This window comes from Mauremys mutica, chromosome 2 (assembly GCF_020497125.1).
Source record: "Mauremys mutica isolate MM-2020 ecotype Southern chromosome 2, ASM2049712v1, whole genome shotgun sequence".
Classification (NCBI taxonomy): Eukaryota; Metazoa; Chordata; order Testudines; family Geoemydidae; genus Mauremys; species Mauremys mutica.
This window is the reverse complement of record NC_059073.1, coordinates 217,155,311-217,403,163: the sequence shown is the minus strand read 5'-3', so window position 1 is coordinate 217,403,163 and position 247,853 is coordinate 217,155,311. Positions and strand designations below refer to the sequence as shown.

Genomic DNA, 247,853 nt, shown 5'->3' with positions numbered 1-247,853 from the left:
TCCCAAGTATTAGGTAGGAGCTGAGGTGCTGCCAACAGCAGGGCCCCACCTGCACATCTGGGAACCTCCTCTAGCTTCAGAAAGGTTGCTGGCTGCTGCCCTTGGAGCCCAGGTCTGAAGGCAGCACACAAGTGAGGGTGACAATGCTGTGACCGCCCACAACAACCTCTGAACTCCCCCATTCTCCCAGCTTGGTCGGTACCCCCATGGTTACAATACCAGGAAATGTCAGGTGGAAACATCTGAAATGGTGACGTTGGTCAATTTCAAGGTGAGAGGGTTTGTAAATTAGTCAAAGTGAGCCCTGAATTTGGTAGGGACGTGGCTATTATGGAGGCCCGAGCAGGTTTGCACTCCCAGTTCTCCTGAAAGGCCATGGAGAATTCCTGCTGCCTTGAAACTTCCCAGAACAAGCTACCAGGACTGGGTGGAAACTAAGGAAACCAACCAAAGCCTGAGCTAGGACGGAGAGCATTGATCCAAGCCGTGTTTGAACCCCTCCACCCACACCTGCCTGCCTGCGGTGAAACGGACAGAGGGGCACTGATTTCTAGTTGTGAACTGTTGACTGAACTGGGTTTCTGCTTTTCAGGCCCTACCTCCAGGCCTGACCATGCCTTGAAGATGTGGCGGGCCAGGGCTTCGTGAGCTCATAACAATTCCGTAACCTTCACCTGGCCGTTGTAGGATGTGTACACCCTGTCACATGACTAGATAGGGTAATACCAATTTCTGATTTTCTCACTGATTGGGAGGGGGAGGGAAAATGACAGAGGGAAGGTCATTTGGATGCCTTGTTTGCAAAAGTCCAGCCTTACCTCTGCTTTTCTCACATTTCTAATATTTGTTTATTATTATGAACTCTAACATTCTGGAAGGCAATAGAACTTTCAAACCTGGATGTAGGACTTTAAACTTGATTCATGTTTAATGATTTTCACCCAGCATGCCCCATGGAACTATGTATAACTAAATAATAAGTGTACATTACATTTCACTTATTTTATTTTTAATTAGTGGAAATTGTGAAATCTGACAATTTTTTCAACGGTTAGAACATTTCTTTAACCTTGCTGACGTCGACTGAATGGCTTAGATCCCCAAAGGTACTTATTTAGCTGCACTGATTTCAATGGGAACTAGCACCTAAATGCCTTTGAGGATCTGGGCCAATGTCTTTTGTGATGATAAACAGTGAAACTAATAGCTGAAGCACATAGTAATAAAATGCTGTGACTTCTGTTGACTCAAGTTAACAAACCAAATCATCTTCTGATTCTGTCTAATTAGATCAGCCAGATAATCTGGGTGACAACAATTCAAAGAACATGGATAGGAGGGGGAAGAAAACCTTTTCCAACTGATTTGCAGTTAGACAAGAAGCTAATGCAAAGACTTTAAAAAGAGAAGGAACATGCTCAGACAGAAAAATACCTGTAAGGATCCTAATTGTTGCATTCTGAACTAGTATGGTATAAGTAAGTGGTCCTGAAAACAAAGAATTTTCAGTAATTTAATAATGAAAAAACAGGCGTATTTCTCAAGTCTGTTAAGCCAAGCACTGGTCTCAACAAAGTAAGGTTATGGCTACACTGCACTTTCGCTGGTAAAACTTTTGTCTGTCGGGCGTGACAAAAAACACACCCCTGACCGACAAAAGTTTTGCTGATGAAAAGTGGCGGTGTGGACAGCGCTTTATCCATGGGAGACACTCTCCCACCGACACAGCTACTGCCTCTCATGGCGGCAGGGGGTGGGGGGTTACTTTGTTGCAGGAGAGCTCTCTCCTGCTGACAAAGAGCGGCCACACTGAGTACCTTACAGCGGCACGGCTGTAGCAGCACAACTGTGCCGCTATAAGGTGTGCAGTGCAGACGTATCCTAATGCTCCAGAGGTGGTAGAAAGGAGCTTCGGTAAAGGACCCAAGATATCTGTCCATTGGAAGCAGTTGAGTATTATAATGAAGTGCTAACAAAATGACCAATCCTGGGAAGTGCTTAGCACCTACAACTCACATTGCCTTCACTGGAAGCTGTGGTTCAAGCCCAGAGTGTGTGGGAAACAACTTGGGCTTTGTCTATATGCACTTTTGTCGGCAAAACTTTTATGGATCAGGGGTGTGAAAAGAACACATCCCACACGGACATAAATTTCACTGACAAAAGTACCGACGTGGACAGTGCTGTGTCGACGGGAGAGCGGCTCCTGCCAACATAGTACTGCTGCTCCTTGGGGGTGGTTTAATTATGCCTCTCCCACCAGCATAGAGCAGCTCCACAAGAGACCTTCAGCAGCGCAGCTGCAGGGTCTGAAGTGCCACCTGAAAGGTCTGTAGTGTACACATAGCCATAGAAATAGTGATGATTATAGGATTCAGAATGCTACCAGTCAAACCACCACTGTAGGACACAGGCCAGGCCAGATTTAAGACTACAGTGATAATGCAGGACTGGAGAACATAGACCATCTATAACTAACCTTATCTGATAATTTTTCTGTAATGAAAGATGACAGAGGGAAGAGAAGAGCATAGCAACTGACCTCACACTGACCTACAGTTGCTAAGAGGATGACGAGCAGACAAACATATACTAAACAGAAATGGCAGAACTGCTTGGAGATGGTAGGATACAGTAGTTTAATCTGTCCCCACGGACTCATTAGTAATTGTATTTACTCAGAAATGCTAAAGTGTATTACAATACTAAAAGACAAACTGCTTGATCTACCATGACACAGCGGAAATGTCAAACCCAGAGAACAGGCAATGGTGGTGTAGCCATGTTGGTCCCAGGATATTAGAGAGACAAAGTAGGAGAGGTCATATATTTTATTGGATCAACTTCATAGGTAAGCCAGAGAGGAAAGACAACCAAAACTGATAATCTGAAAAGGAATAAATGCGTTCTGTGGCAGGATATGCTAATGAGGAGACAACTCATGCTAAATATTGTTCTAATAAAATAATCTTGATGCACAGCAAACTAAAGTATCTCAGTAAATGGGGAAACTAACTTTACAAAATCTTCAGGAACCATTTGCTTCTCACCATTAAGGAAATATTATCATTCAAAGAGCTAAAAAAAGAGAGAGGACAAAATACTGAGTTGCTCCCAATGTAAAATGAAAAGGAGACGGATTCTGTACTTATTTACTCTGCAGTTCAATATAATTACTCCTTGTAGGGGTAAGGTTGCAGAAGACTGGCGAGGAGCTAAATGGCGGACCGAGTATGTGACTGAATGTGAGCAGAAGATGCAGGCTGTGCAGTTGAAGGCCGTGCAATGAACCTTGTCTGGCAGATCCTGCCAAAATGTAGTTTAGTATAGTTCAGCATGTTTTTGCCTGTAAATGAGGCCTTGTCTACACTACAAGACTATTTCGAATCAACTTAGTTCGAATTTGTGGATTCGACCTTATGAAGTCGAATTTGTGTATCCATACTAAATACACTAATTCGAATTTCTGAGTCCACATTCACGGGGCCAGCGTCGACTTTGGAAGCGGTGCACTGTGGGAAGCTATCCCACAGTTCCCGCAGTCCCCGCTGCCCATTGGAATGCTGGGTAGAGCCCCCAATGCCTGCTGGGGGGAGAAATGTGTCGAGGGTGGTTTTGGGTAAGTGTCGTCATTGAACCGTCAATCACAACCTCCCTCCCTCCCTCCCTGAAAGCGCCTGCGGGCAATCTGTTCGTGCACTTTTCTGGTCAGTGACAGCGCGGACGCCACAGCACTGCAAGCACGGAGCCCGCTGCGATCATCGCCGTTTTCTCCTCCTCGCACTTTATCGTCCACCTCTTCCACAGTCAGCTGATGAGAAATTGGGCTACTTTTCAATGGTGCTGCAAGCACTGGGGGACCATAGGGGACGTTTTACAAACATCAACGTCGGGTGGCCGGGCAAGGTTCATGATGCGTGTGTTTTCAGGAACTGTGGGCTGCTCAGACGCCTGCAGGAAGGTAGTTTCTTCCCGGACCACGAAATAACTGTTGTGGATGTGCAGATGCCTATAGTCATCCTCGGGGACCCAGCCTGCCCGCTAATGCACTTGCTCATGAAGCCCTATACAGGTGCCTGGGACAGCGACAAGGAACTCTTCAAATACCAGCGAGCAGCGAGCAGCGTGACCTGTGACTGTTCAGTTTCTTTACAGAGAAGCTGAACCTGCCCCTGTTTCTTTACCCACTGACTGTTGACTCTCCTCTTCGGTTACATACCCCGTTCACCCGTTACCCCACTTCCAGCACACGTGTAAAAATAAAATACATGTCCCATTATTACTTAACAAAGGTTTCTTTATTCATGACTTTTCGTGAAAGGGTTGAAACTGGGACGCAGGCTGTGCTGGGTAGGGTGTGCGGTGATGTAAAGACCGCCTCTAAACTCAAGGAATGACAGGCTCCTGCTCCTAGAGCGGTCCGCAGTGCCGGAAGGCTTCTTTCAACGGAGCCTGCCATCCCTCTTTATGGAATTCTGTGTGCGGGCGGATATGTGACCTTGTGGTGGAGGAGGACGGATACAGATTCCTCAGCTGCGTGACTCAGCGGTCCAGGACAAGGACCGCTGTATAAGATCTGTAACCGCCCTCCCCGCTGCAAAGTCACATCTCCCCCGCCCACACAGATCCTGGAAACCACCTCCAAAAACCGACCAGGGTGCCTACTGACTGCACCGTGTGTGTGACCCGCTGCTGATCCTGCCCCCGTGTCTGTACCCTGGGAAAGGTGACTGTCCTATGCAATTAACCACCCCCTTCCCCACGCCCCCCATTCAAACACAGTCTTCTTTGAAAAAACATAACGGAAACAGTAATTAACAGCAAAGCATGTTTATTAATTAAGTAGACAGTTAGGGGATGGGACTGGGATTGGGACTACTGTGAGTCTGGAAGTGAAGGACTTCGGCAAATGTAGGTTATGAGAGCTTTTGGGTACTTGAGCACTGTGCTGTGGTGCAGTGACAGTATTCACGTCCCCGGCCGCCCCTCCTCCTGATTATTTTCGGTGAGGGGGGTATGGGACTTTGTGGCGGGGGAGTGCGGTTGCAGATACACTGCAGGGTGTCTCTGTCCTCCTGCGGTCCTGCAGAACATCCACAAGGCGCCTGAGCGTGTCCGTTTGCTCCCTCACTAGTCCAAGCATTGTTTCAGTCGCCTGCTTGTCTTCCTCACGCCACCTCTCCTCCCGTTCGCTGTGTGAGCGCTGGCACAGAGAGACGGTCTCCCTCCACTGGCTCTGTTGGTCCGCCTCTGCTAGGTAGCAGCCCATACGTTCCTCGAACATCTTGTCCCTTGTCTTTTTCTTTCGCCACCTAATCTTTGCCAGCCTCTGCGAGGGGGATGCTGTGTCAGGTCTGGAGACAGTGGAAGCTGTGAGATGGGAAACAGGGAGTGAATTCCTTGCAAAGATACATTGCGAACAATTAACTGAGTCTAGGCTGTCTCTGTGAAATCTGGGTTGAGACCCCTGTGCCTGCTGGGGCAGAAATCATTTTCGCGGTGGATTCTGGGTAAATGTCGCCAGTCATTCCTTCCTCCAGGAAAGCAACGGCAGACAATCATTTCAAGCCCGTTTTCCCAGAATTGCCCTGGCTTACGCCATAGCGTGGCAACCATGGACACTGTTTTGCCTTTTGTGTATGTCACCGTATGTGTACTAGATGCCGCTGACAGAGGCGGGCCAGCAGCGCTACACAGCAGCATGCTTTTGCTTTTGCATGACAGCAGAGATGGTTACCAGCCATATTGTACCATCTACCATACCATAAATTGGTAATAAGATGGTAATAAGATGGGCATGGTTACCTGTCCTTTTGCACTGCCCCATTTGGGGCTGTCATAAGTGCCCCTGGCCGAGCAGCCAGGGGCGCAAAAGCCAAAATTGGGAATGACTCCCTGAGTCAATCCCTCCTTTTTGGTATCTAAAAATAGAATCAGTCCTGCCTAGATTATGGGCAAGTGTACTAGAGAACCACTGTATCATAGAACCAGAGAGCACAGCTGCTCTGTGTCTGATCCTGCATAAATTATGAGCTGTATGCTATTCACAGGGGGGGCTCCTGCAACAACACCACCTGTTCATTCCGTTCTTACCCCAGCCTTCCTGGGCTACCATACCATTGTCCCCCCACTTGTGTGATGAAGTAATAAAGAATGCAGGAATAAGACACAGTGACTTGTTTGTGAGAAATGAGTGGAAGGAAGCCTCCAGCTGCAATGATAGTCCAGGCAGGACATTAAGGAGTGTGGATGAAGGAGCCCATCATCCCTCTGCTAGTCCAGGGGCAATTGAATCTTTTATTTACAATGAAGGGTGGGGGCTGATGGAGCTCAGCCCCCTGTTGCAATGATGAGGACGGTTACCAGCCATATTGTACCATCAGCCATCAAAAATTAGGGACAGGCGCCCTTGATTGACCTTACTGATATTAGTCGGCATGGTTACCAGCCCTTTTGCACTGCCCCATGTGCCAATAGGCTGATGATGAGGATGGATTTCCATCTTATTGTACCATCAGCCATCCATAGCGAGGGGGGAGCAAGGATGTTGGTGTTGAGTGCTGCACCATCGCATCTATCTGCAGCATTCAGTAAAGATAGGGTGACATGTAAAAGAGTCAACAGAGGATTGTTTTCACTTCTGGTGGTGGGTGGGGTGTGTGCGCAAGTTGCCGAACTATGCCCTGACCCACCGCAGATACTGTGTTTGGCCCTAGAAGCATTTGGAGCTCATCCAAGAATGCAAATACTTTTCGGAGACAGCAGGAACTGTGGGATACCTTGCGTCTTCATTCCCCCCTCCCTCCATGAGCGTCCATTATATTCTTTGGCTTTCCGTTACGCTCGTCACGCAGCTGCGTGCTGAGTCTGTGCTATGCCGTCTGTCCGTAGATTTCTTAAAAATACTTTGGACCAGGCGTAAAATTACAGTAATTAACCTAATTAGATGCAGGATTCTCCGAGCGAAATCACCCTGAGGAGGGTCACTGAAGGAGATAGAGAGCGCATGCTGCATGAAAGCTAGCACGAACCAGGGCCCGATGGAGCCGTGCTCGGGGAGGCAGTGCTCCCTGAGTACCTCATAAAAGCCTCGCGCGGAAAACTGTGCTACCACGGAGCACCCAATAAGGCAGCTCTCCCCAGGAACCTCCTGCTGATGCTTTTCGATTAACGCAAGGAGAGCTTCGTGGAGATCTCCAAGGATGATTTCTGTTCTATCCCCATATACAGAGAGTCCTCCTTTTCACACAGTTAAGATTCCTGTTATATTAAGAATAAAAGTTAACATGGTTAAAGCACTTACCGACTGCTCCTTCCCCTGATTCAGGGTCCGGGTTAATGGCCGGGGAGGGTTGTTGGGGGATCTCTGTGACGGTGATGAATAGATCCTGGCTGTCGGGGAAACCAGCGTTGTAAGCGCTCTCGCCTGCCTCGTCCTCCACAAACCCTTCCTCATCTTCCCCGTCCGCGAACATCACCGAGGAACTGGCCGTCGACATTGTCCCATCGTCAGAGTCCACGGTCACTGGTGGGGCAGTGGTGGCAGGCTCCGTAGCGTCCGTTTGCCGCTTTGATTTTTTGGTAGCCTTGTCTGGGGTCCTTGGTTTTCAGGCGGCGATGCGTTGCATGACGGCTGTATCCTCTGTCTGGATCATGGCTTTGGAGACCTTCTCGTAGGTCTTTGCATTCCGTTTGTTGGAGCGCAGCTCCGAAAGCACAGACTCCTCGCCCAACACACCGATCAGATCCAAGAGTTCCCGGTCAGTCTATGCCGGGTCCCTCTTTCTATTCAGAGATTACATGAACTCCTCTGCTGGAGAGCTCTGCATTGCTGCCGGTGCTGCTGAGCTCGCCCCGATGTCCAACCACGAAATGAGATTCTAACTGTCCAGACAGGAAAAGGAATTCAAATTTTCCCGGGTCGTTTCCTGTGTGGCTGCTCAGAGCATCGAAGCTCGGACTGCTGTCCAGAGCGTCAACAGAGTGGTGCAGTGTGGGATAGCTCCCGGAGCTACTAAGTTCGATTTGCATCCACACCTAGCCTAATTCAAGCTAGCCCTGTCGAATTTAGCGTTACTCCACCTGTCGGGGTGGAGTACCACATTCGAACTAAAGAGCCCTCTAGTTCGAATTAAATGGCTTCCTAGTGTAGACGGTTGAGCGGTTAGTTCGAATTAACGCTGCTAAATTCGAATTAAAGTCCTAGTGTAGACCAGGCCTGAGTTAGTTTAGATAATATGTACAATTTATGAATGTAATGAATGCAGCCAGCTGTTGACCCCATATAACCCTGAGATAAGCACAGGGGATATAATATCGCAAAGCACTCCCCTTGATGGAGTCCTGCCTGGCCAGCTGTCCTGGACGGCCAGAGTCCCCTGCAGCCCCTCCACGCACCTCAGGGACTCCCCGCGCAGCTTGGAGTGTAAGTCCTTCTCTCAGTAAAGCCTTGCTTATTATTTTCGGGCTGAGTGTCATTCTTTCGCCGGTATCTCAGCCCCTCCTTGCGGGCACAATTGGTGTCACGAACAGGATACCGGCGGGAGGATGCCTCTTTGGGGAAGGAAGGATAAGGGGGAGGGAGAGAGCTGCATTCCCGGGTGGCCTGCCACGGGATGGTGGGCACCAGTGGCTTGCAAGCTGGTGGGGTTGGTTGCCCCCCTTGCATGGCCGTAGCTTAAGAAGGAGCTGGGGGTCACCCCAGTTAGGCTGGAGGAACTGATATCCAAGCTCTGGCTGGATAAAGCAGGACCCACGGAGCGTAAAGCAGCGGGAGACCTGGAATGGGTTTTCCTGACCGTGCTCTGCGTGGTGGATGAGGCACTGCTGGTTCAGCGCCAGAGGATAGGACGGTTAGAGGCTGATCTGCAGCAAGCAAATGAGGCCTATTCACTGACCCAGGAAGTCATTTCTGGCACAGCCAAACGGGCCGAGCGCTTAGGGCACTGATGTGCGGTCATGGTGACCTGCATTGCGAACCGCCGGAGGTGGAATGGAGGGCGGGGGGATGTGCGCCCCCTCACCGTACATGCACTGGTGCGCAAAACTGATTGGGACCCAGAGACTTGGAATGGGGACATTTGGGAGACAAGCAAGTGATTTAAGGAAAGAGTGAGAAGATAACTCTGTAGTTGCTGGAGGGAACAGCAGTTGAACTTTGTAAAAATGCTAAAGAGAAAAGTTCTTGCTGTCTTTGAAATGTTTGTAAATAAATCCAGGCAAAGAAATCATTTGATTGCAATCATTTGGCTATGAACAATTTAGTCAAATTAGCTAAAGAGATGTATACAGTGCTATGTAATTAAAACCCTGTTAGGCTCTAAGGGGCTACAATAAGTAGTGTTTTCTTTCAGATCACTGTGTGTTTGAAAGCAGAAGTTAGAAGTAAAAGGCCATCAAAAATTCTGGTAAAGTTAATTGTGTCCCTTTTTAAGTAAGAATCTTTAAGTTGTGGACAGCTTTGGATCCAGAAGCAAGCTAGAAAACATTCGTATTAATGCAAATTATCTAACTGATAAGGTAGGAGCCACTGAAACCTGGGCTGCCTATGAAACAAATACAAGAAATATGGGGAAATTCCTCTGTTTTGCCTGAAATCAACAAGGGTATTTGTATATTTTAAGCAATGATTGACTGCCCAGAAAGGGTAGACCTCTGTTTTTTTGTTTTTCAGTATAATCAGAGAAAACTGATGCCAGCTGAACAGCATTCAATGTACCATGCATTTACTGCCACAATAGGAATTATGTTTTGTGTTCTATGTTCTGTCTTGTGGTGTTTGTCTTATGGCCAGAATTGTTGTGTTTAATATTTTCATAAGACAGTCTAGTTCAAAATTAAATAGAAGGGTCAAATCAAAATGCAGATACTTGTTTTATTCAACTACAAAATGGTTGGATAAATCAGGAAAATGTAATATACTAAAGTCTAATACATTTGCTTAAGTAAGGAAAAAGAAATTTCATTGGCCAGATATTTTAATTGAAAAATTGTTGTTAAATTTGCATACCAACAGTCTTTGAAAGCAAGAACATGAAAGGTTAACCCACTACCCATATTGCACATGGGATCCTTCTGGCTACCTCAGATTTCTAGCCAAAGGACTGGGGAGGTGTAGCAGGTGGACTACATCGGCCCGTTGCCTGAAAGTCAGAGGCATAAGTACGAGCTGACTGCGGTAGACACGTACTCTGATCTGCTCTTTGTACACCCTTGTGCAAGTGCTACACAGGAGCAAACCATAAAGGAGTTAGAAGAACTTATCCGCTAGTACGGATCCCCCCTCGAGGTGCAGAGTGATCAGGGAACTCACTTCACAGGAATGGAAGTGAGAGAATGGGCTAAGGGGCGGGCAAGGGATTGTGTAGGTGTTCCACATCACATACCACCCGCAGGGCGCCGGGCTCCTTGAGCGCATGAATGACTTGCTGAAAGAGCAGCTACGTAAGCTGTCTCCCACTGAATCCTTGGCTGGCTGGAGCCGTAACCTGCGCCAGCCCGCAGCTGTGCTCAATGACCTCCCTCTGTATGGCTCCCCCCCATATGTCCAATTTAAAGGGGAGATCATCGAGCGACCCCGGGTGCTGCGAGTGCAGTGGCTGCACCCGCAAGCTCACCTTCCAATTTGGGCCACCCCGGGGAGTGCTGGCCTCGATCTGAGGGTCCCTCAAGAGAGCCTCACTCTACAGGCTAATAGCCGAAACCTCATCAGTATTGGCTTAGCCATTGGGCTTCCACAGGGCTACTATGAGCGCATTGCCCCACGCAGCAGTCTAGCTCTCAAGGCATAGATGTAGCAGCGGGAGTAATCGACGTCGACTACACTGGGGAAGTTAAGGTGCTTCTGATGCACAACGGCCCGCAGACAATAACTCTCTCCCGAGGCGAGTAGGTTGCACAGCTGATCTGTGAGCGCATTGGGTTGCCTGACGTGCAGGAAGTGGATGCATTTGCACCCACTGCTCGAGTCGGGGGGTTTGGCTCAACTGGGCATGCCGTTTTGGTCCAGGACCCCACCAAGCATAACCCACTTGAGAGGAAATCCTAGCTGATGGCCCCGGGGATACTCACTTCGTATTGCTGAAAAGGGAAGATGCCCCAATTTATGTGCCCTCTAAGCGTCTTTCTTCCAGGCGACCATAACCGCTGCATTCCAGCTTGGATAACCCCATGAAGCATCCCGAGTGCGCCACCCGAGGGCCGTGACCTGCGTGATGTCCCTGCGACATGCCCTCTATTGCCTAGTCCTTGAACTAGGCTTATCTGCAATCGGCACCCGAGCAATGTGGCACCACAACTCCACCGTCCAATGGATGCAGTCGGTGGCGCTGGCAGGTAACAAGTCAGATTGTTGGTATTGCGCGCACGCCCCCCAACTGGCGAGCACCGGCATTCCATGGGCTGCAGTGCCATGGAATGAATCCTGGCTCCTTAATGATACTACCTTTCTCACCAAGTATAATGAAACGCCCCCCTACTGGCGCCAGGGGACACCGGTGGTGGTACTGGGGGATGCGCAGTGGTGTGTGCAGCGACCTCCGGTGACAGACGCTGCTCGCCCCGTCGGAGATCTTCCCCCGTCCTCGTATGCAGTGCTAGCAGAATACCTGCCAGGCACCAAGCAATTTAATGTTATGGCCGGCCCACTGGGATTGCACAGTGAGTGGATGGCTGGGGAGACATGGGCCCCAAGTGATAATTGCTCCGGCTACTCCGGAACTAATTTGACTTATGCCAATGGCACCACCTTTTGCCATCGGTGGTGGCGTTGGGGTGAGTGGGGACTGCACACCCATGGGTTTTTGTATTATTTCAATGCCAATGCCTCCGTATGGAGGACGCATCTCAGCACAATTAGACGCGGGAAAATTCCACGCATGCATTATTGGCCTCAGTGTAACCAGAGCTCTGACAGTTGGTGTCGCAACACCTCACGCAGTGTATGGCTCCCCACGGCAGGGCTTCCAAGGCTGTATTGGCTATGTGGCCGTTGGGCATACAAAACTGTACCCAACCACTGGTCTGGACCGTGCACGCTGGGGTGGCTCCTCCCCTATTTGTATGGAATGCACACTATGCATGCTCGTGCAGTACACAATTATATATTGGTGGCACGCTCACGACGGAGCTCAAACCCCATTGTGCAGAGATACACAGGCTTTCACCAATTTGTTCGTGCCTTTCTCCCCTGGCTAGGGATGGCCGAACTGGAGCGCGCCATTGTAAATATTTCAGCCACGTTAGAGATAATAGAAAATAATACTATAGATACAATTCAAGCTTTGCGATTAGAGATAGCCTCCTTATCCCGAGTTGTATTACAAAATCGCCTGGCATTGGATTACTTGTTAGCTGCTCAAGGCGCCATTTGTGCCTTGATTAATGAAAGTTGTTGTTTTTACTCAAATCAGGACAAACATGTTGAAACTGATGTTCACAATATGATGGATCACTTGAAAGTGCTGCATGACGTGGGCTCTGAAATTTCAGCATGGGATGACTCGTGGTGATGGCTGACCTCCTGGCTTCCAGATCTCGGCGCCTGGGGGAGACGCATCGGGCTCCTGTTATTAATGGCACTAGTGGGATTTGTATGTGTGTTTGTCCTTCTGAAATGTTGCATAAACTGCTTCTCCACCCTCCTGGCCCGACTGGCAAACCCCAAATCGGTGGGCACACTCACCGTGCGTTGGTGGCAGTAAACACACCTCAGTCCGCCAAGGGGTGGAGTGTAGGGGCAAGGTTGCGGAAGATTGGCGAGGAGCTAAGTGGCGGACCAAGTATGTGACTGAATGTGAGCGGAAGATGCAGGCTGTGCAGTTGAAGGCCGTGCAATGAACCTTGTCCGGCAGATCCTGCCAAAATGTAGTTTAGTATAGTTCAGCATGGTTTTGCCTGTAAATAAGTTAGTTTAGATAATATGTACAATTTATGAATGTAATGAATGCAGCCAGCTGTTGACCCCATATAACCCTGAGATAAGCGCAGGGGATATAACATCGCAAAGCACTCCCCTTGATGGAGTCCTGCCTGGCCAGCTGTCCTGGACGGCCAGAGTCCCCCGCAGCCCCTCTGCGCGCCTCAGGGACTCCCCGCGCAGCTTGGAGTGTAAGTCCTTCTCTCAGTAAAGCCTTGCTTATTATTTTCAGGCTGAGTGTCATTCTTTTGCCAGTATCTCGGCCCCCCTTGCGGGCACACTCCTGTTGATTTACACTGGTATAAATGAGATGAGAATCTGGCATTGGGTAGGAGCAGCTGGCATTCTTTGCAAACTAAGGTTATATAGGAAAAACAATGAGGAGTCCTTGTGGCACCTTAGAGACTAACAAATTTATTTGGGCATAAACTTTCGTGGGCTAGAACCCACATTGTCAGATGCATGAAGTGAAAAATACAGGTGCAGGTATAAATACATGAAAAGATGGGGGTTGCTTTACCAAGTGTGAGGTCAGTCTAATGAGATAAATCACTTGGTAAAGCAAACCCCATCCTTTCATGTATTTATACTTGCGCCTGTATTTTTCACTTCATGCATCTGATGAAGTGGGTTCTAGCCCACAAAAGCTTATGCCCAAATCAATGTGTTAGTCTATAAGGTGCCACAAGGACTCCTTGTTGTTTTTGCTGATACAGACTAACATGGCTAACACTCTGAAACCTGTAAGGTGATATAGGGCAACACTTTCAAAACTAGCCTCCAAAGCCATGCTTGCAAGGTACAAATGGCCCTGTTCAAATGAGTATTTGTGAGTGTAAAATATGCACTTATGTACCAAAGTTAACTACTGCGTGGAGAAACAGATAGTTGTGTGTGTTAGGATCTATTTGCATGAGCAGTCACCCATTTTACACACATGCAATTATCTGTTTGCATCTGCACTCACATATTTTGGCAGATGCAATTTGAGCACTTATTGTTTAAAATTTGGCCCATAATGTCCTGCACCTGTAAGAGTTAGAGGAACTATGCAAAGTTAGCAGGCAGGGATCTAGTTGTTGTCTCTGAATCTCTGTTCTGAACAATAAAGGGCAGAATCAAAATTTGGCAATGCAGCCCCCTATTGTCAATACATTGTCCAGAGAGCAACTGGTATTCTAGTCCTGCATATAAAGGGGATACTCCTTCCCTTTCCGCTCCTTCTTCCCCCTTGCATGGATCTTCCATCAAAGGCCAGATGGTGCAAATAAGGCACAGGACTGTACTGGGTGTGGTGTAGAACCTGGGAAAGTCTGGGAGGCCCATCCTGTAGGAGGATGCACCATGTGCTACTCCACACAGGGCTCAAGTAAGGGGAAGCACAGGAGAGCACAGTTGCTCCTCTGCTGAAATCAGGGTGAGAGCTCCCCCTCGTCTTCCTTTCCCTGCCTTGGAGGAGCCCTGTTCCCTCCCATCTCTGGCTTTCAGCGAGAGCTGGTGAATCTGCAGTTGGGAAAAGTAGGAGTATAGATAGTTGGCTGAGGAGTTTCTAGAACGTCCAGCCTTCCCACCAGTAGGCGAAGTAGCATCAGTAACTGACAAGGGAAGAGGAGGTGACCCAGCCAGATGTCCCTAAATAGATAGATTTTGCAATAAATCTCTGTTCTCAAACGTCTGCAAGTCCAGATATGAAGGAAATTGCGGCAGGCTTTTCAAAATTTTTCAGAGAAGAACCATTCCAATTTTTATTTGTTTTTACAATAATATTGATTATCCATCCTGGCAGAGGGTGTTCCAAGGATGTGGCTGGTTGGCTGTGGTTTAAAAGCACAGTATATAAAGCCATGGAAGCTCAGAATAAGTGAGTACACAATTTGTTTACTTTTTTTCAGACTTGATCTACTATATTCTAAATACCTGCACACTTTATTTGTGGAAAATTTTAAAATTAGAATACCTAAGCTAGAGGTGTTTCAGTGGAGTCACTGAATTAGTCCAATGAGCCACTGAATATTTCCACTCAAAATGGATAAAGGGATTTAGTTTGCTCAGGACTTTGAGTTCTCGTGTACGCTTTGTGCTGGTCCTCTGCAGAGGGGTGAACTTCACCCAATGAGGCACAGCAACGTAAAGACTCACTGTAAAATAAGTTATGTTCATTTACAAATAAGCATTAATTTTCTATAGATCCCAAGACCTAACATTGTATTAATAAACCGTCGCTGTAACCATCTTATGTTGTGGGAAATTATGGAGGGGTCGGACACAGGAGGCTCAGACAATAATTATTTAATGACAGGAGATGCTGAGATTCAAAGAGTTAAAGCTTTGTAACCATTAAAACACAAATCACATGACAAAATATACAAAGTAAGAATCGTTAAATCAGACTCTAAGTTCTCACACAAGGTTTTGCCTACTTGCCTATCTGTACATTTCTATTATTGTTGATGGAAATATTTTTTGTGGGTTTGTGAGTGTCTGGCTAAATCAATGTTCCAAGCCTACAAATAAGTGTAATTGTAATTAAATAATAATGGCAAAGCACATCCTGACAGGAATCCCTAGAGAGGAGGTATATATGGACATACTTACTTTAATTTGTTGCCCCTGTTCACCAGAGATGATATTTTTTTAAAGGTAAGGCTCCCCTTTATAGCAGTCCTGGACTGGGAATTTTCCACCACTTGATGGCAGCCTTTCGCTGATCGAGCTGATCCCACTGCTTTGGATTTTTTGGACTAACACAAAGCAGAAGAGAGCGCACGGGCATATAATGTGTGGTGCATCTAGATTCAGAATTATACTACTGATTGAGATTAATTTCTATAAAAACACTATTTATTTCCTCCATTAATTAGCCATTATTAATTGTGCATATCACAGCTCTTTTTGGTATGTATCGTCAGCCAATAAGATCTCAGCTGAGACAATAAGTACAACGGATAAATTCTTTCTGTGTTACTGGAATGTTTTGTGCTTACAGAGAGGATAAAAATGATTACTAACTGTTTTAGGCGTCAAACAAGTTGACCACAGCACTGTGTCAGCTGGTCTGGAGATATTTTGAAACATCCAGAATTGATTTGCTTCTAAAAGCAGGTTTCATTTAACAGTCTAACCTCTAGGGGAAGTTAGTGATCACTGAATAAACTAAAAATATAAAATCCAATAACATCAACAAAACAGTGGTTACTTAAGCTCAAATAATTATAGGAAAGATTACTTTTATCATTCAGAAACTCTAGTTCAAAGCAGGCTGAATGCTCATAGTCATCTTTTGCACTCTCAGATAATGCTTGGCAATTATATCTAGTTTGGACTTACTGAATCTAACTCTAGTTCTTGCATTTGTTACTTAAAGAATGGTTTCGCCAGATAAAATATTCACTGTCAATGTGACATCAGCTACACAGAAATGAATCTTTCTGTAACCTGGATACCAGCATGTCTCAGGGTATATGATAAATAGGATTAGATACTTAACCATGTTGATTTATTGCTCAATGCATGGGGTTAAATGGATGGCCAGATTTGAGGATACTATTATTTATTTGTATTACAGTAGTACCTAGAGACCCCAGAAAAGACTTTGTCCCAGGTTTTGTACATACACCTGATAAGAGATCTGAACAGGTTACAATCTAAATAGACAAAACAGACATAAGGAGGTTGGGACCAAATTGTTTTCTACTTCACATTGGCAAAGGATCTTAGAAGTTTTCACCTTCCTATGGAAGGGCATCTGTCAGCACAGGACTGAATAGTGGCTTGGACATGGTTCCTTCTTTTAAATCTAGGCCAAAGATATTTTTTGTTCAATTCAGGTCAGACGGTTCAAGAAACAAATAGTGCTCTGCTCCCTGAATTCATCCACGATCCAAGCTGCATCCCCTAATGATACTACTCATAGTACCTTCTCACAGTAGATTGTCAAGCCCTTCATACTATGAGCATCACTCTTCTTTTATGTGTTTTGGTCAGTAATGAAACAGTTTAAAAAGTTGACATGTAAATTACTATCACAAGGCTGCAGAGCTACTATGTCACTGAAATGACAGAGGTACGTTACAGGCTCTCTGCAGACTCAGATCCCACGTTTCCATTAACCTTTTCTGTGAGCTGCTGAGCATCCCTTGTGAGGTGCTATGACCCTCACCTCCTACTGGCTTAGAGTATCTACCACACATTTGAATGATGTATAAAGAATATCTATAATAAACATGATTATTGCATTGCTTCACATTTTAAGGGTTTCTTTGCACCTGTAGGGACTAGATATTTTTTTTAAAACGAAAGCTTAGATTTTGGGACGTAAGATGGCAGCCACCAGCACACTGCAAGCCAGTCCAATTCTGCCCCTGCCGCTATCACACTCATAAATATTTGACATGCTAAATCACTATTTGTAAATTGCCAGAGGCCATGCATGGAATGAAATGGACTTCGGAAGTGCAGTTTGATCAACTCATTTAAACTAAAAATTAATATGAATACTGTAAATCAAGCTATGATTTATGTAGCATTTAAATTAGTATTATGCTAAATCCAGAATAGGTAATGCCAGCAAATATCACATATTACTGTGCAATACAAAAATGCTTTGGGGACTATTGAATATTGTTCCTTGGCTTTAAAACAGATGAATTAATCAGTTCATTGAGAACTGATAACCCCATGTATAGATAATACCAGACAAAAGGGAGACCATCATAGAAATAGAGTTGTAAACCCCTCAATTGATTAAATAATTACAGTTTGAGGGGGAAGCAGTGTTTTAAATATATTCTCTTTCCGCTTTTACAAAGTTGGCCCAATCCTACCAGTTACTGCATACAGGCAAAGGGGATTGCCTGCAAAAATCCAGCTGTAGGATCAGGGACTTGTTTTCCAAATCTCTCATTCATTTCACACTGCCCTTAACATTTGGTAACATCAAATTCCGACTCCCTGGGCTTAAATCTTGACTTCAGAACTCTTCATTTAGTTAACTAATGCATATATCTAAAATGATACAAATATACTTTTTGACATTTACCATTTATTTATTGCTTTTTCTTTCTTCTATACACCAAGGTATAAGGGTTTCTGGGGAAAATCTCTTATTTTATATTGGTCCTAAATAAAGTACACAAGAGAGACCTCTTAATATACGTGATTAATGTGAAAACAAACCATTCCTCAAGTCATTTTTGATCAAAGGGACACCCTCTGAATTTATTTGTCCCAAAATTCTGAGGGTGAAATCTTGGCTCCAATGAAGGCAATGGCCAAATTCCTATTGACTCAAATGGGGCCAGGGTTCCATCCAATGATCATAATAACAAAACTTCAATGAAAACTAGTTATTGTTAAACAAATAAATATTCCCCTATAAAGCAATAAGCCAAAATACTGTATCAAAGGAACCTAAAAGTGAAATTGTGATTATAAACAAAATACTGATACTGATTTCATTGATTTTCATCATCTAAGCTGAGAGAAATGCAAAAAGTAAACAAAGAGCATAAAAAGGATGAATATATTGGATCAGGATTCTGCACCACTGAAGACTCAATGCAAGGGTGGCACTTGGAGGTATAAAATGCTGGGTTTATCTCAATGTGCTTTTAACTTTGAAACAGGGCTTTGGAGCCAAGCCTGTAGCTGGAGCGCGGCACAGCGGAGCTGCAGGTTTTTGCCTAGAGCTGGAACGGAGCCGGAGCACGGCTCCAAAGTCCTGCTTTGAAACCTAGGTATTACAGTTAAATATCAATATAGTTGAATAGTTAACTACGGATAGTTTTAGTAAAAACATGCAGCATGTGTGCTTATCCCACAATCCCAAACGTATACCATATCTTCCTAGGTACTAGTAACCCAGCTACTCAACTGTTAGACAACTTCTACAATGCACTGACAGTACCATCATCTGTGAAATGTTGAAAAGTGAAACTGTGAGGATAGCATAAAATACACTGAAATTAATATACAAATAAATAATATAGAGGCTCCTGTACTGCATGCATTTTTCATTTTCATATCTCATTCATTAAATTAAAATACAGGTTTTAGTGAAACCGTCAAAGAATTTCCTATCTTCTGCACCACAGTGCTGCAGAATCCAGGAATTTTGCTGCAGATTTTGATTCCAGCTTGCCACATTGTACGCTGATTGCTATTTTGCATGAAGCCACTTGTGGAAAGAGGTAGTCATAGGAAATGGAACTCTATTAGTTAATATTTTTTGTTAATATCTCTTGTGAATGTATTTTATATGCTTTTCAATAATCTCTATTATAGTCCTCAGTGGTACTTGGCAGATGTATCCTTCTGACAAAATCTATTAATGTGTTATCTTATGAAAAATGTATTCTGTTGAATGAATAAAAAGCTTTGCTTAGTAATTGAATATTGACAAACAATGAACTAGGTTATGATGTGCCATTAATATGCTCCTTAAGTCAGCTTTCTGCTTACACTGAAGAAGAGTATTAATAACCTAAATAAAACATGCCCTAGAGTGCCTTTATACAAAAGTGAAACCTTTCTTTAATGGATCACCTGGGGGACCATCAAAAAATTGATTGCCTAATTGTGCTTAACAAAAGGCTGATCCAAAGTTTACTGCAAGTTGAAAACCTTGGAAATGCTCTAAAGCAGTGTCATCAAAAGCAGAGCTGCCCACTGGACATCTCATTCCTCCAAGCAGGTTTCATTTCAATTACTCTCTCCCATTTAAGACACTACCAAATAACTTTTTGCCACTGAAACCCAGATTGGGCCCCTAAGATTCAGCTGTGAATCATTTGTCCACACTTAATGGGCAAAAGTGATTCACTTAGAGAGAGCAGTGGGTACAATATGGTCTCTTGGGGTTTTTTTGTAAACTGCTTATACTTCTCAAAAAATGGTCTGAAAATTGCATGCAGAAATGCTGTCTGCCAGGTTCCCACACAAGCAGGGCCGGCTCCAGGGGTTTTGCCATCCCAAGCAGTAAAAAAAAAAAAAAAAAAAAAGCCACGATCGCAATCTGCAGCAATTCAGCAGGAGATGCTTCGCTCCAAGCAGGAGCGAGGGACTCTCCGCCAAATTGCCGCTGAATACATGGACGTGCCGCCCCTCTCCGGAGTGGCTGCCCCAAGCACCTGCTTGCTAAGCTGGTGCCTGGAGCCGGCCCTGCATGCAAGAGCTGTGTCAGTGCCCCCATGACTCTCTGCCCTTTACAATAAGAACATAATGGCCATATTGGATCAGACCAATAATACATCTAGCCATGTACCCTGTCTCTGACTGTGACTAGTAGTACCAGAGCTTCAGGGGGTGTGTACAGAACAGGGCAATTTTGGAGAGCTCCACCCATCCTCCCCACCTGGCTTTGGCAGTCAGCGCTTTAGAGTTGCCCTAGGCATAGGGTTACATCCAGTGGTGAGCTGGAGCCGGTTCCCACCAGTTTGCGGGAACCGGTTGTTAAATTTAGAAGCCCTTTTCGAATTTAACAAAAGCCCCAGCACCTCCCTGCCCTTCCCCTGGCTCCAGCTCACCTCACTCCACCTCTGCCTTCTCCCCTGAACGCTCCCGAGGCTTCCCCTCCCCCTCCCTGGCTTCCCACGAATCAGCTGTTTGTGCGGGAAGCCTGGGAGAGCTGAGAAGGAAACAGCGGCTTCCCACAGGTTTGCTGGCGCAGGGGGACGGGAGTGCGAGGACTCCAGGCACCGCACGGCTCCGGCCTGGCCCCCAACCCCATCCCCGGGTGGTGTTGCTCCGGCCCGGTCCCGACCGCGGCCAGCTGGGCGGCACAGCTCTGGCCTGGTCCCGACCTCGGCTGGCCGGGTGACGTGGCTCCGGCCCGGCCCCTGGGCCCGGCCGGCCGGGCGGCGTGGCTCCGGCCCGGCACCGGACCGCTGGGTGCCCTGACTCCGGCCCCGGATGAGCGTCCCGGCTCCGGTCCCAACCCTGGCCGAGCGGCCCAGCCTGGCCCTCATCTCCAGGCAGCGCGGTAAGGGGGCAGGGAGCATGGAGGGGGTGTTGGATAGAGGGCATGGGAGTTGGGGGAGGTGGATTAGTGTCAGGGTGGTACGAGGGCAGGGAACGGGGGGACTGAATGGGGGCAAGGGTACCGGGGGGGCAGTCAGGAAGGAGCAGGGGTTGGATGGGGCGGCAGGGGGCAGTCAGGGGACAGGGAAGGGGGGTGGATGGGGCAGGGGTCCGGGGGGGGGCTGTCAAGGAATGTGGGGGGTTGGATGGGGCAGGAGTCCCGGGGGGGCATGACCTCCTCATGGGGTGAGGAGGAGGGAACCAGTTGTTAATATTTTGTCAGCTCATCACTGGTTACATCCCTGATCATCTTGGCTAATAGCTGTTGATTGACCTATTCTCAGTAACCTTAGCTAGTTCTTTTCTCAACCCAGTTATTATTTTGGCCATCAAACCTCCCTGGCAATGAGTTCCACAGGTTAGTTTGGTGTTTGTGAAAAAGTAGTTCTTCTTGTTTGTATTCAATCAGCTTCCTGTTAATTTCAGCAGGTGATCCCTGAGTTCTGTATTATGGAAAAGCGTAAACATTTAGCTAGTCGCCTTTTCCACACCACTCATAATTTTATAGACCTCTATCCTATCCCATTTCCCCCAGTCATTTCTTTTCTAAACTGAACAGCCCTAATCTTTTTAGTCTCTCCTTGTACGGAAACCATTCCATGCCCCTGATCACCTGTGTTTCCCTTCTCTGTTCCTTGCCCAGTTATCGTTTTTGAGCTGAGGTGACCAGAACAGGTCAGAGTATTGAAAGAGTGGGCACGCCATGGATTTATACAGTAGCTTTATGTTATTTTCTGCCTTATTTTTCATCCCTTTCCTAACACTGCCTAAGAATGTTCACCTTTTTGACCACTGCAGCGCGTTGAGCTGAAATGTTTGGAGACCTTTCCATGGTGATGCCAAGATCTCTCTGGAGCAGTGATGGTGAATTTACATGCCACAGTTCCACGTGCCCCTCTGGCTTTGTTTTTCCAGCTGTGCATCACCTGGCAAGGCTCACTGCCCGATTTCAATGGGTCCAGGGCCTGCCCTTAGCAGTGCGGTAACAGTACCCCCACCCCTCCCCAGCCTTGCACCAGGCCCCGCTTCCACCAGCGCCTCCCCTCCTCCTGGCACCGCCCCCTTCACAGCCCTGGGACTAGGCCAGCAGCCCACAGGGCACAGGTCGGCAGGGGGCGGAGCGTCCTCTCGACGTCACTCCAGCCAGCCACTGGGTGTCCCCGCTCCGAGACGGGAGTCACTCTGGGGACGTCCTCGGGGCGGCGGCCAATCAGGAGCGGCTGCCTGCCGGCAGGGCACTGGACCAATGGGGAGCGCTGTTATGTCGCAGAGCGAAGGCTACTGCTTCGCGTAGGAATGTGCTCGTAGAGCACTTAGCGCTACACGTACTGAGCATGCGCAGTACGCCGTAAGTAAAGCCGTTCTAGGGGTGCAGTAGCCGTCACTCTGCTGCGGGATCAGCTGTTTCTGCTCCAGCGGCAGCCGCGCGGCGCCCTCCTGGCCGGGAGGTGAGGTTGGTCCCCGCCGCCCGGGCTGCTCATCGCGGGGCCGCCCCAGCGCCGGGCAGGCAGCTGTGCGGCGCCCTGGGGTGTCCCCCGGCAGTGCCCGGCCTCGCCTCCTCCCTACCCGCCCTGGGGCTGCAGCGCCCGGGGGAGCCGCGGGCCTAGCGCCGCTCACCGTGGCTGCTGGGCGCGGGTCGCCTGCCTGAGCTGTGAAAGCGGCCGGGAAGGGAAGCGCCCTGCACCGCGCTGGAGCCGGATGCCGGCTGTGCGGCCGCTGGAGCTCCCCTCTAGCCCTGGGGCGGCGATCAGAGACCCCGGTAGCCGGAGCAGGCATGTGGGCCCTCTCGCAGTGGCACTGATCCCTGACTGTTCTCCGCGGCTCTGTCCCCAGCAGTGGGATGGGCGCCACCACCGCCCTTAGAGGCAGCGGAGTTAAGACTTTTCCAGCCTAAATATGCTTTTACTCCTCCATCCGCACCAGAGCGGATGTTTATAAGTCAGGGGAGCAGCTACCAAGAAAGAGAACAAGAGCAAAGGGGAAGGGCAAATGCGGGTGTAGCTGGTGCAAGAAAGAAGGTGAAGGAGCCACGGAAGCCACAAGACCAGGGGAAGTGAGGAGGGGTATAAGTGGAGTTCATCAACAAACACTGTTGAGATTTCCTTTAACACTTGCTTTCTTATTCTCTGTATGGTAGATGGAGACTCCCAGGTTGGGTGGTGGTTTGGGAGTTAGTACCTGTGGGGAGGACAGTTTCCTGCATTTTGCTTATGCCAGTAACCTGCTTCGGGAGAGGATCCTGATAAAAAACATATCTGCCACATTCTATGCTGTAGCCAACTTGCAGGTCTGTATCTATGGGAGAGATGGAACCCTGTATTCTCCATTCTTTGCTCTTTCCTTTATATGTACCAAAGAAATTTATTCACCCACGAAAGCTCATGCTGCAAAACGTCTGTTAGTCTATAAGGTGCCACAGGATTCTTTGCTGCTTCTACAGAACCAGACTAACACAGCTACCCCTCTGATACTTAGCCTTAATCTGTGTATTAATTATAGTTTCAGGAATTTGGAGAGGAGGCATAGCTGCTACGTTAGGGAAAATGTTTGTTACATTTCACTAACACTTAATTTTATTTTTAAGCCCGTAGAATATTGAAGTACACTTTGTGAAGCTCTAAGATCATGTCTGAACATTACCTGAGTAGTGCTGCTGCTGCCTTCATCCCACTGCTTCATAGGCTACCTGAATTGAAAATACTGTTTTCAGGGACACTCCAGGCACCAAGCAGCATGTAACTGGAAAAGTTCTGAGTAGGGTGACTAGATGTCCCGATTTTATAGGGACAGTCCTGATTTTTGGGTCTTTTTCTTATATAGGTTCCTATTACCACCACCACCACCTCTTGTCCTGATTTTTCACATTTGCTGTCTGGTCACCCTAGTTCTGAGTGCTTACAGTATCTAGGAGGGGCTTAACACTTATATAATACTGGCACTGGAGGCTCTCAAAGCACTTGGCAAACATTTACTGAATTGAGTCTTACATGTATGAATGAGAGAAACATTATTATGCCCATGGTTAGAGATGAAGAAACGGAGGCATAAAGCCTTAAAGTGACTTACCCAAGGTCACCCAGGAGATCCTCATAAAACCCGGATCTCCTGACTTTATGTCCAGTGTTCTAACAAGATCATCCCTTACCCTTCATAATTCTGCTTTTTATTTATAAATTCTAACCTGTTTAACGTTTTGAATGTAACCACGTTGCCCCCAAAGTCAAGTTTTCCAGTCATCTTGGCTACTGTTGTGAACGTCTCATTTCTTAAGTGCATCTAAAACTGGGTATCTAGTCAATATTGGACCCAGAGTCAGTGTTGTGTAGCTTATCCTCCAGGGGGCAGACTGGAATCAGTTTTGGTGAAGATCTTTGCATTAACCCTTTGACTGAATCTCAGAAATAATAATGGAAGGTCTAAAAGTCTACAAATTCTGATTGGCTAGGAGTTGCATTTTTTTTTTAAACAACCAGTGTTAGCAGATCAAACATTGTTAAAACAATGAGGAAAATTGTTTCTGAAGTTGTACTTTAAGCAGGATCTAAATGATCAAGCAGCATAAAGTGTAATGCAATGAAGACTTCCACGAACTCCTTGGAAAAATATTTTGCTACATAAGGGCACTTCTTCCTGAGAGAGAACTCTCACTGAAACCAATAAGAGTTTGGCTGAATTGAGAGTGCTGGTTAGGACTTCATATGCTAGAATAAAGAGTGCCAAAAGATGCAAATGAGAGATCTGAAAGAGAGAGATTATTAGACAAAAATTTTTATTAGGAGCTAGGTAAACTCTCAGAATCAAGAAATTTTTACTGTAGTCCAACGTTACTAACTTCTCATTTTTCTTATGCCTCAGTATTGTAATATGTGTGGTATTCTTTGAAGGTTCTGCTACTCAAAGTGGTGCTGCACACAAATTTCACTGAGGCTGGAATGACTTACTCTGCAGTTTCGTCCTGGACAAACTGGTGGCTGAAAGGAAACTGGGACAGCTCGGTTCCCTGGCAGATAAATAGATGGGAGCAAGCCTCTCCTTCCCCAGGAAGAGGGTGGTTTTTAGTATCTCTTTCAGAGCCAGGCCTAGCACAGTTCAAGACTTTTTATGCTGTCTTGTCTGAGTATAAAGGGAGTCTTTCATCAGTGAATTGCAACTTCACATTTCTTGCAAAAACATTATTATTTTGCTGGTTTCACTAGAAGTGTGAATGGATTATTTGTGCATATTTAAGTTAGGATTGAAATGCACTGACAAAGCCTTGTTAGGAAAGCCTATTAACCTCAGCTGAAGCCAATACTACTATCACTATCTGACATCTGCAGGCAATACAATCACTCATAAATGTGTCATAAAATAACAATTACAATTTGTTGTGATTTTTTTTTAATGTTTCCATAGTTTTTAAAAATACATTCCCATGCAAATAGTTGCTTTAACAACAAATATACCTTCCCTTGCGTGTCTGAAACCCAGGTGTTTGTAGCGCTAGGGATATGAAAGTGACTGCTCTCCAAACAGAGAGGCAAAAAGTAAATGGATGATAGTGACGCAAGGTTTGTTTTCTTTTTATAATTTTTACTTTGACCTCAGATTTTACTACTAATCTAGATAATGAAATTGACTTGTTTACAATGTCTGACTTAAGCTGAAAGTATCCCTTTTAATGTTAATCACCAAAACTAAGGCCAAGTCTACACTAAGGGTATGGCTACACTTGAGATTTGCAGCGCTGGCGGAGGCTTTCCAGCGCGGCAATTAGTAAGTATCCACACCTGCAGGGCACATCCAGCGCTGCAACTCCCTGGCTGCAGCGCTGGCAGTACACCTGGGTCTGCATGGGGAATAAGCATTGCAGCGCTGGTGATCCAGCGCTGCTCATCAAGTGTGGACACACACCAGCGCTGTTATTGGCCTCCAGGGTATTAGCAGATATCCCAGAATGCTTTTAACTAAATTACTCTTTGTTTTGTTATGCAGCCTCTCTTTGTTTTGTTGTGAACTCGGAGCTCCGCTCGTTGCTACCAGAGCTGCTTATCTAAAAAACCAACACAGCTCCTGTTTGCTGTGATCAATCAAATGAGATAACCCCTGTGAATGAGGCAGGCAGGGACTGAGTGTTTGCTTGACAGAGAAGATGCAGCTGTTTGCAATTAAGAGTTAAGACTAAGGGGTCGGAAACATTTTCTGATTTTTTTCAAGGCAGGAAGCTAACACACAGTGTTGGCTCCAAAAATCCACTCTCTCTCTCTCTCTCTCCCCATGCTCCCTGTCACACTACGCCCCACCCCACCCCCCTCTTTTGAAAAGCATGTTGCTGCCACTTGAATGCTGGGATAGCTGCCCATAATGCATCACTCCCAACAGCGCTGCAAATGCTGCAAATGTGGCCACACACCAGCGCTGGTAGCTGTGAGTGTGGCCACACACCAGCGCTGTTCCTACACAGCTGGATGACCAGCGCTGCAAACTACCAGCGCTGCAACTCGCAAGTGTAGCCATACCCCCAGCCTAATCAGCCTGGGGACAGGGAGGGTCTGTCTTTAGTTCCAGATAAGATAAAATACGGATTTTTGTGTTTTAATGCTCACAAAACAATGTAAACCCAGGGGAGGATTTTAGACAAAAAGGCAAATAAACTTTGGGCTTGGCTACACTTGAGAGTTGCAGCGCTGGGAGTTACAGCGCTGGTCGTACAGCTGTGTAGGAACAGCACTGGTGTGTGGCCACATTCACAGCTACCAGCGCTGGTGTGTGGCCACATTTGCAGCGCTGTTGGGAGTGATGCATTATGGGCAGCTATCCCAGCGTTCAAGTGGCAGCAACGTGCTTTTCAAAAGAGGGGGGTGGGGTGGGGCGTAGTGTGACAGGGAGCGGGCGAGAGAGAGAGTGGATTTTTGGAGCCAACACTGTGTGTTACCTTCCTGCCTTGAAAAATCAGAACATGTTCCGGATCCCTTACCCTTAACTCTTAACTGCAAACAGCCTGCAGCCAACGGACTCCCTCTCTCCCCCATTTCTGTCAAGCAAACACTCACTTCCTGCCTTCCTCATTATCTCATTTGATTGTTCACAGATTGATCACAGCAAACAGGAGCTGTGTTTGTAGATAAGCAGCTCCGGGATCAACGGAGCTACGGAGCTCCGAGTTCACAACAAAACAAAGAGAGGCTGCATAACAAAACAAAGAGAGTAATTTATAAAAGCATTCTGGGATATCTGCTAATACCCTGGAGGCCAATAACAGCACTGGTGTGTGTCCACACTTGACGAGCAGCGCTGGATCACCAGCGCTGCAATCGCTACACCCCAACCAGACCAGGTGTTCAGCCAGCGCTGCAGCCAGGGAGTTGCAGCGCTGGATGTGCCTTGCAGATGTGGACGGTTACTAATTGCAGCGCTGGAAAGCCTCCACCAGCGCTGCAACTTTCAAGTGTAGCCAAGCCCTGAGAAACCTGTAGGGTGGTGGAGACTGGATAACACTGAGCTCTTCCAAATGTTTCCTGACACTTTTATGTCAGCAAAACTTTTTTTGTCAGTCCGGAGTGTGAAAAAAACACCTCCATGAGCGCTTATGTCACTCAGGTGCACAACACTATGTCAGCCAGAGATGCTCTTCTGTGGACATAGCTACCACCGCTCATTGAGCTTGTTTTATTATGTCGACAGGAGAGCTCTCTCCCATCGGCATAACACAGCCACACAAGCACTCTTACAGTGGCACAGCTGCATCGGTACAGCTGTGCCACTGTAAGCTTGTAAGTGTAAACATGGTTTTAGTGAACGTACCTTCCATAATTTTGGGATACAGTAATCTTAATGGTCTAGCAGCTGGGATATGTTGCTAAATTTTCATTGAATTTGTTAAACAGCTATCAAATGTTAGTGTGTAAAGTTTTCTTACACAGTATTTATTGTTTAAAGCACCTTTGTGTAAGAAGTTAATGTAATCTCCATGACAGTTAAATAAACTACCTTGCTCATTCAGTTTTAAGCCACTGATCCAGACTTAGAGTATAAAAGATCTTAACAGTTGCATTCTTTGTTTATATCAACATATCTATTTGAATGACTTGTGTATGGTGGTCTAGTGCCAACTGGAGGGAAAGACAAACTTTATCAGAGGGTGTCTGAAAGTTCCAAAGATTACTGTGATCAATATCTAGCATATGGCCATAAGTGTACTCATTCAACCACCAGTTTTTTGGCAATTAGAGCCTGTTCAGCTGAAATGCTGAGCACTTTCAAATATCACTGACAAGTCAAAAATGCTCAGCACATCAGAGGCTTCTCAGCAGGATCAGGCCCTGAAGGAGGAGTTGAAAGTAGCGAAGTGCAGTATCTCTAGCAAAAGAATGTTGTGTGAAGACTTCTTGCCCAATTGCAGCCTTCAGTTTGTTTACTTTCAGGTTATGCAGTAAGTATATTATGTAGCAAAGCATGTTAACTGTTCTGATCTGGCTCTCAATATCTGGTGGTTTAGAACAGACCTATGTCATAGCTGTACAGTGTGCTAACACAGGCTCCCTTTTATCCACTGCTCCATACTGATTCAGTTATACTGTGATCCAAAAAGAATGGAGATCTCAGAATGAAAAGGCACTACCCAGATTAACAATTGACTTCTGGTAATTTCTGTACAGTGAAACCAAGTAAGGCTAGCAAGACAAAACCAGCCTTGGAATAAAAGGTTAGGGATGCTGAACAAGAGTATTAGCTTTCACAGAGAGAAGCAAGACAGCAGTGTGTAAAAATGAAGCATCTGAACTTTGGGGGTGGGGCTGAGGGAGTGGACATGAGTGGTTATGGTAAATGGACAAGAGAAAACAAGGAACACAAGCAACAGACAACTAAAATTGGATCAGCATTTAGGAGAGAGGCAAAAAAATGAAGGGTATGAGCCCAAGTAGTGCCCAGAGCTTTCATTGCTGTTAACTCCCATTGGCACTGGAGGGGCAGAGCATCTTGCAGAATCAAGTCCAAAGTGGTCTTAAAACAGGAAAAGCTTAAGAAACTATTGAAAAATAATTTTTATTAGAGTATCATCAATGTGCTCAGTTCTGTAAAGACCAGAAAGACCACCTCTTTAAGGGAAGGAGGTCTCAGTCCTGCAAACATTTGCCCATGTCTGTAACTTTATGCCCATGACTTCGGTGGGACTACTGTTACTTATGCTTGAGAGTTTGCAGGATCTAGCCTGGAGTCTTACACTCTGAAATCACTTTGTAGCAACTCATAGAATGGCTGACAATTAGCGTTCATGTAGGTATGTTTCTGTTTTAGAGAGCACTTGGAGAAAAGTTGTTGTTTTTTTTTTTTGGAGGGTTTAGTTGCACTCTTTCATATATGGGGCATATTTTGCAAAACCGCCTGTTCCATCCTCTTGGCTTATTGAAAATCAGACAAGAACCTCCAAAGTGTACAATTGATTTTTTTTAAGCCCTTCAAATTTCAGAAATATTTTTAAAGATTGAAAAACATATTTGAGCAGATCTGTAAGAGGTAGCTCACTTTAGAAATTAAAAAATCTTAACATAATTAAAAACACTTTAAAGGGACTTCAATTTGAAATATAGTCACTTTTAAAAAAGGAGGGGGGTCGCAGCTTAAAAGTAGTTTAACAAACTTTGCTTGTTCTTGAGTGATCCAGTCATTGGTGTTGGTACAATTACGTTTTCCTACTTTTCTTTAGAATGTATCTCTACGGTGCTGCTGGATGAAATGCCCACACAAACTGGAAACTAGCTGACAACTGATTAGTCACTCACCATTTCCACGATGTGCTGAGCGCTGTTCGAGGCACAAAGTAAAACTGAAAAAAATAGGAGGAAAAGTTTTACTGCATTTTATTTTACAGGAAACTTTATAACAGGGGTCTCAAACTCAATTTACCTTAGGGCCAGTGCCAGTCCTCAAATCCTCCCAGCGGGCCAATAATGTCACTGAAGATGGTGTTTGGAAAAGAAAACATTTCTATTGTGTTTTTTATTTCGAATTTCTTAGGGTATGTCTACACTACCAGAGTAGTTCGATTCTACTTAAATCGAATTTGTGGAACCGATATTACAAAGTCGAACATGTGTATCCACACTAAGGACAGTAATTCGACTTTGTGAGTCCACACTAACGGGGCAAGCGTCGACATTGGAAGCAGTGCACTGTGGGCAGCTATCCCACAGTTCCCGCAGTCCCCGCTGCCCATTGGAATTCTGGGTCAGGCCCCCATGCCTGCTGGGGGAAAAAATGTGTCGAGGGTGGTTTTGGGTAACTGTCATCATTCAACCCGTCACTCCCGCCCTCCCTCCCTGAAAGCGCCGGCGGGCAATCAGTTCGCGCACTTTTCTGGTGAGTGACAGCGCGGACGCCACAGCACTGCGAGCATGGAGCCCGCTGCGATCATCACTGCAGTTATGGCCATTGTCAACTCCTCACACCTTATCGTCCACCTTTTTCACAGTCAGATGCTGAGAAATCGGGCGAGGAGGCTACGGCAGCGCGGTGAGGACATGAAGTGTGAGAGTGGCACAGACCTCTCACAAAGCACGGGACCCCGCGCCGTGGACATCATGGTGGCAATGGGTCATGTTCATGCTGTGGAACGGCGATTCTGGGCCCGGGAAACAAGCACGGACTGGTGGGACCGCATAGTACTGCAGGTCTGGGATGAATCACAGTGGCTGCGAAACTTTAGGATGCGTAAGGGCACTTTCCTTGAACTGTGTGAGTTGCTGTCCCCTGCCCTGAAGCGCAAGGACACCCGGATGCAAGCAGCCCTGACTGTGCAGAAGCGAGTGGCCGTAGCCCTCTGGAAATTTGCAACGCCAGACAGCTACCGGTCAGTAGCGAACCACTTTGGCGTGGGCAAATCTACCGTGGGGGTTGCTGTGATGCAAGTAGCCAACGCAATCGTTGAGCTACTGCTCTCAAAGGTAGTGACCCTGGGAAACGTTCAGGTCATCATAGATGGCTTCGCCGCGATGGGATTCCCAAACTGCGGTGGGGCTATAGATGGAACTCACATCCCTCTCCTGGGACCGGACCACCAGGCCAGCCAGTATATTAACCGAAAGGGCTACTTTTCAGTGGTGCTGCAAGCACTGGTGGACCATAGGGGACGTTTTACCAATATCAATGTTGGATGGCCGGGCAAGGTTCATGACGCGCGTGTTTTCAGGAACTCTGGTCTGCTTAGACGCCTGCAGGAAGGTATTTTCTTCCCGGACCACAAAATAACTATTGGGGATGTGGAGATGCCTATAGTGATCCTCGGGGACCCAGCCTACTCGCTAATGCCCTGGCTCATGAAGCCCTATACAGGCGCCATGGACAGTGACAAAGAACTCTTCAACTACCGGCTGAGCAAGTGCAGAATGGTGGTGGAGTGTGCTTTTGGACATCTCAAGGGGAGACGGAGAAGCTTACTGACTCGCTCAGATGTCAGCGAAACCAATATCCCCATTGTTATTGCAGCTTGCTGTGTGCTCCACAACCTCTGTGAGGGCAAGAGGGAGACCTTTATGGCGGGATGGGAGGTTGAGGCAAATCGCCTGGCTGCTGATTACGCTCAGCCAGACAGCCGTGCGATTAGAAGAGCCCAGCGGGAAGCGCTGTGCATCTGGGAGGCTTTGAAAGCTAGGTTCCTCAGTGAGCAGGGTAACCTGTGACTATTGTTTGTTTACAGAGAAGCTGAACCTGCCCCCGTTTCTTTACCCAGTTAATGTTGACTATCCTCTGCAGTTACATACCCCGTTCCCCCCCTTCCAACGCACGTTTAAAAATCAAATACATGGAACTTTGTTAATTAACACCGTTTTCTTTATTACTGATTTCGCGGTAAAGGGTTGAAACTGGGACGCAGACTGTGGTGGGTAGGGTGTGTAGTGATGTAAAGACCGCTTCTAAACTCAAGGAATGACAGGCTCCTGCTCCTAGAGCGGTCCGCAGTGGCGGACTGGTTGTTTCAACGGAGCCTGCCACCCCTCCTTTTCGGGACTCTGTGTGTGGGGGCTATGTGACTTTGTGGCGGGGGAGGACAGTTACAGATCCCCTGCTGCGTGGCTCTGTGATCCAGGATAAGGACCACTGCATAAGATCTCTAACCGCCCTCCCCTGCCACAAAGTCACATAGCCCCCCACACACAGAACATGAAAACCACCTCCCAGACTGACCAGGGTGCCTCGTGACTGCACTGTGTGTGTGACCTGCTGCTGAACCTGCCCCCGTGTCTGTACCCTGGTAAAGGTGACTGTCCTGTCCAATTACCAACCCCCTTCCCCCCCCCCCCTCTTCAAACACAGTCTCCTCTAAAAGAACATGACGGAAACAGTAATTAACAGAAAAGTGTTTTTTATTATCAACTAGACAGTTAGCGGATGAAACTGGGACAGGGGCTTGGGTGAGGCGGGAAGGAAAGGACTTTTGGGAATGAGAGCCTTCTTGTACTTGAGCACTCTGCAGGGGTGGAGTGACAGTTTTCACGGCCCCTGCCGTCCCTCCTTCTTGGTACTTTGGGTGAGGGGGGTATGGGACTTTGTGGCGGGGGAGGGTGGTTAGAGAGAGACTGCAGTGGGGCTCTGTCCTCCTGCCTCCGGTCCTGCAGAACATCCACAAGGCGCCGGAGCGTGTCCGTTTGCTCCCTCATTAGTCCAAGCAGCGTTTGAGTCACCTGCTGGTCTTCCTGCCGCCACCTGTCCTCCCGTTCGCTGTGTGAGCGCTGGTACTGCGACATGTTCTCCCTCCACTGGGTCTGCTGGGCCGCCTCGGCTCGGGAGCAGCCCATAAGTTCTGAGAACATCTCGTCCCGTGTCCTTTTCTTTCGCCGCCTAATCTGCGCCAGCCTCTGTGACGGGGATGCCGGGGTAGGTCGGGAGACAGTCGCAGCTGTGTGATGGGAAAAAGGGAGTGAATTCCTTACAAAGATACATTTTTGCGAACAATGAACATAGTCTAGTCTGTCTCTGTGAACAAGACCATGCACAGCACCTATCTCATGTGCACTCAGGACAAGTTCGAATTTTCGGCCTTTGCATTCAGTGCCTGGGGTCTTGCAGTGGAGATCAGACAAGCGGGGCAGGACAGCAGAATTCGTGTAGCAGGCAGACATGGTAAGCCATAGACTTTTGTCTGATTAAAACTTAATTTATAGCAGTGCCCTCCTTTCACAGTCAAAGCAATGCTCCTAGCGTTGGCCAGTTCCTGCTGCTGGCAATCCAGAAAGCATGAACTCTGCCCCTGTCCCACCCTCTCGCGGCTGTCCCCGGGAAAGATCCCTGTATGCTGCCCCTGTCCCACCTCCACCGCGTGGCTGTTAGCCGCCGGTTACAGTTATGTAAAGGAACAGGCAAGCAGTCCCAGTACTAACATTCCCCTAATTCAAAGCAGGTCACCATGAGCGACATCACCCTGATGAGGATCAGTGACACAGATAAAGACCGCATGCTGCGTGAAAGCCAGCAAAAACCAGGGCCCTGTGCCGCCATGCTCTGCGAGGCTATGATCCCAGAGTACCAGAGGATAGCCTGGTGCGGAAAAGTGTGCTACCACGGAGGACGCAATAAGGCCGCTCTCCCCAGGAACCTCATGCAGAGGCTTTTCAATTACCTCCAGGAGAGCTTCGTGGAGATCTCCCCTGAGGATTTCTGTTCTATCCCCGTACATATTGACCTTCTTTTCCATTGTTAATATTCCTGTTCTGTTAAAAATAAATGTTTACATGTTTAAAGCACTTACCGACTGATCCTTCCCCTGATTCAGGGTCCGGGTTAACGGCTGGGGAGGGTTGGTAGGGGATCTCTGTGAGGGTGATGAAGAGATCCTGGCTGTCAGGGAAATCAGCGTTGTAAGCGCTGTCGACTGCCTCGTCCTCCTCATCTCCTTCCTCATCTTCCCCGTCCGCGAACATCTCCGAGGAACCGGCAGTCGACACTATCCCATCCTCAGAGTCCACGGTCAGTGGTCGGGTAGTGGTGGCGGCCGCACCTAGAATGGAATGCAGTGCCTTGTAGAAGTGGCATGTCTGGGGCTGGGATCCGGAGCGTCCGTTTGCCGCTTTGGTCTTCTGGTAGCCTTGTCTCGGGTCCTTGATTTTCACCCGGCACTGCGTTGCATCCCGGCTGTATCCTCTCTCTGTATGGCTTTGGAGATCTTCTCGTAGATCTTCGCATTCTGTTTTTTGGAGCGCAGCTCCGAAAGCACAGACTCATCGCCCCACACAGCGATCAGATCCAAGACTTCCCGATCAGTCCATGCTGGGGCCCTCTTTCTATTCTGAGATTGCATGGACACCTCTGCTGGAGAGCTCTTCATCGTTGCCAGTGCTGCTGAGCTCGCCACGATGTCCAAACAGGAAATGAGATTCAAACTGGCCAGACAGGAAAAGGAATTCAAATTTTCACGGGGCTTTTCCTGTGTGGCTGGTCAGAGATCCGAGCTCGAACTGCTGTCCAGAGCGTCAGAGTGGTGCACTGTGGGATAGCTCCTGGAGCTATTAGCGTCGAATTCCATCCACACCTACCCTAATTCGACATAGCCATGTCAAATTTAGCGCTACTCCCCTCGTCCGGGAGGAGTACAGAAATCGAACTAAAGAGACCTGTATGTCGAACTAAATAGCTTCGTTGTGTGGTCGGGTGCAGGGTTAATTCGATTTAACGCTGCTAAATTCGACAGAACCTCCTAGTGTAGACCAGGCCTAAGACCTAATAAAAGTGTCGTATAACTTTATACAATTCTTCGCCTGCCAGAGAGCTTTTAGTGTTTTCCAGACACCTGGCAACGCTTCAGTTCTGTCAGTTTGTTGATGTTTGGCCTCAGTGACTGAGCAGTTGAAACCTTCAGGATTTCAGCAAGGTGTGCATCAGATAGTTGTTGGGTATTTTGACTTGTTTATATTCATTGTGGGGAAAAAAGTGGTGATGCCTCCATGGCTGACTCTGTCTGGCAACTAATGATGGTATCTCTGTCCCTCTCCCCCAGCCAGTGGGAGCTGTGAGGGGCGGTGCCTGTAGCAGGTAGAGCCGGCAGCGTGGCTGACTGCATGCATCTCCTCTGCATGCGCAGTGGGGAGGTTCTCAGGCCACAGATGGCCTGTGGGCCGGGACTTTGAAACCCCTGCTTTATAGTAAAATTAGGTTTTACTTGTGAGAACAAGAGATGTGTGAGTCCTAAAAGAATCTCAATTTTGTACCTACAGTGGGTTTAAAAAAAAAAAAGGAAAATATCCCTTAGAAGTCTCTCACCTATTGTTCTTACAGGTAACTGAAGAATTAGAATTAGAAACTTTTTTTCAGTTTACTTTGTGCATTTGATAGCATTTTCTGCCTACTCGCTTTTGTTGGTCAATTTCAGTTCCTTTCTTTTCTCATATGCTAGCATGATGACTTCTCACATGCCCTGCTCGGGGCAGCTCAAATGCATGTTCTTCCTTACTTCCTTCAAGAGGGTGTTCCCGAGTAAAAGCAGCACCAAAAGCTGAGCAGGAATAAGCAGCTGACGGGCATGTACACGGAGAGGAAGGGGACAAAGAGGAGTACTCGGCCATAACAGGTTTGGTGCTGTGGCTCTCAGGCCCACCCAAAAAATCCTTCTAAACCTTTGAAGGGCAGCAGAAAACCACTACGGAAACAGGACTTTAACTTCAGAAAGTCACTGACATCCTTTCAATGTTACTGTATTGTATTTAATGTAGAATGTGTCTATTACCTTGCGATGAGGTTGTGGCTCTTTCTCTGCCAGTCCCATTTTCTAGCAACTCTTTAGGAGACTTGTCAGTTGTTTGGCCTAAAAAATAGAGATGGGCCCAGATCTGGGCCCAAATTTCACAATGCAGCTCCATCATCCTTTCTTCCTTCCCCAAACCCATTATTTTTCTTGGGGCCTGATGAAACTCCCATTGAAGTCTGCAGAAAGTAACCAGTTGATTGCAGTGGGAGCTGGATCACATCCTTAATGGAAGGAAAAGTAACTTCCTTCCTTGTGGCTATGCTGGCTCTTGTAGACTTTGCTTAAGCTAGTACTTTGTTAAGAAAACCCAAATCACTGAGTTTAAGTGGGAATTGATCATTTGTATTGGTTTAATTTGCAGGATTTTAAACTCGTTTTTGGCAGTCATCAAGGCAAAGCAAGTTCTGACTGGCATGGAGGTACAGCTACCATTGTTCAAAGCCCTGGAGACGAAGTATGGGGAGTAGTATGGAAAATGAATACTAGCAATTTAAATTCGCTGGATAAGTAGGTGCATTTTAATGTCTTGTCACTTTAGAAAGCAAGCCAAATGCAATGGTTATTTTTCAGTAATCAATGTGGTGGGTTTGTTTTGAATAAGGGAGAACACATTGGATTCTAAAACACAAATTTAACTCCAAAATTATCTCTAATGCTTTAGAAGCTGATAAACTTAACATTGCTTTAACTTGAGAAGCAAAACAACTTTAAAGAAAGGCTTTAATACGAGAAGGGGATTCTGAACTGTTGGACTGAACTTAAATTCATGTCAGTCACTAAAAATTGTCATCTTTCCATATTTGCTAATTATTAAAGCTCTTTGAGGCAAAGTTTTCTGCCTTTGCAGCCCATTATCTGTTTTGTCCTGCAGTGGAGAGGAGATGATACTGAGTTTGACTTTGTGACTTCTATGTCAATAGACTGATATGAGCACCATGTTGGGACTTCATCTTGGGCTCTAGCAGGAGGCAGTAGAGAACAAGCTCTCCAATGCTAGCAAAGGGAGCTCTTGGAAAAGCCACTCATACAGCAATTTCCTAAGTTTGCAATACATTTCAAAATGTTCACTTTGAAGTTAGGCCCAACTATGAATTAACTAGGGAGCAGAATAGGAATCTCTTGTGGCAGTTAAATGAGGAGCGTGGGAACTGTGATTCAGCAAAAAACAACAACAAGGAGTTCTGGTGGCACCTTAGTGACTGACTGATTTATTTATTTATTTATTTATTGCGGGGGAGGGATATCTCAGTGGTTTGAGCATTGGCCTGCTAAACCCAGGGTTGTGAGTTCAGTCCTTGAGGGGGCCATTTAGGGAACTGAGGTAAAAATCTGAGGATTGGTCCTGTTTTGAGCAGGGGGTTGAACTAGATGACCTCTTGAGGTCCCTTCCAACGCTGATATTCTATTATTTGGACATAAGCGTTCATGGGCTAGAACCCACTTCATCAGATGTCTGAAGTAAAAGATACAGGAGCAGGTATAAATACATGAAAGGATGGGGGTTGCTTTACCAAGTGTTAAGTCAGTCTAACGAGATAAATCAATTACAGCAGGATACCAAGGGAGGAGAAATAACTTTTGAAGCGGTAAGAAAATGGCCCATTACAGACAGTTGACAAGAAGGTGTGAGTAACAGTAGGGAGAAATTAGTATTGGGGAAATTTTGTTTAGGTTTTGTAATGACCCAACCACTCCCAGTCTTTATTCAGGCCTAATCTAATGGTATCTAGTTTGCAAATTCCAGTTACAGCTTCACGTTGGAGTCTGTTTTTGAAGTTTTTTGTTGAAGAATTGCCACTTTGAGGTCTGTTATTGAGTGACCTGGGAGACTGAAGTGTTCTCCTACTGGCTGTTGAATGTTATGATTCCTGATGTCAGGCTGACTTAGAACAACGCTTCCTCAGCTTTCGTCCCCTTATGCCGCTACTCTACTTGTGCTACACTGATGACATCTGGACCCAGGGGAAGGAGGCCCTTGAGGAATTCCACCAAGATTTCAACGATTTCCACCGTACCATCAACCTCCGCCTGGACCAGTCCACACAAGAGGTCCACTTCTTAGACACTACAGTGCTACTAAGCGATGGTCACATAAACACCACCCTATACCGGAAACCTACTGACCACTATACTTACCTACATATCTCCAGCTTTCATCCAGACAACATCACACGATCCGTTGTCCACAGCCAAGCTCTAAGATACAACCGCATTTCTTTGATCCCTCAGACAGAGACAAACACCTACAGAATCTCTATCAAGTGTTCTGAAAACTGCAATACCCACCTGGTGAAGTGAAGAAACAGATTGACAGAGCTAGAAGGGTACTGATAAATCACCTACTACAAGACAGGCCCAACAAAGAAAGTAACAGAACGCCTCTAGCCATCACCTACAGCCCCCAACTAAAACCTCTCCAGCGCACCATCAAGGATCTGCAACCTATCCTCCAGGACGATGCCTCACTCTCACAGACCTTGGGAGACAGGTTAGTCCTCGCTTACAGACAGCCCCCCCCAACCTGAAGCAAATACTCACCAGCAACTACACCACACAACAAAAACACCAACCCAGGAACTAAACCCTGTTACAAACCCTGGTGCCAACTCTGTGCACATATCTATTCAAGGGACATCATCATAGGACCTAGCCACACCATCTGGGGCTCATTCACCTGCACATCTACAGGGGAATATATGCCATCATGTGCCAGCAATGCCCCTCTGCCATGTACATTGGCCAGACTGGATAGTCATTATGCAAAAGAATAAATGGACAAAATCTGACATCAGGAATCATAACATTCAAAAACTAGTAGGAGAACACTTTGGTCTCCCTGGTCACTCAATAACAGACCTCAAGTGGCAATTCTTCAACAAAAAAACTTCAAAAACAGACTCCAATGTGAAGCTGCAGAACTGGAATTAATTTGCAAACTGGATACCATCAGACTAAGCCTGAATAAAGACTGGGAGTGGTTGGGTCATTACAAAACCTAAACTTAATTTCCCCAATACTAATTTCTCCCTACTGTTATTCACACCTTCTTATCAACTGTCTGTAATGGGCCATTTTCTTACCACTTCAAAAGTTATTTCTCCTCCCTTGGTATCCTGCTGTAATTGATTTATCTCGTTAGACTGACTTAACGCTTGGTAAAGCACCCCACTTCCTTTCATGTATTTATACCTGCTCCTGTATCTTACTCCATATATCTGATGAAGTGGGTTCTAGCCCACAAAAGCTTATGCCCAAATAAATTTGTTAGTCTCTAAGGTGCCACACGGGCTCCTCCATATATATTTTGCTGATACAGACTAACACGGCTACCACTGAAACCTGTGATGGGTCATCTCAATTATCACTTCAAAGTTTTTTTTTCTCCTGCTGACAATAGGTCATCTCAATTGATTAGACTCTTCCAGTTGGTATGCATACTTCCACCCTTTCATGTTCTCTGTATGTATAAATATCTCCTGTCTGTGTGTTCCATTCTGTGCATCCGAAGAAGTGAGCTGTAGCCCACGAAAGCTTATGCTGAAATAAATTTTAGTCTCTAAGGTACCACAAGTACTCCTGTTCTTTTTGTGATGATTCAGTTATCCCTCCCAATGTAAACCTGTCCTGCCCCCATTCAGTGATAACTTAAATAGCTCTGTCACCTATCAAATTGCCTGCCTGCCTGCCTGCTGGAGAGCACTGAAGCAGTACATGGCTAAGAACCTCAGAAAATCATCCCCCCCTCTTTTGCAGGTTCCTTAAGGATTTAGGAGCCCAACTTTAGACACTGTTTGGAAACTTTGGCCAGAGCTCTGTACTACTTGTTTTATTACAGCTCTTAGTGGCCTAGTCTATAAAACTGAAATTTCAACTTGCACATTAATGGTATATAATGAGTCTGAATCTGCAAGGGGCTGAGTGCTCTCAGCCACCACTGACTTCAGCACCTCACAGGATTAGGCCCATTGTGAATGTAACAATTTTATTCCTCAAATCCTGAATGCAAAGTTTAGTTTGGAGACATTGGAATTAGATTAAATCTGAGCAGTAAATTACCTTGTGTACTTCTCACTGGGGAGAAGTCCTCACTCTTCTTTCTCTGCACCGTACTGCTCTCACTAGTGATCATACTATAAGATCCTGTCTCTTTTTTGTACAACATCTTAACTTGCTATGCGTTCCTGAAACCTAAAATACTTCACAGAGCTAAAGATCCCATAACTATTTCTGTCTATGAGGGAAGATACTGCCTCTACCAGCACTGTCAGGAAAGAATAGGTTGACTGATAAATAATTGTAATTTGTATTGTGGAGTTTTAAATCACTTTTAATCACTTTTAATGTTAGTGAAAGGTTCCTGATTGGCTGCTCTGGAGACTCAACTGTTCTAACTCAACAGAAAAGTTACAGGATGGTCATTAGCATTGCTGGCTTGCTCCCCCGACAGTTCATGAATAGGGCCTAAAGGTGATCTTCAAAAGGAAAGAAACTGGATTTGTCCTCTTGCTTCTTTATGACCTATAAAGAAAACATGATTTTAAAAAAAAACAAAACCCAATGCTAGTCTTTTCACTAGATACTCAGTTTTTATCTACCCCATCTTCCTAGTGATCTGGTATAATTATGATGGAGTAAAGATGAAGTAAAAAGCGATAGGAAACTATTTTTATCAGATGTTAAAAATTCGCTTTTTGTGTGTGTTTAATATTAACTTTTTCCTTTTCTGCACTCCTTGCCCTCTAGAAATAATTTAATTACCAGGATTTCTACCTGTTAAAATACTTATGTTGGCTTTTGTTCTGATAACATGTCAGTGTCCTTTTAAGGACTATGGGCCCAATCCTGCAAAGCTTACATTATGTCTGCACTATGGACCTTACAGCTGTACCGCTACAGCTGTGCTGATGTAAGGTCTCCTGTGTAGCTGCTCTTTGCTGACAGGAGAGAGTTCTCCTGCCAGCATAATTAAACCACCCCCAACGAGAAGCGTTAATGATGTTGGCAATAGAGCCTCTCCTGCCGACATAGCACTGTGCACAACAGCACTTTCGTTGGTGAAATGTATGTTGATCAGGTGTGTGTGGGTTTTTTTGTTTTGTTTTTTTCTCACACCCCTGACCAACAAAAGTTTTTGCTGACAAATGAGCTAGTGTAGACAAAGCCTTAAATGTGTAGTTAAGCACAGACATCAAATAGTCCTGCTGAAATCAGTGGGACTGTTTGCACTTTGTAGTCGCACACATTCATAAGTGTCTGCAGGATTGGGACATAGTTATAGCTAAAAATAGATTAACTTTCCTTAACTTTTATGTTGGATTATTAAACCTGAAAAATCCAGTTTTGCTTTTTACTGGGTGTTCACTTTTTTTGCACTTTTTCTCAGCATGGACAATGAAAATAGTCTTTGTTACTTCTGTTTTTGCATAATGCATAGTCAATTTCACTTTTAGTTCCTCATTTACTAGCTAAGCAATACAATTCTTGGGGTTGCAAACAAGGAAGAGGGATCTTTGTGTCTTTGCTTTCCTTGGTGTTAGTTCCCTTGATTGTAAGTTTTTGGAGGTTTTGTCTTAGCTTAAAATTTACATTTCATAAAGTTTGTTTGACCTGACACTTTTTCTTTTAAATCCCAGCAAAAGACACTATTGGCCTCTCATCTTTTTTCCCCTTATTACCCAGAAATCTGTTTCTAAAGTTTACATTCCGTTTGTTTGTAGGCTGCAATCTTCTTGTTAGTTCCATGTGGCACATGGGTCTGCCTGCAGTGAGCCAGCTGGGGCCATACTCTGCTAGTATGTTAAATCACTTGTAAAAGTGATTAGATGGTTTTCATTTGAAAATATAATTTGTCAGATACTTGGATACCATTGTGATGAATACTTCTAAAACCTAGACAGGGTATTCTAAGTGGTCACATTTTTACCTGTCCTGTTCAGCTAAGCAGTTAACTATTGTATCTAAATTCTATCCCTGATCTCATGACATTTGAACTAAGTTCACCCATTACTGCAGCCAATTTATTTAGATTTGTATTAGAAGCTACTTTTAACTTTTTAGCACTGTGTTTTTAATCCACTGTCCTCCCCCTGCCCTTGAGCAAATCTTTCTTTTGAAAGAAACTAGTTATGGCGGTTCTCAATACAATCTTGTAGCTCATTGCTATTGTGCAAGTTCTACGTACAAGGTCTGGGCATGTCGATGGGTGTGCTCGGTTGTTCACAAGGATGTGCTTTGCCCAAGAACTGTGGGAGTTTCCTCACTTTAGAATTATCTCTATTTAAAAATAATTAAAGGGGCAAGGTAAAATTTTGCAGTTGTTTCATTATCAAAGTGGAACTTAATGATTCTGGCATTGTCTTCTAATTCTGATCGTTTTGTTGTGTGCATATTGTGGATTATCAAATTTTATTTATATACCAAACATTAACTGATTCCCAAGAGGTGCAGAAAGTAACGTTGCTGTTAACTTGCATGGTTACAGGGATAGACTTGCTGTTACGCTATTTTGTTCTGGATCTAAAAAATAAGCCAATGGCATTGTTCACTTTTTGATTTCAGTACTGCAAGATACAAGTATTGATCAAAATTATTGGAATACATTAATATTACTCAGTACTGCAGCCGAAAAGCCACCTTGCATTTAACATGCTAAAACTCACCTATTCAAAAACATGTTAGTTTTCTCCCCTGTATTGATGGTTCAGAATGAAAGGAAATGTTTTTGATTCTTTACAGGCAAGAAGGAGTTGAAGATGGTATTTACATTCCAATAGAAGTTAACATTTCAACGCAAGAGGGAAAAGTACTGACCTGTCGAAGTTATCAGATGAATGATTGTGTCTGTGATCTCCCATCACCACAGTATAAAAAAGTAGGCATCTAAAAAAAGTGTGAACTGAAGTGGATATTGTATTACTACTTGCCATTTAAAATAGTCTCTTACAACAGCATTTGCTATATAGCATTGTCCCTTAAAATAGCATTTCAATTACTTCCAAATGTATCAAACCAATACATCCCTATTGTTAGTCTGCTGACTTCAGTGAAACTAAACAAAAGGTAAATCTGGGCTATTGTACGTAAAGCATGTGCTGTCACCCATGAATTGCTTCTTCCTCGACACATTTGCAGCTACCTGTGAGCTTGCACCAGCTGCTCAAAAGCACTAAACAACTTTACAAAATAGTTTGGAATAGAAAAGATCACTGTACTAAACTGAAGCCATAAAGGGAATTTTAGTGGGCAGAACTTAATGTCCTGACCTGGAATCTGGCAAGGACATAGATATTAATATCTCCACTCTTGTAAAAAGTGCGATAGACTCTTTAATGACTAAGTATCTTGGTTTGATGTCTCCAACATCGTAGGCCCTGTAACACTGTTCTGGGGCATTGGTCTAGTACTTCTTCTTAGCCTGTGCGCAGTGTGCCTCAAGTGTCATGTGACCAGGATTCATCACTGAATTTGGACTGCTGGTTGGATCATTAGCTTCCCGGGCTTGGGCTGGGTACTGCCGGGGAGCGTGACATGTACGCTGATCCGTGTCCCTCCATTTAGTACTGATTTGGAAGAAAAAGTTCCATGTGCGAAGTCACCAGCAACACTCTGCAGCACACAGATTCTTTTTGGAGGTGTGCCTAAGCACTGAGCAATCCTGACTTGCTTAGCTAGTGAGGTCTGAGGCCCTATCCAGAGGTGGTGTGACTGCATGTCTAGAAATGTTTAGCTAATTAGAATTACAGATAAAATCAACAAGCTACCATAGTGACTTTCTACTGAAAACAACTAACTGGGCTTGATCCTATAACCCCTATGCATATGTCACGCCTTTTGACCCAGGGGTCCATCCATATGGATCAGCTTGCAGGATCAGGATCTGTTTTTTGTTAAAGAACGCTAACCCAGGCATCCCTAGTGCGCTGGCCAGCTATCACTCCCCCTTATTTTTCTCCCAGACAGATCTTTGGGGCTGTTTTTGAAGAAATACAACTATGCTAATACAAACATCAAGGTTGATAATTTATATATCGTCTGGGGCTCTCCTGGCCATACTGCATAATGGAAAAACTGATCTTTTATTTGACAAACAAAATTACCCCTTAAAGTAAAACTTTACAAGGCAGTCATCTAACTGTATACACTGTAATATAATACAGTACTACATATGTACAGTTAGTCATGTCTTTTTGTAACAAAACTGAAACTTAGGGGAATTGTAACTTCCTGGCTTGTGTATTTAAATTCTCTGCCATACACTTTTTAACCTACTAGGTAGAGTCTGTCATAGCAATAGTATCTTGCTGCCTGAGCTTTTAAAACATGCATATATATCCGTTTATATTGGTAATTTATATCAGTTCTCCTTTCTCACTGGCTCCCTTCTCTCAAAACAATTGTATTGTCAGGGGCTCAAACCAAATTTGACTCTTCGTTGTAGTCACATCAACTCTGACACTGCCTTTTGTATGGGAAGTGTTCTCTGTCTAATATCTCTTAGTTTCCCTATGGTTCTCTTCTACCTTTTTTCTTCTATATGAAAAGATTTTACTTAAGAGGACAAGCAGGGCTGTTCATACCATATGACTATGTCAGTGACTAAGTGCGCTGTGTGTACGTATGTGGTATCTTCGGTACCTGGGATAAGCTATTATTTTTGTAACCTCCACCCCAGTAATTTCCTGTATTTTTTCTTTTCACTTCCCATAAACAGTTTTGGCTTACACTACACACTTTCATTTATTTTATGTGGGGGAAGGAAAGCTTCAGTAAAATAAACAGTAGAGAAACTGTCTTCATGTATGCTACATCAAAATGGCTTCTTTGCTACTGTAGTTCTTAGTCATATTCACCACTGTCCATTCAAATTGGAAAGACCCAGCAGCTGTTGGTGTACCATCTCAGGATTTTTCTTTAATAACTCAAGCGTTATAATTACTTCTCACTTAAAAGAACTTATGCTAAGACTGGTTGAAGACTGAAATCCTATATCTTAAAAGTGGAAATTAATTTACTCCTGGGGGAATTCTGTGCTAAAAAACCTAAATTTTTTGTGCACAAAAATTTTAATTCTGCATTTTTTATTTATCAAAATAATGCACTATAATCACTCTGGTATCAATTATTTTGGTAATTTATTTAAACTACACTACAGTGGATGGAGAATGGGAGGAGGGAGCATTGGAGGAAATCCCCAAATACCTAATAGTAATGTAGATAGGTTTCACCCTTTATTTCTAGTTATTAGTCAACAAATATATGCAGCTGTGTTGCATCATAGGTAACTGAAGAGTAAGTGAGGACTGGGGAATCAAACTCTCAATTTATATTGGCTACTGACCATCTCCAGAAAGGGAAGTAGAAGACAATACATAGACCACATTTTGATAAGATCTTTTTTTCAGTCCAAAAAGATAGACCAGTTCTGATCACTAAAGGAACATAAGCATTTATAAGGCCATACTGTCCTTTATACCAATCTGGCAATGTAAAACTTTTACACCTGTTTTATATTCCTGGGGGAATTCACAAAGACAAATGAAACAAGTCACTAAGCAGACAGGCTGCTACATTCTGCCTGATTTGAGGGGACAGAGCCGGACCTACACCTGCCGCCTCAGAAACACCTCCAAGCTCTGCCCCTCCACGCTGAGCATGCTACAATAGTGAGCAAGAGGCATGTTCTCTCTCTCTCTCTCTCTCTCTCTGCCCAGCACCATCACCCGGGTGATTTACGTCTCTACTGGCTGCTCCAGACACATAAACCAACCTGCCTGTGCTGTCGGGGGAGGGGCATGTGACCGCTCTTGCAGCTTCCCTGTCAGATGTCATTTTTCTGTCAAAGAAATCTGTGGGGGACATGAATTCTGCGCATGCACAGTGATGTAGAATTCCCCCAGGAGTATTAATTGAATCGTTAAGTGCCTGGTCTCTCAGTGCCTTACACAATAGCCTCCTTGGGGGTTTGTACTGGTACCCATCCTGGCAGTATCTGAGCTGCTTCAGGTTAATTATATTAGCACTAGAAAAGCAGCAAAGAGTCTTGTGGCACCTTATAGACTAACAGACATTTTGGAGCATGAGCTTTCGTGGGTGAATACCCACTTCGTCGGATGCATGTAGTGGAAATTTCCAGGGGCAGGTATATATAAGCCAGCAAGAAGCAGGCTAGAGATAACGAGGTTAGTTCAATCAGGGAGGATGAGGCCCTCTTCTAGCAGCTGAGGTGTGAAAACCAAGAGAGGAGAAACTGGTTTTGTAGTTGACAAGCCATTCACAGTCTTTGTTTAATCCTGAGCTGATGGTGTCAAATTTGCAGATGAACTGAAGCTCAGCAGTTTCTCTCTGAAGTCTGGTCCTGAAGTTTTTTTGCTGCAGGATGGCCACCTTAAGATCTGCTATTGTGTGGCCAGGGAGGTTGAAGTGTTCTCCTACAGGTTTTTGTATATTGCCATTCCTAATGTCTGATTTATGTCCATTTATCCTTTTCCTTAGAGACTGTCCAGTTTGGCCGATGTACATAACAGAGGGGCATTGCTGGCATATGATGGCGTATATTACATTGGTGGACGTGCAGGTGAATGAGCCGGTGATGATGTGGCTGATCTGGTTAGGTCCTGTGATGGTGTTGCTAGTGTAGATATGTGGGCAGAGTTGGCATCGAGGTTTGTTGCATGGATAGCCATCACTGGTTGATCAACCTCAGCCTGGACCAATCTACACGGGAGGTCCACTTCCTAGACACCACGGTGCAAATAAGTGATGGTCACATTAACACTACCTTGTACCGAAAACCTACCGACCGCTATGCCTACCTTCATGCCTCCAGCTTCCATCCCGGGCACACCACACGATCCATTGTCTACAGCCAAGCACTGAGGTACAACCGTATCTGCTCTAACCCCTCAGACAGAGACCAACACCTACAAAATCTCCATCAAGCATTCTCAAAACTACAATACCCGCACGAGGAAATAAGGAAACAGATCAACAGAGCCAGACGTGTACCCAGAAGCCGCCTACTGCAGGACAAACCCAAGAAAGAAACCAACAGGACTCCACTGGACATCAAATACAGTCCCCAGCTAAAACCCCTCCAACGCATCATCAGGGATCTACAACCCACCCTGGACAATGATCCCACACTTTCACAGGCCTTGGGTGGCAGGCCAGTCCTCGCCCACAGACAACCTGAAGCATATTCTCACCAGTAACTGCACACTGCACCATAGTAACTCTAACTCAGGAACCTATCCATGCAACAAACCTCGATGCCAACTCTGCCCACATATCTACACCAGCAACACCATCACAGGACCTAACCAGATCAGCCACATCATCACCGGCTCATTCACCTGCACGTCCACCAATGTAATATACGCCATCATATGCCAGCAATGCCCCTCTGTTATGTACATCGGCCAAACTGGACAGTCTCTAAGGAAAAGGATAAATGGACATAAATCAGACATTAGGAATGGCAATATACAAAAACCTGTAGGAGAACACTTCAACCTCCCTGGCCACACAATAGCAGATCTTAAGGTGGCCATCCTGCAGCAAAAAAACTTCAGGACCAGACTTCAGAGAGAAACTGCTGAGCTTCAGTTCATCTGCAAATTTGACACCATCAGCTCAGGATTAAACAAAGACTGTGAATGGCTTGTCAACTACAAAACCAGTTTCTCCTCTCTTGGTTTTCACACCTCAGCTGCTAGAAGAGGGCCTCATCCTCCCTGATTGAACTAACCTCGTTATCTCTAGCCTGCTTCTTGCTGGCTTATATATACCTGCCCCTGGAAATTTCCACTACATGCATCCGACGAAGTGGGTATTCACCCACGAAAGCTCATGCTCCAAAATGTCTGTTAGTCTATAAGGTGCCACAAGACTCTTTGCTGCTTTTACAGATCCAGACTAACACGGCTACCCCTCTGATAATTTTAGGTGTCAGAGTAGCAGCCGTGTTAGTCTGTATCCGCAAAAAGAACAGGAGTACTTGTGGCACCTTAAAGACTAACAAATTTATTTTAGCATGAGCTTTCGTGAGCTACAGCATCCGAAGAAGTGAGCTGTAGCTCACGAAAGCTCATGCTAAAATAAATTTGTTAGTCTTTAAGGTGCCACAAGTACTCCTGTTCTTCCTATGATGATTGGCACTAGAGAGATCTTTAGTAGTCTTCATGGTGTCTTTGGCTGCCTTCCCTTTTCTGGTTAGGTAGGGTGTACATAGGGTTTTGTTTTAGTCCTGTCACCTTAAATGGTACTATTTTTACACAAGTAAAGGTTTGTGTGATCTCTCTTTTATTGTAAAGTGATGTTAAAAGTTTTTCTTTTAATTGTAGGTTATCTGTATGGGTGCAAAACAGAATGGCTTGCCAATTGCCTATCAGAAGAAATTAGAAGCTATAGAAACAAACAACTATGCAGGACCAGTATCAATCTTTGAAGAAATTGAAGCTACTATTAAAGAGAAGGAAACAACAACTCAGTAGAAAAGTATCCCCGAAATGTTTCCAGTTCCACTTCCTTGCCTGATTTAATTCTATGGCCTGTGTTATACTGAGGTCAAATTAGATTATCATTGTGGTCCTTTCTGGTCTTGGAATATATGAATTTTTCATTTTGATTTAGGCATCTATTGCTAATCAGTATATTGAGAAGATAATTTCCTTCTTTGATAAGGGCAAACTTGACATGTTTGTGTAGTTCAGTAAGGTATTGGATTGGATATGCAATTTAAGGTCCTAATCTTGCGAAGACCTATGTATATGCTTAACTTTAGATGTGGTACATACAGTTAAGTACGTGTAAATCTTTGCAAACTTGAGCTTAACTGAAAGTTGGAGTAAATAAAAAAGATTGCAGTTGCCAGATTACTTGTGTGTCTATACAGGGCGCAGAGAATGAAAAGTCATCTTGATTCAAGAATGCTCAGTGTAGCTTGTATAGGCTAAAGCTGTTTGTATGAATGCGTAAGTGAAAGCTGTCATGTTGGGCATTGTTTTTGAATGCATCTGTAAATTAATCTATGTGCATTGTGTATGTGTGCACAGAAAAGATCAGTTTTTTAAATATTCTTAACTGTAAGAATCATTTTTAAGATCATTTGAAACTGCCATCTTTAACATTGTTACTTTAGCACGGGGTGGGCAAACTTTTTGGCCTGAGGGCCACATCTGGGTATGGAAATTGTATGGCGGGCTATGAATGCTCATGAAATTGGGGGTTGGGTTGCAGGGGTGGGGATGAGGGCTCTGGCTGGGGGTGCAGGCCCTGTGGTGGGGCTTGGGATGAGAGGTTTGGGATGCAGCCTGGGGCAGGGTGTTGGGGCATGGGAAGATGTCAGGGGTGCAGGCTCCAGGCAGCATTAACCTCAAGCAGCTCTCGGAAGCAGTGGCATATCCCCCCTCCGGCTCCTATGCAGAGGTGTGGCACTGGCCGGCTGGCTCTGTGTGCTGCCCCATCTGCAGGTGCTGCCCCTGTAGTTCCCATTAGCTGCAGTTCCCGGCCAATGGGAGCTGCGGGGGCAGCACTTGGGGCAGAGGCAGCGTGCAGAGCCCCCTGGCTGCCCCTACATGTAGGAGCCAGAAGGGGGACATGCTGTTGCTTCTGGGAGCTGTGCAGAGAGGGCAAGCCCCTGACTGCGCTCCCGGGCGGGAGCTCGAGGGCCGGATTAAAAGGTTTATAAGCCAGACATGGTCCATGGGCTGTAGTTTCCCCACCCCTGCTTTAGCAGCTCCAATTAAATGATTTTTAAAAAATGTATAACTTAAGTTGTTTACAAACATAATGTAGCATCATATATGCTTAGCTTTATTACTAAAGAGTAAGGCCAAAATAATTGTCAAGAAAAAGGAAACTTTCAAAGGACAATATAGTTGCAAATCCATGTAGAAAAGCAGCAATACTAGGTATCCAGTACTTATGCCACTGGCAGAAGAGATCAAAGATTTCTATGGAAGCAAGGGCAAAAATGCAGTTATACCTCTACTGTATTTGATCCAAGAGACATGCTGTTCTGTGGCACCTTATAGACTAATAGAGGTCTTGGAGCATAAGCTTTCTTGGGTGAATACCCACTTTGTCAGATGCATGTAGTGGAAATTTCCAGAGGCAGGTGTCATCCCAACACCTGTGATAGCTCTTCAATGTGGCAAATGCAAACAACTGCTAGGGAAGTTATTACCTTCTGCATTGTAGATAACTGTAGGAACAACAGTATCAGTTGCCCTGCCCTAAAATAGATCCTCATTCTTCTTGCAAGTTCAAGTTTATAAGTAAATCTTTCTGAGGGCTCATTTTTCCAGATCTTAGAAACTTTGGATGCAGTACTGTATGGTGGGGTGTGCCTCCACCTCTTCCAAACAGCTGTTTCCGGTCACACCTGGTGATGCTAGACATAATGGCCTGGATACAAATACACCTCTACTCCGATATAACACGACCCAATATAAGGCGGGTTCGCATACAAGGCGGTGAAGCTCTGACACGCTGCTCTGAGCAGCATGTTAAAGGTGCTGGGCCAGGCCCGGGCTGAGGGGTTTGATAAGGGGCAGAGGGTCTCAGGGGTGGTCAGGGGCTCCCCCCCAGGGTTTGGGGGGCAGGAGTTGTGGGAGGGCAGTTTTGGGGGCTCCAAAGTCCCAGAGTGGCCTGTGGGATTAGCAGGGGACAGGAGCAGCCTGCTGTGCTTCTTTTGCCCCGGCCCCAGCAGTGTCACTTGGGGGAAGGGATCCCCCCCGCACACTCACCAGCAGCGGCCGAAGTCTCCCTGCCATCTCCCAGCTGCAGCGCTCTGCTTCCCGCCATAGGTGAGTACGGGTGTGTGTGTGGGGGGGTGTCCTTTCCCCAATCTCCCTGCACTCACCTGTGGTGGGAAGCAGAGTGACACAGCCCCAGCCCACTCCGCTTTCCTTGCCTGGGCCCCAGCCGTGTCACTGGGGGGTGGCTGGGGAAAGGTTCTGCACTCACCTGCCTAGCAGGAAGTGGAGCATCCTGGCTGGGAGCTGGCGGAGTGGAGCTGGCTGGGGCTGGGCTGGGCTGCTTCCCGCTGCCGGTGAGTGCCTGTCAGGTGGGGCTGGATAGGGGTCAGAGCAGTCAGGATACAGGGGGCATGGGTGGGGTCCTGGGGGTGATTAGGGACAGCGGTCTCTGGAGATGGGGGAAGGGGCAAAGCCCTCCGCACACACCTGTGGCGGGAAGTGGAGCGAGGCGGCCCCAGCCCGCTCCACTCTGTCACCTCCCAGCCATGGCGCTCCACTTCCCACCACAGGTGAGTGCAGGACCTTTCCTCAGAGCTGCCCTCCAGCGACACGGCTGGGGCCACGTCGCTCCGCTCTCCGCCGCAGGTGAGTGCAGGGGCATCCTTTCCCCAACCTCCCCGCACTCACCAGGAGCGGGAAGCGGAGCGATGCGGCTGGGAGCTGGCAGAGCGGAGCGGGCTGGGGCTGGGCTGTTCTGCTTCCTGCCTCTGCCAGCGAGTGCCTGTCAGGGGGCGGGGTAGGCAGGATACAGGGGGCGTGGGTGGGATCCTGGGGGTGATTGGAGACCCGTAGAGTAGAAGGAAGCAGCAGGCTCATGCCGTGTAACCCCCTGCAGGATGGGTTGTGGCTGGGAGGAGGGTGTAGCTCTTCCTTCCCTAGTTATTCCAGCGGGCTGCACGGCTAACGCCGCCTGCTGAACGTTTCCCGCCGCTGCTGGCTGCCTGCAGGGGGGAGCGCGGTCCGGGCTCCCGTTTCGGGGGCGCTGCGGAAGCGTGTCCCCGAGAAGCCGAGGTAGGCGATGTCCTGGCTCACAGCCGGGCCGGGGCCGGGGCCGGGGCGGCCAGGGCGTTAGGCACCAGCCCTAGGGCCTGATCGTCCGCGGAGCTGAGGCCCTGCAGCAGGGCAGCTCCCCCTGGCTGGAGCGCGGTGAGCCCTGGCGGGCCCGCCGGCCGCAGAGGGTGCCGCTGCCGCTGCCCTCGCGGGAGGGGGAGACGGAGACGCCTTGGGGTTGCGACATCGTCTCGCTCTCCGCGGCTGCTGGCGGGGCGGCTCGCTCAGTCAGCGTCGGGCTCCTGCGAAGGGGAAGCGCCCGGCCGAGCCGCTCTCCCAGTTCCCGGGGGCACCGCGCAGCTCGGGGCTCCGGCCCCCGTGTCCGGCCCGCTCGGGGCAGCAGCAGCGCCGGGTCCCGGCCAGGCGGCCTCGCTCCTCCCCTTCCACTCCGTGTCCCCACGCGCGGCCGCCCCGCCGCCGCGGTGAGTCCTGCGTGCGCCGCGCTCACCCTGCTGCGCCTGGGGCCGGGGGCGCTGCTGGGGCGGGGGCTCGCAGTGCTGCAGGCAGGAGAGATGGGGGAGGGGCTGCCTGGGGCAGGAGAGCGAGGGGGGCTCACAGTGCTGCAGGCAGGAGAGATGCGGGGGGTCATAGTGCTGGGGGGGACTGTCTGGGGCAGGAAAGCGGGGGGGGGATCGCAGTGCTGCCTGCAGGCAGGAGAGATGGGGTGTCGCAGTGCTGCCTGCAGGCAGGAGAGATGGGGTGTCACAGTGCTGGAGGAAGGGCTGCCTGGGGCAGGAGAGCCGGGGGGGTCTCAGTGCTGGGGGCAGGAGAGATGGGGGGGTCACAGTGTTGGGGGTAGGAGGGATGGGGGGGGTCACAGTGCTGGGGGGTGGCTGCCTGGGGAAGGAGAGCAAGGGGGATCACAGTGCTGGGGGGGCATGTCACAAGGTTGTGGGTGAGGCCTAGGTGAGGTGAATGAGGCCAATGACTGCAACACACTTCTACAGCTCAAGCTTGAGGGTAGCTGGTCGGGTTCTGTGGCTGCCCCCTGCGGTTCCTTTCCAGAGATCTCATCCCTGTAGTAGGTTTTGAGATGCTGCTGCTTTATGCAAAATAAAGAGTCAAGAATTTGAAAACAAATGCAGTTCTTCTAAAACAGTGACTGGGGCAGACTTCCGTGGCCAATGGCCATTTGCAGAGTTGTGAATGAATGGGGGGAGAGAGAGCTCAGTGGTTTGAGCATTGGCCTGCTAAACCCAGGGTTGTGAGTTCAATCCTTGAGGGGGCCACTTAGGGATCTGGGGCAATAATTGGTCCTGCTAGTGAAGGCAGGGGGCTGGACTCAATGACCTTTCAAGGTCCCTTCCAGTTCTAGGAGATTGGTATATCTCCAATTATTATTACCTAATGTCATTTGGGTTTGGCATAGGTGTCCCTCAAAGTAGGGTTGCCAAGTCTCCAGGATTTAAAAATATTTAGTTAAAGATTATGTCGTGACGAAACCTCTAGGAATACATCCAAACAAAATTGGCAACCCTACCTCAAAAATACCTATTAACTGCCAAGAGGTGGTGTGTTAAAGGAATAGTAAGGGCTTGACTTAAAACACCTGACTCCAGGATTGAAAGCCCTTGGTTTAGGTTGCCAGCTGCCTGATGACTGTGTGTGTTGTGAGTAGTGGGAGAATTTTCTTTACCCCAGTCCAGTGGCCCACAAGTCTGGCCCGGTGCTGTGTGAGAGCCGGGTTTCCCACTGATAGGTAGGTTGGTTCTGTGCCTCTTTACTGGCTCTCTTTGCATGGCTTTGCCAATGTTGAATTGTTTTATTTGGGATGGTGGTGGAAGGAAAGAGAACCACTCAGAGATCCAGAGCTGTGGGAGCAAAATATTTCGGGTAGCCCATGTCTTAGAAATAAGTGGATATAAGAGGGAAAGGAGCAGGAAACCAAGGAGGTATCAGATAATGTGGGATGAATTTGTGTGGGAGAAAGGCCAGTAAAGCAAGTATGCAAGGAGGGAATAATGGGACAAATGGGTTAGTGGAGTTGAGAGGAAAGTTAGAGAAATGTACAAGGTTAATTAATGAAGTATAGAAAAATGAACTAGATGTAACTGAATTTGCTTTGACATTTTGGGAGATGTATTTTGAAATCCTCTCATTCAGTCCAGATGTGTCCTCATCTGTAGTTTGGTCAGTGAGATACAGCCAAACTCAAATTACTAGGTGACATGGAGACAGTAATGTTTTTTATAGCTACATTGTACAGGCATTAAGTATTTATGATCCTTATTCTAGTTTAATTTTTTTTTTTTTAGTCTAGGCTTTGTTTGTTAATCTAATATTTGCACTTTCGTAAATCTGTACTCAGGCTGTTTCTCTAAATTGCAAGGTTTGAGTTTCACGTTTCTTCAGTGAGAGACACTCCCATTCCTCAGGAAATTTGGCAGAGAAACAATCACATTCGGCAGGGCTTGAAAAGTGTGTTGAGCAACTTTTAGGCAGAGAATTAAACATAACAGCTAGAGGCTAATACGGGAACCCCACTAGCAAAGGCAGGAGGAAAACCCAAACCCAGCTGCTCCTCCCCAATGCCACCCCTTGCTGCTGGCAGAGGGAAGGTTCTGCAGGAATACAGTGCATCTACATTACAAATAGCAGATCCTGGGTTAACTCTTTTTCCTGGATACCAGTAGCAAAGCCAGAATGGTCAGGCCTTACACATGATCCCTGTAAATGGAATATGACCATCAGCAGCCTGACAAAGGAAATGCAAGAGGGCCCTATTGAGCTAGTTGTTGTGTACCCACTTAACAAACAGATGGTCCCTGGCAGGAATTAGTTTTACTCCAATCCTTAAGAGACCAAGCATGGAAAATTTCTAGGGCTGTCAATTAATCGCAGTTTACTCACATGATTAATTCAAAACAAATTAACTTGATTACAAAATTAATTGCAGTTTAAATCGCACTGTCAATTACAGAATACCAATTTAAATTTATTATAAATATTTTGGATGTTTTTCTACGTTTTCAAATGTATTGATTTCAGTTACAACACAGAATACAAAGTGTACAGCGCTCATTTTATATTATTTGTTATTACAAATATTTGCACTAAAAAGACAAAAGAAATACCGCATATACTCATTCATTAACCCATTCGTTTATAAGCTGACCCCTCAAGATGGTTAGGTAAAAATAGCAAAAACTGTATGACCCTTTCATAAGCCAACCCTATATTTCAGGGGTTGGCAAACTTTGGCTCCTGGCCCATTAGGGTAAGCCACTAGCGGGCCTGAACGTTTTGTTTACCTGGAGCGTTCACAGGCTAAGAGCCCCTCAGCTCCCAGCCTCTGTGGTTTGCCGTTCCCAGCCAATGGGAGCTGTGGGAAGTGGCATGCCACAGGGAGCTGAGGGGCTCCATGCCTGCAGACGCTCCAGGTAAACAAAACAACGATGTATTATATATTCAATTCAATCATTCCATAGAGTTTAAAATCATCAATTTTTGGTGTAGACCTGTTTATAAGACGACCCCTGCTCTTTGATGTGTCACTTTTTTACCAAAAATATTCGGCTTATGAATGAGTATATACAGTAGTATTTTTCAGTTCACCTTATACAAGTACTGTAGTGCAATCTCTTTATCATGAAAGTGCAACTTACAAATGTAATTTGTATCGGGGGTAGCTGTGTTAGTCTGGACCTGTAAAAAGCGACAAAGAGTCCTTTGACACTTTATAGACTAACAGACGTCTTCAATCCTCCCTGATTGAACTAACCTTGTTATCTCTAGACTGATTCTTGCCTGCATATTTATACCTGCCTCTGGAAATGTCCACCACATGCGTCTGACGAAGTGGGTATTCACGCACGAAAGCTTATGCTCCAATACGTCTGTTAGTCTATAAAGTGCCACAGGACTCTTCGTCGCTTTTTACAAATGTAGATTTGTTTTTGTTACATAACTGCACTCAAAAACAAAACAGTGTAAAACTTTAGAGCTATAAGTCCACTCCGTCCTACTTCTTGTTCAGCCAATCACTGAGACAAACGAGTTTGTTTACATTTGCAGGAGATAATGCTGCCCGCTTCTTATTTACAATGTCACCTGAAAGTGAGAACGGGCGTTTGCATGGCACTGTTGTAGCTTGCATTGCAAGGTATTTACATGCCAGATATTAAACTGATAAGAACAGATACAACTTTAGATAATGTTTTCACCCCTCATTTGTATGCCCCTTTGTGCTTCGACCACCATTCTAGAGGTCACGGTCTATGCTAATGGCACTCATTTTAAAAAGAAAAAATGCATTAATTAAATTTGTGACTGAACTCCTTGGGGGAGAATTGTATGTCTCCTGCTCCGTGGTTTTACCCGCATTCTGTCATATATTTCGTGTTATGGCAGTCTCGGATGACGCCCCAGCATATGTTGTTCAATTTAACAACACTTTCATTGCAGATTTGACAAAACGCAAAGAAGGTACCAATATGAGATTTCTTAAGATAGCTACAGGCTAGCACTCGACTCAAGGTTTAAGAATCTGAAGTGCCTTCCAAAATCTGAGAGGGATGAGGTGTGGAACATGCTGTCAGAAATCTTAAAAGAGCAACACCCTGTGACTTTCTGTACCTCGTGGGAACACCCTACACACCCCATGTTCATCCTTATAATATGATTGTGTGGTCTCTAATGCAAAGTTTGTCATGTTGGGTGCCTTCGGAAGGCTCATGATGTACTGAGCATTGTTGCTATGGTAATGTTATAGGTTGTAATTTCATGTATATAGTTATGAGGCTGAAAATGTGTCCTCATGGCTTAAAGCAAGCCCAGGCAAAAACTCCAGAAGCAGAGGGGCAGTTCACACCTCATCAGGACATGTATGGGACAAACCCAGCCCAGCCTCACAGGAACAAAGGACACTGGCCTAGGCAACAACAAAAGATCTGTTGGACTCTCCAGTGAGTCACCCCCCCTTCCTTTGGTCAGTTTGGGACTGCGATGAGGTAATGCTCACCTGACTCTGAAGTGGGGGCAAAGCCAAGAGGGAAGAATGGACATGGTAAAAGGGAGAGATGTTTGCAATGCTCTTCCTCTCTCTTCCACCTCCATCTACAAACACCACCAGCACCAAGCGACTGAAGCGCTGATCAAAGGGGAGAGCCTGGCTGAAGGGCAACCAGCCAGTCTGTGGTGAGACGCATGTAAGTTTATAAGGGTACTGAAAGTGTTAAGATCAGCTTAGAATGCGTTTTGCTTTTATTTCATTTGACCAAATCTAACTTGTGTTTTGACTTATAATCACTTAAAATCTATCTTTGTGGTTAATAAATCTGTTTGTTTATTCTACCTGAAGCAGCGCGTTTGGTTTGAAGCGTGCCAGAGACTCCCCTTGGGATACCAAGCCTGGAACATATCAATTTCTTTGTTAAATTGACAAACTCATATAAGCATGCAGCATCCAGCGGGCATAACTGGACACTGCAAGACGGAGGTGCCTAGGGTTGTGTATGGGACCGGAGATATTGGCTAGTGTCATTCGGTTGCATAATCCAAGGAACAGCTTACATGCCAGAGGCTGTGCGTGAACAGCCCAGGAGTGGGGGGGTCCTCACAGCAGAGCAGGGTAAGGCTGGCTCCCAGAGTCAAGGATTGTAGAGGCCTAGCAGATCACTGGTCCAGATAACACCAGAGGGGAACATCACATACTCCGATTCGAAAACTACAGAAAACCATAAAAAAAGAAAATCAACCTTCTGTTGATGACGTCTGGCTCAGATGATGAAAATGAATGTGCGTCAGTCAGCACCGCTTTGGATTGTTATCGAGCAGAAACCGTCATCAGCATGCAAGCATGTCCTCTGGAATCGTGGTCGAAGCATGAAGAGGCATATAAATCCTTAGCATATGCTTAGCACATAAATACCTTGCAATGCTGGCCACAACAGTGCCATGCGAACACCTGTTCTCACTTTTAGGCGACATTGTAAATAAGAAATGGGCAACATTATCTCCCAGAAATGTGAACAAACTTGTTTGTTTTAGTGATTGACTGAACAAGAAGTAGGACAGAGGACTTGTAGGCTCTAAAGTTTTATATTGTTTTGTTTTTGAGCACATCTATGTAAAAAAAAAAATTCTACATTTGTAAGTTGCACTTTCAGAATAAAGAGATTGTACTGCAGTACTTGTATGAGGTGAATTGAAAAATACTATTTATTTTGTTTATCTTTTTTACAGTGCAAGTATTTGTAATAAAAATAATATAAAGTGAGAGCTGTCAAGAGTACAGTATGTTTAAAAACATTAGGAAAGATCATATACTATGAATTTGCCATGTGCGATTTTTAAAAATTTACACCTCATTTCTAAATTTATCTTTAAGCATGTGCTCATCCCATGACCTCAGTGGGACTTTACTTTATAAACATGTGCTTAACTTAATGTCCTAATTAGGCATGCTTTCCCGAATTGAGGCCTTAGATACTGTCATGAAGGGTGCTATGGAAAAGCCTAAGATAAATAAGTCTCTGACTCCTAGCAACTAGTTCAGCTAGTGATGTGTCATAGTTGTTGTTTTCAGAGTCAGTAGGAATGGTTTGTTTTGGACAATCAGAACAGAACTAATACGGGTTGGATTTTTCATTTGGTTTAATTCTTTAAAGAGAAACCATTAGTTTTAAATTTAGTTTTTCCTTTACTTTTAAAAACAAGTGACCAAGGGAAAACCTGCTCTTCAGACTGATTTTGCTTCCCCATCTTGTATACTCTCTGCCTGTGAATAGCCAGTTTAATCAGAAACCAAACTTAATGGATTAAATACTTTTCATGCTCTTATTGCAGGCCTTCACCCCTTTCCCTGCTGCATGTAAGTTAAGAGGCTCCAATAAGATCCTTTGGCAATAAGTATTTACAGTATCAATGAACCACAATATTCTTCACTACCAGATTAGGTGAGCTTCTTGCATCACCAGGCGAGGGAATGGCAGGCATGAGCAGCAGTTGTGATGTTTGTGATGGGATTTGAGGGAAACACTTAGAGCAAAAAGAGGATGTGAACAGTAGAAAGCAGAGCCAATTTTTTTTGGCTGCACAAAGATGACCATTTTAAAGAGCTGTTGTAATCAGCAGACTGACTACATCAAAATGGCATCATCTTACTCAGCCTTGTGTGACTCCAACTCAGTGATTGTACTGAGTATATTGTATCTACTTACTATGGCAAGTCTTCACCTATGTCCCCCTTTCACTTCTCTCCTGCCCCAGTCCCCTCCCATCTTCCATTATCCCCAGCAATTCATGCTCCTTTCCCTCTGTTTCCAGCATTGCTATTGTTTCCCCTGTCCTACAGATCCTTTCCACCTGCCTATTGCTCTAATTCCCTTCTCTCCTTTGCTTTTAAACTCCTTGGATGAGCAGTCTTCTCCGTTGATTGCTCCTCCTTCAGTTCTCTGAGCTCGTGCATTCTGGCCTTCGCCCTGTTCAATCCACCGAAACTGCTGTCCTCAAACTAACAGCCTGTGCAGTCGGTTACTCCATCTTCCCCTCCTCCACAATCCTCATAGCTGTTCCATGGTTATGAGGCTAAGCATGCTTCATGCTCCTTCAGCCTTTCTTCATAAGCTTTTCTGCTCTCATTCCCTACACTGACGGCGTCCCCCAGGGCTCAGTCTTTGGCTTTCTCACTTTGGGTGATCTTCTTTGAGACCACTTGATTCAACTCATATCTACACCCAAGGCTCTCAAATCTTTCTCTCCATCTCCATCTTTCTGGTAACCTGTGCAGTCCCACATCTCTGTCTGTCTCTGGTTATGTTCTTTCAGATGTTTCTATCCCACCTCAAGCTCTGTATGTCTGAAATCAAACATACGGTATTTTTTACCTGTACCCTTCCCCTCTGTCAGTTCGTTACCCAGGTTTGTGGCTTTGGGGTACTGGAAAGTTTACATCCAATAACAGTTTTAAAATCCACCCTTTCTTCTCCATTCTTGAAAATTCTACCTCCTTTCTGGGTGTTTAGGCCACTCAGATCTATGTATATATGTATCTCTGTTTTAGCTAGCCCATGCTGATATGTTCTGTCTACTTTTCAGAGAAACATACATTAGCTGTATTTGCAGGCTGGTGTGGTAGGGTTGCTACAGGAGGAGTTCCACTTGCATATCAACTGAGTGATGTCTTACGATGGATGGATCCTAAAATAGCCACTACTAGTCATAAAACAATCCTGAGGTTCAGAGGTCACGTGAGGATTGTTTGTATTATTTAACCCTGTCACACATGCTACATCAGTTAAATAAAACATTTTTTGACTCCAAAATTTTTCAAAAGCTGTTTAATATACTAAAATACCTGCCATTGCCTTGTACCCCCAAACTTTTCCAGCAGAAGTCTATATGCTGGATAATTGCATTGGGTCTGGAGCCAGCAACTGGAGTGGCTGAGATGGATGCACCTCTGAGCTTAGCAAGTGGATTCTTTCAGCACCTGTTTCTAATTTGTAAAAAGATTCACACATCACCTTTAAAAGTAGTGTGTGCATGTAAAATTGATTAATAATAAAACAAATATTGCAAGCTTGTAATGACAAACACACAATACTTCATAACAATACAAGACAAAGTAAGACACATCTCAGAAGACGTAATGGTAGATCAACTGTGTCAGATACTGTTCCTTCTACAGAAATGGCCCATGGACTTGCAGACAAGTGTATAGGTATGATGATGTTACCATACTAGCCCTGGGGTTTAAGCAATGAGTGAATAAAGAAGATTAGGTTAGCAAGAATTGTACTACCTAGTTTCTAGTTGCAGGCTCTTCTGAACAATGACTATATGTGTATAACAACTGCCACAATGGGTTTCCAGTCCTGATTGGGGCCTTTGGGGCATTATCACATCTTGAAGGTTCTGTTTTAGTAACATTATATGGTCTGTTTTAGTAAGATTATGTAGCTGCTTTAGTTTACGAATAGGACTGGAAGGTTCATTACACACTAATACAATGCTATGCAAGACCGAATAGCTTTTCCAAGAAGCAATCAGTTACGGTGTTTTTCTAAACCTTGTCCTGATGTGACATTTGACCAGTTTATTGTGGTAGCTGAAGACACTCGTTTTTACTGTTTAATTAGACTGATACCTGCTTTCCAGAAAACCCAGCACCTGCATTCTTTCAGGGTTAGCCTCACCACTGGACACATCAGGACTAATCAGTGTTGCCAACTCTCATAATTTTTTCATCAGTCAGGGCAACTCAGCCTCCTCCACCTCCTGTGAATAATGGGATGGCTCTCTCAGTCCCCCTCCTCCCCTCTTCCTCCTTGCAGCACCCAGCCTGGAAAAGGGGAGAAGGGGAACCGGCTGCAGGCACCCCAGGCCTGAGAGAGGGGTTGAAGAACCCCAGCAGTTGCAGGAGGAGCAGAGGTGGGGCTGGGGGGCCAGAACTGATGTAGGAGCTTGGGGCAGATGTGGGCACAGGATTAATTTGGGGATTGAGGGCAGAATTTGTTGCTGAGCAGGGGAATGAGCAGATGTGGAGGTGAGAGAGCCGCAGTGGGGCCCAAAATCACATTACTCAAATAACTTGGGAGAGTGGGCAGCACTAGTTGTAGCGCATGTGCTGGGGTGGGCAGGCAATGTTCAAAGCACCCAGCATACCCTCTTTTTAAAATGCCTCATGATTCTGAGGACAATCTCATGATGTTTTGGGGTCTGTTGTTTTTTTAACCTTTGGGGTTGTCAGTACTGCTCCTGATTCCTTCAGCAACAAGTTACATCCAATTGTCAGATTCATAGAATGTTTATATGGATAACTAGGCCTGGAAGGAATCATAATTCATATTCCATAATTAATATCAGACCCACCTAAATATTTGTGAGAAGAGTTTGCACATAATCATCCAACTAGTGAAGCTATCATTTTGAAATTTATGCAGGCACTGGCTAATCCATTGCCCCATCCATGGTTAGCTAGAGAGACAATGTGATTACTAACACAGATGAGAGAATTGTGTGCTAAGAAAAGGCCTGTTAAAGAATACAAATCTTGGTCTCATTGCTATAGCCAGTGTGGCTTCTGGGAAAGTCAGAACTGTACATCATAGCATGCATTAAATCAGCCAGCCTCCGTGCATTAATGTTATATGTCCTTGTTGTCTTACAGTGATGAGGGTCAGAAGCCCTTTTCATCTGGATAAGCTAGTGACATTTCCTCAATCAATATGTATGGCTGTGAAGCTTAAACATAGTTCTGGGGAACAGGAATGAACTGCTCTTCTTTAAACAAGGGCTGTGACTATGTAATTGCATTTTTTGGATATCAAATACCAGCTATTGTATCCGTCAGAGAACTGATAAAACTGGATTGTAATTAATTACTGTTACTTGTACTTAAATAGCAATATAATAAATTATATGTAATTACTATTTTGGTGCAAGCACTGAACCTACATTTAATTTACTAGCTGAGAAACAGACTTCTTACAAGATCACAATCAGATCCATTCTAAATACCTTTGGAGAATTTGCAAATTGAACTTGAATTGCATTCCCGAAGTATGCCCTACAATTCCAAGGTGGAAAATGTTGGGTGAAACCTTGATGCGGCACTTCCAGTGAGATTTTTATGAACACTTTTAGATTTCTAATTGTAGTAACAGTAGAAAAAAACTCCCTCGCTTCTCTGCAAGAAATCCAGTGTAGCTGCTTCAAAGTGTATACAATTCCCCAAGACAATTACAATGCAGAAAAGCTTTCCACACCTTTCTCACCTGCTTTCCCTTTCCAGATATAAAAAAGGCCTTATCCACACTGGGGATTTCATCCGGAGCGACCAGACCCCAGTGCAGACTCTCAGCCCTTTAGGTATCCACACTAGAAGCTGCAAGATGCACCAATACAGCTTACCCCTGCTTGAAACTGGGATAAGCTGTGATTCACACCAGGGCCGGCTCCAGACCCCAGCGCGCCAAGCGTGCGCTTGGGGCGGCATTTTGCCGGGAGGGCGGCAGGCGGCTCCGGCGGACCTTCTGCAGTCATGCCTGCGGGAGGTCCACTGGAGCCGCGGGACCAGCGGACCCTTCGCAGGCATGACTGCGGAGGGTCCGCTGGTCCCGCGGCTCCGGTGGACCTCCTGCAGGCATGACTGCGGAGGTCCGCTGGTCCCGCGGCTCCGGTGGACCTCCCGCAGGCACATCTGCAAGAGGTCCCCCAGAGCTGCGGGACCGGCGTGCTTGGGGCGGCCAAATTCCTAGAGCCGCCCCTGATTCACACTAGTGCAGTTTGTAGTGACTTTGCCTATCTACACTAAGAGCCAGATTCACAACTGGTGTAAATTTGCATAGGTCCACTGTCCCCCAATATGCACCTCACCAATTTACACCACCTGAGAATGGGACAGTACTGCTTTTGCACAAGTGCAGCTGCAGTAGTGATTGGTCATCAGTGGCTAAACCTGGGGCTAATCCCTAGCCTAGACAAGTTCTAAATGTTGCACATTCCTTTAACTGAATGTAATGACACCTAAACAGTCTGACTAACATTTTCTGCCACAAGTAAGTGATTTGTGTCTATTAGATAAATCCATTTTCATTACACCATTCATGTTACTCATGCAGCTGGGCTGGCTGGTTCCTGACTCACTTGGCTTCCTGGAAACCATGTTGTCATTTCTCTGCGTCAGAAGAATCTAATCGTGTAAAAATATGAACCTTGATGACTAAACCATTTTTCAAACACCACTTCATTCTAAAACTTTTGCAAGCTTTCTTTAAAGAGACACTATCATCATAAAATATGGTCAGGAAAAACATCTGTAACTCTTCTAAGGTATTATACCCATCCCTGAATCCCTAGATCATTTTTGTTGTAATATTTTATTATTATTATTATTATTATTTTATTTGTATTGCTGTAGTGCCTCAGAGCCCCAGGCATGAACTAAGGACCCCATTGTGCTAGGCTGTACAAACACAGATCAAAAAGACAATCCTTGCACTAAAGCAGGAGTCTCAAACTCAAATGACCACGAGGGCCAGATGAGGACTAGTACATTGGCCTGAAGGCCGCATTGCTGACATCTCCCCCCGCCGCCCTCGGCCCCGCCCCCACTCCACCCCTTGCCTGCCCCCATTCTAACCCCTTCCCCGAAATACAGAAAGGAGAAAAGCTGTTGTTTTGGGTTTTTTTAAAGGAAAAGGAAAGGGCTCAGGAGAGGAGAGATGCTGCATAATTTCTGCATATGCCCACTTCCATACAGAATATGGTCTATGTTAGGAGATGGACATATACATGTATGGGTTTTCTCTCTTGTTTCTCTCATCTTCCAGTTGGTGTCATGTGGAACTGGGCTGGTAGATGGGGAAGGGATAGAGAGATATGAGGAAAAGGTGGGAGGGGACGAGAATTAAAATCAGATGATCAGTCTCCTCCAGAACTGGTTTGGTTTTGGCAGCTTTCTTGGTATGGATGTATTATTAGGATGGCCGACCAATGAATTACAAAGCATGTGTACCTAGGAATGCTGCTTCACAGCCAGCGATCACGTGGTAGCCAAATGCTTCATTGAAGTGATAAGATCAGCAGTAACAGACATAAACTGGAATATGCAGCCAGACCATCTTAAAAACCTAGCTAGAGACAGTTCTGGATGGTGCTCGATCTATACAAAGAGGCTGTGTCAAGGGCGCCAGAAGAGGGGGGCTATGCCCTCCGACTTTTTACCAGCCGTAAGGGTGAACAATGGCAGGGAGGGAGCAGAGATGAGTGAGCAGGGGGTGAGGTCTTGGGGGGAAGAGGTGGCACGGGAGCAGGGCCCTGGGTTTGAGCTCTGGTGGGCCCCCTCCCTTTTAGGAAGTTTCCGCCGCTCATGGGCTATGTCCCTTTGGGATTTGCTGTGATGATGATGTACTCAATTAGAGGTCCTCAGTTTTTGTTGATCCTTATAGGTGGGATCTTGTCTGTATTCTGTGATTCCACAGCTACTTCATTCACCCCTTATCACAACATTGTAATCCAGGATCTAAGCTACTGCTTGTGGGTTTTGGGGAAAAAACAAACAAAACATGTTGTTAGCCTGTATGGTTGCAGAGGTAACTTTGAAAAGTGGACCAAGTCTAAACCAATGCAGTGACATTTCCCTGAGTCTGAGCACAGTGTGAAACAATAGTTGTAAGAGGCATGACCTGCCTCTGGCATCTCAATTGGGTGTTAATTCTGAAACCTACAGGAGATAATTTAATTGTCTACCCACTTTGTCGGATGCAATTCACCCACGGAAGCTCATGCTCCAATATGTCTGTTAGTCTATAAGGTGCCACAGGACTCTTTGCTGCTTTTAATTGTCAACATTATTATTTCACTGCTGATTGCTTTTGCAGAAACATCCAACAATGTGATCTTCCCACCCCAAGCTGCCTCCTAAATCTACCCAGATGTCAACTCCCCCCATTTTTAATGTATCTGAAGCTGTCACAGGTTCATAAGGCCTTGTCAGTAGGCAAAATTTTAAACAGATTCTTAACTTTTTGTAGTAAACGAGAACTGACCTGATTTGTAAGAATTACTACTTTATGATGCAATGTCACTTTGTTTCCTTTCTTTCCTGCCCAAAGACTTTTGGACAGATGCCCTATCTTATCCACTGAAGCATAAAAAGATATCAGATATTCTGTCATGCACCAAAGGACAGCAAATAAAGCAGACAGAAATGCAGCACAAGGCAGAATACACTACACTCTTTATTATAGAGTGCCGCGTATGCTTTTGTTAGCCATTAGGTAACCCTTTGCCAAGAGCAATGTGAGTTCAGGTGCTAGGGTAGGAAACCAGTGTTCTTGGAAGATGAGATTAGCAACTGTATTCTTGAAAGACTGGAAATGTTTTGTTTGATTGGTATTTGAGGAGTAAGTCTCTACAGTTGAATGTTCTTTTAATAGATATTCTATACTGTTATCTGCACAGGTCCAATAGTGTGAAGAACAATCTTTGTTTCACTTGAATTAAACTCCATGCCGATTCCGTGCTGCAAATCTCCAGTCGCTCAAAGATGATGTTAGAAGGAGCAGCCTCTTCCTATCTTAACAATGGAAGGTCAGTCTTGTGCTAACACAGAGATTATCCAGCAAGTAGCCTCCGGATCAAGTCCTCCACCCTTCCTTAACTTGCTGAAAATACATCGAGAACTTTTAGTCAGCAAAATCCGAAACACCCAGTGTTTGATTGACAACTTGATTAAGAATGAATACTTCTCTACTGAAGATGCAGAGATTGCTGCACAGTTTCCTACTCAAGCCGACAAGGTACAGTAACTCCTCGCTTAACGTACTTATGTTCCTGAAAAATGCGACTTTGAGCAAAACGATGTTAAGCGAATCCAATTTCCCCATAAGAATTAATGTAAATGAGGGGGTTAGGTTCCAGGGAATTTTTTTTCACCAGACAAAAGACTATATTTTTTATAGTATATATACACACACACAGTATAAGTTTTAAACAAATAATTTAATACTGGTACACAGTGATGATGATTGTGAAGCTTGGTTGAGGTGGAGGAGTCAGAGGGTGGGATATTTCCCTTACTGCTAAATGATGAACTAGCAGTTGGCTGAGCCCTCACGGGTTAACTCTCTCACTTTACAAGGCAGCAGTAATGAGGGAGGTATGTGTATTTTCCCTTTAAGTACACTGCCTTGTTAATTAGATCAGCTTGCTGAGACTGCAGATGCTGCAAGCTCCCTGTGTCCTGAGCCCTGGTGTGTGTCCCCCCTGCTCTATGGAAGATGGGGTAAGCGGGGTGCAGGAGCAGGGGGGAGGGGGACACTCTGACATTAGCCTTCCTCTTCCTTCCCTCCCCCTACAGCAAGCAGGAGTCTCGGGCAGCAGCTCCGAGGCAGAGGGCAGGAGCAGCACATGGCAGTGGGGGGAGGGACAGCTGCAATGCTAGCCTGCTGGGCAGCCGCAGCACAGGGATCTTAGGGGAGCGGGGAGCTGATGGGGGGCTGCCAGTCCACCCTGGTTCCAAGCTCCCACCAGCTAGCTGCAACGGGCTGCTCTTCCTGCAAGCAGTAGACAAAGCAGGCGGCTGCCAAGTGACATTAGAAGGGAGCATTACACAACTTTAAACGAGCATGTTCCCTAATTGATCAGCAACGTAACAATGAAACAACGTTAACTGGGATGACTAAGTGAGGAATTACTGTATATTCTTATTTCACTAGCCAGCTTTAACTTTTGATTAGCCATGTAAAACCCCACAAGTTGAAGTGTATCTGGTAACTTTAGCTCAACTATCTTTTAGGCTTCTGTTGTGTTTGATAATCTGTCCAGTTCCTGCTGGGCTGAGTTCCCATCTCAAGTATCACTGCCACTAGTTGGCACCCTAGAGGGTAGGCTCAGCACAGAGGCTATTGAATGGGTAGGGTGACTGAACAATTCTCTCACACCTAGAGGTGACCCTGCCAAGGAGGAGGGTCATTGCTGAGGCAATCTAAGGAAGTTTAGACAGTTGCTACCTTTCCTCTGTGGATAACCAGAGAACACCAGTCAGCAAGGCTGCCAGTCCAGCACCTTTGACAAGCACTGGATTGACATGGAAAATAAATGAATGTATCAAGACCATTATACAGGGTTGAAAATCATTGGTGTATTTGGGCAGTGAACAGCAGGGGTGTGGGGTTGGAGTAGACAGACTACCTGGTAACCAACAAACTGAGGATTTGATTGTCAAACTACAGAAGCAAACCCTATGGGATGGGGCTTTCAGGAGCACTCAGTGTTGGTCCAACTCTGATTTTGTTCATTTTACCATCAGGACCCAGTATTCATTTAGGGTTTGAACAAACTCCCATTGAAGTCAGTGGTAGCTTTTCTACTGATTTTAGTGGGAGGTGGATTGTGTCTCCGCTTCTGGCCACGCTGCTCTCCCCCCCCAACCTTCGAAGCAGCTGCAGCTCCGAGGCTGGCAGGCTGTAGCCGTGCCGCTCGGCTCTGCCCCGCAGAGCAGTCTGTGGCCACGCCGCCGGAGCACGCTGCAGCTCTGCCGCTCAGCCCAGCCCGCTGGAGCAAGCTGCGGCTGCGCCACCCAGTCTGGCCTACTGGAGCACGCTGCGGCCGTGCTGCCCAGCCTGCCGGAGCAGCTCCAGCCAGGCCAGAGACATCCTCCTGTGGCCCTCCCCAGATAAGGTGGGAAGGGATGGGAAGTGGAGAGTGTGGGGGTCCTGGGCTAGGGGTGGGGCCATGTGGGGGGTGGTCACAGAGGTTACCATCCCAGCTTCTCCCCCCAAAAATAATTTCCCCACCAGTTGCTGTCCCAGCCTGTCAGGGTAAGCAGCTGGCGCGCCGGGACACTTTGTTTACTTAGGTTTACCTCCGTGTCTGTGGATGCTCGAGGTAAACAAACCATCTCGGCCCACCAGCGGCTTATCCTGATGGCCCGGGAGCCAAAGTTTGCTGACCTCTGAATTATAGCGTCGGCTTATGAACGGGTTATAAATTTTTTTCCATTTTTTCTTATCCATTTTGGGGGAGTCGGTTTATAAACAAACCAGCTTATGATCGAATATATACGGTAATCTCTGTAAATCTGTTTGTTTGCAGTTACAAGAAAAGCTCTAAGAACATAAATTTACAAAAAAATCTGTGATGTGAGCACATTTTTAATTGCACACCTGTACTGTTTAGAGCATTGTTACCATGCAAAATACTTAAGAGGGAAACAGAGTTTATTTCACTGTGACATAGGAGGGATCATAAGTTGGTCCTAGTTTAAAGGGAGGAAAGTGTTCATTTTAAAATTGTAGTAACTTTTTCTACACATACTCTTCTCTTTAAAGACCTAAGCGCATTCTGTATCCTCCTTCATGAAATTGGGAAAAACCTTCATATCCTGACACATTTTGGTTTTAGATTTCTGTCTCCAGCAGCAAATATTAGCAAAATTGCTTGGGTTTCCAATTCTTCCACAAAGAAAATTTCCAGGCATTTTTTCCTGTTACAGTGATTTAATACAATACCTGATTCTGGCTTCTCTTATGAACCAGTTACAGAGCCTTAGAGGTTTCAGATTTGTGTCACAGCTAGAGGAGAGTGAATGACAAAAGAGGCAGGGTCCTGGGCTTCATCAATGTGCAGATTTCCCTAGGATAATAACTCTTGTTGGTTAATGGCATTGTACCTGTGGTGCTTACTTTGTGTAGCTAGCCAAAGCTGGGAGTTGAACGGTGGTGCATTGTATGATCATCTTGGGTTCTTTTTTTGTTCAGTAGTATAATATAGTAATAAAACAGTCAGTCATCTACAGAGGGGAGCTCTCAGCCGAGCAACGTGTACTTCACAGGACCAGTGGGAAGTTCAGTTTTTGGGCCAGATTGCCTGATCTCCCACAGAGAATCCTGCAGAAGGGGCCAGAAGTGACTGAAAACTCAGGGATGGAAAAACCCACAGGAGGCAGCTTGGAGGGAAGGATTCAGTGAGGATCCTCTCATGGAGTTCCCCCCACTCCATATTGTTTGTCAGGGGAGCAGGGTTTGACCCCAGAGAATGAGCTGCAGGACCATGCCTAGACCCTGTGGTTTTCATGGGCATCTACAAGAGGCCTGGCCTGTCTGCATGGAGGCCCCATTACCTCTCTGTGCCCCCAGCATTGGGCTGAACTATCAGGAACTCCTTCCCCCATGGCTCCCTCTTACGCCGCACCTCCCCAGGATTTCCCTTGAAGGAGAATCCCCACTATCGAGGGGTCTCTGTGGAAGAGGCTAATGCAGCCCCCGAGATTGTTTCCTGATGCGACCACCCACATTTATGTTTACCAGGGCTCCATTCTTTGTTCCTTTTCTTTTTAAATTGAAACAATTAGTAGCTATAAGCTTTGTTCACATGAAATATCTCCTATTTGTAGTTTTCTTATTGAATATCTGAGGTGGAAGGAAAAAATAGATTGTCTTAGGAATGTTTGCTGGCTACAAGTAGGTTTTATCGATGTTCTGTCATAAGAGAGTTGCCCCACTTTTGCAGATCCTGAACTAGAAAGATTTCAGACCAGAGGATTTGGGTGAAGGTTTTTAATATCTAAAAATCCTCTTTTTGCTGTGCTCTGGTGTATTCGATCCTGCATTGTGGGTTCTCTAGCTCATGAAAGGCCAGAGAAAAGCAGCAAAGAGTCCTGTGGCACCTTATAGACTAACAGACGCTTTGGAGCATGAGCTTTCGTGGGTGAATACCCACTTCGTCGGATGCATCTGACGAAGTGGGTATTCACCCACGAAAGCTCATGCTCCAAAGCGTCTGTTAGTCTATAAGGTGCCACAGGACTCTTTGCTGCTTTTACAGATCCAGACTAACACGGCTACCCCTCTGATACCAGAGAAAAGTTGCCTCAGAGATTAAGGAATTTGGAAGTCCTTTGCCTACTGAAGAAATTGAGCTTGTGACTAGCAGGAATGGAATCCAGTCCATAGAGAAGTATCCTTAGAGCAAAGGCTGTACTCTCTAGAAACACTTGCACTAAGGTTGTCACATGCTGGTTGCTCTCTAGATCCACCCACCAAACCTAATCCTTTCCATCTATTAGCCGGAGTCAAACTTTTTTGCTAGTGGGTGTGGACATTAACTTTCCTATGGCTGCTGAATGAGAGGGGCACACAGCATTGCGTGCACACGCACGCTGTCTCTCGCCCCCCACCCAATCCCCCATAGCATGGGCGGGGAGAGGTGGTCTTGCAGAGTTAAACTGCTGTGCTTAACGAAGGAAGAGCTTGTTTGGTTCTGCATTCAAGTCCAGAGAGACATTCTGCTGTCCACACTGCTATTCAGGCTAGATTCTGATATAAAATTAAATAATGCAACTTAGCCTCAGAAATCAGAGGACCAGGCCAGGAGGTCAAAAATCAGTCCTCTGGTTTCATTTAATATGGGCAAGATTTGAAATCTCCTGCATGACTGTGGTGACCACCCAGACCAGGAATTTCCTTTGCATTCTACATTATGGAGCAGCCTGTGTCCCTTATCTTTATAGCTGGTATATGTACACAGCTGTAATAATGAGCCCAAACTAAAACCTCTGATCCAAATCAGAGTTGCAGGTCCAGCCTCTTTGTAATGCCGGAATCCAAACACACTGAACTTTGGGATAATTCAGGTTCAGATCCAGATTCTGACATCCCAGTTTGGGAGTGTAGACTCTAGGCTTTGATTGGGGTCCCATTTCCAATCCTGAAGCAACTCAAAGCATTTCATAAATGTAACCGATACACAATCCTACGTATCACTAACATTCTACGTGGTATTTCTTCAGGTTCGTAAAATTCTGGATCTGGTTCGAAGCAAAGGAGAAGAAGTTTCAGAATATTTCATCTACATCCTGCAAGAGGTCTCTGATGCGTATTACGAACTACAGCCTTGGTTGGATGAAATAGAATTCCACCCTTCACAGACTATTCAAAATAAACCTGTTGTAAATACAGATCCAGGTAGGAAGAGGTGTAAGAGCCAATATGCAGGTCAATTCTCTGTAGAAAACATGTCTCCAGAGAAATGTATGTTAATATTAACTGGATTAATTTCATCTACTGATTAGCCTCACTATTAGTTCTGATTTTCCCAGCCTTGGGAATCAAGCTTTAAAAATATGTAACCAGGGATAGACCCTACATTGTGTTTCTTGTTTTCAGTCTGAGTAATATGGGGTGAGATTTTTATCCCCTCTACTACTGTCTGTGGCAACATACAGGTGTGACAGGTTGGATCACAGAAACCCCCTTGGGAACTGCCAACTGATGTGCCAAGACTACTTCTGCCCCTGCTTTCCCTGCCAGCTCGGGACTCCAGCACCCCATCCTGTTGAGCCAGACATCCCAGTCTGCTCCAACACCGACCCAGGGTCTGAACCACATGCCCCAAAACTGCAGACTTAACTGAAAGCATCTTACAGAAGTGTTCCTGTCTTTAACACTCAGATGCCCAACTCCCAATGGGGTCTAAACCCCAAATAAATCTGTTTTACCCTGTATAAAGCTTATACTGGGTAGACTCATAAATTGTTCACCCTCTATAACACTGATAGATAGAGATGCACAGCTGTTTTCCCCCCCCCCATCCACCCCGGTATTAATACATACTCTGAGTTAATTAATAAATAAAAAGTTATTAAATACAGAAAGTAGGAGTTAAGTGGTTCCAAGTAATAGCAGACAGAACAAACTGAATTACCAAGCAAAATAAAATGGAACACGCAAGTCTGTGTCTAAGAAAACTGACTACAGATAAAAACCTCACCCAGTAAGCTTCCTTTTATAGACTAGTCTCCTTCTAGTCTGGGTTCAGCAATCACTCACACCCCCTGTAGTTACTGTCCTTTGTTCCAGTTTCTTTTAGGTATCCTTGGGGGTGGAGAGGCTATCTCTTGAGCCAGCTGAAGCCAAAATGGAGGGGTCTCCCAGGGGTTTAAGTAGACTTTCTCTTGTGGGTGGAGACCCCCTCCTCTCCCCTATGGAAAGTCCAGCTCCAAGATTGAGTTTTGGAGTCACATGGGCAAGTCACGTGTCCATGCATGACTCCATTTTTACAGGCAGCAGCCATTGCTTACCTGCTACCTTGAATGTCCTTGTGTGGACTTCTTATGTGGATTGGAGCCTCCCAAGATCCATTGTCCCTTAAGTGCTTCTTGATTGGGCACTTAATTTGCACATTCCTTTCTCAAGAAGCTGACCAAATGCTTTACTAAGGCTACTTAGAAATCAAGCAAGTATACAGCCAATATTCCTAACTTCAGGTACAAAAATGATACATGCATACAAATAGGATTAATAGATTCAGTAGATCATAACCTTTACAGAGATATGTTACATGGCATGTGTAGCATAAAACATATTCTAGTTATGTCATATATACTTTCATAAGCATATTTCCATAAAGCCTTATGGGGGGCACTGTCACAACAGGGTCTGTAAAAACCAGAGCGCCATCTAGGGAAAATACCATGGTGAATGCATTGTGTAGGGCAGCTGTATGCTTCCAGGCTGCTGGAACTTAGAATAGCCCCTTCTATTACCTAAGTAAGTTATGCTGGCGGCCATTTTAGATCCCAAAGCATGGCAGATCATGAGGGCATACAGGTGGATTAAAGTCACCTTAGTCCTCCCCGCGTAGCGCTGCAAGCAGTACAGTCATGTGTATCACTCCCATTTAAATATTTGAAATTAATTCCCTCTAAAAGTATTCGGTTTTACTGATCAGCTACAGGTGACTTTAAAAAAAAATACTTAAAACAAAATAATGAAAGAGCTACCTTACTGAAGCCAGGAGGGGAAAAAGGGAAAAAATTCAAAAAGCTTACCAGAGAGTCAGATGAAACTGCTACACTGTGGTACGTCTGTGACAGGTTCCTTGCGGTGCATCCTGGAACTGGGATACCACTGAGTCCTCTGTCTCACCAACCTGATTCCCTCTCACACTGATGCTGTGACAAGCTGCAAACCTCTCCAGGTCCTACACTTATACAGCTATCCACAGGCAGGGACAACCCCAGCTGAGTTACATGAATGCTTTCGCCAGCCACCCACGAACCAACAATAGAGAGGCTCCAGCCAATTCCCCCCAGCTCCCCAGTCTAGGATCCCAGAGCTGTACTGTCTTGCCCTTGTTAGAAGCCTGGCCAGTGTGAGTTTATTATCCACTTGCCCCATCCTCAATGTCAAGAGGACATGCACCAGCTCTTGTTACTGAGCAGATTTGCCAAGCACTTCATCCAAAACGCACTGTTTTAGGTAGAACATAAAACAGATTTATTGATTACAGAAAGATAGATTTTAACTGATTATGAATAGTGAGTGTACAGATCAAAGTTAGTCACCTAAGAAATAAAAGTAGAATCACAATCTCAGTTCTATAAAATAGATAGGATTTGAATCAAGCAGTGTGTCACCCTGATGAGAGAGTTCCTTCATACACAGGCTGGGGTTCCTCTTTTCAGCCTGGGACCACCTTCCCCGTTCAAAATCTTTGTTCTCCAGACTTGTTTCCAGGTGTTGAGTTGTGGGAGGAGAGAGGCCACGTGAGGATGTCACTTCCCCCTTTTGTAGCTTCTTCCAGCTTGTTGGAAAGATCTTTTGGTATGATGTGAGTCAAGCAGTCTCCATTGTCTCCGTGCTTTCTCTGGGATGTCTCCATTGTATACAGTTCTTGGGGGAGTCCTGTTGAGTGTGGATTCCCCTTAATGGGCCATCATCAGTGTAAGGCTGCTCCATTGTTATACCTAAAAGGCTGGTTCTGGGTATTTCCAGTCTTACAACATATTTCAGTAACACACACATAGCAAAACTTCACATACAATGATAGCACATACAATCCAACATCTCACAAGACATACATTGTAGAAAACCTGTCATAATCATATCACCATGGTAAATATGGGGTGCCAGGGTGTTGCTTTGGGGTACAGAGTATCACAACATCAGATCAGCATTTTCAGGTGAACTAGAGATTTCATTTTAACCATGTAACCTAATGACAGCAGTTTAAGCATCAACATGAACTATTTCACTTCCAATTGTTTTTGCAAAAATGTCCTGGGATTGTAGGTGGAACTTGAGTAATATGCCACCAGGACTCCTGAATTACCCTTATAGATAGAAGGCTCTAACCAAGTAATAGTGTGATAAGGACACCGTTTGCTGTGTATCTAGGATCATCTCTATTATGCATTAAATAACAAGAAACATATACACGCTGTAGGATTTGTGCTATCGCAGCCAAAGAAAACTAATATGTAAACACTCAGATGCTAGCTGAAATATCTTAGCATTAAATGTAGCCTGACAGCATCCCCGCCACAGTATTGGAATACAATCATGAGGATTTAGTTGAACATTTATATTTTGCTTTGTTTATGTAGCTTTTATTTTTCTAAACCTCAAGTACTTTTTTTTGTTTGTTTTTATATATCCCATAGTGTTGCATCACAGTCTCAGATCAACCCTAGTTTTCAACTCACAGCACAAACTAACTGCTCTGTGATTATCTTTGGCAAAGTGACAGCAGATTTTTTGTTATATTATTACAATTAAAATATCACATTTTTATACAGCCCTTCATCTCAAAGGATCCCAAAGCATTTTCCAGACTGTATAAATACAAGACTCTTAACCTTAACCTCTCCCCCCCCCGCCCTTCTGAAATGTAGACTCCTTTGCAATGAAAACAAAGGAACATTGCCCAGTGGTTAGGATTTTTATTATTCTATAAATTATTTTTTAATCTGTTGAGGTGCCTAGAGCCTGGGATGATTATGATTATTAAGAAACTAACAAATAGGCAAGGAGCGAAGAATGACAAAGATGATCAAGGGGTGGAACTCAAGCCATATGAGCAAAGGCTGAAGGAACTGGGTATGTTTAGTTTGGAAAAGAGGAGACTAAAGGGGGACATGAAAACGGTCTTCAAATACTTGAAAGGCTGCCATAAAAAAGATGGAGAAAAATCGTTCTCTCTTGCCGCAGAGGGCCGGACAAGAGGCAATGGGTTCAAATTACAGCACAGCAAATTTAGATTAAATCTCAGGGAAAACTTCCTAACTGTAAGAACAGCAGAGCAATGGCACAAACTGCCTAGGGAGCTTGTGGAAGCTGCTTCACTGGAGGTTTTCAAAAGGAGGCTGGATTGCCATCTGTCTTGGATGGTTTAGACACAGCAAATCCCGCATCTCGGCAGGGGATTAGACTAGATGATACTTGCAGTCCCTTCTAACCCTGCAGCTCTAAGAACAACTCATTTAACTGAAACTGCCAGGGAAACTTAGAGGGGAGAGTGTAACCATCTAAATTGTCTCTGGCTTGGACATCCTGACCTTTGAAGAAAGGGCGGTGGGGTCTATAGGCCCCCGGTTTTATGTCTCCTCCAAAAGATGGCAGCATCAAGCAACACAGTGCCCCCTAATACAGTGCTGTGCCACTGGGTCAGTACTGACTGGAAGGGAAGAGTGTTTCCAACTGAATCACCAGCACCACTTCCTAGCAGCCTCCCATCAAAGTACTGGCAAAACAACCCCGTTGAGCCTGTAAGATGTAATTACACCAGCTCAGGACTGGGGGGAAAGTCTTTGAGCCAGGAATTCTAAAGGCCCTCAGGAACAGCTAGCAATCAGATCTTTGCAATAGTCCTAATCGTCTAACTTGGCATGTAGAAAGTACCCGATGCTGTAAAAACAACTGCTCTTCGTTTGTTCCTTTTGGACTGAGAAATCACACACAAACCTGTTATCCAATTCATGACTATCCAGAAAATAAAGCATGCAGTTGGAAAATGTTGCTAAGCAGAAATTATCTTTCTTATCCCGACAGGAGCTTTGCTAGTGCCTCTCAGATTTGTGCTGAACACATGCAAAGAAAAAAAAAAAGTTCACTATTACAAGTTGATTCCCCTCCAGAGAAACACTGCTTGTCATTGAAAAAGCCCAAAGAGCCTCTCTGAGGGTCCTGATGTTGCCTCTCTAGAAACTGTATAATATCAAAATTCTCATCATTCCCCCTGTTTCTAGAGAGGCAACTTCAAGTCAGCATGTATTTGATAAAAGATAGGAAGGAGTAAGCTGTAGCCTAAAACTCTTCTATACCTAAGAGCCGCAGGCATAAGTGCTTGTATATAGCCAGTCATTCCTCCTTCGTTCCTAAGCATGGAGGGACTTTATATATTGTAGCCCTTATGTTAGATTCAATCTCTTTTAATAATTAATTCTCTCTTTAGTCAGCAGGTACCGTCAGAAACTCAAATATGAATTGGCAAGAGACACAAAGTTTGTTATGTCGTATGCTCAGAAGGAGGAAATGCTGCTGGAGGAAACCTATGCTGCTAGTCTTATCGAGCTGGTCAGTTATACCAATGAGAGCCTAGGCAAGGTGAGCTGCCTAGAAGAGCTGTTTGATGATAGAATTGGGTTAATTAACGAAGATGGAGAGACGATCTATGTCTTTGGTGATGCAGGTATTGGAAAATCCATTTTGCTGCAAAAGATGCAAAATCTTTGGGCCAGAGGAGAATTGGATGTAGGTGCCAAATTTTTCTTCCGGTTCAGGTGCAGGATGTTTAGCTGTTTTAAAGAGAATGAAGCCATCTGTTTGAAGGATCTCCTGTTCAAATACAACTGTTACCCAGACCAGGACCCCGAGGAGGTATTCAACCACATCCTGCACTTCCCTCATACAGCCCTCTTCACGTTTGATGGTTTTGATGAGATCCATTCCGACTTTGACCTGAGCAGCATCCCCGAGATCTGCTCACCCAGTGAACCTACCCACCCTCTTGCCCTGTTGGTGAATCTTCTCAGTGGAAAGGTTCTTAAGGGATCAAGGAAAGTTCTGACAGCAAGGACAGGAACTGAGATCCATCAAAACATCATTAGGAAGAAAGTACTGCTCCGAGGGTTTTCCAGCAATAACCTGAAGGAATACACTAAGAAATTCTTCAGAGACGAGGAGTGTCGGGTATTGATGTCGAACCAGCTGGAAGCAAACCCCAGTCTCTGCAGTTTGTGTTCGGTGCCTTTGTTTTGTTGGATTATCTTTAAATGCTTTGAACTCTTCCATTCCATGTTTGACAGTCAGGAGCTTCCAAACTACTCAGTTACACTCTCCGATGTTTTTTTGCTCATGACTGAAGTTCACTTGAACCGAACTCTGAAAACAAATTTGATGAAGAAGAACACCAGGAGCCAAGTGGAGACATTCAGGTCAAAAAAGGAAACTCTGTTCTCTTTGGGTAAAATAGCACACATGGGGTTGGAGAAGTCTCTCTTTATCTTTGACCAGGAGGAAGTCACATCTTTGAACATGTCAGAGCAGGATTTGCACTTGGGATTCCTCAGGACGGTTCATGACTGCGGTGGCTTTGGAGACCAGTCCTCCTATGAGTTCTTGCACTTGACCCTGCAGTCTTTTTTCACAGCTTTGTTCCTAGTTACTGAAGAGAAATTGGGTACAAAGGAGTTACTGAAGTTTTTCGCAGAGTGCTCTTCCACTGAGACCGCCCCGTCTACTTGTCTCCCTATTTCCTGGTTGCGCAAACACTCTATAGGAGAAGATCCTTTCCGAAATAAAGAACATTTCCACTTCACCAATCTTTTCCTCTGTGGTCTGCTCTCCAAAGACAAGGAGAAGCTCATCAGACATTTAGTTTCGCCTGCAGCCATTAAGAGGAAGAGAAATGCGCTCATCACATATCTCTTAGAAAGCATGAAATTTCAATTGCAGAGCCTGATACGGGCAAGACAGAAGGGTTATAAACAGATTCAGGTCCTGCCCAATTTTGTTTGGATGCTGAGGTGCATTTATGAGACTCAGAGTGAAAAACTAGCCAAGCTGACTGTCAGGGGCATGAGGGCCAACTACATCAAACTCACCTATTGCAATGCCTATTCGTCGGACTGCAGCGCCATATCCTTTGTGATGCAGCACTTTCAGAAGCATCTGGGTCTGGATCTAGACAACAATAACATCAATGACTATGGAGTAAAACAACTTCTACCTTGTTTTAACAAGCTTGCGGTGATCAGGTAGGATGTTGTGCCAGGTGACTGTTTATCTTTGATTTATTACACAATGTAAGCATTAAACTTACAGAAACTCTTTCAAGTTTGAGAGGGTGAAAGGCACCAAGTGCTCCTGGAAATAAACTGTATTTGGCTTTTAAAGCCTTGTTTCAGAACGATCACCTCAGTATCTTAAGAGGAGGCAGCCCCCCAAGCAGCAAAATTTGGATCAGAATTTTGAACATCCCAGAGTTTGCCGATTTCAGATCTTTTTTGGGGGGGCGGGGGTGGAAGGTAGAATAGTAATAGGGACCAGCTGTGTGAATTTTGAATCCAGATTGCAAAAAATACCACCAGCAGTTTGGGGTGTTTAGGTCTGTGGTCTTGATTTGGGTCCATCTCAGATTATGTCTTGAAAGTGGTCCAGGTTCTGTGAGAAAGCACCAGGGGTGGGGTGGGGTGGCAGGGGGAGCAGGGAAGGAGAAGTACTTGCTGGTAGTACTTCCCTTACGTGAAAATTTGCTAGAGCTTGTCCTGGCTTTAAAATATGGCAGTGGGAGGAATCTGCCATTCAAAACAACTGCTGATCAGAGCAGTGTGTCTTTTGTGTTAACATGGCTCATCCTGGCATGAGGACTGTCATTTCCATTTGTTAATTCCTAGAGAACAGAAAATGACATTTGTAACAACCCAAACCTAATTTCACAGTGAGTCATTTGAAAAGAAGCAGACTCCTTTGATCTGTAGAAGTTGAGCCAGATTCCCTCTACTGATCAGTGCAGCTGAGTGAGCAAGCTACCAACCTCCTGGAATAAGCAGAAGTGGCTTGGCGGCAGGGTGTTCTCAGGGCTTGTCTGCATGGCAGCACAGTGCGGACTCTGGGGTTGTGAATTGCATAGCATGCAAACAGGTTGTGCTGTAACCGCCCTGTGCAGACCCTGCTGGTGTGAACAAAAATCTACCTGCTTCTCATTACCTTTTAATTCATGCCAAGCAGGATCTGCATGGGGATGTTACAGCACAACATGTTAGTGTGCTCTACAGTTCACACCCCTAGGGTCTGCAGTGCACAGTTGTGTAGACAAATCCTTGGCATTGGAGCTTGGTCAAAATTTTTCCACTGGATCAGTTTTATGTTGGAAAATGCTGATTTGTTGAAATTGAAATGTTTCACAGGAACATGTTGATTTTGATGACATTTAACAGAAAAATGTCTAAACTGTTCATTTTGATAAGGTCAAAACAATTACTTTTTTGTCCCTTCAACTCCTGTACTATGAATTATAATATAAAAAACAAAATAACAAAGTTTGAAATAAAATGTTCTGATTTTTCTGAAACAAAATATTTTGGAGTATTTTGTTTCATGAAAAAAATTCAGTGTTTTGACTTTTTGTCCCAATACAGGGCAAAAAAGAAATTTCAAAATTTCCTATGGGATTGAAATTCTGTGTTTTGAGCACAGTTCACTAGTGCATATATGTCCTGGCCTTCAGAACATGCTTCTATACTCGCCTGTTTTCTAGCCTTTCACTGAGTATGGGCAGGGACGATTAGATGACTGGTGGCCCATTGAGGAGCTGGGTTTTGCTGGGATAGGTATTGTTGTGGGGATGCCAAGTAGAGCATCTCCCCTAATTATAATGAACTGTGGGAAAACTGGGATCTATCTTTGGTCTGTTGATCTACTGAATTTTTTTATTTTTAATTCCAGGTACAGCATATAGAGCCTTAGCTGGGAGCTCTGTTTTTTTTAAAGTGCAAGTTTTAAAAAACTGAATTCACATTTCTGTTAATGGCTTTAATATATTAAGGTCTGATGCTCTGTTAAAATGTGAGAGGAAGATGTGTAGATCTGCAGCAATCCATGAAGAGGAGGCCACAGAATATCCTGTGGCCGGTGAACCCTTCATAATCTGACTAATCAGCCATCGATTCCCTTCTTTCTTCTTTTAGGCTGAATGTTAATCAGATCACGGATCATGGAGTAAGAGTACTATACGATGAGCTCTCCAAGTACAAAATTGTGACTTACCTGGGGTATGTATGAGTTGGGAACAGCGCAAGAGATAATGTTACATTACAGCACCTTTCATCCTGAATGATCCCTCAGCGCTAATAGTCAGCACTAGCAAGGACAGGATGGAAACTCAGGCCCCTTTAGGGTATGTCTACATTGCAGTAAAAGACCTGGGGCTGGCCTGGGACAGCAGTCTTGGGGTCACCACCTGAGCTTGAAGTTTATACTGCAATTTTATAGCCCTGCAGCCTGAGCCTCCGGAGCCGGAGTCAGCTGACCCGGGCCAGCCACGACTGTGCCCACGGGTCTTTTATCACAGTGTAGACATACCCTTAGTTTACCGAACCTGACCATGGCAGGTTTTGTAAGGCACCGTTTTATGTCATAGCGTAGTAAGTTGTGATGCAGGTGTCCGTGTGACAGCACAGCAGGAGAGGGACAGCCAATCCCCCACACAGCAGTTCTCCTGTCCTTGATCACAGGATGGATTCCTACAAAAGGCAAAGCTTGCTCATGTTGTAATGCTGATCAGGTATGTTCAGTTTTGCAGCTAGAACTTGACCTCCTTTGTCTTTCTTTATCCACCACTAGTTGAGTCATTTCTTTCTTCTATACAAAGTAAATATAGCTTACAAGAGAGAAGGGGAGTGGAAGGGTCATCTTTCAAGGGGTCATGTTTACTGGATCCTTTTGTATAACCACATTTACCCATGCAGGAAGCAGCGATTTCCTTAAAGACCTAAAAGAAAATCAGTTTTTGGTCAAGTTTGGGCTGGTGGGCTTGTTAGCCTTTACTCGCTACTTTTGGTTAAATAGTGGCATGAAAAGTGAACTTAAGTCCCAAAAATTGCTTCCTTCCACCAATGCCCTGTTCCCAGTGTACCTCCTCAATAATCTGACTTTGCAATGAAAGGAACAAGATGTATTTCAGAGAGCTTTCATGAATCTAATAAAAGAATGAGCACATATTTTGCATGCTTACTGGTTTCATAATTTTTATGTAAAAGTATTTTCATATTGGCACCAAAAAATGGGAGCTGGGTTTGCTGGAAGAGTTCATTTACATTTCTTTTTATATATAAACACCTTCCTTCAAATAAATCCCAGTCTGGTCTTAAATTTTATAGCTCTTTATTAAATTATTATCCCCATCACTAGAAAGAAATATTTAAATCTTTATACAGGACCCTCATAAAGACAGATACTCTGTGTGTATCAAAAACATCCAGGTTGTATATATTCAGGTAACAGCAGAAATAATCTGTTTTTACCAATGTGATTTTTCTTTAAGCTTGTACAACAACCAAATTACTGATGTTGGAGCCAAATACGTTGCAAGACTCATTGAAGAATGTTCAAGCCTCACATATGTTAAGTATGTCCAGGATTTTTCCTTATTATGCTCCATGGTACCATAATTAGGGTACATCAACTTTAAAGGGAGAAAGAGAAAAGTTTCTTACTTGAATAAAAGAAAACACATGCAGATTGAACAAAAGGAGGTTTGCGAAGTTATGTACTTCCTTATAATACTCTGACAATGACTGCTGTGCATGCATTCCTTTAATGCGTAATCTTTACTAAAGACTGCTTTGCACCCTGATGCAAAGGGTCAGCACAACACTCCACTTACGTCAGGCCTGCACAACATGCGGCCCGGGGCCTCACTGTGCGGCCCGTGGGGTGAGTAGGCAAGCGGTGGGTGAGGGAGGGGGACTGAAGGGGCGGGCGGGCAGTGGCAGGGGGTGAGGAGGCGAGCTGGGGAGGTGGGGGGCTGAGGATTCGAGCGGGCGGGCAGTGGCGGCAAGTGGGCAGGCAGTGGCAGGGGCTGAGTAGGCGAGCCAGGGGGGTGAGGGTGAGTAGGCGAGCTGGGGGCGGGGGAGGCTGAGGAGGCAAGTGAGGAGTCAGTGGCTGACCTGTTCTACTGATCTGGTCTGGCTCCCATCCCCTCTCCAAGGGTTGCAGCTGTCTGGAGGTGCTGCCTTCCACACCTTCCTCAGTCACACCTCATTCATTCAACAGGGCAATTGATTACAAAGCGGGGGGAAGAGCTTATTCTACTTCTAGCAAAAAGACACTTTTCTTTTACCTTAATTATACTACCTTAGGGGCCTGCTATAACATATTACCAAGGTTCAATACTGCTGTTTCGGTGGGGCAGTGCTGGGGAAGGAGGGTTTGTTTCCTCAGGGCGGGCAGTGCTGGAGGGGGGGGAGTATTTCAGAGGGGCTTGGCGGCGCTGGAGGGAGGGGGGGGTTCGGCGGGGCCGGGGGGGGGAAGGTAGGACCCTCAGCTGTTTTCTTTGGAGTAATATGGTCCTCACCGCTTTGCGAGTTGTGCAGGCCTGACTTACGTCCTATTTTGAGTACTGGAGAGGGACTTTAGTAGGTCATAAACCTTGTGCTGGGGCCTCTGCATAAGGATACATTTCCCTCATTGTAACTAATTTCAGGTTTGTATAGGCCTGACCTTTTCATAAGTAAAGGGAAGGAATGTATTCCAGTATTGCATTTCAATGAAGGAACTACCAAAAGTCCAATGGTGAACCATTATCATTGTGTACAGGGAACTTCCGCAAAGATAGAATGCCTAGCCATACACAATGCCAGTTTTCATCCTCAGGTTAAGTCACGTTAACTTGTCACGTATTTTTTTTTACCATAGAAAGTGAAAAGAAGCAACAAAAGCAATGTGAGCTAGTGGAGTGAACACAGTACTGGGAGCCAAGAACTCGTGAATTCTAGTCATGGCTCTGCTGCTAACTTGTTGTGCTTCCTCAGGCCTAAATTTTGCAGCCTAAAATGATTACTGTTGCTCTGATACCTTGTAACTGAAAGTTTAAATGTGTACAACATTTTAGTCCATGGAAATCTGCAGTAGCCGTAATTGACCTCCATCACTATCTACCATAGGAGTTGGCTGCTAGGGTCAGTGTCTAAGCTGGGGTTCAAATATAGATGTATAGATGTGTTGGGTTTTTTTAAGAGCTGCATCTTAACAGTGAATATATTTTTATGCAGAATAGGAGCAAACAAGATAACCACGGAAGGAGGGAAATGTCTTGCCCTTGCTATCCAGAAGAGCAAAACGATGTATGACATTGGGTAAGTAAAGTTAGTTACTGCCTGGCGGGAGTCTAAACATGGCGTCGGCTGGGGCTGGCAAAGGAGCTATGACAGTTTGCAGCAGCTGAAGAACTGGCCTACTGCGTGTAGGAATAGCAGCTTCCAGAGGGGCCAGGGCCCGATTAATATATAGGTAAACTAGGCATGTGCCTGTGGCCTAAATTCACATGGAGGGCCTAAAATCATAGGCCAGCGTCTTTTCCCACAGCTGCCTCCTCCTTGACCTGCCCAGGGGGCATCGACCACCTGCAGCAGCACCCCACCCCCCCCAGCCTGGTGCGGAGGGGAGGCCCCCGAGTGGAGGAGAAGATGGAGAGTGAGCCCCCTCTGCACTCACCCCACTGCAGCAGCTTCTGTCCCACGGGTCTGGCCCCGGCTCTGGGCATTGTGACTGCGGGGTTTGGCCCAGCCACGAGGAGGAGTGGTCATCTCAAGAGCAGACTGCCAGCGGAGGTTCCCTGTGATTTTAGTCGCCCTGGTGACAGTCGGCTATTGAGATGCCAACAACTCCTCTGGCCTGGTGTGGTGATAAGAGAATTATCACCATTTTATTTTCACACGTTACTGAGGACAGCGCAGGGCTGCTTTAGTATCCACCTCCTTTCGGGGCCTGGCCCTTGCACTGGCGTGGGGCTGGGGTGGGCACAAGGAGCTTCTTCCCCTACACACATCCTGCCTGGGTTGGGCAAGGGCCAGGTACAGCGGCAGTCTTTGCATGCAGGGTAACAGAGAGACTGTGCTGAGCACCCTAAAGGGGGCAGGGAAAAGACAGGACGATGGTCCCTCCACCCACACCAGCTCAGAGCAGGATCAGTGTGCATGGGAAAGTATCCCCTAAAGAGGTGTAGCTGCAGGTGGATCCCCAGCACAGTCCAAGAGACACTCCCACTGAGGCAAACTATCTCCCAGTGCTTCCTCTGGGCTGCACCTTTGCAGCAGAATTGAACCCTCAGTGCTCAGTCCTGTAAGTGGTTGGGAACGGAACCTGCGAGGATCAATGGGCGTGAAGGGGGCCGAGTCCCTCACGGGCTTGGAACCCTGGTCAGTACTATAAGGTCACTGGGGGGGTGGGAATGTGATAAGGGTGGCACTAGATCCTTGTTCCTTATTTCTTTCTGTTTTCTTTCCTTGCCAGGATGTGGGGTAACCAGGTTGGAGATGAAGGAGCGAAGGCGTTTGCAGAGGCGCTGAGGAATCACCCCTCCTTAACGAATGTGAGGTAATAAATCGGCTTTACAGAACACCTGCCTTTTTAACGGGCTTTGAAATCAGAGCTGATCTGGAGAGGCTGTGTCTGCGAAGTCCATTTGGTAATGCAGCCTTTCCTCTGTAGGCTAACAGGTCCCTGAGTCAAACAAGAGGCTAGCCTGAGGTCTGGGATCAGGTGGGATTTTCAGTCACAACACAGGTTGTCATTTGTATGTCTGTCATCTTCTCTTTTTATAATGCTCCAAGTTACAGCCTAAGGCCTACTGCTCTGCTGCCTTGCACCATGAATGGTCCCGTAAACCCATTTACCATTCTCATTTAGTAGCACTTGGCACCTACTTTGTAATGGTGCAAATGACTGCACAGGTCGCAGGGTGGTGGAGAAATAGGCCCCTGGTGCGCTGCATACTAGTCAAGCGTGCTCTCTTGAGGAGAAACAAGCAGCTTCTGTACTATTTCTTAGGCTATGTCTACACTAGAGACCTTACAGTGGCACAGCTGTACTGATACAGCTGCGCTACTGTAAGATCTCCCGTGTAGCCACTCTGTGCTGATGGGAGAGAGCTCTCCCACTGACATACTTAAACCGTCCCCAGTGAGCGGTGGGAGCTATGTCAGTGGGAGAGTGTCCACACCGGTGCTTCTGTTGGGGTCACTTATGTCCGTCAGGCGGGTGTTTTTTCACACCCCTGAGTGATGTATGTTTTACCGACAAAAGTGCTAGTGTAGACATCGCCTTAGACTGTAAACTCTACAGGGCTACCACAGTATAAATAATAGTGATCCGTGAGACAGTGTTGGTAATGAAGTTCAGTATCTAAGCTTGAAACTAGTATCTGAAAGCACTAAAATCATTGAAGTTGGCAATGTGGTATGTGGAGAAGCTAGACTTGTAAATCTTATCACTTCAACTCATACCTATTTGCTTTAATGTTTTCAATTCTTGCTGTGAATTTTAAAATAATTTTCATGGCCACTTCCACCCAGTTTCAGTGCATGCTCTTCTCCTCCCCTCCTCCCCCCCCCCGCCTTTTTTTTTTGGCTCAGTTACTTTCGTTTTGTCGCCCAGTTACACTAAACTCCATGACCCTCTCTTGAAAGAGCAAATATCCTTGCTTGCTTTCCCCACAAGATGGTGCACTTCACTAGTTTCTTCAGTAGAGAAACAAGGAGTGTGGTTAAGACATTCTGGATCTCTGGAGAGCTCACTGCTGCTGTCTCAGCCTATCAGTGATTTCATAGCTAGAGCTCTGCCCTGTTTTCTCTGGGCAGATGACTGCCTGAAACAAAACAAAATGATGAACAGATGCAGTGACCTAGATTTTTGTTCAAATATAAAAGCTACCTAAGCGAGCCACCTTCTCCTCACTGCAGAATTCCTCTAGAAGTCTTATCTCAAGTGTGATGATACACCTTGAGCCAGCATTAAGCTGGGTTATGCTTGCCTGGCACTCTTATCTGGAACAAATTTGTTCACGAAGTTAGTGCTTACAGACGCAAATATGATGATGTGCACTGACAAGCTGCAGTCATTGCGTGTGCATGTGCAGTATGAATTCTGCCTTTGCACCTGCCTCATTCTTAGAACCATAGGGTTAGAGGGGACCACAAGGCTCATTTAGTCTAACCTCCTGCCAAGATGCAGGATTTGTTGTGTCTAAACCATCCAAGACAGATGGCGATCCAGCCTCCTTTTGAAAACCTCCAGTGAAGGAGCGTCCACAACCTCCTGAGTCAGTCTGTTCCATTGCCCTGCTGTTCTTACAGTTAGGAAGTTTTTCCTGAGATTTAATCTAAATCTGCTGTGGTGTTGTTTGAACCCATTGCCTCATGTCCTGGCCTCTGTGGCAAGAGCGAACAACTTTTCTCTAACTTTCAAGTATTTGAAGGCCTCTATCTTGCCATCCTTTAATCTCCTCTTTTCCAAACTAAACATACCCAGTTCCTTCAGCCTTTGCTCATAGGGTTTGCATTCCATCTCTTTGATCATCTTTGTCACTGGCCTCTGGATCCTTTCCAGTTTCTCTACATCGGTGACCAAAATTGGACACAGTACTCCAGCTGAGGCCTACCCAGCACTGAGTAGAGTAGTACTATCACCTGCTATGACTTGTATGCTATGCCTCCGTTAACGTAGTCTAAACTTGCATTTGCTTTTTCTGTAACAGCATTGCACTGCTGACTCATGTCAAGGTTGTGATCCACCACAACTCCCAGATCCTTCTCAGCAGTGCTGCTGCCAAGCCAGTTATCCCCCATTCTGTATTTGTGCATTTGGTTTTTCTTCACCAAGTGTAGCACCTTACGTTCGTCTTTGTTGAATTTCAGCTTGTTGTCTATAGCCCAGTTCTTCAAGTTATCAAGATCCCTCTGAATTCTAGCTCTATCCTCCAGTGTTTGGCAACTCCCCCTTAGCTTTGTGTAATTTACACATTTGATGAGTATGCTCTCTGTATAATCATTGTTAATTTACAGTTCTTAAATTAAGAATTTACATTCTGAACCTAGAGTACTTTAATCTTGTTTCATCTATTGAATTCCCATTAGTGTCAATGGTGGGTTTTATGCAAAGTTTAAGGGTAGATGAAGATAGCCCTAAAATAATTTCTGTTTCAGTCTTTTAGCATGTCATCCTTTTACTTGGGTCCAGTCATCACAGGTGCTGAGTATCTGCAGTTTCCCTGTGGTCAGTTGGAATTCCAGGTGCGCGGCCCCTTCAGAATTCAGGCTCTTAACTAGACTAACCACTAATCACCATGCACTTTAATGAAGAAGTGTGCTTGCTTGCATGTCACTGGAACACAAGAATCACCTTATCAGGCCAGACCTTTAGTTTGGAATCCTGCCTCTGGCAGCAACCAATAATTGCTGCTTCAGGGTTTGTCTACACACTGAAGTTACACTGGTCTAACTTAACATTGGTTTAGTTAAACTGTTCCACTTATCTGGTTCATACCAGGGAAATTGATGATCCAACCAGTGAACCGCATTCAAGGTCCTGTGTAGGACTGAATCTCAGTCGTTTGCCAGCTGACATTCCTGATGCAATGCCTCCCCCCAGTGTTTGAGCCATCGGGCTAGCCCTGAGAGTACTGCAGAGAAGTGTTGATGGATTGTCGTCAGCCAAATGCAGCACCATCAGCGATTCTTATAACTGACCCATCCATGCACGTACCTGGCTTTGACTTGTCACACCGTTCATGGACCCTTCTGAGCCTGTTTTGAACAGTCAAGGGTCAGTTTGCGCCCAGCCCTTACACATAGGGCTAATGAGAGGATCCCACGCATGGTTGTGGCCCATGCACACAATGTCACACATCACTGACAAACTACCCTCTGACCAGATTTGACGGTGATCAGAAGCCTCTGGCGCCTGGCTGATGAGGCTTCTGCAAATAGGCTTGGCAAACTCTGCACCCAATAAGAAGAAATCAACCAGTGACACTTGTGTGTGTGGCTCCTCTTGTATAGGTCTCTCTGCTTCTGGCCACACTGCTCTCCCCCCAGCCTCCAAAGCAGCTGCAGCTCCGGGGCTGGCAGGCTGCAGAGAACCAGAGTGGACTGCGGCCGCACCACCTGGCCCGCTGGAGCACGCTGTGACTGTGTCGCCCGGCCCAGCCTGCTGGAACATGCTGCGGCTGCGCCGCCCGGTCTGGCCCACCGGAGCAGGCTGCGGCCGTGCTGCCCAGCCTGCCGGAGCAGCTCCAGCCAGGCCAGAGTCATCCTCCCCTGGCCCTCCCCAGATAAGGTGGGAAGGGATGGGATGGGGAGAGTGTGGGGGTCCCGGGCTAGGTGTGGGGCCATGTGAGGGGTGGTCACAGGGGTTACTCCCCTGACCCCCAGCTTCCCCCCAAAAAACATTTTCCCCACCAGTTGCTGTCCCAGCCCATCAGTGTAAGCAGCTGGTGCACTGGGACACTTTGATTACTTAGATTTACCTCCGTGCCTGCGGACGCTCAAGGTAAACAAACCATCTCGGCCCGGCAGCGGCTTATCCTGATGGCCCAGGAGCCAAAGTTTGCTGACCCCTGAAATATAGGGTTGGCTTATGAATCGGTCATAAAAATTTTCCATTTTTACTTATCCATCTTGGGGGGGGCGGGGGTTTGGCTTATAAACGAAGCGGCTTATGATCAAGTATATACGGTAAGTAGTTGCCCAGTCCTGGGCAGCTAGCTAGCACAAGGCTTAATCTCACTAGTCATCCCTGCAATACTGCCAGCTCACGTTTAGCTTCTAGAGGCACTTAGAAGAGCTGCTTTTTAAAGACCTGAAACTTGGAGCTTAGTATTAGGCAGATACCCTTACCAATGTGTAGCTGAAGATAGAGGGAAAGATTTAAAAACCCTATCGTCTGCACTGAAAACTGTGTGTATGTATAATTAAGGCTACGTTTTAGTCACGGGTATTTTTAGTAAAAGTCATGGACAGATCACGGGCAGTAAACAAAAATTCACAGCCCGTGACCTGTCCATGACTTGTACTATATACCCGACTAAATCTTGGGGGCTCTGGGGTAGTGGACGGCCTGGGGGCACCGCAGGTGCTCTGGGGTGAGAGGGCGGCCTGGATGCTGGGGGAGGGGAGGATGGCATGTGGCCTGGGACCCCTGCTGCAGCTGGGGGAGTGGCGGCACGTGGTCTGGGACCCTCACTGGTGCTGGGGGAGGCGGGCGGTATGGCCCAGGGCTGTCCCAGCAGTGGCCAGTGCAGCTGGCCCAGGGGCTGCCCGAGCTGCTCAGGTGGCCCCGGGCCAGATGCACCAGCTGCTGCAGAAGTCCTGGAGGTCCTGGAAAGTCATGGAATCCGTGACAGACTCGCAGCTTTATGGCTGGCTGGGTCCCTGGTGGTTTGGGGTTTTTTTGGATTAGCTACTGGTGGGGATGGCGCTGGTGCCAACAGCATTTTCCACCCTGGTACTCAAAGCCACCAGTCACAATTCTGCTGTCAGTCCTGTAAGTACAAACCTTGTGACCTGTGTAACTGAGGGCAGAGTTGGACCCAGGCTGTACGACGGTGACAGAAGCATGTAGTTAAAATGCTTCTGTTTGTAAAGTCTTAATTAGTTACAGTTTGTAGAGCCCTTTGAGCATGTAAATCACTCTCTATATGCTGTGTATTAGGATTGATTAAAAGACAATTCAGGCTTTTTGTAAAATGGAGATGCTGGCTATTTTTATATATTCCTCTCTCTTCTTTCCCAGTCTTGCATTCAATGGCATCACGCCAGAGGGAGGCAAAAGCATTGCCGAAGCTTTGAAGCACAACAACACCGTGAAAATATTTTGGTAATCAATATCCATTCATTCTATGGAAATATCTGCCCCCTTACTCATTGTTAATGAGTTGCAAAGGAAAGCTGCAACTTATGTTTACTTTCTCATTGGAAAACAATGATCATTTCACTTTAGAATGGGTGCGAAGGTAAAGGACAATTATGTGTTCTTTATGACAGGTCTTTCCCAGAGCTGCGTTGGAGTGCTAGCTCTTATCTAACCGGTGCAGGAATGTCTCCTCGAGCTGGGAATCACACCCCCAGCTTGAAGTATAGACATATCTTTAGGCTAGGTCTACACTTCACTTTCATCAGTATAACTGCGTTGCTCAGGGGTGTGAAAAATCCACACCCCAGAGCAATATAGTTATACCAACCTAACCCCAAGTGCAGGTGGCGCTGTGTTGACAGGAGGGCTTCTTGTGTTGACTTAGCTACTGTCTCTCATGGTGGTGGATTAACTGCCCTCCTGCTGGCATAATAATGTCTTCAGTGGAGTGCTACAGCAGTGCAGCTGTGCCACTGCAGCTTTTTATGTGTAGACCTGAGTCTTGTCTCCTATCACTTTTGTTACGTGAGACAAGTTTTTTGTTTGTCTGTTCCCACAGCCTTCGTGGCTTCTACAATGCCACTCCCATGTCTGGACCTGTCCATATCTTCCAGTGCATTGTATCTACCCTCTCATACACATCCCTGTCCCATTCTGCAAGGCCCACACCTGCTAACCCATGTCACCGCCCCATTGTTAATAAAAATCAAGTAGATAGTCTCTTTGCCTCTCCTACCTTCTGTCTGAGGGGTGTGTGTGTCCAGTCTTCGGAAGCTGCTCAGGACAGGAACTGTTTGTGGCTTGTCTAAAGCTGAGTGCACTGTCAGCTTTTAAATAATTGAGTAGCAAATGTTAAAATGGGAAACAGAGTTTCTGAACAAACACTCTCTCCTAATTAGGTTGACTAAAAATGCAATAGATGACGAAGCTGCAGAGAATTTTGCAGAGATGCTGAGAGTCAACAAGAAGCTAGCGCATTTATGGTGAGTTAATTACATTTAGACTAGCATGGCTCTTTGTCAGCCATCACATAAAAACTTCAACTTCCAAGTCTATGCAGGTCCCAGCGAGCCATCTCTGCAGTGCCTGGACGTGTTCGGGCACTCCTGGACTACGTGGGTGAAACTGAGCTGCTGCTTTGCTTTTTTTGTTTTAAACTTTTGAAAAAACATGCATAAAGTTGGGCACCTAAATCTGCATTTAAATGCCTCAGTAAACGTCCTGAGCACCTGCAGCTCCTATTGCAAAGAGTAGAGGCTCTGGAGAATCAGCACCTCTGAAAGCAAAAAGGGGCCCTGATTTAGGGTGCTTAGTTTTTAAGCAACTACATTTGAACATTTTGGCCATAGTTTATTATAAATCTGCCTTAAAATAGTGGAAGCCCAGCACCCTTTGGGCCAGAGCGGGCACAGTAAAGCATGGGTGCTGCTGCCAGTGGACAAGTTTATATCCAAGAAAGCCAGGATAAGCTACCTGATGCTTTGAAATGGCAAATTGACCAGGGTAGATATTTGTACTTGAGACTGAGCCAAATATTCTTCCAGTAGCTGAAAGCATTTCAATTTGTTGGCCAAGTTCAGAAAGTTCTTCAAGGCAATTCTTCCTTTTCTCCCCACTGAGAGAGATTTTTGAGAATTTGATTTTCTAGCTGAGTCCTGAATCTCTGCCAATCCCGGGAGCTTAGAGTATGTGTGGCATATCATGACAAGCTACAAGGTGGGTGGTGGTCGCCTCGGCTGAGTATTTTTACACTATTTCAGCAGGGGGTAGTTTTTGAATTTGAGACAACTGTTCTACTCTAGAGCAGTTAATGAGGATCCCATGCTGTCTCCTTTTCTATCCTTATGACTTTTGTATCTTTCAATTTCAACTCTTTATATCAAGTGTGGTTTATGTCTAGTGAGTGATCATCTTACCTATATATTACTGCAGCTACATTTCTTCCTCAAACCATAGACTAGACAGGACTCCATTTGGAATTAATACCTGTAGCTCAAAACTAATTTGCTGGAAGGGTCACCTGTGAACAATATGTGGTGCACACTTCCCCCCTGGCCCACACAAGGGGGAATATATTGACCTTATTTCATCCCTGACATAAGCAGTAGCAACTCCTGTTGACTTCACTGGGAGTTGCGTTTGCTGACACTAGGGCTGTTTGGTGCAGTGTCTCCAAAGAGATCCCAATCCTTGCTGGCCTGATACTCAAGAGACTCCCATTTGGATTGCTCACATGGCAAATAGTGACCACTAAACACCCTGCCTGCCCCAGGATTTATGCACAAAATTGGTCTGCTACTCCATGAAGAGTCTTCGTTAAGTAGAAAATATAATTATGATGGACTAAAGCAACAGAGTAAAGAACTTTTCATGTATCAATAGGTCCAGTGTTCATAAATCCACACTGATACGAATCAGCTCTCACTTACCAAACAGCAGATGCATCATCAATTGCATAATTCAGCTCACTAACCCTGAAACACACACGCAAACACTTCAAAATCAAGAGGCTCTAAGACTCTTGGTTTTGCTGGTAGGAGCACAGCTGTTGGGGAGATTGTCTGATGCTGGCATGCCATCCATGCAGATGGTAATCAGAAACTACCTCTTCTTGGCAAACAGTGAACCCTGCTCATCAGTGTCAAGCAGAGCTTACCTCCCACTGTTGATTTCTGCATCGAATACCCCCAGTGTGCAAGATAAGGGATGCTACAAGTCAGAGCTACACAGTTTGTTTGACATGGTGCTTTATTTTTAGGCTTATCCAGAATCAGATTACAGCCAAAGGGGCCAAATTCCTCAGCGAAGGTCTCCAGGAGAACACGACCATTAAAGAAATCTGGTAAGATCCCACCCGTCAGAGGGTTGCTTCGTAACACTTTCCTTTCAAATGCTTTGACCATATGACACTTGCAGTAAACCAGAATTTAGAGCAGGGGATCTTGACTTTTTTTCTTTCTGAGGCCTTCTTCTCTACCCCCCTCTCCCCAACTCCCCAACCAAATGCTGTAAAAATTCCATGGCCCACTTGTGCCACAACTGTTTTTCTGCATATCCAGTGGATTAAAAGCCAAGGCTGGCATAACGGGGTAGATAGCAGGGCAGTTGCCTGGGGTCCCGCGAAGCGAAGTTGCTTGTGCTTTCTGCCCTGAGCCCCAGTGCGCCCCGGACTCCTGGTTGAGAACTGCTGGTTTAGAGCAAATTTCTAGGTGGGGATGTTGTATCTCCAGCCTGTGGGATTCAGATTTTGAAGGACCCGCCCCTTCCAACACTTACACCTCTGCTTTGCTCATGTGAGCAGTCCCTTTGGCTCCAATCTGATCACTTTCCTGGAGAAAGCAAAGCACATGCACAGGTGTTTGACGAATCAGGGCCTAATTTTGTAGCCTGAGTTCTGTTTGATCTGAATATTATTTTCAAGCTTTCTTCTCAACATGTTTCTGCTACCAAGGAGCCAAAGCCAGACAAGCAGGTGATGGCTGCATTTAATTAACATTAATAATTTGGTTCACAGAATTTGTGCTTTGATTTTCTTTTTTCAGACAGCACTCAATGCACAGTCAAGGTGCTAAGCTACAAGGAGATTAACTTTTTGCAAGATTTGCTTGTTTTAGATTAGGCAGGCATCACAAGCCACTTGTGTTTTGAGGTAGAAAGCCAAAAACCGTTCCTTCTGCCCGCTCCTAGGAGTGGAACAGCCAGTAGAATTGGGCTATTTTTAGTGCTACTGCTTTCAGGCCGTGATTTTGTACAACGTACATTTTGTTTTTAAAAAATATTTTTTTTTTCTTAAGTGCCAGGCCACGATGTTTCTACTGTGAAAGCTTGTCAGTCACCACCTGTGTTCCACTGCAGCAGGCATGGGGGAGGGGTTGTTACAGAGCTGCACTTGAGGCGTGTGGTGTGTGGACACGTTTTCTCTCACTGTTTGTCACTCACCCAACCCCTCTAATATTTTCAAACTGAAGGAAGGTTCCCAAGTCTATATTTAGGTTTCTAAATCAAAGTGGTTTGTTTCTCAGAGGTGCTGAGCAGTGGTAGGATGTGAAAACCAGGCTATTTATGTACAGAGGCATAACTTTAGGCAGCAGCAATTGAAAATGTGGACCTAAAGCAATAGCACTATTAAAAAATATATAAATACTAACGGAAACATCTCAGCAAATTAAGTTGCCCTTAGTATATTTTGCTCTGCTCAGGAGGATAAGGAAGAATGAGGGCGAAAGCATAATCAAGTTTCTGTTCATCTGGTTACACAAGATTCCCGCACCTGGGGAACCTTAGTCAGCTGGATCCCTCTTTTCATACTGCCATAGTGTAATCAAACATACCGTTCACCTCCTGGGCAGTTCAAAGCAGTAGGGGATTGTCTTACTCCAACTGCAGAGTCACCTTGACTAGCATAAAGCTAAAACATCTGATGCTGGCTGGCTAAGTTAGCCTTCTACCTCTCTAATAAGGGGCCTGGGTTCTCAGGAGCACCGAGCACCCAACCAGCTCTGATTCACTTACATGGGAGCTGGTGGGTGCTCAGCACATTAGAGTGCCTAGAGAGAAACTAATTTTAGACAAACTTGCCCCCGTGTCCCATCAGAACTACAGTGTGACCTAGTTAGGGGGGAGCCCCAGTTGGGGTTGGTGCCCAGCTATGCACATTTTGGTGAGTGAGTAGCACACAGAGGCCTAGGAAACTTTGATTGCCACTCCAAATGCTCGAAAAAGCAGAAGACATGAAATAACCAAAAAGTGCAAAATAAGCAAAAATTCTTCATTTTTTGTTTCCTTTTTCTCTCCCCCCTCACCCCCATATTAGCTTAAATGGGAACCCGATCAACCAAGAAGAGGCCAAAGCCTTTGAAGAGCGGATTATTTGCTTTTGAGGGTGTTCTTTCCAGTTTGGTCAAGCTGAGTATTACAAGTCCTGTTCCAGCACTTGGAGACTGCAGGGTTACCAAGGCATCCAGCTGCACTGGGGACGTCACAGCATGTAAGAGAGTCTGATTAACTGGCTTTTTCAGAACACTCTGCCCTTCCCCTGCCAGTAAGGTGCCTGTGTTGTTACTCCACCCTTCTGCTGAGTGGGACGGTGCCTTAGAGAACTACAGCAAATTGTCTAAACACCCTACAAAAGTGCTATGTCCGCGTAATCAAACCAAACCCCTGGCAGCTCTATGTACTTTGATACATGGATATAGATGTATTATGTAAATAAGTCTCTTTATAGCTTATTTATATGCATAATTAAGGGTGCAAGAGCCACAAGCTCACAGCAGTATCCCCAGTGGACTGAGGAAAAGCTTGTGAGATCCTGAGTAGAACTGTAAGCCATCCATGCCAGGCATTTTCTGCTGTTGCCTTCAGCACTGATACTCGTTCCTGTCTGGTACCTGAGGTCTAATTTTCCCATCAATTGTCAATGGAGGTGTGAGTGCTCAACAGGGCCGGCTTAAAGCCGATTCGGCCGATTCCCCAGAATCGGGCCCCGCACCTTAGATGCCTTTTTAATTATTTTTTTTACTCACCCTGGCAGCGGTCCGCTCCGCCGTGGTCTTTAGCGGCCCCGCTCCCCTGGCCAGAGCGCTGGTCGGAGCACGGCAAGCCCTGTGGCCCCGCTCTCCTGGCCGGAGCTCCAGCCAGAGGGCGGTGGCCCCGCGACCCCAGCCGGAGCGTGGCAAGCCCCGCAGCCCCACTCTCCTGCCTGGAGCTCCAGCCAGAGGGCGGTGGCCCTGTGGCCCCACAACCCCAGCCAGAGCCCCCAGCCCTGTGACCCCGGCCAGAGCGCTGCAAGCCCCGCGGCCCCCCTCTCCTGGCCGGAGCCCCGTGGCCCCCCTCTCCTGGCCAGCAATCCCAAGTGCCACCAAAGACTGGGAGTGCCGCCCGGTGAGTACAAGCCCCAGGAATCGGGCCCCGCACTTGCTAAAGCCAGCCCTGGTGCTCAGCACTCCTGAGAAGCAGGATCTTGAACTTAAGGCATTGGTTATTTTTAATACTCCTTAGTGGAGCTAATTCACACAACTTCCCCCAGATACTCAGCAACACTCCTGCCATTTTGTTAGACTGTAATTATAGGGGCTGTCTCGATACAGACCACACAGTGTTCAGTTTTGGGGGATTCTGGAGATAAACCTGAAGAATTGGCCTCTAGTTTCAGCTACTAGACAAATTTACACTGGACTTACAAGGTATACATTTTTAATTAGAATAATTAGCCACTGGAGAATCCACCCCACCCCTGTGTAAATGGTTCCATCACTGATGATTTTTAAATCAAGGTTGGATAGTTTTCTGAAAGATCTGCTCTAGGAATTATGTTACGGGAAGTTTGAGGGCTTCTGTTGTACAAGAGGTCAGACTAGATCAGGGGTTCTCAAACTGGGGGTTGTGACCCAACTGTCAGCCTCAACCCCCAAACTGTGCTTCACCTCCAGCATTTAGAATAGTGTGAAATATATAAAAAAAAGTTTTTAATTTATAAGGTGTGGGGAGGGGATGTCGCACTCCGAGGCTTGCTGTGTGAAAGGGGGCACCGGTACACCAGTTTGAGAACCCCTGGACTAGGTGATCACAATGGTCCCTTCGGGCTGGACTCTGACAGGCTGCTGCTGGCAACACACCAACAGCAAAGAGCTAGCTGCAGCATGGAGAAAGTAGAACTGAAAAACTAACTGACTTGAGCAGAAATCTCTTTCCCAACAACAGGGAAGTGCTAACAACTGTTAGCGAATGTAAGACGTCCCTGCCAGTCCTACCTGAATTAATAGAAACATTGAGAGTGGTGGTAGGAGATGGAGGGAGATTGGAATGACAAGCCACAATCGTGAGCTAGACAAGTGAGAACCAAAATGATTTTCAGTAGGAACTAGTGATTTTGGGAGCCCAATGTGAGATGCCTTAAAGAAGCCTGATTCTCAGAGGGCAGGTGTGCAGTACTTTAAAAAGGACCTGATTTTCATAATGCATCTCAAGCATTGAAGCACCCAAAAGTATTTGACTAAGCTTTTGCATGGTGTCTATGTTCCTTAATTTTCCTTTAGTTAAATAAATTTTCATTCATAGATAGATTTAAAAAAAAACAACCAAAAAACTCAAAATACGTGGGGGTGTGTGCGCGCGCTTGCTGGATTCTCCATTTACTAACTTGCCCACCGAGCTGGGTGGGATGAAGGAACGAAGGAAGCTGTGGCATAGGTTCTAGTAAAAACAATCTTAAATCTCCACAAAGTAAAAATAGTTAAATGGTTTTCTTTCTATTTTAAATCCACACCCACCTCATTTTGGTAGTAGCACCCTCTTCTTTCCCACCCCCATTTATTCCCTTTCCCCCTAAAACACACTTTCAAACATTGTAAAGAAAAATATTAGTATTTGTTATTTTCAGTGGGATTTTCTCACTAGCTGTTATGTCAGTGATGTGGCTCTCCTCCCACTGAGGTGAAGTGATATTTCCATGTCTTCCTAGAGAAATCAGCTAACTGGAATGATTCATGCATCTGGGCCACTGGTTACTGAAGCAGAGAGGTGCACAGTTAGCAGTATATTTTAGCTGTAAAAACATCTGCCAACACAAAATATTTTAAAAACCCTGTTAAAGGCTATTTTTAGAAAAAAAAACACTTTTCTCTTAGGCTATGTCTACATTGGTACTTTCATTGTTAAAACTTTTGTTGCTCAGGGGTGTGAAAAAATACCCCCTTGAACGACAAAAGTTTTAACGACAAAAAGCACCCCTGTGGACACCACTTTGTTGGCAGGAGACTCTCCTGCTGACGAATCTACCACCCCTCATTGGGAGTGGTTTTAATTTTGTTGTTAGGAGAGCTCTCTCCTGGCCACAAAGAGCAGCTACAACGGCACAGCGTTAGGGACATAGTCTTACAACAGCGTAGCTATGTCTACACTGCACACCTAAGTCACACTAAGGTCTTCCCAGTCCCTCACCAGGTGGCAGATACAACCACCACCAAGAAAGGGCCTGAGCCCAGGAGGTAGCGAGTCCCCTTAGTTCCTACTGTGCTCAGCACGTCCCAGGAGGTGTTGGTAGCAGAATTAAACCCTAGAGCATCAGCGAGGGGAAAAAAATGCATTTTCATGTTCCAAGCCTTGTCCTCCTTTGCTGACCAGTTACTGATGTGAAAATACAAAATGTCCATGAATTTAATATGCTCGTTTGGGGCTTCTCCCTTCAGCTTCTTCTGCACTAGGGTTTGACAGTAGTGCTGGTGCAAACCCTGTTACATGCATACCTGTTACAAAGCGTGGCTCCGATGCTGCAAGGACTTACTGCGGGGCATAGTGTTTGCTGAACTGCGTTTGGCAGGAAATGTCTGCAGCAACAGGCCTTGCGTTAAGAAACCACGTGCTGTAGACTGTGGGCCTGTTAAACACTCCTGTCCAACTAACCATTAGCATCAAAGGAGGATCCACATACAGAGAGCTCAGAGGACTGCGCCTTGACTGGGGGCACAGGTCAGGCTGTATTGTTGTTGATTCTGAAGCCCTAGCAGATTTCTGTTCCAAGTGGAGCCGTGACAGCGATTTATTTCCCGCATTACTTCATAGCGTCAGCTTAAGGAGAACGTGGCTGCCGTGCGTGGAGAAGCTTGAATTTCCTGGCACAGAGGTTTGGGCTGCACTTTTTTCTTTATAGACTTAATGGGCTACTTGCAGTGAGCTCCCAAGCTATAACTTGGCCACCTACAAAGGGGGCCTTGTTTACCAGGTCTTTGAGAAAGACACTTAGATTGTAATTAAATACATATTTTTAAACTTGGAATGAATTTACTTAGTCATTTCTACAGAACCATGTATTTTTTCATCCCTTTGTTAATAAACAGCTTTTTAAGAGCTTCTCTAGCCTGCTCATGTGATTCATTGGGGTTTATTTCAGACCTGCCAGAGACACACTGGGTAGATTCAGCCCTGGATGAGACAGTGTAGCCCAGGCTACAGAATGCTATTAATGAAAATTCTTCACCTGGTGGGAAGAGCAGTTGCAGCTGCTCAGTGGGTGCACAATCAGGGGACCTAGAGCTGGCCAAACTGTGGGCAATACTAGCCAGGCAGAGGGCATGGGCAGAGCCGCTCAGTCTGCACTGTTACAGTGCTTCACCTGTGGAGTCCTGGTCATGAGATGACCCTAGCAATCGCTGTGTGCTCCACTTCATCCCAGGGCTGGACTCCCCACTGGCTCAGGAAAGTGTCATTTGTACTTGGCTAGCACAGGCCTAGCAGGTTTGTTAGAAACACACATCCCAGCTTTGTACAAAGACTAACACACTGGCCTTTGCAACAACCTGGTTCAACTCACTCTCACACTTCTGCACATTCAGTCCTAACCCTGTGTTCAGAGAGAATGTTTAAAAGCTGTTTTAATACCATCAACAAGCTGATGTAAGTATCACCCAGAAACTGTTTTTAAACAAGCATTTAAGAGTTGCTTCTTAATATAAGGTCAGGATGTGTGAAGTGCAGCATTGATCAGGCCTTATAGCGTCCAGTAGACGCTCTCCTTCATGTTGGTAGTTGCTACTAGAAGGATAATGCAAGGGGTTAGATGCCCCCTGGAGTTTCCTGTTGCTCTAAAAGCCAGTGTATATTATGCCCAGAGCATTTCCCCTCTGCTCCAGGACACACCACTTCTCTAGCATGAGTGAAACTGATGTGGATCTTTAACAGTTTGATTCTACTCCTAGCAATGCCCCAATAGTTATTGTGTGCAGCCTTCTGCTGTTTTAACACAGGAGCTGCACAGAATCATTGCCTCCCTTCCAGCCCGTGCCGGATCTAAACCCATGAATTTTACAGAATGCTAAAAGCAGGAGAGCCCATTTCTGCCCCACGTTCATTTCATTTTGTTTATCACCTTAGCTACCTGAGCTAGACTCTGACACTCTTAGCAGCCCCTGCCTTTCATAAAACCTTGTGCCACAGACAACAGCATTTAAGAGCCAAGGAGTTTAACTCAGAGCATACCCGGCCATAGGCACTGAGGCTGGAGAAGCCTGGAAAGGCGATAGTAACGAGAACGGGAAGTTATGACAAAACGTACGTTCCCTGAGAAGACAGGAGCAGCAGCCCAAGAGCAGGTTACCTATCACTGTAGGGGATTTAAAAAAAAAATAATTGAGCATGACAGATGAAAATGTACACGCAGGGATTGTCTCAGTTCATCTTTACACTGCTGCTGGCTGTTAGCTTCCTCAGGGCAGCATCTCAGCCTGCCACTCGAAACAGTTCAGTCTCCTAAAATGTTATTTATTTGGAGGAGATGGGGGTATATCCTATTCTTGATGCCAGATTTCTAAGCTACAAGCAGACTGAGGGATCCTGCCATAGCTACAGGTACTAGGAAATGTCCTCGGTTGAGCCTGACTTCTTGACGCTGGATCTCCCTGGCTGAGGGAAGCTTGAGCTCCCTTCCACTCTTGAAACACTGAAATGAAAAGTGGTGTCAGGTAAAGCACTGAGTCATGGAGTTTTGAAGTAACTGGCCCCAGTTCCCTATTACAATTTGAAAGGAGGCTCTATGGTACAGGGGACAATCATTTTCTATAGTTCCAAATCCACGCACCCTTCATAAGGCACACATGTAAGACAACATACATTAGGAACTGGGTGGTTTGGAGCTTCGTGAAGGGACAGCTGTAATCAAGCTGATTGGTAGAGTATGAATACACGTATTCCCTAAATGGCATTGACTGACCTAACAAACAGGGCATACAACTCAATCAAAATAATCCATCCCCAATCAATTCCTGTATGCCAAAGGGAATTAAAAATCCCTCTTCATTAGATGGGGACAGGGAGCAAGCTCCACATCTAGAGCTGCCTTCAAATCCTGTCAGGTCATTCAAAAACTACCCCCCCCCCCAACAATCATGTTATTCCTCCTGCCCCCAGCAAACCTGAGACATTAAAATCATTTTGTGCAATGATTATTTTAAAACTAAGAGCAAGCCAGCTCTACATACCTCCTCTTGTGGACGTAAGAGCAGCAACGGCACAGGGAGGGCACCAGCAAGGCTTTGACAAAGTCTGTACTATCTGCGGTCTGCTTAGGAACTCAGAATAGAGTTGGTGGTCCCAGAGATGGAACACTAGGTGGGGAGGGCTCTGAGTTACTACAGACATTTCTTTCCCAGCTGTCTGGGGGTGAGTGGGGAAGCTCACCCACATGCTCACAGTCTAACTGGTTGCAATGTTTAGGGTCAGGAAGGAATGTCTCCCCAGGTCAAATTCGCAGAGACCCTGGGGGATTTTTGCCTGGGTCACTTGCTGGTTTGAACAAGAGTAAATGTGAATTCCCTGTAACTTGAAGACTTCAGTATCTCAGGCAGAGGTTAGGGGTCTAGTACAGGAGTGGGTGGGTGGGCGGGTGAGGTTCTGGGGCCTGCACTGTGCAAGAGGTCAGACTAGATGATCATGATGGTCCTTTCTGACCTTAAAGCTGAAGAATCTCAGTCCAATGCCTAGTGGCCAAGTATTTGATCACAAAGCGACACAGTTTACAGTCTCAGCTGAGATCAAGTACTGAATGGGGCATGGCAACCAAACCACCCCCTCTGTCCTGCAGAGGGTCCCTGTAGAGCAGAGTTGTGCATATTAGCCAGGCAGTATGGGCTGCTTACCCTGCTGCCGCCTTGCTGTACCTCATTGGTGGCTAAATGGAGGAGCTCAGTCACCATGACTAGCAGCACCATCTTTCACCCACCCCAGATGTTAGTGGCCTGAGACAGGACAAGTACCCGCAAAGTTAAAGGAAGGCGGTGGAGGCTGTGGCTGCTCAGTACCTTTTGAGTATCAGGCCATAAAAGGTTTATACTGATCATAGCAAATGGGGGGTTGAGGGGAAGGCTACATTCAACCTTTTCCTCAAGAACTCAGTGGGGAGTTCTGGAAGCCCCCTTAGCACTAATGGACAGTTACACCAGCTCATCACCTGAAAAACAAAACTGGGGTATCTTTGCATGGCCAATACCAGCTCAGCAACTTCCCTTTGGGGGCATTGAAGGGAATTAATTCAAGTGTCACTAGAGAGAAGAGCCAGTAGCCACTTCTGTTATCTGCTAGCAGAGCATCCAAATGTGGTGCCCATGAAAGGGGACGGTCATCTAGCTAAGAACCTGGGCTAGTGCCAGCTGGGTCTACACAAGCTTCCCAACGTACTGCATACGGTCAACAACAATAAGCTGGGCTGGGTGTAGCTCAGGACAGTAGGGTGGGAAAGACGGGAAGAGAAGTCGACTGACTCAGAAGAGGGCACTTCAGAGTTACTCACAGGGAAGCAGCTTTATTACTCTAATTCATTAGTTCCCAGGGTCTGTTAGCTCTTCTTTTCTGACTTGTTTCTTCCACCTTGTCCACAGCCTCTCAGGGCATGCATGACCTTGCTTCTGCTCTGACTGCAGCATCACAAGCACTTCCAAAACCTGCACACTATGGGGCGCTGCTGCTTTCAGAATTATCCCTACACAGAGTTAGAGGGAGAGAGAGCGAGACAGCTACATGTAGCATGCTCTTAAAGGATCCACACACAAATAGCAAGGCACCAGCTCTCCGGGTATCTCCAATGCCTATTCAGCCTGTGACTTTTCTGCAGAGGCTACCAGTTATTCTCACTAGTGATTTGGTGATGCGGGCACAGTTATCCTAGGAATTGGGTTGGGACAACTCATTTCACAGAACTCTCAACAGCCATCAGCCAATGACCAGCCAAGGCTGGATTTGAACTAAAGCCCTGGAGGTGAAAGTCTCCAACTCCCATAACAAAGTCCCTGAGCCAGTCGGCCCACCTGCCTCACTAGACATTTCAAATGAGCTTTGTGCTCAGAACATGAAGCTTCCCAAGAAGCATGATTCAACGGGTTAAATTTTGATGATCAGGTTAGTGTGGGGTCAAAATTGAGCTTAGAGTGTTGTCACAGCTGGCTTGGGGAGCAGTCATCTTACAGGTTCCTTCAATTGCAACCCTAAACTGTGTGATTCTGCCCTCCCCTGGCTCACAGCCATGAACCGACTGGTAGGTCTATTCCCCTAACACTGAATAGCCAATGCGTCACTCAAGTCCTCAGGGAGCTGCCCAGTGTGGGTCAATGGAATCATGTCAAAGCACAGGCCATGAGCCGTTTCCATCTTAGCAGAGAACAGTTGTGTGGGCTGCAATCCAAGAGCAAATTACACTTTTGTGCTGAACTTAAATCCCCTCGCAATGAGCCCAGGAGAGAGAAATTCAATTCCTGTGACACATGGAAGAAAGACAGAAAAATGCAGTAATAGGAGACCTCTGCAAACAGTAGTGTGGCTGGGTGCCTGGCTAATCAATCCCCTCCTCACTTTCTGGGAGTTTGCTCTGCTTCTGGGGATGCTGCAAGGTCCAGTTATACAGGCCTTTTTCTGAGCAGATGGGTTTGGTTTGTTTCGTTTCTGTTGGCAATTATACTGCTGCCCATCACTGCAGTATCTGAGCACCCACATAAAATCAATTGCAATAGTGAAGTCACTAATGCTCTTCGCTGAGGCTCTAGCACTTCTCATTTCTAGAGGTCAAAACTCTTAGCGTAGGGGCTGTGGTTTTGATTATTTTTGTAATTAATCTCCTTTTTGGTAGGGTTTAGGTGTAGGGGGGGTGGCAGTGTTGTGAGTTTGCCTTTGATGAATTGAGGCAACCTAAGCTGTAATTTTCAGATGTTTCTTTCTGGTTTTGTGTGCCCATAGGCACACTAAATGTATAGGTAAGATTGCAAACAGAAGATCAAGATACAGATCGAAAAATTCTGAGGGTGGTTCCTCCTTTCCACCTCATTCAACCAGTGTTGTCACCTCCACTTGCTGTTCTTTGCCTTAACCTAGATTTTAAAGAACAAGCACTGAAGATCTTATCTTCCTATTCATTCTTTAAGACTTCTTTGTTATGTGCCCCATCGAGGGGGTTAGAGTTGCTTCCTTCCCTTATATAGTTACCCTGCTCCTTTCGCAGCTATGGTCTCTATTCCCCAGCTATGTCAGTCATCTTTCAAGTACAGAACAAAAATTCAAGTTGAGCCTGCTGACATGGGATACGGGGACACTACTAGATCACTAGAGGGCAGCAGGCGTGCGCTGCTTAGTCCATTATAGACACACTCCTAGGTATATGGCTGACACCAACTCTGCTTAAATAAAAGCCCAAGAGTGTGCCCCATCTCTCTTTGATGTTCTGTATTTTATCTCTGCCAGGGTGAGTCAGAGCCTGGCAATGTGTCCTACGGATGGGCCTACCATTCTAAGTCCTTCGTTGTCAAACGCAGGTGTGGGTTTTCTGGCCTCAGCCTAAGGCGAGAAGTCAGAAGCAGAGCGATTTAGCATAGGCGCCCGGGGGAGGGTGGTTAGGTTTCTTGTTCTTTGTGAAAATGTGAAGTCTGGACAGGAACAACATTGACAATACACAGAGAAGCAATCTGTGACTATTGGACACACTCACACAGACAGATCTGTAATGAGGGAAGGAAAGCTACGCAGAAGCCTGATACTAAACATCACTTAAATAATGGGCCAAAGCCTGAGGCACCGAGTGCCTGCCATTCCCACTGAAATCAGTGGCAGCAAGAGATAGAATCCAGTCAAATCTTGTTTATCCTGCTGCCTTTAGAGGGAGCGAGTCATCTTGCTACTGCCTATGAGTTTTATACAATTACTTATTTATGGCAAGCCCTCTCTGCTAACAGCCCCACACACACCCCGATCTCATCCCACTCCAAAAATGGAGGCTTTATTACATGACAGCTGGAGAACTCTGTTGCGAGACTGAGGGGATGGTGTTTGAGAGGCTTCTTGCTATTTCACATTTGGCTAGTAGTGAGACAATGCATGTGAACGGAACAGAAAAACCTCAGCGAGCAACATAGTGAATCATTTTGCGACAGACTCGCCCAGCTCGGAGCAAGATTAATGCCCATACCAACAGCAACGCTTTACAACATTGCATGAAGCCGGCTGCGTAGCTGCTGTAATTCTGCTTTGACAGTAAACATCAAGCATGTCCTACAGCTTTGTTGAGTTCTCCTGACTTTCCTTTGTCCCTCTTGTGAGAGCAGAGCAGGCGTCAGAGCAATAGCAGCGGGCTCAGTGTATGCCCCTTGAAACACCATCATATTAAGGAAATCCAGTAAGCACAGCCTGAAAATGAAACATTGATCCAGGGCTGTCACAAGGCTTATCTGAAGATGCAGATTTCATCTAGAACAGCCAAGAGAAGAGGCCTTCAAAAGCACTGACATCACAGCAGTGAGATACTTGGTCCATTTGACTAGAGCTTCCTAAATCCTAGAGGCAACTCTATGGGTAGCAATGATTTCTGCCATGCTTACAGTGGAATGGAGAGCAGCCACAGAGAAATTCATGCCTGTCTCTTGTTTGGTTTAATTATTTAAGGGACAAGGGGACTGTTCCAATGTCCTTCAGGAGGACATTGATTTAACCTGCATTCTTCCTTGTCCCTACAACCACCACTCTCCAACTCAGCAGTGGTTACGTTAGCAGAACTTGCCACATGTGTTACTTCCCAAAGCTGAGGGCACGTAGGACAGCCAAGCTAAAGGAAGAGGCACAGCATCGAGAACAGTATTACAGCCTGTGCTGAAGGAGCAGAAGTCATAGCTAGGGCAGGCACCAATCTTTGCCTTGTTGCTCTCTGCAATCCTAACTTTGAAAGGACAAACTTGATTTATCAGTACAGGCTGTGACACTTACAGCCTGGGCTGCTCATGCAGAGACAGCGAGCTGGGCGGGAGAGGGGCAGGAATCCTGTCCCTTTTTCTGTTTTTGTTTCCCAAACATCACAGTGATGACATGGAACAAATCATTTGTAACAGAATCCTTTATCATCGCTCCACTTCCCTAACACAAACACCCCCTCTCCTCAAGCAAGGTTCTAGCCGTACTCTGGGCTCGTGAGGACACTTTTTGGCACCAGTAGGTGCCTGTGACACATGCAGCTGAGTTCAGGTTAGTCAATGGCTGTCCCTGCCCTGGTTACTGCCTGGGATACCAATTACAGGGATTTTCATTCACACCTCTCTCCATTTCTAAGCTCCTCCTTAGACAAGTTCATTTCCAGTGAATCTGCAAGGACAGAAGGGAGAGATATGCGCCCCCACCCACATCTGCTGTTTGGGGACCAGTCCTGCTTTCTCTTCACCCCCAATAGAAATGCCTACGGTACATTTTAAGTACAAAAACTAGCTGGCATTCAGAAATCTGGATGTTTACTACAGAAAATGTCACAGGGGATAGGAGGATGTTAGCCATCTCTGAAAAATCTCACAGAGCTTTCTCTACAGATCCTTGGCCATCAGAGAGTTGGGAATTCAGCCCTTTCAACTATTTTCTCCATCTTAAACTACAGTGAAACCCCGCTATAACGTGACCTTTGAGGTCCAAAAAATTCCATTGCACTAAATGCGGGGTCGCGGTATAGTGGGGTTTCAAACCAGTCAGTTTTTCAGTGGTCCCCAAAGCGGTGCATTGAGGTGCACTGCCTAGTGCCCCTGGTGCCTAGTGCCCAGTAGGGGAGAGGAGCTGCGGCCCCCCACCTGCCGGGGACAGAGAGCACCGGCGCCAGCAGCCTCGGAATTCTGTCCCCGGCAGGTGCAGGGCTGCAGCTTCTCTCTCCTGCCATGATGTTGGGGACCACTGGTACAGTACCATACTGTATTATACCTTAAAGGGGAGCCAACTTTCGCGTTATGGCGGGGCATGTTATTGCAAGGTTTGACTTTATTTATATGGCTCCCATAACCATACTGCCTGAGCACTTCACAATCTTTGATCTATTTATTTTCACAATAACCTGGGAGCAAGGGGAGTGCTATGATCACCATTTTACAGATGGAAAACAGAGACCAGAGAGGCTCAGTGATTTGCCCAACGTCAAAGAGGAAGGGAACTGAGATACAGATACATAGAACAGGGTCTCCAGAGTTAGCGCCTTGTGTCCTAACGACTAGATTATCCTTCCTCTTCCTTCTCTGGGGCTGCCTGGTCTCCTTTAAAGAGCCTTTTCCAGCTCTCGTCTGATCTTTTAAATCTAGAAGAGGAATACAGTTGCCTCCCTAAGGTGGCCATTTGACATGGACTGCTGCAGGCTACTCCTTCCCTTCCAGCTGGTAAGTAATTTTAGCTCCTATTAGGGTCTCCCTCTCTCATCCATAACACACACGTATGGCAAACACACAGGCCAAAATGTAGCTTAATCCTCACATGCAAGGCAGACAAGTTTAACCACAACTGAACTTTGGGCCCAGCTGTAGACCGTGCAGCACTAACATTTCATGCCAATAGCCTCATAAAAAAGGTCCACCTTTGTGCACTGTAATCCCTAGAGCACCTGATTAACATTCTGGTACAGGCATCTACGGTAGATTAATTGCCAAGCCCAATGAAGCACAGCTCTACTAATTGAAGGCAGAGCTGATGTGTTCTAGTGATATGTAGTCAGGCATAGTATGAAGCCAACAGATGCCACCAATTTAAATTCAGCACATGAACTTCTGTACCTGCTGGATTGGAATAATTTCCAGCGGAATTCCTGTTGCTAAGCCAGACATGGTTATCCTGACTAATTATCAACTGCTTCCACAATAAAGCTCTCTTTTCATGTGTCCAGAATGGCAGGGGGGTGGCAGGAGAGAAGAGCACATGCATTAATGACAACGAAGGAATTAAAGGCTTAACAAAAGCCGATCAGGAAAAAAAAGAAAAAAAAATCACAGTAGCAAAAAAAGTGGGCACATTTCATCAGCATTATAGCCAACTCCCTGTTGGTGAAGACATGAGTGTGAATAATTCATGTATTAAACTCTATGGACTCCCCCAGAAAGAATCTTAGCAGTGATAAATAGTTGTATTTCCCTGACTGGCTTTGCTGCTATTGCTTTACATAGGTTGCCCCAGAAGGTCCTCAAACTAGCTATAGTTCCCCTGCGAAAGGCCCCTTTATTCTGATTTTGCACCGAGTATGAGGAGTTGGCCATAAGCCACTGTCTATGCTAGTGAAATCTGGTATGCCAATCGCTTTTTGATCTCCCTGGCTAGCTCATACCACACCACGTGACCATGCACCTAAATGTTCCCAATGGGGCACATGCAACAGCGCCACCATCTATAGCCAGCATGTGGTCGTCAGTGCAGACAGGAAGTGCTGGTGTAATAGTCCTAATGGCATTGTTAGGCCTTCCACTACTACCTCACAGTGCACAGCCCAGATAAGCTATCGGCTCTTTTATCTGCCCTCTTCTAACAAGGGATTACATTTGCAGAAGCCACTTACCTGTACAAATTGCTCTACCCTCACCAGAGAACTCATTTGTATGCTGGTTTGCCAGCACCTGCTTCTTCTGCTGCACTGTCTGGTGATCAGCTCCTTTAGCAGCGAACGTGTCTCCAGGGAAGCTTTCCCATTAGCATTCTGCCTGCTGGTAATAGGCAGATGTGGGGCACTGACGACCATCTGGGGCAATAAGGAAATCCACTCACAACTGAACTGTGGACATATCAATGAAGCATTACATTTTAAGAGAAACAGATGAGTTGTAGCACAAGAGTTTGAATTAAAATGAACAATGTACTAACATATGATGCGTCACCCTCTGGTCTAGCTGAGACAAGAGATACATAAAGGAGGCTGCCACTTTTACCACCCCTATCCTCCTCTCACCTCCATTATTCTGAGGCTGGACAGTGGGTCTCAGGGCTGCTCCAATTTGTACTGATCCCAAAAAGACAGTTATGCCATCCAGAGATTACCAGAAGGTACAACACTCCAGTCATGTCCTTTCTCCGGCTCCACACACGACACTGGAAGCAGCATAGTGTCAGCTACCTCAGCGCTAAGCTGCTAGAGGAACCTTCAGCTGGCAAGTTAAGCCGGCTTTACATCCTCTTTGTAGTGCAGGATCCAAAGGGGCCATATCGGGAGCCAGAAGCTTGCAGGATATGTCTGAATTCCTACGTCTAGGGCTACAGTCGCCTCGAGGACGACTGTTTCTCCTGTATTTGTGGGGGTTCCATAGTATGTAATAGAACATGGAGACAACAACTCTGTCCAATCTACAGCATTGTTCTTTCTATCAATACTAAAGTCACCTGGAATCGTGACAGAAACTGTGCTTCAAAAGATTTATTACATATATTTGTACATATTTTACACGAATGGAATGTTAAACATAACCTAAATCAATAAAAAAATATTTAATTCATGATTACGTACTGACAGACCATCAAAAAAATGTACCTTAACACAAGTCATCTTCCAATCATACTGCTCAATTACAAAATTTACAAACATGTTTTACATTGCAAATTATATTCTTACTTATGCTCAGGGCAATGAAGGAAGACTTCTTGTCCATTATCATTACAAATAATTGTAGCATTCATAAACTACTACAGAGTTCCATCTAGCACTGTGTGGACACTTAATTTTGTGGAAACAGGTACATGAACCAGTGGCTACACTTCACCTTCTACCATGAGATTGCTGCTTAATGGTAAGAAGAGAGTAGGTGAGTTTCTCAGGCAAGTGGAAAGGTTCCAGGCTGAATCACCACTTGTTAAAATAGGTTGAATTTTTTAAATTAAGACAGTCATTAAAACATCCCATCAATAACTGATGCACTCCTCAAGTGCAGCAGTTTGGCAAAGTCAGTCAGAAGAGTGCTATCCGCCATACAATGATCAGCTTTATTTTGACATGTATTTTAACAGAACCCCTTATACACAAGGCCATACCCGGATGTTCCCATTAATTATCATAACCCTTGGGAGCTTGTGACCACCTATATTTACCATTCAAGTACTTTCCAATATAACAAAGTAGGGGTTTAAAAAAAAGTAAAATAAAAGGAGAGCTTCTGAGGAAAACAAGAACAGGATTCAGCAACCGCCTATTTACTGGTGGGCGGGCGGATTTACTTGCATTTGAAACTCTGCCAGAGTCAACTCAATCTCATCATTGAAAACCTTTGTCAAAGCAGACCCCAGGGCAAAAGTCTCATACAAACATGTTAATTAGAAGCTGACACAAGGAGATGAGCAAGTAGCAAACGGGTAGGCAGCAGGCACACTAGCTACTGTACACTGGCAACTCGTTAAGGAAAGGATCATCGATGCCAGAGCCAGAAAAGGCATACTAGCCAATCAAGTCCAACCACCTGAAAACGCAAATATGCTATAGTTATTTATCGGAACAAATCTCATTAAGTTAGTTTACAATTTATCCAATCGGTGACTCTGACATACCCATTAGGAAAGTAAGATAGCCTGTAGTCTATAGAACACTATACAGTGGCCTGAGAAATTTCTGGAACAAGAATTTCAAAACCTCAGTTTCAATTTCAGAAGCACAACCACAAAACAGACAAATGCACAACTAAAGCACAGTCAGGGTTCTCCATTCCAACAGGGAAAAACATCTTGAATGTGTCATGACAAAGCTGATTTTAGAAGCGTGCAATGCACTTCTCTGTTCAACGTGTGCAATACAGCACAGTGCAAATTCTATATTTCATAAAGAAAACATGGCCACTGTTTTGTTCAGAATCTCCTGCTCAAAACCATTTCAGATGGTAAGAGCTTAACTGGTACAAGCTGCACCCGCTGACAAAAGCAATTGAGAAGTGGTTGACACTAGAGTTCTGACAAACGTCCCTCTTCCAATGAGATCGGGTAATGTATTTCTAATCAACATCAATGGGAGCTTTGTCCAAAGACGGAGGGTAGAATAAATTCCTAAAAATCGTATAGCATGTTAGGGTAAGAGGAGAAAGAAAAAGCTTTGAAGCTTATATATCAAGTTTGAGGGAGAGAAGCATGAACAGCAAAATTTTGCACTGGTCAAATCAGAGCTAAGATAACCCATTGGCACAGATAAATTGGGAATCTTCATGTTAGCACTTCTGTATTCTGTCAGGAAACTCCCTCTCTACCACAGAATTAGCAAATACAAACAGCTATACTGAATCTAAGTGGAATCATTCTATTCCATGTGATAAAGCAGCTCAGATTTCACAAACTTGGAAAGGAACTGAAAGCAACTGCATTTAAAAAAAATATTGTTTGTCCCTGTTTCTTTAGAGATATCAAGATTATTAAGTTTTAACTTCCTTTTTTTCCTGGAAGATTGAAGAGGGAACATCTTAAGCCCTCAAATAAAAGAACAAGAGAGTGCTCAATCTTCCAACAAGAAAGCTTTTCTCCCAAGTTTTTGTCAGGAGAAGTTGGATGATATAACCAAAACACAGTTGCAAAAGTTCTGACTCAAAATTCCTTTTCCCACAATTGCTCAGGTTTTAGTCTTTTCTGAGGTCATAATCTTACTAGCTCTCCAGTCCTTTAGCAAAAATGGAACTCAAAATGAGATACTTGTAACCTTTCAGGGGAGTTTGTTTTGGTTGTTTTTTTTTAAATCATAAAACACCCTTTACATCATAAAAAAAAGCAAAAAAAGATCACAAAGAATTCACTCCCACCATTGTGGGTTACCTTCAAATGCCCCATTTAGAAATACTGCAGTACACTTCCCCTTGCACAGTAGAATTGGGAGATGCTCTAGTTTAATCTATTTAAACTCGTTTTCCCCCAAAATAAAATAGCCTACTTCAAATTTGCAATGGGCTTCACCATCTTTCCTTTTACATTCCACTCAAATCAATGTCTAGAGTACATGCACAGGGAAAACTAGCTCATTATTTAAAACAGAAGTGATAACCGATGCATTAAAGATACAAAAGACAGGATAATCACAGCCCTATAACTATTAGCAGCATGGCTCTCTTGATACCATAAAGGATGATCATATAAAACCCAAATCATAACCACTCCCGATCACCTTTAAACAAAACTTTTACTTGAGACATTTGCTATATAATGAGGTTTTGAAAAACCTCACATAGCTTATGTCTACTCTTCTCTTTTCAGTAAGCAGCATGTATATGGCAAACCTGAGTATGGGAATTAGTTCACTCTTACGTACTTGGGCAAGATATAGGTCAGATGAAAGAAAAACTGAAACAATATAAATTGGCAATCTATATATTTACAGGCAGAAAATGTGGCACATCTAAATTTTATCATAACCCATTGGCTTCTAATGTGTGCAAGTGTGGTCTTCCTCTACTCAAGGAGGGAACACGTTTCCCCCTATTGAAGCACAGTGGTCCAAGATCTTGGTGAGGTGATATTTTTTTAAAATGAGGGTAGGCTTAATTATGTAGTTTTGTGTACACAATTTTTTTTCATAATAGTTTGAGATGAAAGCTTACATACATGAACTTCCACAAGGAATTCTGAATACAAGCTTTTGTTTAATCTTTCCATATCGTTCCAAGCTTTGTCCACATTAAGGATCTAACCCTTCTTTCTTTGGCTCAGTCAAAACTTCCATTGACCTCAGAAGGAGTTTTGGATGAACCAGGAATCTAGGATTAGGGCCCAGGACTGAAGTCATCCTAACAACCCCAAATAGTCCAAAAAAATCCACTCTCTCCAATGGCCAGGGGGGCAAACCTACAAGCAACCACCATATATAAAAGTGACAGCTGCTGGCATGTTTCAACTACAGCATGGACACTGGCCTTAAACTTCTGACAGTGATGATAAATGCTGGGGATTTTGTTCTTTCAACTATTTACTTATGCATTTAAACCTAGAAGATTCAGGTTTTGGAAAATCAGCAGATGAATTGAAAGAGTGAACTACTGAAATCATGCAAATTGTAAACAGATTCATGTTTAAATACTGATCTACTTAATCCCTAAACCAAAGACTACCTACAACCTTGAAGCACAGGACACCAAAATACCCCAAACTTTCATTGTAAATTACATAGGAATTTCTGCTCCAGCTGTTGAGCCCGAAGTTTGTTGTGGATGGAGAATGATGAGCACTAAAGTGTATTGTGCATTGATATTGTATGGCATAAATGCAAAAAAATTACTTTCAGAAGATAAGTGATTCAAAATACCAGGAAAGTAAGCTTTTAGGCAACAACATCCCTAGTAAAAATATTACAGCTGCTGCAATTTTTTCTTCTTAATACAAGGCAGCAAAACAATTCCCTGCAACAGAACCTATACTGTAAACTACTGTCAACCATTGGTCAGGAGAGCTTGTTTGATGTAACTACACAGTTTAAAACATGCCAGAGTCTGATCCTGCTCCCACTGAAATCAAAGAGTATGACTGGGACCTATAACAACAGATTCAATTGAGAGTGATTATGCAAGGAAAAAAAGCCCCATGGAAACTGTACTGTCAGTTGTCAGCATTAACCAGTTTTGATCGTGTCAGATTTGCAGCATAACAAAAGGCATTTCACAGCATAAAGTTTAAGGAAAAAGGTTCTCTAGACTAAAGTCATTTGACAAGCAAAATGGGGGATTCTTATAGCAACAGGGTTTTGGAGCGGAGCCCGGAGCTGGAGCAGCTCCGGAGCAGTGGAGCTGCAGGTTTTTGCCTGGAGCTGGAGTGGAGCCGGAGCACAGCTCCAAAGCCCTGTATAGCAATGCACTAATTCTTCTGGGTGGCAGCAGGTGCTCCTGTACTTGCCCTTTTTAATATGAAAGAGCAGCAACAGAGGAGAAAAATATAGACTTAAGAATACAATGCCAGCCAAATTAAGCACACATGACAATACTTAGACAATTAAGAAAAAGGTGTTGTGCAATTTATTTTTGCTATTGAAACTTGACTAAAAATTGCAGTCACTAATAGTCATAATCTATCCCTGTAATGTGAAAATTCAGAAGCTGCTACATATCCGTTCTTGAAATAAAATAATGTTTTCCTTCTAAGCTGTGATATCTGTTCCATTTTTTTTTTAATTGTGATGTTTTATGGGAACTAATATTTATCCACAGTTTGTTTGTTGCTTCCCCCTATGGATAAATGCAGGTGCATGTTAAAAATACTGTCAAACGCTAATGTCCACATAAACAGATAAGTGATGTTAGGTGCAAATTACTATGGCTTTGCTATCAAGAAAATTCCAATTAAAAAAATTTACGTATAAAAGTGTTTCAAAAGTTAATGTAAATCCCACCCCCGTGTAATATCATTTCTCTAATGCCTAGGAAACTTCACTGTGACCATTTTCACAGTTATTCCCCTAAACCTAAAGAGGCAGCCTGGAGATGAAAGTAGTACAATAAAATAATTACCTGAAACATTTAAAAAAAATACCCGTTAAACAAATTACCTTAACTGGCAGCACTTAAAATTGGTAAATTCTCCCATTAAAAAAAATTGCATAGCTGCAAGATTATGCTTTGCTGCATTTTTTAACGACAAGCTGTAAAACAGAAATTTTAGTACACTTAAATAGCAATACAGCATCCAGATTTCAACAATTCTATAGCTTGATCAATATAAATTAGTCAGCTGCCTTGGTTTTATTCTTTGGACAGCATTCTGACAAAGGTTTAGTTAAAAAAAACTTTGAAATACAGTTTTCCTATGCAGAAGTAGTTTTCATTTCCTGTTCTTGAAGAAGGTGAAGAATGTACTGAGGACAGGGTGTGAATTCAGTGAATAAGGTCACACGGCTAGACTGCTTGCCATTTACTCTTCTTCAGCCTAAGAGAAGATTAAAATGCTTCCACTCAAAAATATGGTGATCCTCATGAAAATGTTTCAGATAGTGTTGATTTAGAATGCATCAATTTCCATTTGGGGTAAGAAGAGAGACAACCATAACCTGTTTCTGCAGAGAACTTAAAAGTTAGACTGAAATTAGTAACTTTGGCCTTTCAAATACAAATCATCAATAACATCTGTGGCGAGAAGATTGTTACAGGATGTGCAGCATTTTCAAAATCCCTGCGTGTCCTTTATATGCATGTTTGGTATGCTGACTCTACTGGCAAGCAATTGGACTCGGCAGTTTTGTTCCACACGTTTGTCTATCTTTGCCTTTTCCAGACACACGGGAACACAAGTCTGAAGCCAAGTATGTTCTCAAATTTGTGTTCAAAGACAGAATCTCAAATCTCCTGCATTTTCTGATCCATGTAAGAAGCTGTGAGAAAACCAATAAAGATGACAAATATTACTTTCCCAGCTAGTTCAGTAAATTATACACAGTAAGGCATTACTTGCTCAAACAAAAAAATCGAAGGAAAATCTACTTTTCCCTACTTCATATTTCCTAGTGTATCACTCCTATCTTCTACAATTTAAACACATTTGATTTAGAATCCTGAGTGAAACATCCTTAAGTATTTTCAAAGATAAACCTCATCGCAAACAGCATCTTGTGCTTCTCCTGTGGGTCAATACACCAGGGATAACACGTGATGCTCTATGTACATGTCCAAGTGAAAAATTAGTCCTAGTCTTGCGCTATGGGAAAAACCGTTGTCCCTGCAGTAATGTGTTCTTTGGCAAGTGTGACAGTGCATAACCCTTGCTAATATGACTGCAGTGTGAGCTACAACACATACTTGTGAAGTAAAAAAAAAAAAAAACAGAACACTGAAACAGTGCTTCAAAAAACCACTACAGTGTTTGAGGCAAAGAGTTCATATTCCCTAATTGCCATAGTGTTTAATATAAACCCTAATGTGTTTTGTAATGGTTGGAGCTGGTAGTTTAGTGTAAGCGAGTTACCTGAAAGAATAAAAATGCCCCTTTAGTCCTTTGACTAACTGGTTTCCAATCTAAACCATTAATGCACAATACTAAAGCAGAAAAGCTTTGTATCTGTGTGAATGGGGGTGGGGTGGGCTGGGCTGTAACATTTTACATGCATGGAAGAAAAAACAATGAATGATCAAATCTGTGTAAAAAGCAGGATCTCACTGAAAACTGTGTAACATCCCAAATGAAAAAGTAGATTTCAGTCCAGAAAGAAATGGTCATTCACTTAAACTATCAAAAATTCTGGGGATTTGGTATATTAAGTAGGCTTAGGTTACACAACAAAATAATCTTAAAAGGCTAATTAAAATTTCAATGGCACTGCTGCTTGTCACTTTGCAGTAATTAAACTGCAATTTACCATTCCAGACTACCGGATGTGAGGGTGTAGAAACCATTTATGAATTCTAATAATTTAAACAGATAGTAAATATACTGGAACTACAATGAATTTATCGATTATTTTAGGTCAAATTTAGATCTGAGTGAATATTTATGTACTTATTTATATAAGTCTTATTACTGACAAGATCAATTAAATATTTAAAAAGAAGTTACCTACAAAAGAGGAATCTTGTCATCTCAATCTGAAGGGTGTTCAGGACAAGATCTATTTACTTCAAACCACTCATCTATGCAGCTGTTGGAACATAAGAGAATAAATGGAAGGTAAGTATATTGATTACAATTACCAACAATTATTGTGTGTACTAAATAATTTTATCGTAGTTAAAATAAAGTGACTAGAAACATTTGAGAGTGGGGGAGGGAGAGAGAGAGAAAATGTGTTTTAAAACCTAAGATACTTCAATTAGAATGCATGGCACAGTATTTTTCAACATTCACTAATCATTTTTAACATCCCAAAATCCCAATAAAGCATACCATGCATTAAACATTAGAGAACTCAAGGTGTACGTTGTTGTAACTGTTTATTTCAGAAGTTTTAACAAATTTACAAATTACTTTTTGTACTTTTCATTTCTTAAAATGTTAATTGTTCCTTTAAAAATCCCTTATAAAAATTACCCAACCAATGTTGGCATATGGCATTTTATCTGGGAATAATATAGCATGAAGAATACTTGCCCTTTATGATAGATGCATAGACAAGGCAGTCGTGCTATAGTATCCCCTTGCTGCAGCTCTTCCAGGCATATTGCACACTCCCCAGCATCTTTACTCAGCACATCCTCTGTAGAAACAGGGCAGTCTTAAATGGTTAAAAAACTCAACACTTACGGCAAAACTTTCATAGCATTAACACAATTATACAACAAAAAATTTTAAAGGTTCCCTTTCAGTACAAGATGTGAAATTAAGCATGTTTATAATGTCTGAGGATGTAAGAGGTCTGTTATCAGGAGTCTTAAGAGATCAAATTAAACTACGGCTGTGATCTAGTCTCTGACTAAACACAGTTGTACAACAAAGGGAAGTACTGTAGGACTAAATAACAAACACGCCACCATACTGAAGTTTGCAAATAAAATTGGTTTTATGGCAGTGCTGCTATAGTTAAGGGTCAGTTGCTCTTAAAATTGACAGAGACAAAGAACCCACCACCACCATCACCCTAGTTCTGAGTTCAGAGCATCTGCACGCTATACAGCATAGAAGCTGTAACTCAGTACCAGTAACAAACACTGAAGTTGGATTCTCAGGACCTTAATGGCTCCAGTTCATTTTATGGGGAAAGGGGTTTTTCCTCATTGCCGCCTCCTCCTCCTCCTCCTGCCCAAGTGCACATATTCTGCTTTAAATACACACTTGAGCTAGAGGCTAAGGCTGAGCCTGGACAAGTGGCTTCTCTGAAAAGAACGTTGCAGACTGACACCTTCTACATCCTCCCCCCCAGAGTAATTAACTAGATAGAGACCCCATTGGCATTCTCTCTCTAAGTATCCAGTCCCTCCTCTCACTTCCTTCCACTCATTCCTTCACTGTATGCCTGACCCCTTCCCCACCAGCTCTCCTGTGAGCACCTGGTTCTGCTGTTGCCTCTCAACTATCAGCCTGTTTCCCCTCCCCACTTGCTTCCCTCCCATTCCTATCATCCAGCCCTTCAAGAGGAACCAAAGTTCTCCATCACTGCAAACTGGTGTATGGCCTCACAGACCCTAAATTCTGCAAGGTCCCCTGATTTTCTGGAATCAATACTATGTCCTGTAGTTAATGGGAAGATTAAGCAGCTGCCAGAAATGCACAGAAGCCATTTTTAAAATGGAAGTTTTCATGAAAAATATTAGAGTGATATAGTAAAAGCTGTATTTTCTGGATACTTTTCTTAGCAGCAGTGCATGATGCAGAATTCAGCATCGGTACAACACAAATCAAGAAGCCTGACTACCCGAATTTAGGTCCATTGTACTGTAGACATAGCCTAACGTGGATTTACACAGTGCAAGGACCATAACCAAAAGGCACATTCAGGGTGCCACAGCAAAAGAGCTGCAATCCATGGCAGAGCTGAATGATGCACTCCTAAAAAGAGTAGTGTGTGTGCTGAATGCCCCTTTTGACTAACTCTTTAGGGTACTGGTTTTCAAAGTGCGAGGCACAAGGATATCACTGGGCATGCAGGACCAGGCAACAGCAGGGAGAGGGTACAGGGGGCAGCCCTTCCCCAGCAGTAGCCTGCTGCTCTCCCTACTCCGCCCCAACAGCTGGGGATTCAGACTCTGCATGCTTGCCCCAGCCCAACAATTCGTTCAGCCAGAGCAGTGTGTATTTTAAACCCTTCAGAGCCTGCAGAAACAAGATACTCTGTGCTGGGGGGAGAGGGGAAAGAGAGGGGAAGGGGAGGAGGAAGAGATGAGGAGTCGTAGTCTGCACCATTCTGCCACAAACTCCTCCAGGGATGGAGCCAGCTAGCATACCGCTAGCACCCCTGGCATAAGCCACCTGCTTCTCTTAGTAAGTCACTTTCTACCCTGGTCCCTGGATGGGTGGGGAAGGGCCTGTTATGTGACTCCCATGGAGAAGGAGGGCTTAGTAAAAATGGGAACCTCTGATTTATGGTATTCCGCACATCACTCCAAAATCAGTGGATTAAAAAAAATGTGCATGTTTCCTTTAAAATTGTGAACAAAGCTTTCAAAGTTTCTATGGCACCTGAGGGAAAGTTCTTGCACCCCCCACCCCCACCCCAGAACCAGAGGGAATCCAAGATGGCTGAGGAGCATGAGTAGACCAACTAATTCTTAAGAAACAACATACTCTAGTAATGAAGAAAAGGAAAAATGCAGCATATATTTGCACTGTTTGTAGGCAGTCTACCAAAAAAAAAGGGGGGGGGCGCATTCCCAGATGGTTTCTGTTGCTCTTTAACAGAGAAGTGGAACTTTACATGAACATTAAGGGCATTTACCATTCTCAAGTGATAAAAAGATGGAAACAGTGCCATATTATCTTGCAGAATCTCACATTTACTGCTGAAACTTCCATCAAAGACATTGAGAATTTGCCCAGAAGAGGGTGCTAGGGGTACACATTTTTCACTTGACCTCTTGAATTAACAGATGTTTCAATATCTGGAAGAAGGCAACAAAATACACACACACAAAAAAGGACAAAGACAATTACATTTGTCTGTTTCACAGCAAGATTTGAAGCTTTCTCCAAGGGTTTACTCATCTCACTGCTTCCCTCCCCCTTCAACTCCTCTCTTTACGGATACTGTCGCAACATGGTTCTCTTGGTCCTCTGAACATATCTATTTTCTACTTCCTCATTATGGCCACAAACAAATGCTGTTAAAAATAACGCACATGCATATATACCACACACACTCAATGAGAAAATTTGTCACAGAACAACTTCACTCTAATCAGAGGTTTCACTACATTCAGAGTTGAAACTGGCACACAGAACTATGCACTGGGTTCTTCTCCCCGGTACACTCAAGCATAGTGTCACTTTAGTCAGTCACAAAACTGACTACAGGAGTCCTGCAGGCTTTTGTATAAAGTACTTTAAAAACAAACATTTACATAACTGAAGACATTCTTACAAGAGACAAAGCCAAGCCCCTGCCAATTTTTAAAAAAATCATTTAATATGGTTAAAGCTCATAAGACATAAAACATTTATATGAATTGCTGTACGCACTATTCTTTACATTATACGCCAGGGTTATTGTATACTGCACAAACTTGTATTCCATAGTCCTGAGACCTGTTTTCTGTATCTTTGCAATACTCTGGGGTAATACAAAGGCAGACATCTGTTTCTACAAAATGTTCTCTCTCTACCTGGTACCAAAAGATACTATTAGACTTTGTAAGAGGTTATGAAGTTTCCAGTGTTTGTATGCTCACCCTTCCAAATATATTGTGAGCAAGTCAAACTTCTTGCATTCCCTCCCACCCACTCATGTGCACAAGGAAAACACTCACCTGCCTAAATCTTTAAGATGTCTAACTGAAAATATCCAATTATAAATGCACAACTTGGCACAACACATTAATAGATTCCAAGCCAACATAAATTGCGCTCATATCTGATAACATCTACAGAATGACGACAGTGAAACTGACTGTAGTCAGGGGACCCAAGAGACTTCATATTTAACGTATATAAAAGAGATGAAATGTAGTCAAATTAGCAGAACTGGGTAAACCATAAAGAATGGGAAAAAAACCTCATGCCTTGATCTAGTCAGAATTCCCAACCATCCCCATTATACCCAACCATCCAGGGTACCAGCCCTAGATCACTCCAGATGGAAGTCAGTTTAAGGTCCATTTAACACTGATTTTTAAATGCATTTGTCATGGAAACGTGGCTAAAGAATATTTTGCTAATCCACTGTAGTGTGCAGCAGCTAGTTACATTTCTCATGTTTCCCTGGCAGTGAAATGATCAAATGATTCCTGCTGTCCCCTCTCCCCCACAGCCTCAGCTCACTGTGCTGGCAGCGTGGCTGGCTCAGGCCGGGCAGTGTGGCTCAGGGGCAGATTTACATGTAAACACAGGGTGCTCTGGCACGGGGCCCCCAAGGCCAGGCACTCTGTCAGCTCAGCACCAGCGCACCACCCGTGGGGGGGAGGGACTGCACTGTGGGGGCAGGAGAGCAGGCAGGTGGTGTGGATGGCAGGAGCACGGCCCGAGGCGGAGCACCAGGCAGCCGCGCAGCTGGCCAGAGAGAAGCTGCGCTTTAAAGGGGAAACCGCCACTTCTCTCCGGCTACGCAGCTGCCCCTGCTCCTCCTGAGTCTTCCGCCCATGTTCGCAGGGCCACATTCCGAAAGAGGCAGGCGGGGAGGGAGTGCACGGGGGGGGGGGGCAGGAGGGTGGTTAGTGGCAGGGCATCCCAAGAGGAGTCAGTCAGGGGACAGGGGATGGTGGGGTGGATAGGGGGTGGGGTCCCGGGGGCGGTGGTCAGGGGACAAGGAGCAGGGGGGGATTGGATGGGTCGGAGGTCCTGAGGCGGGCAGTCCGGGGGCAGTGGCCAGGCAGTTTGGGGTGGCACAGCCTTCCTACCCAGCCCTTCATACTGTTTCACAACCCCAATGTGGCCCTTGGGCCAAAAAGTTTGCCCACCCCTGTGTTAGAGAGACTTCTACTAGCCAGAGAGTCTGATATAAAAGATGGAGCACTCAAGCACGGTTTGCTGTTTCTTACCATGATTTGCCCAAGTCTCCATCCTTATATTTATCTACCTCTGGCTAACAGGATTAGTAGTTCAACTAGTAGGTATATGGTAGATTTTTCTAAAATCTTATCTTGGGATTCATGGAGTACAGTTTACACACCATACCCATACTTAGACTAAAATATATAGTACTGGATGAAGGTACAACCATCTCAGCAAGTTTTCACACACTTTATCAATTTGAAAAAACAACCACAACTTTTTTGAAAAAAAGTCTTTAAAAACTCCCCAGATATAATTATATTAATTATATGTACACAATTATATATACTAAATTAAAATAGTTACAAGCAGAGATTGAAATATTTATACACCACCAACTAGCCCAAGGACTAAAGCTTACTCACAAAGGTGAAAAAATACCTGATTGCCCCTCCGAAGGCCACACCTACCCAAATTCAAACAAACAAATCAGCTGTGTATTGTGCTTTTAATTAGAACATTGACACTCAAGTTATTTAATCAAATCAAGTGTAATTTGCTACCAAGGCTGACCAAATAGTACAGAAGAACATTATTCTATTGTTCTAGAAATACAATTGAAATTTTTCAAAATAATCTATTTATTCACTGAATAGTATTTGACCAACTCTCAAATTGGTTGACCACCACAAATAAGTATTGCCAAATCAACATACTGGTGAAAATTCATTAAATTAGTATTTAATAAATATATTCATCAGTCTATGTTATTACATCTTCTGGTTTGTTATTTTCCCCCATTCCCAGCTTCACTATTTTCTCCTCTCCTTTTCCTACAGAAGATCATGATGCATCTTTACTGAACCTTGCCCACGCAGCAACAAAACAAAGATCTGATTATTTGCTGTTCATAGGATTCTCTAAGTATCAGTAGCAAAAAATGAGAAGACCAGTCAGTTGTCACTCCAACGCAGACTGCTTCTGCTGCTGCTCTTAGCTTGCCAACAATGTTGCCTGTCTCCAGTCTTAGGAAGGCAGGGCTAAAATAGTTACATTTAAGTTCACATTTGTAACGTTTTCTTCAAAACTAGGAGACTGGGAAGCATTTTTTTTTAAATGAAAACTTACATTCTGCAAAAGTTACTGGCTCTTAATCTGGACGCTGATCACAGGCAAGTGGAATTTTCAAGCCTGGATATCAATTGCTTCGGCTAAAATCCCCTATAAACTATTGCATTTATTGAAACCACAAGGAATTCTATATTAATATGCTACATTAGTAAATCTAGAAATTCAGAGTTAAGGTTGCTTGTAAAACCTTAACTTTCCCCCCTTTCTGCATCCTTTAACAGCCAACCACTGGTACCAAAACATATTCACATTGTGCCTTTTCAGACATTTCCATAATGCACCACATAATATACATCACCTGTCCTTACTATTTCAGCCCATACTCTAACAAGCTGCACTTGGAGCCACCTACCAAGATACAAAATTCATCATTCCGTAACGAACCTACTACAACAGTTTGACATTTACCAAATGCCTATCAAATACCTGTCCCTCCCTCTCCTCTATCTATTCCCATTATAGTAGAGATATTTTTATATCCCACCATCTAAGTATTGTGCCCCAAAACCATCACTAACACATCACAATTTTCTATGTGGAGTACAAACACTATACCTATTTTCCCTCTCAATGTTGTTCCAACACCAACATATAAGCAGATATCCACCGTAACTAATGTATACTACACAAACACTGGTTACCATACTCAGTTCTGCAACCTCATTCTCACAAATAAACATATAACTTTACCAATACTACATATAGAACAAAGGTGGAAAAATTTGAAAAATTATTTGAAATAGCATAGAAGCTAATCTACATGCATACTGAGAGGAAAAGGGAGAGAACGTTATTTGTGAACACTTAATTCTGCATTTGCAGACTGTCAACATTTTATTTAAAAGTTGTTTTGGAGAATACAAACTTCACACATGAAAAATGTACCCAGAAATCAATCCTGAGAAATAATTAAGTTCCTCTCTTTTGTACAACACTGACAATTTTCAGTAAAAATATCAGTATTATGAATAAAGCAAAAGCACAAATAAGTTAAATATTTTATAATTAATTATTCAGAGTGGGATCAACTAAAGGCTGATAGCTCTAGACATCTTGATCTAATTCTAAATTGGATTAGCCCTTTTAAATAATTTGAAACAGCAGAGATTTTGTATACCAATGATATTGTTCTGTGGTAATTACATACGTCACATTAGCAGAGACCAGGATTTAAAAATCTACTTATAAATTGTGCCCACTACTTTGAATAAGATTTCAACAAAAAGTGCAATTCTGCAAAGACCATTTAAGTCAAAGTCTTATACTTAACTTTCATGCAGCCAAAGATGCAAAATTAAATACGAATTACCATCTCTAAATAAATACCTCTACTCTAAATGTCAGTCAAGGCAATATGATTAAAGCAAACAGCAAAAAATAATCATCTATATTTTCAAGAGAAAATATTGTTTTTTATAAAAAGGCATCCAAGGAAATTCCATGCTTTACTTCATATGGGAACAGTCACCATTCAGACCAAGCATCCAAAACAAACTAACTATCTTTTACAGCTGTGTAGAAGACAGGCACCATAACTTGATAGAGAAATATCAAGCATTTTACCTGAAAAAAAGACGGTTACTCACCGTTGCAACTGTTGTTCTTCGAGATGTGTTGCTCATATCCATTCCAGTTAGGTGTGAGCGCGCCGCGTGCACATTCGTCGGAAGATTTTTACCCTAGCAACACTCGGTGGGTCGGCTGGGCGCCCCCTGGAGTGGCGCAGCTATAGCGCCAAATATATACCCCTGCCGACCCATCCGCTCCTCAGTTCCTTCTTGCCGGCTACTCTGACAGTGGGGAAGGAGGGCGGGTCTGGAACGGATATGAGCAACACATCTCGAAGAACAACAGTTACAACGGTGAGTAACCGTCTTTTCTTCTTTGAGTGATTGCTCATATGCATTCCAGTTAGGTGATTCCCAAGCCTTACGTAGGCAGTGGGGTCGGAGTGAGATGTTGCAGAATGCAAAACTGCTGAGCCAAAGGCTGCATCATCTCTGGACTGTTGAACCAATGAGGCAAAGGTGTCGACCGAGGACCAGGTAGTTGCACGACATATCCCCTGGAAGGGTAAGTGAGCCAGGAAGGCAGTAGAAGCAGCCTGAGCCCTGGTGGAATGTGCAGTAAGGTGGCTCGATGGAACATGGGCCAAGTCAGAGGCGGTGCGGATGCACGACGTCACCCACGATGAAATCCTCTGGGAGGAGACAGGTAGGCCCTTCGTCCGGTCTGCCAGTACGACGAAGAGCTGGGGCGTTATGAAAGGGCTTTGTCCGCTCGAGATAGAATGCGAGCGCCCTACGGACATCTAGGGAGGGCAAATGAGCTCCCCTCGCGATGAGTGTAGCTTCGGAAAGAAGACCGGAAGGAAGATATCCTGGTTGATATGAAAGGTCGACAGCACCTTGGGGAGGAAGGCCGGACGTGGTCACAACTGCACCGTGCCCTTAAGAAACACAGTATACCGTGGGTCCACCGTGAGAGCCTGAAGCTCGGAGACTCGTCTGGCCGATGCAAAGGCTACAAGGAAAAACTGTCTTTCAGGACAGGTATATCAGCGAGCATGTTGTCAGTGGCTCGAATGGGGCAGTCATAAGACTGGTTAGAACCAGGTTGAAGACCCAGGTTTTGACGGGGCGGCGAACTTGGGGGTATAAACACTCCAAGCCCTTGAGGAATCTAGAAACCACAGGGTGTGAGAATACGGTGCGGCCACTCTCCCCTGGGTGGAAGGTAGAGATGGCTGCCAAGTGTACCCTTAATGATGACTGCGCCAGGTGCTGCTGTTTGAGAGACCAGAGGTAGTCCAAGATGGAATGGATCGGAACCTCGGTGAGAGAAACATTGTGCATTTCGTATCTGCAGGAGAAACGCTTCCACTTGGCCAGATACGTTAACGGAGTGGAAGGTTTCCTACCATGCAGGAGAATCCTGTAGAACCGAGGCAGAACAACGTAACTCGGATCGGTTTAGCCACGCAGCAACCATGCTGTGAGGTGCAGGGATTGCAGGTCTGGGTGGTGAAGTCTGCTGAGATCCTGCGTTATGAGGTCTGGGCAAAGAGGCAGGGGAATCGGGTTGGCTACCGACAGGTCTAGCAACATGGTGTACCAGTGCTGCCTGGGTCACGCTGGAGCGATCATGATCAGGTGCGCTCTGTCCCTGCGGAGTTTTAGCAGGACCCTGTGAACCAGCGGGAACGGTGGAAAAGCGTACAGCAGACGGCTCGTCCATGGCATCAGAAAAGCCTCCAAGATCGAGCCCGGGGAGAGGCCTTGGAATGAGCAGAACTTCTCTCTCTCTTTCTGTTCTCGCGAGAGTGAAGAGGACTATGCGGGGAAAGCCCCACTTCCGGAAAACGGAATGGATAACGTCCGGAGGAATCGACCACTTGAGAGACAGGAGGGATCTGCTGTGGCGATCCTCCAGAGTGATCCGGACCCCTGGGAGAAAGGATGTTACCAGGTCTATCGATTGGGCTGTGCCGAAGTCCCGGAGGTGGATAGCTCCCTGCAAAGAGGGGAGGACCGTGCTCCTCCGTGCTTGTTTATGTAAAACATGGCCGTTGCGTTGTCTGTGAACACCGAGACACAACGGCCTTGCAGGAGCTGCCGAAACGCCTGGTACACAAGGCAGACTGCTCTCAGCTCCCGGACATCGATGTGCAAGGCCAGCTCTTGAGCCGACTGAAGGCCTTGAGTGCGAAACTGACCCAGGTGAGCCCCCCCAGCCGAGAGATGGGGCGTCCGTCATGAGGGACACCGAGGGGTGAGGTGGATGGAACAGCATCCCTGCACACACCAGGGAGGGCGTCGACCCCCAGTCGGGGGAGCCTAGGACGCTCGGGGGGATCGAGGCGACCATGACTATGCTGTCTCTGCCCGGGTGGCACACCGAGGTGAGCCACGATTGAAGTGGACGGAGGCGAAGCCTGGCATGATTGGTTACGAACGTGCAGGCAGCCATGTGACCCAGGAAACCCAGGCAAGTGCGAGCCAAAGTTGTCGGAAAGGTCCGTAGACCTTGTAGAATTGTTACCATTGCGTGAAACCGAGGCTGAGGTAAGCAGGCTCTGGCGAGACTGGAGTCCAGGATGGCCCCAATGAATTCTATTCCCTGTGTGGGAATCAGAGTGGATTTCTCTATATGGATCATCAGGCCTAGACGCAGGAATAGATCCTTGTCGACGCCCACATGACTGGTAACTTGGGCCCCGGTGGTCCCTCGAATGAGTTAATCGTCTAGATACGGAGAACGTGTATCCAACGGTGGCGGAGAGAGGCGGCGACTACAGCCATGCACTTTGAGTACACTTGGGGCTGTATAGAGGCCAACCGGGAGGACCATAAACTGGACATGACGGCGGTTGGCCACAAACCAGAGGTACCTTCTATGTGGAGGATGGCGACGTGAAAATACGCGCCCTTCATATCGAGGGCGGCATACCAGTCTCTGGGATCCAAGGATGGGATGACGGTCCCCATGGATACCATGCGGAACTTCAGGTGTATCATGAACTTGTTGAGTTCCTGCAGGTCTAGGATAGGTCTGAGACCTCCCTTCGCCTTGGGGATTAGGAATTAGTGGGAGTAGAACCCTTTGTCCCTTTCATCCTCTGGTACCTCCTCTATAGCGCCGATGGTGAGGAGCATCCGCCCCTCTTGCAAGAGGAATTGCTTTGGGGTCCTGACTGATGCCTACGACTGCCTCAGCGACGCCTGCTGGCAAAGTCCTGTCTTTGTCTAGGCACAGGGTAAGGGCGGTGAGGCTGGGGGCTGAAAGGTCGGCGCTGAGTCACTGGCGTGTGCATGCCGAGAGGGAGCGCACAGTGACCTTGCTGTCCTTTAGGCTTTGCAGCCTAGGGGCAGGTTTTTTTTTTTGTTTTTTTTTTTTTGGAGAACACGACTTTGCCATTGAAGGGCAAGTCCTGTATAGTGTGCAGCAGCTGTGAGGGAAGGCTCGATAACTGGAGCCATGAAATGCACCTTGTGGCAACACCCAAGGCCCGAGTCGTGGCTGCGGAGTCAGCTACATCCAGCGAGGCCTGGAGGGAAGCTCTCGCCACCTTCTTCCCTTTTTCCAGGAGGGCAGCAAATGCTTAACGGGAGTTCTGAGGAACCGACTCCGTAAATTTGCCCACCGCTGCCCATAGTAGCGGCTAAGCAGGGCTTGCTGGTTTGCTACGCGAAGTTGCAGGGCCCCTGCCGAGTACATCTTATGGCCCAGTAAGTCCATTCGCCTAGCCTCCTTGGATTTAGGGGCTGGTGCCAGCGGGCCATGGCGTTCCGTCTCATTGACGGACTGGACGACAAGGGAGCGGGGGGGGGGGCGGACATATAGGTACCCGTAGCCCCTGGAGGATACCATGTACATGCGTTCAACTCCCGTGCCCGCAGGCGGGATAGTAGCTTGAGACTGTCAGATGGTACCCGCATTGGCCTTGATCGTCGGAATGAATGGTAGGGTCACTCTAGTGGGGGCGTCAGCCGACAGAATGTCTAAGACCGGAAGTCTCAGAGACCGGAAGTCTCTGAGACTTCCTCCACTTGGGGATTCATATTGAGTGCCACCCGTCTCAGGAGGTCCTGATGGCCCCCTCAAGTCGATTAGAGGAGGGCCCGAGGAGTACGCTCCTGCCACAGCCTCATCTGGGGAGGAGGAAGAAGAAAGGCCGGGGACAAGCGGGTCCTGTGTGGGCTCACGCTCCTGGACGACCTCCTGATCCGGTGGGATGTGGGAGTCCGGTGGCTGAACCGGGGCTTCCTCCGTACCGGCCGGAGGGGGGCGGCTAACTGTCGCCTCTGGCGCCCAGTGCTCTGACGGAACAGAGCGAGATGAGATCACAGGTAGGCCTTTGGCCTGATGGCACGCCCAAGATGTACAGGGCCTGGAAGACTCTGGTGTGCACATCCGAATCACAGTCCTGCGCGAATAAACTGCCTGCGCAGGATGACAGTGACGCATGTTTGGATGGCCATGGAGGAGCTAAAAAGCCCTGGGCAGAGTCTCCCTCTCTAGCTGACGTCGCTCGACGCAGCACCGGGGATCGGTACCGGGAGGCATACCGGTACCAGGAGCGAGAACGGGACCTGCAACCGGAGCGGTGCCGGGAGGTCAACCGAGATCTCGAGGCTCGACGTCGGGAGTGGTGACGGGAGTCCGGTGCCTGGAGCAGTGCCGGGAGCTGGATCAGTGCCGAATGTACCAGGCCGGCGAACGGGACGCTGATCGGTGCCGTGAGTACGACCGGTACCGAAATGGAGAACGGTGCCGGGACTGCGAGCGGCGTCGGCACCTGGATTGGCGACGGGACCAAGAACATCTGCGGGACCACGATCGTGAACGGTGCCGCTCTGCGGTGCCGACGCAGGGTGGTCTGATCAAGGCAGGCTTGCCGATCGACTATATAACCCACACCGGCGGTGCCGGGGGTTGAGGCAGCGCAGGCGCTGTCATTGCAATCAACTTCCTCGACATGGAAATGTCTCCGGCGTGGAGGGAATAGTGAGCTCAACCACGGCTCGCACCGGGGAGCGTTCAGGTACTGGACTCGATGGCTCTTGCGTGGCCGGAGTCAACGGTGCCGATATTGTCGGTGCCACGGCAGGTATCGGTGCCGGGCGGTCCGAGTTAGTATAGCGCTCAGGCTGCGGAGCAGGCGGCTCGGACGCAGCAGGAGTCCTGTGCCTCTTCATCCTCCAGGAGAGGGATCCGTGCCAAGCGGACGTCGGTGCCGGCGACGGCCGGTGTCGAGAGGCCTTGGCGGTACCAGCAATCCAGTGCCGAGGGAGCGCTTCTTGAAGACTGACCAGCGCTCAGTGCCGAGAGCGGAGAAGTAAGAGCTGCCTCCCTCAGGAGCTGCTTGAGACGAAAGTCTCGCTCCCCTACTGTTCTCGGCTTAAAGGCCTTACAAATGCGGCTCTTATCTGTTAGGTGAGATTCCTCGAGGCACTTAGGAGAGGATCTCTTGTCGGCATCAGCTTATGGCCGGCCGAACATGGTTTGAAACCCTGTGAACCGGGCATAGTACCCGGCACCGGGTGCGGGGAAGGGGATAATCCCCAAACCCCTGTGAACTATATACACTAACTATACTACAAACGAATAAAGTTAACTACAACTATATAAATCTGAACTATATATACACAAATTAACGAGAGAAACTACGAGTAGCTAGGGAAGTGGAGGTCAGCTAAGCCGCGCTCCACTGTTCCAACGACCGACATGGGCGGTAAGAAGGAACTGAGGAGCGGATGGGTCGGCAGGGGTATATATTCGGCGCTATAGCAGCACCACTCCAGGGGGCGCCCAGCCGACCCACCGAGTGTTGCTAGGGTAAAAATCTTCCGACGAACGTGCACGCGGCACGCGCACACCTAACTGGAATGCATATGAGCAATCACTCGAAGAAAAAATATTTTTTTTGTTCTTAAACCCTCAATGATAGCAGTAGAAAACAAAAGCAGCTCAAATGTGCACTTTCCTGGAAAATCAAGAGTGACAATGTGTTTTCCTCATTAACAGTTCAGCAGCAATTATGTATGGAATACAGTTTTAGGCCAATGGTAGTTGTCTTTCAATACTTATTTAAAGAGACTGCAATTTCAATCTTTATCCGCTATCCTAATAGTTGAAATACTGACTTATTTAAACTAAACTTCATCGTCTGTGCTCTTAACAGGACAAGAGTAGGCAAAAATGGCTCATGAATCAACAGTTTAAGGAGTTTACTGTAGTAAAATATAACTAGGTATCTACCTACAAAAGACAATCCAAAAGGTTGAAGACAAAGTTTGTGTAGGAGATCCATTGTTCATTAAATGATATAGCTGCTAATTTATAGAAATGGTGTGATCCAACGGTAGTCAGCAATGAGAGTTTGCTTACCTACATATATACACAGGGTAAACTACATCCAAAAACTACAAATGAAAAATTAAAGAAAACCTGAGAACGTTTAAGTTATTGACTTTATTCTATGCAACCATCATGACTAGAAATCCACAGTGGTGGTATGAAGAAGCAGAGAAAACAGCTACCACCTCTTCGCAATTCACTTTTTACCTTGGGATGGACCTGAATTTATATTTTTAGTTTAGTTAAACCAAAATTTAAGTTTGAGCAACAACCAGAAGAACAGAGTATTGGATACAAGGGAATAAAATAGAACTCCCCCGCTAAAGAAAAACAGCAGCACAGCCCCGAAGAAAATCAGTTTGAGAGAACTGCTCTATAGGGAACACATGGCCCAAAACTCAAATTAAGCCAGGCTTCATCTCTTGTGAGGAATGATCCAGGTTGTTCTACACAGGTGGGAATTTATGAACATCTGCTCATGCTACTGTCCTGTTTCCAACTTCTGTTGAGCTGATCTGCCTGCAGGTTTAGGTACCCTGGGATGTTAAGTCCTCTCAACGTAGCCAATGGTCTTTTTTTAGGTAAGTGAAACAGAAAAAATTGTGTGTGAGAGAGACTCCTCTCAGTTCTCATACGATCACCACCACCACATTGTTGGTCCCGATGAAGACATGGTGACACAAGCTGGATTTCTTCCTGGTAGCACTATCAGTGGATGGACTTGGCCTCCAGCTTATGATTTAGAGGGTTCTGCTCCTTGCCTGCCTATAATCCCTGGTCAAGTTCTTCCACTGAACAGGCCCCATCCTAGCTGAATTGGTTCATATCTATGGTTAGGCTGATTCCAAGGGTAGCATGGTTCCTGAAGGGGTACCCCTTGGGATACTGTAACTATTCATCTATCAGACTGAGTTCTTTACTATTCCTGCGAGATGGACTTTGAAGTCTTCAGTTCTCTCCTACCAATGAGAGAATCTGGATGAGAAACCAATGCAGAGTCCTTGAGTGGGACTGGGCACATAGTACTAAGCCCTAGCATGACACTGATGTACCTATGATGGACGTGCATGTCAGGAATCAAAGTCTGTTATGGGGGAAAAAGGAGTCACGAGAGCCTTTATCCTTAGAAGCTTCTCCTGGAACCTTGAATACTTTGACAGTATGGAGGGAAGAGGGGCAAACTGTAGGGATAAAAAAAATATCTAATCTGGAGGTGTGCCTTAGTTCCATGTCTTCTCTACCAAGTCCTGTTGCTAGTCTCAGAACCAAAGCACAGCAAGCTTGCCTAGTTCTTTTCCACTTTCAGAAATTTACCAGATGACTGAGGCATCTCTGCATAAACCTGGAATGGGGTTGGATTTCATGTAGTGTCAGTACACTCACGCTACACTATATAAGGTGCAAGTGCAGGTTGCAGTCTGGGGATTACTTCAGTTTTCTAATCTAATTCATGGTTATCAACAGAAAGCTAAAATCAAAAGGCACAAAGTCTCTCCCTGAAAAACTTTTTTTCCTGGCATCAGTGATTAGACAGATAGCATAACGGAGGAACCTGAGGTGGAGATGCTTGTGCCAGAAATCTTTGTGTATGGATTCCATACCTTTTGCAAGATTGCCAGGAGACAGAAGTAGGCTGAGAATGTGCACTAGTGACAGTCATGGTGCTAGAATTATGTTTTGCATGGACAGTTTGGATTGAAGCAAGAATCAGAAAAATTAGGGCAGTGAAGCAAAGTCACTACAAAACATTTCCTCAAAATTATTTCTCCTGCTCAAGGCAAACAACTATGCAAACTACTCCCATTCCAAACACAATCACCTTGGATATATAAATTTAATTCAAAGTACACGCTTCAGATAAAGGCAAAAAACCCCTCCAACCTTAAATTATGAGCAAATGTAAAAAATGCTGATTATACTGGTCTGCTTTACATTAACTCAACCTACTGTAGTCCTCTACACTAATGGTGAATAGCTCAGGCAATTCTAGCAGTGACAGTGACCCAGTGGTTTCCCCTACACCATAAAGCCACAGAGACAAAACATATTCTAGTTCTTTGATTTCAAAAGTAATTTTCAAAGTTTCTATTACCAATCTAGGAGAAATAACAGCAATGACTACATAACCAGGGTCACTAACAAACAGATGTGAAGCAAGCGCTGTAAATTAACCCATAGACTTAAAATATGTTCAAAGTATTTGAACAATTTTGAGCAAAATTCATAATTCACATACTGTTTGCCGACAAATAGCTAAATAAATAATTTGCTATGGATAGTTCACTCAACTATTCAAAACTCAGAAGGGCTTATATGATTAAATGGGATATTTTGAAGAAAGCAATCTCCTCTAATCCAAGACTAGGATATGAAATTTCAGGCCAACTTTTATTAAGTTAATAAAGGTATCAGAGGAACGCAGGGTTAAAATAAGTCTTTGAATGGAAACTGTCCTACAGCCTTAACTATGAAGTTAATAAGTTTCCATAATGTTAATATCATTCAATTGTAACATTTCCCATTACTATGAATGTAGCAGGGCAGTATTTCGTATTTGTTTTGTACTAGTACTGTAGGTTCACTTCCTTAGCAGAAAAAAAATATAGCCAGTAAGACTGACAATTATGCAAACCTTACAAGAAGAAATAATTCCATTACTGGCAATACATTAACCTAATACTATCACCATGGCACTATATAATCACCAAGTAGACAGAGTTTTAAAACTATTGCAGGATCATTGGATCCAATTGCAAATAATACATAAAGCTGGTAAATATCTCCTATGTAAAGACTGAGGATAATCCCTGATTTATATATGAAAGGACTTCGTTCTCACTACAACATGTTCTTAATTTATTTTGGGACAGTGGTTAAAAAAATTACTATCAAAATCCCCTTAAAAAAAAAAAAGGTATGGGCTTCTGCATTGAAGATTCGGTAGTAAAAGAACAGCAAGATATTCAAATAATTGAAAGTGCAACAGATTTTGAAGTGATGCTTTCATTTGAGGAGAAAAAAAATCTAACTAGTTTAGACAAAGCCCTTAAATACTCTACACATTAAGGAAATTCTCTGACAGGAGAAAACGCTAAATATGAGCAAAAATTCTTCTAGTGAGGATACTGCAGTTCCAGTATAATGGTTTGTGGTGTTACATGAAAGGAAGACCACTAACTTAGATTTATTGTTCAATCTAAATAAAAATAAACACCTAGAATTTACTTTTTAAATCTATAGTTTTAAAATACTTCTACCTCAAAATCCAGACCCATGGACAGTGTTCCTAGAACTGAGAGACTGAGTGAAAGGAAAGATATTTTGATGGATATAGTCTCCACAGATTGACTCCACAAAATAAGTCACTTCCCTTCTGACAAAATGCTAAAATCACCAGTGTTTTAGGAATATCAAATTTAAATGCTGCAGAAATGACCTGAAAGACAAGGAACAATGTCTGCCCTGTAGCAAAAGTCCCAGCAGTCACAAGACTGCGGCAGTTGCAGACACGATTTATGACATCCTCTGAATGACCTCTCAAAGCTAAAGACTGATTAAGTGTAGGACATGGTAGGTAGTTCCTATCCAGGTGGATCACATGATGCAGTGTGTAATGAGTTTGCATTTGCTACTGGGCATGTATATAGCATTTCAGGTTTCTGCAGCTCACTCAGCACTTTCATCATATAAAAGCAGTGCAATGGATGCACACATATAAAAAGGAATGCAGCAGAATATAAATATTTTCTCTAACCTGCTTTTAATGACTTTTTCTGAAACAAAAAAATCTGGACTGCCTCACAGGTATATCCTTAGTTTTGAAGGGCATGTAGATACAACAATGATGAAAATATTTACCTTTGGTACTTCCTTTTATGGTCAGTATCAACACAAGATAAAAAGATATGATTACGTATGACGAATAGGCTTAGAAACAGTGTATGAAGGGAAGAAGGAAGAACCCATGGAATTTTAGTTACTTAATATATGGATGACTTTTCCTCTAAAACTTTCAGCAATATGTATCAGGTTTTATTGGTTCTACAAGCTCTTTCAAAAACCTTGATTGATTTGTCCCTTGCTGTATGCAAATCATTACTGTGGGATGGGTTTAAAGGGAATTACAGCTGGTTGAGAAAAAGCCAATGATCAGCCCTCAGCATTCCATGTGAATCACAAAAGACAAAAAGGGTCAAGAATAAGACATTTTTATGCAGAATTTTTTTTGGACAAGTTCTTTTGTACCTATATGGAAACTACAAGGCCTTCCTTACCATCAGGTAGACAAAATACCAATTCTAAAGACTTAGAACCTAAGAACAGCCATACTGGGTCAGCCCAATGATTCATCTAGCCCAGTATCCAGTCTTCTGACAACGGCCAGCACCAGATGCTTCAGAGGGAATGAACAGAACAGAGCAATTTTGAGTGCTCCATCCAGTCATCCAGTCCCAGTTCTGGCAGTTGGAGATTTAGGGATATCCGGAGCATGGGGTTGCGCCCCTGACCATCTTGGCTGATAGAATAAGGCTTTTGTTAACCTAACTACCATTGCTTGGGAAGGTTGAGTTCCTACCAAAACAGAAAAACCCCTTCAGTCAATGTAGTATGTGTCCACATTATGGGCTTCCTATGGCATAGTTATGCCATATGTATGCCACTATAGCACCCACAGTGCAAACATGGTCTTATGCCATCTAACACAGAGGTTCTCAAACTGTGGTCCGCGGACCACCAGTGGTCCGCAAGCTCCATTCAGGTGGTCCGTGGATAGTTCCCTCTAAGGTGTGCGCCTGGGCAACCACACATGAGACAATGAAGGGCCACCCACCTAATTAGTTGAGCTGCACAGGCGTGGCTACAGTAATTAGGTGCCTGGACCCTGGAGAAGATGCACATGTAAGATGAGGTGGTGGCCTCAGAGGGAATAAGGAGCAGAGGAGGCAGTAGGGCAGAAGAGGGGATGGGGGGGAATTTAGAACATGCAAGGCTGCTGCAGTCAGAGAAAGAGGAAATCCAGGGCTGCGGCTGCCAGGGAGAGACAGCCCTCCTTCCCAGCCTCAGCTCCTTGGCAAGGGAAAGACCCTCCTCTTTCCCAACCCCAAGGAAGAAAGGGCATATCCATTGCATTAGAAAGGAAGACTACTAATATAAAATATGAGTAGTGTGCTTTTATTTGTAGAACAAAAAAAGTTAATTTTTAAAAAAAAATATTTTAATATAGTGTTTTTATCCAAAAAGTGCTTTACAATAGTTAGCTAATGGTACAAACAATATTTGGAAAGATCATTAAGTGGTCCGCCGAGACCCTCAGCAATTTTCAAGTGGTCTGTGAAAAAAAGTTTGAGAACCACTGATCTAAGCCGTCCATCAACAGCTATTAACCAAGATGGTCAGGGAAGGCAACCCCATGCTCCGGTTGTCCCTAAAAATCCAACTACTAGAAGCTAGGACTGGATGACAAGGGATGGATCACTCAAAATTGCCCTATTCTGTTCATTCCCTCTGGCCACTGTCAAACAGGATTCTGGGCTAAAGGGAATGGCTGTTCTTATGTCTAAGTTATGGTGCAGGCCTCTCCAGCCTCCAGAACATCCCAGGATTTGGAGAGCACAAACAGGGCTTAAAGCCACCTTAGTCCCCACTTTCCCCAGTCTGAGAGTTCTGTGCTGTGCCTCTTGGGAAGACAGACCCTCACCCAAACAATTTAGGCAATATTTTTGATTGCTCGCTGAGAACAAGTCTCTTGAAGCAGCAGCTTGACAGCCAACCTGGAGACACACCAGGATCATGGCTTTCTGCATTCTGCTTCACTTCTATCCCTTCTTGAGGAACTGGTACACACGACTTGCAAGTATTATAGATTAAAATAGAAATACAGTGGAGGAGTTTCTTTAAAGGACATATTCCAATGTACTGACTGTATGTCTAGCGTCTAGTAACATTTCTTTTGAGACTGACCAAAACTGATCTCTCTTTTGCTCACTTTCAGAAATGCAGAATCAGTGGAGGGTTTTTGGGTTTGTTTGTTTTTTTATTGTTAGGGTGGTGAATTATTAAGCAATGGCAATTTTGTCCAAACAGCTGCTTAACTCAATTAAGCCTACACCTAAATGACAGTATGCATCCCATTGGCAGGTCTATCAAGAGAGCCTTAGAGGCTGGATCAACATCTCCAGCAATACATACCTTCTCAACAGCTTATTGAAACAACTTTGCAAAATCTTTCTGTCAAACAGCCATAAGGCAGTAAGCCCATCTTTTTTTGAAAAGTGATTTTTGAAAATCCCAGGCATTTGGATAAAAGAATAAAAGCAGTAGCTTATTTAGTGTTTTAATTTTGCATAGTTGTTTATACCAGCCCCAACTCCCTCGTTGCTAGTCAACACAGCATTAAGAGTGTGTATGTTAATGAAAATGAATAATTAAACTGATCAAGATGCTGATTACCTTTAATTCATACAGCAGGTTTATTACACAGTTTCAACTCAGGATTCTGACACAGTAACCCTCTTACATATAGGCCTGAACGTAATCAGAAGTCAGTTCTACTTCTCTCTCTCTCCATGGGAAGGAACTGTATCATGTGTCTGGGTCAGTACAAAATAGTAAGAAAAATGAGGATGTATAATTGTAGCATTTTCCCCCTCCACTCTGCTTTCTTCTATTGTTAATTAAGATCAGTTGCTCTCCTGTGGCTCAAGTCACTTTGAATGCTGCTGTATAATATTGGAATATTGAGCCATGTGTATGCTCTGTTTGGCTCAAACACCACCACAACTGATTGTAATAAGAGAATATTGACCTTTCTTTTCCTGGTTTTCCATCAAATATTGTTACTTTAATCTTCTACTTTAATTTTCGAGATTGTTGAATATAAAAGCAGTAGCCACATACTATCTTATGATTTAGAAAAAACCTGAATTGATTTGAAATATAAATCCAAAAGCCATGGGCAATGCTATATTGTTGACATAGTTTAACTGTCAAAATGTCTCTTTGGATGATAGGACTCAAATTTCACTTATTTTTGTAACTGAACAAATGAATATCAACAAAGTTACCTTGCGTAAGAAAATGTTCAATACTAAGGCCGGGGTGGGGAGGTGTCGATCTAAGATACGCAACTTCAGCTACGAGAACAGCATAGCTGAAGTCAACGTATCTTAGATCGAATTAAAATTACTTCACATCCTTGCAGCGCTGGATCGACGGCCGCAGCTCCCCTGTTGACTTTGCTTCTGCCTCTCACACTGCTGGAGTTCAGCAGTCGACAGGAGAGCGATCGGGAATCGATTTATCGTATCTACACTACACATGATAAATTGATCCCCAATAGATCTATCGCTACCTGCCGATCTGGCAATAGTGTAGACGTACCCTAAGTTTACACACTAAATGCCTTGATATTCTCTCTTTAAAATTACACTAACAATTAGTCAGTCTACGCAAAAACTTTACTACCTTGAAAAATTTCTCTCCGACAGTGAGAGAGGCTGACACTTTTTGGTTTCATGTAACTTAGACTGATAGGAAGGAGGAAGAGCAAGAGAAAGACTACAACTTCTGAGAGGAAAACCAGTTGTAGAAACAGAGGACTTCTTAAAATCTTTAGATACTCTAAGAAATAAAGAGGACTGAAAGATTAACATGATAGCAAGGATTATTTCAAAACAGAATAAGGTTGCAAGGTTTGTCAAAATAGGAATCAATTTCTCTGAGATGGAATCTAAAACTAGTTCAGTGCCACAGAGATGTTTCTTTTACTACTCCTTTTACTTATTTTTTTTCCTTCAACGGCTTTTGGAAAATATTCTGCATGGATTGCACACACAGTCTATACTCATTCATGTATATCACTCTGAAGCACCTATACTTTAATATTACCAGAAAGATAAGAGGCTCTGCAGAGCAGTCCTCCCTTCCACGTCCATGCTTCTGCGAGAGCACAAAGGCAACACAACAAGGTGATCCGAGTTCTAACTCACAAAACATGGACACCATTAAGACTAAGTCCTGGTATGTTTTTTCTTAAAGTAAGGCTTTTTGGAGAAATGGGGAGTGAATGTGCACTACTCTAGGAAGTAGTTGGCAACTTCATCCTCATGTGAGGAAGGAGGATATCTTGTGGACTGAAGTAGTTGGATGTTGTCTCAGCTTCATCAGAGTCAGCCGGGCAAACATGACTTGCTCTATGCCATGGCAGAGGCCAAAGGTTCTCAAAGTGTGATCCGCATATAGTTACCTCTAAGGTGCATGTCTGGGCGGCCACACATGAAAGAATGAAGGGCCACCCACCTAATTAGTGGAGCTGTGTAGGAGTGGGGTTCTCCAAAATATATTGCTCCTGCCCATCCACACTGTAAGGAGTTGTGGGCCTTTTTCTGTAAACCACATCTTTTACTAAGACTCAAAAATCACCCATTAACTTTCTACCGAGGGCATAAAGGCCCCAACCAACATTCTGAACAAGAGAGGATGATGGAAGGTACCAGTGTGGCTATGCAATGGTTCTGGAGAGGCAAAAACTTTCTGAAAACCCAGTTAATTTAGTAAGTAACTTTGCCTTCAGCTTCATTACTTTGACTCTGTAGGTCCCCATAGTATAGAGGCAAGCTACCAGAGATAACCCACAAAGAAGAGAATACTACTACTTAAGCAATCCTCACTCAAACCCAGGGGCATGCACAAGGGGGAGAGCAAGCAGGGGCACAGCCCCTTTTCCCCCCACAATAATCAGCAGGAGCTGACAGCTGCTCCAGCCCTGGGGCTATGGCGGCACAGAATGTGCCCTCCAAAAGTGGTCAAATTTAAATTCCTGCGCATGCCCCTGCTCAAACCCAACAGCTGACTGTATCTGAACCAAGAGTACTGCTTAGCAGGAGTATGGACAGAACTCCAAAGAAACAGCTCTGCAAACAATCAGATGGTTACATAACATAAGCAAATTGCAGTAAATGGCTTTGCCCACAGTGGAGTGAGTGCTTCCCTTTCCAGAACCAAGATTCCTGCTATATTGTAGCAGATTACAGTGCACATCTTGATTCAATAACCTTGATTGAAAATGGCTAGATTCTTCTAATCCTACGATTCTAGAAATCAAAGTGACCGCAAAGGTCATCTTCTAGTCTAACCCCCTCCCAAGATGCAGGATTTGTTGAGTCCAAACCATACAAAACAGACGGTGATCCAGTTCCTTTTGAAAAGCTCCAGTGAAGAAGCTTCCACAAGCTCCCTAGGCAGTCTGTTCTATTGTCCTACTGTTCTTACAGTTAGGAAGTTTTTCCTGAGATTTAATCCAAACCTGCCATGCTGTAGTTTGAACCCATTGCCTCATGTCCTGGCCTCTGTGGCAAGAGAGAACAATTTTTCTCCATCTTTTTTGTGGCATCCTTTCAAGTATCTGAAAACCGCTATCATGTCCTCCCTTACGCTCCTCTTTTCCAAACTAAACATACCCAGTTCCTTCAGGCTTTGTTCACAGGGTTTGCATTCCATCTCTTTGATCATCTTTGTCGCTGGCCTCTGGATCCTTTCCAGTTTCTCTACATCCTTTCTATACATTGGTGACCAACACTGGGCACAGTACTCCAGCTGGGGCCTAACCAGCACCATGTAGAGTGGTACTATCACTTCCAATGACTTGCATCATATGCCTCTGTTAATGCAACCTAAAACTGCATTTGCTTTTTTTGCAACAGCATTGCATTGCTGACTCATGTTGAGGCTATGATCCATCACAACTTCCAGATCCTTCTCAGCAGTATTGAACAAGTTGTTCTAATCTAGGAGATATGGAAAAGATAATTCTAGAGAAATAAAAAAGGGCTCTTCTTACATCCCAGATACAGTAAAGCAACACAATCTCCCCTAGCGGGTCATATAATCTTGGAAAGAATAAGGACAAGATGTACCAATTTATATGAAATATCAACTGTCAGCCTGAAATTAGGGCACATTTGTAAAACCATTCTCTTTTTGCAGAAGAACATGTGAAGCAATCAACTACCAGATTTTGTTGTTCATGGACCCTCTTTACTGAAGTTCTAACTGCCAAAAATGCCATAGCCAAAGAAAAGTGGTAGAGAAAGAAACTAGTTCAAAAAAGACTTATTTTTGCAAAATCCAGGTTAACAGTTCAACAGATTTATGAATTTGCCAGTGGAGGGGGGGGGGGGAAGTGGATATAAATTTACCACAGTCTTCAATAATAAAAGGACAAATAATGTTAATCTATCCCAGTAGCATAAAAATGCTGCTAGACATCCTCGAGTTGAAGTAAGCAATCTTCACTCATTTACAATATCAGAAGGAACAAGTAATGGAGAATTAAATGAACTGATCACATAAGAGAGTTCACTTCTTTAGTGGCTGTCGATTTCTTAAACTGCTTATACTTCCAGTGTAAGACTGCCTTTGTTTTCCCCAAGAGAGAGAATTCAGAGAAAGGAGAAGGAAGAATAGATGTTTTTCTTGTCATCTTTAGTAGGTTTCTAAAATAACCATTGGCTGTCATAAGGAAACATTCTGCTCCCTTTGGATGGATTTTGTCAAGGCAGCAATGGTTAAATATGGGAAGCAGAGGAAAACATACAAAAATACCTTTCCAGAAGCAATTTGATGGAGATTAAGCTGTACCCAGGAAAAAATTACAACAGCAATGTAAAGGCAGCAAAGCAAATTCCATTACTTACACTTCCTTTAAACTCATTATAAATAAATAAATAAATAAAATAAAAATCACACTTATAACCCTTCTTTATCAAGTCCAAAACGGCAGACTTCTGATGTCCATCTAATTAAGTGGAGTGCATTATTTCAGAGTGAAAAGTTCAAAAGAACAATTAAATCAAGCCAATCCAATGCTTACAATTTACAGTAAAAAGTGACAGAGAATCCTGTGGCACTTTACAGACTAACAGATGTATTGGAGCATAAGCTTTCGTGGGTGAATACCCACTTCGTCGGATGCATGCTCCAATACGTCTGTTAGTCTATAAGGTGCCACAGGACTCTGTCGCTTTTTTCAGATCCAGACTGACATGGCTACCCCTCTGATAAGTTACAGTAGAACCTCAGAGTTAAGAGCTGACCAATCAACCACGAACCTCATTTGGAACTGGGCAGCAGCAGAGACAAAAAAAGCAAATACAGTACAGTATTGGTTTAAACGTAAACTACTAAAAAATAAAGGGAAAGCAGCATTTTTTTTTTGCATAGTAAAGTTTCAAAGATGTATAAATCAATGTTCAGTTGTAAACTTTTGAAAAAAAAAACATAACATTTTGTTCAGAGTTACAAACAACCTCCTTTTCCGAGATGTACATAACTCTGAGATTCTATTGTACAGAGAAACCTGGCATATTCCTTCACCATTCCTTATAATCACAAGCAGGGCCGGCTCCAGGCACCAGATTATCAAGCAGGTGCCTGGGATGGCAACTCCGGAGGGGGCGGCATTTTCAGCTATTCGGCGGCAATTCGGCAGAGGGTCCCTCACACCCGCTCGGAGCGAAGGACCTCCCGCTCAATTGCCGCAGATCGCGATTGTGGCTTTTTTGGGGAGGGGGGGGGGGAGGCTGCTTGGGGCGGCCAAACCCCTGGAGCCGGCCCTGATCACAAGGTGGGTTACTATCATCTTTTTGGCTAGACAATCAGCTGCCAAGCATATGCATGTGCCTCTGGGCAAGGACAAGAAGCTTCAGACAGTCAGCAAGCAGTGTGTGTGTACCACTCACTCATATGGTTCAATTGCGGTCTGAATTCTCCATAGCCTGTTTCCTCCCTGCCAGCTTCCCTTCTGCTCCACTCTGATGACTGCCCAACTGCTTTACTCTCTCCTAACTGGGATAGCTAGCCCATTCTTCTCTATTGCTCAAGCAGCATCCCCCAGCACTATCCCAAGGTTTCCAAACAAACTGATTCCATCACCCACTTTCCTTTAGCCACACCCTTCAGAAAGCTTCAAAACCTTCCCTTCTTGAACAGTCTCCTTTATGCTATCAGCTGTACCACTCTGTGATGTTGTCTAATTCAAATATATACACATGTAAATCATTATTGCTACCACTGTTATATACTTGCAACGAAACTTATAAAAAGATTAACTCATGGCCAGAAAGGGTTAAACAGCTTGCAGGCTGAATGACCCAAAGCCAACCTTTAAAGTCATGTTAGAAAGGTATGTGAATGGTAATTAGGGCCATTCATGTTAGGTAGGCTAGAACTTTGAAATGCAAACCTATATTGTTAGAAGTGATACTACTTATGTGCATCTTAGAAGCAGTGTAGTTGTAGCATTCATATCTAATTAATATATATACATACACGTGAGATCAGAAGAGCTTCTCAACAGCTAAAATAAAATAATGTTTATCCCAGTTAACAGTTAAAATGAAGAATAAATATTGGGTTACTTCTTACTTACCATTGTAGGTTATCCTTGGCTTCGTTAAACACATCACAAGATGCAAATCCATTTCATCTGAAGATACAAACTTTGAACATACAGGGCACTTGAATCCTATTAAAAAAATAAATATATAAATATATAGAGCTACTATATATTTGTACTGGATCCAAAATTTTACACACAATAAAACCAAAAGTGAACCAGTAGCTTTTATGGATTCAACCGAAATAATATGTCTGACATTTTTACAGCTCCCTGGATTCTGAAAAATCTCAGAGAACATGGGTGTTCAAACAGAACACTATTTTTGGAAGGCACAGTTTTGCACTCTGTGAAACGGACACTATTAATATCAGTCTCACACTTCATGTGTGCTTTTTCATGGCAATGCTTTGCAGGTGCAAATCCTGCAAGCACAAAATTGTGTCTTCAAAGAAAGTCCTTGGGCCCTGTTTGAAAAAAATCAAGCCCCAAAGGTTTTTAATCTTTACCTATAATGTATTTGAGTCTGTTCACCTACCACAGACATACTGCTGGAATGGAACATACAGTTGTTTAATAACTCAGAGCAACTTTAAAAACAGTTTAGGACAGTAGGTGGAGAATATCTTAATCAACTGAAATGGCTATGGGAGTTAAAAAGGTAGACAGAACATAGTCACTAAAATTTGAATTTGGGCAGGAGCTCCAAGTTAACACCTTCATTCTTAACAAAGAATGCTATGAAATCTTTAGTGATCACAAGCAATTAGGAACACTAGACTGCAGCTTCAATACTGTCACATCCCCTAATACCACATACTGGGACACAGATTTAATATTAACTCAGAGGTGTCAGCTCACCTACTGAATCACTGATATTACCTTCCTGCAGCAGAGTTTTAATTTGACTTCTCTCATTGAAATACTAGCCAGGCAAGACCCTGCTTAGCTTGTGAGATCACAGCCCAAGCTGATTTGAGGTAAGGAATAATTAGATAGTCTGGACTCTGATGCAATGCCATAATGGTGTATGATACTTTGCTTAATGCTGTAATATCTGTGATTACCAATGACAGTGGCCTTCTAATTAAAGAAGAAGGTTGGCTGGTCAAGTCTTGGAACCCACATCCCAAGAAAATTTCAAGTGGCAGACTGCTTTTGATCAATGGAATTGGTTTGCTTTGCATTGGTGCCAGGGGCGGCTCTAGTAATCCGGCCGCCCAAAGCAGGGCGGCATGCCGCAGGGGGCGCGCTGCCGGGCACCGGTCCCGCGCCTCCGGGGGACGTGCCTGTGGAGGGTGCGCTGGTCCCGTGGCTCCAGTGGAGCTTCTGCAGGCATGCCTGCAGGAGGTCCACCCGAGCTGCGGGACCAGCAAACCCTCCGCAGTCATGCCTGCGGGAGGTCCGCTGGTCCGGTGGCTCCAGTGGATCTCCTGCAGGCATGACTGCGGAAGGTCCGCCGGACCCGCCGGCTGCCCTCCTGGGAAAATGCCGCCCCACGCGCGTGCTTGGCGCGCTGAGGTCTAGAGCCGGCCCTGATTGATGCATAAGCTGTCTCAAAGAAAAAATGCTCATCTTAAGGTCTAACAGCTTGTTAATGAGTATAACATACAACAAAAAATGTTAATCTAAAACATTCAAAGCTAGCCTTCAGCAATCATCCTCTGCTAATAGCGTAAGAGGAATAGGAAGATGAAGAAAAAACTACCGTGGAGAGCAATTATGGAGATGGGTACAGTTGAAACACAGAGTCTCCCATCTCCATGTCCAGCTGAACATGGGATTGCTCATCTCAGGCCTGGTCTACACTAGGATCTTAAATCGAATTTAGCAGCGTTAATTCGAACTAATCGCTCAACCGTCCACACCAGGAAGCCATTTAATTCGAACTAGGGGGCTCCTTAGTTCGAATTTGGTACTCCACCCCGACAGGTGGAGTAACGCTAAATTCGCACTTGCTAGCTCGAATTAGGCTAGGTGTGGATGCAAATCGAACTTAGTAGCTCCAGGAGCTATCCCACAGTGCACCACTCTGTTGACGCTCTGGACAGCAGTCCGAGCTTGGATGTTCTGAGCAGCCACACAGGAAATGACCCGGGAAAATTTGAAATCCTTTTCCTGTCTGGACAGTTAGAATCTCATTTCTTGCTTTGACATCGGGGCGAGCTCCGCGGCACCTGCAACGATGCAGAGCTCTCCAGCAGAGGAGTCAGCCCAATGCAAGAATAGAAAGAGATCCCCAGCATGGACAGACCGGGAAGTCCAGGATCTGATCGCTGTGTGGGGCGAGGAGTCTGTGCTGTCGGAGCTGCGCTCCAACAAGCGTAATGCAAAGACCTTCGAGAAGGTCTCCCAAGCCATGACACAGAAAGGATACAGCCGGGATGCGATGCAGTGCCGCGTGAAAGTCAAGGACCTGAGGCAAGGCTATCAAAAAGTCAGAGCGGCAAACGGACGCTCCGGAGCACAGCCCCAGACATGCCGCTTCTACGAGGCACTGCATGCCATTCTCGGTGGGTCTGCCACCACTGTCCCACCAGTGACTGTGGACTCAGTGGATGGCATAGTGAGCCAGGACAGTTCCTACTCGATGTTCGCCGATGGGCAAGACGACGAAGGGTCCGTGGAGGAAGGCGCAGGCGACAGCGAACACAATGCCCCTTTCCCTGACAGCCAGGATCTCTTCATCACCCTCACAGAGATCCCCTACCAACCCTCACCGGCCGTGAACCCGGACTCAGAGTCAGGGGAAGGATCAGGCGGTAAGTCGTATAAACAAGAAAATATTTATTTGCTCGAAAACATGTATACCAAAAATATAAATTCTATCTATAAATACTATATCTAAAAGTTTTTAAAGGGAAACTAAACGAACAGTAGGTCTACACAGATTGGGATGGAACAATAGTCCTCCATGGACAATTCCACAAATGCTTCAAACAGTTCCTCAAATACCCTCCGCAGGAGGTTTCGAGGAAGAGGTGCCTTATTTGGTCCTCCGGTGAAGCTCACTCTTCCACGCCACGACATCCTCAGATACAGGGGAACCATCGCCTCTACCAGCATGGCCGCGTAGGGTCCCGGTCGGTGAAGTGCTTCCCTTAACATCCTTTCTTTCTGCACTCGAGAGACACGCCTCAGGGTAATCTCGTTACTGAAGTGCTGCATCTAATTAGGGCAATTAGCGAATAGTTACTGTTCTTAATGGTTTACTTATACTTTGCATAACAAAGCCCCGCGCTTAGCAGCCACGTGCTGTAGGCCACACAGGAAAAGCATACATTGATCTTTCCCCTGCAGTGTCGGGAGTGGCTGCAAAAGGGTCATAGTATCTGATTTCCAGATTGCCTTTAGCACGACGGCACAGCTATCCGTTAACTGATAAGCATAATGTACTGTAAGGCTTACCAGGACTCTCTGCTAGAGGGATTCTGCTATCTCTCCCGACTTCTCCGCTCTCCTGTGCAATGGCGCAGCCAATCAGAGCGTAGGCCAAAATGTTGTGCTTCTCTGGAGACCACGTGACACTTGTTGTCCGGTACGGTCTTCTTCATAGAAATTGACTAGACGGTGTTCACTGTTCGCCAAAATGTATCTGTACAAGGAAATCACTAACTTTCCCCATCACACAGCTTCGGCTCCTTCCCGGACTGCCCCGGCATCCCCCTCGCAGAGACTGGCAATGATTAGACGGCGAAAGAAGACGACTAGGGACGACATGTTCGCTGAACTGATGGCCTGCTCCCGAGCAGAGGCTGCAGAGCAGAAACACTGGAGGGAGACCCTATGTGAGCAGCATCGCACACTCATGGAACGTGAGGATAGGTGGCGGCAGGAAGACCAGCAGACCACCCAAACGCTGCTTGGTCTCATGAAGGAACAAACGGACACGCTTCGTCGCCTTGTTGATGTCCTGCAGGACCGCAGGCTGGAGGACAGGGCCCCCCTGCAGTGTCTCTGCAATCGCCCTCCCCAGCCAAGAAGTCCTGGCCCCCCCTCACCCAAAAGTACAAGACGGAGGGGTGGTAGAGGCCGTGAGAACTGTCACTGAACCAGAGCAGAGCGGCCGTGTACCCCGCACTTCTCACGTTAGAAATTTGTAGAAGTGCTTCCCTTATAGGCTCAGCCAGTCCCAAATCCAAGGTTCATCCCCCCACTGTTTATTAGATTAATAAAAGATGTTTGCTGTTAATCACTGTTTCCGTCATGTCTTTCCTGTCAGAGGATTTTTCGGTGTATGGGGTGGACAGGGGTTTCATACTTGCACGGTATAGCCTACAGTACCAGGGTACAGACTTGGGGAAAGGATCAACTGCGGGGCACACACACACTGCAGTCAGTAGGCACCAGGGTCATTCTGTGTTGTGTATGCTGCCCCTGATCATTTCGTAATGTGTATGCTTGTCCAGGGTCCTAGCGCCTGCCACGCCATTACTGTGAAGGCAGGCTGCCCTTACGATGCACTTGCAACAGATCCACGAGCCTATCCGCTGCCCTGAGCCCCAACAAGAGCCCTCATCCACGGACAGATAGTCACCCTTCTCCCACACCCATCACCCCTTCCCACGCAGAAACCCGCAGCCCACTGCCGTCATCCAAACCCCTATGCAAAGAAGGCACCACTCGCCCCTTCCTGCAAACCCTCCCCTTCATGCAGAACCACTGTCATCCGTCCCCCACCCCAGAGACCTATGTAGGAGCAGGAGGATGTCAGTCCTCTATGGAGGAAGCGGTCTGTACGTCAGTGCACACCATGCCCAGCACAGTATGCGTCCATGTCTCAACACCAGAACAGAAATGCAAAGTAAAAGAAAGATTTATTAATAATGAGTGTAACAATTAATTTGCTTAAAAACGTGCTTTGGAAGTGGGGGAAACTTGGAGAACGCGGCATGTAGCCGCAGATCCAAATCGACACAAACTGACACAGGCCCAGGGTCAGTTTCTCTTGAAAGCAAGTGGAGAGTCATAGGTTACCCTGCTCTCCGAGGAAACTTGCTTTCAAAGCCTCCCGGATACAGAGCGCTTCCCGCTGGGATATTCTCTCGGCACGGGTGTCTGGCTGAGCGTAAACTGCAGCCAGGCGATTTGCCTCAACCTCCCATCCGGACAAAAAGGCCTCGCCCTTGCTCTCACACAGATTGTGCAGCACACAGCATGCAGCAATAACTACGGGGATATTCTTTTCGCTGATGTCCGAGCGAGTGAGTAAGCTCCGCCATCTCCCCTTGAGACGTCCGAAAGCACACTCCACCACCATTCTGCACTTGCTCAGCCGGTAGTTGAAGAGTTCCTTCTCTCTGTCCAGGGCGCCTGTATAGGGCTTCATGAGCCAGGGCATTAGCGGGTAGGCTGGGTCCCCGAGGATCACTGTAGGCATCTGCACATCCCCAACCGTTATTTTGTGGTCCGGGAAGAAAGTACCTGCCTGGAGGAGTCTAAAGAGACCAGAGCTCCTGAACACACGCGCGTCATGACCTTGCCCGCCCACCCGACGTTGATGTTGGTAAAACGTCCCCTATGGTCCACCAGTCCTTGCAGCACCATAGAAAAGTAGCCCTTTCGGTTAATGTAATCGCTGGCCTGGTGGGCCGGTGCCAGGATAGGGATGTGAGTCCCATCTATAGCCCCACCGCAGTTTGGGAATCCCATCGCGACGAAGCCATCTATGATGTCCTGGATGTTTCCCAGGGTCACCACCTTTGAGAGCAGTTGCTCAACGATTGCGTGGGCTACTTGCATCACAGCAACCCCCACGGTAGATTTGCCCACGCCAAAGTGGTTCGCTACTGACCGGTAGCTGTCTGGCGTGGCAAGTTTCCAGAGGGCTATGGCCACTCGCTTCTGCACACTCAGGGCTGCTCGCATCCGGGTGTCCTGGCGCTTCAGGGCAGGGGACAGCAAGTCACACAGTTCAAGGAAAGTGCCCTTACGCATCCTGAAGTTTCGCAGCCACTCTGTGTCATCCCAGACCTGCAGCACTATGCGGTCCCACCAGTCCGTGCTTGTTTCCCGGGCCCAGAATCTCCGTTCCACAGCATGAACTTGACCCATTGCCACCATGATCTCCACTGCCCGGCGTACCCTGCTTTCTGAGAGGTCTGCGCCACTCTCCTCACCGCGCTGCCGGAGCCTCCTCGCCCGATTTCTCAGCAGCTGACTGTTGCAGAGGTGGACGATAAGGTGCGAGGAGTTGACAACGGCCATAAGTGCAGCGATGATCGCAGCGGGCTCCATGCTCGCAGTGCTGTGGCGTCCGCGCTGTCACTGACCAGAAAAGTGCGCAAACAGATTTCCCGCCGGCGCTTTCAGGGAGGGAGGGCGTTTGTGAGTGACGGTTGAATGATGACAGTTACCCAAAACCACCCTCGACACATTTTTCCCCCAGCAGGCATTGCGAGCTCTACCCAGCATTCCAATGGGCAGCGGGGAGTGCGGGAACTGTGGGATAGCTTCCCACAGTGCACCGCTTCCAAAGTCGACGCTGGCCCCGTGAATGTGGACTCAGAAATTCGAATTAGTGTATTTAGTATGGATACACAAATTCGACTTCATAAGGTCGAATCCACAAATTCGAACTAAGTTGATTCGAAATAGTCTTGTAGTGTAGACAAGGCCTTAGAAAAAAGACAACTGAGGGGGGATAAGATAAAAGGTCTATATAATCATGAATGGTGTGGAGAAAATGAATAGGGAAGTGTGATTTACCCCTTCACATAAACAAGGAACAGGCGTCAACCAATGAAATTAATAGGCAGCAGGTTTAAAACAAACAAAAGGAAGTACTTCTTCACACAACGCACAAACTGTGGAACTCGTTGCCAGGGGATGTTGTGAAACCCAGAAGTACGAGTTAAAAACAGAATTAGATAAGTTCATGGAGGACAGGTACATTAATGGCTATTAACCAAGATGGTCAGGGATGCAACCCCATGCTCTGGGTGTCCCTAAACCTCTTATTGCCAGAAGCTGGGACTGGAGGACAGAGGATGGAAGCCTTGATAACTTGCCCTATTCTGTTCATTCCCTCTGAAGGATCTGGCATGGGCCAATGTCAGAAGACAGAATACTAGGCTAGACCAATGTGGCTGTTCTTATGAAGGGCTGCTCCCAGGCTTTTTGCAATATTATTCCTCAGTGTTACTCCTAGTTCTATCTCTAGCACTAAATCATCCATAAGGCAGAGAAGTCAGGCAAGGATATCAAATGACTTGATGCCACACTTTTAAGCAAATAACTCCTACAAGCTTTGATCGGTTAAAAATTATACAGATGTGGAGTCAACTTTTCAAACCACATTATTTACTTCCAATATTGTGCAATGGATTTCTTCCCACTGTTAATTTCCTCTTTATACAAAAGAACTATAAATTTTTGGTGCAAGATAAAAGGAGGCGCAGATTAAAACTGAAGACAAATAAGTGACTGCTGATGGGTGTGATGAGTTCAGAACACCAAAGACTGAACAGCTTTAAGAAAGTGATCGTGTGAAGTCTCTTCAGTCTTGTGATTTCACACAACAGGAAGTGTTCTCTACCAAGTGAGATTTATAAATATGTACTGAGCACCTCTCTTCAGCCACTAACCAACCTAAATGGTTGGTTTTCTACGGCAGTGGCTTTCAACTTTTCTAGACTACTGTACCCTTTTCAGAAGTCTGATTTGTCTTGCCTACCCCCAGGTTTCACCTCACTTAAAAACTTCTTGCTTACAAAATCAGACATAAGACTACAAAAGTAGTCCAGCACGCTATTACTGAAAATTGCTTACTTTCTCATTACCATATAATTATAAATCAACTGAAATAACAATATTGTACTTACATTTCAGCGTACAGTATACAGAGCCATTGTCTATAGTACAAACTAAAAAGTTTCATGACTTCGCTAGTGCTTTTTATGTAGCCTGTTATAAAACTAAGCAAATATCTAGATGAGTTGATGTACCCCGTGGAAGACCTCTGCATACCCTAAGGGGTACGTGTACCCCAATTGAGAACCACTGTTCTACAGGACAACTCAGTGTTTTTCCAGAATTTCTTTGGTTTTGCCATGACTGTCAAATTCTAATCTCAATCGATAACTTAAACACCTATTGCTATTACCTCACCAACCACTTTACCTCTAACTTTTCTCCCTCTTGATCACATTTTGCTTATAATCTTAACTCTCCAAACCATACCAGAATTCCTATCCATCCTTGCCTTCACAGCTGAAATCCGATTTCTCATTCTCTGACCCTCTTTTGCTACTAGCAATCACTTCCTCAATTAAAAAGTCATCTCCATCGAAACAATACTCCCCTCTGTCTTGGGGCATCATTCTCTAAAACAACTACTTACATTGTCAAATATTTTTATTTTCATTTTCTGAGCCCATTCCCACATCCATTAGTCAAATTCCCTTTCCACAATGATTTTTTTAACCTGCCTCATGTTAGGGTTGGCCATTTGAATAAAATGTTATCACAAATGATCAAAAATTTTAAAGCACTCATTCATTAGACCAGTAACATTGAAGATTAAGACTTAATGGTCAGGCATATCTTTTAAAGGCTAAGCTAATTACAAAAGTTACTTGACTGACTTGGAATAACTCAAAAATGTGAAATAATTAAATCAAGTTCTAAAAATGAACTTTTGACTTTTCTACCAATGTTAGAATAGCAGTTCAACGTGAACGGTATTCAAGTCTGAATAGTTAGAATAGAAAAAATAAATTAAATAGAAATAAGTCAATCACATAGCAACCATAAAAGAAAAAAAGTCATTTTACATGCACTTTTGCTAGGCAGGCAACAGGCCAACTCTTCAAGCAGCTTAACGGCTGTGCATCTTTTCTTTGTGCTGGGGGAAGATGACTGTGAACCCTTCTCTCCCTCCCCCATTCCCTTTTGAGTTAATTTATTATGCATGTTTGTGTAGTCAATTTAGATTGTAAACTCTTCAGGGCAGGGACCATATCTAAATTTGTTTGATGTGCTTTGTAAACTGCCCAAGCATCGATGGCATGGTATACAAATAAAGACATACATATGTTTGCTCTGGAAGGATTCCATTCAATCAAGATGCTCAACTTATAATTAATTTACCTTTTTCCCCAGAGGTGGCATTAGCATGTAGTAAAATGAGTGAGCAAGACACTGAATAGGCTTGCTAACAGTAGACAACAACATGATGCAATCAGGGCATTCTTGCTGAAATATTTGATAATATTTAACCAGGGACAAATAATAGGCAGTAAACTGACATTATTTGGCCAGCGTGCCAAGCCTACCTCATGTACTCCTGGGTGAATTCTGTGCCACTGCACATGTGCAGAATTCAAGTTCCCTGCAGATTTCTTTGCTTCCCCATAGAAAAATGACTGACAGGGAAGCAAAGGGAAGCTGCAAGAGTGATCACGCACTCCTCCCTAGCAGCACAAATACAGTAACTCCTCGCTTATGTTATAGTTATGTTCTTGAAAAATGCGACTTTAAGCGAAATGATGTTAAGCAAATCCAATTTCCCCATAAGAATTCATGTAAATGGGGGGGGGGGAAGCGGAGGGGTAGGTTCCAGGGAAAAAATTTTCGCCGGACAAAAGACATATACAGAATAAGCTTTAAACAAGTTCTAACCAAAGGATTGTCTGGGGACCTGCTCATGAGCTCCCTGAGCTTCTCCTAAAGCAACCGTGTTGATATCAGGAGGGATATTTCCCAGGGAATGCCTTGCTGCTAAATGATGAACTAGCACTCTGCTGAGCCCTCAAGGGTTAACACGTTGTTGTTAATGTAGCCTCACACTCCACAAGGCAGCACCAAGGGAGGAGACAATACACCGGACAGTGGCTGCAAACGCTGCCCTGGGGAAAGTGATGATGAATCCACACTATCCCTCTGGAGCACACCATGCCTTCCTCCGGGAGATGGCACATGCACGACTCCACAGGTGCAGACTTTCCAAAGTGCTGGGGGAGCTCAAACCCCAGCTCTGCCCTAGGTCTACCCCCACTCCATCCACTCCCCCGAACGCATCCTCGCTCCTTCCCCCCCAGCCTCTTAAATGCCGTGTAACAGCTGACTGCTGCAGGCAGAAAGCACAGGGAGGGAGTGGGGAGGCTTCATGCCTCCCGCCCGCAGCAGTCAGCTGTTTTGCGGAGTTCAGGAGGCTCTGGGAGGAGAGGGGAGAGGAGCAAGGATGCAGCGCGCAGCCTCCAGCTCCTTCCCCACACGTCCTGCCTGCAGCAATCAGCTGTTTCAGGGCATTCAAGAGGCCATCGCACCATGTCCTCGCTCCTCCCCCCCCCCACCCAGGGCTTCCTGAACACCCACAAAACAGCTGGTTGCTGTGGGTGGGAGGGGAGAGTTGTTGATCCGTGGGGCCACTGGGGGCAGGAGGGGGAGCTGATGGGGGGCTGCTGGCCTCCCTTGGTCCCAAGCCCACAAAGCCAAACATTATAAGCAAACATTGTACAACTTTAAATTAGTATGTTCTCTAATAGATCAGGGACATAAAACGTTAACCGGGATTACATTAAGTGAGGAGTTACTGTACATCGTTTTGGGCAGCCAGTGGAGAGGTAAATCATCATGGGGCTGGGGACACCCCAGCCAGTGGCTACTACCCTGTGCCGGGAACAGCTGCTAGTCCCAGCTGGGCTGGAGGTGGGGAAGAACAAGACTTCCTCTTCCCCTGCAAAGAGCAGACGGAGCTGGGTCAGACCTACCCCCAGAAACCTCCCCTGTCTGCAGGAAGCTCAGCATCCTCCCCTGCTTCCTGCCCCCATTGTTATACGGGAAGCTGGTTCCCCATCCACCCAACCCCTGTGCATTTGGACCACCCCACACCAAACCTCTCCCTGTACACCCAGAACCCCCCCCCTGCCAACCCATCATACCCAAACCCCACCCCACTGAACCTCAACCTCTGCATCTGAAGCTACCCTGTCTCCTGACCCCCACCATTCCCCCTGCACCTGGACCACCCCAAGGAGCCCCCACGCACCCAGACCCCCACCACACTGAGTCCCAACTAGCTGCACCCAGACCCCCACCACGCCCTACTCCCCTAGTACCCAGATTCCCTTGCTGAGCCCCCAGCCATCTTCACCAGAAACACCCTACAGAGTCCCATTGCCCCTGCACCTGGAACTCTCCCACCCCCAACGATCCCCTGTGCATCCAGATACCCCCACTGAGCTGCCCACACAGAACCCTCTCACCCCCACATTGGGATCCTTCCTGATTGAGCCTGCCTTCCGCACATTTGATGCGCCTGGCACAGAGGGGCAGGGCCCCAGGGTGTTTCTTGGGCAGGCCCAGCCCTTGCGCTGTGTCAGGGTTGGGTGCAGCTTCACTGCTAAATCCATTTCCCAGGGGGTGAAGGCTGATCACCCACCTCTGTGCAGCCAGCGGCCTGTACTCCCCACTGCCATGCTGCAGCCTCCAGATTTATTTACTGACAAATAAAACTTGCAGAATTTTAAAGTATTGGGTGCTGAATTTTTTTATTTTTTGGCGCAGAATTCCCTCAGGGGTACTCACGTTCAAAACAGTTGCCTTCAACGCCTCTTATAAAAAGTCACTTCACCCTTCTTTATACAGCAAGATTCCAAAAGAAATCCTTAATCTTCTCTCTTCTCCCTCTGGAGCCTCTCATTACTAGTGTTAACCTTTAACAACACTGTACTTGTAGATTTGGGTATTATCCACCTATATCTTCATTAGTTCAGAAAGAAAGGAAGGATCAAAATTACCACCACAAATACCCTATAAACATTATGTCAAATGTTTCTACGGCAAAGCCTTCCCAATATATGTGGTTTTAATCTGTACGACTGGAATTCATTTGACAGATCCAATAGCATGTATGAGAAACAATTTAACAAGTTTCTACTTTAAGTTGCTTTCATCCCAGTTTTAACAGATACAAATAATTAAGAATGAGACCTATAGGAGCAGACAGTCTTATTTGATCAACGGTAGTAGAGGAATTAGAAGGGAATTGCAGACTATATATGAAGGAGAGGTGGGAGTATAGAGAAGAAATAATGCCCGAGATCTAAATTTTAAAATTAAACTGTTTGAGTACCAACCCAATAATCGCTCCAAAATTGAAATAAAGCCTATGGTGCTCATCACTATCTGCTGCAGCAGAGAATGAGTAACAGGGAGGAAATGAAAAGATTTGACCCAATATCACCATCCGTCTCTTCATCATTGTCACCAGAGAGAGCTGATGAAGCAGCTGACAGAAGCTACAGCAACTGAGATTTTTAGGAGAAAGGGCTCTCTCCACTCTAGCTATTGCTTCCTGACACTGCAAAAGACTTACGTTGATCTCTAAGAAATTTAGAGCCTCATTTTGAATCAATTGGCTTTAAATAAAATGTATATAATATATATACCAGGGTTTCCCAAAACAGTGGTCGCCGCTTCTGTAGGGAAAGCCCCTGGCAGGCCGGGCCGGTGTGTTTACCTGCCCCGTCCGTAGGTCCGGCCGATTGCGGCTCCCACTGGCCGCGGATCGCTGCTCCGGGCCAATGGGAGCTGCTGGAAGTGGCGCGGGCTGAGGGACTTACTGTTTGAGAAACCCTGATACATAAACACATATATATACATATATATATATACACACATATACACATACATACACACACATACACGGGCTGTCGATTAATCGCAGCTAACTCACGTGATTAACTAAAAATTAAACACGATTCACCGCAGTTTTAATTGCACTGTTAAATTTCAATTGGTATTCTATTCTTTATTAAATATTTTTCGATGTTTTTCTACATTTTCAAGTATATTGACTTCAATTACAACACAATACCAAGTGTACAGTGCTCACTTTATATTTTTATTACAATTTGCACTGTAAAAATAACGTTTTTTTCAGTTCACCTCATACAAGTACTGTAATGCAATCTCTATCATGAAAGTGCAACTTACAAATGTAGGGGTTTTTTGTTATGTAACTGCACTCAAACAAAACAACGTAAAACTTTAGAGCCTACAAGTCCATTCAGTCCTACTTCTTGTTTAGCCAATCACTAAGACAAACAAGTTTGTTTACATTTACAGGCGATAATGCTGCTCACTTCTTATTTACAATGTCACCAGAAAGTGAGAACAGGCGTTTGCATGGGACTTTTGTAGCCAGCATTGCAAGGTATTTACATGCCAGATATGTTACATATTCATATGTTCCTTCATGCCTCAGCCACCATTCTAGAGGACATGCTTCTGTGCTGATGATGCTTGTTAAAAAATATATATATATTAAATTTGTAACTGAACTCCTTGGGGGAGAATTATATGTCTCCAGTTCTGTTTTACCTACATTCTGCCATATGTTTCATGTTATAGTAGTCTTGGATGATGACTCAGCACATGTTCCATTTAAGAACACTTTTGCTGCAGATCTGACAAACCCCAAGAAGGTACCAATGTGAGATTTCTAAAGATAGCTACAGCACTGACCCAAGGTTTAAGAAGCTGAAGTGCCTTCCAAAATCTGAGAGGGACGAGGCATGGCACATGCTTTCAGATGTCTTAGAACAACACTCAGATGCGGAAACTACAGAACCCAAACCACTAAAAAAGAAAAATGCCACCAGCAGAAGGTTGGTTAACTCTCATGACAAAAATGAACATGCATCGGTTCACACTGCTTTAGATTGTTATCGAGCAGAACTCATCATCAGCAGGGACACATGTCCTCTGGAATGGTGGTTGAAGAATGAAGGGACATATAAATCATTAGCGCATCTGACATGTAAATATCTTCCGACGCCAGCTACAGCAGTGCCATGCAATTGCCTGTTCTCACTTTCAGGTGACATTTCGAAAAAGTAGCGGGCAGCATTATCTCCTGCAAATGTAAACACACTTATTTGTCTGTGACTGGCTGAACAAGAAATAGGACTGAGTGGACTTGAAGGCTCTAAAGTTTTACATTGTTTTATTTTTGAATGCATTTTTTTGTACATAATGCTACATTTGTAAGTTCAATTTTCATGATAAAGAGATTGCACTACAGTACTTGTATTAGGTGAATTGAAAAATACTATTTCCTTTGTTTTTTACAGTGGAAATATTTATCAAAAATATAAAGTGAGCACTGTACACTTTGTATTGTGTTGTAATTGAAATATATTTGAAAATGTAGAAAACGTCAAATATTTAAATAAATGGTATTCTATGAACAGTACAAATAATCATGATTCGTCTTTTTAATCACACAATCTTTTTAATTGCTTTACAACCCTAATATATACTTAAAGGGGGAAAGGACTACAGTAGAACTTCAGAGTTATGAACATCAGAGTTATAAACCGGCCGGTCAAACACAAACCTCATTTGGAACCAGAAGTACACAATCAGGCAGCATCAGCGACAAAAACCAGTATAGTACTGTGTTAAATGTAACCTACTAAAAAAAATAAAAATAAAGGGAAAGATTTGACAAGGTAAAGAAACTGCTTCTGTGCTTGCTTCATTTAAATTAGGATGGTTAAAAGCAGCATTTTTCTTCTGCATAGTAAAGTTTCAAAGTTATATTATGTCAATGTTCAATTGTAAACTTTTGAAAGAACAACAAAATGTTATAGTTGAGTTACCAACATTTCAGAGTTATGAACAACCTCCCTTCCTGAGGTGTTCATAACTGAGGTTCTACTGTACTTGTTTTATCAACAACCACAGTTAGAATAGTACTGAATGTACTAAACAAAAAAGGCGAGTTGGGTGGGAAAGTAGAAGAACTTCTCAGAAAGCAGTCCTTCAGTGACTCATAATGTATAAATAACTCAGAGAACAAAGGAACTGCTGTGCTACTGCAAGGCAGACCCAAGAAAAGCATTTATGGCCGTTTGCTTTTATCACCAGCTCAAGGAAACATTCCAATAACCAATTCCATAAGAGACTTTCAGGTGCCTAAAGTCATTGTCAATGAAGCAATCAAAGGAAGGTTCAAATTGGCCTGCTCTCTAATATAGTAAGTCCTTTGTGTTTAGTAGATAAACTGTTGTCAATGTAAATCCAGATACATCAGGGCAACAAAGAGGCCTAAATCAGTTAATGTGGTATCAAATTCATTGAGAGTAGATACAACTGCTCTGTAGTAACCACAAAAGAATCTGTTAAAATTAAGAGAGTTACAGAAAGGCATATCATTGATTTTAAATAAAGCTTTAAAAAAAAGGTAACTAGATATCCTTAAGCAAATAAGGTAAAAAAGAGCCAGAGCCATTACACATATTTATGTAGCCACATAACCCCTCACCATACTATCTGAGTGCCTCACAAACTTTAAATGTAATTATCCTTACATGTGAGGTGGGAAAAGTATCACCTCCATGTTAGGCAACTTGTCAAGGTCACGCACAGGAACTCTGTAAGAGTCAGGTATTGAAGCCAGGCCACTGTAGTATCAGTCCAAGGATGTCCCTTCCTCCTAATACAGTGAATAGACCACTGAGAGACAAGGCAAACCTGGAGATCCTCCTTCCATTTCAAAAGTTAATCCAGCACAGCACATGTATATCTTATTCTAATTGTCTAACAGAAACAGTACATGCTATACTCCTGGGGGAATTCTGCACCACTGCACATGTGCAGAATTTATGTCCCTCACAGATTTCTTTGTTTCCCCGCAGAAAAATGATTTTCTGATGCAGGGGCTGGAAAAGAACTGGTTGGTGGCTCCTCCCCTGCGCCAGCATCAGCTGCTAGTCCCAGCGCAGCTTTCTCTTCCCCTGCACAGCATCTGGGGCCAGGACAGACCCACCCCCAGATTTCTCCCCAAGCTTCAGGAAGCTCTGCAAACTCCCCCCCCCCCCCATCCACACACACACACCCGCCACTCACTTCCTGCACCTATCATTCCTCAGCTGCAGTGGGAGGGATCCCCCATTCACCCAAGCTCCATGCATCCAGACTCCCTCATACCTCACCGAGCCTCACCACCCCCCCATACACACACACACAGAACTGGCTCAATGAGCCCCACTCCCCCTGCACCTGGACAACCCTGATGAGCCACCCACACCCAGATCCACCCCACTGAGCCCCAACCAGCTGCATCTGGTTCCCCACCCCACTGAGCCCCACACCCCTAACATCTGGAACCCCCACTGATACCCACATCCAGAGTCCTCTGCTGAGCTCTATTCCTCCCCCGCACTGAGCGCAAAGCCACCTTCAACTGGACCCCCCTGCAGAGTCCCATTACTGTTGCACCCAGGAACACCCCCCCCCCACACACACACACACGACCCTGTGCAGCCAGATCCCTCCCTGCACCCAGATTGCCCCACACAGGACCCTCTCAACCCACACTTGGATCACCCCCCCCCCACACACACACACACACAGAGCCCCTCCACACTTGAATCTTGTCTTGCTGAGTCTGCCTGCCCACACCTGGTGCACCTGGAATGCAGGGGCAGGGCCTTGGGGTTTTTCTGGGGCAGGCGTGTCTCGAGGGGGGGGGGGGGGGAAGCTGCAGTGATCTCCCACCTCTGTGCAGCCAGTGGCCGGTGCTCATCAATGCCACGCTGGAGCCTCCACATTTACTTGACAAATATAATTTGCAGAATTTTAATTTTTTTGACACTGAATTTTTGGTTTTTGGCCCAGAATGCTCTGAGGAGTAATGTTAGACTGCCACAAACACAAAACTCAAAAAGAAAAACAGCAAAGAGTCCTCTCCCAACTATTCATACCCTTATGATCTGATTTTGAAAGTTTAGCATTCTAGTGAAAGTAATTATGATGTAAAACAAAGTATGAGTTTGGAAAGCGTACTAGGGCGAAGACACAGAACAACAATGAAGATCAGTTAAAGCAGCCAAAGCAGACTAAAAACAGTACAAACTGTTTTAAAACACTAATAAATCAACACAGCTATTTATGCATAACAAACAAATAAGAACCATCTAAGAAAAGTCAATCTTTCTTTGTTTTCTTAGATACACAGCTTTTCCCCAGTGTCTGAGGACTATTCACACATTCAGGAAATGTCACCCTTGCCTAGGTCTGCAGGCAGATTTTGACAGTTGTTCAGGGCCGCCCAGAGGGGAGGGCGAGTGGGACAATTTGCCCCAGGCCCCAGGCTCTGCAGGGCCCCCCCCATGAGAATGGCTGAGGCTCCCTCCCCGGCCCCACCCTACCCCATCTCCGCCCCTCTCCTGGAGCCTCAGCGCATCCAGCAGCGTCCCTGTGTGGCTCCGGTGGGGCCCCTGAGCTCCGCCCTGCTCAGAGCCATGTGGTAAGAGGCCGGGGTTGGTGGGGGGAGGCTGTGAGCTCCAGGCTGAGCTCAGCTCCCTCCGATCAGCCTGGAGCTCGCAGCCCCGCCCCCCCACTTACCACGCAGCTCTGAGCAGGGCTGAGCTCAGGGGCCCTGCCGGAGCCATGCTGCGCCACTGTTCAGGGATGCTGCTGGATGCATTGAAAGGGAGCCGGGGGTAAGGGGCCGGGGCTGGGCAGGTTGGCTAAGGGGCAGGGAGTCCTGGGGACAGTCAGGGCACAGGGAGGGGACAGGGAATGGGGGGGTTGGATCGTGGGCGTTCCTGAGGTCTGTCAGGACTCAGCGGGGGGTCGGGGCGGTCAGGGGACAGGGAGCAGGGGTGGGGTGGTGGTGGGGAGGGGTCTCTGGGGGATGGTGAGGGGGCAAGGAGCAGGATGGGTCGGGGATTCTGAGGGGGGCAGTCGGGCAGCAGGAAGTGGGTGGGGGTCGGATAGGGGGCAGGACCAGGCTGTTTGGGAGGCACAGCCTTCCCTACCCTAAAGCTCATTCAGCAGTTTGAGGTTTGCAGAAGAGCCAAGCTGTTAGGGCTACCATCCCTTTCATTTCTCAAATGCCAAATTATAGTCTATATTTAATTTCAGTGCCATAGGGAGATTCATGTCAGGGTAGCTTCATTTAAAATTAGCCACTGAGGGGAGGGATCACATGAGAAGAGCAATATCCTTCCCAACCCTACCAAGGGGGACACCCCTCCCACACATTCCATGAGGCTCCAGAGGGTTTAATTCAGTGGTTCTCGAACTTTTATACTGGTGACCCCTTTCACATAGCAAACCTCTGAGTGCAACCCGCCCCCCCCCCAGCACAAATTAAAAACATTTTTTTATATATTTAACACTATTATAAATGCTGGAGACAAAGTGGGGTTTGAGGTGGAGGTTGACAGCTCGCGACCCCCACTAATAACCTCGTGACCTCCTGAGGGGTCCTGACCCCCAATTTGAGACCACCTGGGTTAATTTAATTTTAGCACCTTGTGTGCATTCACATGCATGTGCTATTTTGAGCATTTCAGTTTTCACAACATAGGCTCATCCCAGAATCTGGAACAAGCTCAACTGCTCAGTTCATGGAATATGTACATAGTCTATACTAAAGACAAACCCACAGTAACCGTCTCCAGTTTGTGAGGGACCCCATGGAGCCAGTCTCTAGGAAACAGATAAATGCATGGAGGTTAAGTCAATTAATGGCTATTAGCCAGGATGGGTAAGGAATGGTGTCCCTAGCCTCTGTTTGTCAGAGGGTGGAGATGGATGGCAGGAGAGAGATCACTTGATCATTACCCGTTAGGTTTAATCCCTCTGGGGCACTTGGCATTGACCATTGTTGGTAGACAGTGGGCTAGATGGACCTTTGGTTTGACCCAGTATGGCTGTTCTTATGTTCTAACCTAAATGAACCCAAAGTTATGGAGACAGATATGAGTCAAGGAAGCCAGCAGAGTATCAGAAACCTGGAAAAAACTCTGACTGGATGGGCTCAGGCGTTTGGTCACACGCTGAGGTGGTTCAAAAGTTTTGCATTTTTTTTAAGCAGAATTTTTTAATTGTTTCTTTAAACAATCAAACACAGCAAACAGCAAACAGCAAACATTTGGCCACACACTTCTGAAACTCCAAACCATATTCAGGTTTTGACAAACTAATTTCAGCTTTTCAATTAAAAAAACCACAACAAATTTTGAAGGAAAGCAGACATTGTCCATGATTTTTTTCTGCTTTTTAAAAACCCCTAGTTCTTGATCCAGAAAAAGTTGACAGAAAATATTTGTCCAACCCTTTTAATGAGCTTTAGTACCTTTCAGCACTAGCTGATGCTGAGAACCAGTGATACCTTGTAAAGAAGTTCTCTCAAAACTGGGTTTGTGCCGAGATGCAGAAGGTTTATTTTTCCCAGGGCTGGGGGAACAAGTGGGGCAATTTGCTCTGGGCCCCGCAGGGGCCCCCCATGAGAATATAGTATTGTATAGTACTGCAATTTTTTTTATGGAAGGGGCCCCCAAAATTGCTTTGCCCCAGGCCCCCTGAATCCTCTGGGCAGCCCTGCAGTTGTTGCATCTCAAACACTTCTTGAAATTTTGACCTATCATCCCTTCACTGCCGCTGAGTTGCTGTGTAGGTACTCCACAACATTCTGCCAACTTCAGCCTTCCAGCAACATCCTTCTGGGTCTGCCTTACTTCCCTGCCAATTTATACAGCTTCACTGTGCACCATTCAAATTGCTTCAGTGTAAGACGGTTTGGGTGGCTGTTTATTTTGTTGTTGTTGTTGGGAGAGGGGGGGAGAGTGGAGGGGAATAAGTGAAGATCTACCATCTGGATGCCTTTAAGTTAAAACTTTACAAAAAATCTTGGATCCTATGTATTTTCCACAAACATTTAAATTTTATCTGGAATACCTCGTGACACTACACCTCATATTCATCGTGGGGATATGATTATGACATTATGATGCCATTTGTACAAAATGAATAATGTAAGGTGTCATTCAGCAAATCAGCTTTTCCAATATGATTATCCTATTTGTATGCATGTATCATTTTTGTATCTGAAGTTAGAGACTATGGTTTATATTTCGAATGTGCTTACTCTGGAAAACTCCCACAGCTAACTTTTCAGGTACAACAGTGATGAAGCTAGACAGTGCTAATGGCTCATCACCAAAGACAATGGGCTATGAAAAGGGCTTAGCCTTCCTGTAAACATTTCAATGGACCTGTAAATAATGGCTGCTATGACTCAGCAAGGGCACATGATACAGAACTCCATTTGGGTACCTGTATTTTTCCACAAACTGGGTGGGAACTGAGCTTGGAACAAAGGGTTCCACCATATGTTAAGGCTGTATAAGGTGGGGTGTGAAATCAAGTGGCCTCACTCCCCAAGGACACTCCTGGAAACACCAGAGAAACAAAGACAACCAGCGGAAGTGCTAGTCCCAGGCTAAAAGGATTTCCAGCCTGTGTATGGAAACCTGGTGGACTGCTTGTATCATCAGCCAGGGTGAGAAATTGCTAATTCATATCCAATCTAGTATTTTAGGCTTAGTTTGCGGTTTTGTTTATTTGCTAGGTATTTGCTTTGATCTGTTTGCTATCACTTATAATCTGTCTTTTGTAGCTAATAAACTTGTTTTTTGCTTTATCTAAACCAGTGCCTTTGAATGAGGTGTCGGGGCGGGGGGGAATTCTCAGCTTGGTTAACACATATTGCATATTCCTTTCCACATTGAAGAAGGGGCGAATTGGGTAATACATTCATACTGGTCAGGGTACAGTTCTGGGGTCCTAGGCTGGGGGTATCTTGGCTGTAGCCTCTCTATTGTTGGTTCATGTAGTGGCTGATCAGCCTGCATGTAACTGAAGGCAGCTGGGTGTGTCCCTGCCTGTGTGAATGCTGGTGGAAGTGTGGGACTGGAAGCAGTCTGAGGCTTTTCATGGCAGCATAGTACAAGAGGGAGCCCCGGCAGGTGAGTCAGAGGGCTCAGTGGTACCCCAGGTCCAGGTAGCATCCTGGAGGAACCAGTCACAAACCTATTTTTTTCTGAGGGTAAACAGGGGGAGAGACATGGAACTCACACTCAGCACATTAACAGATGCCACAAATTTACATTAAATAAATATTAAGGAAATGTTACAGCTGCATAAAAATATAGTTGTAAAATGTTCGGTTAGTATTGTTAACACTGGCCAAAAAGCCATGAACAAACCCAGAAGGGCCACAGAAAGGACACTGTAGCTCAGGGGTCTCAAACTCAAATGACCCCGAGGGCCGCATGAGGACTAGTGCATTGGCCCGAGGGCCGCATCACTGACACGCCCCCTTGCTGCCCCTGGCCCCACCCCCCAACCACCCCCTCCCAGAGGCCCCGCCCCTGCCCTGTCTCTTCTCCACCTCCTCCCCTAAGCGCGCGGCTCCCCGCTCCTCCCCCCTCCCTCCTGGAAAGTGCTAAGCGCCACCAACAGCTTTTTCAATGCACTCTTCCAATCCTTGAAATATGTCACGTCCCGTTGTGATACCCTTCAGTGGCATTAAGTCTAGCAATTCTTCAGTTATATTCAAATTGCAGTCCACACCTCTAATGAACACTGCACACTGTGCGGTATCTGATACATCTGTACTCTCATCAAGAGCAATTGAAAATACTTCAAAGTCTTTTGCCATTTTGAATCAATTGTTTTTGCACATTATCAGCTAAATCCGTTATCCTGCAGGCAACTGTATTTGCAGACAAGCTTATGCCTTCAAAAACTTTCTTCCTATCAGGACATAAAATTTCACTGGCCTTCATAAGACATTCTTTTTTATGAATAAGCCTTCTATAAAAGGTCGCGATGATTTAGCTATCATTTTCGCTTATCACAAAACTTGCTCTTACTGAATCTTCGCTAGACTTGTTAATCCCTGAAAATAAATTTCTTTGCTTGGCAAATGCTGCTGCTTTAAGTTGCTGAACATTTTCCTCTCGGATTTTTCCGGTGAATGCATCATATTTTTCACGGTGCATCGTGTCATAGTGCCGACGCACGTTATACTCCTTGGGAACAGCAATCGTTTGCTGACAAATAAGGCATTGAATTTTATCTTTTACCTCTGTGAAAAAATATAAATTCTCCCATTTGTCTTGGAAAACTCTCTTTTCCTCCATGAGTGTTCTTTTTTTTGACGAAGTCATTTCCAAGCAGTTTTAATAAATATATACACTCAGTAATGCACCTCACTCAAAGGACAAAACACGCACTTAGATTTACTGCCTAAGGCTCTGGGAGGGAGTTTGGGTGGGGGAGGGGGTCTGCAGTGCAGGCTCTGTGCTCGGTGCAGGCTCCAGGCTGTGGCAGGGGGTACGGGTGCAGGCTTTGGGACGGAGTTTGGGGATAGGAGGGGGTGCAGGGGTGAGGGCTGTGGGGCTGAGGGTGAGGGGTTTGAGGTATTGGAGAGGCTCGGGGCATTGGAGAGTCTCAGGACTAGGGGAAGGGCAGCCTGCCCTGGCCCTAGTGCAGGGGGGCGCTAGGACCCTGCGGCAGCAGGTGATGCTGGAAGCCGGCATAGCGGAGGAGGAGTGGAGTCAGCGTGAGCTCCCGGGCAGGCTACCAGGCGGTGAGGGGGCAGCAAGTGGGGGCTGGTAGACACTGGGGGGGAGGCGCATGGGGGCGGCAGGTGGGGCCAGGGGAGAGACCCGGCCCCAAACATTGGGGAGCAGCGCGCGGGGAGCTTAGGCACAGAAAATAACTCGGGGAGGGGGGGCGGGGGTGAGGGGAGTTTGGCGGCGACAGGAAGTAACTGGGGGAGCTCCGCGGGCCGCAGGGAAGAGCTCCGAGGGCCGCATGCGGCCCGCGGGCCGCATGTTTGAGACCCCTGCTGTAGCTCAACCTGATCAGAATACACTTATAACAGAGCAAGTTTCTGGCAGAACACCACAGAACTCAGGCCAGTTTGAAAGTATATTAAAAAAATCCTCAATTGTTTCAAAACAAACATATTTCCTCCTATCATAAAGATTTAATATCCCTTGGATATTATTACACAGATACGTTAACTATGCTCACAACGTAAAAGGTTGTTGAAAATAAAAGCAAAGCATTATATACGTGTATAGTCTTACAATAAAATAAAAAGTTGGGGGGAGAACAGCTGTAGAAAGCCCATACTTCTGCTTGTTCTTCAGCATTTGGAGAAGAAATGGTGCATACAATCTGTATTTATTATTACCAATAAAAAAAATGACAGGTTTGCAAAAAGATCACCCACATAAGGTCTACTGTCATCATGTGCAAGCCAAATTCTTTGAGTGTACTGATTTACATTTAACTGTAGAGTGGACCAGTTGTTATTAAAAGGACAGGGAACTAGGAGGACCAAAGGAACTAATTCTAATTCTTGCTGAGCCAGACACCTTGGGCAAGTCTCTTGATTACTTTGCGCCCTAGTCAACTATTTTGTAAAATTAAACAAACTGATCTTCAGTGAAAGCTGCTGAAACAGAACTAATTGGATAAATAAAATTCCCCAAAAGAACCAAATAAAACTAAAAGGGAAGAAAAGTATAAATCCATCTCCAAACACACACTGAACTACACATCTTCAAATCTTTATTATTTGTGAAAATATATTCTTTTAGCAAGATTTCTAATTCCTCCTCCTGTAATCTTCCCTCACCTAACCTAAAAGTGGATACAAACCTGTTTAAACTGATGTCAGAACACAGAAGAAAACACAAAGTTGAGTTTGTAGTTATTCTTAAAGAAGTCATAAGGGGGTCAAAAGGACAAAGGACTATTACTATGGTCCCAACGGGCCACCTGCCACCTCAGGATTGCCAGAGTACAGCATGCTCCTGTCATGTCCCCTACACCAAAAGCTGCATGGGGTGTGGAAGAGGATAATCTAGCACTAAGCCTCCTGGGACTACCCAATTTTGGAGGAACCCCCAGCTAAAATGTTGCCAGTTCTCTGTCCCCTTGTACATCCAGCTCCCTAATCCAGCTAGAGGATATAGCATCAAGCAGAAAGATTCTTGAAGGTTAAACAGGTAGAAGTGAATCATCTCCTTAGATTTCAGAAGGGAGGGATAGGAAACCACAGCAACTATGGAAGATCATGCTATGGTTCCACAGCACAAATATTGTTATAAGTTTTCTAGGAACTGCAATATGACCAGATGATGCTAAGTCCTTCCATTAGATAGACTTTTGTGCTGATGTCCTAGTTTTCGCCTTTATTTTGTGCCTCTCAAGAAAATGAAGTAGACCATGTATTGAAGACAGATGTGGTAGGCAACAAAGTACTAATTAGTCAAAAACTTGTAGGGACAGATCCTCAGCTCAGAGCAGCAAAGAGGCCTTAAAAATGGTCTAAAAAGAGCATCTGAGGAGTCCATTTAAAAGGTACTGTAGTCAGCATTACCTTTCCCGCTTAGGGAGCAGGATGGGGGATTAGCAAGGATGTGCCCAAACCACAGTAGCTGCTAAACTTGCACAAGAGGCCAGTTTAGCACATGGATTAATGTGGCAGAAAGGTGGCTGCACTGTATCCACACGCGCATACAGCCTAGTATGAGCTCAGCTATCTAGCTGCAGCCTTCTCGCCTGCATTTCCTTACTCAAAACTTCCATAGCACTCAAGAGAAAAGACAATTGTAAAGAAGAGTCAAACACCACCCTTATTTAAAAAAAAGTTTTGAATAAAGCTAGAAAAAGCTACTGAATAAGCCAACAACTAGAAGAACTTGTTTAGAGAATACTTTATAAACTAAGTTAACATTTGTGAAAGATAAAAAAATCTTACTACATGAAATTCTTTAACTGGGGAAAGCGGAGTCATCAATACCAAACACTGAATGATAGCATTCAGAAAGGTGGCTGCACTGTATCCACACGCGCATACAGCCTAGTATGAGCTCAGCTATCTAGCTGCAGCCTTCTCGCCTGCATTTCACTGAAAACAGTGAAAGGGGAAAAAAAAATGGAGTGAAGGGAAAGAGAAAAGAAGTTGAACAAACAAGACAAGTTTTTTTTATATAGTGAAAGAATCTCATATCAGCTGTGTAAGTTTTGTCCTGATGCCATATGATCTATTGCTAAAGTAACATGCTAATGGTTTTCTTTGACAGCTTCACATTTTTGGAAACTTAGGAAAAGTAAAAACAGCTATTGTAGAACAAAAAGGGGGTGGGGGGAGAGGAAGAGGGGGAAGAACTGCCAGAGTGCAGTTTCTGGACCAATTTCAGGCACTCTTCTCTCAGGCTCCAAGCATCTGCCTGAAAAGTAACCACTAGGACCCCCAGGAGAGGGGGGTCTGAAATGGGTAGACTCCTAAAGAAATTGGAAGACAGCACATATGAGGCTGGTTTTCAAACATCTTCCAACTACAGTATTTTCAATTAAATGTACCTTTACATAGTGTTTTATCATTTATATCAGTGTTTCTCAAACTGGGGTCCACAAGGGTATTCCAGGGGTCTGCATGCCCTGCTGATCAACTCCTCCCTCTCCCTTCCAGTGCCTCCTGCACGCTGCAGAACAGCTGTTCCTTGGCGTGAAGGAGGTGCTGGGAGCAGGGACAGGAGAAGAAAGAGGCAGGGAAGAGGAGGGGCAGGGGTGGAGGAGGGATGGGGCTTTAGGTGAAGGGGTGGAGTGGGGGTAGGGCCTGGGGCTGAGCGGGAGACTTGGAGGTCCACAACAAAATTTTAAATCAAAATGGAGGTCCTCTGGTTACTAAAATTTGAGAACCGCTGATTTATATAATTCTCAATCCTCTTAGAAAGCTACATAAACATTGAGGTCCAAAAATTATTGTTCTTACCTATAAAATAATATTTTAATGAAAAGACTGTATACAAATCTAATTCCTATGAGATAAGTAACAGTAAAGAAAAATCCCAGAGAGATAAGTGGAAGATTTGAGCACTTAATTGCCATTGTTATGCTATTACAAAGCCAAACTAGACAAAAAATCTCAGCAATGCAGTGCTGCTTCATAATTGCACTGCTGAATGGCTGCATGGATGCACAGGCAGAAGAGTCAAAACACATTAAATATATTTGACATTGTGAACTGTATTTCAATAAGTACCTGCATGTGAGTTATCATTTAAGTATTATCAATGAGTACATTCTATTTAAATAGATCAACCATGTGGTGTTTTGCACATACTAGCAATATACCATCTAGCATGAAGATACAGGTGGGTTGAAATACTGTTTTGTAGCTGAAAATATTTTGTTTAATCCATTGCAGTATTTTAGGACCTTGAAAAGTTATTTAAGATTCTTTTTTTAAAAGTAAAAAAAGACAACACTCCCAGTGAAGCTAGAATTATTCCCTTATATATAAGCATACACACTGAGGTACAGAAAAGTTAAATGAATTTTACAGACAGCATGCTTAGTCCTATACAAAATAAAAACAGCATCATGCTGAGCTTACAATCTAAAAAACAATTACACAGCTCTGAGGCATCTTATGCCAAATTGTTACTTTCATTAACAAATTCTTGTAATCACTAGGTTGGACAGATTTAATGGCAGCACACCAAAAAGTGCACAGAAATGGCCATTGAGCAAAAGGATGGCCTTGTTTCACGTCAATGAAAAGTTGCATAATGAAACAAGATGGGATTTTTCAAATGATTTAACAATTATTTTTCTAGAGTAAAAGTTAATAGAGCATCAAAAATTACATGGATTTAAAAAATCAGTTGAAAGTTATTGTCATGTAGTTTAAGAGGAAGGATGGAAAGAATTGATCCAAGATACGAAGAAAGAAGAAAGTTCTGGTTAATAGAAAGTACAGACTTATATATCTTGAAAAACTTAATACTGTACAAGACAATAATGAATAGGATGAAGATTATATGAAGCATGACAACAGGGGGTAGGGTGAGAACACCATGCTGAGCAAGTCTATTTAATGGAAGAGTCAAAGGAAAGAAGACAAAACAACAAGACATGAGTGACAGTTAGCAAGAATTACATATAAAAGACTTGATTAAACAACCTCCCAAAAGCTAAGGAATCTTATAAGCAGACTGATAAAAACATGTATAAAGAACAAAAATAAACTGGGTAGAAAAAGACATCACACTTAAGAAAAACCGAGCAGACAGAAAAGAACAGGATCCAGAAGAAGGCAGCATCATAGTGGACCACAGAGAAATGGATGCCACTTGACAGCATGCAGAAGACAAAGTATCTCAGAGTTTTAATACTACTACTATCATTCTACTAAACAAGGCGATAATGGAGACCTGAGAAAGCACAGTTAACAGACTATTGTCTGTAGTCTACAAAGTTTCCACCAAAAGTAAGGAAATGTAAAAATTCCTCACTAGAGCAAAAACTTTGTAAAATCTGATTTAATTGAAATACTTACCAATAACCTATTGGTTCCTGGAGGAACAGAGGAAGCAGTGATAAAGAAAAAAGGAAAACCAATCAACAACAAAAAATAGAATGCAATATTAAGATGTACATCTGGGAGGAAAGACAAAGCAAAAGAGAGAGAGAGAAAGATCCAAGTTAAATAATTATGTGGTCTGCTCACCAGAGTTTAAATGTTGTATATAAAAAAACAAAAAAACCACCACTTACCTTAAGTATTGCAACTTTTTACTTTACTACTGAGATTTATAAATTAAGGATTGCTTTTAATATATTAATCTTAGTATTTTGGGCCTTCTCTACATTTGTCATTCTATTTAACAGATCAAACTATGCAGTATTTTGCTAATAATTGAAGTGTCACAAAACACTTCAAATATTATTTAAAACATATGTCCATTTAGAAATGGAAAAAGCTGGAAAATGGCTAAAAATAAAATTTCTTGAGAGAAAATTATGTGAACTGAGCAAGATAGCAGACCTCTATATTATTACATACTTCAATTTTCCCCTCTCTCAGTTTTCCCAATTTAGCTGTTCTTTATACATCATCTCCAGAAAATATTAATTTCTTAGATCAGCCAGGGCAGGAGGTGGGGAAGGGGATTAAGTCTACAACCTATTTCACTTAAAATCAGCTAAAGTTGGCCAGAAGAGTTGAGTGTCTTTCTCCTTCAGATAAATGATGGTATGTTGAGGTGAGCAGAAAGGTCTGGGACTGGAGAGTATCTGCATCTTCATCACTATCCTTGGCCCACAGGAATCCAGTTGCCCAAGAGATCCTTTTTAAAAAGTATGATCTCTTATATTCACTTACAATAAAGCATCTTCCTTTCAACTCACTGGGTGAAACTTTACAGGAGAATTCCAATCTAATAGAAAGACCATGCTGTGTCACTGAATTCTCCATTATCTTGACTAGGAATATAATTATCCTCATGTATGGATTATTAATTGGAGAAATATTCTTATATTTTGTAGAGTAGAGTATTGTGCTATATACTTCTTAGAAAGCCCCCTCCAATATACAATTTTTTAGGAGAGAGAGAATATGGGAAGACAAAGGGCAACAAGAGAAAGTTTCAGCACACTGTGCATTGATTTAGCCATTTGGCTCTCATGAGTATTTACAGACTTCAATGAGACTTCAATTCCAGCATAACGTGATGAGAATTATGCCTAATTTGAGACTAATTCTTCAAAGAGAGTCAGGTAATATTTCATTCAGGAGTCTCCATACATGTTATAAGTAATGAAAAACAGTTTGTGGAGGAGGAATTAGCTTTCCAAAAACTCTACATCCAAAATGAACAGCTATACAGAAAGATCCTTTTAAAGTCACTTTTCTGCTATTCTGGACAGTTGCCCACGTGCAAAAGGAATGTAAGGGCTTGTCTCCACTTACCGGGGGATGGGCACGCGGCTATCGATCCACCGGGGGTCAATTTAGCGGGAAGACCCACTAAATCAACAGCCAATCACTCTCCTGTCAACTCATGTACTCCACTGGAGTGGAGAATCATAATGAGAATCATAAGGTAAGTCGACAGGACTGTTTCTCCCATCGACCCAGCGTGGTCTAGACACTGCAAAAGTTTGACCTAAGCTACGTCGACTCCAGCTACATTATTGACGTAGCTGCAGTTGCGTAACTTAGGTTGACTGAGTCCCATAGTATAGACCTGCCCTGAGATGCAATGTGTCACAAGGAAACGTACAAAAGCTGCTGCAATGGATCCAGAATATTTACATGCTTGAACAGTGTTGCTTTCATGTTAAAAATAATGCTAAACCGTATTCAAAAGACGTTAAAAAACCAGAATTATCTGTATATTTGAAACGTAAAAAGATAGAGATTGTGTTCTTCTGAATGTGAAACATATTAAAGTACTTTTCAGTAAAATTCAGCAAAAATTCTAGGCTACAGCTTGCATTTGGGAATTTCTCTCTTTAACGAGAACCATAATGCAAAAAGCTTTCATAAGAATTTCCTCAAATAGGGGCATCACTGACATTATTACATAACCTTTAGTTCAGATTTCTATTTTTTTTCCCCAATAATGGCAGTACCTATCACCATTAAACAAACAAAACCTTCAGCTAATTGACAATCCAAGTTTTCTTTAATGTTATCAAAGGAAAAGGGGATTGGAAGTTTTTTGTAATATTAGAATGTTCTTAACTTAAAATCAGCATTTCATATACAAAAAGATGAATACACAACATAATGCATTGGTTATTACTACTGTCACAGCACACTTTTGGTGTAGGGTGTTTTAGATAGTTCCCAGCAGACTTTAAAGCCCTTTCTAAAATAAACATTACTTTCTGATCAATAAATCCAAATACTACAGCAAGTGACAAGACAGTCAGTATTAAATATATCCCTGCATTTGGTCTACCAGCTAAACTAGATTGCTGAGAAATTTGCTAGAGGTATTATGTAAGTTTCTGTTCTTAGACATTTGAATATTTTGTGGTTTGAAATTTGATGTTTATTTGCTCATTGCAACTGGATCATGATAATTACACCAGAGTTTATTTATACATGATATAGACACACTGCGTGTATATTGTTCAGGTGAACATGAACATATATTTACACTCGCATACACACTGACAGATGTATTTTGACATTTCAGCATTTCAAAAGGATAGGTGTAATAAAAACATTTCAATCTACACAATAATTAAAGCTTTGCTGAAAAGGAATAAAAAGGATGTATTTAATACCTCACCCTTTCATAATAGTTCAAGTAATAAATAAAGAGCTTTGTTTAAGAGTTATGTTCACATATCAATAGTGCTGAAACTGACAGCAAATAAAATGTTGATTTACATAGCTGTAATGTAGTGTATACATTTAAACTCAGGACAGTGTCCAGTTTTCAAGCTCACAGATATAATCAATATGAAACTAAAATATGTTAATCACCTCTGTGCCTCCTCTCCTATTAGAATCAAGAAAAGGCCCACTACACTGAATGGAGAAGCAGTATGTGTATAATTACTGTTTGTATTAGAGTAAAGCCATAACAGAGTCGGCACCCCATTGTGTGAGAAGTTGAACATGCATACAGTGTGAGTCCCTTCCCCAAAGACTTTACAATCTAAATAGACAAAGAAAGCAAAGGATGGAGGAAAAAAGTATTATCCCTATTATACAGATGGAACTGAGGCAAACTTTCAGTTTCACAGAAAATTGAGCAACTCATCCAAGGTTACGCAAGAAGTTTGTGGCAGAGCCAGGAACCAAACTCAAAACAGAGTTTTAGTCCAGTGCTTCAACTGAAAGTCCATCCCTTCCCTCATAACCCTGCATGACCCATAACCAAGAAAGATCCAAAAAGAGATTTGCAAGTAATGAGGAAGTATTCCTTTTTGTGCCTCCTCAGGAACTAAAAGGAAGTCAGGAGGTGACAAATCAGCACTGTGGGTGCTCCATTTTAGGTGTGTGTGTGCCTCTGTGCTCGTACTCTGAGACTTTTGATAGCAGTACCTGGTTGGGTCGCACATGCGTGGTCCCCGTCTCGTGCAGCTTCAGGCAGTTAACTGACGCTGTGCGACCAACCCCCACTCAGTTCCTTCTCTACTGCAGAGGCTAAGAAACTGCGAAGTAGAGGGGAGGAAGGTGGGTAGTGGAACACCCACAGGAACACACATCTCAAAGAACCTCAGTTACTGCACAAGGTGAGTACCCTTCTCTTTATTAAAGAAACTCATTCTGATTTGTCACCTCCTGACTTCCTTTTAGTTCCTGAGGAGTCACAAAAAGGAATACTTCCTCATTACTTGCACATCTCTTTTTGGATCTTTCTTGGTTATGGGTCATGCAGGGTTATGAGGGAAGGGATGGACTTTTAGTTGAAGCAGACTGTGAAAGGCTGTTATGCAGACAGGTGAACTTTTACTGAACTCATGGAGAGGCCAGACCTTTTAAGTTCCAATAGGTAATTTACCACTGAGGGTAATGAGAGTAAGATGGATACCATCTGTTTTTGACAACACCATGCTTCAAATTGCCACCACCTGAACATGTACATATGACGGGTAGTTGCTCTATGACTATTTAATATGTTTTGTTCCTCTTCTGAGCAGGTCATCTCAGATCCTGAGAGCCATGGAAGAGACATGCTCTGAGACAGAATTTTTGTGGGGCTGGATGCAGGACATGACCTGAGTCCTGGGACAGCAGATGAGGCTGAAGTGGGAGTGTGATTGATGGACACAAAGCTATCCTGAGGAGGTAAGGATACCAGGGTTGGAGAGATCACATGGGGGCTATTAGGATTACTTTGGCCCCACCTGCCTGATCTTGTGGATCACTTGGGTCAGGAGAGGAATGGGAGGGAAGGCATGTAGGATGAGAGCATTCCATTCTAGGAGGAATGCGTCGCCTAAGGACTGTATGCCGAGACCTGCCCTCAGTTTTGCTCCAGGGCATTTGGTATTTTGTGCAGTTGCAAAGAGGTCTATTGTTGGGAACCCCCACAGTTGAAATATGTGTAGAAGTACTCTGTTGTCGAGCTTCCACTCACCGTCCTGAGAAAAATGCCCGCTTAAGGCATCTGCTGTGACGTTCTGGGATCCAGGTAGGTAAGATGCGGCGATGTGGATATTGTGTCTGATGCACCATTGCCAGAGTTTTATGGTTTCCACACATAGGGACTGTGATCTTGCTCCCCCTTGTCTGTTAATATAAAACATACAGGCTATGTTGTCTGTAAGGATCTGAATGGCCTTGCCTTTGACGAGTGGTAGGAAGTGGGAGCAGGTGTTGTGGACGGCTTGTAGTTCAGACAGACAGACAGATATAGAAGGGATTCTGCAGGAGACCAGCGTCCCTGGATAGAATGTGGATGCATGTGTGCCCCTCATCCCAAGAGTGAGGCGTCTGTAGTGATGGTTAATGTCAACATCTTCTGAAGGAAGGGAACCCCTGTGCATAAATTGGCTGGTTGTGTCCATCAGAATAGGGAGTCCTTAATTTTGTCCGGCATCGTAAGACACTTGTTTATGCTGTCTCTGTGTGGAACATCATTCATATGGAGCCATCCTTGTAGGCAAGTCATGTTTAATCTGGCATGTCTGATGACAAAGGTCATGGCTGCCATGTGACCAAGACGTTATAGGCAAGTCCTGGCTGATATTTGTGGACTGTTTTGTGCCGTGGATATGAGGCTGGTGAGAGTAAGAAACCGTCACCTTGGTAGAGAGGCTATGGCCTCGGTAGAATTGAGATGGGCCCCAATGAACTCCAACTCCTGCACTGGAGTCAGGGTGGACTTTTCGGTATTTATTTGGATGCCCAATCTCGTGAAGAGGGTTACTGTCTGTTCAGTGGCTCGTATTGCTGCCTACCGTGTTGACGCTTTTAGCAAGCAGTCGCCCAAGTACGGGAATACCATAATCGCAGTTCTGCACAGCCATGCTGCAACCACAGCCAGTACCTTTGAAAACACTCAAGGGGCAGTAGAGAGGCTGAAGGGAAGGACCTTGTATTGGAAGTGGTCCTGTCCAACGGTAAAACAGAGAAATTTGCAATGAGAGGTTGAGGGCCAAGAACCAATACTCTCTTTCTAGAGCTGGGATTATGGTACCTAGCATGACCATCTTGAAGTGTTGTGTTTTGACAAACTTGTTGAGTTGTCGTAGGTAGAGTATTGGTCTCCATCCACCGGACTTTTTTTTTGTGAGAAAATAGTGGGAATAAAATCCTCTCCCCTCCGTGTTCTGTTGGAATAGGTTCTACTGCTCCTAGCTGCATGAGGTGGCTTACCTCCTGGTGCAGTAGAGGCTCATGAGAGGGATCCCTGAAGAGGGACAGGGAGGGAGGATGGGGGGTTGGAAAAAAGAAAGAGGATGGAGTAACCAGTTAGTACAATTTCTGTACTCATTTGTTGGATGTGATGGCCTTCCAGATTGGATAAAATGGAACTAGATCTCTGAATGGTTGGGAGAAAGATGGTGTCACCAGCACAATGGACCTGGAGTTCTTGTGCCTTTGACTAAGGCTTCAAATCTGTTGTCTGGAGGTTGATGGTTGGGATGCAGCTACTGAAGTAGTCGACTGGCGTCCCCTTGGGGGCCTGTGACTCAAAGCGCCGTTGTTGCGAATACATGGTCTGGTGGTAGGGTTGGGGTACATAAATTCTCTGTTTTTTCTTGGGTTTGGGTGTATAGATTCCCAAGGATCGGAGTGTCACTCGTGAATTCTTGAGCAAGTCGAGAGAGTCATCTGTCTTCAAAGAGTTTGGGACCCTCAATTGGCAAATCCCCAACTGTGGATTGCACCTCTTTAGGGAAGCCAGAGAGATGGAGCCATGAGGCCCTTCTCCTCATGACAGCCTTCGCCACTGATTTTGCAGCTGTGTCCACAAAATCAAGTGCAGCTTGCAGGGCTGTTTTGGAGAGGAGTTGTTCCTCTGATACAAGTGCTGTGAATTGTTCTCTCTTATCCTCAGAAATAAAAATCAGTCAATTCAGATATTTGTGTGTAGTTAATAGAGTCATATTTTGCTAGTAATGCCTCATAGTTGGCTATCGAGAGGTGTAGTGTAACCGAGGAATCTTGTGCTGAAAAGATCAAGTCTTTTCTACTCTTTGTTGTGAGGTGTGGTTTTGGGCTGTTGTTGCCTACCACATTCCTGGACTGCGTCCACCACTAGGGCGCTGGATGTGAAGAGGAGGAACTCTGTGCTTAGACACGTGGGTTGAGGAGGGACCCCATCAGAAGCTTTGGTCGGCAAAGTTTGACCAGGAGGGGGTCCAAGCTCTGGGCTCAGATGCAGGTCTGAGAGACTTCTCCATAAGGAGAACAGGAGTACTTGTGCATAAATTTGTTAGTCTCTAAGGTGCCACAATATTTTAAACTTCTGCAAAATTCTGCATATCTTATTCATCAAAACAACACAATATCATCATCTGGTTTCAATTATTTGGACAGGTTTCAGAGTAGCAGCCAACTCTTTCCTCATATCTATTCAAGAGACACCATCATAGGACCTAATCACATCACATCAGCCACGCCATCAGGGGCTCATTCACCTGCACAGCTACCAATGTGATATATGCCATCAGGTGCCAGCAATGCCCCTCTGCTACGTACACTGCCCAAACCGGACAGTCTCTATGCAAAAGAATAAATGGACACAAATCTGACATCAGGAATCATAACATTAAAAAACCAGTAAGAGAACACCTTAACCTCTCTGGCCACTCAGTAACAGATTTAAAGGTGGCAATTTTGCAACAGAAAAGCTTCCAAAACAAACAGACTCCAACGAGAAACTGCTGAACTTGAATTAATATGCAAACTAGATACTATCCATTTAGGCTTAAATAGAGACTGGGAATGGCTGAGCTATTACACACATTGAATCTATTTCCCCATGTTAAGTATCCTCACAACTTCTTGTCAAACAGTCTGAAATGGGCTATCTTGATTATCACTACAGAAGTTTTTTCCCCCCCTGTTGATAATTACTCATCTTAATTAGCCTCTTAGAATTGGTAGGGCAACTCCCACTTTTTCATGTTCTCTGTATGTATATATATATCTCCTCACTGTATGTTCCATTCTATGCATCCAATGAAGTGGGCTGCAGCCCACGAAAGCTTATGCTCAAATAAATGTGTTAGTCTCTAAGGTGCCACAAGTACTCCTGTTCTTTTTGGGGATACACACTAATACGGCTGCTACTCTCAAACTTATCTGTATACAGTGCATGTTAGAGCAAGGAATTCTTCCCTAAATGCAAATACTTCTGTCCAGTAACCCTTTCTTCTTGAAATCATGAATGGCTAGAAATTCCTGCATACCTCTGAACATTCAAGGTGGTCATTAACTGAGTCACCAGCAAACAGCTGTAAAAGATTTCCATCCCTCTCAAAGACCTTTCACATCCTGAGGTAAGGATACATCTAATGTTCTAATGAGGAGTCAAAAGGGGACCACTGAATACCAGCATTTTCACATTGCTGTCTCTTCCCCCTTGGGGCAAGACAAGCAAGAGTTTTACCTAAAATGTTCATGCGTCCCACCAGAGGCGTCAAACCTCTTATGAAAAATACAGACCAGTTCCCCAGAGGTTTGGGTTAAAAAAAAACAAAACACACCCAACCATTCATCATATTTTTTATATGGCTGCAAGTTGGTCATGGATTCTGTGACTTTCCATGACCTCCGTGACTTCTGCAGCAGCCAGTGCACTTGGTTCAGGGGCAGCTCAGGCAGCCCCTGCACCAGTCTCACCAGCTGCTGCTGGGGTAGACTCGGGCCACTGCACTGCCCACCACCCCACAGCAGCAGCAGAGTTTGGTTATGGGAGGGGGTAGGGGCACAGAGCAGGGTGAGGCGGGCTCTGGGCGATGCTTACCTGGGGGGATCCCCAGAAGCGGTGACTTCTCCCTCACTCAGCTCCTAGGCAGAGGAGTGGCCAGGCAGCTCTGTGCACTGCCTCCACCTACAGACACCAGCCCCGCAGATCCCATTGGCCACGGTTCCTGGCCAATGGGAGCTGCAAAGCTTTCATTCTGGGCTGAAGCAGCGCACAGAGCTACCTGGCCATGCCTCCACCTAGAAGCTGAGCAAGGGGGATGTCGCCACTCCTGGAGAGCCCCCCCAGGTAAAGCGCCGCCCAGAGCCTGCTTCACTCCATCCCATGCCCCAACCCCTGCCTCCTCCCACACCCAAACTCTGCTGCTGGGGGGGGAGGGGGGCGCGCAGAGCCAGGTAGGGAGCCTGCTGGCTCTGCCAACCCCTCCCCCCTGGCGGGGGTCCTGGGCTGCCACCTGCCCCGCCCCCAGCACCCACAGCTCCCCCGGGCAGCCCTCTACCCCACCCCAAAGTTTTAGTCAGGGTTATATAGTAAAAACCATGGACAGGTCACGGGCCGTGAATTTTGGTTTACTGCCCATGACCTGTCTGTGACTTACTAAAAATACCTGTGACTAAAACACAGCTTTAATTATATATAATCAAATGTTTCAAATATAGTTAAAAAGTTATGTAGGAAATGGTTAACTCATTGAGAAAATTTCTGCACGTACATAATTAAAAATTCAATAAAAAGTCAACAGGAAAAAAAAAGACCCACAACCAAATGCATTTCTTACTGCCATGTTTTTACCGCTGCAATATTTTTACAGTATCACCTTTCAAAAGATCAAATACCAAAAAAAGTATATGGAAAAACCTAGTTCACCGCAGGCATTTTCCTATGTTTTCCAAAGGAATTCCACCTCTCTAGTCTGGGCCATCGTCAGTCCTAAAAGATTTTATTTCTAACATATGGAGGCAGTACTTTCAATGCCTTTGGGGGGGAAGTTACAATACCGCTGAGCTCCTTGCTCCCAGCAATCACCTCTCTTGGGTGGACACTGTGTCTCTCTCCCTCCTGTCAAGGGGTTTTAAGGTTTCTCAGCTCCCTGTATTATATTGTAATATCCACGACGAGACAGTCTGCCGAAAGGTAGCATCTGCGCTTTGCTTTCTCTCCAAGCACTATGAATAGTGTATTACCAGCATTACCACACATTCACCACTTTCTAAGCAAGCAAAACATTTTTAAGGCAAACACATTAGTAGAAAACATAAAAACAATAAAAGTTCCTACACACATGCTAAAAGCTCAGCGGTCTTATGGGGCTCTGGTAGGTCAAAGTCTTTCCAAACATTCCAGAAGGGCTGGGATCCTTGGATAGAAGATCTTGTCCACTTGCTAGATCAGAAAGAAGGCCCTGAGTCAGCTTAACACAGCCTTTTGTTTTCCTAATCTCTAGAAACCCAGTTTGAACAACTGTAGGTGAACCTGTACTGGGGGTGGTACCTCTCTGGAAGCATTTACAATATGAGGAATTCATTTTATTCACCCGCCAGTTTTAGTTCCTAAACTAGCTGTGGTAAGCCATCCCCCACAGAGTAGAACATCAGCATACATACAACCCCTAGCCCAGTGCTTCTCAAGCTATCTGATGTGGGGGCTGGCAATTTTTTTTCCCCCAATGTGCCAGGGACCGGTGCCATATTATCCTATTCGACGCTCTTATGAGGAAACTCACTGCGAACCGGCAGCCGATGGCTCGCGGACTGAGAAGCACAGCCCTAGCCCACAGTGGTGCATAAGCTTAATACAATATGTTCCCCCCAAAGATCCTGCACGCAGTTGCAATATCTGTCACAATAGACCTCTACCTTAATCCACTCTTTGTCATTGAATATGTCTCCAGAACTCCAAGCATCTCACATGAGTACAGCATCAGTGTGGGTGCAACAACTTTTATAGTTTTTTCAGGTGCTCAGACCAACTATACATAACCTCAGAGACTTCCTTCAATTTTTCATGGGTCGCTTCTATTAAGGATTAAGCCACAAATAACTAAAAGATTCAATCCTCCACCTCTATAATCTTCTGCTTTCAATATTAACAAATTTTTTGGAATTTGCTTTCACCTTTGTAACACTGCACCCAATATTCTTCACAGTAATATTATATTATAACAATCAATGTATTTTATGCAAGACAGGTCATGTGAGATCATTGGAAAGGTTATGATTTACTAAATATGATTATCCTATTTGTATGCATGTATCATTTCTGTATCTGAAGTTAGGAATATTGACTATGTATCTGTACCACAAATGTGTTTACACTTGGGGAACACCCACTAGGCAGAGTGCACTCAGTCTAGATGGATGACTAGGAAGGGCCCATTCAGGTTGATGAGCCATTAGGAGAAAACAGGCCTTAGAAGAAGTTTATATCACACTAAAGAGTCTTCCTGATGATGCTACAAACGGCTTCTGAGTAATAGCTGCTGTGGCACTACAGGAACATGTAACCAGGCCACTGGTACTGGACTCCATCTTGGAATACCAGTGTTTTCCCACTGATTGGCATGGGAACCAAGCTTCGAGACAAAGGATTCCCACCATATGCAAAAGCTATTTAAGGCAGGGGAGTGACATCATCGTGGTTCTTCACTGACTCTTTGCCCAAAGAGACTCCTAGAAACAACCTAGGGAAAAAACTGAATGGGGGGGAGGAGGAAAGAGTGCTGGACCCAGACTAAAGGGATTTTTAGCCTGTGAAAGGAACACCTGGGGTTTGTAAACTGTAAGCAAGTGTAGATGACCCTTAAGAATCTCTGCAGCCTGCTTGAATCATCATTTAGGGTGAGAATTTGCTCCTCATATCAAATCGCTTTTAGTATATTAAGCTTAGTTTGCATGTTTTCTGTGTTTCCTAGGTAATCTGCTTTGATCTGTTTGCTATCCCTTATAATCACTTACAATTTATCTTTAATTGTTAATGAACTTATTTTTGCTTTGTCTAAAACCAGTGTGTGGGAATCATAACTTAGGGCAGAAAGCTGTGGCATACTCTTCTCCACATTGAGGGAAGGGGCAAATTTCATGAGCTTACGCTGTAGAGATCTTTGTGCAGTGCAAGACAGTATCATTTTGGGTTTACATGCCAGAGGGGAGTGCCCCGTGGGTAGCTAGGCAATTCCTCAGCTATAACCTCCCCATGCAGAGCTGATCACAGCTCTGTATGTACTGCAGCTGGGTGGGTCCCTACCTATGTGTGTTCTGGAGCCTGGGAGAGGGCTTGACAGGCTGGTCACAGCAGTACAGTGTAAAACAGGGGTGGGCAACTACAGCCCAGGGGCCACATCCGGCCCTTCAGACATTTTAATCCAGTCCTCAAGCTCCCGCTGGGGTCCGGGGCTTGCCCTGCTCCGCATGAGCCGTGGCTCCACACAGCTCTGAGAAGCAGCGGCATGTCCCCCCTCCGGCTCCTATGCCCAGGGGCAACCAGGGGGCTCCGCATGCTGCCCCCACCCCAAGCACCACCCCTGCAGCTCCCATTGGCTGGGAACCACAGCCAATGAGAGCTGCAGGGTCTGTGCCTGTGGATGGGGCAGCCTGGCCATGCCTCCACATAGGAACTGGAGGGGGGGGGGAACATGCCACTGCTTCTGGGAGCTGCTTGAGGTAAGCGCAGCCCAGAGCCTGCCCCAACCCCTTGCCCTAGCCCTGATCCCCCTCCTTCCCTGAGCCCCTTGGTCCCATCCCAGAGCACCCTCATCCCTAGCCCCCTCCCAGAGCCCACACCCCCAGCCACAGCCCTCACCCCACACACACCCCAACCCCCTGCCCCAGTCTGGTGCCTCTTCCCACACCCTTAACTCCTCATTTCTGGCCCCACCTCAGAGCCCTCACCCCCTCCCACACCCCAATCCCCAATTTTGTTAGCATTCATGACCCGCCATACAATTTCCATACCCAGACGTGGCCCTCGGGCCAAAAAGTTTGTCCACCCTGGTGTAAAGGGAGCCCAGGCTAGTGGGTCGGGGGGCTCAGTGGTACCCCAGTTCCAGGTGGCACCCCAGGGAGAACCCGTCGCAACCGTCACTTCACATCTCCAGTTTCTCTTGCACGAAAGCCATGAAGAGAAAAACTGCCATCGGAACGGTGGCATTTGGAAACTCTTCACAAAACCTTTAAGCCTCTAGTGGAGGCCTCACCATATTTTTCTCTCTCTTATAGCAACTGCATCAGCTAGGAAAGTAAAAGAGTTGGGAGCTCTGCCAATTTAAAAAAAAATTTTTTTCCTTAAGAGGAGAAAATACGCAGTCCAAGTCTTGAGTTTGTACAGTCAAATAAAGAACAAAATTCCAATCTATTTCTCTGCCTGAAGTATTTGCCTGTTATACCTTTCATTCTAATCTTATGATCTACAGTAATTTTATTAAATGTTTTCTACTATACATCATTTCAGTTCTCCTTAGGGGCAGCATGCAGTGCTACTGCAGACCAGGAGAGGGAATCTGAACTCACTAGAGGAAGGATGGATGCAGGGCATCCGCCTAAATTGCCTCCACTGTAGAGAAATAAGCAAATCTAACTTCCAAGTAGTCTCCAGACCAGAGGATGCCCTCTATTATGAATAAATGTTACAGGTAAGGAAACTAAACTTCTCTTTCATCTTCCCAGGTGGATCCTCGTTCGGTATTGAAGAACATCAACTGGGGCCTGGTCTACACTACAAGTTTAGGTCGAATTTAGCAGCGTTAAATCAAATTAACCCTGCACTCGTCCACACAACGAAGCCATTTTTCGACATAAAGTGGGGGGAAGGGGGAAGAGGCTCCGGGCACCCAACCACACCACCCCAGTGGACAGAAGGCTGTCATTCAACCCTGTAAGTTATCTCCCTATTTTTATAATTAATAAAGAATACATGGTTTTTAAACAATAGTGACTTTATTTCCAAGCTGTGAGCAAAGCAGGGGAGGGTGGTTAGCTTACAGGGAATTAGAGTCAACCAAGGGGGCGGGTCTTCAACAAGGAGAAACAAATAGAAGTGTCACACCGTACCCTGGCCAGTCATGAAACTGGTTTTCAAAGCTTCTCTGATGCACAGCACTTCCTTATGTGCTCTTCTAATCACCCTGGTGTCTGGCTGCACGTAATCAGCAGCCAAGCAATTTGCCTCAGCCTCCCACCCCACCATAAAGGTCTCCCCCTTACTCTCACAGAGATTGTGGAGCACACAGCAAGCAGCAACAATAGGGACATTGGTTTCCCTGAGGTCTGAGCAAGTCAGTAAACTGCACCAGCAACCCTTCAAACGTCCAAATGCACACTACCACCATTCTGCACTTGCTCAGCCTATAGTTGAACAGCTCCTGACTACTGTCCAGGCTGCCTGTGTACGGCTTCATGAACCATGGCATTAAGGGGTAGGCTGGGTCCCCAAGGATAACTATAGGCATTTCAACATCCCCAACGGTTATTTTCTGGTCTGGGAAGTAAATCCCTTGCTGCAGCCGTTTAAACAGACCAGAGTTCCTGAAGACACAAGCGTCATGAACCTTTCCCGGCCATCCCAAGTTGATGTTTGTGAAACATCCCTTGTGATCCACCAGTGCTTGCAGCACCATTGAAGAATACCCCTTGCGGTTTATGTACTTGCTGGCTTGGTGCTCCGGTGACAAGATAGGGATATGGGTTCCGTCTATCACCCCACCACAGTTCGGGAATCCCATTGCAGCAAAGCCATCCACTATGACCTGCACTTTTCCGAGCATCACTACCTTTGATAGCAGCAGCTCAGTGACTGCATTGGCTACTTGCATGACAGCAGCCCCCCACAGTAGATTTGCCCATTCCAAATTGATGCCTGACTGACCGGTAGCTGTCTGGTGTTGCAAGCTTCCAGAGGGCTATCGCCACTCGCTTGTGAACTGTGAGGGCTGCTCTCATCTTGGTATTCTTATGCTTCAGGGCAGGGGAAAGCAAGTCACAAAGTTCCATGAAAGTGCCCTTACGCATGCGAACGTTTCACAGCCACTGGGAATCATCCCAGACCTGCAACACTATGCAATCCCACCAGTCTGTGCTTGTTTCCCGGGCCCAGAATTGGCATTCCACGGCATAAACCTGACCCATTAACACCATGATGTCCACATTGCCGGTGCCCGCGCTTTGAGAGAAGTCTGTGTCCATGTCCCCATCACTCTCGTCACCGCACTGCCGTCACCTCCTCGCCTAGTTTTGCAGCTTCTGGTTCTGCATAAACTGCACGAAAATGCGCAAGGTGATAAACTGCACAATAATGCTCATAACTGCTGCAGTGAGCTGAATGGGCTCCATGCTTGCTGTGCTATGGCATCTGCTCGGACAATCCAGGGAAAAGGGCGCAAAATGATTGTCTGCCATTGCTTTCACGGAGGGAAGGTTGACGGACGACATTTACCCATAACCACCCGCGACAAAGTTTTGGCCCCATCAGGCATTGGGAGCTCAACCCAGAATTCCAATGGGCAGCGGGGCCTGCAGGAACTGTGGGATAGCTACCCACAGTGCACCACTCGGAATGTTGATGCTAGCCACGGTACTATGGACGCACACCACCAAATTAATGTGCTTAGCGTGGACGCATGCACTTGACTTTATACAATCTGTTCCCAAAAATTGACTTCTGTAAAATCAGAGTAATTTCGTAATGTAGACATATGCTAAATGCTGAACTTATTCTGTGAATAAGTGACTTCTATAATGCTGTCAATCTGACACTTTACACAAGCACAAGATTGATTGTAAACCAAGAGAACAACAATCTATCCTACTCAGCTGAAATGCATAAAAACCACCAAGAAAGCAGCAAGAATACAAATAAAAGCAAAACAGAAGCCATATGGATGTGATGCAAGCCCTCAAATAAGAACTTCTAGAAAGATTAGTTACAGTAAAAATTAAATCAACATGCAGATTTTCCTCTTTTACTAATGTATGCACAGTACAATATTGTGTCTTGGTTTCAGACATTCAGAACTACATTATAATTAAGTGTGGTTTAACAGAAAAAGTTGTCCGCGCCTACGTTTGAAGAACTATGCACATCATAATAATCTTTAGGAAAGGAAAGAAACTAACCAATGCTTCAATTCACTGGTTTACTACATTTACCAAGATTTGTTAAAAGCAGACTAAACATGTAGACAGGGAAATCTTTTCACAATGTAGGCAATAAGCTAGTTACTCCAGAAAGACAAGTGCAGAAGGCTTTTTTTGTTTTTTAAATATAACAACTAAATCACCTGAGGTCTTTGAATCAAAGGTTTCAGACTGGCCTATGTACACTGAGACTTGCTAGACTGCAATTTCTACACAACAATTTACCTCCAGTACCCAAGATACACAGGATTAAAATGCCAATGCTTAATAGCTTGCTCTACTTCTAGACTAGCTGGACATCTGACAAGCCTGATAATGGTACCATTCAGCATTCAAATGCCTAAAACATGCCAGAGAAATTGTTTGGAATTACTGGGAAAAGTTCAGTGGTTAAAAAAAAAATCCCAAGTCATTTTGAAGCAGCTAAAAGGGCAATACAACTTTCTATTCTATTGTTATTGGAAAAAAAATAGTACATATGACAAATTTGAGTATACTGTAAGTGCCAGAACTAGTGCATGCTAAAGTTCAGACTTCAGCTACAAAAACTGCTACATAGTTTTATCATCAACTAAGTTCTTGTACTCCAGCATTTTAGACAATTTTACAAAACATGCAGTGCCCTGGTATAGAAATTATTATGTCAGCATTTCTATTATTGACCCCTATTTTCAGGGGTGGACCTTCCGTCAATAATAATTTTAGGGAGGAAACTTGCTATTCATTGTCACCACTTCACCATCTCAGCAATGGCTCACCACCTTAAACACTCCCTTTCTTGCTTTGTTTAGGCTGCCAACAACAGGTTTTAAATGTAAAAAGGTGTTCCCCCTCACCCCCACAATATAAATGCCTCCTCCAAGTTACAGTCTCAGTACATTTTGTGAAGATATAAAGAATAAAAATAATGAAACTGTTTGTATACCTATTCACCACTTAATAGAGCTGAACAAAAATACTAGTAAAATAATTCTACCTACAAAACGGTAAGGCTTTTATCAATGCATTACTTTACAAATATACAGTAATACTGAACTGTATTTTAGGGTTTCAAAAATTATGTGCAATAAAGAGAAGTTTAAGGTGACAGCAGTATTTAAAAAAGAAAAAATTTTAAATGCTTCACCAGCAAATACCAAATAGTTTTGCCACAGTTCCCAAGGTTATCTGGCAGGCATCCAACCTAAACAAAGCACAGCTGGGGAGCCTTAGTTACAGTTCACCTACATAGGACACTTAATTGGAAGTGCAGCTTTTACAATGCAATGAAAAACTTTAAAACTCATTTTGTTTACTACTGATCTTTCCATTGTTGTTAGAAACAGAAATATCTATATTCTATTTTAATAGATTTTCCTGAGATGCAGGCAATATCTTCCAATAAGGAAAAAAGCTTTTAAAATAAAATAATTTTGTAAACTGACTGTAAACAGGGTAAAGCTAAATGTTCTGTCAGAAGCAAAAGCCTAACACAAGTGATGCACAAACACGGAGGAGTCTTTAATGTAGAAAGAGATAATATTTACCATAGGATTCAGCTACCCAAAGGACATAAAATATTTGTAAAAAGATAACATTAAGATAATGGAGTAGACCTTTTTCTACTTAAATAAACTTCATTTAACAATGGAAAACATTCAGGCCTCTTAGTTTTCTCAAGGCAGGGTCATCAAGAGAAAGGGGGAAAAGTCATTGGAATGTTTACAAGTCTTGTGTTCAAACATCTGAGTCAAAGTCTTACCATGTTTTCCATTTCTGCTTCAAAAGCTATTAAATGAATTAAATATTTAGTTCTGTGTTCTCTCCTTCCTCTACCTTTGTATGTTACTTTCAGCTTCACTAGATGCAAAATTGCTTTTACCTTAAGTGACTATCTTAGAGTAGATGTTTCTAGCTTACCTGGTAAAAACAAATCTTTGTTACTTAAGCAATGAGGAAGTTCTCTGAAAGTGAGATTACCCTTTAAGACTTCTCTCCCACATTAATTCAAACAGTATATCAGAATAATGTGCTCTGAAGTTCCTCCAGATTTATTTCTCTCAGGTCAAATAGTTACCATAAGTGTTTTCATTTGAAAAAAGTGTGTGAAACAGACTGTACAAAGGGAGTTGAGCAAGTTGTGTGAAGAGAACAGGCCAAGGAGGGTAGCCAAAAGATGAGAGCCATGGGAAATGACTTGCATACGGCCTTCCTCTTCCTCCATCATTTGGAAGGCAGAAACTAGCAAGGGAAATCCAGATTAAAAGGCAAGCAAGACAATACCTTAGGCAGAGAATTAGGAGCACTTTATCCAGGTGGAAAACTAAAACAGAAAAGAAACATAGGACAGGGTGGCAACAATGCCAACAAGGAAATCTACTTTCCAGAACCAAAACTGAAGAGATACTGTGGTAGCAGGTTCAAAAGAAGGCAAACCTGAACAAGCAGTTAAAGATACATGAGGAAACTAGAGCCATAAGTTATTCAAGATGGACAGCTACTTTGACTAAGGAAGATTGGAAGGTGGCCTTCCAGAGAAAGGCCATCTTCTGTGCCCTTCAGCACTGTAAAGCTACTTCCTACATCTAAAGAGAACTGGAGAATAACTTTGTCTAAGCCAACTAAAGCAACTCCAGTCTCTGAAACACAGAATTCCCTAGCCCTACTCTAAGACAAAAACAAACGCACACACCCCCAACAACCACTTACAGCACATAGCTCTTGGAGGTACCTTGCTTTCTGGCAGTTAGCAAGGAGAATCCCATCTGATAAAGCCTATGCCTGGTTCATCAGCATCTGCTCCAAATCTTATAGTTTGAGCTGTCCAGGGTCTAGGTGCTGAATAGATCTTTGGACTAGGATGTTCAAACTTTTTTCTTGTTTTTATAAAGGAGACTGTGAGAGAGAGAGAGAGAACCTGACACTATTTCTCCTATAGAAAGTAAAGGATAAAGTGATTGTTATTGCTATTTTTAAATGCTTGCAGTTATTCAGATTCTACCGTGAGGCTATAAGTAGACAGGTTAAATACATAAATTAGATCTTGTGCAGCCAGGCCATGATCAGGAATCTGTTTTTTATATTTACTCTCGGGGAAAGTAGTCAGCATATATAGCCATGAAGAATGTGGATGCCCTCTGTTAGGAGGGAGCTCTTATCTAAAGTAGTCAGATGTGGCAATTCCTGGGAGTTTCAGAATTTCTGGCATAAAATGAACCCTCACAAGAGAAGAAGCCTGAAACTTTCACACTTAAATATGCAAAAATACCTCCCCCTTCCTCCTTGGTGATTTTTCTCCCCTTTTTAAATTCACTTGAAGAACATCTCCTACTTGGTCCGAGTTTGGCCAGACAACCTTAATTATAATTTGTCTGAGCTTTGAAAAGAAATGTGTTCCAAATAGTCATGTCATGCATTTCAAGATTTAAAAAGAAGCTGCATCTGGTTTTATTACGGATACTGAAAAAAGCAGCTTCAAGTTTACCAACTAACAAAAAGAGTTGTCTGCATCTACGATATATAGCAGGGGTAGGCAACCTATGGCATGCATGCCGAAGGCGGCACATAAGCTCATTTTCAGTGGCACTCACACTGCCCCTGTCCTGGCCACTGGTCTGCATTTTTAATTTAATTTTAAGTGAAGCTTCTTAAACATTTAAAAAACCTTATTTACTTTATGTACAATAGTTTAGGTATATGTTATAGACTTATAGAAAGACCTTCTAAAAATGTTAAAATGTTACTAGCATGCGAAACCTTACATTGGAGTGAATAAATGAAGACTCGGCACAGCACTTCTGAAAGGTTGCCAACCCCTGCTTTAACCAAACTTCACATCCCTCTGCTATCAGTATCCACCTACAGTCCAGCAAGCATTTCAAGCCTTAAATTTCAAGCCTTATATTTTGCTTTCCCTCAATTCCTATTATAGGTTTAAAGGTTCACTTGGAGAATTTATTCTTCACTTCTTCTCCTGACGGTCAATGTATAGTGTTACTGGTGCAAAACAGCCATTCCTATACCAGCGGTATTCTATATAAAAGTACTTTTTACATAAGCTTTCCCCGTCAGAATGATCAAAAAATTACACCAACAGTTTAAAATTTATCTTGAAAGGACATAATCATCTTTCCCTAAAGAAAAAAAAACAGACAGAAGTGACTATTTTAAACCATTGTAGTTTCAACATCTAAGGTTCTGGAATGGAAATATCACAAAATAACTTATTCAGTAAACTTCGCGCATTTGACAGCACTGTGTGTATAGTTAGATACCTGCATCATTTGTGAAAGCTTATATAACAAGGGAGTAAAATTCAATATTAAAAAATATTTAAGTTTTTGTTTATAACTGTAAAAATGTTTTGCCCTGAAACAGTCAACCTGTCAGAAAGGATTGCCTCTCTCATTAAGAAGGCTATCAAAATTAAATGGGTGACTGTGGAACTTCACAAGACTTTATTAATTTCCCCTTCACACCCACGAAGAGGCTACATACAAAGGGGTTTATCCCATCAGTTTGAATTCTGGAAGGAGGAAACAGACAATGAACAAGAAAAACTGTCCGCTCTTTTGCTGTTTGAACTCTCACAAGGTTGGAACTACAAATCACAAGCAGACTTCCCCAGGATCAACTTGGCTTATCCCTAAAAGATATTCAGTGCTGACAGACTGCTATAATTCTATGCCCTTTTGGAACCACAGATAACTCATTTGTGTGTATATGCTTGCCTGTTTTAACTTGTAAATAGTTCTCATTTCTTTTTCCTAGTTAATTAATTCTTAGTTTACTATAGGATTGGCTACAAGCGTTGTCTTTCGCATGAGATCTGAGGTACAAATTGACCTGGGGTAAGTGACTGGTCTCTTCAGACTGGAAGCAACCTGAATCTTGTGTGATCTTTGGTGTACAGCAACCAACCATCACTAAATCCAGCTTGCCTGGATGGCAAGATAAACTGAACTGCCCAAGGAAACTGTCTGTGACTCCACAGTAAGAGTTCAGGAGTTCACATTTGTGACTGGCTGGGTGGACTCTAATTACAGAACATACAACCAGTTTGGAGTGTCTGCCCTGCTTTTTGACAGCCTGCCCTGAGGTTGGCACTCAAGGTCATGAACTCCAGATGGCATGGCATACTGCACTTCCAGTTAATGGTTCCCCTTTAAATATTTTAATAATAGTTCAAATTAAATTAGCAGAGAAATAGCTGAAATAGAAATGAAAAGATATTTAACATTTTCTATGTTATCTACAGTTGGTGTAACTCATTCTCCACAGAGTCTTTTTATGGACAAACAGGAGTTCAATTTAAAGGCCTTACCCTTCTCCCTGTCTGACCACTCTTAAGAGACTGTATGTCAAGACAAGTGGGTTATTTACATTAGACTTTTTTGCCAGAAAGTTTCTCCATTGTGCTCACTAGTTCTGCTCCAAAGGTGGGAACACTAGTGTAAACAAAATCCTAAGCAGTTGTTTTAGATGTGCACAGCACTGTTGTAGCTGTGTTGGTCCCAGTGTATGAGAGAGACAAGTTAGGTGAGCAATATGTTTTATTGGACCAACTTCTGTTGGTGGAAGGTACAAGCTTTTGAGCTACACAGAGCTCTGTGTTTTAGATGACACAGGGGTTAAACACACCAGCAGCTGCCTGGATCCAGAGGCTATGCATGAGGGGGGCACGCAGGGTCACATGCCACCTCCCCCACCCACCCCCAATTTCTGCCAGGGTGGGAGCCAGGTTGAGTGCAGCTCAGGGAGATGTGTCCATGAAAGTCACTGACACCTGGGGGAGGTGGGGGGGAGAGGAAGAGACCCATTCCTTCTTTGCCCACAACCGCAGTTACCTGCTTGACAGTAGGTGAGCAGAACCCACTCTTGCCTGCACCACGCACGCAGTGGAGAGGTAATGGGAGAAGGAAGGAGCTCTGATGGGAGAGGGGGCAAGGTGGTGCCAGCATGGAGCAGGTACGGGAGGCGCAAGGTGAGTGGGAAAGGGGCCAGAGGCAATACCTGGGGAGATCAGGTGTCCCCCCTCCCCCAAACTTTATATTGTGCCCTCTCCCCAAGGGTTACCGAGCATCTCTGCCCCTGCCTATCCTGAAGTTCCTACTGTTGGAGCTGAATTAGCTGTTCCAATAGAGGGAAATTTTTGGCAAAAAATCCTAGCATATACAAGGCCTATCATAGTAACTCTGGTACAGTAAGAGTTAAACAGGATACACCTAGACATCAGTCTTAACCAGAAATACAAAGTGTTGAAAACAAATTATTTAGTCAGACATATAAATTTATCTGTATTCACTCTTTTCAAGGCCAATTTTTTCACAGGTCGTTTTTAATAGGAAGTCTATTTTTTTTTTTTACAATAATGTTCTTTCTGTCAAGAAATCGTGAGACAGCTCTTACAGATGAGAGTAATGCCTCAATTTTATCTCCTTAGACAAAACTGGAACTTTGCCAGTGCAAAGAACTGGCTGAAGAGCATGCAAGGTTTAGGAGTCTACTCTTAACTACAGCATAAGGCCCAGATCCTGCAACATATTGACAAATAGAACTACAGGGGGTCCCTGGTATCTCTCTCCCCTTTATCTGTTTTGTCACATATCCATCGCTCATCAATAGGGGAACATGTTCTGATTCACCTCGGTCCCAATCCGCATATCCGTCGTTTGCAACTTAGTACTGTACTCGCTTCACCTTTTGCGTCACTTTTCTGTGGGTGTTTACCACCCACCAGTGCCCTCCCCACTCAGCACCACCTGTCCACCAATCACCCATTCCCCCTCCCTCCCAGTGCCTCCTGCCTGCTATGAACATCTGTTCAGCAGTGTTCAGGAGGCTGGGGGGTAGAGGGGGGGGAAGAGAGAGAAGGAGGAGCGGAGATGGGTCGCGCTTGGAGGAGGGGTGGAATGAGGCGGGCCAGCCATGAGTACAGGGGGTCTGCAGTATACCTCATTTCAGTACCCTTTTCAAGAACTCAACCCCAACATATACCAGGATCGCCCCTGTATTCACAGTGCATAACAGTAATATATGTACAAGTCTTAGACCCTGATTCTGCAAAAATTGTTACTGAACTAAACCGGCTCTGATACTTAATCACAAGATATATAGCAATATTTGATCATAAAGGATTGTAAGCCTAAAATTAGCATGAGCACAAGATCATCTTAACTCAAAGGAGAACTATGACTTTGAATGAATTTTTAAACATTACTACAGTTTGTACCAAAGAAATATAACAGACTGATCATACTTTTGCACATCTCAGCATATAGCAGTATTTTTTGCATTTTAGTGTACCTCTAGTACTAATCACGTAGTTTAAAACTAACTGATTAGATAGCTAATATTTAAACATTGTTCTGGGTAATTCAAAAGTCACAATGGAGTACAATTCAATAAGGGCCAATTAATTATAGTAGTCTTACAAGTGTAACACACATGCGTTATTGATTGTCAAAGCCAAGAAGTCTGCCAGGAAAATACAGTTTAATCTTTACATATTAAACTAATTCTCCAAAGAAACTGCTGAACTGATTCTCAAAATAAACTTCTGCAGGTTTTTTTTGTTTTTTAAACTGACAACTACAGTTTACAAAACAAGGGAAGGTGCTTGAAGCACGCTCACAATACACATAGTAATTGCCAAGCACCATACCTAGACAAGCTTAAGCTAGTCAGAAACAGCACAAAAGCAGTTCTCCAAGTTATTCCCCGCCCCCCACAGACAGTCTTATGAAACTATGATCTAGAAAAAAGCCATTTGTTTGAACGAAGCATCTGAATACTATATTGAATTTTTGAAAGTGTATAGCTATGACATTTACTATGTTAATTGCACTGGAAAGTTATTATGCCACCCACATTACAAAATATTGCAAAAAATATATAATAGAAAAGTTTGACATGTAAAGATACTCCCCTCCTTTTTTAACAAAACTGAATGCTAGGATTAGATTAAGCACCCATTCATTTTCATATAAAAAAAGAAAAGCTACTTCAGTCTAATTCACAGATATATAGATATAAATGATATAGCGATTGTAACTAGCTTTGCTCGTTACATTGTGTGTCTTGATCATCAAAAATCTAATATCTGACACCCATCATCAATTAGTCACCTTGCAAGGTTAAAGATTATTGCATAAGTGGAAGGCATACATTCTATATCACCTCAGTCAATAAATATTTAATATTCTGCACTCTAGCTTAATAGATTCATGAATAAGAAAACATACGGTACTGCTTAGCAATTATGTAAATTATCACCTGAAATTGTAAGGAGGAAAATATGGTCTATAACTGATCTAATTAAGGCTGTGATGCAAGGTTTAAGCAAGGAATCCTATTTTTGACTGATAAACTGGGGACATGCTTTAAGTTTTAATGCTTTTCTCTCACTGTGTAGACTGTAAATATGCAATAGCACCGTACTCTTTGACTGCAAAAGGAATTGCACACACCAGCTTTCATGCATACTACTCTGATAACACTGCAGCCATCCTTGCATCAAAGCCCTGCTACTCTTAACTAACAATTAATAAACATGCAGCAACCCAGCACTATAAGAACACTTACACTTAAGTTTTCCTTCTCAAGGGCAAATGCTCCTTGTTAAGGTAGGCTTGATGCTCTCCATTAGCATGTTAAATCACAGCACTAGGAGCAGACTTAGTCTTCAGGAGACCCAGGACTATCTTCAGGTCCCCACACACAAAAACGCAACTGAACAGAAATCTGTTTGTAGGGGTGTCTGTAACATACATGTTGACCATCCAGGAAGTGCCAGGACTGGAAAAAAAAAACCTTCATTTGACCTACTGTTCTTGAGTCTATGCCACTTACATTGAAGGCTAAAAATCTCAAATGTAAAGCTACAGGCGTTTTACATTACAGAACTACATTATCACACTGCTGCAAATAATGCTCTCATTTATCACTATCAAAAGTGAAAGTAAGTTCACACAGACAGGCACCTTGCATCAAAACTCCCTTCCCCAAAAAACGACATTTCATTCTATTTTTAATTCAGACTTTACACAAGCTATAACACATGTATTAAGTTAATCTAGACAATTACAACAGTTATCAAAAAGAATTAACAGAATTAAAGGACAGTCCTGTTGCACCTTAGTGTTTACTCGTATGAACAGTGAAACCTTTATAATAAATGTCATTGAAAGAAGTCAACTCAACAACCTTCCCTAAAAAATTAAAAAATCTACACTTGAAAGGGAGATAGAGTGCATAATATACACCAAAAACTTTCATTTAAACAACAATTGTACAATCTGCTGTACAGGAAAAACTGAACAAGCTCATCTTTTTCAAACTATTTACAGAGCGTTTAACTTCATTCTCAATAGATTCAATATTTTCCTCCTCCGCCTCCATTTCTATTGCCTCCAGGAAACGTACTGCAGTCTTTAGAAAAAAAAAAGAGTGCTATATTTTCTTAAACACTTTTTAAAAATGCCTCCCCTCATCTAAACATTTTCTTCTTTTGGAAAAAAAATAAGCTAATTCAAAGAAACTTTCCATTACAATAAAATAGAAGTTATTAACCAAGTTTCAGTACAGACAATTTAGTGACTCAGAAACAGGAACAAACTGCAGCCACATTTTAATCAGTACCTAAAAACAGATTTCAGTCTGGTTTAAAATAAACTGCATGAATACATGATCCAATTAAATCCTAATTAAGTAAATAGCGGGCAGACTGGCATATTTACACAGGCACAAATTAGATATTAAAGTCTAAAGTGGTAAGAGAGGCTCTTTTTCTCCTTTTTACTGTGCAAATTACATTGCTGGGGGGAGGGAGTTTATTTCATTATTAAATTCCTTCCTTCCACTTTCAGACCTCTAATTTTTTTCAAACCTACATAGCCAAGAAACAGCGGCGGAAGCATGTATAGATAAAACTGAAGCCTGGAGGAACTAGAAAGCTGCCCCTTTCACAAAATGATGATTCATTGTAATCCCCTCAAAAAGTCACAAACTACTCTCCCAAGTAAGAGCCAAAAAAGAGCTATACAAAAAACACTCACTTCACTTTATAAGTCAGATTTACAAAATATTCAGAATGTGGAAACATGGAACAGGAAATCAATCAGTTATTCAGTTAACTAAGAAAGGTACACTGAAATGAAAGAACACATTGTCCTTTTAACATGAGGGTAGTGACCTAGATTCAGGCAGGAGATTTCCATAGGAAGAGAAGAAGGGTAATGCCTCCTCTGCTAATCTTACCCTCCCCTCCAAAAAAAACTCCCCACAACACTACCAAATCGGCCCCAAGCTGGGTACTCACTACATCAATCCCACCAAAAATAGTGCTACCCCTCAAGTCTCTCCCTGAACCATCACTGAGAGTTAGAGACCAACTCCCACAGGTGCTGAAATCAGGGGTTCTAGGGGAGCTGCCACACACCCCAGGGGTTGAAGCTGTTTCCATCATATACAGCGTTTACAGTTTGGGTCAGTGTCTCTCAGCACCCCCGCTATACAAACTGTTCCAATACACCTACCCCCCACGTCTGTGGTACTGTAAAGTGTTTCTGGTCTCTCTCTGTCTGGGGAAGGGCTGAATGTCAGTCTCTCTAGCCCCTCTCCCCCCATGCCATGGACAGGGCTGGAGTAGCGCTGTTACAGTTCTCCCCACCCCCACTTCCCCCGGCAGGGGTGGCGAGGCGGTTGCAGTCTCTTCCCCCCACACACACCGGGGCAGGGGGAAGCTAAGGGAGGCTGCAGTCCCCCCCCCCCCCCCGCAGGGGTAGCGAGGCGGTTGCCGTCTCTTCTCTCCCCCCCCCCCCCAACACACACACTGGGGCACGGGTGGGCACGTTACCTCCGAACAGGTGCGGGGAGAGGTGCGCTGGCAACGAGCCGATCACGAGCCGGGGCCCGCCGTGTCCTCCGCCCCCTGCGGCCCGCCCCCGGCCGCCCTCCTCGGCCGCGCTGTTCACCGAGTCCTGCGAGCCGTAGGGGCCGCTGCTGTGGGGGATGCTGAAGGCTGACTGGGCGGCCCTGGTCCCGGAGGCTGCCGCCGCGCCCAGGGACCTGCTCCGGGGCGCAGCCACGGGCGGGGCGGCCGCAGCTCCCGCCGCCGAGCCCCCGGGGGCTGCCTGAGGCGCCAGCGGCGTGTATCGCCCGCCGGCCCCCGCCGAGCGCCCGCCGGCCCCGTTCGCGCCGCCGCCGCCGCTGCCGGAGGGCAAATCCCCGCCCGAGTACGCCCGGGTGCGGCCGTTGGCGGCGGCCGGGCCGCTCTGCTTGGCGCCCATAGTCCCGCCGCTCGGCGCCCTTCGCCGCTGCCCTGAGGCGGCCCCGGCAGGAGCGAGCCCCCGAGGGACGCGCGGGGAGGTGAGCGCCGGGCGCCCGCCCGCCCGCGCTAGGTGCCGCCGGGATCCGGCTCAACTGGCGTTGCCGGAGCGGCCGCTGCTCTCGGGTCTCGGGCGCCACCATGAGCCGCTCGGGGCGGTGCTGGCTCCGGCTGCTGCCGCCGCTGTCCGGGGGCCGAGCCCAGCCGCCGCCGCCGCCATCCCCCTCCGCCGCCGCTCGCTCTGCCCGCCGTGCGTGGCTGTGCCGAGGGGCGGGCGCCGCCCCTACCGTGTCGCCATCCGGGGGGCGGCCCCGGCGCGCGGCCGGGGACTGGAGGGAGGTTCGGGCTGGAGCCGCCCCCGAGCTAGGTACAGCCCGGGCCGCCCCCCAGCAGCGCCGGGCAAGCCCAGCCCCCAGCTACTAGTCACGCCTCTCGCCTGCTGCCGTCTGGAGCCCCAGCGCGGCCTCGGCCCCGGCCCCTTACCCCGCCCCCTGGCCCGGGCCCTGCTGGGCGCCGCGGTTGCACTGACCAGAGGCCCGACAGGGCTGCTGCAGACTGAGCTCACCTGTTACTGCTTCCCAAGCCCCTGCCGGTGGGTGCAGAGTCAGATCCCAGCTGCTGCTCGATGAGCAGAGCTCAGATTGCTGGCGGGGCACAGCCAGCGCCCTGGGCGCCAAAACATCTCCACAAAGCTATTTTCAAAGTGTGTTACAGCAGAAATAGGGCTGCTGCGGGGCCCCGCCGCTCAGGGTTTGGCCTCTTTTCTCTGGGAGTCTCTTGAAAGGGAAATTAAAATGGTTTAAAGCGATTTACTTAAAATTCATTGTTGCCCAGATTCCTGATGGTAGTGGGCTGTCCTTGGTTTTTTTTGTTTGTTTTGGTTTTGTTTGTTTTTTGAAGGCCCAGCTCCTGGAAGCATGACATTAGGGAAGAAATTCGTCTTTCATTTAAAAAAAAAAGTTTCTAATGTTATGGCTCTAGAGAAAAGACTGAAAAACATGACCCTTGTGCTTGGGACTTCACAAAAAGCTAGGAAATTCAGACATCACTACACTGGGATGAATTTATCCCTTTATCTTTAAAATTTAATAATCCAGTTCTAGTGCATACCATAAAGGGGGAAGAGAGTTAAAAAGCATAGTTACATGCATTAAGATAGCTGTCAGTTATGTGCAGCAATGCGGAACTGCATTGGCTTCTGCACAGAAAACAGATGTATACAAGTGTTAGGGTGACCAGCTGTCCCAATTTTATAGAGACAGTCCCAATATTTGGGGCTTTTTCTTTTATAGGCTCCTATTACCCCCCACCCCCATCCCGATTTTTCACACTTGCTGTCTGGTCATCCTAACAAGAGTGTACACATAAGACTACACCACCTAAAATGGGGCAATTATGAATGAGTACTGTTATGTCAGCAGAGTGTTCAAAGAAATTGTGTGGGCAGCTTCCATTCTTACCAGGCAGTTTTTACATGAATGAAAATCTTGCCTAAGATTAGTGAACTTTCCACTGAAGTGTATAAAAGACATAATTAATTACTCACTGCAGTTACTATAGTATAGGCATAGCTGAGTGCACCTAGGAGTTTAGGTTCTAGAAGGAGGATCATTACAAGGCTCAGGAGGCAGACTCCACCCTATGGAAAAACTCATACCTAAGAATATAGTGACCATTCCATTTTGGACCCTGTGGAGGAACAAGGTTTAGATAATCTTATTCTGATCTCTGTAAAATTTGAAACTTTAAACATCAACCACATTTTAGCATAAAAATTACATCATCCATAATCTTTAGCAACAGGTTTATGGAGCACAACAGATTCTTAGAAGACCTGTTTCCCTCTCAGGATACAGCTGTAACAACCAGTAATTTGATTTTAATAAGATATAATGATCCAGATTTTCTCCTGCAACAAGCAGATCTTGTTGCAGGAAAGAGTAGGTTATCATTACCTGATTCACAAATATGGCTGCTACAGCAAAAAGTTAGAGGGGCCTAGGGGCTACTGAGATTTACACAGGCTGGCTATGGTCCCTAAAAGGACTACAACTATTCTGATCATTCTCAGCTGGCATATTCTATCTCTGCTAGGCAACCAGATAGCAAGTGTGAAAAATTAGGACAGGGGTGGGGGGTAATAGGAGCCTATATAAGAAAAAGCCCCAAATATCGGGACTGTCCCTATAAAATCGGGACAGCTGGTCACCCTCATATCTGCCCAGCCTTCAATAAGTACATCCTTTCCTGTTCCTGATGCTCCACCTGCAATAGAATGGTTGACATAGAAACAGGTTGAGAGATTTCCCAGGTTGGGGGAATTCTTATCTGAGCACTTAGGGCCTGATGCCAGCCCCTTTGTACCACCTGAATGGTGTGAAAGGGCAGAAATGGGGGTAGGATCTTGTCCCATATGTTTATTTTCTGGGAATGTGAGCAAAATCCTAAACCCCTTAGTCTTTTACTCAAACAAAACTCCTACTGACTAATGAGAGTTTTATATAGGGCAGGACTGCCAGATTTGGTGCTATCAATAGAACCTTATGAATAAGTGGTTCAATCTCCACTGGACAGATCACATCAGGATGCAAAGATCATTTAATATTTAAAAAATAGAAAGATGATGTGATTGAATATGTCATGCATTGGATCTATGAGTAGGATTCCTACAATCAATCACACAGCATAAACTGTTTGTCTATATGGATGATTGTCTGGCATTTAATAGGGTACATCACTGTGAAGCTTTTCTATAAATCAACCCAAGGCACTCATGTTTCAGTAAATTCTCCAACACTGCAAATTTGAATTACTCCAGCTAGCTATGTCCATATCAATAATAACACTAGTGGAATAACTACTACCAAAGATTATTTAACTGGGTTTTAAAATTTCTATACAAAATATTACACTGGTGCTGACAACTTTTATGCTGTTTGCAGCTGTGATTAGAAGCAAATAACATTTTTAAACCTAGCCATCAAATGTTGGTGTGCATTTAAACCATTAAAGTCAACGGGGCTTCAGGTAGGCACAGGGGTCTGCCATAGTAGAATAAGTTGTGGGAACAGAGCCTTAGTGGTTTTGTGAGCCAAGGCAGGAGATACCCTGAATGAGCTACATTGAGCATTTTCAGGAATTCTGCCACTATTGGTCTCGTACCCCTGCGGCTCACCCTGTTCTAGCAATGGCAGGAAGTCTAGTGTTGAGTGGGCATAGGCTTTTTTTTTTTTAAGGCCACCATGTTGTCCAGCCCTGTCAGTGTAGGTCTAGAGTGCTTACACCTGGTTCACATATTCCTAGTACCAGTACAGCTGCAAGAACAATGGGGGAAATTCTGAAAATACTTTCTGAAAATGCCCAGTGTAACAAATATTTTCAGAAATTCTCCTACAGTTGATCTAACAGATGAGTGTTCATTGTTGATAGGAACACTGATGTTTGGTGCTCAGTGTATTCTATTCCAGTTAATTTAAACAGTACAGCCCATACAAAAGTTTAAAATGTCCTAACAGTTAATTAGACGGACAATCACAAAATAACCTCCCAGCAGCGTAGAATTAGTCAAGTACGGGAAACAATTTCAACTCAGTCAGCCAATAAATCAGTGGTCCTCGATCCACAGGTCACTTACGGCCCAATCAGCTGCAGCCCATGTGACATCCTCAGGGCCATACAGGTAGTATATGTATATTGTGTTATTGTGTGGATGTGGCACACATAATACATAGAAACTTAGGCTCCTGACAAACTTGTGACAACCATATTTTCTGGTTAGATACCAAATTAGAGAACCAGGTTGTAATTGGAAGAGACACCTTCACAAATTAGTTCTAGCCTGCAAGACCTTTTCCTCATATGGCAGCTTTACATTTTTGTAAATTTTAGATGTTTACAGAAATATAGCTAGCATCAGACAATCACCACTCCTTGGATAATGAAAACGGGGGATTTAAATGTTCAATTGCTTGGAGAATGAAGCAAGACAGGACAGCTGCTTCCTTCTAAAATAAGAAATGTAAGATATACATGAGTTACATGTTAACAGCTAATATTGAACCAATGTCAGGTTGGCCAGATGGGTTTAAGATCTGTTCATATCTATACTCCAATGAAAAAGCTCCCATTCCGTACTCATGCCAATACCACCACATGTGCTACACATACCCATCTTGATTTTGAGTTTTCTGCTATTCGGATTCCTATGTCTTTCTCCAGCTGGCAACTGATATTTTAATTACATCATGCAAATTAATATTTCAAACATTACTGGCATACCTATTGTCAGAAGTCACCGGTGTGGTGCTCTGCTCTGTTCAATGTTGATAAAAGTCGGCTTTGTGCGTGTGTTCCCTCGGTGTGCTGCCCTGGCACTGCAGATTGCTGACACAGCAGATCCCAAGAGAATCCCCAATGACCACAAACTCTGATAAGGTACGAAGGCATCCAGCCAGGTTTATTTCCAAACGAAACACAGTCTCTGGCTCCCCGGATCAGATGTCTATAATTCTGCTAGTACATATGTGCTCCCTGACAATGAACCGGCTCAGTCAGTGGCGGGATTTACCACTGCCCCCTAGGCCAGACAAAGACATCTACTCAGGGATGCATTCTTATACACAGGTACAAACAAATTACACATCACTCCTGACACATAGAGGAGCAACCCCTCTATGCCCTGGTCTATACTACGAGTTTAGGTCGAATTTAGCAGCGTTCGATTGATTTAACCCTGCACCCGTCCACACGACTAAGCCATTATTTTTTACTTAAGGGGCTGTTAAAATCAATTTCGGTACTCCTCCCCTGACGAGGGGATTAGGGCTGAAATCAACCTTGCCAGGTCTAATTTGGGGTAGTGTGGTTGCAATTCAACGGTATTGGCCTCCAGAAGCTATCCCAGAGTGCTCCATTGTGACTGCTCTGGACAGTGCTCTCAACTCCGATGCACTGGCCAGGTAGACAGGAAAAGGCCAAAAACTTTTGAATTTCATTTCCTGTTTGGCTAGCATGGCGATCTGCAGGTGAGTGCAGATCTCATCAGCAGAGGTGACCATGATGGAGTCCCAGAATCGCAAAAGAGCCCCAGCATGGACCGAACGGGAGGTACAGGATCTGATCGCTGTATGGGGAGACGAATCCATGCTATAAGAACTCCATTCCAAAAGACAAAATGCCCAAACATTTGAAAAAATCTCAAAGGGCATGAAGGACAGAGGCTATAACAGGGACCTGCAGCAGTGCCGCATGAAACTTAAGGAGCTCAGGCAAGCCTACCAAAGAACCAGAGAGGCAAACAGCCACTCCGGGTCAGACCCCCAGACATGCCGCTTCTATGATGAGCTCCATGCCATTCTAGGTGGTGCAGCCACCACAACCCCACCCCTGTGCTTTGGCTCCATCAATGGAGTGGCACGCACCAGGGATGAGGGTTTTGGGGATGAGGAAGATGATGAGGAGGAGGTTGAAGATAGCTCACAGCAAGGAAGTGAGGAAACTGTTTTCCCCGGCACCCAGGAAGTGTTTCTCACCCTGGACCTGGAGTCAGTACCCTCCGAACCCACCCAAGGCTGCCCCCTGGACCCACCAGGCAGAGAAGGGACCTCTGGTGAGTGTACGTTTGTAAATATTATACATGGTTTAAAAGCAAGCGTGTTTAATTATTAATTTGTCCTGGCATTCGCGGACACTACAGCTACTGGAAAAGTCTGTTAACGTGTCTGGGGATGGAGTGGAAATCCTCCAGGGATATCTCCATAAAGCTCTCCTGAATGTACTCCAAAGCCTTTGCAAAAGGTATATGGGGAGGGCAGCCTTATTCCGTCCTTCATGGTAGGACACTTTGCCATGCCAGGCCAGTAGCATGTAGTCTGGAATCATTGCATAACAAAGCATGGCAGCATATGGTCCTGGTGTTTGCTGGCATTCAAACAGCATCCGTTCTTTATCTCTCTGTGTTATCATCAGAAGAGTGATATCATTCCTGGTCACCTGATTGAAATAGGGTGATTTGATTAAGGGGACATTCAGAGGTGCCCATTCCTACTGGGCTGTTTGCCTGTGGCTGAACAGAAATGTTCCCCGCTGTTAGCCACGTGGGGGAGGGGGGTGAAGTGATCATCCCAGAGAATTGGGTGTGTGTGTGAGGGGGAGTTTAGTTGGGTTTGTGCTGCACATTAACCGGAAAAGCACAGCCCCTCCTCCTTTTAAATGGCCAACCCATTTTAAACGGCCAACCCAACGGCTGCTTGGTATGGGAAATGAGGGTGCTGCTGTTTGAAACCATTCACACATGTTATGGAAGTTAAAGAAGCCAAAAGACTGTGTCTTACCATGGCTGCTTGCAAGCCAAATTCTGTTGCCCAGCCCTGCATGAAAGATCTCTCACACCAAACCAGCATAACCTCAATAAGAGGCAAAATGTGACCTTGTACCGAAAGCACATGTGCTGTGTAATGTTAACAGCAAGGTTTACTGTAAAAGAGTCTACCCATTGTTCTCTAAAATGTGTCTTTTTAACTACCACTCTCCCTTTTTTTTCCTCCACCAGCTGCAAATGTTTCAACACTCATGCTATCTTCTCCTTCCCAGAGGCTAGCGAAGATTAGAAGGCAAAAAAATGCACTTGCGATGAAATGTTCTCTGAGCTCATGCAGTCCTCCCCCACACTGAAAGAGCCCAAGAATGCATGGAGGCAGACAATGTCAGAGTCCAGGAAAGCACAATATGAATGCGAGGACAGGTGGCAGGCTGAAGATGATAGGTGGTGTCAGCTTGGTGACAGAAGGCAAGAGGCAATGCCTGGGCAACTGGAGGAACAAACTCACATGCTGCAGCATATGGTTGAGGTTCAGGAAAGACAGCTTGAGCACAGACCGCAGCTACAGCCCCTGTGTAGCCAACCGCCCTCCTCCTCAAGTTCCATAGCTCCTCACCCAGATGCCCAAGAACGCGGTGAGGGGGCCTCCGGGCACCCAACCACTCCACCCCAGAGGACTGCCCAAGCAACAGAAAGCTGGCATTCAATAAGTTTTAAAGTGCAGTGTGGCCTTGTCCTTCCCTCCTCCCCCACCCCTCCCGGGCTACCTTGGCAGTTATCCCCTATTTGTGTGATGAATTAATAAAGAATGCATGAATGTGAAGCAACAATGACTTTATTGCCTCTGAAAGCAGTGATCGAAGTGGGGAGGGGAGGGTGGTTAGCTTATAGGGAAGTAGAGTGAACCAAGTGGGACGGGGGCAGAGTTCATCAAGGAGAAACAAACAGAACTTTCACGCTGTAGCCTGGCCAGTCACAAAACTGGTTTTCAAAGCTTCTCTGATGCTCACTGAGCCCTCCTGTACTCTGCTAACCGCCCTGGTGTCTGGCTGCGTGTCATCAGCGGCCAGGCAATTTGCCTCAACCTCCCACCCTGCCATAAACGTCTCCCCCTTACTCTCACAGATATTGTGGAGCACACAGCAAGTGGTAATAACAATGGGAATATTGGTTTCGGTGAGGTCTATCCAAGTCAGTAAACTGCAGCAGCGCGCTTTTAAACATCCCAATGCACATTCTACCACCATTCTGCACTTGCTCAGCCTATAGTTGAACAGCTCCTGACTACTGTCCAGGCTGCCTGTGTATGGCTTCATGAGCCATAGCATTAAAGGGTAGGCTGGGTCCCCAAGGATAACTATAGGCATGTCAACATCCCCAACAGTTAGTTTCTGGTCTGGGAAGAAAGTCCTTTGCTGCAGCTTTTGAAACAGACCAGAGTTCCTGAAGATGCGAGCATCATGCACCTTTCCCGGCCATCCCACGCTGATGTTGGTGAAACATCCCTTGTGATCCACCAGTGCTTGCAGCACCATTGAAAAGTACCCCTTGTGGTTTATGTACTCGCTGGCTTGGTGCTCCAGTGCCAAGATAGGGATATGGGTTCTGTCTATCACCCACCACAGTTAGGGAATCCCATTGCAGCAAAGCCATCCACTATGACCTGCACATTTCCCAGAGTCACTACCCTTGATATTAGCAGCTCTTTGATTGCGTTGGCTACTTGGATCACAGCAGCCCCCCACAGTAGATTTGCCCACTCCAAATTGATGCCTGACTGACCGGTAGCTGTCTGGCGTTGCAAACTTCCACAGGGCTATTGCCACTTGCTTATGAACTGTGAGGGTTGCTCTCATCTTGGTATTCTTGTGCTTCAGGGCAGGGGAAAGCAAGTCACAAAGTTTCGTGAAAGTGCCCTTACGCATGTGAACGTTTCACAGACACTGGGAATCGTCCCAGACATGCAACACTATGCAGTCCCACCAGTCTGTGCTTGTTTCCCGGGCCCAGAATCGGCATTCCACGGCATGAACCTGCCCCATTAACACCATGATGTCCACATTGTCAGGCCTGTACTTTGAGAGAAGTCTGTGTCCATCTCCTCATCACTCTTGTCACCACGCTGCTGTCACCTCCTCACCTGGTTTTGCTTTTGCAGGTTCTAGTTCTGCATGTACTGCAGGATAATGCGTGTGGTGTTTACAGTGCGCATAATTGCAGTGGTGATCTGAGCGGGCTCCATGCTTGCCATGCCATGGCATCTGCGCTGAAAAAAGGTGCAAAGAGATTGTCTGCTGTTGCTCTGACAGAGGAAGGGGTGGCTGATGACATGGCTTACAGGATTCTCACACAGAATGGCCCCCCCTCAAGGATTGAACTCATAACCCTGGGTTTAGCAGGCCAATGCTGAAACCACAGAGCTATCCCTCCCCTACTAGTCACAGAGGGAGGGAGGGAGGGATGGGAGAGCAAATGAATACAAAACAAATCTGGTCTCTATTGTTTTGATCCACTCCATCTCTCTTATACATCTTAGGCTGGCAGCAGAGGGTGGAGTACGACTGCTAGCCATTGTCGTCTCCTAGCTGCTCGCAAGAAGATGGTGCAGTATGACTGCTGGCCATCGTTGTCTCCTGGCTGCTTGTCAGAAGTCGGTGCAGTACGACTCCTGGCCATCGTCGTCTCCCATTTATGTCCAGGCGCCCTCAACCGACCTCACCGAGGTCGGCTTAAAGAGCACCCAGGAGACGACGACGACGGCTACCAGTCGTAATGCACCGTCTGCTGCCAAAAGGCAATGAGCTGCTGCTGTGTAGCACTACAGTACCACGTCTGGCAGCACCCAGGAGACGTATGGTGACGGTGAGCTAAGCGGGCTCCATGCTTGCCGTGGTATGGCGTCTGCACAGGTAACCCAGGAAAAAAGACAAGAAACGATTTATTGCCATTGCTTTCACGGGGCAGGGGGCTGACGACATTTACCCAGAACCATCCGCAATAATGTTTTTGCCCCATCAGGCATTGGGAGCTCAACCCAGAATTCCAATGGGCAGCGGAGACTGTGGGAACTGTGGAATAGCTACTCCCAGTGCAATGCTCCAGAAGTCGACGCTAGCCTCGGTACTATGGACGCACTCCGCCAAGTTAATGGTCTTAATGGTCTTAAGTGGAGACACACACAATCGACTGTATAAAATTGATATCTAAAAAATCAACTTCTATAAATTCGAGCTAATTTCGTAGTGTAGACATACCCTACGTGTTAGAGTGCTGCTTCTCACAAAACAACTTTACCACATTATCGCCCTGCCCCTGTCTTTAGGATAGGTCAGCCTTTTCCTGTTATCTGTGGGGAATGTGCTAGTACCAGAGTGTTCTGGTACCATCCTGGCATGTGTTTCCATAACTAGTGCCCAGTACCTTTTAGGTATGTGTATTTTTGTAACATCAGCCCTCTTCTTGACACATTCTGTGAGCAGGGCCTGCTTCTGACTCACAGCTTAACTTTACTTTACGTTAGCAAAGTCTTGACCATTACTTTCGTTCAGGCCTCAGGCATCATACCAGGCCTCTGATGCAAGAGTTTATGTTTCAGGGCCTCATCTTACTACACCTATATTTCAGATAGTTTGCTATACCATATATACTCCAGCTAAAACAAAAAGTGTACTGATTTCAAAATATCATTAATTCATAGTTTTGCAAATGCATCTATTGTTATTTGGTATGAACCAAATTAACATTGCTTCAGGTAGTGCCCACAATATACTACATGTACAAGCATAACTGTACATCACAATCCCAGGCCCAAATATCTTACACTCTAACAAGACAACTAGAAAATGGATATGGGTTAAAGAGGTGCCACCATAAATAAAGGTAAGTGATCATGGTGGTGATTGGCCAAATCTCAATAATATGCATTTGTTTTATTAACTCTGAGGTAATTCCAGTGCCTTGGATTTATACCAAAGATTAATTTTACTATGTAGCAATAATTGGTCCTAATCCTGCAGAGATTTGTGAATGTGCTTAACTTTATGCAGTGTGAGTAGTCTTCACAAATTATAAAGCTAAGCATGTGCTTAAGTCCTTGCAGGATTGGCTCCTAAAAGGTTTATTCTGGAAATGTATGGATTACTGATGTTTATAGTTTCAAATTTATTCTCTTCACAGAAAGCTGAGTTACATTCTGCCAGTCATTGTCTGTCTGCACTCTGTATCATGTTGTAAACAGAATATATTGTACTTTATGTATGTTAACTATCAAAATTTAAGAATTTTGAACACAAAAAACAACATACTTTAAAAAATAAAATCACCATTTTGGGCTAGATGTCTTGCTCAGCTTTTTTTTTTATTTTTTTATTTTTTTTATTTTTATTTTTGGTACAATAACAAATATTTTAGAATGAGTTCTCAAGAAATGTCTAGTTGTCTCTGTCAGGGGCGGCTCTAGGCATTTTGCCGCCCCAAGCACGGCAGGCAGGCTGCCTTCGGCGGCTTGCCTGCGGAGGGTCCGCCGAAGCCGCGGGACCAGCGGACCCTCCGCAGGCAAGCCGCCGAAGGCAGCCTGCTTCCTGCCCTCGCGGCGCCGGCAGAGCGCCCCCCGCAGCTTGCCGCCCCAAGCACGTGCTTGGCGTGCTGGGGCCTGGAGCTGCCCCTGGTCTCTGTGCAGATGCTGTAATTTAGTTATATTTTAAGAAATATTGTATTATAACAATTATTATAAAATAATATGGTGAATGTTTATTTTTTCAAGATATTCTACACAGAATATTGGTATCATAGACCATGACCCCATTATGCTGGGCACTATTAGATATGCACTTGTTGTTTTAACTGATAATCAGTCCAAAATATTTTGTTGCTGATCCTCCCCCTTAAATCATGGTTGAATTAATTTTGTTCCTCATTTACTCTATAGTAGGGCTTGCACACATACTACATTGCACAACACATCACTTCTCCCTCCTATTCTTGTGTGCATGCTTGATTATGTCTGCTCCTTCTATGCTGCCTTCCTTCAGAAGGTACTGTGTTGGCCATTGCTATCATAGACACAATATTGTATAATAGAAGACAAGCAATGGCTCAAATTGTGGCCCACTATACATTAGACATATACCAGTACAAATTTCTCTATTATAGAAAAGGCCTAAAAAAATACAAATCTCTGCTTTGAAGATCATGCCCCATTTATTTAAACAGCTATAAGCAATATTTGCTCTTTCCTGCGCGTGTTTTCAGATCCGGACTTGTGAACATCTAGCAATTCCTGCTGAGTGCTGAGTTCTTTAACAACACAACTCTCCGCTGTTGCTAAGGAATGAGACAGTGGTATTCTGTCAAAATAAAATCTTGCAAAACATCTTGTCTTCTCTTACAAGATACAGAGTGCTAGACTGCAAACACCTAACCTTGGTTAGCAGTTGCTCCCATTGGCTTCAGTGGGACTTCCTGGAACTGCTCCCTATTATGAGTACAGATAGGGTTTGTAGTCTGGCCCAGAGTGAGTATTATTGAATTAAATCACAATCTTAGGAAAGGTTTCAAACTGGATGCAGACAATTTCAAGTCCAGCACAAGTTCTTTTACAAAATGTACATTTCTTTAGGGCTGCTAATTTCTTGAATGCTACATACCTCTTGCATTTTTTACAGGGGCAAGTTGCTGCTTGAAAGTAAAGGGGAAAAAAAGAACATTGCAGGAACAGTAAAAAAAAAGAAAGGGGGAAGAGATGGACGATCCCCAAGAGGTGGGAGATCTACAGCACTAGGCTTGCCAAGTACAACATGTACTCACTCAGTTATAGCATTATCTGCCAATTATTACCTTAATCCTACTTCGCTGAGTCCCAGGGAGGAAAATGCCTTACTTCCTTGTCTTTTCAATGTATTTGTTAAGACTTTTAATCAGTAGTTTGTATAGCCTCCCACATATAGTCTGCCACTGATTAGCCTAGGACTCAGACACAAAAACAGTAGATTGCTGCTCACGTGGTTTTTTAACTACAGCAGTTTGTGCAATAATGGCCTCTTGAGGCAGAAGTCCACACACGATGCAGTAACCACCTTGAACTATAATGAGAGCAAAGTGTAATAGTGTATGCACAAGGGTTCTTCTTCTTGATGAGCTGTTTATAGTGAAGAAACAAAAGGCCTGCGGCTGGATTTTCTTAACAGAGCCCTAGACTGTGACAGCCCTGAATAAGAGCTGTACTGCCCAACAAGGAGCACCAGGGGTGCTCAGATGGCCTCAGCTTTTAGGCTGGCATAAAATGCTCCCTTGGAGGCATCAGCTCTGATCTACTGCCTGGTGTATGAGGGCAGTGAAGGGGGAAGGGTATGGGGAAACCAACACTATCACCCTGTCTCCTTCCCGCCCCAGCTTGTCCCTTCCCAGCATCCCAGTCTTTTTGGGTAACAGGAATAAGCAGTCCCTGTGCTTCTCAGAGTGTTGCCCACACAAGAGATGGTTCATGCTCACTCCCCTACTCTTCCACAGCAGCTCAGGGGCCAGGCACAATGTAGCCCACATTTCTTAAATCAAATGTTTTAAAGAAGGGCATGAGCTCAAATCAGCAATGTAACCATCTTAGAAGTCAAGCACACTTCTTGCTGGGCAGTTCAAACTGTTTTGTGTTGTCTCCAGAAAGTGTCAAGCAAACTAATTAAAACTGGTTCAAGTTAGAATACTAGTTGAAACAGTGTATTTATCTTTTGCTGTAACAAAACACTTCCAGAAAACAGGAGAATAGTTTCCATGGAATGCTTGTGGACACATTGAGATAATTAACCCTTTAATTGCTGGATTAACCAACAGTGTAAAGCACATATAGCACATTACCCTGATAGTACGGCTCATTACAGTTTGTGTCTGGAGAAGTCTTAGATCTTCCTGTGGTTCTCCATAGACTTCTACACCTCGTTTTTACTCAAGAGTCGCAGTGGATGCTGTTTATACTAAAAATTATAAAATCAGTGGGCTGAATGGGGGTTTTCATGATTATATCGATCATGCAAATCAAGGAAATAGTGAAAGCACACATTCTATTTAGAGAAAGAAGAGTGAAGAAAGGATTCAGGTACCGGTTTGTGCTGGAGGACACGAGGGAGACTATTATTCTAATTCAGCATGGCAATTCTTCCTTTCCTATGAAAGAAAAAACAGCAGGACAATACGATATTGTAAATGAGTCGATGGTGACATCTAGTGATAAAAAATTGCACTTACTCGATGCTGAAGTATGCATATCTATGTGTCTTATTTTTAGTCTTGAAGAACCAACATGCACGATAGATCTTTAAGGTGGGAAGACTGACGAACAAAGGAATTAGATAAGAAAATATTGGTGTATTTTAATCTATTATCTATTTTCGGTGGGTGGAAATTTAAAAAATAAAGAAGGAATAAATCAGGAACAAGAATTTTTTGTATTGTCTTTCTAAGCATGACTACCATGCACACATCCCTCATCTCATGGGGGAAATCCTGAACACATCTGGATTAAAACCATGTGTTTTAGTGACCGCAAAGTGCTGCATTCATGTCATAATAAAAGTGCAACCAACTAAGGGCTGATCCATTATTTGACTGACTTCAGTGGGCTTTGAATCAAGTTCTAGAAGAAGAGTACAACTGCAGAAGTCTCTTTTAAAGAGATTTTAGACCAAATGTTGCCAAGTTGGCACAGAGAAGTTAAGTAGAGAGGTGTCGGCAAAGAGGAGGGTAAAAGCAAAAGAAGGTGGTTGAGGAAGTTAAAAAATAAAGTCAAAGAAGCAGCAGCTGCATCCAAGAATGATCAAGAGACAAGTCCCTTCTTAATGGAGTTCTTAACTGGAGACAAGTATCAGAGGGGTAGCCATGTTAGTCTGCATCTGTAAAAGCAGCAAAAAGTCCTGTGCCACCTTATAGACTAACAGACATATTGGAGCATGAGCTTTCGTGGGTGAATACCCACTTCGTCGGATGCATGTTAACTGGACAGAGGAAGCATGGTGTAAAAAGAGAAAGCATGGTCCAGTGGTTAAGGCACTACCTTCGGAACAACTAGGTTGAAGTAGAGTTGCCAACTTTCTACTCACACAAAACCGAACACCCTTGCTCTACCCCACCTCCAAGGCCTCGCCCCTTCTCTGAGGCCACGCCCCTGCTCACTCCACACACACACCCCATCGCTCACTCTCCCTACCCTCATTCACTCATTTTCACTGGGTTGGTTCGGGGTTGGAGTGCAGGAAGGGGTGTGGGCTCTGGGGTGGGGCCAGAAATAAGGACTTCAGGGTGTGGGAAGGGGCTTCGGGCTGAGGCAGTGGCTTCGGACGCAGGAGGGGTTAGGGCTCTGGGGTGGGGCCAGGGATGAGGGGTTTGGAGTATAGGAGGGGGTTCCAGGCTGAACAGGGGGTTAGGGCATGGGAGGAGGTACGGGCTATGGGCTGGGGGTGCAGGCTCTGGAATGGGTCCAGAAATGAGGGGATCAGGGTGTGGGTAGGGGCTCCAGACGGGGGCAAAAGGTTAGGGTGTGTGTGTGGGGGGGTGTGGGCTCTGGTGTGGGGCCAGGAATGAGAGATTTGGGGTGTAAGAGGGGGCTCCAGGCTGGCACTGGGGGGGGGTTCAGAGTTTGGGAGGAGGCTCTGGGCTGGGGCAGGGTGTGGGGGGGTGAGGGCTCTGGCTGGGGGTGCAGGCTCTGGGGTGGGACTGGGGATGAGGGGTTTGGGGTGTAGGAGGGTGCTCTGGGCTGGGACTGAGGGGTTCAGAGGGTGGAAGGGGGTCTCAGGGCTGGGGCAGGGAGTTGGGGCATGGGAGGGGTGCGGGCTCCGGCAACGCTTACTTCAGGTGACTCCCAGAAGCAGCGGCATGTCCCATCTCTGGCTCCTATGCGGAGGCGCAGCCAGGTGGCTCTGCACACTGCCCCATCTGCAGGTGCTGCCCCTGCAGCTCTCACTGGCCATGCTTCCTGGCCAATGGAAGTTGTGGAGCTGGTGATTGGGGTGGGGGCAGTATGCAGATCCCCCTGGCTGCCCCTGTGCCTAGGAGCTAGAGGGAGACATGCCACTGCTTCCAGGATCTGCAGGGAACCTGCCTTAGCCCCACTGCACCACCAACCAGACTTTTAACGGCCCGGTCAGCGGTGGTGACTGGAACCGCAAGGGTCCCTTTTCAACTAGGTGTTCCAGTCGAAACCCAGGCACCTAGCAACCCTGGGTTGAAGTTCCTGCTCGACAACAGACTTCTTGTGTGCCCACTTAGCTTCTCACTACCTCAGCTCCCCATTTGTAAAATGGGGGCACTTCCCTACGTCACAGGGGTGTTTTGAGGATAAAATACATTAAAAGATGGGAGGTGCTCAGATACCATAGCAAAGATTTGGTATTAAGTACCTAGATACTAAAAAATGAGTTACACCTATCAAGGGACATAGAAGGCAATAAGAACGGGTTCTATAAATACATTAGGGGCAAGAAAAAATGAAGAAAAATGTAGGTCCTCTACTTAGCAGGAAGAAGATGACAGATGACAAGAAGAAGCCTGAGGTGTTAATGCCTATTTTGTTTCAGTCTTCTCTAAAATCATTAATTGCAACCAGATACTTAACACAATTAATATTAACAACAATGGGAGAAGGAACAAAAGCCAAAGAGGTTAAAGGATATTTAGGTGTTAGATTCAAATCAGCAGGTCCCGAAGAAATTCATCGTAGGGCACTTAAGGAACTAGCTGAAGCAATTTCAGAATCGTTAGTGATTATCTTTGAGAATTTGTGGAGTACAAGTGAGGTCCCAGATAACTGGAGAAGGGCAAACAGAGAACCTATCTTTACAAAGGGGAACAAAGAGGACCGGGGAGTTACAGACCAGTCAGCCTAACTTCAATAGCTGTAAAGATACTGGAACAAATTATTAAACAATCAGTTTGTAACCACCTAGAGGATAACAGGATGCCAAGCAATAGTCAACATGGATTTGTCAAGAACAAATGAAGCCAAACCAACCTATTTTCCTTCTTTGACAGGGTTACTGGCCTAATAGATGGGGGGAAGCTGTAGACATGATATATCTTCATATTAGTAAGTCCTTTGACACAATTCCACATGATAGTCTCATAAGGAAACTAGAGAGATTTTTTCTAGATGAAATTACTGTAAGGTGGTTGCACAACTTGTTGAAAGACTGTACTCAAAGGGTAATTATTCATTGTTTGCTGTTGAATATGAATCACCAATGTGATACAGTTGCAAAAAAGGCTAATATTGTGGGTTGTATTAACAGGAGTGTTGTTGTCACATTCCAGGGTGCCAGCCAGACCAGTGAGGGGTTGTGTCACTGCTTGCCCTGCAACCTTAGTTGCCTCATAGTGTTTTGCTGTTGTAGCTCCTAGCTTGCATCGCTCACAATCAACCTGCCAGCATGTAGGTCGTACCCTGTGGGTCTGTATATAGCTGCGGCCCTGGTCCAGCAACTCTGACCCCATCAGCCTGACAGCAACACTCTGGCTTCCAGCAGCCTTGGTCACTACTTGCAGGATGACTCCAAAACACACCCAGTCCTGAATTTTCCCCAAAACACATGTTCTGCACTGACTAGCCATCTCCTGGACATTTTAGATACAGTATTACAAGTCTGTTGCCCTATGAGAAATATTGAAAACAAAGACTGAGGGAGGGGAATTGATAGCCCTTAACATATTTGAAGATTGTTGTTATAAAGAGGACTGTGATCAATTGTTCTCCATATCTACTTCTTATCCTACGTTTAGTGATCAGCTTAATCTGCAGCAAGGGAGATTTAGGTTGGATATTAGGAAAATCTCTCTCATCATAAGGATAGTTAAGCACTGGAATAGGCTTCCAAAGGAGGCTGTGAAATCCCCATCACTGGAGGTTTTTAGGAACAGGTTAGACAAACATCTGTCAGGGATGGTTTAGGTATATTTGGTCCTACCTCAGTGCAGGGGGCTGCACTAGATGACCTCTCAAGGTCCCTTCCAGCCCTACATTTCTGTGATTCTATAAGGGGCTGAGTGCTTTAGTAATGCTCACGACAGAGGTCATAGAGAGACACCAAGTTAGCCAGAATTGTGATTGAGTACAGTTTTGTTTAAACAGTACTTATTGGTGGTGTGCCAACTTGCTGGCCAGAGCAATCAGGGATGAACCATACTATAAGCAAGTTCTACAAAAATATGCAATGAGTTCATACAGCACAGATGTCACTGAAAACTGCATCCCAGTAATACTAGGTCATATATACATTCTTTAGGTCAGCAACTATTCAACTGTAAGCACATGCACTCAAACAGGGCTACCATGCCACCCAGTAACATACATTTCAGCATCTCAGTGAGAGAGATTCACCACAAGATCTTAGAGCGCTGATGTTATAGCACTGACAGTCTTTTTAATATCCCTGTGACAGGGTGCATTGTCCCAGTGCATTGTCCCAGTGCATTGTCAGGTAGGGAGCTCACTCTTATTAAAGTCTCTTGCAGGTATCAAAGCTGAGGTAATGAGACAGAGTTGAACTGGGAATTCAGGGGCAACCCAGAGCTTACTTTATAAACAGTTACCTAGTAATCAGATGGGACAAGTACTGAGAATTAAGGTGATACACCAGATGAAAGCAATTTTGCCTGTAGATTAATGTGCACTTTTCTCATGTGCACACATACAAAATGTGAAATTACTGCCTAGGAAGGAGTACTGCGGAAAGGGATCTGGGGGTGGTAACATTGCACGCTATAAGATTTTATGAAAGTATGCTGATGAGTGTGAATTCAATGTAACTAAAATATGCGTCATGCAAAAGGTCTCTTGTAAGGTATCATTACAAAGCTTATAATCTACTAAGTGTGGTCATCCTATTTGTATAAATGTATCACTCTTGTATCTGAAACTAGAAATATGAAATATAACTCTGAGGGCCTATTGTAATTATGCAAAGTGTGGGCCATTAATGGTGGTTTGGAATCTTGATGGCTCCCATCAACCAGGACAACTGACTGTGGACGGCTCTGTATGCAGGCAGGCCTTCCTGTGAGTCAGGCTGGGAGGAATAAAGGCTTGGGGGTCTTACAAAGACATGTGATCATGTCACTTGAACTGGAATTCCCACCTTATGCAAAAGATATATAAGTGTGTGGAACAGAACAAAGGGGCAGCCATCATGAGAAATCCCCTAGTTACCACCTGAGCTGGAACAAGGGCTGTACCAGGGGAAAGGATTGTGCCCAGACTAGGAAGGTGTCCAGTCTGTGAAAGAAACTTACTGAAACATCTCTGAGGGTGAGATTTTATCTGTATTCAGTTTTATTACTGTATTAGGCTTAGACTGGTGTATTTTATTTTATTTTACTTGTTAATTCACTTTGTTCTGTCTGTTACTACTTTGAACCACTTAAATCCTACTTTCTGTATTTAATAAAATCACTTTTTACTTATTAGTAACCCAGAGTATGTATTAATACCTGCGGGGACGACGACAGCTGTTCATATCTCATATGAGTGTTATAGAGGGTGAACAATTTATGAGTTTACCCTGTATAAGCTTTATACAGGGTAAAACGGATTTATTTGGGGTTTGGACCCCATTGGGAGTTGGGCATCTGAGTGTTAAAGACAGGAACACTTCTTAAGTTGCTTTCAGTTAAGTCTGCAGCTTTGGGGCACGTGGTTCAGACCCAGGGTCTGTGTTGGAGCAGACTGGCATGTCTGGCTCAACAAGATGAGGTGCTGAAGTTCCAAACTGGCAGGGAAAGTGGGGGCAGAAGTAGTTTTGGCACATCAGTTGGCAGCCCCAAGGGGGTTTCCGTGATCTAACCCGTTACAGGGGTCATAGTGGATCACAAGCTAAATATGAGTCAACAGTGTAACACTTGCAAAAAAAGCAAACATAATTCTCGGATGTATTAGTAGGAGTGTTGCAAGCAAGGCACAAGAAGTAATTCTTCCGCTCTATTCCACACTGATTAGGCCTCAACCGGAGTATTATGTCCAGTTTTGGGCACCACATTTCAGAAAAGATGTGCACAAATTGGAGAAAGTCCAGAGAAGAGCAACAAAAATGATTAAAGGTCTAGAAAACATGACCTGTGAGGGAAGATTTAAAAAATTGGGTTTGTTTAATCTGGAAAAGAGAAAATGGAGAGGGGACATGATAACAGTTTTCAAGTACATAAAAGGTTGTTACAAGGAGGAGGGAGAAGAATTGTTGTTCTTAACCTCTAAGGATAGGACAAGAAGCAATGGGCTTAAATTGCAGCAAGGGAGGTTTAAGTTGGCCATTAGGAAAAACTTCCTGTCAGGCTGGTTAAGCACTGGAATAAATTGCCTAAGGAGGTTGTGAAATCTTCATCATTGGAGATTTTTAAGAGCAGGTTAGACAAACACCTGTCAGGGATGTTCTAGATCAGTGGTCACCAACCGGTTGATCACAACTGACTAGTCGATCCCAGAGGATCTCCCAGACGATTGCAATCTCTGGCAGTGCTGTGTGGCTACCACTAAGGCAGACTCCCTACCCTGGCCCCACACCGCTCCCAGAAGTAGCCAGCATGATCCGGGGGGCATATGCTTGTTCTTTATAAATATATCAGGGGGGTTAATATTAGGGAGGGAAAGGAATTATTTAAGCTTAGTACCAATATGGACACAAGAACAAATGGGTATAAACTGGACACTAGGAAGTTTAGACTTGAAATTAGACGAAGGTTTCTAACCATTAGAGGAGTGAAGTTCTGGAACAGCCTTCCAAGGGGAGTAGTGGGGGCAAAAGACATATCTGGCTTTAAGACTAAGCTTGATAAGTTTATGGAAGGGATGGTATGATGGGATAGCCTATTTTGGCAATTAATTTTGGCAATTGATCTTTGATTCTCAGCAGGTAAGTATGTCCAATGGTCTGTGATGGGATGTTAGATGGGGTGGGATCTGAGTTACTACAGAGAATTCTTCCCTGGGTGCTGGCTGGTGAGTCTTGCCCACATGCTCAGGGTTTAACTGATCGCCATATTTGGGGTTGGGAAGGAATTTTCCTCCGGGGCAGATTGGCAGAGGCCCTGGAGGTTTTTCGCCTTCCTCTGCAGCATGGGGCATGAGTCACTTGCTGGAGGATTCTCTGCAGCTTGAGGTCTTCAAACCACAATTTGAAGACTTCAATAACTCAGACATAGGTTAGGGGTTTGTTATAGAAGTGGATGGGTAAGATTTTGTGGCCTGCTTTGTGCAGGAGGTCAGACTAGATTATCATAATGGTCCCTTCTGACCTTAAAGTCTATGAGTCTATGAGATGGAAACTCTTAATGAGAGTGCAGCCTGGCATTTTTCAAATGGATAGGTCAGTTGTGAAAAGATTTGCAAAAAATCCTGGATTACAGCCTAAAATTCAGGATTCTTGTAGAGCCTATTGGATTTTTTCCCCCTGGCTCTTCCTTTAAGATCTGGGATACATGCCAAGCTCTTGAATCTCTCATGGTTAAATGTGTCTGAAAGCAGTGCTATTATTGGGATGCCTGGATATCTAGTATATGCCAGAAAACAGACGTTTCTGGAAGTAAAAAGCAATTAGGTTTACATTGCTCTAAACCTGAGCCATCTGGAAAGAATTCTTTCTGAAGACTAAAGCTTTTGGATAGGAATTGGGAAGTTACATTATCTTTCTCAGGCAAGCGAATAGCTGAAAGGACAGAAGCCACATTTTTATTAAACATATTGACCATTGATAGTTTTCATAAAAATAGAGGAATATGTTTTTTCACCTGTCTAGGGAAATCTTGAAGATATCAATTCCTTAGAGATGGGAAATAGCTTGATTTTAGTAAGGTTTTTGACACAGTCCCAAATGACATTCTCATAAGCAAACTAAAGAAATATGGTCTGACTCTAGAGGAAATTACTGTAAGGGGCATGAATAACTGACTAAACGACTGTACTAAAAAAATAGTTATCAACAGTTCACTGTCAAAATGGGAAGACATATCTAGTGCAAGTCCCACAGGGGTCTAGTACTATTCAAATTTTTATTAATGACTTGGATAACAGAGTGGAGAGTATGTTTAGAAAATTTGCAAATGATACCAAGCCACGAAGGGTTGCAAGCACCTTGGAGGCCAGGATTAGAATTCAAAATGACCATAACAAATTGGAGAGTGGATTTGAAATCAACAAGATGAAATTCACTGAAGACAAGTGCAAAGAAGAAAAAAAATTATCAAGTGCACAACTACAAAATGGGGAATACCTGGCTAGGTGGTAGTACTGCTGAAAAGGATCTGGGGGTTATAGTGGATCACAAATTGAATATGAATCAATAATGTGATGCAGTGGCCAAAAAAAGGGCTAATATTCTGGGGTGTATTAACAGGACTGTTATATGAAAGAGATGGAAGATAAATGTCCCACTCTATGTGTGAGGCCTCAGCTGGAGTACTGTGTCCAGTTCTGGGTGCCACATTTTAAGAAAATTGTGGCCAAATTAGAGAGTCCAGAGGAGAGCATCAAAAATGATAAAAGGTTTAGAAAACCTGACCTATGCGACTAGGTTAAGAAAAACTGGGCATGTTTAGTCTTGAGAAAAGAAGACTAAGAGGAACCTAATTACAAATATAAAGATTGCTATATCAAGGACTGTTGTGACGAGTTGTGTTCACGGGAGGTAGAACAAGAAGTAATTGGTTTAATCTACAGCAAGGGAGATTTAGGTTAGATCTGAGGGAAAACTTTCTAACGATAAGGGCAGTTAAGCCTACTTGTTGTAGGCTTCCAAGGGAGGTTGTGGAATCTCCTTCACTGGATACTTTCAAGAACAGCCAGGCCAGACAAACACCTATCAGGGATGGTCTAGGTTTACTTGGTCCTGCCTCAGTGCAGGGGGCTGCACTTGATGACTTCTAGAGGTCCCTTTCAGCGCCACATTTCTAAGATTCTATGATAATTTTGCTAAGGTCCCACATAATTAGCCTTTTCTCAGAGTATGCACTAGGTCAGACATAGGCAAACTGTGGTGGGCTCCCAGCCGGGGATCCTAGTCCCCAGCCTCTCCCCCACTGTCCCCCCTCCCCTGCAGCCACGCCGCTGTGTGGGCTGCGCTCTGGCCCGCTGCTCCCCTGGGCAGTGTGGGGAGCGCAGCTGGCTCTGGCCGGGTGTCGCGGCTGCGAGCTCCTGCTGCTGGTAAGGGGGCAGAGAGCGAGGCAGTTGGGTAAGGGAGCGGGAGGTCTGAGGGGGGGCAGTCAGGGGGTGGGAAGTGGGAGGGGCGGATAGGGGACGGGGGCCAGGCTGTTTGGGGAGGCACAGCCTTCTCTACCCAGCCCTCCATACAGTCACACAACCCCGATGTGGCCCTCGGGCCAAAAAGTTTGCCCACCCCTGCACTGGGTTCTCTGGATTGTAGAAGGCCTGTTGATTTCCCTGGCAAAAAAAAAAAGAAGTGTTTCAAACATATAGTACAGCACTACATTATCATTATCAACAGTATGAAAGTCTTAAAACATCTTCACACTTCATTTAATGCATAAAGAAAGCAGGTGACAGTATACATTTCGGTATGTGTGATCCCACTTTTCTGTGTGCAGCATGTGGCACAGTTGTTATTTGTATGTGCAGAGGCTACAAACTGTCCTGGAAAGCTTTTTTGGGTGTGGCAAGAAACTAATTTTCAGCTGCAATTGTTCTTGACTAATTTGAGTTTTGATGTGCAAATAGCAGCAGATTCAAGGCCTCTGTATTTTAGATTCATCATATATATTCTGCAGGGTTTAGCCTCCCAGGGTGTCTTCACTGTGGAGTTAACTCAGGGGATCAGCACCAGGAGTGTCACCGTGACCTAGCTGAGTGTAAGCATGCACACTGCACGGCTGCATTGAAGCATGTCCACTCAACTGTGTACACACGGGTGCTGTACTCATTTGTGTGTGTTACTAGGAATTCTGGGGCATATCCAATGGTTTTTAGCACTGCAGTAAGATGGACCATTCTATAATTCTTTCCCAGTGAATTGTAGGAGAATTGATCTCTCCTGGTAGGCACACAGAGTCGTGGGAAGGTTTTGGAGGACTATCAGCACAAAGGTGGTTTAACCTGCATTTTCACTGCAAAGTGGGCAGGTTATCAGCTGGAATGTTAGCAGCACTTGGGCTTATGCCTACATCCCAGGTCAGACCAGTTAGCCTGAGAGTAAAGTACCACCCCTCTTGGGTGGAAGTGTTATACGTGTGTAGGGTGACCAGACAGCAAGTGTGAAAAATCAGGATGAGGGTGGGGGGTAATAGGAGCCTATATAAGAAAAAGACCCAAAAATCGGGACTGTCCCTATAAAAATCGGGACATCTGATCACCCTATTCTTGTGGATGGGAGCTGGGTTGAGGCAACCTCACACTAAAGGTCCACGTTAACTCTGCAGTGAAGACAAGCCCGCACAGTCATGCATGCACAATCAAATGGGGCAGCTTCTTGAGCCCCTACCTTTTTTTGTTATAAATGTATTGTTTACTGATTGCCTTTTTGTTGTTTGATTACTGTCAAACCATGCCCCAAATGATGCCTGCACCGCTGAGGAAAAAAAATCACAAGACTGGCTCTGCCTGCAGAGAGTAAATAAAAGCATGTTTGCATGTTGCGACATGTGGTGTCCAGCCTGTAAAATGTGGACTTTAATCTCTGTTTTGTGTTCTGTATATATGCTGTTTAAAGATCTGGCTCTCTGTCTTGAGGTGCATATAAAGGGTCTTTCTTAACTTGTGTAGTAATGAAGCACTTCTAAAAGGGGCCTATTCTGATTTTCATACAGCAATCATCACTGTGGTATCTGAGTTCCTGGCCCTACAGCAGAGCAGCTAATGAACACGTGCAAACCTTGGGAGAAAACTTGGTCAGCAATGCTTATTTGGGGAGAAATTTGCATCTGAAAGGGAATGCTGGAAATGGGTGATGTGCCAAAGAGCAGGGAGGAGGAGGAGGAGGAGGAAATAGAACATACATGAGGGAAGGGAATATTATCTATGATCCAGGTATGGCTTTAACAAGAACCACCACTAAAACCCAAACTGAATATTTCACTTATTGTTAATGAGCGGCGGGTGCTGTTCTGCTGCCTGCGTTTTCTCCCAGGGGTCAAGGCCTACATAGCTTTTGTGAGTTGAAGGTGCTGCGTTGCTGCCTCCAGCCCACATAGATGAGAGATGGGGTGACTATATATTCCGTTTTTGCCGTGTCCCAGCTGGCCCAAGTTTTTTGACAAAACTGGTTTTGCAAATAAAAGTGGGGTGTGACCCCTAGCAAGGTGCGGAGGGATGTACGGGGGGAGAGGCGGAGAGTGACGCCAGTCCTGGATAGGGGGAGGGAAGGCTTGGGTGAGCACCAGCGTGCCGGGAGGAAGGGAGGGGAGGGAAGTGGCTCAAGCCAATGGCTCAGGCTGTCCCTGGGCGGGCGGGTGGCTCAGGCCAGCCCCATGTGTGTGGGGGGACTCCCAGGGCTCAGGCCAGCCCCACACGGATGCGGGAGGGGGGCCCTGGGCTATAGCCCAGGTAGTGTCCCATTTTCCCTTTTGGGAAATATGGTCACTCTAATGAGAGAAGAAGGGCCTGCTGGGGATCTTGTGCCCCCAGGGTGGAAGGGGCCTCTACTTACCTCCAAGTTTCAGCCAGAGCTGTGGGCGCTTTGCAGGATTGGGCCTGTTAAGCGTCGAGATCCAATGCCATGGAACCAGGAGCTCCCAAACTTCTGCTCTGTCTCATCCTAAAGGAACATGACTCAAAACATTCACAGCTTGCCCTGGAGATTGCATGCGTGAGGTGGAAGGGCAACACCCTAGAAGAAGTCACTCAGTCCTCCAGGACTTTCACTCTTTCTGAGAGCTCCCAGGGAGCACAGGCTGCAGGAGCAGCAGGGCTGCCATTTTTCCAATGGTACACCATGTGCCATTGCCACACCTGGGCAGCTTTGGTGGACACTACAAAGGAAGGTGTGGGGGGGGGGGGAGGGCCACTGGCCATGTCCTCCTTCCCCAGGCCTTTTCAGGTACCTGGTGTCCAGAGGGGCTAACAGAGAGCAGCTCTCATTCTGGGAAATCTGATTGTGTGTTGTCCCTGCACAGGGGCACTAAGTTGGGGAAGGCCATCTTCCCCACTGAATGTGAGCACCCACCAGGGCCAGGCACATAGCCCCAGATTAGCTTTTCAATACAGTAGAGGTGGGGCTTGGGGAAGCTGTACTATAAGTTTGGTAACACTACATGAACAGACCCTGGCAACAGGCCTGGACTAAGAGAGTTTGAGATCTGAAACTCCACAAATGTCAGGAGAGTTCACAGATGGTGGTCCAGTTCTGGCTTATCTCCAGCATTAATCTGCTGACTGAAAAGAAGAAAGAGCAGTGACTGATATGGTACTGCAGCATCTCCCATGCAGTAATGCATCCACCCTTAAAACACTTTTCATAACCAAACATACACCTTGTTTGGCACTATAACAGATGTGGGAATGAGATGTGATAATGAGACATAGACAGATGCATCTCAGACACCTGTGCACTGGCAGTGAACATAAAGACACACACACACCAGCACACAGGCAGCCTCCCATAATTCTTTCAATCATTCCTCAGAGCAACTCCAGATCCAAACATCATGTTTTCTGACCTTTTGTGCTAGCACTGCTGTGCCATGAAATTGTTTCACCTCTTTTGCATACATGCAGACCCACAACATATGACCATTGAGTTGATGGCCTGTCATGAGGTGAACTAACAGTAACAGACACATGAATAGATTTTCCTTAGGGACATAATGTCAAGTCAGACGGACATGCAGCAGTGGCAAGAACGAGCAATTCTCATTGTCATTTTAAATGGTTGTTATAAGTGTCCCTAAAAGTGGGGCTGACAGATGTTATTCTACAGGAAGAAGGGTATTAATTCCATATTAGAAGATACAGGTACACATGCCAGTTCTCTAGTGACAGCTAATAGGTCTGATCCTTTGAGGAGAACTCCCCCTAGAAGTCGATGGGAGTTCCAAGCATGGAGGTGCAAGATCAGCTCCAAGAATGTTTCTCCATGAACATTTCATTTTGATGAGCATTCTTTGCTTTTGTTATTTCTTCAGACTTGACAGCCCCACTGCGTATCTACTCTGGTTGAATGCAAAAGCCTTGTCTAGTTCAACGACTGCAGCCGTGGGATTTGATTCATTCCAGCTGCCATGGTGGATGCACATTGCACCCTCCCCTGCTCCTCCATCATCAAGGTCCAGTGTCTCTGGGGGTTGGGGTTACTAGGCCCACTTCCCTTTCTCCCCAGGAGAAGTTAGGCAGAGATGATGCATTAGAGCTCCCTGTGAAGTTTTCAACTTGTGTCTGGAGGTGTGTTGGCCATGCCCCCTTCCTGGACAGCATAGACCAGTTTGGAAGTTGTGTTGGCTGTGGTCTGTCCACTGCAGCGGGAGTTGTTCTGCCTTGTGCCACTGCAACTGCTTTTAGGCAAACCTTTGTCAGCAGAGGTCTTGCAAAGTATGATTTGTGAGCCCTTCAGGGGCTGTGCATGTGTGAGGGAAATACAGGTGGAACCCACAGATGATGAAGTAGTTTCACTGGCAATACACAAGCGCACATGCCTTTGTGTGCTACTCATAACACATGCTCGGATCATCCTGGAATGGTTTCTCTGATAACAGATAATTATTTCTTAATGTAAACCAAGCTTGTGAGACCCATTAACCATATCATTTGCTGAGGGCTGGATGAGCAATTTTGAAATAGAGAGCAAAGAAAACCCAAGATGCAGTGTTTATAGAACTGGAGCAAAAGAGATTTTGAAATAGAATAGATTCCGTGTTTTCCCAGGCAAATGCGCTTTGGTTAGAGGGTATTTTTTTCTTACATTGTGGAGAAGATGGCAGCACAGGAAAAGTTGGTGCAATGGGTTAATACACTATTCTTTCAACTCTAGACATGGAGCCAAACCATCAAACCTGTTTCTAGGAGCAGCAGGGATGAAAGGTACATAAATACTGGCCAAGCATGGCTAAAGGAAGGTCTTAATGGGAAGAAACACTTAAAAGGCATTCACCTTCATTCCAACTTGCAGAAGCCCCTCCGAAATGCTGCAGGATTGGGGCTTCGGGAAGGCAGAGCTGAGGGTCATTCACTCTTCACAGCACCCTTCCATTGCAAAACTGGGTAATTCCTGCTACAACTCTGCATTGACTTGCTCTGTGCCCAGCCTCCTTAGGCAGGAAGACCATTGCCACCTTAGGGGACCCATCTGGCAGGGCCTGGGGTCCCTGTGAAGTAGCGAGGAAGGCCAGTCCTTCAGTGATGCTCTGGGGTTTCCCTTCAGATCTCAGGACAGCTAGACATTTGGAGGGCCATCTCCTCTGCTCACTGCTGCAAATGCCTCCCCTTCCTTCCAGGAGGAAGGTGTGTTGGAAACTCCAAGGGCTTTGACCCTGTACAATCCAAGCGTGACATGCTGTGGAAATAAACACACATAAAAGTGGGCAGCACAGACGTACGTCAATTCTGCGTTAGTGAGAGCAATGCTCTGCAACCGCCAAGTTATTCCTGCCTAATAGCAAGAGTAAGATCAAAGACAGTGTGGGAGGGAACACAACTAATTGCTTTGTCTCCTCTGCCACACTCATTCAGCCCCCCTATTTTATCTTGCACTCAGGAGTACAAGGGAGCAAGTCAGCAAGAGGCCTGAAACAGTTCCACACGCTTCAGAAGGTTACGCCTGCTGCTTAGGATTTCTTGCCCCCAACAGGTGGGTATTTACCAAGCAAAAAACTATTAGGAGAGCTGTCAGTTTCAGGAGCAACTATCACTGAGATTACTTGTCACTCAGCTAGGGAGTTGGGGAGGAAGGCTGTAAAACAATGAGATAACTCTTCTCAAGTGCTTTGTATAGCTTGATTGTACTGTTGTGCCATTTAGTGAATTGAGTCTGATAGGACTTGGGTCAGATTTTCAAAGGAATTAAGCAGATAGATGCTTAGTGGGATCTTCAAAAGCACTAAATACTTTTGAAAATCTCACCCTTTACAGAAAAGTTAAGTTTCTCTCTCTCTTCAACAGCTTATTCTGAGCTTGTTCTTTGATAATGAGAACAATTGAGTGTGAGTTGAGTTCCCCCTCACTTCCCCCCCTTGTTGTTTCAGACCATCTGCAGATTCAGGAAGACATCACTGCATTGGTTTATGTTTGGTTTGGGTTCAGAAGGTTTTCTTCACAACCACGTGGGCTAGAACTTATATTTGTTTTGAAATGCAAGCTTAAATTCTACAGAACGTGGCTGTTCCACATGGACAGATATAGCAAGTGGTTCAGGTGTTTTGCCATCACATATTAGTAGCATTGTGGTAGCACCTTAGAACCCCAATCATGACTCAGGGATTCCACTATGCTTGGTATTGTACAAACACAGAACAGAAAGATGCTCCCCATCCTAAGACGCTTACAATTTAAAGAGAAGACAACAGAACAGGTGGTTAGACAGGCAGGCAGATGGGGGTGTAAAAGGAAAGAATGAGACAATATTGATCAGCATAATGGGCACCGCTCTAACATAATGTCCCCACATTTAAACAAACCTGTAAGTGGAACCAAGTCCAGCCAAAATGTTAGTTTATTACTTTCCATGTTGGTGACCCCAACTCAATATCTCACATGCCTGTCTTCAATGTGAATTATTCCTCTTCTCACCCTCACTGGACCAATATTCTCCATTCTCATAAGTCAAAAGGCAGATAAGGGAAGTCCATATTTCTCAAAATGGCTGCCCGTCAGGGATGCTGAGTCTCTCCTACACACTGCAGGCTTGTACTCTAATATTCTTACCTTCTGCGGCTACTTCTTCAAAAGGATTCTTATAAATTTAACCAAAGACAGAGGCCCACATTTCAAAAGAGCTGTACATCTAAGTGAACTTGCCTAACCGTCCCAGTGCACAAATGCAAGTTGGTTCTATGCACATATAGATATGAATGCAGTGTACACCGCTGGGGCGGGGTTGTGTGCCCAAGCGGTGTGCATGCACTTTTCAAAAACACCACCCATATCTTGGCTTGAATCAGCATGAATATCATAAGTAATTCAAATCTGCTTCAATACCAATAGCATTGTGGCATAAATGAAGGCTGACATTTATTATAGCCAAGTTTCCATTTGTTGTCTGAAGTGTATTGACTGTTACAGCGATCAAGCTGTTGTACCTTTTCCAAACAGATGACTATTCACAGTATTTTCATCTTATGGAGTCTCCAATGTATTATGTCAGCTCTGAGTATCTTTGCTGCAAGGCCAATTTCTCCTGCAGTAATGAAGAAGCTGGTTTACATTTATGAGAGGTCAGCACCTGGCTATCTGGATCCACACTGCAGCATTAACTGGAACAGTCAGATTGCCAGTGTATAGCCCTTAAATGTTGTCAGAGGGAGGCAAGATATTTAATAAGAGTAACACACAAAACCTGAGATTCTGCCTCAGGACTCATTTTAAGAAGTGATTCAAAACTAGACAGGGTGGTGGAGCAGGAATCCATGAATCAGAAGGGGTGGAAAGAGGTCAGAAAAAGCAGCGGATGCCAGGAATCGGCAGGTATCCAGGGCCTAAACTGCAAGGATCCCCAGCCAGGTGAATAGTTTTCTAAACTAACTGGACCCACCACCCCAATGAGCTATGGCGTGCACGGATCAGTAGCTGAGTAAATATTGGCTCTCATCTCACAGTCATGTACTAGGGAGTCTTTGCCTTTCGCTGGTTTGTTTCCTGTTCGAGGTCGTCTGCCCTGAGCATTACACCCACCATCTATTTTTGGATCATTGCTTATTCACGCTTATATGAGTCACCTGGTATTTAACATCCTAATATTGAGCCTCATTTTGAAGGTCCTGAGGGCCTCGCAGTAGTGACTGAACACATGAGACTTCCACTGAAGAGAATGGGAGTCAGTGGAAACTGAGGGCACTCAGCAACTCCCTGGATTGTGCCCTCACGCTAAAGGTCATAGAGGTGCTGATAAACCTGACGTAATTGTTCCATAGCTTCCTCCTTTTCTAGCTCCCATCAGTTCACAGATATGAGTAACTGCAATGCATTTCATCAAACACTGCAGTGAGGGAGAAGGGCTTGTGAGCATTGCTTGACCCGTAGGATGCATTATTAGGATTTTCAACCCCCTTAGCAAGGTCTATTGGAAAAGTCAGCTTAATGCAGTTGCTAGTGTTGCAAAGCAGTGTTCTAATTATCTATTAATCCACTTTTCTTTACTGTGACAAAGTCTGCCCAGAGGGGGAGTTGTGCTAGCACAAGATGCTCCACTAACAGACTCTGAGACAGCAGTGAAGGCCCAAAAGCACTGATTCCGCTTACTTCTGAGCAGCCTCTTGCAGAGGGGTTCTGAAGTTACCCTCTGAGACAGAATCCCAGAGGAATCAACCATGCAAACGGTGTCTGCCCTCCCCCACAGCATAGTTCCCTCCGGGGTCTGAACAATTATGGCCATCTCAGTAAGAATGACTGTCTTTTGCCAGAGATGATCTGTCCTGTGATCAGTTCTTGTAGATCAGTTTCTCTCCCCCTTTTCTTCCTGTCTGAAAAGACTGGCCAGTGCACTCTTTTGGGGCCTAATCCGACAGTTTTGATGAAAGCAGAACTCCCTATGAACTGAAGGACTAAAGAACCTATGTCTGTCCTTTCCTAACTTCCTTTACAGAGTCTGAGAATCCTTATCACTGGACACTGCCTGTTTGGGGTTAGGAACCTGAGGGAATCATTACTGGGCACTCTGACTTTGCTCCTTTGCCTGCGCCTCAAGCAAAGACAGTAACAGGTATAAACCTGCTCAGGGTTGATGGTTGGGTAGTATCCTGGGAACCTCCAGAACATGTCTGTAAGGTGGCTGAATACTGCAGTCTGTCAGGAGGCCACCAGGGCAGGCCCAGCACAGCCTCAATGGCTGCAACAGGTATCACTGATTGTGTCTAACTTGGGAAAGCACAGCAGTCATCCATGCCTTAGGCCTCAGAGCCCAGAGGAGAGGGGTTTTTGTTCATTATCCGACAAATAGGTGAAATTAAGCATGTCGTCTGAGTCAGAACCTGGTGCCCTTATTCCTGTGGCACAGTACGTTACTCACTAAGTGGCCCTACTGATTTTAGTGGGACCCCTGGGGAAACAAGACACTGTTCATTCTGAGTGTGGGAGTCAGAGTCTGGCCCTTTCTGAACCTGATCCTCCAAGGCTCTGAGTACTTCTTGAAAGATGCTGAACAACCATCACTCACTGTAGCCACTGGGAACGGATGGTGCTGAGCACCTTCCAGGATCAAGTGCTAAGAGACATTTCTGGGAGCTCCTGGAATGCCCCAGAGTAGTCGAATGGACTTGGGAAGAACAGGACCCTGTCAGAGAACTCCCGATTCAAGACCCGAAAAGAGCTAGCCTGAGATTTCCTAGACATTACTAAAGAAAAAGAACCACTGAACTAGAATCTCCATTTTGCAGTTAGTCACAATTTTTACAATTTAAAAGCTCCTGTTTTATTTTGGGACACTTAGCAACTTGTTGCAGAGTCATGCCTGCAACACAATATTGAGTGCTTGTGACATAGTGCAATATGTGACATGACATGTGACTTCCAAGAAACAAAGACACAGGGGGTGTTATTTGTTTCACGGGGCAAATTCAAGAGTGGGGAAGTCCTGCCCTAGCTCACAGGGAGAAGTATATTGCTTAGTTTTCCTTTGTTAACTATAGTCCATGAAGTTATGTACATGCATAAGTGTTTGCAGAACTGGGCCTATATTTAGTAAAACTTCCTTCAAACTTTACCTGAAAACACTTTGCTACATTTAAATTATACAATATTCCATGTACTATAATGAAAGCAATAGCCTTGCGAGGACATTTCATGGTAAATAAACAGAAGCGTTCACTAATATGTAAGGCTAATGGTAGTGGGCAAGGAAAATTAGAAGCACAAGAGATTTTTTTCAGAAGACATGATCAATTAATTGGAGAGATATAGGAAGGTTGTGGCAGGGGCGGCAGAAGAAGAAACAAAATAGAGCACTAAAAGGTATTTTACAGTGTAATACAGAATTGCTATGGTGGGACATACCCTCTGCTGGTGTAGGCTGGTATAGCCCCTTTAAAGTCAACCCACAATCTGAAGATGGGCTACAAAATAATGTTGTTATAAGCTACGTGTATAAGTCACCAGTTAGGTTATTTCAATGTAATTTATTTTGCATTAGTAAAACACCGTCCAAGGGCCAGATTCAGCCACACTGATGCCTATCAGTTTTATAACCCACTAACCAAATAAGCGTAATTGCTTTTGTTTTTTGCGTGGATTTATCTAGAAGCACCATAACGTCCAGCAAATGACACATGGTGAAGTAAGACAAGTCATGCATGTCAAGTCAGTGGTAACAACAACCAGCTGTAAATAAACATGAACTATGCTATCGACAGCCACCATCCAGGCCTGCCTTCTCTCAGCAGAACATGCACAGAGGTTGGAAGAGCCTAAGTCAGGCAGGCAGCCAGTACTCCTGGATGACACGCTTCATCTGCTCCAGCTATGAGCTGCTACTGTCTGTCCATTGTTTCCAGGGGTGCAGTAGCAAGCCGTTTGACATCTGTATATACTGCTGGTCAACCAATTGCCCCTGTGCTCACAACATCCCTATCTTCTCCCAGGGTAGGCCTGCTTTGACTGTCTCTCACCCAGCAGGTGCAATTAGAGACAGAGCTCTAGCACTGTGTGAACACAGGGCTTAATAACAACTTTAAAGAGAAGCACAAACCCTGGTAGTTTGCCACAAGAAATATTGTCCCCAGGAAATGAACGGTTGCACTCCATAATATATATGACATATGTGCCTGCATGTGACAGAGTGGCCAAGCCATCTATCACTGGGCAAGAACAGAACTAGCCATAAGCACAGGATATTTCTTGGGAGCCCAAGGGCTCCTGTGCAGATTCTCAGGCCGCTCCCATCTCCATCCTCTGAAGTATGAATAGAAGGAAAGAAATGCTCAGCCTGATTTTTTCCTTCCCTCTCAGCCCCAGCAGCTTTGTACTTTGCATATCAGAAGCCAGGCCCCAGGCAACGCTCAGCAGTGAGGACTGACTGAATCAGCTCCACAGGTAAGGGATAGAGTACATACCCTAAGTTGTAAGGCTCACTGTATTAAAACGAGCCACTCTGTTAGTCTTTTCTCTCGCTAATTGAAGCTAGCACCTGCTTTTTTGTGTGTGTGTGCAGTTCTCACCTTTTTGTTTTCAGCCAAATATCCCTTATAGAAACCCAGTCCCAAATACCTGTTTGTGTGAGGTGGAATAGACTTCCCCGAGACAGCCTGGCACAGTTGTATTTCCAAGTACCAGGAAGAGCTTTGGGGAAAAGGGGAAATAAACATGGTACTGCTTGTACACACCGCTGGGGATGTTTTTTCTTGTGAAATGCTCTGAGTATTTTTAGGTCTCCTGATAGCTTTTTTTCATTTGTTGGATTTAGTGCCTGTTTGGGATGTTTCATTTGTTCTTCTGATAAATAAAAAGTGTAATTTTATCAAGTTTGCCCTGGGAGATTTTTTTCTCATCCTTTTCATATGGGCAGATTTCAGATGCAAACTCCTCTCATTCACATGTAGTGGTGACAACTGTATGATTTAGCACCATGGTCCGGAATACAGGGCAGAGCATAGCTGTTCACTCAGGCTCTCTCTAGGGCTAGGACACAACAACCAAGGGCTGCTAGTCCTCCAGTACCTTCCCATAATCCCTCATTCCATGGCTTTTTCCTGTCCTCTACCTATTCCCTGATCAGAAGTCACCTACCACTGAGAATAGGGCTGGAATGACTTACTCCCCTGATTTGTAATAAAAAGAGGCACAGAGGTAATATTGCCTGCACTCTATCTCCTCTGCCATCCAGGGAGGACATTCTTCACCTACTGCTACTCTTGAGACAGAGCGGGGAAGCAGAAGTTCATGAATCATACTCCCAGCTCTAATACGAGCAAATCACTTCACATCTCTCTCTCAGTTAGTACTAGTGTCAGTGAGCTCATAACACAAACCTACCTCACGGGGGTGTTTTGAGATGTGAAGTACTGAGGAGGAAAATTCTAACCAGTGTCACTACGTTGGCTATGGTGGAATGGGAGAAAGCTCTTGTCTATTAGTAACAGTGGGAGGGAAATTTGTATTAAAGCTTATGTTAAAATTATTTAATACGTAGGTTAAGGAAAGAGTCTCTATACATCTGGGTATAATGCTTAAATTATCCAAAAGTACAAAGTTTGGTTTAAAAGTCATAAAATGCACATAGTACATAATCTGCAATATCCTAAAATAAGGTTAATACATTCAGTGATACAGTTAAAGTATTAGCGTAAATATAGTACATGTCCAGCAAGTAAGTGCCCAATCCAGCAAGGCACCAGGCACTCATGGAATTCCAAAGAAAGTGGCACATGCACACTACCCCGTAGACCCCACATATAGAATATTAACGCTTATATAGCACTTTTCATCAGTAGATCTCGAAGGACTTTACAAGGGACATAAATATACAAGATCACTGACAGAGGTGAATTTGCAGCCTTACCCCAATACTCATCAGACACTTACGGTGACTTTGGTGGAATGGAAATGGAAGCCCAGTTTGTGGTGCTTGTGAGCCACAAGTGCTGGCACCAAATCATGAATGGAATGACTGGATAAAATACATGCATACCACAGGGAAATAGATCCAGCAATTCAAAATGGTAATACCCAGCATGGCTTCGTCATTCCTTTACCTTTAGGGCTAGATTCTGCTAGCTGATCCATGCAAACACTTGTACCCATGCAGATATGAAGGGTTGGGGGTCTAAGTGGCCACAGCATACCAGATATAAAAATGAGAAAAATAACAGCATCCAAAATACTTATTGTGTCAATGTCTATGCTTTAGAAACAAGTAAAACCATCACGGCTAAAAGGACTCCATTACTTTCATCTGTAGCAGCTATGGGAGGAATAGCTCAGTGGTTTGAGCATTGGCCTGCTAAACCCAGGATTGTGAGCTCAATCCTTGAGGAGGCCACTTACAGATCTGGGGAAAAAATCAGTACTTGGTCCTGCTAGTGAAGGCAGTGGGCTGGACCCAATGATCTCTCTATGAGATAGGTATATCTCCATATATTTTTATTTTATTTTATGTTAGAGTCAGACAGGAATCCCCTCTCCACCAAGAGTAAAGGGACATAAGAGACTAATTACTGATATAAAAACAGTGAAGCGGCTAAATCAAATCTATTACATCATATATTTTGTCATATGCATTACCTATATAGAGAGTTATATCAGTTATTATCAGCAGCTAGATAACATCTTTATACCATATCTGATTCCCACTGACTGTGCGTAACCACAAGACCTTCATAGCACCCAGCCCAGACTCTTTGTCTGGAAAGCTCAGTCCTTAAAGGCACAGCCCCTAATTTCACAGGCTGGGGCCTAAGACACAATCATGTATCACCACCACTGTAGGAACACTGGTACCCTGTATTGTGCTATAACATTGTAATCCATTGATTCACATTTGTTTCTTTTGCTTTCAACTTACAATAATGTGTACATCAGTCTGATTCAAACTCCACCAGAGCTAAAGATGGTGCATTTACACTAACAGGCAGGGAGATGATTGGCAGCAAGCACAACACTTTGTTACGATGTCAAGGATTTGGCAAGTTACCTAGTGGGAAAATAAATTCCATCACAACATATGGCTTCCCACTGACTGACAGGCTTGTACATAACAGTTTGTGCATTGAGCCAGTCACCTGGGGTCTCTATCCATCCCATGCTGACATTTTGCATTCCCAGAGAATAGCAAACAATATGGCACCTTTTCTGCTTTTTTCTTTCGAGTGTTTCCAATACATCAGTTCAGTGGTCCCCAATTTGTTATTGTTACCCCGCCCCAGTGATGGGTTGGTGGAGGGACACTCCCCCTACTCTGCGCGCCTCATTGCACGTCCTCATGTACTTGCCTTTGTCTCCCCTTTTATTCTCTCCACTCCCTCCTGTCACTCCTCCCCACTCCCACTTGTTTCTTTTTCTTTACGGTGTAGTTTTTTCCTGCCTCCCCCCCAGCCTACTATTTTTGGGATTTGTTCTTTTTGGTTCCCTTCCCCTATTCCCCCATTCAGCCAAAGGCTGCATGCTGCTCAGGGTGTGGGGAGGATATGGTGTCTACAGGGTTGTGAGGCACATACTCTCACGGCTGAGAAGTGGGGAGCAGAGAGGAGCTGCCCCTCCTCTCCCTGGCTTATCCAAGCAGCACTTTCCCTCCTCCTTGGCTGGTGTGAGGAGATTGGGGTGTGATTGTTTCAGCTTAGGCCCAGCCTATACAGTTTTGTACCAGTACAACTATGTGGGTTAGGGGTGGGATTTTGCTACTAAAATCATTATACCAGCACAACCCCTACAGTGGATGCAGTTACATTAGGATAAATGTGCCTTTTACGATATAGCTTCTCCCCCGCCACATCATGATGATGCCTGTATCAGCCCTTTTATACCAGTATGACGGTATCCCCACTAGAGGCTTGTACCTCTTTAATTATCATATACTGGTGTTGTTAAAACAGTCTGACTTCTGTGTCTAGACAAGCCCTTACTTTAACCACTGAGTGAGCACAGAAAGGCCTGGGGTGGCAAGTTGTAGCCTCAGCCCATGGCCCTGTGCCTGTCAGAGGCTCCCAGAGCTAGTTCATTAAATGGCATTGCAGAAGGAGGGAAGAAAGGCAGGTGGCTTTCAAGAACTCATGAGCCCATGTGCGTGGAAGCACATTTTCAGTGCATGGGTGGGGGAAGGATCCGGGGAAACATGCAGCTTACTTTGCCTCTGGCCTTCTCTCCTCTGCCTCCTCTCCCAGAGTCCTTCAGGGACCAGCCCCAGGTTAGAAGATGCAAGTTAGTGCAAAGATTCTACCTTAGAGTTTGAATTCACATTTTTTTTTTTTTGGTAAAGGCTCCAGGTAAGGAGGGCTCTTTCCAATACATGACCTCACTGCCTATGTGCTTGCCCACATATTAGGGACTGGAACCTGTGAACCCTACTTACAAATGTAATGCTGTGAGTGCTACTCATGGGACCAAGGAGTTGCAGGTTTTGGCCTGAAGTGACTAGTTTTTTTAAACATGGGCATAATCACCAAGTGAATATTTAATTTCCCATGGAAAAGCTGTACCTCCAGCTGCTCAGAGCATTTGAATAGATAAGATAAGTTGAAGAGGGCTCTTGATTTCTTATTTGCATATTAATTTCTTTGCCTCTGCTCAGGTGCCATGAATTAATAGCTTTAGCAACCATAGCACAAAAGAAAGAATCAACTGGGGGTGGCTGGGGATGGTGGAGGCTGCTGCCTTACCAACAAAAAGCATGGAGTTAATTAGAAAAGGGATCAGATGTCAGACTACCTGAATTCAAGGAGGTGCATTAATGACTCCTGGTAAAGCAGTAACTGGGGAAAGGAAAGGAAAGATGGGCTGGAATTCACGGATACTTAGAGCCAGCTCTTCAGTGATGGACCCTTCCATATAGCTCCACTGGTTGCAGTGCAGTTACACCAGTCCACACCAGCTGAGGATTTGACCTTCAGGGTGTGATTTTTTCAGAGGTGCTGAGCACTTGCAGCTTCCACTGGAGTTGAGGGAACTCTGTGCTCATGAAAAATCAGGCCCATGCTGTTCCTTTAGGGCTTACTCCCACAGACCCTTACCTCACACAGGTAATCCCCTGGATTTTTCTGCGATTGGGCATGGGAGAAATGATTGTAGTAAGGGGCTGCAGGATTGGGCCCTTGAGGAGCAGGTGTCTCCTGGCCATGGCTAGGATGCTGATTTGGGCAGTCTCAGACACTGAGGATAGCAGATCTTAGCCAGAGGAACAGCAGAGCCCAGTATGTGGTTACGCTTCTGGCACACTGCATCTTTTGATGTTAAATCAAAGCCCCGGGTCAGTCAGTTGTGAGTTAAGTGCGCGTGACATGAGCTATCAAGACTAGGGATTTCTTTTAAAGTCAACTAAAAATAGTCCCCTCCACCCCAATGTATTTATGGTTTTTGCTTCCTAAATCTTGATCAAGGGCAGGCCCTTCCCCCCCACACCTCATTCTGTTAAATGAGCCCGTTTCATGTAGCTTTTCAAATTATTCTTTTCTGTCCTAATAGCACAGTTCACTGCCTCAAACAGGTCAGCTGGAGGGGTTGCCGGATATATAAATACACATTTTTCAGTCTTCATGCCTGCGCCCTGGGAAGCAACGTTCTCATCTGAAAAGATGTGGCTTGAATAGCTGCCATAAAGGGCTTAATTTGATTTGTCCAGGAATAGTTTTATCAGCTCTGAATTATACTCCCATTCTAAACCTGCCTTATTTGTCTTAAGTTTGCAAAGTAACTAATGACGTACATTTATCATAATTAACATAGGGCCCAATTCTAAAGAAACAGTGGGCCTGATTCTCCATTACTAAGTTTCTGCGACAGGGGTAGGGACAGAGCCAGGGTGCAAAGGTGGCCAATTTTGTGCTTCCCCTGTTGTGGGGCTGTGCAGGGGCTTGCCCATCCTCTGGTGCAAGTTAGAGTGGCCTTGAGGACATGCTTTGAGGCTGCTCAAACTTATGCTTTGCTTTCCACGGCCCCCATGGACCCTGGAAAGCAGAGCATAGCACAGAATCCCCCCAGTGCACCTACAGTGAGGGTTTGGAGCGGGGTCAGCATCTTATGCCAGCTCTACATCTGCCAGTGAAACCCTCTGCCCAGGGAGTTGTTCTCAGGGGATGATTTCTGTCCCCTTTCAGGTCTCTTTACACCCCACTGGCAGTGGAACTGTCACTCAGGCCCATGCCATGGCCATCTGGTCACACATGTTCCAGATCTGCACATCCAGGCTGAGTGCAAAAGGCCAGGTATCCTAGCTATGCTCTTGGTAGCCAATGAAGAGGAACTTTGGGTTAGCAAGTAAAGGGAAGGGGAGGGGGGAAGAAATCTAACTCTGCATTTACAAGACATGGGGCTGCTCTGAGAAAGGGAACTAGCAGCTGTGGAGACATACCTGGGCTGAATAAGTCTCTTGCATGTTGCATGGCCTATAATAGAGCCTTCTTGCCCAATTCACCTTTGGCAGAAGAGATTCGATATGCTGCAATTCTGGTTATTTGCCCTAACACCATTACTATTACAGAAACAATCAGAGTAGATTATTGTTTTGGTATATCCTCAATTTCCTCTCCAGCATTTCTACCATCACTTACACTGGGCTGAAGAGCTCCCTAGGTGCTGACATAACATTCAAGCATTTGTATTCGAATTCCAATAAAGCTACATTGCTTAAGTTCATCACAGCTCATTGGAGTTGGTAGGTTTTGGATGTCCAAACTATGTGGCCTAAAACCTCCCTGACTGTGAGTTTGCTTTTGAACAATCTTTACCCCATTCTCCAGCAGGTGATGGGAATATAGTTTCCCTTTATAAAATAAATTCAACTCTAGTAAAGTGAGAGTTAGGCCCAGTGCTTAAAGCACATGCTTAAATCCAACCCTATTCAGAAACCACTTACACATGTGCTTCAGTCCTATCAGCTTTAATGAGACTTAAATGTGCTTAAGTACTTCGCTGTATAGGGATGAACTGTTGAATCAAGGCCTTTTAGTGAGAGAGGGGTTCTTCTACTTTTCTCCTTGTAAACGGCAAGAGAAGATCTCTGGAATGTTCAGATTTCCTTTTCTGTTTTCTAATGCTACTTGTGCTTTAAAAGGGCTTAGCAGCATTTTGCTCTGGGCAGGTGGAGCAAGGGACAATCTTATCTACTTAGCTTCAAGCAGCACATGGGAGGTTATTCCTTTACTGTTTCAAAATGAACATGTAAATTCCAGTCAGAGAACAGCCAAAGGCTCTTTGCTACTGTTGATTTAGGAATGCCCTAGGACCAAGTGATGGGGGTGGGGCGGAGATATGAATCTACTGAGATTTATTCATGGGGGAAGACCCTATACTTCTTCACCATCCTTCTCAGAGGGTTGTGGCCACTTGTCCCGACTGCCCGAGTATGTTCCAAAAAGCTGCAGCTTGGTATTTGTAGTGTTGCAGCTGATGACTGAGACGCTCTGGGGATTAACATTTGAAAACAGAAAGTGCTATTGGCATAAGTAGCCTCCTTATGATGGGCTGATTTATAGAAACAAGACAAGTGGCAAACTCTGATAAATTTTTATTTCCCAGGGGTCCTATCGGACAGACCAATTTTATAGACATCGAGGAAAGACCAGAAAGAGGCAGGGGTAGAGACTGAAGTTTGGAATATTTTTAGAACCCAATCCTGCCGCCCGTACTCAGACAGAACTGAAATTGGTTTTCATAGGCGTTTTGCGGGAGGACTGCAGAATCAGGCCCTTGCTCTGCTAAAACAATGAAGGCATCCACAGGCAGGTCTGATCATCCCCATTTTGCAGATGAGGAAATTGAGGCATAAAGAGATTTGCCTGAGGTTACACAGAGGTTAAATGCAAAGGAAATTAACAGAAAAGAAGACAGCACCTGTTACTATTCCTCACCATTGGTGAGTTGAGACTCCTTTGATGCAATTACTGCATATTCTTCATTCTCAAGGAGTTCTCTCGCCTTCCAGGGTAATGCCCTACTTACAGCTGCTTTGGCCATATCTGGGCAAACACCCCCTTTAAAGGTCTCCATCAGCTCTATGATACTGCCATCCCAACTTCAAGCATGGAAGTCCTTAGCTGTACGTAAGGCAGGTTCACAATTCTAACACATACAGGTAAGTCAAGGAAAGCCATCTTCATAACAGATTTGTTTAAAGATCATAACACAGCAAGACTGTTTACTATCTGTTTCGGATGGAAATAAATATGTGAGGCCAAGGCCACAAATGTTTAGCTAACAAGACAGAAAAATCAATAAAGAAAATAACATTAGTCAAGGCGGGCAGAGCCTGCCCAGAGTTTGATTATATCCACTATAAACTCTGCCTGCAGTTGCAAACAACTGTTACATGTGTGCTGAAGGGATTCTGAGATTGTTTGCAGAAGCATGAAATTCCAGTAAACTTGCAGGGCTCTGGGAAGAGACAGTGACATTGACTTGAAGAGATGTCATCCAAGTTGTGTTAGTGGCAGTTCACAGGGTATACATGTTGCAATAACTGGAAATCCAGAGACAAGGATCAGATTAAAATTTTCCTTCCATTATTAGTCTGTGATGGCAGCAAAAATGAGAGAAATCCCAATACACATGGTTTCATGCACACTGCTAATAAAACCCAAAGAACAAGATCTGTCAAGTGGCAGAAACCAGCCATGGATTTGTCACTCCCTGTGAGGGGAGCAGAAGTACCCTAAATATTAGTTTGTACCTAGGACTCGAGACTAAGGCTGATCCTGCAAGGAACTCGTGAGAATGGATGAGAACTCAGCATCTTTAAAGATCAAGTCCTACAAAGCAATTAAAATCACAGCCAATGTAACTCTGCAATGACGTAGGCAGCTCTACACTGCCACAGAACCTAGCGTATGAAAATGCATGGAATACACAAGTCTATTCTGTCTCCTGTGAGCAATTTTTTAGCATGGGCAGGAGCAGAATGTCTCAAAGTGACTCAGTGGCTGGATGTTTACTTCACACCAGCAGGAAGCACAGCAAGCACTTAAGCTGTCTGTACATGGTGAAGGGGCTGGCAGCACATCTTCAATTTTTAACTGAGACCTGACCAATGAGAGTTAATAGTCCTGTTCTATAAATGTATCCAACCCTACATTATGATACAACCTAGCTCTTCCACAGCACTCTACAAAGGAGGTCAGTCTCATTATTTTACAGATGGGGAAACCAAGGCACAAGGTAGTGAAGTGCCTTGCCCAAGATCACCCAGCAGGCGAGTGGCAGAGCCAGGAAAAGAACCCAGGTCTCCGAAGCCCCAGTCTAGTGCTCTATTCAGTAGGACACACTGACTCAGCAATGTTACAGAGCTGCGTGGCTAAGCACCGATGAGTCAAGAAATGTCAATATTAAGATTTCCTGCACAACCTTAACTCTCCCAGGTACGCATCACGATACTGCCTTAGATAATCCCTAGTTCTGAAGTAACAATTCCATACACAGGAAAATACGGCAATATTAAAAATAGCAGGCTGAATGAGACAGGGCCCCATGAATCCAGCCTCATTTAGTGCCCATCTTGAGGATGGGGCTGGAGAGAGGTGTGCGGGGGAAATATCCCAAGCCAGTGGTTCCCCCACTCCTCCAAATTCAGCAATCCCCCCCTTCAGACACTCCTTTCCGGTAGAGCTCAGGAGAGCAGATATTTTGTGGCTGCTCTCCTGTAAACTCCCAAATTCCCTTCCCAGGGCTCTTCCTCAGCTGCCAGGCCAGCATTATCCTACTCAAGGAATATCCATGTGCTCAGGGAGATGATGCCATAGAGGAAAGCCACAGCGCTGGCACTAGCAACCATGCTACTCTAACAAGCAGCCTTAATGTGGAAAAATCGTTCTCCCTTCTGTCATGTTCAATCCCTGAACAAAGCAGTATGGCCAAGCATGTACTGAAAATACCATTGATACTTCGTGTCGATGCTGAACTAAACTAACTACAATTGCAAGAATCAGTTCCATTCCCCCTGCCTCCACCACTGACTGAACAGGAGACATTTTAACTTAAGACACAGGCTGACTTTTCAGTCAGAAGTGTTAACATAGTTTTTTCATTATTTTACCAGATATTCTTATAACTCAGTTTAGATAGAAAAAAAAACCTAAACCTGAAAGTTAGTTAATGTAACCACAGGCTTGTAGGGGTTCAGACCCACTGAGGCCAGGTCTACACTAAAAAGTTAGGTTGACCCAGCTACGTCGCTCAGGGGTGCGAAAAATCCATAGTAGTTAAATCAATCTAACTCCCGGCATAGACAGTGGGCAAGTCTACACTTAAAACACTGTGCCGCTGTACATAGATGACTCGTGACTGATAATACGGGGGGGGGGGAGATAATGTAAAGGGGGGAGCTACATGACCACCCCACATATCGCCTCTGGGAGGAACATTCCACCCCACATCCCTGGGCCAGGTCAGCCAATCCCACTGGGGTCACAGGAGCGGGGAGCATGTGCTGTGCCTCTGGGCCAGGCCTGACTCACAGCACTAGTGTCTCCCTGGAGCTCCCATACCCTCACGGACACCTCAGCATGGGTAGGGGCATGGACAATGCACCTACCTCGGGCTGAACAGAGGGACTCTGCTCCCAACGCCTTCCCCAGCGACCCCCTGTGGCAGCCCAGGACCTCCGTGCTTTCCCCGCCCCACCACAGTTACCTGCGGGGGACTCTGTCCTTCTCCTGCTGCGCCTCCCCACAGCACTTTTCCAGCTCACTTGGCCCGTCCCCAGCAACTGGGCCCAGGCAGGACAGAGCTGCTTCTCACACCGGCTGACTCTGCTCAGGGTTGCTGCCTCTGTACAGCTCGGTACTGGTCTGCGAGGGCCCGGCTGGAGGTGGCTCCTCTGCTCCCCACCTGGGCTAGCTGCTGGCGACAGAGGCCGAGTGAACCAAAGCCCCCCTACCCTCCAGCACATTTCCGGCTCGCTTGGCCAGTCCCCAGCAGCCGGGTCCAGGCGGGGAGCGGAGGGGCCACTTCCCCAACTGGGCTCTCTTGCAGACAGCGACCCTGAGCGGAGTCAGCTGGCGTGAGAAGTGGCTCCGGCCCACCCCCTCGAGGGGCTGAGTGAGCTGGAAGTGCCGGGGGAGAGGCACAGCAGCAGGAAAGAGCTGCCCTCCCCCGGCAGCAGGGTGAGCAGAGCAAGCCCTACCAGGGCAGCTCGGCACTTGCTGAAAGCTTGGGGGGGGGGAGTGAGAGAAAGACACGGGACTTGACCCCGCATGCCCCCATGCATCAGCTGTGGCTGTAGCGTTTAAGTGAAGATGCTCCAATTCATCAGAGCTCTCCCATTGGCATAGTTAATCCACCTCCACAAGAGGCAGTAGCTATGTCGATGGGAGAAGCTGTCTACATGGAGGGAAGGGGTTAGGTTGGTATAACTACCTCACTCAGAGGTGTGGATTTTTCATTACATTAAAGCATTTGAGCAGGGCAGCTATACCACTGTAGCTCTTTAAGTGCAGACACAGCCTAATAGAGGCCTGACAGAAGAACAGTGTCTAATTCCTTATCACTGACTTTATAGTGCACCATTATCTAAGGCCATGTCTACACTAGAGGTGCTACAGTGGCACCATAGTGAAGACGCTTCCTACAATGAAGAATTTTTCCATCGCTGTAGGTAATCTGAGCAGCATTTGCTACGCTGATGGAAGTGGTGTGAATTTTTTACACCCAAGTGCCATAGCAATGTCCACCTATCTTTAAGTGTAGAACCAGCATCATTAACTTAAAAATCCTGGGCCTAATTCTCCATTGCCTGGCAGCTTGTGATTTACACCTGAGAAAAGAGAGTGGAATTTTACACCCATTTTGCACAGGTGTAAATGGCTTCACATGGTGAAAATTCATGGGCAATCAGACCCCTCTGTTTTACACAAACATTTCCTCATCTGTGTTACTAGCCTTGTAGATAACAAGACAAATCCAGTTTACTGTTTCCCCATCACATACTTTTACTTTTTGTGCAATGACAACTCTCTCCACTAGACATGGCGGGGGAGCAGAGTCACTGAGGCCCTTTTCCTGCCTCAGATTGGACCACTCCCATGCTGAAAATTAAACACATGCACAAATTTTGGCAGGCTTAAGGCCCTAGTGTAATTTCATTTGTGTACTTCCTAGTGTGCAGAAGTGAAATGCTATCACAGTAACTTATTTTGCCAGCTGAACAATGCCAGAAGCATTTTAATTTTAATGGACAGATCTTTTCTGATCAGATATCCGACTGAATTGCCTGCAGAGTGGCATAGCATGTAAAGCTCAGTTTTCAATCAGTTCCGAACAGTAAATCTTCCTATTACCAAAATATTGAGAGAGCCTCATATCTGGGGTTTCTTTTGCTGGAGAACAACTATGATCCATACTCAGTAATGAAAATGCTTTGGACTGAAAGTCAGCTCCCACTCAATTATTGATTTCCATAGGAACTGATTAATAACCTAAATGTAACAGAGATATGTAGTCTATTCTTGCTAACCTGCAATACTTGGATAGGACATTACAATTGAGAGCATTCTCACGACTACAGAAAAGGGAGAAAGATATGTTGGCCATGACAGAAACCCACTGGGCCAAAGAGCAAGTTGACTATTCTGCCAGTTATTCAGAGGCCACCTGCTCCCACAGGAGCTGAGGGATAAGTGTTTTTATTGAAAGGCGGGAGTTGATTAATGAGAGCAGCACTGATTAATATTATGATTTAGTGGAACAGAGCAGCTGTGGTCACTCTGTTTTTACACTAGTGAAAGAATTCTCCAGACTGAGCAGCCATTACTTTGGGTTTCAGACCCATAAGGTCAGAATACGAGTACCTATATTCATGAGAAAGCGTAACGTTAGTATGGAAGCAACTATGCCAGTACCTATGATCAGACTCTGACTATGCCCACTAAGAATCAGAGGTTTGCAGAAGCCAGAGCAGACTCCATCTTATCTGAGTACTTATGTAGTCAATAAAAATGCTGTGCCTTGTTTCCAAACAACCTGATTTTTGAGTGCTCATTAGCCATCAAAACACCTGACCAGAAGCTAATCAGGACTCTGCAAATTATACATTCCCCTGAATGCAGGTTATTCCCCGCCCCCCCGCAAGCAGGGATCTCTGTTGGGACGCATTGAAGACCCAATTGCGCACCGTGATGTTAGACTAGGATTCATAAGTGGGAACAGATACCAGGTCAGAGGGGACAAATCTTCCAGTTGTTTTAAAGACTGAATGAATTCCCCTGAATTATAGTTTGAACGTACTGAAATCAGATACTTTTAAAATAGTATGAGACACAACATTCCACCTTGACACAAAGTAGCCAACCAGTTTCAGGTTCTTGAGGGATGGTGGTGGGGAACCATGCTGCTCCTGTTCTTGGTCTGTCTCCTCCCTCTCTGTGAAGCTCAAACTCTTGGGAGTTTCCCAGAGCAGCTTTAATGAGGAAACTGTTCTCAGAAGTTTGATCTGCCAAAGGCCAGTCCCCTCAGCTCATGAAAATGAAGAGGAGACCATGCCTGATATTTACTTATCAAATGGCCTGAATGAAAGCTGTGATCTGATTGGTTAATGCGGTTTCCAAGCTCTGTAACTATTAAACTGTGGCACCTCATAAGACTGAGTGGTGAAAAGCCCTAGCCTGATCCCACTTGAAATCCATTGCAAAATTCCACTGATATGATTTCAGCAGGAAATCAGTCCTCTTGTTTGGCAAAACTTGTTCCACAGCTTGACTGTTTATCCAAACCTTTTCAGACTCCTGCTTCCTCCTACTCTGAAACTGTAGGCTTTGTCCCCCTTTACCCTCTAAAAACCTTCCTGCATCCCCCCTTACCCCATGTCCTCAGGCTGCATCTCTTCATTAACTCCCAAACTTTTCCCAGAACACCCACACTCACCACTTCAGGGCATGCACAACTAATAAGTGCAGTAATTCAAGGTCAAGTGCACTTCAAGGTCAAGTGCAGTAATTCAATTGCCTCCTCTGTCCTCAGGTGGCAATTGTCAGATGCAGACCCAGGAGGGTTTCAGGGAGAGAACTGAGAGCAGCTTATTGTAGGACGGAAGGCAGAGGAAACCTCAAACTTCTAACACTCAGGCTAACTTGGAGATGGGGGTAACAAAGTGGGCTATGTTGTTGGCCTACCCCAGCATCAAATGGCATTGGCAACACCTCCCTGAAAGGCAGGCTCAGCCCAGACTCCACCCACTCCTCGCCCACCTGCTCTGGGGATGGGACATCAGTGAGCACTCGCCTACTCCTACACACCTGGACCCACTGGCCAGCTAGCTCACACAGGTCTCTCGTCTAAGGCACAAACTAGCTGATACATTTTTTTTTCCTGAGATAATTTTAATTAGTAGCTTTTGGCCCCTAGTTCTAGTATGGTTGCACAGGGATAGCTAAAGGCAGAATTTGCCCTGTGGAATGTAAATAGTTAAATGGTTACTGTTTCAGAGACCACAGGAAATGTAACCAGGATAGCAGAGATGGCCTTGCGCTCTGTAACACTGACCATCAAATCCTCCGCTGGCAATAACAGCTCTGTATATAGTTATTTATTATTGTCTCATCTGGCCCAGTTCTCAAAGATTCATAGACTCTAAGCCCAGAAGTGTCCATTCTGATCATCTAGTCTGACCTCCTGCACAAAACAAGCCAGAAAATGACAAGTGGCTCCTGAATCGAGCCCGTCCCTTCTGGCTGAGCTAGCACATACCTTTTAGAAAGATAGCGAGTCTTGATGTAAAGACTCCAAGTGACGGTGAATCTCCTCACACACGGCTGTACATTGGGCCTCACTCCGCTAAGTCAGAGGAGTTAAATCAGTGGAAAACTGATGGATGTGAATGGACAATCAGGCTCAGTGTTTTTCATGAGGTTACAATCCAAGTAGCTGATCACAAGAGACAGATGCTGCAGCACTGGGTGGGGTTTGGTGTGCATGGTTCTTTTTTTTTGGTCGTGTGTCTAAGCTCTTTTCATAAATCAAATCATAGCACTCAGGGCAGTTAGGCCCAGATCCTCCATGGTATTTAGGCATCCAACTCCCACTGAAATCAGTGGGAGTTATGCAGCTAAATACTTTTGGGGATTCGGCCCTTGCTGCCTTGAGGCCTCTCCAGTAGCACAAATGCAGCATAAGACAGCATTACAACATGCTCAGTTGTATCTAAATTAAACAGTACGCTAGCACTGGAAACGAAGGGTCTGATTCCCTCTTACTTACCCCATGTGTACCAGGAGTAAACCCACTGAAATCAATGGACACACTGGTGTAAATGAGAAGATAATCAGAATCACAGGCCCCAATAATGCAATTGGAAGGGTCCTGCAGGGGAGTTTTAGACCTAAGGCCTCCACTCAGGAGGACACCTGGGCCTGAATAGAGTCTTGCTGATGTCAATGGGACCCTGTGCAGAGGGCAGTTGCAGGATCAGAGCTTAGGTTAGCATTAAAGAAAACATCAAGGAACACTCTCAACCTGGAAATGGCTCGGTTTCAAAAAATGACTTTAATGCAGTTTATGGAACTGCCCCTGATCCCACTTCCACCCACCCCCTGACATTTTTTGTTGTTTTACAATCACATTTTCCTATTTAAAAAAAAACATGTTTCTCCTCCTTGCTGGTGGTTGGCAGACCAACCCAAAGGACATGGGTAACTGACAGTCCGAATAGTGAAGCTTAACTCTATACAAAGTGCTGCCAAATGCACAAAGTAAACAGTCTGAGGATTTTTTCCCCCCTTCTTAATCTCTTTCATTTCCAGTAAAGTAATGTTACTAGGAACAAATGTCTCTGACAGAGTGATGTTTAAGTGGGGAGTGTCCCTTTAAACTACAGTTTTCTAATCAAATACATAATTTTGTCAAGCACCCAAAATCAGTGTTGTATAGTAGACATAGAAACAAACTGATTAAAGCCTCATTATCAAACACACAATTTCCATCAGCTTTTACTTCCCCTTGAGGGCTTTCATAGTAAAGCAGGCTTTGGGTTTTTTAATTAGCCCCTTTTACATGGCCAAATTACCCTGGAGTCTTCTACTTGATTTTCCAGTTCCCAGGGAAGGATTTTTTTTTTAAACTGTTCGATACTTGACTGGAAATGTATTTTCTATTAGCCTTCGCTACCAGTGATAAGGCTATATTAAAGACATTCTGATAATTTAGAGATAGAAAAGCAGAATGGCAGAGCACAAACTTCAAAGAAGCAATAGCTTTGATACTAGAATCTTATTAATTTCCTCACTTACACAAGGCAAGTTAGCAATTCACTGGGGTGAAAATCACTCACGCAGCTGGGGCTGTGGGAGGCCTCCACTCAGCAAAGCCAGCATAGCTGATTGGCTGCAGAATGGATGCATACTGTGGGTGGGGAGCTGAGTATGAGCTGTTAATGTATTTTTGTTCCCCTCTGTGCCGATGCAGTTCTGGCGGGACCCAACTGAGAGTGCCAATTCAGGACAAATCGCTTAAAACAGGGCAGTTACAGCCCAAGGCTGGGGTTTTTCCACCTCTAAGGCAAACCAAACCAGCCAGACAAAGAGGACTTTGGTCTCACCCCACTGGCTAACCATAAGTCACACAAGCAATTCCCTTAGACACTCCAGTTTCCCAGTATCACCACCAGTGCCACTCGTCCTGGGGATGAATGGTTATGTAAACCAACACCCCAATAAAAGAAAAAGGTTCTCTCAGTCCCAAAGAATCAAGTCCCAGACCCAGGTCAATATACAAATCAGATCTTACCCACAAATCATGCTGTTGCCAATCCTTTAGAATCTAAAATCTAAAGGTTTATTCATAAAAGGAAAAAGATATAGATGAGAGCTAGAATTGGTTACATGGAACCAATTACATACAGTATTGGCAAAGTTCTTAGTTCAGGCTTGTAGCAGTGATGGAGTAAACTGCAGGTTCAAATCAAGTCCCTGGAGTACATCCCCCCCGGGATGGGTCATTCAGTCCTTTGTTTAGAGCTTCAGTTTGTAGCAGTTCCTCCAGAGGTAAGAAGCAGGACTGAAGACAAGATGGAGATGAGGCATCAGCCTTTTATATCTTTTCCAGGTGTAAGAACCTCTTTGTCCTTACTGTGGAAAATTGCAGCAAAATGGAGTCTGGAGTCACATGGGCAAGTTCCTGCATACTTTGTGAGTCACAAGGCGTATCTGCCTTCTCTCAATGGGTCAATTGTATAGCTGATGGTCCCTAATGGGCCATCAAGCAGGCTAGGCAGAACTAACACCAACTTGTCTGGGATGTCACCCAGAAACATAGCATAATTTTGAAGTACAGACAGTATAAAGCCAATATTTATAACTTCCACTAAAAAATGATACATGCATACAGACAGCATAATCATAACCAGCAACCCATAACCTGGTCTTAGACACCTTATATGACCCCCCTTTACATAAGATTTGGTGCCACTACAGGACCTTGGTTGCAACCATGTTCTATATGGTCCCAGATTATATCAATAACATTGGCTTGTTTTGTTTTAACGTTCAGTATCATTATTTATCATTTGCATTGCCATAGCGCAGGGGTCGGCAACCTTTCAGAAGTGCTGTGCCGAGTCTTCATTTATTCAGTCTAATGTAAGGTTTCATGTGCCAGTAATACATGTTAACATTTTTAGAAGGTCTCTTTCTCTAAGTCTCTAATATATAACTAAACAATTGTTGTATGTAAAGTAAATAAGGTTTTAAAAATGTTTAAGAAGCTTCATTTAAAATTAAATTAAAATGCAAAGCCCCCCCGGATCGGTAGCCAGGACCCGGGCAGTGTGAGTGCCACTGGAAATCAGCTCGTGCTCCACCTTCGGCACACGTGCCATAGGTTGCCTACCCCTGTCATAGCGCCTAGGAGCCCCAGTCATGGACCAGGGGTTGGCAACCTTTCAAAGAAGAAGAGCCATTTTTTGGTTTCGTCTTTGACCAAAATATTTTGAGAGTCGCATCACACACAAAGCTAACTGTAGAGTTAGAGTTTATCAACTAATAATAATTGAACATATTAATGTTATTACTACTCACAAATACTTTTAACGCGACTTCTGCTGTTGGACATCTTTAGAGAGTTGTTCAATATGCCGTGATTTTCATTTCAAGCAGGACTCAAGACTAACATCTTGCAGTTGGCTCCTCAGTTTGTTTTTGATAAAATTCATGTTGGAAAACACATGTTCACAGAAGTATGTTGAACTGAAGATTAAGAGAAGCCCAAATGCGTATTTCTGCAGCTGACTGTACGTATCTGGTAGAAAATTCCACATGTTGAATATAATCTGGTCTTGCTGTTTACAGTCATCCATTTCAGATCACTTGTGTTGTAGTGCCAGGGTAGATTACTGCCTTTCCAGATTTTCAAGTTCAGTGACAAGATCTTTCAATTTTGAATTCCATAAATCCTTGTCTTGCAAGTCCGCTAATTCAAGTTCAAATTGCGCTTGATCGATTCCCGCAAATGCTGAAAAATTCAATGTCAGCTTCAAGTGGTTTCAACAGAAACGACAAAGTGGCCTTTTCCCTTCTGAACTCCTGAAATTGGTCAGCAAATGTAGTTTGTATTTTGATGACTGTT

At 44.9% G+C, this 247,853-nt stretch overlaps 3 protein-coding genes across 8 annotated transcripts; 2 read left to right on the top strand and 1 right to left on the bottom strand.

Moving 5' to 3' along the window:
* Positions 1 to 22,192: 22,192 nt before the first annotated feature.
* On the top strand, positions 22,193 to 48,580 carry GGCT (gamma-glutamylcyclotransferase). 3 transcript variants are annotated; one of them, XM_045006955.1, is made up of 5 exons: positions 22,193 to 22,340; positions 23,130 to 23,279; positions 36,070 to 36,215; positions 42,444 to 42,579; positions 48,050 to 48,580. In XM_045006955.1, exons 2-5 carry the CDS (start codon positions 23,130 to 23,132, stop codon positions 48,197 to 48,199), a joined length of 582 nt encoding a protein of 193 aa, XP_044862890.1. In that variant the 5' UTR covers positions 22,193 to 22,340; the 3' UTR covers positions 48,200 to 48,580. The 3 variants fall into 3 exon arrangements, with proteins under 3 accessions (XP_044862890.1, XP_044862888.1, XP_044862889.1); XM_045006953.1 differs by having other exon boundaries at positions 22,296 to 22,440; XM_045006954.1 differs by having other exon boundaries at positions 22,339 to 22,445.
* A 2,680-nt stretch (positions 48,581 to 51,260) lies between these two features.
* On the top strand, positions 51,261 to 98,492 carry NOD1 (nucleotide binding oligomerization domain containing 1). Of its 3 annotated transcripts, XR_006577338.1 has the most exons (13): positions 51,261 to 51,478; positions 65,426 to 65,763; positions 70,755 to 70,929; positions 76,199 to 78,002; positions 79,935 to 80,018; positions 81,290 to 81,373; positions 83,019 to 83,102; positions 84,259 to 84,342; positions 89,536 to 89,619; positions 90,555 to 90,638; positions 92,414 to 92,497; positions 94,469 to 94,642; positions 97,842 to 98,492. XR_006577338.1 is itself a non-coding variant. In XM_045007399.1 (12 exons), the coding sequence occupies exons 2-12, from the start codon at positions 65,548 to 65,550 to the stop codon at positions 94,533 to 94,535; spliced, it is 2,850 nt and encodes a 949-aa protein (XP_044863334.1). In that variant the 5' UTR covers positions 51,261 to 51,478; positions 65,426 to 65,547; the 3' UTR covers positions 94,536 to 95,441. The 3 variants fall into 3 exon arrangements, 1 of the variants encoding a protein (XP_044863334.1); XM_045007399.1 differs by lacking the exon at positions 97,842 to 98,492 and having other exon boundaries at positions 94,469 to 95,441; XR_006577339.1 differs by lacking the exons at positions 90,555 to 90,638; positions 92,414 to 92,497; positions 94,469 to 94,642; positions 97,842 to 98,492 and having other exon boundaries at positions 83,024 to 83,102; positions 89,536 to 89,593.
* A 10,301-nt stretch (positions 98,493 to 108,793) lies between these two features.
* Positions 108,794 to 196,578, bottom strand: ZNRF2 (zinc and ring finger 2). 2 transcript variants are annotated; one of them, XM_045005620.1, is made up of 6 exons: positions 196,321 to 196,578; positions 195,766 to 196,289; positions 142,319 to 142,414; positions 116,413 to 116,518; positions 115,882 to 115,963; positions 108,794 to 114,703 (listed from the first exon to the last, which is right to left on the bottom strand). In XM_045005620.1, the coding sequence occupies exons 1-5, from the start codon at positions 196,377 to 196,379 to the stop codon at positions 115,906 to 115,908; spliced, it is 843 nt and encodes a 280-aa protein (XP_044861555.1). In that variant the 5' UTR covers positions 196,380 to 196,578; the 3' UTR covers positions 108,794 to 114,703; positions 115,882 to 115,905. The 2 variants fall into 2 exon arrangements, with proteins under 2 accessions (XP_044861555.1, XP_044861554.1); XM_045005619.1 differs by having other exon boundaries at positions 115,886 to 115,963; positions 195,766 to 196,578.
* Positions 196,579 to 247,853: the final 51,275 nt, after the last annotated feature.

What these genes read in the sequence shown, in the direction of transcription:
- GGCT (XM_045006955.1), top strand. Translation starts at nt 23,130, where the DNA reads ATGGAGACTCCCAGGTTGGGTGGTGGTTTGGGAGTTAGTACCTGTGGG. An exon ending in ATGCTGTAGCCAACTTGCAG is followed by an intron (nt 23,280 to 36,069) that starts GTCTGTATCTAT and finishes TTTAATTTGCAG; the next exon opens with GATTTTAAACTCGTTTTTGG. An exon ending in CATCACCACAGTATAAAAAA is followed by an intron (nt 42,580 to 48,049) that starts GTAGGCATCTAA and finishes TTTTAATTGTAG; the next exon opens with GTTATCTGTATGGGTGCAAA.
- NOD1 (XM_045007399.1), top strand. Translation starts at nt 65,548, where the DNA reads ATGGAAGGTCAGTCTTGTGCTAACACAGAGATTATCCAGCAAGTAGCC. An exon ending in CCCTCCTTAACGAATGTGAG is followed by an intron (nt 84,343 to 89,535) that starts GTAATAAATCGG and finishes CTTCTTTCCCAG; the next exon opens with TCTTGCATTCAATGGCATCA. An exon ending in AACACCGTGAAAATATTTTG is followed by an intron (nt 89,620 to 90,554) that starts GTAATCAATATC and finishes TCTCCTAATTAG; the next exon opens with GTTGACTAAAAATGCAATAG.
- ZNRF2 (XM_045005620.1), bottom strand. Translation starts at nt 196,379, where the DNA reads ATGGTGGCGCCCGAGACCCGAGAGCAGCGGCCGCTCCGGCAACGCCAG. An exon ending in CAACGCCAGTTGAGCCGGAT is followed by an intron (nt 196,290 to 196,320) that starts CCCGGCGGCACC and finishes GGCGGGCGGGCG; the next exon opens with CCCGGCGCTCACCTCCCCGC. An exon ending in CTCCCCGCACCTGTTCGGAG is followed by an intron (nt 142,415 to 195,765) that starts GTAACGTGCCCA and finishes TTTTTTTAATAG; the next exon opens with GATTCAAGTGCCCTGTATGT.